This window comes from Emys orbicularis, chromosome 11, assembly GCF_028017835.1.
Source record: "Emys orbicularis isolate rEmyOrb1 chromosome 11, rEmyOrb1.hap1, whole genome shotgun sequence".
NCBI classification, from domain to species: Eukaryota; Metazoa; Chordata; order Testudines; family Emydidae; genus Emys; species Emys orbicularis.
In genome coordinates this window covers 36,695,428-36,983,785 of record NC_088693.1, presented here as the reverse complement: position 1 = coordinate 36,983,785, position 288,358 = coordinate 36,695,428, and the positions used below count along the sequence as shown (strand labels likewise).

Below are 288,358 nucleotides of genomic sequence, written 5' to 3'. Positions count from 1 at the left end.
ATTTGTTATAGCAAAATGTCTCGGGAGCAGCAGTAACAGACTGGAGGTCTATTCTCTGAAGTCAAAAGGGATACAGTAGTGACACACAAAAGAGGGAATGTTTTGTGGGCGAGTGACAGGAGCAGAGGATGAGACAGTTTCCTTTGGAATATCGAAAGAGGATTAAGGGTAAATATAGTACCCTTTGAGTCCGGATTGCACAATGGGGTCCTAAACGGTATCCCTGGAGCAGTGCACCTTCAGACATTCATCTTGTTAGAGAATATGAGACTGAGGATTTTAACTTTGTGAAAAGTTTCTGAGTATCTAATTCATTACTTTTTTTTTCTCTAGTTACAAGAGAAAGTTAATCCTACTGTATGAATGTTAATGAGCCTGGTTAATAACACAAAAAAGCAAGTGTTCATTAAAATGCTTCATTACAGTAACAAAAGTACAAGAACCAGATCTGCTGTCTGTCACACCAGAATGACTCCATTGACTTAATGGAGTTATTCCAGAATTGTGTTGGGTAACAGAGCAGAATCTATACCTAGCTCTGCTACCAGGTTCAGAGAAAAACGAATCCAAACAAGTGTATGTTCTTTTTCTCTAATACAAACATTAATATTCCATACAACGGATACTAAGGTTCTGGTTCAGAGAAAAACCCATAATCACATAAATTTTTCATTAAGGGAAAAACTAAATAAACATTCCCTACCAAAGATATCTTTTTCCAAATTATTGTTACATTATTAATCAAAAACTCTTAAGTTCTAGCACTTCTGTAATTAAAGAAAATTCTGTACTTGCTCAAACATGTTTTGAAATTAGTTAGCAAATCCACTCCTTTTATCACCTTCTGTCAGAATAATTTACAGAAATAAAGTAATAATGAATTATCTTTTTATGAAAACTCAGTAGTGACATAAGAATTTCTCCAAGTCTAATTAATGTCTTAAAAGACATTTGTACATGATTTATGAACAAAATCTAAACTGTTTCCATTTTAAAATTGGCACATATACAATTTCTACTAATTAGAGGGTTGAATTTAGCAAATTACCTGCAAATTTTCACGGTGAGGAAACTCAGGGGGCAGGTCTTTTCATGTTGGTGAGGCATTCTTCCAGCATACAATGACTATGGGTCTGATTCACAGCCCACTGAAACCAATGGGATTCTTTCCGCTGATGTCACTGGGCTGTGGATCAGACCCTGTAGGTGAAATCCTGACCCCACTGAAGTAAACAGGAGCTTGCCATTGATTTCAATAGGGCCACAATTTCATCCCATAACTTTTTGTTGTTTTTACTTTGGAAAGGATTAGTGGGGGGAAACTGCAGGGTAAGAAGTTTCTAAGAGCTAGCCATTCTTCTAGACTGATAACAAGATGACCAAAAAAGGCAATCAGAAATATATTAAGTACTCATAAGAATAATAAATTATTAGAAACCCAGGTTTATTTCTGCACAAAACTGATAGCCTGTTGTCTGCGTCCAGCTGGTGGTTCTACTTATGTAAACAGCAGTATCTCTCAGCTCTCCCAGTGGCTAGCTGAGTTCTTTATCTGGGTGAAGAACAGCTAGCGAAAGTTGAACCTGAAAAAGCCGGAGATGATGATGATAGAAAGATGGAAGTATTTTAAAAGAACTCACCTCATTCAGAACATTGTAATCTGCTACATTGATTGAGTTTTCAGTCTTAAGGTCTCCTTGGACCCGTCACCCCAAAAAAGCTAAAAAAGGCTGTGAAATGTGCCCACTTTCATCTGCAGCTGGCCAGAAGACTGCACCCCATTGTATCAGACTGAGACCTGGCCAGGATCTCCACACACTTATGACTTCCATTCATGTCCGGAATTAAGTCAAATATTATCAAAAAGTTCCAGCTGGCCAGGAATGTAGCAGCCTGTCTGCAAAACAACACAGACTGCTGTAAAGCCCATCACCCTAGTGGTTCTCTATCTGACCCCACCACAAATGAAGATGGCAATGGTTTCGGTGAACATACACCATGCAGTCTAACTGATAGGTGACCCAGTACTGGTTTACTTATATGGGCATGGAGGAAGAAACATCATTTCAGATTATGGAAGTAGAGACAAGGAGCCAGGAATGTTGCTGAACCCTACACCCAAAGAGCCAGATTCTGATGTCAGTTCCAATGTTGTAAATCCAAAATAACTCAATGGAAGACACTGGAATTACAGTAGTGTAAATAGAGTTACCGAGCGCAATCTATAGTTCTAGATTCCATTGGACCATAGCTGCTGAACTTCTTAGGCTATATTCTAGATTGAAATCCATCAGTGGGATTTTCAAAGGCACCTATGAGATATGGACATCTCTGATTTGGATTCCCAAATCCAATGGGAACTGGGTGTCCAAATCCCTCAGGTGCCTTTGGTAGTCGTATCCTAAATATCTTATTTTCTATAGTTGAATGTTTGAATACTATTTTGAGTGATTTTATCAAATTCTAATTTAGTGGGGTAAAAATATTTATATATATTTTAAAAAAAGAATGTCGGTACAGTGTTTTATGGGGATGAAGACATGTAGGTCTGCTTAAGACACCTCTACCCCAATATAACGCGACCCAATATAACACGAATTCAGATATAACGCGGTAAAGCAGTGCTCCGGGGGGGGGGGGGGGACTACGCACTCCGGCGGATCAAAGCAAGTTCGATATAACGCGGTTTCACCTATAACGCGGTAAGATGTTTTGGCTCCCGAGGACAGCGTTATATCGGGGTAGAGGTGTATATGTAGTCAATGAATGCAGCAACCTAACTAATTTTTAAGGCAAATTGGGAGAAAAATCATCTGAAGCTACTACTTTTACAGCACTGTTTTAAAATTTGTATTTTGAATACATATGCGTAGGAAGGAATTTTCAGTGTAAGGCACAAAGAGTAAGAGTTCAAAAAAGTAAAAAGCATATTCTGATGATAAATAATGTTATCTGTTCTGATGTGAGGCGCTCTGAGGTTTCACGCCTTGACATTCATATTCCCATTCCAAAATGTTATTTTATTTTCTGATTTTACTCTTGCTGCTGCTTCAATTTTTGTCAATAGCATTCATTGATCTTGTTTAGCCTCCGGGGGCTTGTCTACACACTGGGGTGATGTGCACTACAGGGATGTGATTTCTAAAACTCATTAAAATGTTGAGCAGTAATTAATTGGCCTGTGTAGACCCTGCTGGTGTGCACTAAAAGTTTCCTATGCTAAAGCATACTAGGAATTTTTTAATATGCTTCAGCAGGGTCTATAAGGACCAATTAGTGTGCTTTGGAAATCATACCCCCCGCCATAGTGCGCATTACCCCACCACATAGGTTCTCTCACAGGCCGTAAGAGAGAACCTACAGAAGGACACAGCTGCCCTGCCCTTTATGCCTATGTCTGGGAGCATGAGAAAGGCAGCACATGGCATAGGCCTGGCCCTAATGGACACCGCTGTTCAAAAGATTCAAATCTTGCATGTGTAAGGTGCATGTGCACCTACAGTAGGATTCAGACAGATACATAGTCAAAGAACTGGTCTCTTTTGCTTTGTGCGCTCTGGACATGGTTGCACATTTGCATTTTTTACATCAACTTCCATCTTGCTGACATGTTCTTCAAATATTTCCAAAGCCCTTGCCAATTTCAGCCAGTCAGCCATAATAATCTCTGATTTTAAAGCTCATCATCGCAACTGAGTAGACATACAAGTTTTAATACTGTCTGGAAATTGTACGTCCATGGTATGTCATGTGACTTGTTCGCATACTATTCATTGATCCTTTCACCGGCCCCTTTTTTGGCCATCCTAAAAGTAAATCTGTCACATTAAGCTATTCAGCTTTGAACTAAATTGCTCTGGTAATGCAGCTTTGCACATTTCATGTTTTCATAGTAAGGCTGTTGATTAATCGCAGTTAACTCAGGCAATTAACTCAAAAAAATTAATTGTGATTAATCGCCATTTTAATCGCACAAATAGAATACCAATTGAAATGTATTAAATATTTTGGATGTTTTTCTACATTTTCATACATATTGTATTCTGTGTTGTAACTGAAATCGAAGTGTATACTATTTTTATTACAAATATTTGTACTGTAAAAATGATAAACAAAAGAAATAATATTTTTCAGTTCACCTCATACAAGTACTGTAGTGCAATCTTTGTCGTGAAAGTGCAATTTACAAATGTAGATTTTTTTTTGTTACATAACTATACTTGAAAACAAAACAATGTAAAACTTCAAAGCCTACCATGTCCACTCAGTCCTACTTCTTGTTCAAGCAATTGCTAAGACAAACAAGTTTGTTTACATTTACAGGAGATAATGTTGCCCTTTTCTTATTTACAATGTCACCAGAAAGTGAGACTAGGCATTTGCATGGCACTTTTGTAGCCGGCATTGCAAGGTATTTACATGCCAGATATGCTTAACATTTGTATGCCTCTTCATGCTTTGGCCACCATTCCATAGGACATGCTTCCATGCTCATGACGCTTGTTAAAAAAATAATGCGTTAATTAAATTTGTGACTGAACTCCTTGGGGGAGAATTGTATGTCCTCTGATCTGTTTTACTCACACTCTGCCATATATTTCATGTTATAGAAGTCTCTGATGATGACCCAGCACATGTTCGTTTTCAGAACACTTTCACTGCGGATTTGACAAAATGCAAAGAAGGTACCAATGTGAGATTTCTAAAGATAGCTACAGCACTCAACCCAAAGGTTTAAGGATCTGAAGTGCTTTCCAAAATCTGAGAGGGCCGAGATGTGCAGCATGCTTTCAGAAGTCTTAAAAGAGAAACACTCCAATGTGGAAACTACAGAATCTGAACCACCAAAAAAGAAAATCAACCTTCTGCTGGTGTCATCTGACTCAGATCATGAAATGAACACAGAATCATAGAACTGGAAGGGACCTTGAGAGGTTATCTAGTCCAGTCCCCTGCACTCAAGGCAGGACTAAGTATTATCTAGACCATCCCTGATGGGTGTTTGTCCAACATGCTCTTAAAAATCCCCAATGATGGAGATTCCACAACCTCCCTAGGCAACTTATTCCAGTGCTTAACCTCTCTGACAGTTAGGAAGTTTGTCCAACTTAAACTGCCCTTGCTGCAATTTAAGCCCATTGCTTCTTGTCCTAGCCTCAGAGATTAAGGAGAAGGTCTCAGTAACATATGTAAGGGCTCCACAACCTGGCCCTAAATATTAATCTTTGCAACAGTCCTATGTTGCTATTTCAGTTGATGAAATAATGAAGAGAACAGATTGGCCAATATATTAATGAATAAGCAGGCTCACTTGACTTTGCCGCTATTTGCAAATTCATATTATTTATCTGAATGACTGGCAGGCAATTGCAAGACCTCCTTATGACACCCGAGACACTCACAGATTTTTGCACGAATGACTATTCATCCAAAAATTTGAACCAGACTGTGTTAACCATGTTCTAGGAAAGAGTGGGGAGCAACCAAAACCCTAGGAGCAGTAGCCTGGCAACATCAAGCAAAGCATGAACCACACATCACCCACTCAATGTAGGGTGACCAGACAGCAAATGTGAAAAATCGGGACGGGGGTGGGGGGTAATAGGAGCCTATATAAGAAAAAGACTCAAAAATCGGGACTGTCCCTATAAAATCGGGACATCTGGTCACCCTAACTCAATGTCACCCTAACTCAATGTGACCATAAACAGGGGTGAATGATGGAGTATATTTATCTAATGGCCCTCCATTACAGTAGTATCTGAGCACTTCTCAATCTTTAAATGCATTTCTCCTCATAACACCTCTCTGAGGTAAGGACATGCAGATGGGGAACTGAGGCAAAGAGAGACTAATGACTTGCCCAAGATCACACAGGAGGTCTCTGGTAGAGCAGAGACTTGAACTTAGATCTCCTGGTTTCCAGGGTAATGCCCACAGCTGGTCAGAAAAATTGGATGGAACAATTTTCCATTGGAAAATGCAATTCCATGGAAATCTAAACAGTTTGTGGAAGTGGGTCAGTTTTGCTGGAATTTTATTATGGAGGAAAACTAAAAAAGGGGGAAGTTCTGTCAATGTCAGAATGTCTTATTTCAACATTTTCAGATGGAAATATTTCCATTTTTCAATTTGAAACTAGTTTTTGTTTCAAATGTTTTAATTTTTGGCTTATATTATATATAATAAAATAAAAAATAAATAAAAATGAAATGTTTCAATTTTGTCAAAATGAAATATTTCAGTTAATTTGAAACAAAAGTATTTTCTGAATTTTCTTTTGCAGAGAATGTTAAAAATTGTGTTTCATTCCAATTTGAAACAAAGCCAAATTTTTAAATCCTGCATAAAACAGAATTTCCATCCTCCGCACAGCTCTATTAGCGCTCTAATAAGCACTGTACCATCAGAGGATCCCATAATGGGGAGGAGAGGCAAGTGGAGAAAAGAATCTCAAAATGGCAGGAAGATGCAGACAAAAGGAGGTATCCTAGAATCCTGTCTCCTTGACCATAGACAGGATTTTTCCTTTATTGTGTTGTATATTTACTAATGTTTCGTGTCATCTAGAGTTTAGTTTTTTGTGCAAAGGGACTTCCCTCGGGAGATTATTCCACAGCATAAAATATCACTGTTGGTATTCAGCAAGCATATATTTTCCATTGTTTTCTTAATTTCGTTCCATTGTCTCATCACACCACCTTGTACCACACCAAATAATTCCTGTTTACGTCCTTTTGATTATTTGTACTTTGTTACATATATAACCTCCTGGATCACCACCTAACTAATCTCTCTCTCTCTCTCTCTCTCTCTCTTCACAAACCAGTCCTGCTAGGCTCCTAATCATTTTTGTTCTCTCTGCCTTCATATCTGTTTGAAGTGTTGTTGTAGCTGTTGTAGTCCCGGATGAGAGAGACAAAGAAGAATAGCTCTGTGGAGCTCGAAAGCTTGTCTCTTTCACCAACAGAAGTGGGTCCAATAAAAGATATTACCTCACCCACCCTGTCTATATATCTGTCTATCATGGTCATCACCATACTATCTTATTGTTTTTCTGGTAATGAGTTGCTCAGAGCTGAAAGCAATCTTACTGGTATGATTACCCTTGAATCATAGAGAAAGGGAATACTATAGTGATTGCCATTTAAAAGTCAGTGTTTGCCAACAGTGGCAAACCTTATTTGAGTGAACACATTTTTTCCTGTATCTAGCATAAGGAATAATTGTGAAGTCTCAGATACAGTGGTAACTGTGTGGTAGGTGTGGGTAACATTGACCTGGAACAGCATACATCAAACAGTGTGAAATTTGAGCCTATGTCATCACTGGCTCTCAGTCTTAAGAATGTAAGAATGGCTATTCCTGGACCAGGACCCCATTGTGATAGGTGCTGTACAAAACTAAAAGCTGGTCCCTTCCCTTAGAGCTTAAAATCTTAGTATAAGACAACTAACAGATGGATACAAACAGACACACTTGTTTTAAGGTAGTACTAGTTCTTATACTGGGCACTCGTACAACAGTAATGGGCACATAGTATAAAAACCTAAATTGAAAATAAGAAGAAAGCCTTTTTGGGGTCATTATCCACCTCTGTCAGGCTTGTTTCCCCTGCCCCACCTTCCTTTGTATGGTAAATTCCTTACCCAGCATCACATTCTACTTGCTGCTTCCTCCCCGCCCCCTGCACTGTGATTTTGAAAGCAATTATACTGTATTGTGTCCACACCACAGCATCCAGCTTTTCTTTTCAAAAGACCAAATAAAGGCTGACCCTGGTCACCTTACCATGAAGGCTACATACTACTGGGGACTGTGGCGGGCGGAGCAGGTTTGCGAGGTTTGGTTCCTAGGTCTCAGAGTCTTTGGACCAGCAGAGGCAGCACGCCTCTGGAGGCCAAGACAGTCTTGTGTTGTGCAGCATATCATGAGGCCAAGCCAGGAGCCATATAAAGAGATCTAGGCCAAGTGAAAACACAGTGATGTGAGTCCTGGACATGATGGGAAAGATTTCTGTTGAGGATAAAGTATATCTATCTGTTAACTTGTACTAATGCTACCCAGGAGCCATGGGGGCTATTTTAGAATATATTTTGGTCTATTGTATTTTGCTTCATCTTAGAATTCCATTAAATGGATGATGAACAGAGAATCTAGCTTTGAAATACTCTTATGTGTAGAGCTGGAATTGTAATTTAGTTTCTAGGTAGAATTCTTGAGAATCTCTGTTCACAAAACAAAACACACACAAGGGAACTGCAATTTTAGCTACCTGTGCATGTTTTAAAAACTGCAGAGGTAAAGCAATTCTCCTACTCCCTGTCTCCTACAGATTCTCCTACTCCCTGTCTTTAGAGAAATACTGTATTGAACTTTTACTTCTGTTGTCTGAGTCTCTGTCTTCAGAAAACTATTCAGTTGGTGTCCTAAGAACATTAACAATCACTTGTTTCTTTTGTATTTTTTAATTATTATGTTTGATAAAAGATACCTTACCTTTTCCCCCCCCTCCTCGGAATAGCACCTTTAGTTTCCCGTAATAGATCCTTCACATAAATCATTTAAATTAACCATTCTTCAAAAAGTCTTATTCAGTGTGACGCTTCCAAGAAAATGGATTAAAGATTAAAGACTAGATGATTCAGTCCATTCAGAACTGGGCAAAGCATAAAATTTAAAAATACAGCCACGCCAAAGGGTTGTCTTGCCTTATCTCTAAGAGTCACAGCTTTATTTTACAATAAAGAGTTGCTCTCTTAAGGCACGGGCAGTCACCTGCATTAATATCCACATGACGATGAGACTATATCTGAAAATGTTCCCAAGGAAATTTACTCTAGTATAAAGCTATTCCAGGTTGAGCTGTTTTGTAACCCTGATAAGTTTATAGTATACTAAAATCTCCACCCCAGCTCCCTAGCAAATAGTAGACTCACTTCTACCAAGGATACTCCAATTTCTGATCAGTAGTCCTGACTGAATTCTCCTAGTCAATGACTAAGCACATTTGACTGGCTCATACCTCTCTATTCATTCAACAAGTTATATTTTTGCTCTCAGGATTTATATCCTGAGAAGTTTTAGTATCTTTATTTCACTCAAGGCTGGGCTACACTTCTTTGGTTGATAGAAAGATGTTCCTTTTAGCTGGGAGAAATTGCTTATTACAATCCCATATATCTTTCACAGCATCATTCACACTCAAGTATCCGAGTACCACAGAGCCAATTAGTCTATCAAGCAGATACAATGTAACTACATAGGCCAGTGGTCCCTAACCTTTCTGTTGCAATAGCATATTCATATTCCCAGAAGAGTGTGGCGGGCACCGGACGACCAGCCACCGAAATGCTGCCGAGAAGCGGCATCATCGAGAAGCGGTGCTACCGAAATGCCGCCGAGAACCGTTTCTCGGTGGCATTTTGGCAGCTGGTTGTCTGGCAGCCGCGTTCCTCGGCGGCGGGTTGTCCGGCGGAAGTGCTCCCTTGTCAGTAGGCGGGCGCACATAAATACCCCCGCGGGCACCGCGTTGGGGACCACTGACATAGGCTATATAATATATCACAGTGGTAACATCTGTTGTAGGGAAAGCATGAAGAAAAGTAGAATGCCAAGACTGATTCAGTGTGGCGAAACTGGGAGGATCAGGCAACTGGATTTTCTTGTTTAATTATTATTCCAAAACAAACTATTTATTGAGTTACAGTTGCTGTTGTTAAGGGCAATTCAAAAGAAGTCATAGCATTAAAAAAACAAAAACAACCCACAAAACATAAAAACACCCTGGAAAAACAAGCTACAATGACATAAACAATTCTCACATCAACTTTAATACTCAATTCTCACACACTGAATGTTTAACAGAAATATTTTCAGTGACCAAATGCTATATAAATGTATTCACTTTATATGGTGGATGTTGATGCAGCAGAATGACAGATTCTCTTTGAACCATTATTAGATTTTTAGCATTTTAACTGGCTTATAAACAGACCAGTTCTGTCCTTCAGCCAGTGATAATTCATAAAAGTAGAGGGGCAGATGCTCAACTGGCATAAATTGCCATCGTTTCGTTAAGTCAATGGAGCTATGACAATTTATGCCATCAGAGGTTCTGTCCTACAATTTAATCTAGAAATCTGGTTGGTTGTTAGAGGATCCAAGAGGTGTAGCATAAACAAAGTGATAATCTTACAGAATTGGTAATGTCTACCTCAATTGTTCTAAACACATAAATGAGCCCTAAATGTCTAAATATTGCACTGAAACACACTTTGTTTAAATGATTTTTTATTTCAAAATCTCCTTTATGTAGTAACAACAATGTCACCTCAAATTAATTTTTATTACATTTTGAAATATTACAAATTATGGAGTCCTATGGAAAGGAATATAACATACAGAAAATTGATATTTTAGCATTTTAACAACATCCTGGTAGAATTGCCAGAAGGGCTATTGCATTTCTGCTTTGTAAAAAGTCACTCTCAGGACTTGCTTTTGCAAATGTATTATCCTGGCAGGTTTTCAATATCATTCTTAAAAGCAGTTAGTAAAGGTAATAACACTAAGAAGCTCTAGGTATCTCTATTGTTAGCCATATACATTATTCAAGTTCAGTTATATTGGTGATTATGTCCAAGAGATGTGAACATCAAATCCTCTGAGATTTACAACAGAATATCAGGATAGGAATGGCCTACCTCTTCATTAAACCAAAAATTTTAAGAGCATGTAAAACTAGACATGAGAATCTCGTTAGGTTTCTTCCCAGTGGAGGTTTGTTCATTTTGTAGATTTAAGCTTAGTACCGTACTCATAAAATAACTTAGCATAACATGTTATTTTATATTTTAATTTTACAGTGACTAGTACCAGCTTTACATTCCTGGAGAAGGAAATTCTCAATTCACAAAACAGGTGTGCATAGGCAGTGGTAGTCCAGGCTTTCTTGGACTGCTTGAGCAATTTGCCTACCCTCTAGGGCAGGGGTAGGCAACCTATGGCACGCGTGCTGAAGGCGGCACGTGAGCTGATTTTCAGTGGCACTCAGACTGCCCGGGTCCTGGCCACCAGTCCAGAGGGCTCTGCATTTTAATTTAATTTTAAATGAAGCTTCTTAAACATTTTAAAAACCTTATTTACTTTAAATACAACAATAGTTTAGTTATATATTATAGACTTATAGAAAGAGACCTTCTAAAAACATTAAAATGTATTACTGGCACACAAAACCTTAAATTAGAGTGAATAAATGAAGACTCGGCACACCGTTTCTGAAAGGTTGCCGACCCCTGCTCTAGGGTTAAACAGTGAGTTGCATGTCCATTCAAACTGTCATATCTATGCTGAGGCTCCCAGAAAGGGTTCCAGTCAATGCAAATTGTGATGATTGCTGTGTGCGATGTGGATATTGGTCAACTAGGAAGTGAAGTTAGATCTCCAATTCATTTAACTCAACAGCCAAATAGTTATACTGCCCATGTGTTCTAGTATATAACCAACAACCTGGTAGTTAAGCCTATAGGTATTCTATCCCATTATCAGCTACTGGATGGTAGAGAATATTTTGAATGTTGTATACACATTGTTCAGTCATCTGTGTGTCTAGTGCAGTTTGCTGCAAAGACTGGAGAACATAGTTCACACATGGAATAGGACATCTTATTAAACCTTTGTTTGCCCTCCCCGAGTCTCCTGGGACCTCACCCATCTTCAATGAGTTCTCAGATATAATTAATGGTTCTGGGGTTGCTGCAGCTAGTTCCTTAAGTACACTGGGATGAATTTAATCAGGTCCTACCAAATTGAATATATCTAACATATCTAAATATTATTTAACCTGTTCTTTCCCTCTTTTGACTCATGTTCCTTCTTCGTTGTTAATATTAATTGCGTTGAGTTTCTGGTCACCATTAACCTTTTTAGTGAAGACTGAACAAAATAGGCAATAAACACCTCAGCCTTCTTGATGTCATCAGTTATTAGCTATCTTTCCCTGCTAAGTAGAGGACCAACATTTTCCTCTGTCTTTATCTTGCTCCTAATGTATTTAAAGAACCGCATCTTATTCCCTTTTATGTCCCTTGCTTTTGTTCCTACATCTTTGTGCTATTCTTTTGTACTTCTTCTTAGCAATTCATCCATGTTTCTACTTTTTGTAGGATTCCTTTTTATTTTCGGGTCATTAAAAGAATTACTGATGTAGCCACGTTGGCCATTCTTCCTAACTTTCCTCCGCATCGGGATAGTTTGCAGTAGTTTTTTTAATATTGTCTACTATAGTTTCTCCATGAGAAACTGACAGCTCTCTTGAATTCTTTTTTCCCTTAAATTTTCTTCCCATGGGACTTTACTCCTACCAGTTCTTCATTAGTTGGCTTTTTTGAAGTCCATTGTCTTTTGCTACTCTCACTCCTTTCTTTCCTTAGAAGCTACTTCATGTTTTCTCCCAGTGGTGCAAATCTTTGTTTATTCCTTGAAATGCTTGAAAATGGCACCAGCCTCTTTTGAGATGTATATTTGGAAACATTTTGCAACTAAGTGCAAGGCACCTAATGTAATAACTTCCTAATATCATTGCTATGTAAATGGCAAGATGTTTTATGTACCAATATGAATTCCAATAGCCTTGCTATGACTGGTTACTAATACGAGAAGCCATCTGGAGTATAGAATATTGATACTAATTGGAGAATTAATTAGTTATCTGACAATGCTTAAACAACTCACTCACCCAACTCAGAAAGACAAAAGTCACCACTCCAACAATTGTTAAGAAGAAAAGACAATCAATTCTTTAATGACTAATCAAGTTTAACGAGACTCTAAGAATTAATTAAAGTTAAAAAGACTAGTCTGAGAACTGAAAGCTTTCATATCTAACATAAAGGTGTTTGGACTTCTTTGACACAAAATTTTAATTTCTATTAAACACTGATGGATCTGAAGGACTATCTCAGAAAATGGACTACATAAAAGAGAGTTAAAACTCTAACTTTAAAGATGTTCTGAGAATTTCCCACCACAAAGAACAAAGGCAATCCGAGGTATACTGAATATGTATTAAACAGATTACACATTAATGAGATTTACATGTCACTAAGACCAGCCCACAAAGACATTGAGACAATGAAAGGATAACAGCAGCTAAATTTTTAATCTCACCACACTCCTGAAAAGGTGTATTCCTCTTTCCATTATGTTATAGGAAACAGAATGGTATAAAGTCTCGGAATTGTGAAGCAAGCTCTCTCTGCTCACATTTCTCTTCTCCTTGCAAAATCCTCATCACAGCTTCTCATCTCTGCTCAGCAGGCTCTCTGAGCAAGACAGCTAAGCAGAAAACAGCTACAGAGTAGCATCACCTTTTAAAGTCTTCCCACAAATAACTATTCAAAGACACATTCACATTTATTTGTGGTTGTAACTTAATTTGTCACAGCTCAGTTGTACCTTCAGTCTTTCCATGGGCACTCCTTCCAACTGTCAGGCCTCTACCTCCACTTCTCCCAGACTGGAGCTCTGCAATTCATCCCAAGGCTAGAATACCTCTTATTCCCACCATCCAGCCAGGGAAGCAGTGCCTTAGTTCCCGTTGCAATCCCTCATGAGTGCACCCTTCAGTTGATAGGCTTCAGTCCCTTCACCTTTCTTGGTGGAACCCTATAGTTTTACCACTCTTACATGCAATCCTGGGGTGGCAGCCTCCCTGCTTCCAGCCATGTTAACCTGTTAGGCCCAACTGTATTTGGCACCTGTCGAAAACTTCCCTTCAGGAGCCTGTGACCAGCCATTGATTAACATAACTCAGAACATCTCCTTCCAAACAAACATTTTTACTCTTCACCCAAAGGTACATAGGGAGCAGAGACAAGGATTAACGCCACAAAAGGTGTGCACACTTGGGCCTTGCTTAAAGCTTATCTCTTCTCTGACAGGCTCAGGCAAACCTAGCTGTGTCAGACACATCCCGCAGGGCCTCTGTTTCAGTCCCAATCTCCAGGCTGCATTTTCTGCCTTTCTGTCAGTGTTTCACCTGAAGTAACTGCTGGTAACTCCTCCCCTTTCATTCTGAGGGGGTGCTTTTAAGTGTTTATGGTCCTTTTGATCTCTAGGCTCTGGCCTTGGCAAAACAGGGTGTAACTTTTAGTTGGCACCTTCAAAGAGCCTCTTCCCAATTAATGGCCCAGCCATTGCTACCTTTGAAGTTGTTTATCCAGAGATGTCTTATCTCTGACCATTGTTTTGTTTCCAGCTTACTCTTCCAAACAGCCCTTTTAATTCAGCTCTATAGTCAGACAGAATAATAACAAGCAGGTAAACTGAGGTACATATCATAGCCAAAAAGTTCCAACAGAACTATGATATGTTCCAACAGAACTTCTCACCAACACAAGTTGGTCCAATAAAAGATATTACCTCACCCATCTTGTCTCTTTGGTATCCTGGGACCGACACAGCTACAACAACACTAAATAAAGTTCCAAATAATTTCTGTAAATAATAAATTTGAGAAAATTTTAAGATGCTCACAGGCAGTTTGTGAGCAAAGAAGTGAAAGTTGTTGAATAAATGATTCACCAAATTATTTGTCCCTCTTTACTAATTGTTTACAAGAAATCCTTGCAGTCTCATATAATGGGTATTAGAAGGTTGCAAACAGGCAAGAGGAAAATTTGACAAGCACAATAATACCATAATTGCATTGAGAAGTTATTAAATGTACAATAGCCTAATATGTTCAACTGCTATTGTAAAGGCTCAGTTTCTTGTATTTACCTGTACCACATGGTGTAACAGTTTTTCATTGGTACTCCGAATGAATTACTGTCCTTTGCTCTTGAATAACCTCATCTGTCATCACAAAATAACCTTATATCAAATATCTCCCTTGGTGTTGCATATTTAAGTAAGCCTAGACTTTTGATGACTCTGGTACTTAATCAAACCTGGCACACAATTTACATCTACTAACTTTGCCATGAGACTATAGTCTGACTCAGTACTGTTGATATCCGCAACAGAATGCCACTACATGTGTAACTGAGCTGAATTTGGATTTTTGTTACAGAATCATTACATAGGTAGATTTTTTTCCTCTAATACTACCATGCAGTATTACTTAATCTTGTTCTCTTTGACTATGTTAAAAAGTAGACATTTTTTGTCTGTAAACGCTATTTTTGCATCTTAGATGCACCATGAGACTGCAGCTTTGCTGAAACGATCACCTTGACTGTTCCATTCCACTAAGAAAGTCTCTATATTGCTTAGAAACATAAGGAATAATTAGACAGGAGAAAAATTAAAATATTTTAACAGGGTACTGTGACAACTTCCACCCCTTAAAATGTGGATGTTGTCAGAAAAAAACTATGTAAAATGGTACCTTTTAGTCAACAGACAGTAAGTGTATTGGGGGCACAAGCTGATTATTTTAGTGACAAAAATAATTTTTTACTATTTTTCAGTCCTGCTAGTATTGCAGAACCAGCACAGGTCTGGGTCACTGAACTGGATTCTACTGTATCAGCAAGGTTGTTAAAGTAAGAGATTATAGTAATCAGTCACATTTCACTAGACCATGTATCTAATTACAGTCATACATTACTGTAGAGGATTACTCTTAGAAAATGTAATTTGAATGAGTAATCTTATTTTGTTAATGGTAAACAATAACTTAGGTTGTTTTTTACTTTGGCTTATTACCTCTACCAACCCCATCCCCTTCATTGTAAAAACTAAGAATCCACTGTCCAGATCTTTCTGAATAAAGCCTAGCATCTGGGTGTCAATAGCATACCAAAAGGGAGAGAGTTGGTTGTTTTTTCTCTCCAAAGAGGAAGAACAGACGTTGGAAGAAGACTGGCAGTAGAGGGAAATGATTGTGAAACAACTACTAGTAGCTCTTCCACTGCAGCTGCCCTTCTCTGCATGGCCTGTTCTAAAGAGGGCGCTGCCTACTCTAGTCGTGATTAGAGAAAAAAGCTCCAGTTCCCAACAGGATTCAGAGACCTTTATTGAGTGAAATCCTGGCCCCACTGAAGTCAATGGGAGTTTTGCCATTGAGGCCAGGATTTCATCCATTACGTCGAAGAGGGACCTCACTGCTGGTAAGGTTGCCAGGTGTCCGGTTTTCAGCCAGAATGCCTGGTCGAAAAGGGACCCTGGAGACTCCGGTCCACACTGCTGACCGGGCCATTAAAAGTCTGGTCGGCGGCGCAGCGGGGGCCCGGGGCTAAGGCAGGCTCCGTGTCTGCCCTAGCTCTGCGCGGCTCCTAGAAGCAGCTGCCAGGTCCCTGTAGCCCCTAGGTGCTGGGGTGGCCAGGGAAGCTCCGCATGCTGCCCTTGCCCTGAGTACTGGCTCCGCAGCTCCCACTGGCCGGGAACCGTGACAATGGGAGCTGCGGGGAGCAGTGCCTGTGGGCATGAAGGCAGCGCGCACCGCACAGAGACGCCTGGCCACCCATGTGCCTAGAGGCCGCAGGGACCTGGCAGCCACTTCCTCGGAGCCACAGTAAGCACCGCCGGGACCCCGCACCCTCCCCGGCACCCCAATCCCCTGGCCCAGCCCAGAGCCCCCTCCTGCACCCATAGGAGCTGGAACTAGTAGTGTGGGGGGTGCTGGAGCATCCCCTGGCTTGAAGTGGTTTCCATTATATTCAGGTTTACAGTTTGGTTCAATGGCTCTCAACACCCCCACTATACAAATTGTTCCAGCCCCCCCTCCCCCCCGCTTGCACCTCAAACCCCTCATCCCCGGCCTCACCACCACCACCCACATCCCAACCCCCTGCCCCAGCTCAGAGCCCCCTCCTGCACCCCAAGCCCCTCATCCCCGACCCCACCACCAGCTGGAGCCCTCACCTCCCTGCACCCCAACCCCTGGCGTAGCCCAGAGCCCACTCCTGCACCCCAAACCCCTCATCCCCAGAGCCTGCACCCCCAGCCCAGAACCCATACCCCCTGCTCCAGCCTGGTGAAAGTGAGTGAGGGTGGGGCAGAGTGAGCGACAGAGGGAGAGGGGATGGAGTGAGTGGGGGGCAGGAAAGGGGAGTTTGGTTTTGTGTGATTAGAAAGTTGGCAACCCTAACTGCTGGTGTCCTTTTTTCTTCATTGGCCTTTTCACCAGAGATATTTTTCTTAACTTTAAAAATATGTTGAAGGGGTAGGTACTGGCAGCTTCAATTGCCTATCCCCGAGGCAGAGCTAGGACTGGGAAATGTCGGACACAGGTCTGACGCTTCAGTATCAAATCTCTTTTCCAACTCCATTACTGCTATTGCCTGCCACTTTCCTGAAAAGAGCTGCAGTCCATCACTCTGGACTGGTGAATCTGAGAATGAAGAAACTATGCTTATTCTGCCTTCTACTCTGGCATTACATAATGTGGCTGCATTGTCCATATTTCAGAAGAAAATCTGAAACCTGAATCAGTAAGTGTTACATGTGTCACCCGCTCTCTAGAATTTTTGTCACTTCATGCAAGATTCAGAAGGAACTTGAAAAACTAAATCTTGTTTTAATGATCTGATATTTGATGCTAAATGCTTTCAAATTGTTGCAGTATCAGCCATAGTAATATTTTAATATTTGATTAACTAAATTAAATAAATTAGTAATGCAATTAAAATGCTATTCTCAGCCTCCGAAATTACTGAAAATTAGAAGAAAAATGTATCAGTTCATGGATATTACAGGAAGCATTGCAAAAATAACATTACCATCAGCCCCTGAAATAACAAGTCAGCTGATTTCAATAGGCTCTAACCTTTGGTAACTGGAGACTGTGTGTTGTGTGAATAGAAATCCGATCTCTTAATAGTGTTCTTACCTTGGAAATGTACAGGTGAATGTTGAGTCTGTTTAACCCTTAATTCCAAAGCTAAATAAGAATGCTGTTAAATGAGCTCAAAATTTATACAGCAATTGTTCTCAACTTTTACTATGCTGTGACCCCCTTTTCCATATAGGGACCCCTGTTCCTCCAATCTAGCCAAGAACCCCTCTAGCAGTATGGGAAGTGCAATCCCTTCACACCTCTCTGGGGCTCCGCGATGGGTCACGACCCCATGTAATCCTTGACATACAGTATATAATTTCTCGTTCCCAGTTATCCAATTACTGTCTAGTCTAGTTTAAAATTCATACTCAGTTGATTGTATAGCCAACTACTGGAGTGTGCTGCACTATTTGAAAGACCTCTTCTTTCAGTTTGACTTTCAAGTCCATTCAATTTTGCTGGTTATTAGGTGGAGTTATAAAATTCATGACAAATAAAATTCTAACAGTTAGAGCCAGCCACAAGACATCTAAGTACAAGTAATTCTTTTGCTCCCCTGCTAATTGGCCTGAAGAAGTTATTTAGACAACCAAGAATTGGCAGTGTTCCACCCAGCATGCACTTATAAAATTGCACATTGTCTGGAAATACATGTGAAAAAGTTATTTTCCCGAGAACAGGAGTGCACTGTTTGTAATGCCTTTAAATGATATAATGGAGACCAAATGATTCTTTTTTTTTTTTTTTTTTTTGCTTGTTATTCTGCAGAACACCAGGTTATCTTTTCAAGCCTGTATAACATATTGCCTCTGTACAATGTGATGTATCATTACTATAAGAATACATGAATCACAAGGAAAATAATCCAAATAATGTTCACTCTGTAAGAGCTATTGTAGTATGACAAGAACAGCAATATGAAATTAGCATGTGAGCGCCAGCCATTTGATCTGGACTCATATTTACATCACACAGTCCACAACAATATTTAAAAAAATGTAAACTCTTCTCTACTTACACTAAAACTACCAAAATACTTAATAATTGTATATTTTTAAAGTTATTTAGGCATTGACTTAAATGAAGCTAGGTCAAGCCTTTCATTGGGTAAGTGTGGAGGACAGACTGATGATAAGCCCAGACAAGTTTCAGCATGGTAAAAGTACACAAATTAACAAGGAAGGGTATTAGGAAGAAAGAAAAACACACAAATGAGAGTAATTTTTTTCCAGTGTAGAGGGAAAGGTGTTTCTCTGCACCTATTGCCGCCTTACAAAGATAGTCAGTATAAACAGTCTTACAAGAGTCTAAGTCTATTACAAACAGTAAGATGTAACAGAATATTTAGCATTTATGTAGTGCTTTGCATGTTCATAGTAACTAATAAATCTGCATAATATACCTGTGAGGAATGTAGGTAGAATTATCCTCATTTTACAAATAAGGCAAATTTTGACATTAAAAATGGCTTGTCCAAGGCCCCACAGCAATTCAGTAACAGAGCTGAGACTAAGCTCAGGGGCTGTGGATTCTGTGTTCCAAGCTCGTGGAAAAAGACTTGAAGGTGGGTCTGGAAGAAGATTGTAAAGGGGGTTGTGATGCTGACAGACCAGGCGTCAGCTCACGCCAAAGCCCTTGGGCCTCACTGAACACTGACAAATACATAGTTGGAAAACAATCTGGGTCATCTGTGTGTTAGTTTTGTTAAAATAGATATTAGAGTTATAAGAATATGTGTAGTGTTTAGACTTTATGAAATGCATGTAGGATGCTGTATGTATTAATCTTACGTATAATAGCTGTATCCCATGGTACAAGGTAATGTTTAAGTATTTGTTCTGTAACTATAAAAGTGTTTGAACATAAGAACGGCCATACTGGGTCAGACCAAAGGTCCATCTAGCCCAGTATCCCCCGTCTTCTGACAGTAGCCAATGCCAGATGCCCCAAAGGCAACGAGCAGAACAGATAATCAAGTGATCCATCCGCTGTTGCCCATTCCCAGCTTCAGGCAAAAAGGGACACCATCCCTATCCATCCTGGCTAATAGCCATTGATAGACATATCCTCCATGAACTTATCTATCTCTTTTTTGAACCCTGTTATAGTCTTGGCCTTTACAACATCATCTGGCAAGGAGTTCCACAGGCTGACTGTGTGTTGTGTGAAAAAATACTTCCTTTTGTTTGTTTTAAACCTGATGCCTATTAATTTCATTTGGTGACCCCTAGTTTTTGTGTTATGAGAAGGAGAAAATAACACTTTCTTATTTACTTTCTGCACACCAGTCATGATTTTATAGGCCTTGGCTACACTGGCAATTCACAGCGCTGCACTTGCTGCGCTCAGGGGTGTGAAAAAACACCCCCCATGCAAGCTATTCCCCTCGGAGAGGTGGAGTACTTGCAGCGCTGCGAGAGAGCTCTCGCAGCGCTGGCGGCGCGACTACACTCGCGCTTCACAGTGCTGCCGCGGCAGCGCTGTGAATCCGCGAGTGTAGCCAAGGCCATAGACCTCTATCATATCCTCCTTAGTCATCTCTTTTCCAAGCTGAAAAGTCCCAGTCTTATTAATTTCTCCTCATATGGCAGACGTTCCATACCCCTAATGATTTTTGTTGCCCTTTTCTGAACCTTTCCCAATTCCAATATATGTTTTTTGAGATGGGGCAACCACATTTGCATGCAGTATTCAAAATGTGGGTGTACCATGGATTTATATAGAGGCAAAATGATATTTTCTGTCTTATTCTCTCCCTTTCTTAATGATTCCCAACCTTCTGTTCGCCTTTTTGACTGCCGCTGCACATTGAGTGTATATTTTCAGAGAACTATCCACAATGACTCCAAGATCTCTTTCTTGAGTGGTAACAGCTAAAGTTTGGTAAAACTGTAAAACCCCACAGTCAGGAGAGATGCATTACTAAGTGTGAAATGCTAGTTTACCACAAGAGGTGTCATCTCCCCAACAAAAGAAGGCCTATAGACACCAAACATCGTGGAACATCAGTGGACAAGAGACTTTGTTGATTGCTTCCCCCACACCCATGAAGAGGAGGCATGCACAAACACTTGTCCCATCACAGCTTGAATGCTGGGGGAAGGGCATAAAAATCCATGTCAAGGAGAAATTATCACTATGCTGTTTGGAATTTGGAGAGGGAAATATTTCTAAACATAAGCAAGGGATACCCAAGCTGCTTGTCTTATCTTTGCCCTAAAGAACATATAGAGTTTACATATTACAGCAGATACTATTACCTTTTGGAACCTAAGATTGTGTCTCCTTTATGTGTGTGTATGTTTACCTGCTTTAACCTTGTAAATAATTCTTATTTCTTTTTCTTAGCTAAATAAATCTTTAGTTAGTATTATAGGATTAGCTAGAAGTGTTTTCTTTGGTTTGAGATCTGACGTACAGTTGCCCTGGGGTAAGTGTCTGGTACTTTGGGACTGGAAGTAACCTGAATATTATTGTGATTTTTTTGGTATGAGGGACCATCTATCACAAAGGCAGGCTTGTCTGGGTTGCAAGATAGACCAGAGTGCCCAAGGGGATTGTCTGTGACTCCTGTTACAGTGCTTTCGGAGTTCACACTTGTTACTTGGTTGGTGAAATCTAATTATAGAACATACAGCCAGTTTGGGGTTTGTGCCCTGTTCTTTGGCAGTCTGCCCTGAGGTTGTCAATCACAGTCATGAGTTACTCTAAACAGCTTGACAGGGGTAGTTAGGTTAGTTTCCTGGATTCAGTGATGTGGACATGGGGAAAGGGGAATAAAAGTAGAGGTAGAAGAGAACTAGATTGTAAACACTCTTGGTGAACTCTTTTATCTAGAGATTTCAAGTCATATTCCCCCTGCACAAGCCCTATAAGGGCAAATCAATTTTTAAAAATTTCTAGATAATGGAAAGCCTATGCTATGTTTTTGGATACAAGAACCTCTCTTTCCCCCCAAGCCTAGCTGGCAAAGTAAGTGATCTGACTGCTTCAGTAGCTGTTTTTACCCTATAATTTCTTTCTTCCTGATGCATGCTACTTTTTTTCACAGTCCCTCTCTGTTTTCCATTCTTCCCAGTCTCTGCTCCATTTGTGCCCTCCCTGCCTCAGCCTCATTTTTGGGGTGGTGTGTTTTTGTTTTGTTTTGTTTGGACTTTAAGTCTCTATCCTTTCTCTGTTCTTTTTCTTGGTTTCTCCTTAGAGGAATTGGAACACTAGAGTTGAACTTTTAACTACTGACGTTCAAATGAGTTCAACATGACCCAAAGGAGATCACCCGTTCCTCATATATACACATATAGAAATAACTTTTCCTCTGGTTTCTCAAAAAATGTAAATGTTTCAGTTGTCATATTTAGAACATTGCATCACAAACATGACCTACAAAGGAAAAACCTTGCGCTTTGCCTCTTATTCTTTATAAAGTATACAAAAAACATGACACATTTTGGTTTGCTTTAAATTCTGCTTGTTGTTTTACTTTAGAGATATCAGGAATATGAATTCTGGTCTTGTTTTTCTGGAGATCTCCTTGGAGAATCCAGAGGAGTGGTTTGTGATCTTTCACGGCTGCTTATTGATGAATCAGAAACACTGAAGGTTTAATATTTTTTCCAGGGCTCTGTAGTTAAATTGGTGTTAACTTAAATAACAACAAAAACAGTTTTAAACAGTCTAAATTAATACCATTTCCACTTTCAATTAGTCTGGTTTCACTTTCTTGGTATTCTACCTGCGATATTCTAATGCTCTTAGTTCTCCAGTTGCACATAGAGCCTTGCAGAAAAAAGACAGATGTTACCTGTGTGACGTTGCACTCTATATGATTTTATGAAAGTATGCTAATGAGTATGAATATAATGTAACTGGAATATGCTTCGTGCAAAAGGTATCTTGTAAGGTATCATTACAAAGCTTATAATCTACTGAGTGTGGTCATCCTATTTGTATAAATGTATCACTCTTGCATCTGAAACTAGAAATATAAAATATAACTCTGAGGGCCTATTGTAATTATGCAAAGTGTGGGCCATTGATGGTGGTTTGGAATCTTGATGGCTCCCATTAACCAGGACAATTGTCTGTAGATGGCTCTGTTTTACTTGAGTCTTCCTGTATGCTGTGTGCTGGCAAGTGGGTAATGAAGTCTTACAGTGACATGTGATCATGTCACCTGACCTGGAATCCATCTTTAACCTGGTGCTTTTCCATACACCTCATTTATGCATGAATATACCATTAGGAAGCAAAACAGGGCACAAACCCTTTTCTCCCTGTCACCCCTCTCTCCTGTCAGTGTGCAGACTGTCTTTAAAGTATCGAGTAAGCAGAAAGCTCTTTTCTCCAATTACATCATTTTAATTGTGGCTTCCCTCTGGCGTTCTAACAGGTGGTGTTTCAGTGATCAAGCATCTACATCCTCATATAGTGCACTAGACTATCACTGTACTGATCTAGGATTGCTGATCTACTGTCACCATCATTTTTAGGTGCCAAAAACAACCAAGTCTCTAGGCAACTGAACTTTTTAAAAAGAAATCTTTTCCTTTTTGTAAGCATCAGAGAGTGGTCAAATCCCACTTTCATCTCTTGTGGGAGATTTTGACAGTCTTTGCCATGATTTTCCCTCATCTTGCTCTCAAGAAGGTAACATTATAACACAGCCATATTGGAAATGATACCCTGAGGATCAGCTCAGATTTACCTTGCATATGACAAAACACCTAAGAATGTTTAGTCATCATTCAACAAGCTGAATATTGCAGTTGCTATTCATTCAAAGAGCTGTTGCTATCTGTACAGTAATACTGAATAGGAGTATTGTTTTAGTGTACAAGGAATTTTCTTTTTTTTTCTTTAGGTGGTTTATCATTGAAAAATATAGAATTTAGCTGGTTTTCAGTAATTATGTGTTAGTACATGGATCACAAAATAGCTTTTCGTATTATGTCATTACTAGAGCTGGACAAACTTTTTCAAAGCATTTTTTTTTTTTTAAGAAAAATGCAAATTCAGGTTGACCAAATTATTTGTGAATTTGTATCAAATTCCCCAAATTGTTTTGGTTGGAAAAAAATTCTAAATCTACTGAGTTGCTATTTTTGAAACTAAACACTTGGATTTTTCAATTCAAAATTACTTTGTTTTGAATTTTACTTCTATTTTATTTTTAAAAATTCAAAGGTAAAAAAAGCTCAATGTTTCATTTTGGGTCAGAATAAAATGTTTTTTGTGATCCAAAACAAACTGATATTTTTGGTTTGCTGAGAAATTTGAAAAATTTTAATTTCAGCGCAAAACATTTCCCCCCCGTTTTTGGGCCACTAAACCAAAAAGTGGGTTATTCAGCATTCTAATTATTACACTGTCATTTCAGGCAAAACTACTTATCTTTCCCTATTTGTTTTACTATCTGATCATGCAATGAAACATCATTTAACTTTTGGGGTGTGGGTGTGTCTCAGCCTACACCAGTGCAGGCCAATCATTATAATCAGACAGGGGGACAATAACTAGAAGTCACTTATTTCTGTGCCCACCAGACACATAGCTCTCTCTCCTCAATTTGTGAATTTTGAGAACTGTAAATTAACATGGATTAGAACAACATATAACAACTTTTAATTTTGTCTCATTGAAGGAAAGGTGTATGCATGAGTATAGCAGTCACTTGGTAAGAAATTATTTTTTCTGTGGCTCTCATTTATTGCCAGTACATACTGCTGAGATCTGACTGACAATTACCTAACAGGCTGAACACAGGAAGGGGAAAACAATGATACATTTAGAGAGAACCATTTCAATTATGAGTCTCCCCAATCTGTTGTCCTAGAGTCTAGGATCCAGATCATCACTAGATGACAGCTGCTCAACAAAATACAGAGGGATGAGATGAATATTGCACAAAGGAGGATTAGGGTACAATGGCTTGAAAGACTCACCAGCCAAACACCATACTCACTAAAGCCCACCTGAATATTGCACTTGAAGGCAGTGAAAGATGGTACCTACTTTTATGGAACCTCAGTGAGTCAGGCAAGAGACCTTTGTTAAAAACCCACTGTAGAAATTCAATGCAGAAGAGATCAACTTGTTTAGCTGATATCCATGGTATGGCACAGACCTAACTAAAGACAGATCTATGATACTGCATGTCAGTGAATTAAATTGTTTCCTAAAAGCTTATCGTAAGTAGCACTCTAACATGCACAACCTTTTCATGTGCTTCACTCATGACTCAGGCTCTGTGTTTGTCACGGAGGTCACGGAAATCACAGATTCTGTGACTTTCCATGACTTCTGCAGCGGCTGGTGTGCCTGGCCCGGGGGCCACCTGAGCAACTCGGGCAACCCCTGGGTCAGGCACACCGGCTGCTGCTGGGGCAATCTCGGGGCTCCCCCAGCAGCAGGAGTTTGGGTGTGGGGGAGGTTCAGGGCTGGGGTGCAGGGGCAGTGCTTACCTTGGGGGGGACTCCCCGGAAGGGCGACAGGAACTCCCCTCCCACAGCTCCTAGCTCCATGTGCTGCCTCTGCACCACCCCACAGCTCCCATTGGCCGCGGTTCCCAGCCAATGGGAGCTGCAGAACTGGGGCTTGGGGCGGAGCAGAGGCAGCACATGGAGCTAGTAGCCGGGGTTGCCGCTTCCCAGGAGACGGGTAGAGAGCCTGTCCCAGCCCCCCCAACTCCCTCCCAGCACCTGCGGCGCCCCCTGGGATGTGCCCCACTCCAGCACCCATGGTGGCGCCACCCAGGCCACCCCCCCAGCACCTGTGGTGCCCCCAGGGCCACCCTCCAAAGCCACCCCCCCCCCAAGTTTTAGTCGGGGTATATAGTAAAAGTCATGGACAGGTATTGGGCCATGAATTTTTGTTTACTGCCCAGGGCCTGTCCATGACTAAAACACCTTTTGACTAAAACGTAGCCTTATTCACGACCCAGATCAAAAGTCTGAGGAGTTGCACTTGCTGGTTGAAGCAAGGACTCTGGGGTCGTAGGTCATAACACAAAGGGTGCTAAGCTCATCCCAGAATCACTCTTCTTCCATTGTTTTCCATTCCACTGAAACTTTCAGTGTTCTCATGACTCCACAAAAATAATTCAGTGATTCAGGAAGTTGATTACCAAATTCTCTTATCACTTTATTTATTATGTACCTTGAACTGACCCATTGATCTGTATACAAGGTATTCAAATTTTCTAAGTATTTTCTAACCTGCTTTTTTCAATAACTATTTTATAAGGTCTTCATTACATTCTAATATTCATTTCTCTTGTTAAAGGCAGATTTTAAAAAATGAGTGTATTCAGTATGGCACCCTCCTCATTAATTAGTGGGACTCTTTCCCCTCTCTCTCTCTTTTTGCCCGATACATTTGTAAAAGCCTTTATCCACATATCATATCAGTAGACACTTCTGTAATATGTGAGCTCTCTACAAATCCTCTATTTGTTCATTACTCTTTCATCTTTGAGACTCCTCTTTGCAGTGCCCAGTCCAAATGATATAGTCTTGAACTAAAAACTGAAGAGATATGGTGAGGAGCGGGATAATATGTAATGACTTGAAGGCTTTAGTTAGAGAGGGATTTGCATGCTGTGTATCTATATCTACTTGTCAGTCTCCTTGACTAATGGCAACAAGGATGGATAGGAAAAACTGCAACCTGAAACTTTCGCAGCAAACATACTGATTTTAACAATTTTAAATCCAGTACCAAACACTGGGCTTGGATAGACCAGACTGCTAGAGATGGGTCCTTTAAACTGAGAACTGTGTAGATGATGTGTGGGACTTTAGACAATAAAGTTAGTAACAGCAATACTGTCACCTCCCAAAAATCCATAACTGACTTACTGATGCTCAAGTACCTTGGAGAGTTAGGACTGGAAACCTCTGATGTCATTGGTCTTCATGTGACAATCTGGAGATGAGGCTTTGTGACAGTACATGTGGGTCTGGGAACACTGCAAGCATGAAATTTAAGGACTGCAGTTGAAAGGAACAATTGCAACAGTGTTGTAAAATACTAAAAAATTAAACAGACTTATGTAAATTTGAGAGCACCGTTTTAATCTATAGTTTAAAGAAATATATGAAAAAGAAGAAAAATCTTCTCACCAAATTTTCTAGGGATAGTGTTTCTCTTTGCGTGTTCCCCTCCCACATTTTGCTACAGTTTTCAACCAGCAAACAATTCCTTAATTTTCCTAGTGTTCTCTGTTTCTCTGTGGAGGACTTTGCTGGTTCAGGCAATCTAGTAGGCTAGCTTGTTGAGCTATCTCTACAGTATGAGTTTTACACCTGGGTGCTCATCAATCATCCTAAGAACCATTCTGCACGAGCTATGTCATAGGAATGTGAATTAAAATTGCTTCTGCAGTGCCAGAGAACACAGAGAAAAATCCCCATGGGCTTCAAGGAAAATGCCAGCCAACCACTAAAAGGCCTGCAGGCCAGATTTTAAGAATTGTCCCACTAGAGGAAAGGCAATCTGGGGCTGAATTTTTAATTAAAAAAAAAAAATCAGTTCATAAAATTAACAGCAAGCAGCTCTCATAAATTATAAGATACTCTACATAATTTATTTACAATTATACTAAATGTTGAAGTTTAAGCTTTCCCTTTTTAAATTTTCCATTATTAACTATTTTGAGTCTGTGCTTATGTACCTGATATGTGCATCCCATAAGGACTGAAAATTTTCCAATATTGTGGATAGTTTAAAAACAATAAAATAAACTGTCAAGAAATTTTCATCTCTTCTGAAAAAAAGACAATTACAATTATGTTAATTTGGCAAACTATGTGATATAGCAGCCACTATAATAATTCCTATAAGTCCCACCATATCAAAACTACATGTAAATGTTCTGAGTGTGAATTAGAACTTCATCAGGGAAGACTCATTTATTCAATAACGTTTTATTAAAATCTTTAATTTTGTGTCTTGAATACTTTTTGGGGGGCTGGAGAATGCCTCTTTCTTAGCTGATGCTTTGAAGACAACAAATTAATTAAACTCATCAACTGGAAGAAGGCTATTATCAATAATAAAATCTGAGCATTTACTGTGGTTTAACATGGTCTAAAGATTGCATTAATGAGTCTAGTAGATACTACAGTACTATAAAATCTGAACTCTTACTGTTTTATGTGGTCTATTACTTGCATTAATAAGTTTATAGAAAACCTACAATGCAGCTTTTTTATAAAATGTATTAGATATGGTTAAGTCACAAGGGTCAACTTAAACTATTTCATTTATAATATAGTAGCCTTTAAATAGAGGCAAACAGAGGGTACTTAAGAGATTTAAGTTGAATGTTATTAAAATATATTATTAAATCGGAACAATTATCTTCTTTCACTGAGATCTGAGTTAAAACTTCCAGTTCTGACCTAATTAAGTGGTATTTCATGGCATGAATCCTGAAAAAGAAACTATATTTGTAAATTCACTTCTCATATTAGAAATCTTGGGAGTTCTCATTAACTGAAAATTACAGTAGTGCAGTCATGAACACTTTTGTCATCTACAGATGAAATAAGGTCTGTGTGAAGTTGTCAACTACCATTTCTGCAATTCTGCCTAAAACAAAAAGGGCCCAGTTTGAAGCCCTTACTCACGCTGGTGAGTACTTATTAACACAAGCACTGCCACTGAAGAAACTGGGACTACTCATGTGAGTAGTTGGTCACCAGTGTGAGAGAGAATTGCACCACTGCGCTCCAAATAACGTACTGATAAAAGCTGTGCGTAGGTATCGTAAGGCACAATTTGTTCCATTGACATATTTCTCACATAGTGTTGTATCTAAAGCTGACAACAGAAGTTGTGTGTACATAGGGGATGCAGTAGAATCCTAATTGGCACACCCAACTGGTAACAGAGACACACCAATTAGCAATTACCTCAATTATCAAAAGTTTATAGGAACATACTGAACTGCTGTAGAGTTGGGCTTGTTTCCTGAATTGCTAACCTCCCTGCCCCCACGCCCCTTCTATATCAAGGGGCAAATGATCCCCACATTACCCTGCAGGCCCACGCAGACCTAAATACAGCAGACACGGATTCTGCTGCACTGGGGGTGGGGGTTGATTCTGGTCCCAAGAAAGGGAAAAGGGCCAATTGGTCCATGACTAAATTCATTCACTGGGCATGACCCCTGAGAGGAGTGTTACTGGGCTGCATACTTAATGCTGAGGCTCATGCTTTGTGGTCTGGTATTACAATGTAATACACCTCAGTTAGTTCAAGTTAAAATAAAATGAGTTATCTTTACAGCCAATTTTCATTGAGCAACATTTCCTTTACTTCACAGAACTATTACTTGTCAGCAAAAACTGAGTTCAAAAGATGTCAAACCCACACGTGATATTTTCTCAAATTCTTCTTTATTTTATAAAATGAAGAAATAGGTTATACATTGATTCCTATCATCTTATCCCTAAATATCTGGTTAGTTGTTGTACCCCGGTCTACCACCCATTGCAAAGAAATGTCCAGTTCCATCCTGAATTGATGTGCATTATTTCTATCACTGAGTTTGGCTGCTTGTTTCATCTTCCCAGTAGTTTTTGCATAAATGGTATTCCACCAGGATGTATCAAATGCTAGTCTCTGCCTCAGCATCTGTACTTTATTAATACTGTTTGTTATGCTGTCTGGAGTGGCTCACAACCGAGAGCAGGGCCATCCTTACCCATACGCAAAGTATGCAGCTGCGTAGGGCACCAGAGAGTTGGGGGGGGGGGGCGGGCTGTGTAGGGCACCAAAATAGCTAGGGACGGCCCTGACTGAGAGTGCCAACCTCAAAAGCAGGGCGGACACCCCAAATTGGTAGTACGTTCTATCATTAGATTTCACCAATCCAGTAACAAATGTGAACTCCTGGATCACTGTAACAGTGTTACCGTGGAGTCACAGCCAGTTCCCTTGGGCACTCCAAGCTATCTGGCCACCAGCAAGCTGGACTTGGTGATAAATGGTCACTTATACCAAAAATCACAAAATATTTAGGTTGCTTCAGTCCCAAGAGATCACTTACTTTAGATCTCACACCAAAGACAATGCTAATGCTAGTAGCCAATCCTATATTAACAAGGACTTATTAACAGGGACAAAAAAATGAGAGAGTTATTTACAGGTTACAGCATGCTCCATATATACACAAATGAGTTCAGTCTACAGTTCCAAAGGTGATCGAGGTTTAGTAAAAACAGGTCACCGGCCTTCCATGAGGCCCGAGCACGGAAGGTGTTGAAGTACACCCCGCTGGCCGACACCCTGAGAGCCCAGGGCTACAAGGTCCAGATACATGCCCTGGGCTCATGGGACCCCCACAACGAGACGGTACTGAGAGCAGGCGGAGTTGGTTGACGCTACACCCAGCTCATGAGACAGCTTATGGTGTCCGACACCATCAGGTGGTCCAGAGACATCCATACGGAACACATCACGGGACACCGTCAATACCACGTTGAGTAATCGAGACCACCGACCAGGGAAATAACCCACTTCCTTCCCTGACGAACCAAGGGACGCACCCCACCCATGTAGTTATTAGCTATACTGATACTGACTTGGACCTTGGACTCTTAATACATTCCATGGGTGGCGTACCCGAGCCCACTTATCCTCTGATGCTTTAAAAACTCCCGCACCCCAATCTGGGTCTATGCTGATTATGTGATATGTATGTATCTCGGGATCCTTGTAACCAATACCTGTAACCCCTCATAACTCAAGCCTGACCCCAGATGTACAGTACCTTCCCTCTTAACTTGTGTATATTTAATTTTAAACATTAACTTTAATACAATTTTTAAATCTGTCAGCATTGAACCCTGGGGATCTCTGTTCTTTTGTTTCTTGACTCCAGCCCTTGTAAGAGTCCAAACAACAAAGAGAAGAAAAAATCTTCCTCAGATATCTTTATGTTCCTCTTATATAATTCAAGCTGATGGGAAGTGCTTTCTCACACATAGCACCTTCATGGGTGTAAGAGGGCCATTAAACCAAGCTTTGTGTTGTGATGTTCCACAATGGCCCATTTAGTCTTGATAGTTCTTGATGAGTGGGGGAATCACTTTTCGTACCTTGGTTCACAAGTTAAGAGCAAAAAGAACAGGAGTACTTGTGGCACCTTAGAGACTAACAAATTTATTAGAGCATAAGCTTTCGTGGAGCATATGCATCCGAAGAAGTGGGTTGTAGCCCACGAAAGCTTATGCTCTAATAAATTTGTTAGTCTCTAAGGTGCCACAAGTACTCCTGTTCTTTTTGCGGATACAGACTAACACGGCTGCTAAGTTAAGAGCAGGCATTTTTACAATTATAAAGCAAAACTTACATATTACCTTATATCATGGGATACAGATATTACAACTAAGATTAATGCATGCGGCAACTTAGAAGCATTTTATAGAGTCTAAACACTGAACATGTTTTTAAAAGTTCAACACCTGTCTTGAACAATATTAACAGAGGTGAGCTGATCTGGTTTCCATCTATGAATTTGTAGTGCTCAGCAGCTGATGTCTACAGCCTAGCCCTATAGTCCTGACCTGGAAAAAAAATCCTGTTAACTTCAGGGAGTCCTTTCCTAGCAGCAAGGGCTACATAATAAGGTCTGAAGTCTGGCTAATCATTAGTGCCTCTAAACACTAGAGGCATTTTGACTTGCTCTTCACTGCACTCTTCCAGGCCTTGGCCACACTTGCAGATGTACAGCGCTGTGAGTTAAACCTGTCTTCATACAGCTGAGTAGGGAAAGCGCTGCAGTCTGTCCACACTGACAGCTGCCCAGCGCACTGTCGTGGCCACATTTGCAGCATTTGCTGCGCCATTGGGAGCGGTGCATTATGGGCAGCTATCCCACAGAGCACCTCTTCCCATTCTGGCGCCGTGGGTTGTGGGAAGGAGGCGTGGGTGCGGGGCATTCTGGGTCCTGTCCCAACGCCCCGTGATGCATTGCTTCGCATCCCAGAAATCCCTTTGTTTTCATCCACCTTTGGCGCCATCTTTCAATGGTTTCTGTGCAGCGCGATCTGTCTGCGGGAAATGGAGCCCGAACTGCCGAGGCGTATGCTAACTTATCTCGCCAGCACGTCACATTTGGCTGTCGAACTATTCCTTAAGATCCAACGTGACAGTGAGAGTGAGGAGTCCGACGATGCTATCGAGCTGTGTAACGCGTACGACACGAAATTGCTTGTGGCATTCACGGACATGCTCAGCACCGTGGAACGCCGCTTTTGGGCTTGGGAAACAAGCACCGAGTGGTGGGATCACATCATCATGGAAGTCTGGGATGACGAGCAGTGGCTGCAGAACTTCCAGATGAGAAAAGCCACTTTCATGGGACTGTGTGAGGAGCTCACCCGCACCCTGCGGCGCAAGGACACGAGATTGAGAGCTGCCCTGCCAGTGGAGAAGCGGGTGACTATTGCAATCTGGAAGCTGGCAACTCCAGACAGCTACCGGTCGGTCGCAAACCAGTTTGGAGTGGGAAAGTCGACCGTTGGAATCGTGTTGATGCAAGTTTGCAGGGCCATTAATCGCATCCTACTCAGAAGAACCGTGACTCTGGGTAACGTGCAGCACATAGTGGATGGCTTTGCACAAATGGGGTTCCCTAACTGTGGAGGGGCGACAGATGGGACGCACATTCCTATTCTGGCAAGGATCCGAGTACGTTAATCGGAAGTGGTATTTCTCTATGGTTCTCCAGGCGCTTGTGGATCACCGTGGGCGTTTCATTGACATTAACACAGGCTGGCCCGGAAAGGTGCATGACGCACGCATCTTTCGGAACACTTGGCTGTTCAGGAAGATGCAGGCCGGGACTTTTTTCCCAGAGCGGACGATCACGGTAGGGGAAGTTGAAATGCCCATTGTGATCCTTGGAGATCCCGCTTACCCGTTAATGCCGTGGCTCATGAAACCCTACACAGGGAGCCTTGACAGCAGCAAGGAACGGTTCAACTACAGGCTGAGCCGGTGCCGAATGACTGTGGAGTGTGCCTTTGACAGTTTAAAGGGCCGCTGGCGATCTCTGTATGGGAAGCTGGACTTGGCCGAAAACAGCATCCCTGCAGTTATATCCGCGTGCTGTACCCTCCATAATATTTGTGAAGGGAAGGGTGAAAGCTTCACTCAGGCATGGACCTCCGAGGTTCAACACCTGGAGGCTGAATTTGCACAGCCAGAGAGCAGGGCTATTACAGGGGCCCAGCGCGGGGCTGCAAGGATTAGGGATGCCTGGAGGGAGCAATTTGAGGCTGAAAACCAGCAGTGATATCTGGTGCCCTGCACGGGAGTGAAGTGCAGTAGTTCCAATCTTTAGGAATCAGTGTTTGCTAAGCAGACAAGCAGACTTGCAGTGCCTGTTTATTTCCTGGGCTAAGGAGTCTTTTACTTTATGCAATAATAAAGAATGTTTTCAAAGTCAAAATATCCATTTATTGAAAAGAAACAAGGGGGTGGAGTGGGGAACGGTACAATCACAGATTCGCGTATATCCTGTCTGGTGTGCTGTGCAGTGAGTGCTGCACTTCAGGCTGGCTAAAATGCATGGTGATGGGGGTTGAGTGCAGAGGGTAAGGGTCATGGTTTTCAGGGCCGGGTGGTGAAGATACTGGTGTTGGAGGCAGCTGGTGGCGTGAAGAACACGGAAGTTGGGGAAAGTGGGTTGGAGGTGACAGTGGGGCACAATGGAAAGAGTTTTGGGACAAGGGCTGTGTGGGGGGGTGGCGTTTGCGTTTGCGGTACTGCTCCTTCTGCATGGCTATGAGCTCCTGGATAGCATCTGCTTGGCGCTCCAGGATGCTTATGAGCCTATCAGTGCTTTGCTGCCGGTGCTCCGTGCTTTGCCGCCGGTGCGCTGCGTTTTCCTGGCGGATCCTGCTTTCTCTCTCCCTCCAGTTCTGTGCTTTCTCATTCTCTTTAATAGATTGCTGCATCACTTCTTGCGGCATGTCGTCTTTGCTTTTTCGCGGTCTCTTCCTGAGTCTTTGCAGTCTCTGAGCAAGCGATAAGAGGGACGGCTGAGGTCTCAAGGTTGATGCAGCTGTATAGGCAAAATGCAACATTTAACAGAGGCAGCATTGTTTATACCAGACAGAGTAATGATTCCCCCCGCACTTAAGGAGTAGAAAACACACAGGGTCTACAAAATAGCATAATTTTCCCATCCGAAACAGAGCACACATATCCCACAGGAGCCTCAAAATGGTGAGTAAGGGGGACTGATTGTTTCAGGGCTGCACTGTCCTCTGGGTTTCTGTGCCTTGGGGAGAGCCAACAGCTTCAGGGGGCACCTACACTGAACACTGTCCCAACATTTTCCACAGGAGTTCGTCCTGGACGATATCTCGCTGCTGAGGGTGACCTTGGAAGCAAGGGAGGGTCTTCTACTGCAATGCGGCTTCCGCCCTGGCCCATATGCAGCTTGCCTGTGTGCAGCAATGGTTCCCCCGCCCCTCGCGGCACAGTGGCGCGGACACGTTAGCCTGGCTGGGACAAGGACCACGGTGGCTCTCCCGATAAACCTGCCCAAGCGCATTGCACACGTTCTGGATGAGACATTCGAAGAGATTACCGAGGCCAATTACCGCGATGTGATAAACCACATCAATGCACTATTCCGCATCTAGGCATGCATGCCTAACCCTCCTCTCCCAAAGAGCCCGCACTGAAAAAAAACCCGCTTACCGGGAACCTGCTCTTCTGTTTGTCCTCCACCAAGTATCGGCCGCTGCGACTGGCTACCTTCCTCCTGGTTCGAGAAGAGCTCCTGGCTGCATGGCTCCAGGGATTCCGGGGTGTCTCCATCCGGCCCACCACCCTCACTCCCGTTTTCCTCCTCCTCTTCCCCCCCCCCCCACACCGGCTCTGAAGTGTCCATGGTAGTGTTCGGAGTGGAGGTGGGGTTAACCCCAAGTATCGCATCCAGCTCTTTGTAGAATTGGCAGGTCGCGGGGGGAGCACCCGAGCGGCCGTTTGCGTCGCGGGCTCTGCGGTAGGCACTCTGCAGCTCCTTCACTTTAATCCTGCGCTGCAGGGCGTCCCGGTCATGCCCCTTTCCATCATGTAATTCCTACGGCTGGAGCACAGCTGGGACTGTACAGCTTCCTCCCCCCAAACACTGATGAGGTCCAGCAACTCGCCATTGCTCCATGCTGGGGCTCGCTTGGTGCGTGGAGGCATGGTCACCTGGAAAGATTCGCTGAGAGCACTCCACACCACGCCTGGCTGAGCAAACAGGAAGGGGATTTTTAGAATTCCTGGGGAATGTAAAGGGCGGGTCACATGGTTGGTTACCTGAGGCCAGGGCAGTAGAGTTTAAACTGATGACCAGAGTGGCTAGAACAGGCATTGTGGGATACTGCCGAATACTTCTGGAGGCCAGTCACAGCGCATTGGGCGGCCACACTGGCGCCGCAGCGCTGCAGCAGCAGCGCAATACATGCTATTCCTCTTGGGGAGGTGGAGTATATGCAGTGCTGCAACCACGGAGATACAGCGCTGCAAATGCCTTGCCAGTGTGGACAGGGAGTGAGGGCGCTGTAACTCGCAAGTGTAGCCAAGGCCCCAGTCTCACCAATCCTCCTATATACTCGTTCTAAGCTTTATTCTGTGCCTTTTCCTCTCAAATTACTCCCTCGTCCTTATTCAGTGTTATTTTTCTCCATCTTGCAATAATTCTATTATCACCCTTTGTTTTTTGTTCCGAAGTCTAGCATATGTTCATTGTCCAAAAGCAAAGTTTATCTATTTTCATAGAATCATAGAATATCAGGGTTGGAAGGGACCTCAGGAGGTCATCTAGTCCAACCCCCTGCTCAAAGCAGGACCAATCCCCAGACAGATTTTTTTGTGGAATCTATTGCTCTCCTGAAACTCTGACACATTAGGTGTACTATTTCACCCAATTTGCCAATGCAATCAAATAATTTAAGCAAATCTGTCATGCATGATGTACTTTTTATGAATCCATGTTGAGCATTCCTACCTAAATTATGCATTTACAGATGTTTCATAATTTCATCCCTTATAAATGTTTCTAATTTCTTCCCTCTGATTGAAAGTCAGAACTTGGAGGGGAAGCACTACAAAGAAAGCCCAGGATGTTGCAGGGAATAGTGTTGGTGACACCCTTCTCTCTGGCTCAGTTGTTAACTAACGTCTCAGTATTGTGAAAAGGGGGCAGTGGGCTGTCACAGGTGTATTCTTTCTGATGTAAAACTGAGGTCCTGACTACTTCGCATAATTATAAAGCTGATATAATCTTACAGTGACCAGGTAATAAAAAAACAATTTGTAATGCAAATTCTATAGTCCTTCATTAACTATTGAAATTCAAAAATAACGTAAACTCTAGGCCGCTGACTGACTGTTTCTGTGTAAAGCAAGATTAAAATTTATAAATTTAGCAAGTTTGTTTAGTACAAATCAGTGCTTTATCCAGCTTGTACTGCAGCCAGTTCACATCCATCTAATATGAATGTCATTAAGAAAACATTTTTTCCTTACCTGTCAGTTGCTTTTCTCTGAGATAGAGTGTCTGCTGATCCTTCACAGGTAGATTAGGTCCCCATCACAGAAGTGATTGGAAGCAGCAGAGCTGTCAGTCAGGCAGGCATAAACTGAGGCAGTATTTCTCAACAACCGGTCTGTGGACCAGCACCAGTCTGAGATTTCCCTGACACAGTTTACGAAGGCAACAAGTCAGTCCCTGGTGTAAAAAGGTTGAGAAACACTAAACTAAAGGACCCTCCCCATCAACATCCTGCTTTATCCTGGATACTTCCTAAGCCATGGTGCTAATAATGCAAGTTAAAATAGTAACAAAATGCTTATATAAACTTCTTTAACAGGGCAGGAAGTCTAAGCTGTTAACTCACTACGATAAGATCCCTCGCAACTCTTACAGCACACACTCTGATTAAAAAGAATGAAGTGACAAGTGGGGTGAGGGGGGGAGAATCTTCTCTCTCGCTAGTATCTGAATGGAAGACAAGGGAAGGACATAAGCCAGCAATGAAATAAAAGGGTGGAGAATGTGCTGCATCCAAGGAAGTCTCTACATGCAACTTGTAGTCAAGGTCGCTGGATATTTCTTCAGCCAATGCTGGGGATGTCTCTCATACGGGGTAGAAATCAAAGGGACAAGTGTTTGCGTGCCTTTAGGAACTTAATCTGATCATTTATAAGATTTATGCATGTATTTTTATCCACGGCCAATATCTGTCTGCCTTGTGTCTCCTAGTTGTCCAAGTGATGCCGTGGATGTACGAGACTTGGCTTCACTGACTGTAGCTCCAGGAGAATGATGCTTTTTCTCATTTGTTCAGTAGATAATGGCCCTTACACCAAATCATTTCCTAGTGATGCTACCCAACCCCTGCCAATGGTATCCCATGTGGCAGCTGAATACTGTCAAGAGTCCTGTCCTGTGACAGGATCTGATGGCCAAAATATTGATTTATTTGTGGAATTGCTTAAATAACTAACTTTTTCCAGCATTTCACAGAGAAATGGAGTGCTTACTTAAAAGACAAATCCCCTGAAGTTACCTATGGGGAATGATTTCTTTTCTTTTTTAAATAAAATATTTTAACAAAATAGAAGCATATTTTGCTTCCATAATGGAATAATCAGCATTCTCATAACATCAGATTCATATAATTAGAGCCCTGAGTGGATACGAATTTATATCCGTGGATGCGGATATCCGTGGATATAAATTGGTATCCGCGGAACCGCAGGGCTCTCCCAGCAACTGCAGTGATGAAAGGAGCAGAACATGGGGCCGCTGCTCCCAGAAGTCAGCGCCCTGTGACAGTAGCTCCTCCAGCACGGCTGTACCACCTGCAGTCTCGCCCCCATCCCTTCCGTGCAGCTGTCTGTGTCTCCTGTCTGGGGGCATGAGCACCACTTGAACACAAGAGTGTGACCAGAGTCAGCTGCCGGTGAGCCTGGTGCCTGCCCCAGTGGGTGGGACTGAGAGTGGTACAGCCGTGCCGGAGGAGCTGCCAGTGCGGGGTGCTAGCTCCTTGGAGCGGCGGCCCCACATTCTGCTCCTTTCACTGCTGCAGTTCCCGGGAGAGCCCTGCGGTTCCGTGGATACTGATTTAGATCTGTGAATATAAATTTGTATCCACGCAGGGCTCTATATATAATATTAACCAATATTGTGGATGTGACAATTTGGTCACCTCAAAAGTGAGACAGCCCTGGAACAGACTGCAGAGAACAGTCATAATAATCAATTAAGGAGCTTTGTCAAAGGCTTCAATTAAGAACAATAACTCAGACAATTATGACTTCCTTTCAAAATTGGTTTGTGACTAGGCATCTTTGTAAGTGACCTTGCATGGAAGGGGTACTGGAAAGTGAAAATAAATGCTCCCCTTCTTCCCTCAGGTGAATGAGGCAATACAGGAATGATGTTATCTTATTACCACTGATGTGATATTTTGAAATTCTTTCTGATTAGTGTGTTCTGCATTTAACTTCTTAGTGAACATGTAAATCGTTTTTGAAAAATCAACAAAGAACATTGTCTCCTGCTTTTAACATTTCATATCCCCTTTCCCATTTCACGAAAATGAATGTCAAGTTCCTAAAAGTTACTACTTCAATTTATTTTACGTATAAGAAATAATTGCCTTTAGCAAAATCAACCTCATACTTCTGTGTGATTTGTTTTCCACCTTTATCGGCCCTACTGTCTCCCTCTGTCACTTTCTTCTTTTATTTTTGGTAGAAAACACTGTCTAACTTTAAAAAGTACTTTGTTGTTTAAGTCAATGTGAACTGCATGTCTGCCTCCAAAGGAAGCATTTGGCTCTTATACTTTCTTCCAACTTCCCTTATGCATATTTTACACTTCCAAGTCTTAGCTGTTTATTGCTTCATCATCATCCTTCCCTGATACTTTAAATAGCCACTGAAACTGGATTTTTTAAAATTCCAATCACATTTCATAGTGTTGTTGACAGGCACATACTTTTTTCTTTTGTGCCTCATCCTATTAGAATGTATGTAATTAATATAATTTTACCTGTTACATCACTGTTGGCATTTCCTAAAGAGCAAAATTTGAATAAATAAGATAAATACTGAATAAATTCCATCACCATAACCCTCTAAATTATTATGCAATAACTATCTAATATGAACATGTGTTGCACAAATGTACTATACAAAGATAAAATATTTGTATTAAACAGTAGCTTAAAATAGTGTATAACTTGCACCTATCAATCCTAAAAAGCAGTGTAAATACAAAAGTTTCTGCCTTAATAGAAATGTAATGTTGAAGTCCTGGACCCACTGAAGTTGATGGAAAAACTCCCATTGATTTCAATGGGGCCAGGATTTCGTTCTACGTTTATTTTAAAAATAAAGAAGTGCCAGCTTAATAGTTTAGTGATGATGCTCTATATTTCCCTGTAGTGATCTGAGTTCAACACAATGCAGTGTTACCAGAAGAGAGAATGTCGTCATAAATCTATGAAGTCCATTGAAGAGACAAAGAAAATTTCTCTATCACTCTCTCTTAAGAGATTTGAAAGTGAATTTAATATTCATGAAGCTGAAGGACTAGCAGTACTGGCTTGAGAAATCTGGCAATCTGTCCCAGCAATGTCAAATCCTGACTTGCAACACCATTCCTTTAGATTTTTTTTAAGTCATTTTACATCAGTAGTATCATATAGTGCTGAGGAGGAAAAGAAAACAGACACGATCATCATTATTATTAGTAATTAGCTTAAGGACTTTACAAATACAGTGTATGGCAATCCAGCTGATAATCTAGCAACGCATCTTTGCTCACAAATGCATTGGCCTCTTCCTGAGCCCAATCATGAGCAAACATTCAGGACTTTACCAGACTATTATACTTAATGTTAATGTCACTATGAATCCGTGGAAGGAATAACGTAGCTTGAGAACTCTGCAAGGAATGGGAAACAATTTGAGGTAACCCTAAGAAAAAGGAATTCCAGTTAAAGTTGGCATTTAAAAAAATCTGATTGCTTTTTTTAATTTTCCCGAGGCACTTCAGCTACAGTGGTGGATGTGGTATAGATGGACTAGGATTACTAATGATTTATGATTAACCCAATTAACAGCCTCAAAAAGATCAACAATACCGACAGCATTCACACTATTTATCAATACATTGCATTCTAAAAAGATATCATTTAATGAGGCCCAAATAGTGGAGTTCAGTTATCTAAAGTAACCATGTTTCATCAATAGACATTTTTCTATTTGGCTATATATACTTCAGCGCAATTTCTAGCTTTTTAGTATTTCATGTTAAAACAGCTAATTTGCACACTTTTAATCTTCCCCTCCTACCCCTCTCATTCCACCTCCACCTGTATAAAACAGAATAATGCTGTATGGCACTTGAGAGACTGGCATCTTTGCAACTTATCTTCAACAATCTTGAATCTACACATCCCCCCCCCCCATCTCTTTTAATTGCTATTAATTTTGCTCACCTATTCAAAACATTCTTTATTGAGTACAGTCCTTCTTTGATGTTAAACAATCCAAATTTTCCTTTTTGAAGAATCTGATAATTAAATGGATACTTTGAACTGGCTAAGCTCAGCTTCTTCTTAATTTAAACCTCTCAAGAATGAAATACTTCTCTAGGATCATGTCTCTGAAATTTAATGTTTTTAATTTTTTCCCTGTTAACTTTTATTTTCACCTAAACCAGGCTGTAGTCATGACTTCCTAGATCATCCCCTAACCTGGTATTTATTTAAACATAACCTACCTCATATTTAATAAAAGCATGTATCCCTTTTTTGTCATTTGTTGCACTTGCTGTATTGCTCTAAAAAGCAATTCTGTACCAAATCCACAAAATAACATTAGTCTCATTTCCTCTATTTAATGTATTTCAGCCTATGCTTGGGTAGTAAAAATCTTCTATTACTTGCCTTTTAACATGCATAATTTTATTCAGTAATTTCACAGTTCAATAGTTTTTTGGAAGGGGGTTACATTACCATTAGTAGTTTACTCACTGAAACATCTCCAACTTCAATCTTGGCTCCAAGATCTCAAAATAGAGCAATATAATATGTATTTTGTTAAGTTGCATAAACTAAAAAGTATATCCTTCTATAACCTAACCTTCCACTCACAAGGCCCAAGGTTACGCAAAGAATATTTATATTCTTCCCTGTGTAATAATCAGAAGGATATTCTGCTCTACAGAGAGCTTTTTATCACCCAAACGGTTTATTGTGAAAGGTTTGGGTTTCTTAAATATATCTGATATCCTGCTTCTATAGCAGTATAATTGTCCCAATTAAACATAAAAATAACTCTCTAAGAGGTGTGAGAACATGAAATGAATAAAAAATACCAAATGTGCATTAAAAAATCCATTAAATTGTTTTCAGAAGGAAAAGGTCTACCTGGTGTGACAGGGTCTACTAGGCATTTGCTGTCCCCTGCCGGAGGCCCCATTACCTTGGCACGCCCTGTCCTAAGGTGTCCTGTTGGAAGGGAAAAGCAGTCTCCCAGGAGCAGCTCCAGGCAGAACCAGGGAGCGTTAGCTCTTCCAGGCGCTGGAGGCTTGGCAGCTGGTGGAGCAGCAATCTGAGCCAGATTTAACTAGCTAAAAAGAGCTGTCTGCTTCTATGAGAGGCTAGTTGTGAATGAAGGCTCATGCTTCCTGCCTTAACCCAAGTATCCTGGCCCGGCCAGAGGTCTTACCTTGACATTATTTGTGATTGAATCTCTATGAAGAACTAGTGTTTATATTATGCATTTTAACACCCAGGTGACTATTTTGAGTGCAGATTTAATTTGCTTTCTGTTACCCTCAGAAGACTAAGAACTGACCTGGCTGGAGGGCTAGGCTATGGAAGTGGCAAACCATTGCAGAATTAGGATACAAGGGAGTTGCTAGAGAGGAGTCTGCAGTGCTGCTCCCTGACACGAGGAGGTGCTTTGGTAGAGAGTGCACACCATAACATCTGGAAATGAGAAACTCTCAAGCTAGCCGCAGCCCCAAAAGGGAGGAGATTCCAGGAAGTGGCAAATACCCACTGAGATTCAGCCTGGCCTCTCCTTCCTCTATTTTTAGCATCTTTTCCCTTTTACTTCTCTGTGTGAGCAGTATAAGCCAAGAGCCTGAACTATGCTCTTTTTGGGAGGAAGACATTGTCCTTTTGGTACCTTATGTTGGTACCAAAACATATCCCCCATTCCACATAACTGAGCATCACAACCCGCAAAGTTAAGATAAAATTGTAATATTAAGTGTATGCCGTAAGAACAAGTTATTTGTGCACACAAAATTATAGAAACCTGATTGCAATTAATTAAATTTACTGATCAGATGCTCTAGGTGAATATTGTCTTGCCAACTGCTCAAGCTGGAAACAAAATAATTCCCTTAGGCCCCTTTAATTATTTTGACCAGTGGCTGAGATTTTCAAAGTGAATGGGACTTGTGCTCCTAAACCACTTAAGTGCTTTTTGAAAATCCCACCCTATGTGCCTAAAGTTAGGCACCTAATTCCATTGTTAAGCATTTAAATAGCCTGGTTTTCAGAGTGCAAAGCATCCTCCAAAACCATGAGGTCATTTGGAGCTGCAAGTGCTCAGCACCTCTGAATATCAGCCCATTTTATTTAGGTGCCTAATTTCAGGTAAATAAGTTTGAAAATGTGGTCTAATATTGCTGGATGTGCAAAAGTGGGGGAAAAAACACATTTTTTTTACAAGGTGAAAACCCTATAGTCTTATTTTAATTGCAGCCTCCAAAAACAAAAAAACAAACAAACAAAACCCAACAACAACCCTATGCTAGATTCAGATCTAAAGAAAATGTGAATAAAGACTAAACCCCTTTCTGGGACTCTGTATGTGGGATGTTCTGAAGAGGTTTCCCACACAGGCAAGGTGATAGATGTGGGACTGTGGAAGGAGACAGCAAGGTTCACTTTCACAGAGGGTCATTTTGAAGGCCTTTGTCATTATTTTGGCACATGGGAAAGAGGAAGAATGTATTTGCCAGTGGGAGATTTGCTATTTCCATTGTCACAAAACTTTGTGAAAAGTCTGCCTTTGCTGCAAACAAATTGGAAGCAAAATAGTGAATTTTGCACTACTCTAGAGAGTGTGGGGAAGCTGAAAAACTGCCATCTACGGAGCAAAACACTTTCTGTTTAGAAAAATAGAGCCATCCTGAGCTCAGCTAGCCTTTCTGCCTTGGCATTTTCTAAGAGGCAAAAAGAGATCCAGGCAATGCATACAGCCATCTGAATTGTAGATAATAGCTTAATGAATTAAACACAGAATGAAATAAAAACACATGCCACTAGTCTCATAAAAGATGCAAAATGCTTCTAGTCAGACCTTGTACTTCATTCATACGTGCATTCAAAATGAATGATATTGGCTCCATATGAGCTTTTGGTATTACCAACTATTTATAATACATATTCTGATGCATTAAGAAACAATACTTTATTAAAAAAAAACATTAAAACTTTGTCCAAGTCAGCTATAAAGAAATGCTGAAGGAGGCGCCATGTATAAGAATATATTGCTTTTATTTTCAGGCTACCATCGTCAGTAAATTTAACTGCTCAATATTGTACCAGCCATGAATAGTGAACCTGCCAGCAGAGATGATTTCCATTTCTTAACCACCACTGACTTTTTGACATAACTTTACTGGCAGAGACAAAAGATTATCCCTCTCCAAATAACTATCTTTATACCAAATTTGTTCACTTCAAATGAGCCCAATATCATAAATATTTTATTTTTTAAAAATATAAATGAATTAATCCAAATCCCCAATGCTGTGAAGTACTTTATCTTTGGAGAACACTGAACATAACAGACAAAAATAACCATCTTTTCTATATAATGCAAGCACATTTTCCTCTATCATACCCAATCTTATTTGATAAGTGCACCAGTTACTATATTAAGACCTCTACTCTGTTAGCAAATGTCCACTATTTCCCATTAAACTGAGTTCACTAATCCACAGTGGAATCTGAGTTCTCAGTCTGACAGGTGCACAGTAGTGTTGTGCAGAGGTTTGTATTAAAGTGGTGGGGGAGCCTACAACACAGTACTAGTTCAAAAGTCTGATGTAACAGAACTCAGACCAATAATTAAGGTTTTCTATTTAGTGACATGCTGCAATGTACAACATCTCCAAAAGAACAATAAAATTGTCAGACACTCCCATCAAAACAGCACCGTAGAGTTGCATTAAGATGATACTTCATTGTATAAAGAGGTATCGTAAGACAGATGAGGTGTGATAAACACCAGATAAAGTACTTTGCTATTGTGGAGTAGAAATAGTCTCAGTTTCCGTTGTGGAACCTCCGTAGCCACACACAGCCATCTTTGGTTCTTGCTTGCTGTCTAGGCCAGGTTGACGTGCCGATCCAAAGCCTAAACAATGTGGCCAACATTTGCAAATTTGGTTGCCTGCCATCAGGCACTTAGGATTTGATCCAAAGCCTACTAAAGTCAATGGGAGTCTTTCTACTGGGTTCAATGGACTTTAGATGAGACCACTAATCATTACTGAATCGTCTCAAGAATCAGCCTATTTTCAGAGGTGATCTTACAGAAGTAATTGGGAGCTGCTCAGTACCTCTGCAAATCTTCTTTTGGTGCCTAATTATAAATCTGCATAACTAACTGTAAACACCCACATTTGAAATGTTTGGCCTGTGAGTGTAATTCCTGTCACTTGTTGGCATTGACAGATTGTAAATTCCCTCCTCCCTTGTTCTACCCCCAAAACAAAATGATTTTATACAGCAATGCACTACACTGAACTCAAGTACAGTGACATTAGTTTCCACCTCTGGTGGTCCTGCAATATTGTGACATACTCATTTTAAGAGAGCCAGTCCCCATTTGGACCAGCAAGGCTTACAAAATGCTTCCAAACTCAAATTCTAAAATGCTCTCATCTTCTGCAAGTAGGCTGTATTTAGAACCAAAAGACAAATCGGGGCATGGTAGTGGAAAACTTCATCACGGGGGTGGCCCAGTTTGTTTTGCATGTGCTAGTTTTTGTCACAACCTTAATGTTCTTTTAAACTAGCTTTTGTGTGTTAATATTAATATCCAGAAAGTGTTACACTGCATGTAATGAAATTATAATGAAAAATTACAGGAATATTTTCCTAAGTGTCTTGACACATACATTTTTAAACAATAACAGGGGACTTACAACTTTTTGGAACATTAAATTTGGGTCAAGTAAAAAAACATTTCTTCTGTGTTCGAAATATCTGCTTTATAACTCATTTTTTCATCCACTATTATGACCCTCTCTGGGGTGTAGAGGCAAAAATGTAGATATAATTATGCAAACATGAGCAAATGCATAGTTCACTTTTCAAAAGTACTTTGCCTTTTTCATAACAAAAAAGATTCAAAATCTGGTTTTGTAAGCATTCTACTCCTGGGGAAAACAGTATTTCCAAAATTACTCTCAGCAGTTTCATCTCACAGCTATTCAACACATTACGATGCTCATATTTGGAGAATACCTATGAAAAGCCATCTGGAACTTTGCAAATGTTGCAGATATTCCAATTATAAACTTAACCCTATTAATGCTTAGGTTTCAAACACAGCGTGTAAAGTTCTATAAGTCTTTAAAATCACAAATGAGCAATGTTTCTATGCTTGAAAGAACAGTACTAGTGAAAATTATTATTTTTATGTGCCATTGTGAGATTCCATATTTAATGTGTCTCTATTCTATATAAGTTGTGCTCAGTGTACAAGTAAAAATGTATTTTTGGAGAGGTTACATGAACAGAGATGGCAGAAGGATGATATTTAATGCCAGAAATTTACCACCAGGATTCATTTAATCCCTACCATCCCCTCCAAAATAATAAAGGTGGAACATCTAATAAACCAGGGAAGCAATTCTAAAGGAAAAACAAAGGTGAAATTACTGAGCCAGATTCTTGGCTGGTGTAAATTCTCATTGGAACTACACCCATTCGCCAGTTGAGAATCTGATGTGAGATTGCCTCCTCAAGGTCTGTCCAGGCCCCAAGAAAAGAGCAGAGAAGCCTGCAAGGGAAGTACACCTCTACCTCGATATAACGCTGTCCTCGGGAGCCAAAATATCTTACCGTGTTATAGGTGAAACCGTGTTATATCGAACTTGCTTTGATCCACTGGAGTGTGCAGCCCCGTCCCCCGGAGCACTGCTTTACCGCGTTATATCCAAATTCATGTTATATTGGGTCGCGTTATATTGGGGTAGAGGTGTATTGAAGTTGTAGAAATGAAATGAAGAAAGATTTGAGTTTCCTTATTGAGACTGTGCTATGGAAGACGTCTGAGAAAGAACTGCAGAGCTGGAGCACCAACTGGGGGCATTGAAAAGAGAGAGAGAGGCAAATCCTCCAGTATGGTGTGGCCACTTTGTGCCACACTGTGGTGGATTCTGATTGAAGAATGCAAGGGATGTTATCCAGTGGCACAGAGGATATGGCCAGGAAAGACGGCATGGTTGGGATACGTATACTCCACACTGTTTGGCCCTTTTGCACCATTAGCATCCAGTCAGACAGGTTAGCAAAGACTGCTATAACCAGGGGACCAGTGCTTCGTAGTGATCTCTGATTGGGAGGATGCAAAGTAAAAGAGACAGGTATTCCCTGCTGTCCCTCTAATGATTGAGTTTGTCTACAAAATATACATTCTTCTCCACTTTTATGTCTCCTCCACTGACCTTTGTTCCTTGTCAACCTTTGTTTTCTTCTTTCTTTCGCTTTCCACTGACTAACAGCTGATTTAAGAATGGTTCTCTTTCTCTCTGGCATGGGAGATCATATCAGAGAATTAAAGGAAATAATGTGACCAACTTTTTGGTTTTAACAGCGCTCTTCTAATGGAAACTCTCAGTACTTAAAAAATAAAACCGATACCCTGGATTTATAAAACTGAATGATATGGTGTGTATAGGGCCGACGAGGGGGGGGGGGGAAGCCTGTACAAATTACTGGGGCCCGGCGGTCCAGAAGAAGACCCGGGAACCGCCTCAACGCCCTCCCTCCCCCCCCCCCGCTCATCACCTTACCAGGGCCCAGCGGTCCGGAAGGGGCCCGGGGCCCGGCTTCCGCCCCCCTCTTGTCAGCCCTGTTTAGCCGTTCCGCCCTTGCTGGGGGGCCCAAAATTTTTTTTTCACTGGGGCCCGAACCCGCTCTCGGTGGCCCTGGGTGTGTATAATTGACGCTACCTTATGAGAAGCTGCCAAAGCAGTATTTCAAGGGAGATTGCATGGCTTGTAACTTGTGTAAAAAAAAAAAAAAAAAAAGTGTAAAGATGCAGGAAATCAAAAGCAATACAGAGCACTTATAAATGTAAGGGAGAGCATAATATATATTGAATGAAAAGGCTGAGTGGCAAATAGAATTTGGGGGGGGGGAAGCAAAACCCCAGACCTTTTATGTAAAGGAAAACAAAATTGATAAAGTATTGGCTTATGTCTTTGGGAGAAGAACTAATAAAAAAGTATTTTGTCAAATAAAACTGAAACAAGCATGATAAGATACCCTAAAGCTATTGAATCTGTCTTTCAGAGTTTCTATAAATCTCAATATGCAAACTCTACAGACCAACTATAACAGTATTTTAAAACTGTAAAACAGCCAGATATATCAAAAGATGATGCTATTAGATTAGAGGAGCCAATATCTCGAGCAGAGATTGAAAGGGCAGTATATAGTTTAATGCTGGGGAAAACCCAGGATCAGGTGGCCCTACCGCAAAATTCTTTAAAACTTTTCGGCAAGAATGCATTCCCATATTAAGTCAAAATTAAATTAAAAGGATAATCTGACAATCATTCAGCAAGATACACAAGGAGAGCAAACACAGATGATTGTGGATCCTACTGACTGATTTTTCTTTTAAATATAGATATTAACATTTATACTAAAATATCGACAATAAAAATGGATCAAATAGTGATGCATAAATATCAAACGGGCTTTGTTCCCAGAAGGAAATTTTTGGACAATATACATTGAATTGTATCCACTAAGTCTGGTCAAAGAAACAGGGGCTTGCCTTTAATCTCTTAATGAAAAGGTGGTCTTTGACAGGGTTGAGTGGCTGTGGTGTCTTGAGCAACTTAGACTTGGTTTCAAACACAGAAAACAAATACATTCTTTACACTTAACCCCCTATTAGCTAGTATTCTGGTATATAAAAAAAATACACCTTAAAAAAGGAATAGCACAAGGATGTCTGTCACCACCACTGGTAGCTCTCACAATAGAGCCACTAATTAGAAAAATATTGTGCTAATATGTATATCCTGCAGACTGAAGATTGAAAGTTTAGAGCCAAAAACAACCATCTTAAAATGACATATTCTTGAATCTTATGCAAACTTTATCTGCCTACCTACATTTCTCCAAGATCTAGCTAGCTTTTAGCAGAATTTTGGATTATAAAGTAAATATCTGAAAATTAGTTATTGCCTACAGTAATAGAGCAAGAAACTATAGGAAATTTAAAACTTCATGCTGATTTTCCTGGGCCTTTAAAACACCAGTGTACTTAGTGTATATATAAATTGTACAGTTGACTCATTTTATAAGGATAGATTTCTTCTTTTTCAGCAAAAATTCCGAGAAGAAGCCAGAGTCTAAACTCTGCAATTTGGTTAGGTAAATGACATGATATATATATTACACACACAGATAAACTATGTTACGCAAACATGAATAAGACTGCAAAGTCAGGAACTCAGCATTAGGATATGCCACCATTAAGTTTGCTTGTAAAAGATCTTTGCCAGTGAGTTTCACAGATATTCGCTAACAGTAGCGAAACGGTGTGATTCAAGAATCTCAGGTTCCACTTCAGGCTGTGGAAGATAGTGGGCACGGGCTCTCTCCAATTTGTCTCTGTCGTAGTCTTTTCTCTTCCCTAGCCCTGGCTCATTATCCCCAGTAAGAAAGTGGCTGCCGGTACGGGCTGGTACACAGCCGATGTTAAAGCGCTGCTGCGGTAGCGCTTTAAGCACTGTACTGGCAGGGCCGCTGATGGGGGGTGAGGGGGATGGGGCAAAAGGGGCAGCTGCCCCGGGGCCTGGCGATTTAAAAGGGCCCAAGACTCCCGGCAGCAGCTGGAGCCCCAGGCCCTTTAAATCACCGTCACCACTACCCCAGGGCTCTGGCAGCAATTTAAAGGGCCTGGAACAGCGGGTAACGGCAGCGGCCAGAGCTCCGGGCCCTTTAAATCACCGCCAGAGCCATGGGCAATGTGGGCCAGGCAGCGCTGAAGGGCTGGCTGGGGGAGTCTGGCCCCAGCCCTGCCCCTTCTGCCCGAGGCCCTGCCCCTTCCAGGGGCCCAGAGCCGCCCCCCACCTTGCCCAGGACCCCAGCTGCCCTTCGTACTGGTAAGTCCTTTAAGTTACTTTCACCCCTGCTTATCCCAGTGTCATTTTTCCTCAACCACTCAATCTTCACTTTTTAGGCTTCTCATCTCAGTCACAGGCTTGTTGCCAAGAAAGTCCTAATCTCACCATTCTGGATTCCCTGTTTCAGTCTTCCTCATTCTCATCCCAGTTTCCTTGCCCAGCGAGTCCCAGTTCCCATCCTGGCTCCTTGTCCCTAGTCTTCTTGCCCTGTCAGTCTCAGTTCCCCCGTCCCAGCTCCTCATCTGATCTGTATCTCACCCCCCCACTGTCCTCCAGTCACTCCCCGTCCCTGGCACGTTACCAGTCCTCATTGGTTCCCAGTTCTACCAGCCTTGTCTATAATGAACGAACTGGCTGCCCCTTGTTTTTCACCCTTTTTTTTTCCTGCTCCCAATAAAAATTCTGAGTTTTCTTTGTTAGAGAAGACTGGTACTAACAATTATTTTTTATTACTTTCTAATGACAAAAATAGTAGGCTATTATAGTTACCTCTTAGAGACTGGAGAATTTACTACAATGAATAATGTTAAAAAAAATGCCTTAACATCCCTCTGTATTTCTATTTCCACTTTTGTTGTCTTTCCACAAAAATATATAGTAAAATAAATTACTCATGGAATAAATGTAGGAGATTCAGACAATTTATACCAATTGAGGATCTGGCCCTTTATTTCTAGCACACCGCTCCCTATTGAGCAATAGTCAATATTGACTATTGAGCAACTGTTGAGCAATAGTCAACATGGTTTCTGTAAAGGGAAATCGTGTCTTACTAATCTATTAGAATTCTTTGAAGGGTCAACAAACATGTGGACAAGGGGGATCCAGTGGACATAGTGTACTTAGATTTCCAGAAAGCCTTTGACAAGGTCCCTCACCTAAGGCTCTTATGTAAATTAAGCTGCCATGGGATAAAAGGGAAGGTTAAAAGACAGGGAACAAAGGGTAGGAATTAATGGTAAATTCTCAGAATGGAGAGGGGTAACTAGTGGTGTTCCCCAAGGGTCAGTCCTCGGACCGATCCTATTCAACTTATTCATAAATGATCTGGAGAAAGGGGTAAACAGTGAGGTGGCAAAGTTTGCAGATGATACTAAACTGCTAAAGATAGTTAAGTCCAAAGCAGACTGTGAAGAACTTCAAAAAGATCTCACAAAACTAAGTGATTGGGCAACAAAATGGCAAATGAAATTTAATGTGGATAAATGTAAAGTAATGCACATTGGAAAAAATAACCCCAACTATACATACAATATGATGGGGGCTAATTTAGCTACAACAAGTCAGGAAAAAGATCTTGGAGTCATCGTGGATAGTTCTCTGAAAATGTCCAAGCAGTGTGCAGAGGCGGCCAAAAAAGCAAACAGGATGTTAGGAATCATTAAAAAGGGGATAGAGAATAAGACTGAGAATATATTATTGCCCTTATATAAATCGATGGTACGCCCTCATCTCGAATACTGCGTACAGATGTGGTCTCCTCATCTCAAAAAAGATATACTGGCACTAGAAAAGGTTCAGAAAAGGGCAACTAAAATGATTAAGGGTTTGGAACGGGTCCCATATGAGGAGAGATTAAAGAGGCTAGGACTCTTCAGCTTGGAAAAGAGGAGACTAAGGGGGGATATGATAGAGGTATATAAAATCATGAGTGATGTGGAGAAAGTGGATAAGGAAAAGTTATTTACTTATTCCCATACTACAAGAACTAGGGGTCATCAAATGAAATTAATAGGCAGCAGGTTTAAAACAAATAAAAGGAAGTTCTTCTTCACGCAGCGCACAGTCAACTTGTGGAACTCCTTACCTGAGGAGGTTGTGAAGGCTAGGACTATAACAGAGTTTAAAAGAGAACTGGATAAATTCATGGTGGTTAAGTCAATTAATGGCTATTAGCCAGGACGGGTAAGGAATGGTGTCCCTAGCCTCTGTCTGTCAGAGGGTGGAGATGGATGGCAGGAGAGAGATCACTTGATCATTGCCTGTTAGGTTCACTCCCTCTGGGGCACCTGGCATTGGCCACTGTCGGTAGACAGGATACTGGGCTAGATGGACCTTTGGTCTGACCCGGTACGGCCTTTCTTATGTTCTTATGTTCTTATTGTGAGAGGCTGAAAGTCTGAGTTTCCCTCTCTCGAATCAGCGAGGTATTTAAGCATGTTAATAGTCTCATTTAAGTTACTAGGACTACTCACATACTTAACGTTAAGTAAGCAAAGTGGAAAAAGAGAGACAGGGACAGACCATTTAAACAGAAATTAGACTAATTTTAATTCAGTATTTTTGGAAGATCAAAAAAATAGTGAGTGCGTATCAGTGGAGTACAGTGGGGAATTATTCAACTATGTTTATTTCATAGTGTACAGTACTAAGTTGGGGTATTATATGGGATATGATTTTTTATTTAATTTCTTAATATCTCATTTTATTTTTATTCAGATTTATTTAATCTCTGTTTGAGAAGTATAGAATGGATGTTGTGAGAAAAGAAAAATTTGAAGTCCAAGGTTAATGTACAAAATGAATGTATACTGAAAGTGTTTGGTTTGATTTCCATAAGATGAATGGATATGAGGTAAATAAAAGACATCTATTCTTATTGTCATCCCTGAAAACTCTGCCTCCAATATACGAATCACGTTCTTTCTTTCACACTCATTATTACGAATAACAAAAACGGTTCTTTAGGCAAGATTAAGCGCTCAGTGACAATCTGTGGAAATCCCATTGTTTTCAATGCATTGAACAGGTATGGCTGGTTAATATTTATTAAATCAGTTGATGCATGAGAATGAATTGATTCCAGCTCCTTCTCTGTTGGCTGATTGGGCTTTGCAGGGCTAACAGGAGTAAAAAGTCTTAAAAATGTATCTTTGTCACTAAAATCAGCAGATAGGGCTGATAACATACAGAGACCTCATTGTGAGTAAGAAAATGCCATTTTTGCATAATCACTTTACAGAGCAGAATCACACTTTAAACTCAGAAGGCCAAAGTGTGGCATTTAACTACTGGACTATACTGGGGGGTGGTGTGGAGCAGCTCTGACCGGTTGGCCTTTGGGAAAGGATCTCAAGCAGCAGCATGCCTCCTTAGCTACCTAGTACGGGGTTGAGGGTGGGAGAGGGAAAGGGAGTGTGCAGGCTGCATATCCCACATGTCATAAATATGGACTAGGTAGTCCATGGGCCTGCCTCCTGCAAACCCCTCTTGACTTCTATGTCCCCTTTGAGGTGGGCTGTTCCTGTGGGAGCATACAGAAGAAGTAGTCCCTGCACTTCTCAAAGCATAGAGCAGGGGTCGGCAACCTTTCAGAAGTGGTGTGCCGAGTCTTCATTTATTCACTGTAATTTAAGGTTTCGTGTTCCAGTAATACATTTTAACATTTTTAGAAGGTCTCTTTCTATAAGTTTATAATATATAACTAAACTATTGTTGTATGTAAAGTAAATACGTTTTTTAAATGTTTAAGAAGCTTCATTTAAAATTAAATTAAAATGCAGAGCCCCCCGGACCAGTGGCCAGGACCCGGGCAGTGTGAGTGCCACTGAAAATCAGCTCACGTGCCGCGTTTGGCACTCATGCCATAGATTGTCTTCTCTGGGCATAGAGACTGCAACAGTGACCCGTGCATTTGCTTGAGGAACACAGGGCCCCATGCACTCTACCCTACTGCACACCCAAACCAAGGCCAGAGACAATGTATTCCAGAAAATGCAAAAAGACAATACCAAAACTAAATATTTGGGGAAATATTTTCAAATATTCTATAACTTTCCCAGGAGAAATGGCTATTAGCACTATTACTACACTTTCAATCAAAAAGAAACAATAAATATACTGGTTTGAAAACAATTAACTAAATTTGTAATTTAATTTCCCCCCCCAAAATGACATGTGCTGCCAAACTGAGGCTCTGGAGATTAAAGTACTGCAGGAAGCTGTCTGTCTTGTTCAGCTGTAATGGATGTTCACCCTTGCTGCCTTTACTTTCACTGTCCTCAGACACACATGAGTTTTGTTCAATTTATAAACTTCAAGATTGAAAAGGTCAGTCTCCTATGAGCGCGGCATAATATGAACTGGTGTGACTAACAAGGCCCATTGCCTAGAGGAGAGCAAGCAACACTGTTTACAGCTGATGATGATCTGGATGAGAATCCTCCTCTGTCTGACCCTATCTGCTGACTGCCAGTCATTCTCACTGCAAAGAATGCTTTGCAATGTCAGCCTGTCAGTACCATCAGTGTCGTCATTACTACAAATTTCCACTTTTTACTGCAGGTGTTCACTTTGGCTAAGACTCTCAAAACTCAATCTCGCAGTATAATTGAACACCTGCTTCCACAGTTCCACTCCTAGCCTGAAGAAGATGGGCAAAGCAACTTAATAGGTGTTGATGGCTACAGGTCCTCCTGTATTTTCACTTAACTATGAAGGCTGCTGTTTCTATTGTTTCCCCTCAACTGTGGCTTTAGGTTCACGAAGTGCAGCCTTCTAGCTGTATGCTACTTTTTTTTGCAAAAAACAGATCATGTCCCTCTATACTAAAAAAAAAAAAAAAATCTTGTTATTTTAATGTTTCATTGGGCCTGATTTTCTGCTTACCAACACTGGTGTAAACCAGAATCCATCAAATTCAGAATCCATTGGTGTAAATTTCTTATATTGCCAGAGGAGAATCAGATGCAATATTTCATGGAATTGTAGTAATATATCTCCTAACACATTTCTCAGGAGTTTGTAAAAAGTTTATTAAGATCCTACTGAATGCAGAGTTTTCCTCTCTTGAACATCCACTCTTTGTTACAGGAAGAAGAAACCAGCATTTTCAAACTTGGGTTCCATAAGTTAGGTACCTGAATCCATATTCTGGTAACTCTCTGTTTGGCAACTCATTGCCAGAGTTGCTAGAGCCCCCACTACTCCCATTGACCACTATTCTTGTACCATAACTAATAGCAATTAGCTAGCATGATTAAAATATTACCAAGGAAAACTCTCAATGCCAAAAATGAGTTTGAAATAAAAAGAGAGAATAATACACAGAAAAATACACATGTATAATACGTTATATAAAATTATATATATTATGAAAACGCTGGCTCTGGTAATTGTTAGGTAACCAATATTCTGTTGTGTTGTGGATGCAGCAGGAGTAACTCTTGTCCTGCTGCAAATTAACAGCAATCAGCTGGTCACAGGCCCCAGAGGAACTTGCTTGTAACTAGCTTCCTGACTGAGTGGCCTGTAGTTAAGCCAACCCCTTTATAAGGCCCATTGTAGTGAAACAGCTCCAGTCATTAAGTGTTTCAGATTTATTGACCCTATTTTCCAGTATATTGAGGATCTAGTTTTCTGAATAGACCCCCCTAAAATTTTGTCCTTAATGTTGTACTCTGAGATTTTACTCCCAACACCCACAGAGCCTCATTCCGTATGCAAGTGGAAACGCTGCCAATAACAGGCAAAATGCAGCATGAAAATAGAAATTATTCCTTGACCTGCAGCTCCTCCCTCTCCTTATGCATTGCACAAGGCTTTGTGTTCAGAGATGAGTTCTCATTTGTGAAAATCATTTTTCATTGAGAGCATAAACAAGGGACCCTGCACAAGCAATGCCAAAAAATGGGAAGGCATTCATTTTCTATTCAGTTAGCAGATTGTCTCATCTTAAGTGCCATTTCAAATACACCAACCAGAATATTTCACGTACTAAATAAAGCACAACATGTATGTGTTTAGTAAATAAAATGTATCAGATATATCAGAAGCCCTTTTTTCCTTTTTCCAATTGACATCAGTTGCAAACCAAGCAAATGTAGGTGTCAGGATGCACAGGTATTTCAGATGTTTGGATTCATTAGCAAGTGAATTAGCCCATTTAATCAGCAAGAAGTTTTGTATTGAATTTTATGGCTCATCAGAGGTTGGCCTGTTTGAATTTCATTTCACTCTAGGAGACATTTTTATGTTTCATTTTTTATTGAGTAATTTTACACATCTGACTTGTGCTCAAAATAGGTGCACCACGTCTTTCCTGCATAAGAACCACTGTACACAACAGTTTTATAGACTTTAGATATTCTTGAGATGTATATAGGAGAACCTTTGAGCAGCAGAGTACAAATACCACTCCAGCATAGTGTTTTTCATTGTATAATCAGGAACAAAATACACTGCTTCTTTGCTACATTGCCATAAATGATTTAAGAATAAAAATATTAGTTTGTGAACACAGTGTCTGTAATGTATCAATTTGTTAGACTTCCATATGGATATTAGTCTATTTTTATAATACTTTGATTACATTCAAGATTCAACTTAAAAGCCAGGCTCATCAGCACTGAGAGGAGGGTTAAAGTAGTAGATTCTTAATAGAGATTTCCGTAGAGATGTGAACAGACTTCCCTGGAGAGAAAGATGGAATTAAAAACTAATATCACTCTCTCTTCCTAGAATGCTAAGTAAATGAACAATTAAATCAGACAGACTGTCAATCACTAATGTATGTCTGTAGAAGTAAAAAAAGAAGGATGTTTATGGGATAAAATTTATCAAACTGTTGACTCAGTGAGGAACTGAATGATTCAGTTTGCACCAATGCTAAACTGTAAGAGTCTATTTTAGGTTGAATGCTTTAGAGTCCATTGGAAAACATATGAAGCAAGAGGAATGCATCGAGTAATTAATGCCTTAAAATTCATAGAAAGCAGCCTTACTACTTCAGAAATGGAGATCTAACCTCTGTACAGATGCAACTACCCAGAAGCTGCAGACAGGACCATAACCAGGGCAGGGCGAGCGGTGATGCTGCCCAGGGCATAAAGCCATGGGGGCGGCTCAGGCCAGTGACACCAGGTGGGTGGGGCTAGTCCTGCCTATGTGGGGCTGGCGGGGCCTGTGGAGCGAGCGCCACCTCCACACCCTGACTCATTTCAGCAGGCCACCCAGCCTGTCTGGGTTGGAGGCGAGGGCGCAACCAAAAAATCTGGGCAAGCACATGACCCCGCATGCCCCACCAATGCATCGCCTCTGGTAGGGGGCGCAAATATGCTTTAGCGGGTGCTAAATGCCTAGTTATGGCTCTGGCTGCAGATAAGGGAGACAGGCAATACCTGGAAACTGAGCTACACAAACCTAAAACATCTGTTAAATGTATGTCTTTTAATTTGAATTAAATATTTTCAATGTTTGGTATAGCAATTCTGGATAGATTTCTCAGCTGAGAACAAATATATATTCACTAGTGGCCTTAACTTGAATTTAAATGCTTAAAAAAGAAGCTGCAAGGGGCTCTGAAAGGTCTTTCATAGTTTTAGGTTGTTTAAAGACCAATTAAACTTCTTCCATGTTATGAAATAATGGATTGTTTTCAGTTAGCTTCTCACAAATATCCAAGCCAGTAAATAGAATCTATGAAGATACTCTTTAAAAATAATGTATCCCATAAGGCAGACTGTAATGGCAACATCCAAAAATCTTTTATTTTAAAAAAATCCTTTTCTACCTAAACTAATATATTGTTAGTAAAGACATTTATTTTTGATGTTGTGATCCAGGTACAACTACTGTGTGTCCAGTATATAACAATTTAGTTACACAGATGCAGCCTCTGAATTCTGTGGGTACACTATACTAAACACTAGTGTAATTGCAGTATGAAACAAAACAAAAAACACAAAATCAGAATTTTATTATTTAGTCATTATTTTAATAAATCTTATTATTGTTATGATACTCTACAACTATTAAGAACAAAATTAGGATGCATAATAATGCAATAAATGTTCTGTATTCATGGCTTTTATTTCTGATGTTATTTTATGTCATTTTAACAGCCTATTGGAACATTAGTCGTCATGGGTACATAGAGCGAGCTCATCCGTCAGTCTGTTCAAATCTATTATGTAAGATAGACCCAGCCCTACTGCATTCATAGCCAGGTGGTTCAACCTTTCCTGTGACATTGCTGAGCTGAGATAGGTCTTGATTCTGTTGACTGTGTAGAATGATCTCTCAGTGTTAGCTGAGTTCACTGGGAAGGTCATGGCCATCTTAAGTAAGTCTCATACTTCTGGGACTCCTCTATCAGTTCTTTGATCACTCATGACATTGTCAAAGATGATCTTGTAAGTAAGTATGTAGTGTGTGCAAGTTGGGGTTGTAGAAAATCAGTAGAAATCAGCATCAGCAGAAACCAGTAGCATCATCTCACTACAAATATATAGTGCAGATATAGCCAAGATGATGTCACGGTTGTTTGTAAATTTCTTGCTGAGTTCACTGATTGCTTTATCAATCACCTCAAACATGATTCCACAGCAGTATAACAGCACATCATCATTATGCACATCTTCTCATCTTCCTAGTGATTCAGCTATTACGTACGGTAGCTAGAATTTAGTTGATTTCAGACATTGGATACACATCCTCTGTTGTCCTGGTACTTCTACCCATACATTAGCCTTACCTGCCACATCAATAAAGCCAAAACTTACTAAACCCCTTCAGGTGATTGCAATTCCACCAGTTTCACCAGGACACCTTCCACATTCCATAGTGCTCTATCAAGAGTGATATCTTCCTTCTGCAGGCTCTCAGAGAGTGGTTGTGTTTCTTGCAAAATGCTTAACATGATCATCAGCAGTGCAACGGTATTAAAGGATGCTTCCTTCCTGTGGTTCTTCACATTCTCTTACATTTCTCAGGCTGTGTAGTAGTTCTTGAGGATGATCTACCACCTTCTTGCTTCCCAAAGAAATCAGGTATCTTCTTGGATGTGATTTTGCATTGTAATGTAGTACTGATGTGTTGTGTTATTAAAGCTTATGTGTTGCTATGTTAAAGCTTGTCTAAACTGTGCTGCTGTAATGTAATACTGTAGTGTAGATGCAGAGTACAGCTATGGCAGGGGCTTTCCCCCTTCCAGCCTATTGAAATAATTTATCAAAACAATGTATAATTGCTCATGTAACTTACACAAGGATCTTATGATGAGAACAAAGGTTTCAAAACTTTTCTATTACATAGCACAAGGCTAAACCTTAGCTACTCTCAATATAGTATGGCTCACAATGTTTTCTGAACCTACCTATAATATCTAAAAAAAAATGTATAAATTATGTAAAGCACAGGGCCCAGCCCTGCATTCCTTTCTTATAAGTTTCACTGCAGTCAATGGGAACTCTGTGTTTAGAAGGTCTGCAGGATCAGGCCATTCATCTGTTACATATTTCCAGTTACTGTACGCAATTTTTTAAACTGCTGATCCCTATCCTCCATTCCATAGCGCAGCAAAGTAGGGTGGAGAACTAGGGAGAAAGCTGTGGTGTGGAACCCTAGGAAGGAGGAAAGTGGCTATGAAAGACTCATCCTACTTTCCCCACCGGCCAAAATATCAGCACTGCCAATGAGCCATGCAGAAAAAATGCACGGGACAAAGGGCAGGCAGAGGGGCCAGGAAAAACCATACCCAGCTAATAGTCTTGTCATAGCTGGGCAGGAATGGGAGCTGTAAGGATGTGAGAAAGAAGAGTGTCTCTACTTGCCTGGCAAGGATACATGCATTTGGGGATCAAAATATACATGAATTCCGGACCTCTGTTTCATTCTTCACCCCCATCTCCAGACCAGTCCATGCTGCCATGAGTTTTTACTTAATTTGTTCCCTGACATCTGCTTTCCTGAAGAGTTGGCTTGAAAATATGAAAGGGAAGTTGAGGGCTGCTTTTAGATGAATAATGTAGATAATGTCCTTGACTTGGATTCAAAGGTCTTTTGGGGGCTGACCAGCAAAAATCAAATGCAGCCATCTACCAGCTGAGTAAGAGGAAAACACAGTGCACATCAGTGTGATGGAGAAAGCCTCCCCTAAATAATGTAACAGTACACCCTCCGTTCGCCATATGTGTGTGTGTGTGTGTGTGTGTGTATATATATATATATATGCAGGACATCTGAGCTACAGAAACAGATTTTTCTAAGTAACAGTCCAGACATCGTTCCAGTGGAATCAGTGCATCCCAAACAAGAGGTTTACTTCCAAATCATCCTTTATACATGCATCTGTTCAGCCCTTCTGATTTTAGAGTTATACATATTAATGATATACTGAGTGATCAGTTTTGCAGATGTTTTTACTTGTTAGTTCCAGGTCAGATGATCCTGAAATGGCTAAGAAAATTGAAAATAGATTTTGATGCAGGTCTTTTGTTGCACATTTTTAAAGAAATGAGAGGGAAAATACTACAATTAAAAATTAAACAAGTGAAGTTTGCTAACCTGTACAACTCAAAGTACACAGCCATTTTTTCCAGTTAAAGTATTTCTTATGGATTTTTACGGTTAGGTTTTTGGCAGACAGAAAACTTTTTGGAGCATGATATTTTATTTGCAGACAGGTTATCCACTGAGATATGCACTAGCAGCTGACCATAATTATAACTGATTCAAAGGATTTGGAAATACTTAAGGTGGGGATGGAGGTGAAAACAGTAGGTAGTTATTGATTCTAACATTAGTCAGGCTTGGTATTCACTGTTTTGGGACAGAAAAGACCATTATTAATACTTATCTGCATGATGCTAGCACCTAGAGGTCCCAATCATGATCAGGGTCACAGTGTGCTAGGCACTACATAAACATGGAGTAAGAGATGGTTCAGAAATATTATCTCCTAATCTTTTTTTATATTAGAAAAATTAACTTCATCCATTGTGAAGATATGTTTTGAGATTTTTACGGCTGTAATTTAATGGATTGAGTTTTACGGATTTTATGGATATAATATAATGGATTAAGTTTAGAAGTGTGATCAACAAGGGTGATGTCGTGGTGGGAGTCTGCTATAGACCACCAGACCAGAGGGATGAGGTGGACAAGGCTTTCTTCAGGCATCTTACAGAAGTTACTAGATTACAGGCTCTGGTTCTCATGGGGGACTTCAATCACCCCGATATCTATTGGGAAAGCAATACAGCAGTGCATAGACAATCCAGGAAGTTTTTGGAAAGTGTAGGGGACAATTTCCTGGTGCAAGTGCTGGAGGAACCAACTAGGGGCAGAGCTCTTCTTGACCTGCTGCTCACAAACACGGAAGAATTAGTAGGGGAAGCAAAAGTGGATGGGAACCTGGGAGGCAGTGACCATGAGATGGTCGAGTTCAGGATCCTGACACAAGGAAGAAAGGAGAGCAGCAGAATATGGACCCTGAACTTCAGAAAAGCAGACTTTGACTCCCTCAGGTAACTGATGGGCAGGATCCCCTGGGAGAATAACATGAGGGAGAAAGGAGTCCAGGAGAGCTGGCTGTATTTTAAAGAATCCTTATTGAGGTTGCAGGAACAAACCATCCCGATGTGTAGAAAGAATAGTAAACATGACAGGCGACCAGCTTGGCTTAACAGTGAAATCCTTGCTGATCTTAAACACAAAAAAGAAGCTTACAAGAAGTGGAAGATTGGACAAACGACCAAGGAAGAGTATAAAAATATTGCTCAGGCATGCAGGAGTGAAATCAGGAAGGCCAAATCAAACTTGGAGTTGCAGCTGGCAAGGGATGTTAAGAGTAACAAGAAGGGTTTCTACAGGTATGTTGGCAACAAGAAGAAGGTCAGGGAAAGTGGGGGCCCCTTACTGAATGGGGCAGGCAACCTAGTGACAGAAGATGTGGAAAAAGCTAATGTACTCAATGCTTTTTTTTGCCTCTGTCTTCACGAACAAGGTCAGCTCCCAGATTGCTGCACTGCAATGGGGAGGAGGTGACCAGCCCTCTGTGGAGAAATAAGTGGTTCAGGACTATTTAGAAAAGCTGGATGAGCAAAAGTCCATGGGGTCGGATGCGCTGCATCCGAGGATGCTGAAGGAGTTGGCAGATGTGATTGCAGAGCCGTTGGCCATTATCTTTGAAAACTCATGGCAATCGGGGGAGGTCCTGGATGCCTGGAAAAAGGCTAATTTAGTGCCCATCTTTAAAAAAGGGAAGGAGGATCCAGGGAACTATAGGCCAGTCAGCTTCACCTCAGTCCCTGGAAAAATCATGAAGCAGGTCCTCAAGGAATCCATTTTGAAGCACTTCGAGGAGAGGAAAGTGATCAGGAACAGTCAGCATGGATTCACCAAGGGCAAGTCATGCCTGACTAACCTAATTGCCTTTTATGATGAGATAACTGGCTCTATGGATGAGGGAAAAGCAGTGGACGTGTTATTCCTTGACTTTAGCAAAGCTTTTGATACGGTCTCCCACAGTATTCTTGCCAGCAAGTTAAAAAAGTATGGCCTGGATGAATGGACTACAAGGTGGATAGAAAGCTGGCTAGATCATCAGGCTCAACAGGTAGTGATCAATGGCTCCATGTCTAGTTGGCAGCCAGTATCAAGCGGAGTGCCCCAAGGGTCGGTCCTGGGGCCAGTTTTGTTCAATATCTTCATTAATGATCTGGAGGATGGTGTGGACTGCACTCTCAGCAAGTTTGCAGCTGACATTAAACTGGGAGGAGTGGTAGATACGCTGGAGGGTAGGGATAGGATACAGAGGGACCTAGACAGATTAGAGGATTGGGCCAAAAAAAATCTGATGAGGTTCAACAAGCACAAGTGCAGAGTCCTGCACTTAGGATGGAAGAATCCTATGCACTGCTACAGACTAGGGATCGAGTGGCTAGGCAGCAGTTCTGCAGAAAAGGACCTAGGGGTTACAGTGGACGAGAAGCTGGATATGAGTCAACAGTGTGCCCTTGTCACCAAGAAGGTTAATGGCATTTTGGGCTGTATAAGTAGGAGCATTGCCAGCAGATCGAGGGACGTGATCATTCCCCTCTATTCGGCACTGGTGAGGCCTCATCTGGAGTACTGTGTCCAGTTTTGGGCCCCACACTACAAGAAGGATGTGGAAAAATTGTAAAGAGTCCAGCAGAGGGCAACAAAAATGAATAGGGAGCTGGAGCATACGACTTATGAGGAGAGGCTGAGGGAACGGGGATTATTTAGTCTGCAGAAGAGAAGAATGAGGGGGGATTTGATAGCTACTTTCAACTACCTGAAAGGGGGTTCCAAAGAGGATGGATCTAGACTGTTCTCAGTGGAACCAGATGACAGAACAAGGAGTAATGGTCTCAAGTTGCAGTGGGGGAGGTTTAGGTTTGGATATTAGGAAAAACTTTTTCACTAGGAGGGTGGTGAAGCACTGAAATGGGTTACCTAGGGAGGTGGTGGAATCTCCTTCCTTAGAGGTTTTTAAGGTCAGGCTTGACAAAGCCCTGGCTGGGATGATTTAGTTGGGGATTGGTCCTGCTTCGAGTAAGAGGTTGGACTAGATGATCTCCTGAGGTCCCTTCCAATCCTGATATTCTATGATTCTATGAATGTAGCCTTTTCTATTCACAGATGGGACCCCCACACACACACAAATCCTTCTCTCTCACACACACACACACACACACACACACACACATCCTTCCATTCTCCAGCAATAAATAATGTATTAAGTGTTTTATTTTTTTTTAAATACTGCAGGGATAAAAACCTAAAGCTCCCACATATTTTGCCACAACTACCCAATGTGTAACTTATAACCAGCCTTTTTAAACTGTCTCCAGCTTCCCTTCCAAGATTATAAATTCAAGGTGAGGTTACTAACAAGTATAGCTAACAAGTATTTTCCACTAAGGTCCCTTGATCTCTCCTATCCTTTCTGTTTTAATGCCCTTATTCTTGAGGCCCCATCTTTCTGATCCTCATCTGTACCAGGGACCTCTTGACCACTATTAACTCTGCTGCTTAACTTATCCAGTGAAGTTGCTTTGGAGTGACATTGAGCACTTCTCTGTCAAAGGGGTGAGTGCAACTGCTTCTGCAATGTTCCCCACTGAGGAGTCAGCAAATAGAAGTAGGAATTGAACCAAAGTCTCCTATTTGGCACCAATATTTTTATGCTTGTCTTCTGTCATTGAATCTACAATAAAACAGTGGTGGCAGAAGGGCACTTATCTGAAATTGAAATAGCTTTGGCTAAGATGCAAAATTCAAAGTGAAAAATAATAGAACTGGAAGACCACTGATTTTGGAGAGAAATGATGTGAAAATAAATCCTAGGAGAGGGATTTTTGTTAGATATATACATTTCTTTAATGCAAGTGGGCTCAGAACCAAAGTCGATTGCTGAAAACGATGAATATATATTCAGTATAGGCGGTTCCTCTCTCTGTATCAAGGAAGTTCTTCTGTTAGGTTAAGAATGTCTAGAGCATAACATAATAGGTCACAGTACAGTGACCTTGTACAGTCTGAGAAAAATCAGTTCTTTAGAAAGCCCTTGATGAGGGTAGATGAATATCTATAAAATATTATGCTGCATATTAATATTAGATGCCCAGATTTTCAACAATTGCCTCAATTTTTGCAGATTTTTGTATTTGCAAAAAACCTGCAACTCCAACTTTGGTGCCTGTTGCAATAAGGGTCTGATACACAGGAGTTCTGGTAAGAAGTTGGACTTTATTTCTTGGCCCCCTACAGATGATATGGATCAGTTGCTGACTCCAGTGGCATCTGTTACACCTGTAATGAATTGTTGACACTGATAGTAGCTAGGCTTCTGAGTACCTGATATACAGGTAGGAACAGTAAGCCAGTAGCAGAACAGGTATGGTAGGAGACATGCTGCCCAGTAGGAGGGGCAGAAGAAGGCTCCTGCCTCTGAAGGACCAAGGGGCCTCATCCACTATGATCACCAGAGTGCCCCAAACCTTGTTAAAGGGGAATCAAGAACCATGTACGGTTTCCTTCTCCTTTGGCCCTTTCACATGCAAGAGAGGAGGCCATCCAGGTCACGTCATTAAAAGAATCTTGTAATATGTTCATTTTCTTTGAAAAGATCCCCATACTATTAAAGAGTTTTCACCAGACTAATATCACTCAAGTTATCCTTGCCATCATGGTCTACTGATGATTTGAGCTAACTCGGGGCTAGTCTACACTGGCAATGCTAAAGCGCTGCCGCGGCAGGGCTTTAACATGCCTTGTGTGGTCGCAGCGCAGCTGCCAGCGCTGGGAGCGCTGCTCCAAGTGCTGAGGCACTGTCTACACTGGCGCTTTACCTCGATGAAACTTGCTGTGCTCAGGGGGGTGTTTTTTCACACCCCTGAATGAGAAAGTTGCAGCGCTGTAAATTGCTAGTGTAGACAAGCCCTCAGTGTTCTGTCCTGACCATTATATTTTCAAACCACCATCATAATAGCAGGAGGATGAGGAGCTGCACATGGCTGTGTAGTTCTGTGGAAGCTGTCAGACTTGTATCGTGCATTAGGAGATAGTGACATCATCCTGCTTGTTTACTGTATCCTTTACCATTAAGGAAAAACTGCTTGCAAGTTTCCTGAAAATTAGCTTGTTACCTTATTGATTATATTGAGCAACTCCTCGCATGGAGTAGGGAGAGTAGGTGGGGCTGAGTTCATTGTAGATCAGCCTGACTGAAAGAGTAATTAGCAATGTTACTGCTGAGCAGGTCCTCTTGTTTCCACTTTTAAGAATTACGGCTTAATAGATATGAATTGTTTGCAGCACTATGTAACTTGTTTCAGATCTAAAGTAATTATCAGGAACTTTATATATAATTTAAGAGGTGTCCCAGATTCAGCAAATTGGCCATCAAGTTGCTGGCATTTGAAGGCCAGAATATTACAGCAGTGGATGTAACATCACATTTATACCTGCTGTGATAGAAGCCTTTCTTGGTTTTATGTCTAACTGCATCGATAATTTCATTTGAGAAAATACTCTAGGTTGTATTATTTTTTCCTATTCTGGCTGACCTAAATACTAAAATTGCCAGAGGTCTGAGACTGCCTCCCCCAGAAAGAACATATCAGATGGTATTTGTTTCAGGGTAATTGCACCAGTATTCTCTCTCTGATGTCCCTTGAGGGCACCAACTTGAGGTTTCCGGCTCCCAGCTGTCACCTCTCTTGGGCAGAGACCTGTGTTTCTCTTCCTCCTGACTTGTGTTTTAAGGCTGCCTTATACTGTGATATCCCCAGCAAGCCAATCTACCTAAATGCCAGTGCCTGGGCTTTGCTTTCTCTCCTAGGGCTATGAACAGTGTATTGCCAGCAGTTACAAGTTACCACACAGCTCCTTCTAAGCAAGCACCTTTATTCTTAAGGTAAAAGCATTGCAGAGAGAACATATACAAACAATAAAAGTTCTTAGATGCATCCTAAAAGCTTACCAGAGGCCACCCACCAGTCTTGTGGGGCCCTGGTAGAGCAAAGTCTTTCCAGCCCTTCCGCAAGGGTTGGGGCTCCCATTGGAGAGATGGCTCTATCTGTTTGCTGGATCAGTAAGAAGGCCCTGAGTCAGTTTAAGCTCAGCCTTTTTATATGCAAAGCACTTTCTTTGTCTGTTGGTTTCTTGAATAAACCCTTTGAACCAGTGTATGCAAGCCTCTCCGGGGGCAGTTAGTCTTTGGAGGTGTTTACAGTGTGAGTGCTTCCCCTTAATCATGACCCCTATTGTTTTAGCTCCTGAAAGAGCTGTGGTAACCCTCCTCCTTGGAGTAAAACACAGTCATGCATACAATCGTTGGCCCACAGTGATAAACTTAATACAATATGTTCCCCCAAAGATATGGCATGCAATTGCAACATCTGTCACAGAATCATCTGCACAGTCCACAAAGATGTAACCATGTAACAAAACTAGAACTATGCACAGGCCATTTGCAAACTTTGTAGTAAAATGTTAGTATAAGATACTTTTTGGAAGGGTTGCAAGAGGGACCAAAAGTTTTTAACAGCCCAAGACTGATGGGAAAATACATTTAACTGACAACAGTTGCTTGCTGGGCACCAATAATGCAAAAGTCTCATTATCAGCAGAATTGTTGGAATTCTATAGTGGTTGCCTTTATTTGTATTAATTCTGGGTCCTAAAAAAATCCTTTTATTTTATATCTAAAGGGCTTGAGTTGCCACTGCCATGCACCTTTTGTAGGCATTTACAAAATGAGTGGAAAATGGTGGCAAAATGCAGCAGAAAGAAAACAACAGATATTAGTGGCAGAACCAGAGGATTCACTATGATTCCTCCAGATCTCTCCCCTGTGGCTGGGCCACACTGAAGTAGTGAATGCTATCTATTTAGCCATCTACAGTCATTTCACAGCTGCTCTGCAGTCTAGAAGAGAAGATTCTTTCCTCCCCCAGCCTCAAGTAGATATTTAGCACATAGTCCATCTACTTGGGCTGTATCTTGGATCCCTGGATTTGGGCCTTAGCCTTCCATGCAAACATGGACTACCTGCTAAAAATGCCCCCAAACCGATTCCAAATAGACCACAAGACAAAGGAACAAATTCATGACTTGGAAATGGAATACCTGTTTAAAGTTATTTTTTCATTACACCGCAGTCCTTCCAACAAACACTGTATTACTTATTTTCATAACTTAATTCCAAACCTCTGAATTTAACCCCCAACGAGTATCAATGTTTTTACAAATAAATCTTCCCTGTCTTGTGTTTTATCTGTCTAGTTATTTATCTTTTGAAATGGACTGGAGAGAACAGTCCAGTCTGGCTACAAATAAACATCTTCAGGGACTTCTGTCGTGGTGTAGATTTTCCCCCTTTATACAGTTTCTTTCCGCTGTTTTTTGCCTTATGGCATGTGCATATTTGTGTTCTACTTATCCCTGAATTGGGACTACAATTTGGGAAACTCTTAGAATTTGCATAACTTTCAGTGACTTAAAACTTTAAAAATAAAAGGCCTAGTTTTCTTATGCAATGGACATAAAATTCCTATAATGCCCTGGCCATGTTTCAGTAAAAGAGTCAAGTAAGTTGAATTTTTATGAGACTGAGGGTAAATCTTTTATTGTTATTCATTGGGTTTGAGCCTTCTGTTTCTATTTCCTAAAAGTCCAAAGATACCTTTCTTGGCCTTTCACTTTCCTGACCTGTGATTCTGGAAATGGTTGATTTTTCTCTGAAGATGTGTGTTGTTGGGGTTTTTTTTTGTTTTTTTTAGCAGAATATTATGGTTCTTCCCCTCCTGTCTGTTTTTATATTTCAAATTTATATTGCACACTGTACAAAAACCAATGAGGCCCATATTTATAATGATGAGGATTTTCTCTCTCGTAAGACAGTAACATAGGGCTTGTCTATACTTACGCGCTAGTTTGGCGGCAGGCAATCGAACTTCTGGGTTCGATTTATCGCGTCTTGTCTGGATGCGATAAATCGAACCCAGAAGTGCTCGCCGTCAACTCCGGTAATCCTGCTCGGCGCGAGGAGTACGCGGAGTCGACGGGGGAGCCTGCCTTCCGCGTCTGGACCGCGGTAAGTTCGAACTAAGGTACGTCGACTTCAGCTACGTTATTCACATAGCTGAAGTTGCGTACCTTAGTTCGAATTGGGGGGTTAGTGTAGACCAGGCCATAGAAGCATCCTGAATAGATACAGGTGAGAGAGAGACACACCCTTAGGAGAGCACTAACAAAATAGGTGGGTTTTGTATATGAAAAAGTGTAAGAAGTATGAGAAAAAGGATTATGATTTGATTATAAGCACAGTCCTAAAATAAAATAGGAGCACTTTTTTTAAAGATTTATTTTGTTTTAATCAATTTGATGCCTGTCATGAATGATGAAAGATATTGTCAGCCTAAATGCCAGTGCTTCTGAAGAGTCACATAACCTTATCTCACCAATACACTCATATGAACACAAATATAGTTACATGATTTTGTTTGTTGCCTGAGATGCTGTCTGAGCCTTTGTAGGCTCATCAGGTATGTGTACCCTCATTCATTGGAGCAGGAACTGGAACCTGACACTCCCAAGGGAGTGTCCCACCCACCAGGTTATAGAGTCTTTCTCACACTCTCTCTGGCCCAATGAATATGTAATTATTTTATACAAAGTGGAACAGTTTCAACAGGAGAGATTGAAAGCAATCCACCCCAGAATCCCACCTGGGAGTGGAAGATCAGGGTTCAAGTCACTGTGCCACATCAGGCAGAGGAAGGATTTGAATCGGAGTCTCCTACATTCTGAGTGAGTGCTCTAATTACAGGGCTATGGGTATAAGGACGACAGCAGCAGCACCACCACCACCACTTTGTGCAGGGCCTGATTTGGTAGAGATGTTCTAAGGTGACCTCTGAGTACATCTACCAGCCTGGACCCCACAGGCAAGATAAGCAAGAGAACACCTAGTTTGTGAATCTTGCTGGGACTTAGGCAAGAGCTAAGCACTGGGTGTCAGGACTTAGATGGTTGTGTGCATGCCCACCAGTAGAAATTTAGGCAATTGGGGACTTTACTGGCAGACACTTCGGTGTGTAGGCAATGGCAGGATTAGGTGGGGGTTTTGAGGATCTAAATGTTGAACTTTGGTGCCAAAAGTGGCAGCTGGGTGCCTAAATCCCTTTGAGGATGTAGCTCTGTAGCTCTTTTGTTGCATTCTGTCAAAGGCTACTGTCATATATATGAAAGTACAATTTTCATAGACATTCACTTTGTTTTCTTGAAGATTTCTCATTTTTAGCAGTCCATTGCCAAAGGCAATTAGTTGGAGGGAAGCTTAGTTGTAATCTCAAGCATAATTTAAAAAAAAAAGTGAAAGTTAGAACTCTCATCTACCTCTATGGGTTCTTCCTTTACAAAAACTGCCAATTTTGTAAATTCGCTATGGATGGTGTTTAAACACAGACACCAACACCATATAGACACCCAAAAACAAGCTCATTCACCAAGTAAATTTTGCTAAAGCTCTCTCAGCTTTATACCATATAAATAAACACCTTTTATTAAAGCATGCACATGAGCAACTTGATAAGTGTTTATCCTGTAAGACACACAGTACATCCAGGGTAACAGACCAATTTTCCATGCCTTCCTTTATCGGTAATTTCTCATCATATTTTTATTTCGATCGCCTACTTGAACTAGAGCTTGAAAATAAAACAATTCTGGAAATGCAAAGACACCCAGTGATTTAGCCACAATCTCAGGATACCACTAATAGAACATAAGCTATAAATTTTGCACTTGTAATGAAATATCAAATTCCCAGTTGACATTAGAGATGTTTCAAGTGGCAGAGAAAGCTGTGGTTTGTGAACAGACTCATCTACTGTGAAACTAAGATCTGTGAAGAATTATGATATGCTAGGAAATATTTGCTTGTCCAAAGCAAACAATACGATGGTTTTACTTGGCAATACAAACTACAGATGCTGATTTAACCTATATCTAAAGGGTGGCTAGAAATAACTCATTAACTTGGGGCAGGGACCATCTTTTTATTCTGTGTTTGTACAGCGCCTAGTACAATGGGGTCCTGATTCCTGAATGGGGCTCCTAGGTGCTATGGCAATACAAATCATAAACAATAATCATTTAGATTGGAAGTGCTTAGGAGCAGGAACTGTCCTTGGTATGTTTGTACAGTGCCAAGCACAATGAGGCCATCGCTGCCAGGTGCTACCGTATTACAAATAAATAACATCATCATAATGGAATGGCACTAAAATGAAGTATGACTCTGTGATAGATGCTGCATTTTGCTAACAGTCCACTATTAAGTACAAATCTTAACACAGATATGAAGTTCAAAAAATCAATTAAATGTAAAAATATCTGTCTCCCAGAGTTTTTCTGCAGCACCGATCCCCACAGTATCAGATATTAATCATAGTAATAAACTGTTGTGATGTGTTCTATCCTGGATTTGCTATAATGGACTGATCTGAATAAAAGTATGAAGACTGGTAGAAAGTTAGTAATACCTTCCCCTGACTAGCAGTTGATTGCAGTGCACTCTGCTGTTACAATGCCTCATTAAAAGCTATTTACCAAAGATTCATATTTTGCATCACAGGTATGAGAACTCATATATCATGATACAAATTTGATGTTTTGATCTCTGGGAACATTTGACAACTTCTCCAATATTCATTAAAGTGAAAACATTAATTATTTTTGTGTCAAGAATTGCCAAGTGATATTCCATTACCTACTGACAAATTGCATATTAGAGGTGGGCCTGAGCAGGAAAAAAAAATTGGATCTGGATTTCAAATATCCCAGATTGCAGAAGGGTTCAGATCAAGGGGTTTGATTTTCCCCATTAGAAAAATAGGAGCTATCTGTGAAATTCAGCTCCAGTTCTGTGTTTGTTTTTCTAAATTTTCGCTAGCTGTCACCCTGGCAAAGTTCAGAGGTGTTTAAATCCAGACTTCTGCTTCAGGCCTATCTTTAATATAGAGGGATAAGTTCTACCTCTTAGAGCAGGACTGAGGAGGTAAGAGAGCACACTAGGGATCTAATACAGGGACAGAAAGAGAGTATCACAATAGATCGTTAAAACCTATCCTCCTTATCTGCCATCCACCATATTCACATAAAAGGCAATTGCCCTAGGCAGCAATATATTATGGGCAGCAAAATGTTCATTTTAGTGCCCACCAGGATTCAGTATAATTAAAAGGTTTTCCTACTGCTCCTGACCCTACATTTCCCTCTCACACTGAGCTTTCTTACCACTTCAGACAGAATACACAACAAGAAGCTCTGTCAGTCCTAACTACATCTCCTCCAGACCTTTCAAGGATTTTTTAAAATAATTGGTATTGCTGGTAGGGCCACCACTGTGGGGAGCATCCCTTCCTGTAAAAAATCCGTTTCACTGGACTTTTTCACTAGATGTCCCACCCCATGATTGGCAGCAAACAGGCCAGGCTATACGCAAAGCGGGTGGCAGTAAGAAGTTTCTCTAATGAAACGAAAATGGAGGAACTGACTGTGCCCAAGAGGCAAGAATGAGATTAAGAGAAAGAAAGAGACATCACCAAATAACACACACTCAGAAAAGCTGGGGGTGGAGGACAAACAAAATGTGAGAAAAAAGGAATTAATAGGAATAATACAAACAAACAATGATTAAAAAAACAGGAAAAAGCAAACACAAGCTAGAAAAAAACATTAGTGTAAACAGTGGCCAGCTCAGAAGAAAAGAAAACACCTTGGAAAAATCCCACGGTGATGTACATTTTGAGTGTAATTTTGGGCTGTGATGAGTGTATATTTTCCAGTGTGCCAAGGGAAGCAAAAACCCTTGTTAGCCTTGGTACTTTCCATGCTCCTTGTTCAGACTGAAAAGTTAAATTCGGGAGAGGGGGAGAAAATCCACACAGCTCGTATTTAAGTTATAAAGGAATTTCCAGATATTATATTGTTTTCTTTACAAAAATAATGTCCTTTATAGTAATCTTGAAGGCTTTGTGAAGTTATTTCAGTGTAGACTGGAAAAAAAGAAGGTGGTACAGTACATAATGAAAACAGGTACAGTAGCTAGTCTTTTTGTAATAGTGATATTTTTCCAGGCACAAAACCCAACATAAACAGCCAAAGTAAAACCATGTAAATGTAAGTAGCTATACAGGAATAGCTAAAAACCACACAAATATGAATGAGATGCATATAGGTTATCAAATAAAGGAGAACAACAGAAAAACGATCATAAAGAGGGCTTCTAGTTTTCAGTTAAAATGAAAAAGGCCACAAACTCAGCAGCTGTTTCAAGATGTTTCAAGAGCCAGCACTTCTAACCAAAGAGGTCATGAAGCATACCAAGTTTGAATAGTGCAAACAGAGAGCTCAGCAGAGTGACTTCCAGACCAGATATCTCCAAAAATAGAGGGTCTCTTTGGGAAAAGTTAGAAGTTAGAGAGGTTTCAAGTGTCAGGGAAATACCTCTATGAAATCTAACAAACTGAAAATGAAAATATTTAATAGTGCCTGTCAATGGAAATGGTTGAAATGCATGCAGGTCTGAAATCAGAGCTGAGGTTTTGCACACAACTTTATACGAAGAATACCAAATTGTCAGTCTTGTGTTTTCAAGGATGTAGAGTTCTAGTGAAGGTACAATTATCCTCTGAATTGTATCATATAAGAAGCTGAATGTCCTCCAGACTCAAAGAGAAATAATGAAAACTGTATAGCTGAGGATTTATAGGGACATATTTTTTTAAATGTTGAAATTTCATAGCTGAGCAGCTTTTTTCCAGATACAGTAGCCACTCAGTCCTGGAATAAAATGAATCAGATGCCACCTCTGACTCATTCTCTTAAACAGCTATGCTGAGGGGAACCCAGATACTGGGTAACAAATCTGAGTTAAAAAAAAAATCAGCTACCTGGGATTTTCAGAACTGTGAACAAGGGAAAACATTCAAGATATGTCTAATATGTCTACATATAGGATTTCTCTCCTATCATCTTATCTGTTCATTTCACCCCACAACCAGTGTATTAATTTTCTGCTCACCTAACCACACCCCTTACCTTTGAATCATTTATGAATGACATGATCTTGTCAGTTCACTGACATGTATCTACTATACCTTGTATACCATTGTGGTTCTGTTGCTGACATTATTAACATCATCCATCTTATCTTCTTATTTTGCACAGTGAGATGTGCCCTTTGAATACAATATGCAGCTCTACCCAGTTTGAGATAGATTTCAAACAACTCCCATTATTAACAGATATTGTGCATGCAGCTCCATAGCAACTGTAGTAAAAAAATTATACCTTCATATATATTTTTTCCCTTCTCAAGGAGAATACTTACTTCTTTTTGGACTAGATAGCTATGTTGTCTTGGCTATTGACAGCTCATATTATTCTGATTGATGGTCCTGTTGTACGTTACTTAAGAGACATTTTTAGACCCTTAGGTTCTGATTCTGCAGTTCTTTCCCCTGCAAAACTCCAACTTTAATAATTTTAGTTCTGGGTTAAAATATAATTCTCCAAACTGAGAAAAATCTTCCCAAGAAAAGCTAGCCATTTATATAGGTATTTTAATCAAGTCAGGAGCTATGAAATCAGTTTCATATGGAAACGGAGATTGCCTAACATGCTGGAAAGAGTGGTGATGCTGGACTTAATCAGCAGAGAATCAGAAAAGGATGTTTTCTAGTCCCCATTCTCAGGGTGCATATGATGGTACAATCACTGACCTATTGTAAGCAATTTCAAAGGAATTTCAAGCTGGCTACTGCTTTCTAAGTTATAGACCCAAACCTATTACAATGGATATGGGTGATGGCAAGGGAAAGCCTTGCATTAGTGGTTGCTGTTCCTTGTTCAAAATGCTAGGCTCTAATGAACCACTCATATGAACATTTACTTCAGAACCAGTGAACAGGGAAATTTGATTTGTGAGAGTGCTGTTAGGATTCACTTTACATCAGGAAATATTTTAATTAAAATAGGAAAATAATTAATAATTAATACTTCACACTTCAGTAACATTCTCTATCAGAAGATCTCCCTGTCTGGGAAAATAACACAGCGGGGCACAGACTATCCAACAAATTCTTGGACTGCATTGCAGACAACTTTTTATTTCAGAAGGTTGAAAAAGCTACTAGGGGGGAAGCTGTTCTAGACTTGATTTTAACAAATAGGGAGGAACTCGTTGAGAATTTGAAAGTAGAAGGCAGCTTGGGTGAAAGTGATCATGAAATCATAGAGTTTGCAATTCTAAGGAAGGGTAGAAGGGAGAACAGCAAAATAGAGACAATGGATTTCAGGAAGGCGGATTTTGGTAAGCTCAGAGAGCTGATAGGTAAGGTCCCATGGGAATCAAGACTGAGGGGAAAAACAACTGAGGAGAGTTGGCAGTTTTTCAAAGGGACACTATTAAGGGCCCAAAAGCAAGCTATTCCGCTGGTTAGGAAAGATAGAAAATGTGGCAAAAGACCACCTTGGCTTAACCACGAGATCTTGCATGATCTAAAAAATAAAAAGGAGTCATATAAAAAATGGAAACTAGGACAGATTACAAAGGATGAATATAGGCAAACAACACAGGAATGCAGGGGCAAGATTAGAAAGGCAAAGGCACAAAATGAGCTCAAACTAGCTACGGGAATAAAGGAGAACAAGAAGACTTTTTATCAATACATTAGAAGCAAGAGGAAGACCAAAGACAGGGTAGGCCCACTGCTTAGTGAAGAGGGAGAAACAGTAACAGGAAACTTGGAAATGGCAGAGATGCTTAATGACTTCTTTGTTTTGGTCTTCACCGAGAAGTCTGAAGGAATGCCTAACATAGTGAATGTTAATGGGAAGGGGGTAGGTTTAGCAGATAAAATAAAAAAAGAACAAGTTAAAAATCACTTAGAAAAGTTAGATGCCTGCAAGTCACCAGGGCCTGATGAAATGCATCCTAGAATACTCAAGGAGCTAATAGAGGAGGTATCTGAGCCTCTAGCTATTATCTTTGGAAAATCATGGGAGACGGGAGAGATTCCAGAAGACTGGAAAAGGGCAAATATAGTGCCCATCTATAAAAAGGGAAATAAAAACAACCCAGGAAACTACAGACCAGTTAGTTTAACTTCTGTGCCAGGGAAGATAATGGAGCAAGTAATTAAGGAAATCATCTGCAAACACTTGGAAGGTGGTAAGGTGATAGGGAACAGCCAGCATGGATTTGTAAAGAACAAATCATGTCAAACCAATCTGATAGCTTTCTTTGATAGGATAACGAGTCTTGTGGATAAGGGAGAAGCTGTGGATGTGGTATACCTAGACTTTAGTAAGGCATTTGATATGGTCTCGCATGATATTCTTATCGATAAACTAGGCAAATACAATTTAGATGGGGCTACTATAAGGTGGGTGCATAACTGGCTGGATAACCGGACTCAGAGAGTTGTTATTAATGGTTCCCAATCCTGCTGGAAAGGCATAACGAGTGGGGTTCTGCAGGGGTCTGTTTTGGGACCGGCTCTGTTCAATATCTTCATTAACGACTTAGATATTGGCATAGAAAGTACGCTTATTAAGTTTGCGGATGATACCAAACTGGGAGGGATTGCAACTGCTTTGGAGGACAGGGTCATAATTCAAAATGATCTGGACAAATTGGAGAAATGGTCTGAGTTAAACAGGATGAAGTTTAACAAAGACAAATGCAAAGTGCTCCACTTAGGAAGAAAAAATAAGTTTCACACATACAGAATGGGAAGAGACTGTCTAGGAAGGAGTACGGCAGAAAGGGATCTAGGGGTTATAGTGGACCACAAGCTAAATATGAGTCAACAGTGTGATGCTGTTGCCAAAAAAGCAAACGTGATTCTGGGATGTATTAACAGGTGTCATTCTTCCGCTCTACTCTGCTCTGGTTAGGCCTCAGCTGGAGTATTGTGTCCAGTTCTGGGCACCGCATTTCAAGAAAGATGTGGAGAAATTGGAAAGGGTCCAGAGAAGAGCAACAAGAATGATTAAAGGTCTTGAGAACATGACCTATGAAGGAAGGCTGAAAGAATTGGGTTTGTTTAGTTTGGAAAAGAGAAGACTGAGAGGGGACATGATAGCAGTTTTCAGGTATCTAAAAGGGTGTCATAAGGAGGAGGGAGAAAACTTGTTCACCTTAGCCTCTAAGGATAGAACAAGAAGCAATGGGCTTAAACTGCAGCAAGGAAGGTCTAGGTTGGACATTAGGAAAAAGTTCCTAACTGTCAGGGTGGTTAAACACTGGAATAAATTGCCTAGGGAGGTTGTGGAATCTCCATCTCTGGAGATATTTAAGAGTAGGTTAGATAAATGTCTATCAGGGATGGTCTAGACAGTATTTGGTCCTGCCATGCGGGCAGGGGACTGGACTCGATGACCTCTCGAGGTCCCTTCCAGTCCTAGAATCTATGAATCTATGAAATACTGGGCCCACTTCTGCCCAGGGAGAACGATGTGGTGGCAGACAGCAGGCAACTTCCCCTCAACTCAGTGTGAGGTGGGGGAGCTGTACAGGGCCAGTACAGGTGTGGAAGGGGATAAGGCCGGGACAGCCCCAGGGAAAGGCTGATTTATTGTATCATTTCAGCAGCTTCTGGTGTCAGAGCTTCCACAGAGCCCCAGCTGTAACCTAAAACTGCTTCCACTCAGTGGGAACCCCAAGTGAGGGTGGCAGTGAAAATGACAAGGGTGAGTGGCTGGTGCAGAGAAAGTGTATTTTACACCTCATGGTGCCAACTCAATTGAATCTAGCCCATTCATTTATTAAGTCTCTCAATACCAAATTTTATGCCATTGTCCACACCTCTTCATACTCTGCCCAGCTCCTGTCATAAAATTAGATAAAAGTATGTGACCATGCACTCTTCAGTGTACAAGAAAAACTATAGGACAGGTTCAAGTAGGGTGCAAAAAGTCCACAGAGTTTATTGAAGCAGTTTCTCTGTACCCCTCATTAGCAGGGTTTTCCTGCCACAGTCTTGGCAAGGCCCCTCAGGCTTCTCCCAGGCATCCCAGCCTGAGCCAACAGTCCTTTTATAAACAAGGAAAGAAAAGCAGTCCCAAAACAAACTTAATATCCCTGGGCCTGCCCCCCTTCCTCTGGTGGGGTTCTGGAAGTCTGCAATCTCTGCAGAGGTCCTGGGCTGGTCCTTTCCCTCAAGGACCAAAGGATAGGATGTCTGTGCACCTTCCTGGTCAGCCAGCAACTAAGCTGCCTTCCTTTCCTTTTAACTGCCCTTCCTTACCTGACAGAGAGTGCAAGTGTAGCAGGGCAGGGCTGAGTGGGTCCACAGTAGCTCATTAACCCTTGCTGGCTCGGTGTGGGGTTAGAACACCTCATGACAGGGTACGTGATTAGATCATTATAATTTACATTCAGCTGCCTCTGGTCCTGAAGGTTGTTGCCACAGCCAAGGATACCAGGATTGTAGCTTTGATTAGGCCTCCTCTTTCCCCAGCCATGCCCCAAGCAGAACCCCTATGCTGGGGGCAGCAGGGCCAGAGAATAGTAACCCACAGAAAACCCTATGCAAAGTGTATTCCCTGTGGCTGGATCCACCAAGTTAGTGGCCCCTTTACACCAGTAAAGCTGCCCAAAAGGTAATGGTTTGCGATGATGAAATGGGCTCTCTCTATTTTGAGTTTCTATCTATAAAATAACTGTTATAATATCCTGTTAATGTCCTAATGAATGTATAAAAAAAGTATAACCGTTCTATAAGCTTTGGGGACTACACTACAGAATTTCATAAAGATGTGACACTGGAGACCAAATGCACATAAACACAGAAGTCAACAGGGGTTTTGTGTATGAAATGAGTGCTGTCTAGAATGCTATAGGATGATTCAATAAAACCTATAGAAAGGAATGCATAGTCCTCTAAATATGCATTTTAGAATAATTTCTAGAGAACTATATTAAATGTATTGGTTTCATCCCTATTCTGTAAGATATTTATGTAAGAGTACCTGTCTCTCAGGAGTGTTTTGAGACAGTGTTTGTATAGTGCTTGGAAATCCTTGTATAAGTGCAAAGCACTATTCTATAATCAATTGTTAGGCTCTGTGTTTATTTATCAAGCACAATGGTCACAAAACTAAAGATAAAAATAAATATAAGAGTGATTGGTTTTGGGCTTGAAGTACATTACTGAAGATTAGAACAAAATGCCCTTAAAAATGAGACTCATTTACATTTAATTAAATATAATGGCAAATTTCTTAGTATTGTTCAAAGTGGAAAGAAAATGTTCCAGGAACTAACTGGGATTAGTATTGGCAGGGATATTCTATAGGGATGTTGCATCTGATCTGGTCTCTTCTTCATTAGTAAATTACAATCCAGTCTTCTAACTTCTCTCTACTGAACAATACACATTTTAAGGGACACTGGAGAAACTACTCTACCCCACCCCAAAATGAAATCAATAATGATATTTTTAAAAAAGCAATGGATGTTAACTGAAGCAATATTAAATCTTCATATAAATGTTTCTATTTCAGAGCCCAGTCCTATTACAAGGAATGTTACTATTGACTTCAACAGAAAGGAGAGACTATGGGTGTTGGTACACAGAGAGAATTTTGCTGCTGTAAGTCAGAAGTTTCAGTGTAGCTCTGGTCAGTATGACCACAAGTCATTATATTTTGAGTGGTTTTATTTCCCTATCACAAAACAAAGAGCCATAACTGACATACCTTTTGGCAGTTTTAGTCCTGAGCCTGCAAACACTTAGGCCCATACTTTTATGTGACTAATTCCATTGAAGGCAATAGGATAAATCATGTACAAACTTAAGCATATGCCTAAGTGTTTCCAGATCAGGGACTTAGTTAGTAAATAGGTCAAAAGCTGAATGGGCAGAGACAATAAATTAACAAAAAGGGATAAGCACATCGGCATAGCAGTATAGTTGGAGCTTGAACTGCTGCTGCTCATGCTGTTTCTGTTCTAGGGATAAGAAGGAGTTTATTTTCTAAAGATATAAAGTCAATACCTTTCACCGTCACCAAATTCAAGTGAAATAAAACTCTTCAAATCTTTAAAAGCACAATTTATTTCTAACACATTAAAACTAAAGCAAAGTTATTTTTAAAAGGTATGTAATGTGTCAAATTCCTATTTGAAAAATTGATAATTCTTTACCAGTTCGCTTACTCCCCTTATACCACACCTGTGGACGAGATATACTTCAGTTGTAAAAGGTCTATAAGTAAGCGAGGTGCACACAGTACCAGAACTGAGAAAAATGTCTTGCTCAGATTTAGGGCTAGATTCACCACAGAATCTATATCAGCTTTCGCCAGCACACAGCCTGACAGAGGGTCCAAGCAGTGGGAACAGCTCCCCTCAGCAGCTTCTGTCTGTGGAGCAACTAAAGAGCTCCAGGAAGAGTTCAATCTGCCCTCCTGATGGGAAAGGCAATGGCAGTAACACTGTCCTCTCTCTTTGGTTTAACTCCTCCCTGGGGTGCAAGGTCTTTGTTGAAAAGGGAAGCATCTCCCTGGGTGATAATTTACACACCTAACTAAGTTAATTTTGTAGATGACACTTGAAGATATTCATGGAGACAACCTAATTTTATAAAGTAGGCATGCACTTTCTCAGTGAGAGGTCATATGTGTTAGTTCTACTATAAAACAAAAGAAACGTGGAAATTGGCATATCTAGCTCTGACACATCTGGTCGGCATGGATGACACTTATTAAAATAAGTGTTCTGCTGATTGACATGACAAAGCCCTGAGCCAAAATACTTACCCTTAATGTCACTCAGCAACTATTTGCCACAAAAAAATGACATTTCATTAGAGCCATCAATGCTTGTCACTATTCTATAGAAAGAAAAATCAGAGTTTAGAATGGACCTCCTTCAGAAGAGTTCTATATATTGTGACTTGGTATTAGGAAGATTAGCTTTTTGCATAGTTATATTGTATCACTAATATCTTTAGCTTGATCAGACACACATTTCATACACAAAACTCCTTCTGACTTTTCTCTGAGTTTGTGCATTATGTCTCCAGTGTTACTTTTTTGTGTGCTTTTGGTGATCTAAAGTAAGACACTATTTGAATCCTTAAAATACGCAAAGGTAGGAAATATTGTGAGGAGAGAGAGAGCTGTTTTCCTTCCAAGTTCAAGATTCGATGTTAAAAAAAAATTCCCAGAGACCCGTACCTTTTATATAATAGTTGTCTCCAGAGTTGAATGTTTCTTCCCCACAAAAAGTGACTGAGTTATGTCAGTCCCCCCAAAATTGAGAAAAGTGTGTACAGTGGAAGGAATAGAAGTGCAGAAGGACGCGTAAACAGTATTCATATTCCACTGTACAAAACATTGGTTTGGTCAGGAGAGGAAAGAATGTGAAGTAGTTCCTTATGGTTTTCTCTTTTTCCTGTAGAAAGAACATCAATACTGGCTTCCCAGCCCTGCTTGTCCCATCCAAACCACACTTGAAAGAATTAAGTACACCATTCTTTTTACTTGATTTTCTCTTTTGCACTGAGTTATATTCTTTAGTTAGGTAAAGAGTGTGATAAAAGACACTCTTCTAGGAGAAGTAGGTTTTATTAATACCAAAACCAAAGTATATAAAAATGCTTTGAAATTGTGAAATCTTAAAGAATTAAATCTGAAGACAATGAGTTAAATGTCACTATGCTTACCCCATAACCATAAAAACAGGGCTTGTCTATGCTACCGCTTAAGTCAATGTAACTTACGTCACCCAGGGGTATGAAAAAACACTCCCCTGAGCGACATAAGTTATATTGACTTAAAGCAGTGTCTACACTGCACTATGTTGGCGGGAGATGCTCTCCCGCCGACATAGCTTCCGCATCTCTTTGAGGTGAAATAATGACATTGACGGGAGAGCACTCTCGCGTCAACATAGCGCGTCTTCACCAGATGCACAACATCAGCTCAGATGCATTGATGCAGCTGCGTCAATGTAGCGTGGTTGTGAAGGCAAGCCCTTACTTAACATAGGTTAACACAAATATTTTTCATTTGATCTTTGCCATCATCTCTCTATGCCTTTTCTTGTTAGACTCCAAGTTCTACTCTTCCCTTGATGTGTGTGCAAAACTCCCATTAACACTAATCAGCATTATGTACGCTGAATGGAGAAGAGACTCTCCCTCCCCCCATGATTATGTAAAAAAGATTAGTCAACGGTTTAATCATATGTAGTTTCTCTCCCTTTTCTGAAGCCATCATTTACTGAAAATAAGTGCCTGAGTGAGAGAGCTCAATAATGAGTAAGGAATGCCCTTTCGTCAGATAATTTAAAATCCCCTTAGAAAATTAAAATGCATGTAAGTGTTAATATTCACTAGGCCGACAATTTACATTTCTAACTGAAACGCATACAAAGTTTTTTCTGACATTGATCTCTCTCAATAGTTTCAGAATTACAGTACCAAGATTTAGTAGTGTAATTCTGGCAGAAAAAGAATAAATACTACATATGCAGAGCAATATTGGCTGAAATATTACAAAATGGCACAGATTGTTTTATGATGCACCTGTAGCCTGTAAGAAATTTAGGGGAAAGGGAAAACTACAACATTTTTGTGAGACTATGAAAGAAACAAAAGTGGTGAATATATAAAGAAAACAGTATTAACTATTTAAGAACTAAAGACCAGATCCTGCTTCCTTTGAAGTCAGTAGAAGTTTTGCCTTTTGACTTCAAAGGAAGCGGGATTAAGATTTTTGGTCCTGATCCAAACCCAGTTGAAGTCCCAGGGAGTATTTCCATTGAGTTCAATGGACTTTGGATCAGGCCCTTAATAAGTAACCTTTTGGGAAATCAGGACCCTGTAATTATATTCTCCTCACTATTGAATAGTTAGTCACTTTTGCAGATTTTTACCTTAGTTTACTTTTTATATATTTGTAAGGCCCTTTGGTTTTGTTATTTACAAACTTTATCCAAAATATTCCTGAATTCTGAAAAAAATTCAGTATTGGTTTTACCCACTTTCAACTGAATTTTGGCTTTTTTGGGCCCTGCAGATTTTTCACAGGGGAAGCAGATGGGGCCACGCTGAACAGCAAGAGTCAGGAGGGGAGCAGAAGGCTACAGCCCCTGAGTACCGGCCCCTATGCCAGACAGAGCTCCCTCCTGACCCTGGACCTTCATCGTGGTCCTGTCCACTTCTACGTAGGCTGTGTCCAACAGGGGAAGAGGATGGGGCTCTGTGCCCTGAACCTCCACCAAAGGGATTGGTCAGCAGAGGAGTGTAAGGCCATTCCCTATGGGTACTGGCCCCCTGACAGAGCCCCCTTCTGATACCACCCCTTCAGTGCTGAACAGCCTGATCGGGAGAGGGCTTTGTCTGGGAGAGAAGTGGATGGAGCTCTGTGCCCTGGGAAGTAAGACAGGCAGGGAGCCGGGTTCTGGCAGCTGAGACCACCTTCTGCCAGACAGAGACCCTCCTGACCCTGGCTCTTCAGCCCAGCCCTGTCCACTTCCTTTGTGCAGTAGGGGAGCAAGACCATCAGAGAGCTGGGTCCTAGCAGCCAAAACCATCCAGCCACTATACTGTGAGTACCTCCTCGCCATGGCCACCAACCACTGTGAGTACTGAGGACCCCTTCCAGCCTACCAGCCTTCATTTCCAGTTCTAACTGATTTTCACCCATAGCTTACATTTTCAAATAAAAACTGGTAAATGCCAAAGAAATTTAAAAAAGAATAAAAACTGAAAATGAAGGGCCTTATATATCTGTTAGTTTTGAATATGGTCACAATGCCTATGGTTCTATTTATTCCAAATGATCATTGTGTAAAACTTATTTATGTAACATAACAGCTAGTGACACACTGAAGAGTAACTCCAGAGAGCGATAGTTGACATTCTTCTCTGGAGGCAGTTGAGGTTATTACAATATTTCATTATCACAAGACGATATGTCTTCAAACACAGACAACAGTGGCTTTTAATATTCTCTACTACAATTATACCAGATTTTCTTTGCACTATCAATACTGGAAGTAATTAAATTGCTTTTTCCGTAACATCAGTATAACGTTTAACATAGTACATCTCATGAGTTTATTTAGCAAATTATTTTGTTACAATATATTTTATATTACTTAGTTATGCAGTTGGAAAATCTATTTGTTTACAAATATGTCACTGCATCTCATTGGAAAGCATCTTGGCTAATAATTTTTTCTAGTAGAAAAATGTATTTTCTAGTTGGAAGTCCTCTGTTCAGACACTCAGGAGTTCACCACCAAGTTTCTGTATCCCACAAATATCCCCTTTCGTTCATTTTGTCATTTTCCATAATTTCATACAAAAGAACAGATCAGACGCTATAAATCTTCATCTTTCTAGATAGTGAAGAGTGATCACATACCATAAATTCATAACAAGTGCTTAACTGCACTATATTATTATCTATCCACCACCTAGGAGAGGGAAGTAGACTAAATGCCAAATATAGTTAAGAATTATTACTTCATGTATATGATATACATAATATGCAGAGCATTAATGGTAATGCTGTCACAAAAGTTTGATGTGCTTTTTGTTTCTTTGTTGGCAACCATTAGAAACATTAAATTCTCTGACGAAAGGGCATTCCTTACTCATTATTGAGCTCTCTCACTCAGGCACTTCTTTTCAGTAAATGATGGCTTCAGAAAAAGGAGAGAAACTACATATGATTAGCAAAGAGTCCTGTGGTACCTTATAGACTAACAGACGTATTGGAGCATGAGCTTTCGTGGGTGAATACCCACTATGTCACATGCATCCGACGAAGTGGGTATTCACCAACGAAAGCTCATGCTCCAATACGTCTGTTAGTCTATAAGGTGCCACAGGACTCTTTGCTGCTTTTACAAATCCAGACTAACATGGCTACCCCTCTGATACTTGACTAGATATGATTAAACCATTGACTAATCTTTTTTACAGGGGCGTGCATGGGGGTGGAGGCAAGCAGGGGCACCCCAAATCAGTGGGGGCACAGAACGCCTCCAGGGCTGGATGGGGAGAGCGAACTCCTCTGACCCAGGCTGGGGCGGGAGATGACAGCTCTTCCGGTCCAGGGGCTGCAGTGTGGAGATCCAGCTCCTCTGGCTGCTGGCGGGAGAGCCAATTCCACCAGCCCCAGGGCTGTGGCAGGGAGAATCAGGTCCTCCAGCACCAGGCAGAGCCACTCCCCCCATGGGTGGGGCGGGGGGAGGGAGAGCCAGCTCCTCCAGCTGTGGGAGGGGGGTGGGAGAGAGAACAGAAAGTGCCCTTCCAAAAGTGGCCACATTTTTATTCCTGGGCATGCCCCTGCATCTACCAGAACAAAATAAGTACATACATAATGCATATTTAGAAGGCTTTTGAATCCAGAAAGAGATGGGGCTAAAGTTATGATCAACATTTCCATCACCATTATGAAGATACCGGCCAAGATTCTCTGGTGCATGGAGTTTCCACTCAGTGCAGCAGTGGCAGGCTGTTAGAAAGCCAGTTACAGCTCTCTGATGCTGTACTGCCATGAGCACCATCATAGATCTGACTCAGGTCAGCTGGCAACAGTCTCTAAGAGGCCACAAACCAGGTGAGCGCTCAACATACTTCAGCCATACCCATCCTCTCCCCCACCCACCTCCATGTTGAGGCTAGGGTTGCCAGGTGTCCAGTTTTCGACTGGAACACCCGATGGGTGTTAAAAGTCCGGTCAGCGGCGCAGCGGAGGCCTGGGGCCAAGGCAGGCTCCCTGCCTGCCCTAACTCTGTGTAGCTTCCGGAAGCAGCCACTGGGTCCCTGCAGCCCATAGGTGTATGGGCGGTCAGGGAGGCTCCACACACTGCCCGTGCCCCAAGTGCCGGCTAAACAGCTCCCATTGGCCGGGAACCGTGACCATTGGGAGCTGCGGGGGTGGTGCCTGCAGATGAGAGGGCAGCGCGTGGAGCCTCACTGGCCGCCCATGCGCCTAGGGGCTGCAGGTATCTGGTGGCCGTTTCCTGGGAGCTGTGGTAGGCACCGCTGGGACCCCACTCCCGTGCCCCAACCCCCTGTTCCAGCCCAGAGTCCCCTCCCACACCCCAACCCCCTGCTGGAGCCCGCACCCCACAACCCCAACCCCCTGCCCCAGCCCTGAGCCCCCTCCTGCAGCCCAAGCCCCTCATCTCCGGCCCCACCCAAGAGCCCACACCCCCAGCCTGGAGCCCTCTCCCGCACCCTGAACCCCTCATTTCTGGCCCCACCTGGAGCCCCATTCACATTGAGCAGACAAGAAATATAAAACTTGCTTGAGCCTGAAATGTGTAGAACTTGTATTTTTAAATGCTTTAGATAGCACAGCTAAAATACAAATATATACTGAATCTAAAATACAGCCCACAAAATTGTTTGCAGTGCAGTTGGAGCTGGTCTACTTGGGCTTGGGAAACTATGTAGATGTTATATTGGCATCCAACTGGAAAAGACTTTATCAAAGCATTAAATATGTCTTAGCACAAAAGCCTTCAAACAGGACTGAAAATAATTTTGAGTCTTCTATTCACGTAGTGCAAAATGCACAAGACTTTTTCAAATATGGCTTGACCTATTTGCTGATGTCAGAACTCTAGCTACAAGACACTCTAATAGTCAATTTATCTATGGTCAAACAAAAGTTTGAAGTAACTTGGCTGAGTAATCAAGCAGAAAATACAGACAGACTTTAGAAAAGACAGTAAAGCTTCCTGATCATACCAGGCTATTGGCATTCAAGTGACCACGTGTAATAAGACAGCACATGTTATATATACAATCTGATTTACCCAAAACCATCCCACCAAAAAGAAAGACACTTATGAAATGGCAAAATTCCTAAACCACTAGCATCCAATGTCATAACATTCCCATAGGCTTCCTTGAATTACGGTAAAAAGAGGGGTATTTTATTTATTTCAGAGAAATCAGAAAGAATTGTTCTCTACTCTTGTGTATAAAACATACTTCTGAATGGGACTGCTTTGTTTTAAAACCCAGGCAATTTAAATTAGACTACCAAAAGCTATATAGCATAGGTTCAGGATTTTGAGAATTTTACATAAATGCTGTAATACAGTGGTTTTCAACCTTTTTTCATTTGTGGACCCCTAACAAATTTCGAATGGAGGTGCGGACCCCTTTAGAAATCTTAAACATAGGCTTGCAGACCCCCAGAGGTCCACAGACCAGAGGTTGAAAATCACCACTGTAATATATATAAACCTATATTAATTGGCTAGTGTGAATGTACATCACTGCCTTCTATTGGATAGACTCAAAAGTGCTCAGCTATGTTTCATAGGCCTTCTACTGCTAACAGCTAAGAATCATTTCCTTTTAGCTCAAGTGACAAGGGCCTGAGCTTTTGGAGTATGAAAATCTGAGTTCCAAGTTCCAAATGGCGATAGTGAAGACACAGTACCAACCATGGAGTCTTAGGACACCGTGAATGTATTACTACAGCATAATATATTTTTTATAAAATTATGTACAGCCCAAATAGTATGGTTGCTCCTTGGCAGCAGCAGCTAGCCAATATTCACGGCATAACCAGTTTGCTTCCATTAGGGAGAGAAATTGATAATCAAGTCAGGTATTTCTTTGCTACGAACAAAGAATGTTTCCCTGAATACAGTAGGAATGAACAACAGGAAGCAGTTTCCAAGCCTGCTGTGCTCAAAAGAAGCTCTCTCTCTCTCTTGCTCTCAGCCTCCTCCCAGGGCCATGCTTACCAGTTCTTCTCTGGCTTTACACACACACACACACTCTCACTCTCCCCCCCCCCCCCCCGCCCCCCAACCAAGCTACCTTGTTTCAGGACTGAGCTTGATAAATTAATGGAGGGGATGGTATTACGAGACTCTCTACAATGGCATGTAGCCGATCTGCGACTGCTAGCAGCAAATATTTCCAATGGCTGGACCATAGATGGGGAGGGCTCTAAATTACTACAGCAAATTCTTTCCCAGGTGTCTGGCTGGTGAGTCTTGCCCACATGCTCAGGGTCTATCTGATCGCCATATTAGGGGTCGGGAAGGAATTTTCCCCTGGGTCAGATTGGCAGAGACTCTGGGGTTTTTTGCTTTTCTCTGCAGCAAGGGGCATGGGTCACCTGCAGGTTTAAACTAGTGTAAATGGTGGATTCTCAGTATCTTGAACTCTTTAAATCATGATTTAAGGACTTCAGTAACTCAGGTCTATTGCAGGAGTGGCTGGGTGGGGTTCTGTAGCCTGCAAAGTGCAGGCGATCAGACTAGATCAGTGGTTCTCAACCAGGGCTACGTGTACCCCTGGGGATAGGCAGAGGTCTTCCGGGGGTCCATCAACTCTTCTAGATACTTACCTAGTTTTGCAACAGGCTACATTAAAAAGCACTAGCGAAGTCCATACAAACTAAAATTTCATACAGACAATGACTTGTTTATACTGCTCTATATACTACACACTGAAATGTCAGTACAATAGTTATATTCCAATTGATTTACTTTTATAATTACACCTCTACCCCGATATAACGTGACCCGATATAACATGAATTCGGATATAACGCGGTAAAGCAGTGCTCCGGGGAGGGGCGGGGCTGCGCACTCCGGCGAATCAAAGCAAGTTCGATATAACGCGGTTTCACTTATAACGCGGTAAGATTTTTTGGCTCCCGAGGACAGCATTATATCGGGGTAGAGGCGTATATGGTAAAAACGAGAAAGTAAGTAATTTTTTCAGTAATAGTGTGCTGTGACACTTTGTATTTTTATGTCTGACTTTAATGACTGACGTTGATTTGGACCTTAACTACTCTATTCAAGTCAACATCTCCTTAGTAGGATCATTTTTCATGTACTTAATTTTGAATCTTGCAGCCAACCTTCAACCTGTGTCACTCTGCTTCTTGGCTTATCATTGAGTCAGTTCAGTAGCCAATTCAAGGCATCACATAACTGGCACTTTAGAACCATTTTAAGTGTACAGTCTAGATGAAAAGCACTATCTGGGGGTTAACAACAAACTCAAAGGCTGCTGTCAAACATTTTCAGGTAGAACTGATATGTTGTATTACCTTCAAAAAGTCTCTGAGATTTGAACAGTTTTCTTTCGTTAGCATTTTTTCTAGACGGATCTGATCTTCCAAAGCTTGAAAAAATAAAACTGAACAGTTTGTACAGTACAAGAACATAAATATACTAATGATTAGGGCTGCAGGTTTGTCACAGTGGTAAAAGTGTTATAGGTATGGTGATTTTTCTGTTTGTCTATGACTTTTCTTTGGTTCCAGAGTCCCGCTCTCAGCATTGCAAACTGATATAATGGGAGTTGTAATGCCACTCAGGTTTGGCCCAGCTGCCTCATTGTCTTGATGGGGGGAGGCCCCGCCCACTTTAAATGGCACTCTGATGACCTTACACACCATTTTCCCCTGAGCCTGTGGCTTTTCTACATTTACCATGACTGCTCCATGATTTTTTATTTTAAAAAAAATTCCATGACAAATCTGAAGCCTTGTTAATTATACTTGTATTAGGTGCCTAAAAGACCAAAAATCTGACTTAATTGAGAAGAAACTTATTTTTTTGTAAAAATGCTTCATACTTTTTCTAAATGGATATGTACTATTTTCTAGGTGACTGCATCAATGAGGCACACTGCTTGTATATCACCCACAGAAAAATACTCTCCTTCATTATAAGTATGTATAGCTCTCCTTGGGGGAGAAACTACTAACATTGTGCTGATGTAACACAGAAACATAGACTACAAATAGTGGGTTAATGATTATGGACATCTCAACAAAAAGAATATTATTGTTATAATTAGACATTAGGAGCCAAGCGCTGCCCTAGAATGGTAGCCTGTGTAAGTCAGATAAGCAGCATAAGTGATTTTGTTCAGTGTGTGTGCCTTTAGAATGTATTCTGCATGGATTTTGCTACTGTCCACTCATTCCCCTCATGAGATTTATCTGTCAACTATTACTCAAGAGGCATAGTCTTAAAGAGGACAATGCTCAAATACTACAGAGGAGTATTTATGCCCATCCATGACATCTGCAAATGCTACCATGCAGTAGTCCACAGTCTTGTATTCACTAACACACATTTGAATGCAAGCTTGAGTAGTTGGGCTAACTAACACATGACCATGATTTTGTATTAATTGCAGATAGGGACAAGTCGTATTCAACATCATGTCAGCTTGTTGCGGGTAGACCCTGTTCCCTAATTTTCTTGCAAAGACAAACTCCATGATAACTTCAAATATATCAGGAATAAAATATGAACCAAACCAAGTAGGATACAATTACTGCTTATTCTTTGTGTAAAGAGATTCTGGCAACATGTGTTATCAAATGGATGGAAAGATCAGCAAAACTGACTTTAGGCCACCAGTCTCTAAAAGCAAATCTCAGACTACAGATGTGCATGTTCTAAGGAAACATATATATGTTAATTCCAAAACAAAATTATCTGTAAATTGGGTTACAGTTGAAAATACGTCAAAGTCTGGAGCCTATGGCTGCAATTATCTAAAGCTGGATGCACAATAGTTTAAATACTGCATCATAGTGAGGTGTACGTAGCAGATCCTGAAGATGACCTACAGGAATGAGGTCTCTAAAGGGTTGAAAAGGTAAATTCTCTATTTATTTATTCTTTAGATTAACGAAATAATAAGAGGCACCCATCTGAACACTTTAGGTGCATCTGACAATACTCAAAATAATAAATCAAGGAAAGAAACAGTAACTTTCTAATATAAACTTTCTAATACCATAAGGTGGGTGCAAAACTGGTTGGAAAACCATACCCAGAGAGTAGTTATCAGTGGTTCACAATCATGCTGGAAGGACATAACGACTGGGGTCCCGCAGGGATCAGTTCTCGGTCCAGTTCTGTTCAATATCTTCATCAATGATTTAGATAATGGCATACAAAGTACACTTATAAAGTGTGTGGACGATACCAAGCTGGGAGGGGTTGCAAGTGCTTTGGAGCATAGGATTAAAATTCAAAATGATCTGGACAAACTGAAGAAATGGTCTGAAGTAAATAGGATTAAATTCAATGAGGACAAATGCAAAGTACTCCACTTAGGAAGGAACAATCAGTTGCACACATACAAAATGGGCAATGACTGCCTAGGAAGGAGTACTGTGGAAAGGGCTCTGGGGGTCATAGTGGACCACAAACTAAATATGAGTCAACAGTAACACTGTTGTAAATAAAGTGAACATAATTCTGGGATGTATTAGCAGGAGTGTTGTAAGCAAGACACGAGAAGTAAATCTTCTGCTCTGCTCTACTCTGTGCTGATTAGGCCTCAACTGGAGTACTGTGTCCAGTTCTGGGCACCACATTTCAGGAAGGATGTGGACAAATTGGAGAGAGTCCAGAGGAGAGCGACAAAAATGATTAAAGGTCTAGAAAACATGATCTACGAGAGAAGATTGAAATAATTGGGTTTGTTTAGTCTGAAAAAGAGAAGACTGAGAGGGGACATAACAGTTTTCAAGTATGTAAAACGTTGTTACAAGGAGGAGGGAGAAAAATTGTTTTTCTTAGCCTCTGAGGATAGGACAAGAAGCAATGGGCTTAAATTGCAGCAAGGGAGGTTTAGGTTGGACATTAGGAAAAGCTTCCTAACTGTCAGGGTGGTTAAGCACTGGAATAAATTGCTTAGGGAGGTTGTGGAATCTCCATCATTGGCGTTTTTAGGAACAGGTTAGACAAACACCTGTCAGGAATTGTCTGGATAGTACTTAGTCCTGCCATGAGTGCAGGGGACTGGACTAGATGACCTCTCAAGGTCCTTTCCAGGCCTTTGATTGTACTAGTAGTACAACAATAAAACATATTCCCCATTTTTCCCTAATCATCATCCTCAACAATATCTGCTTCTTCAGCAACCCTCCTAAGAAGTATGCCCTGAAGAGCAACAGATTTGGGCTATTTTTGACCAGGGCGTTTCACAGGAATGGAGAACACCCTGCCAGTGAGCCCTTCTCTTTTATATTGGGGAGCAGTCCAATTTGAGCATCTCTGCTGATCTCCCCTATGGTGGTATGTCATGGGGAGACTAGCAGCCTCTCTGGTAGGAAGATCCTAAACCATATAGGGCGTTGTAGGTCAATACCAATACCTAAACTCCATCCAAAAACCCATGGGAAGCCAGTGAAGATCATGGAGCACTGACTCTATGAACATGTTTGCAGTGGACACTCCAGTGGCTATTTATGATGCACAGACCTCTATTGAAAATGTGGGAAGGACTTTGTCCATTTCTTTGGTGTAGGTATGAAATGTAATATGTGAATGGAGGATGATTAATTAGGTGGTGTTTGGGACTGAGATTGTTTGTTTATTGAGTAGTGTGTGGGAAGAGTTAAGGTTATTTGCGTGATCGTAATTATGCATTTCCATACTTACAAATGTTTGATTTGATTACGTGTAACTTTAACTGCAGTCACTAAGAGGGCAAACTCTGTACCCCACTATTCCCATTCCCCCAATGCAATGATTTGGGAGAAACACTACGAGGGGCATCTTGTAGAGTTCTCCTTCCCCTCCACCACTAAACACAGACTTTATCGTGGGAGGGGGTCAAGATTGCTCTAAATTATTAATCCATGCACTTTCCTGAACTAGCCATAATCACTGGTGGTCTGGATTGTACCCTGGAATGTGACACACTCCATAATACTTTCTTTTTAAGATCTGACTAACTACAGATAATGTTAAAATTTTGCTCCCCTACTTAAATCTCCTGCTATGTAAAGTAAATATCAAATTTGAACATAAGAGAAATATTTTTTATTCTACTTTCCTTCTAATATACAAGATCCAACCCTAATTAGTAAGAGTATCCTTTAACAATTCAGGGCCTGATCCAGCAGGAAATATTTGCAGCCTTCTGGCTGGCACAACCCCCACAAAGCCACAGATGTTGCTGCTCAGCAGAGCTAGCTACTCACGCGAAAATGTGGCCACCTGCTGAAGGACTAAAGAAACAAAACAGCAGCCCTTCACATGCAGGAGCTGCAGAAGCACTCCGAGGGAGGCAAGCTCCTGCCTGTTATCTGCATCCGAACACCACGGGCTACGACTGTGTCAACTCTGATACTTGGATAGGGGACCACAAGGAAAAAACCTGTGTGTGGAAGAGATGGTGGTGATTTGATAGATAGTATTGTTCCCTCTTCTTTTCTGATTAAGCCAGTACCCAAACATGGTATAAGAGGCACGAAGAAAGATTTGTGGCTATTTAATAATGCCAGGCATTTTCTGCAAAGGCAGAAGTGATAACCTAGATGTCCTGGCCAAATTCCATAGGAATAATTAAATTCTGGCTACCTGAATTTCTCACATTATTTAAATTGTATATGGCACTTTTCAAAAGAGCTGTGTGTATAAATGAATATTTGGTTTGGTCAGATCCAAAATTGGAAACGTTCTACGTTGTTGTGTTGCTGTGCACTATAAAACCTTAGATGTGGCTGTATTTCAGTGTTGTGTGAAATTATGCCTGAATACAGAGTGTAATAGTGATTTTGAATGAAAACTGAAATGTAAGTGTTGAGTATAATAATAATTGTTATTAGCAGTGACCAATGGAAGCAGAGCTCGAGGACTGTAAATGAGATTCATAACGCATCATCACATATGGGCCCATTCAGTCTATCACAACTCCTAAAGCCCTAAGACTGGATTAACATGCCCCATATGCAGATCCAAGTCTCAGAGAGGCCAGTCATTTCTGTCCCTATCTGTCCTTCACTTCCAACTGGCTGAGCTGCAGAATATTGCTGTCAAAGACACATCTGAAGGCTGCGCTGCCCTTTGGAAATGTTTTCCTGGCTGGCAGAATATTAATTAGAGACAAGATGGGTGAGGTAATATCTCTTTTATTGGATCAACTTCGGTTGGTGAAAGAGACAAGCTCTCGAACTTACGCAGAGCTCTTCTTCAGATCTGGAAAACATATTCAGAGTGTGACAGCTAAATACAATATGGAAAAGAATGTTTAAAATAAATAGTTAACACATTTTAAGGGACCATTCAAGGTGAAGTAGCCTATTAAGACCCCTCTAGTCATAGTGGGGAAAGGAATGTGGGGAGGTTGTTAATGTTGTGGAGTTTGTGGAGGAAGTCCGTTGTGTCCTGGAGGAAGCTGGCCCTTTGTGTGGTGAGTGGTTTGAGGATGGTTTCTGAGAGTCCCGATATTCCTTCACTAAGGGAATGGCTACACTTGCAAGTTAGAGCGCATTAAACCAGCCCCAGGCGCCCTAACTCACGACGCGTCCACACTGGCAAGGCACATAGAGCGCCCTGACTCCGCGGCTGGAGCACTACTGGTAATCCACCTCCACAAGAGGCATAACGCTTGGTGCCCCCTGCTGGAGCGCCGCGGCGCCAGTGTGGATGCCCTAGTCTGTTAATGCGCTCTGATCCGCCTCCAAAAGTGTCCCACAATGCCTGTTCTAGCCACTCTGGTCATCATTTTGAACTCTATTGCCCTGCCCTCAAGTGACCAACCATCAGACCCGCCCTTTAAATTCTCTGGGAATTTTGAAAATCCCCTTCCTGTTTGCTCAGCCAGGCGTGGAGTGCTCTCAGCGCATCTTTCCAGGTGACCATGCCTCCATGCGCCAGGCGATCTCCAGTATGGAGCAATGGCAAGGTGCTGGACCTCATCAGTGTTTGGGGGAGGAAGCTGTCCAGTCCCAGCTATGCTCCAGCCGTAGGAATTACGATACCTTCGGGCAGATATCAAGGGACATGATGGAAAGGGGCCATGACCGGGACGCACTGCAGTGCAGGGTTAAAGTGAAGGAGCTGCGGAATACCTATGGCAAAGCCCGCGAGGCAAACCGCCGCTCTGGTGCTGCCCCCACAACCTGCCGTTTCTACAAAGAGCTGGATGCAATACTTGGGAGCGACCCCACCTCCACTTCGAGGACCACTATGGACACTTCAGAGCCCAGTTCAACAAGGCAGGAGGAGGAGGAGGCAGAGGAAAGCAGGAGCGAGGGTGCTGAGGAGGAGGAAGACACCCCAGCATGCCTAGATGCATGCAGCCAGGAGCTGTTCTCAAGCCAGGAGGAAGGTATCCAGTCTCAGCGGCAAGTGCTTGGGGAAGGACAAACACCAGAGGATGTGCCCGGTAAGCGGCTTTTATTTTGGGAAGGAAGTTATTCCGTGCAGGCTCTTGGGACCAGGAGGGTTAGGGCTGCATGCATGCCTAGATGCAGAATAGGGTGTTGATGTGCTCTCACATCGCGGTAATCAGCTCAGTGATCTCATGCAGAACTTGGGCAATGCGCTTGCGCAGGTTTCTTGGGAGCGCTACTGTGCTCCTTGTCCCAGAAAGGCTAAAATGTTTGCGCCACTGTGCCGTGAGGGGCGGGGGGACCTTTGCTACACACAGGCAAGCTTCATATGGGCCAGGGCAGAAGCTGCATTGTAGTAGAAGACCCTCCCTTGCTTTCCAGGTCACTCTCAGCAGCGAGGTATCTTCCAGGACGAACTCCTGTGGAAAATGTGAGGACAGTGTTCAGTATAGGGGCCTCCTGCAGCTGTTGGCTCTCCCCAACGCACAGAAACCCAAAGGACAGTACGGCAGTGATACAATCAGTCCCCCTCGACCCTGTGCTTACTCACCATTTTGGGGCTCCTGTGGGTTATGTGCGCTCGCTTTCGGACAGGCAAATCTTGCTATTGTTTAGACTGTGCTTGTCTTAAGTATGGGCGAATCATTGCTCTGTCTGGGGTGAACAATGCTGCCTCTGTTAAGTGTTGCATTTTGCCTTTACAGATGCAACCTTCAGATCTCAGCCGTCCGTGTTATCTCCGGCCGAAAGACTCCAAAGAATTAGGAAGAGGCCACATAGAAGCAAAGAAGACATGCTGCACGAAGTAATGCAGCAGTCCCTTCGTGAAAATCAAAAAGCGCAGGAGTGGACGGAGAGTGAAAGGAGGTTCCGCCAGCAGAATGCAGAGCGCTGGCACCAAAGTGTGGAGCACCGGCACCAAAGCACAGAGCGTCTGATAAGCATTACGGAGCGCCAAGCGAACTCAATCCAGGCGCTCGTAGCCATGCAGGCGGAGCACTACCCCCCCACCCCGCAGCGCTAGTCCGAAAACTCTTTCCCTTGTGCCCCCATGTCACCTCCAACCCACTTTCCCCAACATCTGGGTTCTTATCGCCACCAGCTGCCTCCAACACCTGTAGCTTCACCACCCAGCCCCGCAAACTACGACCCTTACCCACTGCACTCAACCCCCATCACCATGCATTTTAGCCAGCCTGAAGTGCAGCATTCATTGCACGGCACTCCAGACAGGAAGGCTGAGTATGAGAACAGGACATACGCAAATCTGTGATTGAACCGTTCCCCACCCCACCCCCTTGCCCTTTCTGTTTCCCAAGCAGTTGTGTTTCTTTTCAATAAATGAATTTTCTTTTACATAAATGGCTTTTATGGCTTTGAAAACATTCTTTATTATTGCATTAAGTAAAAGATACCTTAGCCCAGAAAAGCAACAGGCACTGCAAGTCAGTGTAGCAAACACAGATTCCTACTAACATTGGAACCACTGCACTTCACTCCCGTGCAGGGCACCAAACATTACTGCTGGTTTTCAGCCTCAAATTGCTCCCCCAAGGCATCCCTAATCCTTGCAGCCCCGCGCTGGGCCCCTCTAATAGCCCTGCTCTCTGGCTGTTCAAATTCAACCTCCAGGTGTTGAACCTCCGAATTCCATGCCTGAGTGAATCTTTCACCCTTCCCTTCACAAATGTTATGGAGGGTACAGCACGCGGATATAACCACGGGGATGTTGTCATCGGCCAGGTCCAGCTTCCCATACAGAGAGCGCCAGCAGCCCTTTAAATGGCCAAAAGCACACTCCACAGTCATTCTGCACCGGCTCAGCCTGTTGTTGAACCGCTCCTTGCTCTTGTTAAGGCTCCCTGTGTAGGGTTTCATGAGCCACGGCATTAAAGGATAAGCGGGGTCTCCAAGGATCACAATGGGCATTTCGACTTCGCCTACGGTGATCTTCTGGTCTGGGAAAAAAGTCCTGGCTTGCAGCTTCCTGAACAGGCCAGTGTTCCGAAAGATGCGTGCGTCATGCACCTTTCCGGGCCAGCCTGTGTTAATGTCAATGAAATGCCCATGGTGATCCACAAGCGCCTGGAGTACCATAGAGAAATGCCCCTTCCAATTAACGTACTCGGAGGCCAGGTGGGCTGGTGCCAGAATTGGAATATACGTCCCATCTATCACCCCTCCGCAGTTAGGGAAAACCATTTGTGCAAAGCCAGCCACAATGTCATGCACTTTACCCGTTCTTCTGAGCAGGATGCGATTAATGGCCCTGCAAACTTGCATCAACACGATTCCAACGGTCAACTTTCTGACTCCAAACTGGTTAACGACTGATTGGTAGCTGTCTGGAGTTGCCAGCTTCCAGATTTCAATAGCCACCCACTTCTCCACCGGCAGAGCAGCTCTCAATCTCGTGTCCTTGCGCCGAAGGGTGGGGGCAAGCTCAACACACAGCCCCATGAAAGTGGCTTTTCTCATCCGAAAGTTCTGCAGCCACTGCTTGTCATCCCAGACTTGCATGACAATGTGATCCCACCACTCAGTGCTTGTTTCCCGAGCCCAAAAGCGGCGTTCCACAATGGTAAGCATGTCTGTGAATGCCACAAGCAATCTTGTGTCATATGCATTACGCGAGTCGACATCATCGTCTGACTCCTCGCTGTCAGTTTGTAACTTAAGGAGTAACTCGACTGCCAAACGTGACATGCTGGCGAGAGCCATCAGCATATTCCTCAGCACTTCGGGATCCATTCCCGCAGAATAAAAGGGAAGACAGAGCGCACAGTACAAAAAAGTTGAAAGATGGCGCCAAATGTGGACGGAAGCACAGGGATTGCTGGGATACAAAGCAATGCATCACGGGGCATTGGGACAGGACCCAGAATGCCCCGCACCACCCGCCCCCTTCCCACAAGCCACAGTGCCAGAATGGGAAGAGGTGCTCTGTGGGATAGCTGTCCATAATGCACCACTCCCAATGCCACTGCAAGTGCTGCAAATGTGGCCATGCCAGTGCGCTTGCAGCTGACAGTGTGGACACACTCTAACGGTTTCCATACTGCGCTCTCCGAGGGCTGGTTTAACTCACAGCGCTCTACATCTGCAAGGGTAGCCATGCCCTAAGAATGCCAGTTATGAAGGGTCTGCCTGGGTTCCCTTGTTTGTGCATCTTGGAGTTTCTCTTGGATTTGTTTGGGGAAGGATTTGATGATGTTCTTAAGTTCCTGGATAAATTGTGGTGTAGGGTCCTCTTTGAGTTCTTTATAGTAGGTGGTGTCAGAGAGCTTTTGTTGGCCTCGTTAACATTGTCATCATGGCTGAAAACTACAGTGGTGCCCACTTTGTCTACCGGTTTGATCACTATCTAGTGGGACTTCAAACCACTCACCACACAAGGCCAGCTTCCTCCAAGACACAACAGACTTCCTCCACAAACTCCACAACATTAACAACCTCCCTTAGAACACCATCCTTGCTAACAGGGATGTCACTTCCATATACACCAACATCCCCCACAATGATGGCATAGCTGCCTGCCTTCAATATTTACAAGACAATGGACAACCATCAGATATTCACCCCAAACACATCGCCAAACTTATCCATTTCATCCTCACCCATAACAATTTTTCAGTCAACAACAAACACTTTGTCCAAACAATGGGAATGGCCACGGGTACTAGGATGGGTCCCCAATATGCCAATATCTTCATGGGCCACTTTGAAGAAGAATTTCTGGACAAATGTACCACAAAACTAATGATATATCTGAAATACATTGATAATATTTTCATCCTCTGGACAGATGACTTGAACTCCCTCGTGGATTTCCAACACAACTTCAACAACCACCACCCAGCTATTAAATTCTCTCTGGAAAACTCCCACACTCGCCTCAACTTCCTAGACACCACAATCAGCTTCAATAATGGAACTCTACAGACAACTATATACAAGAAACCCACGGATCACCACACTTTCCTTCATAGATCCAGTAACCACCCCAAACATATCAAGAAATCTGTTATCTAAAGCCCTGGCACTCAAATACCAATGAATATGCTCTTAGGAGAAAGGCCACAATATATACCTTCACACACTCATAACTGTCTTCCCCAAACAAGGACATTCCACCAGAGAAATAGATCACACCATGAAACGGGCCACCCAAATACCCCTTGAGAACCTTCTACAATACAGAAATAAAAACCCTTTTGACCACACACCCTTCTGGTCATCTCTGACCCTACACTGGAACCCATATGAGGTATCGTTAAACAACTACAACCCATAGTCAATGGGGACTCCATCCTGAAAGAAATCTTCCCTGTACCCCCTCTTCTGGCCTTCAGACAACTCCCCCACCTCTCCAACCTCATCATCAGAAGCAAGCTCCCCACAGACCAGGGCACATCAATCCAAAGTGGCACCAGACCTGCCAGAACAACAGATGCAAAACCTGCAGACATATCTTCACTGCTACAATGATCAACACTCCCCACAACACACCTTTCAACATCTATAGGTCCTACACATGCCTATCACAATACATGGTGCACCTTATCCAGTGCACTAAATGCCCTAGTAACAACTATGTGGGTGAAACCAGACAATCACTACATACTTGAATGAACTCACACAGGAAAATGATAAAAGACAAAAACACCTTATCACCTGTGGGTGAACATTTTTCACAAAGTGATTACTCTATTTCTGACCTATCAGTCCTCATTCTCAAAGGAAATCACACAACACTTTCAAAAGACAAGCATGGGAACTTAAATTCATAACTTTGCTAGACACTAAAAATAATGGACTGAATAGAGACAGTGGATTTATGGCTTATTACAAAAATCTATAACCCACTAATAACCCCCCCCCCCCGAGCTGCATTCTCCCCCAACTTCCTGCATTCCTTTCCCTCCCTCTATGACTGGAGGGGTGTTAATGGGACACTTCATCTTGAAATATGTTAAATATTTATGCTAAACAATCCTGTTCCACCTTGTATTTAGCTGTGACACTGAGTACATTTCCCAGCTCTGAAGAAGAGCTTTGTGCAAGCTCAAAAGCTTGTTACTCTCACCAACCGAAGAACGTCCAATAGACGGTATTACCTCACCTACCTTGTCTGTTTAATCTCCTGCGACCCACACTACATACAAGTATGTTAGTCACTGAGAGAAGAACCTGCCTGCCTCTGCCCATCTTCATCTGTTGGAAAATGAGTTTATCCTTAGCCTGTGGACCTGAATCTGCAGTCTCTGCTTAAGAGCAATCCTCATGGATGTCAATGGGAAATGCTTTATGAGGCCTGATTGAAGTCAATGGGAGGTGGATCAGCTTCCATGCAGCATTTGCTCCTTGGAGAGAAGCAGTTTTAGGCATCCATACTTACAGCGTAAAGCGGTGTTATGCACCTATCAGTATCTTTTGACACTTTGGAAACATTTGGAACAAGTTGACATATGAGTAAGTGGGGAAGATAAAAAGTCATTTTAGGATGTATTTTACACTTCTCTGTATCCAGGGCAGTCTGCAGAGCTTCCATGGACCAGAAGTTATGAACACTGCATTTGCTGGAGAGGATACAAGTCAGTGTTTTCAATGAAGTTCAAAAATGGAATTAGCTTTTTAAAAGATCAATGTACAGTTTGCATGATTTATACAACTGAAGGAAGGAGCAACATAAAGTACACCTCTACCCCAATGTAATGCGACCCGATATAACACGAATTCGGATATAACGCAGTAAAGCAGTGCTCCAGGGGGGCGGGGCTGCGCATTCCGGCAGATCAAAGCAAGTTCGATATAACGCGGTATCACCTATAATGTGTTAAGATTTTTTGGCTCCCGAGGACAGCATTATATCGGGGTAGAGGTGTATTTAAAATTCATTAGTTCTTTCTATAATTTTCTTACAAAGCTTTTTTTGTATTTTAACTAAATGTATATATAAATTTCTCATTTCTATACAGAATGCAAGTTGCTTTTCCTAGCTGCATCAAAATAAATCATTTTACTACTACACGTGGAAAATTACATCACCAATATTTTAGTACACTGCTTTACATCTTTATTTTGACAATTATTTGGGAAGCAGGTTGCAATGTGCTAGGATGATTAATCTTCCTTTCTATATTTCCTCTTTATATTATTTATTTATTAATAGTTCCCTGCAAAAATCACTGATGTACATACAGGCAAGGAAAATCTATGATTTTGTGTTGTTTTGATAATCTCCAATTGGTAAGATGTATTGGGAAAGGATGAACTTATTTTGCTTATTTCATAAATAGGAAATCTAAATAAAGCAAATCTAGTGTGGTTTAAGAAACTGCACTGTCATTCTGATATAGCTCTAGAAAGATCTGAACATTAATAAATCCATAATTAAGGAAAAAAGCATTGCTGAAAAAAGCATATAATTGATCAAATCATGATAATTTCTAGTGATTGATTGGGCGTTTTATTATAACAAAATCCACTTCCTAGTTCTTCTTTTTTATATATTAATGTGACATTAGATCTGGTGCATTTCCACAGAAATATAAATGAGTTAAAATGTTTCAATTTTTGTAAAATGTTTCATAATACCTATAATGAAAATGATCCAGTTAAATAAATTTAGGTGATGCAGTAAATTAGGACCTGATCCTGTAAATATTTACTCCTGTGAATAATTCCACTAAAGTAAATGAGACTTCTCACATGATTAAGGGTCTGTAGAACAGGATTCAGTCCATTAATAGACTATTCTTTCACAATCTGGATATCTAGATTAAAATCTAGTTTAGATACAAGAAAAAGTAGTTTGGTTGTTTCCACTTAATCCCTTGTCAAAAATAACATTTGTCCATATCTCAAACTACTAGAACCTTTGGCACCATCTGTCCGTAGGGGGCATGTACAGGTAGTTTGGGTTGGTATGAGGCAGACTGGAATAACTGAGTGGGACTGGGAGATCACGCATCATGACTATCTGCACTGTACCTGATTCTAGCTGCAGTGCTGCTACTACTGTTTTCTCTTTACTGGACACTCAAATTAGCCTAAAATATTTTAAATAAATTGACTTTGTCAAGTTAACTGATATTTTTGTAGTCATCTCTTCATACCAGTTTTTGAGTTCGCTAGATCCACCGAAAATCTATATGCTAAACGGGCAACTGAATTTAAATTGCATTTTATGTTCTGTAAATAAAAATATTTATCTACTAAATACGCAGTGCAGAGAATAATGTTGTATTAGTCATAAAAGATCTGAGGTGTAGAACTTACACTTAATATTTACTGTCCAGCCACAACACTGGACTTCATCTCTCAAGAGTGAGCAGAAATATAAACGCTTCGTGATAATATGGTTTACACTTGTTGTCCATTCTGCCATCTATCATATAATTTTGTAATTTTTTAAAAATGCTTCTCATGCATGGTGTCAAATTTCAGTAATTTAGTTAATTTATCAGATTACTTTGCAAGTTTTAGAGCACCAAATCAATACAGTATTGTTGTGGTTTTTTGACAGCTAGAAAAGTATCATAAACTTGGAATTAAGTATTCTTGATACGTCATACACATTTTAATACATAAAACAACTTCTTAACATGTTGAGCAGCATTTTAAGCACTCAGGATTATGGCTGAGGGATCTGCAGATAAAATAATAAAAATAATTCAAATTACATTTCCTATTGAAATGTAGCATATGATCAGCTATATTAGCCTTTTCAGATCAGTTATTTCAGACATTAGATTTGGGTCCAATCCTGCTTGATAAGACTCTCAATGACATCAATGGGTGCAGGATCAAGCCCATCATAAGAAAATATAGAAGTATACCAACGATTATTTAAAATAGTATGCAATCAAGATTTAATTAAGAAAATAATAAAATTAATCAAAGAACTTTTAAAGGTAAGTTAAAGAATATTTTAACAAATTAAGAATATTCAACACTGGTTTAAAACACTGCTGTTTTAAAGAGATGAAATGTTTGGTCTTATATCACAGAGTAATTCATGTTAAAGAGCAATGAAAAAGAGAAAATTATGTGTGGGAAAAAAACAGGATTTAGTCTTTGGAATTCTTTAGAAGTCTTAACAGCCACTGGCTTTATTTCTCCCCCTCCTGTTTGCTACATTAGAAGTTTTCTTTGAACTTACCATTTTTAGCCTTTTACAAAAGCATAAATTAGCCATCATAAATTTTTCTATTAATTTTTCTGTGCATATGAATTTTCCATTCAAATGGTCTGAGTTAATGTTTACATAATCTCTAATTTAAAAAGTGTTTTAATGACTGTCATCAGGTCAAGGTCAGGATACTTGTAATAAGGATTTCCGCTACTAAGGTCTCTAGTAATTTACTGTTCTCTAAAGAGGTCCATGGTGCATGCTTGCTGAAACACACCTTTCACGCACTACCTATTTTTCCATCCATAGTATGACAACATGGAGCAGCTTTTATACTTTCCATTTTTATTACTTATGTTTCAATTACCCTTAAAAGAATGAGTCAATGCTAACTGAATTAGTAAAACCATTTTTTAAAAGTTAAAAACACTATTCAATGTCTTCTCTGGTCAATTTTACTGAGGGAAACTGATTCAAACTCAGCCAACCAGCAATGCCCATCTGCAGAAAAAGCAAGCTCATTTAAGATCTTTCTACAGAAAATAAAATCCAGTACCCTGTTGGGATGGTTACAGAAACAGAAGGTTAAAACCATTCCGTTAATTGGCAATCTGGCTTTTTTAGCAGTTACCCTGCATCATTCTTTGAAAGGTGATAGTTCCTCTCATAGAAAACAGTTGGGAAGTCAACAGTGGAGGCTGGCAAATGGCTATACATCCTGTTGAAGGAGCTGACAGTTCACAGAGGAAAGCCTTTGGATGTCTAAACTCCCTCTGCCTCGCACACAAAAGAAAAGCCCTTTCTTTCCCCGTTGCAACACAGTTTATTGTAGTTACCGAAAACTGGGAAACGTGTCCACTAAACCAAACCCTGAGATTCACGCTGTGTCTTTGGAGCTGCTTCAGGAGGAGCACTGAATGAGTTTGGATGGTGGCAGTTCATCATCTCCAAATCCAAAGCCATGTGAAGCTCAACAGCAGCAAGGAAAGTACAGAGGGGAACTGCTGAGCTTGTAGGGCTTTAGGTCTACACTATAAAATATAATAAACAGTCCTCTCTCCCCCCCCCCCCCCCGGGCATTTTTTCACTAACAGCCCTCCGTTTTCTCACTTTACTGGTAACTATTGCCTCCTCTCCAGCAATACTGGTGACATGACTGTGCCTCTCTGGAGTCTGCCTTCCCTTGGAAGGACCACGCTAACACTTCCCATTGTCATTATGGCAATAAAGTTCACTTTGCTCGGCTTTGCTTTTATCTTTATAGAGACACCGCGGACTTTTGCACTCGTCTGAGCCTCTCAGCAAGACACGCTCGTTTCCAGCAATCCCTGTGGTTCCTGAAGGGCACCCGGGCAAGGATAGCTAGAGAGGTAGGTACCTCGCTTGCGAAGCGTGGATCCTAACGCGCACGCATGCAATCTCCTGCCTGTCAAAGTCGATGGCAGCGGCAGCAGCCGCCAGCCGATTCCCTGTGTCCCAGACATCTTGCCCACACACAGCGCTTCCCCTTGCTGCTACGCTGCCCTGCATTGCCTCCAGCCCCTCCAACAAAAGGCGCTCTGGATACACAGTCATGCATGGACGCACAGAGCGAGGCAGAGGCATCCACCTCCCCCGTGGCTGGACCTTACCAGCTGGCTTTGCTGTCTTCACCTGGCTGGCGGCACGGAGGGTTCAGCTGGGCTCCCACGGCTGGTCCTGGTCCTGCCGCTGCTGCCGCCCGGGTCCCGGCAGCCAGCATCACTTCTCCATCACCAGCAGCCGGCCAGCTCCCCGCAGCCGCCGCGGCAGCAGCAGCAGCCAAGCCCGGCTCGCGGAGCGAGGCGATCCCGCAATGGAACTTGGCCTTTCCGACTGACAGGCCCGGGCAGCCAATCGCCGCCTCCCCCCGCTCGGAGCCGGGGGGGAGAGCGCGAGCGGCGGAGACCAATCAGAGAGGAAGGTCCCGACGTTCGCCGCCTCCCTTCCTCAGCAGGCTCGTTTCCGCGAGAGCGGCGAGCCCCTGCGAGCGGGGAGCGCTGTGCCTCGAGAGCGCCGCGGGGGGATGCGCGGCGGGGACGGGGCTCGCGAAGGGCGCGGGGTCCGGGACTGGAAAGCGTTCCGGGCACCGCATGGCTGCGCTTGTCCCTCGCTATCAACGCCTCGCAGCTCGCGGTGCAGCCAAGTGCATTGGCCCCGGGGCCAACCCCCGCTCTCCCTTGGTTGCACCCGCGGATTGCTGTAATCGCTCCCTTGAAATCAGTTGATTAGTCTTACTCCTTCCTTGTGTTCTGGTACCACTCCAGGCCCTCGCTAGGATGGGCCCGATTGCGCCAGGTGCTGTGCAGGCTGCACGTGAGAGAGGAGCCGGGGTGCTGGAACAATTTGTGTGTGTGGGGGGGGGGGGTGCTGAGAGCCACTGAACCCTGTAAATGATGGAAACCACTTCAAGACAGGGGGTGTGGCAACAGCCCCACCAGCACCCCTAGTTCCAGCACCTATGCAGAGGAGTTTACAATCCAATCTTATCAACAGACAACGTATAGCCATAATGGTAAAGATCCATTCCCTTGCGCATGGCTCACTGGCTGGGGAAAAGGGAGAAATGCTCAGTTCTTCATAGGCCAGTAGGGCGAAAACATCTACATCTCAGGGCTTGCTCTTGATCCCTCCACTTAACTTCTACTGTTTAATCCTCTCCATTTAGCTGGGGGAGGGAGACTGGTGGAAATATGATTGGTGTAAATCCAGAATAAATGAGGATAGAATTTGGCTCATTGTGGCAAAGGGTTTAAATACTCAGAAGCCATGTAATAAACAGCAGGCACTGTTTAATATAAACACTATGTGGTTTTAAGGGATGATATTGTCCCGTGTGCAAGTGTCTCTTAGCACCTTCTTTGGTTAATACCTTTGACATTGGCTGCCCATCGCTGACTGGCAGTCCTTCCCCTTCCTCAGTCTTGTGCTGCATTGATTCTGCATTGATTTTGAAAACACCTGATATGGACACCTTACTGCTGGATTATTTTAATTATCCACAGGTACTTCATTACTGTCATTTTACTATTTCGCGTACAGGAATGTTTGCCCTAGTGCTAAAGCCTCTTTCCTTAGTCAACCCACAAACAGAAAACTGGGCTGAGTTGAAACTACGGTAAATGCCATGAGAACATCTGGAAGGCTTGGGAAGGATCCTATTTATATATCTTTCCAGATTGTCTCACTCTTACAATAGAATATGTGTTTTATTTCGTGGCATCATAGGCGACGACTTCCTGAGTTCCTGGGGGGTGCTCGACACCTGCTCTGCCCCAAGCCCCGCCCCCACTCCACCCCTTGCCCCAAGACCCCGCCCCACCTCTTCCCACTTCTGCTCCTCCCTTCAAACCCTTCCTGCCCCATTCCACCCCCTCTCCTCACCTATTCCTGCCCCCGCTCTTCCCCTTCTCCCCCCCCCAGCGCCTCCTGTATGCTGCTGTACAGCTAATCGTGGTGGGTGGGAGGTGCTGGGAGGGAGGGGGAAAAGCTGATCTATGGCGCTTCCGGTGGGTGCTGAGCACCCACTATTTTTTTCCATGGGTGCTCCAGCCCCGGAACACCCACGGAGTCAGCGCCCATGGGTAGCATGTCTTTAGGGCCAATCCTATATGGTGGGTGTGCCTGCTACAGGTTCCCATTGACTTCCCAAGGTGCTCAGCGTCTTGTAGAATTGCGTCCACAAAGTAGTAACTATTTCTGGTGAAAATGGTGGTGTGTGAATAGCTATTGTGCCAATGGACAAATATGTTATTTATGCTACAATGGGACTATACTGTTTTGAAGGGGAGTGGAAATCTGAGCAGCACAATCATTTCATGATTTATTTCTAGATTCCAATATCCTTACATTGACTTCATTGCTACTACTCTGGAGTTAAATGCTACTCAATGAGAGTAAGTGTTACATATTTTGGCCCTTTACTTGCAAAGCACATCAGTGTACTCAAATTTTCTTCTGGTTAGACTGGTCCACTAAGATAGTAGATTTATTTTACTCCCATCCTTGAACTGGTTATCTTTTTTTAGATGGCAGCAGTGATACATGTGGGTCCAGCATAACTACCTGTATTAAATCTGAACACTGGGTACACTCACATTTTTTTAGAGGAAATATTCAAAACTATTCTTGCATTTAAGATTTTACATACAGTGTATTACTGAAGTAAAAATGACAGCTCTGTTTTTCAGCTAGAAAATTATCCAGTAGTTCAGAAGCCATCTCAAGTACTGAAAAAGGTGTTTTTTAAAAATTTAATTTTTAAAACTACCCCATAGTGCAATTTTTTTAACATTTGATGTCAGAGAGCCAGATCATATTTTACAAAACCATATTTTATTTACAGTTCAGATTTTTACAGATATCGCAGAACTAACAAAAGCATTTTACAGTTAGGATTTTATAACTCCTGATCTTAGATTATGTATTAATTATATTGATTACTTAAGAATCCCCAATTATCACTTTGAGGGTTGACAGGTTCTTGCCCCGAGGTCAGGCCCAGTATTATTTAAATTATTATAAAGTTGGGAACCCTGATGTGCACAGTTGCAACACTCACAATATAGGAACTCTTATATTTACAAATGTAGTTTATTAATACATTTAGCACAGTCACAAACACCCCAGCTTAGTAAGGTAGATAGAGATACTACAGAATATACATCTGCACATCCATATACTCACACCATCCCTTGTAGAACAACCTGAAATGTTAGCCATCATCTTCCTCATCACCATCACCTTCCCCATCATCACCAGTGGCCATCATTCTGGCACCTCCCAAGGACTACATCTCTCTCTCCTACCGACCCTAGGCCAGGATGCCACTTTTATAATATGTTACGCTGATGCTGTTATGTTCGATGCATATTCAGTAAGGGATTTTTCCCTTCTCTTATTTGTATTTCCTCACCTCACTAATGTTGGAGTGTCTTTTTCCTATAGGTTAGTATATCAATGATCTCAACTTATTATATACGTCAATTCGTTACCATAGCCCTTTTGTGGTTAGATATCACATTTGTTATTTCGCTCCTAACTGGTTATTTCGGTTCTTTCCAAGTTCTAAGTTGTGGTGTACCTGTTAAGTTTAAAAGGATATGAACTTAGGAAAGCCCTTATGCCAACCTGCTTTAACGCATCCTCTATGTCAAAGGTCGCATTCTTACATGGACCTTATGCATTAGCTCCATTTATGTAGGTGAAAGGTCCCAGACATATGTGTGCTAACTTTGCCTAAGCTCACCGTACAGAATGTGGCCTGCAGGTCTCTTGTGTTACAGCCAAAATATACCCTAATATAAACCTATTATAATAAAACAAATAATCACACCTATAAGGAAATAAGAAACGTAGAAGAAAAGATATATATATATAGGCAAGCAAGCAGGCTAGCCTTAAATGTATCTCATGTACCTGTTATGTATGTCAGTTCGTTGCCAGGACACTTCTGTGGGTGAATTATTTACCTGTGGTCAGAACTTCCCCTTAAACTCCATTTTCAGCTCCCCAGATACTTGGGGTTTTTCCGTTGAGCCGTTTATCTGTTCAAAGATCATAGGTCTCAAACCTTATGCTAACTTGCTGAAGCTAATGTCTTACAGGATACAGCCTGTAGGTTTCTTGCATTACTGCTGAATATAATGCAAAGCAATTCAAAAGCCAGGGGTATAAGAAAAATAATTATTATATGTTCAGATCTTTCTCAGTAACTAGCAAATAAATTTTTAAATATAAAAAATATAATGAAAGTTTATCTTAAAATTTAAACAAAAACACTCAGCAATTCTGTCTGTACAATATTTTCATCTCATAAAAATACCCTCCATGTTTCAACATTCCACAGCAGCTCCTCCTGAGCATATCAACAGCTCCAGTGTGTATGGTAGCTAAATCACTGCTTGTCAGAAAAGCCAGCACTTAAACTACAAATATCAGTAATACAACTAACCCAATTTATCAAAAGTGTTGAAGATCACTAAATAGCAACTTGGTCCAAATACTAAAGCAATATATCACATCATAACAGCTAAATATGTTGTAGATCAGACCAAACCTGCCCAGTCAAAGACTTGCTGACGAAGGTGGGAAATATAAAACCATTCAAAACAGCGAAGATGTAAAAATGAGAAAATAGCACACCTAAAATCTGGGCCCAGTTCAGCAAAGCACATAAGCACATGCTTAAATCCTTATTGTTCATCAAAGCTCTAAAGTTTATGTTTAAATGCTTTTGCTGAATTAGGGTCAATATTCAAACATATTGCATACGTAGGCTAAGTTCCTTCTTAAGACCTGATCTTTCAGTCTCCTCAGAAGGGACAGCTTGCTGATTCTTTCTAAAAATGAATTTAGTGCAAGAGGGACACACTAGCAGCTGATTTTCTCTTTTTATTCACAGCACAAGCTGTGCAAGTAATATCCCTGTGCAGCTCTGTAGGTACAACTCCATTCTGTTCTGGATCAACAACCTTCAGAGGATATAGAATAATTTAGGAATCATGCCCATTAAATCTTCATCTTTACTGTTGAGACTGCCAACAAGGTTGAAGGTGGTATTTGTGTTGGTACACCTCTACCCCGATATAACGCGACCTGATATAACACGAATTTGGATATAACGCGGTAAAGCAGTGCTCCGGTGAGGGGAAGGGAGGGGGCTGCGCACTCCGGTGGATCAAAGCAAGTTCGATATAACGAGGTTTCACCTATAACGCGGTAAGATTTTTTGGCTCCCGAGGACAGCATTATATCGAGGTAGATGTGTATTTGCTGTACTGCGAACTGTACTGAGAGCCAACTATACTGAGCAACTGGCATATGTCTTATGGGCCTGATCCCATGTGATGGCCTAGAGGGGAAATGATCTGTATCCCATTGCTAATTCTCATGGTCTGAAGAACTACTCCATCTAAATATCAAGAAATTCTCCTGTGTGGCGATAGGGGATGAACTAGAAAGGTTGCCCACTTAAAAATAAAGGTAAACTAATGGTCTCCTACCAAAAAGAATTTTCCCACTGGAATCCCAGTAGGCACTCGATTCTTTCAGCTCTTCATTTTTATCTTGTTTTTACCAAACAAAAAAATTGTCGGTGGAGAGATTTTAAAGGACAATCTTAAAGACAGCTAATAAATCAATACAGTGGAAGACACTCGCAAAATTTGCTAATGCAGACATCATGTGACTGGGGTCTCAGGTGTTTTCTCTGAAATTAACCTCTGATCCAGTCAGGGACTCATTATACTAAACAAGGGATAGAACCACCAAATCTTGTCCTCATACCTCCCTCCTAGTCCATCCTCCACAGACAAACTCTTGACTCCATATCCCTTGATGGACTATTGCCTTTCTTCCACTCTTGAGTCCTTGATCTTTCCTACTAGTGATGCAGCACAACCTGCTCAAGGAGGCCACTACCCATAGTCACATGCATGCTGCATAGTTACCTGCTGCTCACCGGGCAGCAGGTAACCTTGACTACCAGGCCAATGCTCCAAAGACTATAAGTAAATCTGCCCCACATCCAGTTTCGAAAGGAAATACCTGCCATATTGGTTTTAGGACCTGAGAGAATTCAATAAAATATTAAACCTTTTCCCAGATGTACAGCCGGTTAGATTAGATTACACACGAGGGCGCCAAGTACTAAAACATCATGGACAACTCTTCACTGCTATCTATAAGTCACCTACCCAATTGTGCAATGATGTACATGATGGAAAATTCCTTCTTATCTCTGTAACCAGTGACAGATCAACATTTTCCATAGCACTGGGGTGAGACTAATAATGTTGTTCCTTGACCTGCACTTAAAAACTGAAATTAAAAAAGTATCCCCATCTCCTTCTGGGGTGCCTGTCCTAAATTCTCTGAATGCTGGGATTAAATATGGCAAACAGGCTAACCTCCAAGTGGGGGCATAATGAAACACATGACACTCTCCAATCAAACTGTAAATTCAACATTTTTATTCATAACTGTATATGTATCCATTTTCTCTCATTTCTGGTAGCTTGCTGTTTGATCCATACATAAATACAGCATTTCCGGTAACAATCAGTTTGAAGAATATTTGATTAACCATATTTTAACAAAATAAAACTATGTGTTCTTATAATTAGCCATAAGATTACTCAGCCCCCTTTGAAATCCTTCTATGCTATTTATTATTATAATATGTATTTTATATATATTTAGTTATAGAGCATCATCAGCATGCTAGGCACTATGCAGACAAAGAACACAAGGTCTTTGCCCCCAAAGCATTTGACTCTATTACCTCTTGTGTAAATGAATTCCAAGGGCTGATTTCATGCTGTGTGAAGAAATATTTCCTTCTATTATTTTAAGATTTATCTACCATATATTATGTCAGCTAAATAACTACCTCCACATAAACACAGCAAGAAAACTCTGTTAGCATGCTCAGTCAATCCTTTGAGACAGTTGTTTATCTGAAATGTTAAGTAGCAAAACCGACTTATATTTATATACAGTAGCGTCATTCACAGCAATGTCACTGGTCCTTATACACAGAACATAACAACAGTACTTATGAACAGTTAAAAGATACATTTATTATGAATTACCTTAAACAATGAGGCTAGCTAGGCCTTTTGGGTTGGAAAAGGGATGGATGGGGGAATCTGATTTCTGACCCAAGCAATGCTACTCAGATAGCATTACGGGTGGGCAACATGGGCGACCACATAGGGCACCATGGTTGGTGGGGGAAAGGGGTGCCATAGTTGAGAGGCAAGGAGCGGGGCGAGCCTGGGGTGTGAAGCTGCGGAAGGGAGCTTGGAGCAGTGGGGGGGACAGTGGGGCCCCGGTGCGATTGGGGGAGGGGGGAGCCAAGGGAGGCAGCCGGGCCAGGGACACCAAAATACAAGTTCATCCAGTGCGCCATTTTCCCTAAGCAAACTAGCCCACTGGGCTACAAAAGCCATAGAACAACCCTTAAAACAAATTATTACATTGGTCTAGTCAGGCTAAGGATTAAGGTGAGTCTTTGTAAGTTAGTGTCTGTGGTGTTCCCTTCCTTTCCATTTTCAGGCAGACCATCTGTTTCAACAAACATTTATGCTATTGCAAAAGAAATTAATTTAAAAAAATTAATCCAGCTCTGAACTGGATTAACCAAGAGACAGTTCCTTCTGATCACAGTTGGGTGGCTGAATCCAGCTGGCAAAAATCAATGTAATTCTGTTTAATCATGATTAATGCTTCATTTTATTTATACTTTTGCATGTAATTTCCTTTTTAAGGCTCTCCCAGAATAATCCGGAAATTGCTGTTAATAAGGCTGAGATTGCCTAGGTCCCCATCAACCAATACAGATGCCATTTGACTCACTAAACAACAGTTAGCCAGTAAGAGGTGTGTGGCTCGATCATAGACAGCTTCTTTGGGAAGATGGGAAATGCTACCAAAAGTCAAAGGGTTTGAGTTCCCTGGTGCTAGTGCCACAAGAGTTTGGGAGCTAGAATCATCATTATTATTATGTTATGAATTATTTATTTACTGAGTACCTGATTCTGTCATCCTGACTTATGTACCTTGAGTAGTATCTTACTGTGCAGTCAACATCAGTGGAACTACTTGCCAAATAAAGTTCCAGTTCTTGAATGGCATTCATGTGGGCACAGGTGTTCACCCATGTGGATGTCATTGTAGGTTCAGGGTCTAAGTTGTTAATTGGTTTAAGTAAGGGTAGCAGAATTGGATCCTACGCACCCAACAGTGTGCTACTCCCCATCCAGAAGAATAAGATGCATGTGGCCCCTGCACTAAAGAGCTTACAATGTAAGTAGAGCTACCACAAGATGGAAAAAGAGAAGATAGAGGGAGTAGACAGGGGAAATGAACACTAAAGTTTACAAATGCAAGATCATTAATCAGTTTAGTGGCACTGCACTAATCTTGATAGTTCTCTCTTTATATACATCTATGTTACAATAATTTATTGATTATTGTGCTCATATCTTGGTTCTGTTTGTGTGTGTATGAACATCTGTCTATTTGTACACAAATTACATACATTTAAAGAATGTTAGGTTGCAAAGTTAAACCCTCTAAAGTTAGGAAATGCCAGAATTAAAGTTATCTGTGCAACATTAGTTCGTCCCTGCTGTGTCCATGCATGACGATACAGTCTTTGATTACACAGATCCCATACATTCTTCCACAGGACCCCTCCCTCATTCAGTGTACAGGAAACGTAATGAGCATCTGATCAATATTTTGTTTTCAGTGTGCAGCCTCATTCCTTATTTACTACACACTATTTAAACCTTGCTCTGAAGACAGAATTATTACTTTCTGCATGGGCAAATGTTACTGAATTTATTTTCACAATACCCTGGTGAGGTGAGGTGGTATTGTTATTCCCATGTTGCATGTGGGGGACTGAGCCATAGGGAGATCAAGGTCAGATATCCACTAATTTTGGTGCCCAATTTGATATGCTTCATATCAATATAAATATTTTTATGAATAGTTTGCAAATGCCCATATCATGATGCCTCCAAGAACATTTCAGAAGTATCCTATGTGATTGCAATAATACATGCTGTGATGGGGTGCTCACCCCCCAGAAAGGGCTAATGAGGCTCAGAAGATTAACCTGAGAGGCCAGACCTGAAGGAGGCTTAGGCTTGATAAGCAGGGAAGGTAGAAGAAGGCTGAAGGTACTCTCTGGGTACAGAGAGGTGGGTAGGAATAAACCCTGTAGGAATCAAAAGCACCGGGATCCTATCCCTGCTAGAAAGGGCCACCCCAGAGGAGTTGTGGAGAAAGAAAGCCTGAGAAGATAGGGTAGGAAGAAGCCTGAGGAAACTGTGTAGTCCTTGGTTGCTTGTTATAGAGTCCCTGGGCTGGAACCCAGCATAGTGGGTGGGTCTGGGTCCTCAGCCAAGAGGAAGTGGCACAGGATTGCTGGAGACACCAACTGGACTGCTGGTCCAGAGGGACTTGACTGCCCTTGAATGGAAAAAGTATAGTGAGCTGGCCTGAGGGCCAAGCCATGAAGAGGGAGCACCCCGACTTGCAAAGAGCAAGCACCGCAACTCCTGGAGCATGAGAGGGGCTGCAGCATGAGCAAGGGACATAAGGAGATATCAGACCAGGTGCAGTTATTCCCCCAGACGTAGCCCGAAGGGGTCCTCAGCAGTGAGTGTACCCCATTGCACATGCTTTTGAAAAAGAAGTTCCCAGGTTTTTTTTATTTCCCCCCCAGACCCATAAAAGCCACTACCCACCTGGGACAACATATTCCCCATGCCCATGTCACCAAGACTCAGATTGTATTCTTCAAAACAAAAGCACCATTCCAACAAATTGGAACAGCAGCTCACAGAGAAAAGCTGATGGGGAAAATAAAGAAAAAAGTACTGCAAACATGCAATTCATTAGTGTGTATACGTGATATTTCCCTTCTAATCTTGCTTCACTGAAGGCTGTAACAAAGCCTTCTCAGATTGAAACTGCAAATATATACTATGTGTGCAACTGCACTTATTGAATTTATAGCCTGCCATTTCTTTCCCTATATCTAATATCAGAGGAAAAATTGAGTTGAAAGCACATTTTAAAATGTAAGGAACCATTATTTATAGATTGGCTGTTAATTCATTACACTGGAAGCAGCAGTGATTACAGTACTATAGTTAAAGCAGATTGAGTTAGATTATGCAGTCCACCTATCTAGCTAGGTACTTGCAGATAGCGCCCTCGCTATCATATCTGTGGTGTTTCCATTGTACTCCTCTTTCAATCACCCATATCTTTCTAAGGCCTTGGCTACACTCGCAGATTCACAGCGCTGCCGCGGCAGCGTTGCCGTGGCAGCGCTGTGAAGCGCGAGTGTAGTCGCGCCGCCAACGCTGCGAGAGCTCTCTCGCAGCGCTGCAAGTACTCCACCTCTCCGAGGGGAATAGCTTGCAGCGCTGCGAGGGAGCGTGCAGCGCTGCAGGCGCTGATTACACTGGCGCTTTACAGCGCTGCACTCGCTGCGCTCAGGGGGGGGTGTTTTTTCACACCCCTGAGCGCAGCAAGTGCAGCGCTGTGAATTGCCAGTGTAGCCAAGGCCTAAACGTTTCCCCTTTGGGGCTGAAATTTTCCCTTTCAGTCTCTGCCCAAAACTGATTTTTTTTTTTTTAAAGTCTGAAGGGGAAAAAAGTTCAGTCATTTTTGAGTACACCTCTAACCCGATATAATGCTGTCCTCGGGAGCCAAAAAATCTTACCGCATTATAGGTGAAACCGGGTTATATTGAACTTGCTTTGATCCACCGGAGTGCGCAGCCCCGTCCCCCCGGAGCACTGCTTTACCGCGTTATATCCGAATCCATGTTATATCGGGTCACATTATATCGGGGTAGAGGTATATAAGGGAGACTGGAAAAATTACGTTTCTGATGGTTGCATTGTTAGCTCCTTGGGGCTGGGATCATCTTATTAACAGGTGTGTATAGCGCCTACACAATAAGACATGTTCCCTGTCTGCATCTTTGGGCATTGCTGCAGTACAAATAATAATCCTCATTCTAAACAAAAAATAAAAATCCAGACTTTTTTTTTAAACAGGTTTAATATTGAAACAGTCAAAAGCAGAAAGTTGAAGTTTGGTGCAGAAATAGCCCTTGTTGAAGAGACGTGCCTTTGAGTGTGCCAAAGAATATTGGTTTTGACTTGCCCAAGTTATGAGTCTTTGACAATCACATTTTAAATGTAGAATAGATTTTGCGTGTCTATTTGTGATTACATTTGTAAAGTGCACAGCTATTGAAAGGCACGTTAATTGTATGTCACTATATGATTAAAGATTTAATCATAAATGGATGCAGATAATGAGACAGAGATAAGGTTGCACTTGTAACCTTTAATTTTGGCATTTCTTGAATTTTGAGTACTCAAATGTGGAAACTTAGGGCTTAGTTGTGTTGTTTTGGCACTGCTCCTAGGGAAACCTGGAAGAAATTTTACACCTGAGGAAAAGTTCCCTTTTGTACAGACAGAGTATGCCCACTGCTACATACTTGTAAGCAGAGGCAGCTTATTGCCTCACAGCATCCTGCTCTTCCCTTCCCTCTCCCTTTGGGGCATTTCCAGAGGGAGCTGTCCATGGGCTCTGCCAACCACAGGTCCTTAATGGAGGGGGAAGGCTCCTTTCATCTTCTCCCCCAGTGCATGCATGCATGAGGACCAGGCACAATCTGCTGCTGTTTCACTTTAAGTCATTTGCTGTATGTATTGTAAGGCATATACTGAAAAACCACTCACTTTTACTATCTTTATTCTTGTCTGTCTAATCTGATTTTTTTGGAAAGTCAATGTCCTTTTGGCTGTCTTCCTAATTACTTTTTTACCCAAATCCTTCCTAAAATTTGTAAAGATCTATAGAATACACTTTCCACCTTTCTCAGTCAAAATCAGGAAAGGAGACTCTTTGTCTTTAAGGGTTATATGCACTTACAGGGTGAAATCCTGCCTTTACTAAAGTCAGTGAAGGGGAGAGAGGTCAAAGAATTTCACCCACATTATTTAATTCGGGTGCCCCATAATCGGTGCATTAGTAAAGAAAATGTCCATAAATATGCAACATAGTTTCTTTCATCTGTCTCTTTTGATTTGATGCTTTGCTATTTGTTGTATATGCCCACAGGGTTGTTAATGTGTTTGTAATTATACTCACCAGTTGGAGGTGTACTTGACTCAAGTGACCCAAATCTTATATAAGTAATTCTGATAATTATCCCGCACTTTGAAAATGAGGCCTTAACTATAAATATTTATAGCAGGCATACTGCAAAAAGTGTTTGTATGGCATTAGATAAGGCAGATCACCAGCATGATATGTTTTTAATGTCCATACTATGTGCTAGGTCTTTTAAGATGCTAGATAGATGTGCCTGTTAATATGTCTGAGGAAGAAAAATCATGAACAGAAAACACACCCCATACCTATACTTTGGCAGTAATCAAGCATTTGTCTTTATCTGGCCCTTCACTCAAGAGTAGCAGTCCATCTCAGCAATATAGTAGCAATGTTCTTTAAGTCCCTTTATAGCTTTGAGGGGACTCCAAGGGGAACAGCAGGTAGTCAACACCTATAAAAACGATTTAAGTAGCTGCAAATATGTCTTGGTGTCAATTATGTTAATGAAGCTGCAAAGGGACTGCACATTTAGATGTCCCATAATGTCCAGCACTGATTTAGCAATGCAGAAGTCCCTTAAGAGCACATTAAATCAGACTCTTTAATCTATCTAATTAGTGCCTTTTCATCTTAGAAGAAAATGTAACCCCTGCTGTGGACCTTGGGATCCAAAAGCAGCAGATCAACTATTTGAGCTAAAGGAATACCTTCCACCAGTTGGCCTGGTAGTAATACTAGAAAAGATACACCTGTAGACTTGCAGACTTCTGTTAGTAACATAAGTCTAAGTCTATGGGTACGTCTATACTTACCTCCAGGTCCGGCGGTAAGCAATTGATCTTCTGGGATCGATTTATCGCGTCTTGTCTAGACGCGATAAATCGATCCCGGATCGATCCCGGAAGTGCTCGCCGTCGACGCCGGTACTCCTGCTCCGCGAGAGGAGTACGTGGAGTCGACGGGGGAGCCTGCCTGCTGCGTGTGGACCCACGGTAAGTTCGAACTAAGATAGTTCGACTTCAGCTACGTGAATAACGTAGCTGAAGTTGCGTATCTTAGTTCGAAGTGGGGGGTTAGTGTGGACCAGCCCTATGTCTACACCACGTACCTTATAGCAGCACAGCTGTGTTGCTATAAGGTCTCCCGTTTAGCCGCTCTCTTCTTGGCAAAATAAAACCACCCCTAACAAGCGGCGGAAGCTCTGTTGGGGGGAGAGCGTCTCCTGCCGTCAAAATGCTGTCCACACTGGCGTTTTTTGTCGGTAAAACTTTTGTCGGTTGGGGTGTGTTTTTTCACACCCTGACCGACAAAAGTTTTACCGACAAAAGTGCAGTGTACATATCGCCTAAGCAACACAATATAAGTCCACTAAAATTTTCTTTTCAGTGCTGCTTTGCTATTAAGCACAGCCCAGCAGCAGCTCTTCACCAAGCCCAGAGCTGATCATGTTCTGATAGCAATTTAGCAAGTCTTTGTCAGCTTCTTCATGGTCCAACATATTTAAATCAGGCCCCTGGAAGTCCTAGGGACTGGCTGATTTTGCTGAACCTTTGAAGTTTAATCATATAACACCTTTGTCTGTGTTTCAGTGTTCATTGACTACACTGCCTGCCCCTTTCTGGAATTAGGAAGTGCTCTTGTGACTTGCTCAGGCTATAGCAAGTACTCTGAGTTGCAACTGTGCAGTTGTTGGAAATGAGAAACACGAGAGAACATGTTATAATACGAGAAAAAGACAGGCTAAGAGCCCTTCCAAATGCAGTATGTTTTTGAAAAGTACACTAATTTCTGCCAGACTCTTACTAGATCCCCAGGGGTACCAGAGTTTTAAGCCACTTTTTCATCCCCAAAACTGGCCACAGCACATATCAGAGCAGCCTGACACCTCCAGACCAAGACAAATATGTGCCTAGCCCACCCTGCAACAGGGCTGGCTCCAGGCACCAGCAGAGCAAGCTCGTGCTTGGGGCGGCAGATTCTACGGGGCGGCATTCCGCCAAATCCTAGGGCGGCACGGCCGCTTTTTTTTGGTTTTGGTTTGTTCGCCGATCCGGCCGCTCTGTAGGGGGCGGCAGCGTGGAGGAGGGGAGCGCTCTGCTGGGAGCGGGCTGCGCGCTCAGTCTGCCCCAGCCAATGCCAGGTCTGTAGCAAGCCTGGCAGGGCAGGCCGCGTCCTTCCCTTCCCGCTGACCGGAGCGGCGCGGAGTCCTCCCGGCAGGCGGTGCAGTGGTCGGGGCCGCATGGCGAATGCCCCGCTGAAGCCCTGGCCGCCCCTCTTCTCTCTCTCTCCCCCCGCTCCCTCCCCCTCCCCCCCGCTAGCCGGGGCACGTCTGCAGTGCAGGGAGTCCCCCTGCACCCTGGCTCTGGCCGCCCCGCAGGTTGTTTTTTTCCCCGCTTTGCCGCTCCGTTTTTGTTTTTTGTTTTTTTTGCTTGGGGCGGTAAAAAAGCCAGAGCCGGCCCTGCCCTGCAATGCCCCCTATGCTTGTAAGGGAAAGAGGTGGGTGGTGTAGGACTGCCAGTCCTGCGCCTGCTGAGCCTTCCCCTCTGACAGAGACAAGTAGTCACTTATTTCCCCCGCAGGATAACCCCAGCAGGGACACACAATTTGTGTGAGGCAGGACTCTATCCCTCGCACCTCCCAGAAGCCGGTGGGTATGTCCGGCTGGAGCCAGGAGCATCATGTGGAGTCTGGGGAAGCCAGGTGGGAGCAGAGTATAGCACTGAGTCAGGGAAGACTGTGGAGGAAGGCCAATGAGAGCTTGTTTACGGAGAAGGGTAAGAGAGCTTTGTGGGGGTTTGTTGAGGACCGGGCACAGCCTGAAGCAGCTTTCACCATCCTGATCCTTCTTCCCATTAATCACCCCTATGTCTTCCCCAGTCCAGTTGCACAGCCTGTTCCCCTTCTCCTCCTAACCCCTAGCCTGTCTTCCCTCAGCTTCTATGCCTCCATCCTGCCCCTGAATTGCAGCCATCTTGCTTCTGCTCCCCAGCCCCCTTCACCACCACCAATGAATCACTAATTAGTGCAAGTGGCTGTGCTAGGTATACTTAGTGCAGGGGGAGGGACTAGATGATCTCTCAAGCTCCCTGTTTGCTGGCTGTGTGAGTGTCACCTTCTGCAGTGCAATCCAGACCAGTGAGGGGCTGTGTCACACTTCTCCTGCAATCTTGACTGCCTCACAATGCTGCTGGTCCCAACCTGGTCCACTCACAAACAGCCAAATAATATGCAGTTCACATCCTGTGTGTCTGTGTATAGCTACAGCCCAGTAACTCTGACCCCAGCAGCCTGTCAGCAACACACCAGCCACACTCTGGCTTCCAGCTGCCTGGGTTACTACCTGCAAGGTGACCCGGACACCCTCCCACTCCCAGTTTTACCCCAAAACACGTGTTCTGCACTATCCAGCCCTCTCTGGGCAGTTCAGATGATATAGGTCCATTACCCCTGTAAGGGCTCGAATCCAACAGCCTGCTAAATGGGGTTACCAAACAGCTCAATTTAAACACAAAACTGGATTCATTATGATTAATAATAAAATATGAAAATATAAAACAAGTTTATTTAATTACAAAGAGAGCTGTTAAGTGAGTACAAGTATAAGGCATTAAAGTCAGAAATGTTTGCAAGACAAATAAAGATAAAATGCTTTCTGGCAGCGAAACTTAACAAACTAGATTTGGTTCACGGTAAAATCCTTACGGGATGTTCCCAGCAACAGGGCTGACCAAATTCTCAGGTCAGAACCTGTCCAGAACTCCAAAGGCTGGTTCCTTTGTCTTTTTAGGTGGAAGAGAGAGAGGGGGAAACACAGAGAGAGTACCTGGAGAGTTTTTACCCCCTGCTTTTATAGTCCAGTCACCCTTTAAATGCATTTTCCTGAGGGTTACCCCTAGATAGAGTTCCTTCCCCTTGTGAATATGGAAACATGAAGTCTTCTGGTGAAAGAGGTTCCATGTTTGCTAAAATGCAGATCTACCTGTTCCTGCTCCACCCCTTCATTGCCAAAGAATGGCCACTTGACAGGTGATTGCCAATCAACTTTGATGACACCTGGCTAGAGTATTAGCTTGTCCTTAGTCTTTGAGGAACAGGTTCATCCCCTTCCCAGACTTGTCTGGTAAACATATTTCAGTCATAATTTCATCTTATGTTTATAACCGTACACATAATGTTGCTCCATCCATTTCACCATGATATTATTGACCAGTGAGTTGTTAGTTTTCAGCTGGTACCTCACAAGGCATATTTTGTAAAAAGACTATTACAATAATCTGTAGGATGTGAATACAGGGGTGCATTTAGTCACCAAGAAATCCCAGCAGGGCTGCCAAATGTGTGACTATTTTGCCCAATGCATTGTGTGACATGGCACAGTTCCTACACGACTGTTGCTACAGCATTGCCAACCCGAAATATTCAAAAATCATGAGTCAGACCCCCCAAAAGCGTGAGGTTAGCTTAAAAACCACGAAATTTTCAAAAGTGGTATATTTTAGGTCGTTTTCATTTATCTTCTGGTTTTTGCGTCTTTAGGATACTTTGGGAATCACATTTTCAAGTTTTTCACGGCAACCATGACTCCAAGAGCTGGAGCTTTAAAGAAAACAAGTTATCATGGCACTTGTGACATCAGAAGAGCTGAAGCAATGGTGGGAGAATTTCAGACAGTACTCAGTGGTAACAAACCCCCACTCACTGCTAGCAAGAACTCGACTCCATCTCCTGTCCTGCTCCTTCTTGTGCACTGCGTAAGCAGCTGGTGAAGGAGAGCACAGGGGGGTCATCTGCAACAGCTCCCACCATCACACAGCAAGCGCTGGAACACTCAAGTTGGCTGAACATTTGAAATAGCAGAGATGACCAGCATTTTGGGGTCGGTTACTAAACATTTTTTCCCCTTTTTCTCCCCTCATGTAACCAAGATTCTGCCCAAGTAACCATACAGGGTTGTTTTAAGGATTTTGAGGAAGTTTGTGAGACTTTGGGAGATATGCAAGCTTAATGGACTTATTTGACATACAAAAGTAGAATGTGTGTGTTTGTGTGAGTAACTTTGATCCTCTCTCCCATCATTCTCTTGCTGCAGAATTGGAGCCCAGCTTCTTGTTCCTTTTAGTCTTAGCAATTGGGTTTGGTTTATATTGGTTTACAATTGCCAGAATACCTTTCATAAGCTTACATAAGCCATGTCCAGCTCATCAGTGTTTACCAGTCTCTTGCTGTAAACCTGTCTCTCGTTATTTAAGTGCTGTTTTTACTGTTTTATAACAATTCCTTGAAAAATTAGAACAAACCTTCATTGAGCTTTGATTCTGCAAAACACTGAAGCACATGCTTAATTTTAAGCACCTGCTTATGTCCAATTTATTGCTGTAGAATTACTCACATGCTTAAATTTACACATGCGTATGTACTTTGCTGAACAGGGATGGGATTTCACATATGCTTAAAATTAAGCATGTGGATAAGTGCTTTGCTGAATCAGGGCGTCAACCGTTCCTGTTCCATAAAAAACAAAACCAATTAGACCCTTCCAAATAGCCTAGAGAAATCTTAACTATCATCTTCTACAGAGAGTGCCATAAAACGCAGAGACTCACAAAAAAACAAATTACATTTTAAAATTACTATAATTACAATACAGTAGAATTTCACCTAAATAGAATGTACCAACCTCTTGCCCTTTTCTTCAGTCATAGCCAAAAATACTCTGATTAGATAGCAATTCAGTCAATCCAGCTGCAGAGGAAAAACATTTTTTCTTCCATCTCTTCTGAACTTTCATCTGTTGCTGCACTCACACCAGCTCCAACCACAAGAAATGCCTCTTTGCCTACCACCCCATGAGAATGGAAACAAACCCTAAAACACAATGTAACCATCTGCTTCCCAAATTAATTCAACGAGGCCCAAACCTAGCATGTTTACAAATTAAAGTATTTTAAAGGGTGTTGCCGTATTTGACTCAATTCACTTAAACTATTATAATACTGCTGAACATACCAGGTTTCTGATATTTCACCTTTGAAGTGCTGGTATTCCAGAGAATGCTGCCACCTTACACACAAAGGTCTAGCAAGAATCAGTCGTAGAAGTGCTAAAGTCTTTTCTCTTTAGCCTGATGTTCAAAGCATTCATAGTCCACGCTGTATGAATGGTAATGCTCTGCTCCTCTTACTCCCTCATTTTTTGGATGTTAAGAACTGTTGCTCTCTTGCTAGTTTCACTTTGTTCTGGATAAGATTTTCTTTATTTTGTTCACTTTTATTTATTGAAATTGGTGAGGTTTTAGAAAAGTGACCCATGTTTCTTGATTTTTGTATGAATGAAGTTGTCCTATTGTCTCATTCTGCAATAGTTTAGAATATTGGAATTGCTATGGGAAAATACAAATAAACCCTATGAGATTTGCAGTGAATGCTTTAGAACTGGCCTGATTGTCAGAATATTCATCAGTCACTTTGATGACTGTTCATAACACTCCCTTTATTTAAATGAGGGGGAGAATGAATGCGTACAACAAAGGTCATTCAGAGCTACTGTGTAAGGCTATGTATGCACAGACACAGAGATTGGTACAGATGAATCAGAATAAGAGCAAAGCTTGAGTGATTTGTGATCAGAAGCTCTCAGATTTTTTTTACAGCCTTACTCAGTTTTCTTGTGTTTTGTACATTATGAACAGTAATGTGCATCTTTAAGAAAACATGTTTCTAAACACCATATTAAAAATGCCCTCTGTTGCTCAACATACTTATATTTTATAAGATTCTTTTTTGTGACAAAACATAGGAAATAGGAGAAACATTTTCAACTGGGAAAAAAATGTAGTCTGATTTCAAACCAGCCAAGACTAGACTTTCTCCAACTATTAGACATGAAATACCCTTCTCCAGCTGTCTCAGTGAGATAGACACTTCTCACCATTTGCTATTCTTTAAGGGCCAGATCCACAGGCTGTTGAAGTCAATGAGAGACTTTCCATTGACTTCTTTGAGCTTTGAATCAGGCCCTAGAAGAACTGTGAGGATCTGCAAATCCTTTAGAATTATACACAGATTAGTATCAATGGTATCTTTCCCAGAATTATATCAATTCTTAGATAATCTGTTTCTACAATCAGTCCAAGATGGTGTAGCCAGATGGAAGGTCCTGATTTTTTTTCTATGGGGAAGGGTTATCTCCCTTAAATTGATTATAACCCCCATAATCATTTATCTTTCAGTGTGATTCTTCTTTAGATCTCAGAAACCATCTTCAAGTTCTTTGATCAAGTATTTAAAATTTTGTTGTGAGATAGGAAAAAGTCAAGAAGAACTTTATTGAAACTGCAGATACATGTCACCAAGGGAGGAAGTGCTGATTGCTAACTCTATATCAAACTAGACCTTCCTATTGATGAAATAATGAATAGGATAAAAGTGAAAGCTCTTGAGGGAGCACCTGCAAATCCAAAATCTATCCTGACCACTTCAGTAACCAATACATCTAAGAGCAGCCCAACAATCCATACAATCTGAATGACAGGAATGGAGGAAACCTGTGTCCTTCTCTTTCCATTCCCCCAGCCTGACCTCCCTTTCTGCTCTTTTCCACATTCCTTTCTCAAATCAGAACCCTCCTTTCTTCCCTCAGGCTAAAATAAACCCTGGATGAATCTTCCACTATTCCCAGGAGATATAAGACTCATGCTCCATGCCAGATAGTTCTTCGCATGGAACCAGTTTTGCTTTCATGCCAGGAAAATCCCATCCCAGGTACTGCTGTTAGTCAGAGAATCCTTGTCCTTTTTACTTTCTTTCCTGAAGTGGGGAATGAAACCTGGTAGCTGTTGCAGGCAGAGCAGGACGTCTGGCCAGGGGAGTGGGTGTTTCCACACAGAAAGTGTTTCAGAACCAAGCTCAACTTCTCAGCAGCCTCAGAATCTCTCCTCCACCAAGCAAAGTGTTCCCTACTGGCTCCTCCTTAACTCAGGAAATTAGCCAGTCCTGAAACTGTAAAACATCTCAGGAGCGGTCAGCCTCTTAAGAGTTAATGGCAATTTGGGAGAAGACATCTAAGCTTATGCAGACAGTTTTCCCTGGTTCTCCCAAGGTCAAATGTGTGAGTTTTATGGATGATCGTTATTTCAAAACACTCAAAGCCAGCTCCTCAGCTGGTATAAATCAATGTTGCTCCACTAAAGTTAATGGAGTTATAATGCTTTTTACCAGCTCAGGACCTGGTCATTTAATTTAAAGAAAACATTTAATTAAAGTAAACATTTAATTTAAAGAAAATGTGTAATGCACATGACCACATCTTGCAGCCCCATCTCACCTTTCTGTAGCTCCTATGTGCAGGACAGGAGAGCTCCCACATGCAAATTCATTCACATGATTTTGCACATATCCCAACAAACAGACACTTATTCACTGAGTTTCAGCCTCATTTGTCTCTGATTACTCATGCTTCAAGCTCTTGGACAAAGTATCAGAGAGCTCTTAGTCCCAGCTTCATTTCCTCCCATCACTTACATTTTTTTTTTGCAATTATTGACTAGCTACCACTATTACCTCTCTCCTTTCTGAAGCATGTTTGCTATGGCCACCCATATGATTTGCATAAGGACAGCACGATGCTAGAAGTAAAAATTTGGTCTGGCTTTGGCCCTGGTAGTATTTGATTTACAATAGCTCTTCTCTTTCTCACTTTATTTCTCTTACAACAGGAATGGACAATCCCTGGGGTCTGTATCTTCTCTCCAACCTTGTTATGCTCTTTGAGTCTTCTCTTCCTGTAAGTTAATTTCCTTGTTAGAGGAAAAGCTTATTTTTCCGTTGAACTTTTGTTGTTGTTACTTCATAAGATACTTTTCTGACAGAAATATTAACTTTTCAGTGAAAGTAAACTGGTTGCACAGGTATATATTGACATAAGTTACATCTGCCACTCTTGTATCCTGAAGTTCCCCAGAGAGTAGTTATCAGCGATTCACAGTCATGCTGGAAGGGCATAACGAGTGGGGTCCTGCAGAGATCGGTTCTGGGTCCGGTTCTGTTCAATATCTTCAACAATGATTTAGATAATGGCATAGAGTGTACACTTATAAAGTTTGTAGACGATACCAAGCTGGGAGGGGTTACAAATGCTTTGGAAGATAGGCTTAAAATTCAAAATGATCTGGACAAACTGGAGAAATGGTCTGAAGTAAATAGGATGAAATTCAATAAGGACAAATGCAAAGTACTCCACTTAGGAAGGAACAATCAGTTGCACACATACAAAATGGGAAATGATTGTCTAGGAAGGAGTACTGCGGAAAGGGAACTGGGGTTCATAGTTGATTACAAGCTAAATATGAGTCAACAGTGTAATGCTGTTGCAAAAAAAGCAAACATCATTCTGGGATGTATTAGCAGGAGTACTGTAAGCAAGACATGAGAAGTAATTCTTCCGCTCTACTCCGCACTGATTAGGCCTCAACTGGAATATTGTGTCCAGTTCTGGGCCCCACATTTCAGGAAAGAGGTGGACAAATTGGAGAAAGTCCAGAGAAGAGCAACACAAATGATTAAAGATCTAGAAAACATGACCTATGAGGGAAGATTGAAAAAATTGGGTTTGTTTAGTCTGGAGAAGAGAAGACTGAGAGGAGATATGATAACAGTTTTCAAGTACATAAAAGGTTGTTACAAGGAGGAGGGAGAAAAATTGTTTTTCTTACCCTCTGAGGATAGGACAAGAAGCAATGGGCTTAAATTGCAGCAAGGGCGGTTTAGGTTTGACATTAGGAAAAACTTCCTGTCAAAGTGGTTAAGCACTGGAATAAATTGCCTAGGGAGGTCGTGGAATCTCCATCATTGGAGATTTTTAAGAGCAGGTTTGACAAACACCTGTCAGGAATGGTAGACAATACTTAGTCCTGCCTTGAGTGCAGGGAACTGGACTAGATGACCTCTTGAGGTCCCTTCCAGTTCTATGATTCTAAGTAACTGATCAGAACATGCAGGAGAATGAAACACAGGCACAAGGATGGATTTTAAAGCAGAAGGCTGAAATGTTATTAACCTTTTTTAACTTTAATCTCTCCCCAATTCACCCCAAAACAAAACATGTATTTGGGTCCAGTGCAGTGTTAAATGGCCTCATGCCAAATAACCAATATTCAGGGTTGGCCTCTTCAGACTAACTAGGATTCAATTCACCTCTGAATATACTCATTTTCTCACTGCAAAGTGTAATGTGGGCATTAATGAAAGGAACCTTAATCTATGAATACTAAATGTCTCCCCTTCTTGCTCCATGGTCCCCAGGACATTTCCTGGGTCTCTCAGTCATGTCTACCTCTGGGAATCATCCTCTGAGAGCCTCTCATCTGCACAGGACACCAGCTGCAAGTGGTGACTAAATTATGAACTCCACTTATAAACTTACAACTTTTAAACACTGTTCTTATGCCTTATTAACCTTAAACCAGGCCTCTGGGATGCTGCAAGAGAGGTGGAAAAACCTAACAAACACCTCATCAGTCTTTCTGGGGGAGGGAAGGGGGAAATTCCTTCCTGATTCCCAAAACTAGTGATTGCACAGACCCACAACATCATAGTTCAAACTATACCTCCATTATAGGGCAGAGGGCAGAGCAGCTAATGTGGCAGAATGGCTGCTACTTACTCTGAGGGTGTCACATACTGCAAGGCACGAGGGGAAGAGCACAAGAGAATAAACTCTCCCTTGTCCACCAGAGACTAGGCAATAGCAGAAGGGAGAGGTAGAATCTCTCTTCTCTTCCCTTGCTCCACTTCTCACCTAGGCACAATCTCAATGTGCATTCTGGACAGGGGAAGAGTAGGGCCCAAAACAACTGAACTTGACCCTCTAATTCCCCCCGCTCCTCTCAGGACTCCATGGGTTGTCTTTCCCCTTTTGGTCTGATCAAACATTGCCCACCTCACTGAGACAGGGGACCTTTCAGGAAAGTGTATTTAAATTGTTTGTACAAAATCATTAGTTTTGCAGAAGACAAATTTACAAATATTTTATTTTTTATAGGTTACCATAATCACAACAGAATTTCAAAATATTCTGCTAAAGGCATTTGAAAATTTGACATGGCTAAATCCTTATTCAGTTTTTTCTCAAGCAAACTTTAATGAAATTGACTCTACAAGAGTTTGCCTGAATAGAAACTGAGTTAGAAACTCAGGAGATGGCCCACAGGTAGTAAAAGTGTATTAAGAAGATTTTGGGAATAGGAGAAATAAACAAATTGCATGGCTTATATATTCCCTCCCATGGAAAAACATCTGGAAGGTGAAAATTTACTTGGAAAGAGCTGTGAAAAGACGTAGGTAGCACCACATCATCCTCTCAATTACGTGCATTGGGCTGCCTGTTGAAGAGCAGTAGATATGACTTTGTAGGCTGAGATTCAACCTGTAATGTCTGAAGCCATCTTCTAAATCACAGGGTGTCCACAGCAGCTCTATGCTTCCCACCTCCGGAGGAAATCCAGGCTCCATTGAAGTCAATGGGAGTTTTGTCATTGACTTGAATGGAACCAGGATTTCACCTCAGATGTATGGTTTGCTCCCTTACTGTGTTGCTATAGTTCCCTATCAGTGGTTTGGCCCTTCAGCATGGTCCACAGGCTACTTCCATCTATCAAAGTTCTTATAAGGCCACGTATCATCATAGTACCTGCCTTTCGTGCAGCAATCTAATTACACTTGAAAAGGATTTCTTACATTTCATGAGCATAGTTTGGGGTAGTGAAAAAGATATATGGTCTACAACTTTGGATGGGAGACTCCTCCAAACTACACACAATCACAGCCCCACGTTTGGGCGATGTGCTGTACTCCTGGAGATATCCTGTGCTGCTACTCCTGCACGATAGTTTCGTGGTGGGAGTATGCTGCTTAAACATTGGTAATTATTGCAGGAAACTGGCTACCTGTTCTCCTTGTAAATTACTCCAAGTGATCCCCACTGTTGCATAGCAGAGGGGAACGTGTGGATCAGTGCTTGCAGAAATAGATAGTTTTGAACACCGTATTTTGGTTTCCCTACACAGAGATTTTTGCACATTCACTGTGACAAATATCTGCCTAAACTAAAATGATTACAGTCTGAATATTTCAAAATTGTTTTAGAAAAAGTAGATGTAAAAAACAGTCAAAAGATAGATTTTATAAAGTGCTTTTTTATTATGCATTGTCAACAGTTAAATGATGTGTTGCTGTTTCATGCAAGCTAGAATAATGGTAAGATAGCAAAAACATACTATGCCATAAAAGTGTTAAGGATAAAAAGTGCTAAATCTGAAGAAGATTGTACAGTTTTAAATCTAAAACTGAGAAGCTGGTTTATCTAAAATTATTTTTGAAAAAAAAAAAAAAAAAAAAAAAAAGTAAAATAACCTCTGTTTTACTCCTGTTTTCCTGCATCTTGAATATTGTCCCAATTCTACATGTGATGTTCTTCTTCATGTCATTTCCTACATTTTTACACACCTTACTTTTTGCTGTCATGCAACATAATGCACAGTAAACATCTCAGTGCTCCAAAGGGACATGACAATTTCAGGGAGACAGCAAAATGATATAATTTCCATTATTATTTGCCCACTGGTTGTAGCCCCTATTTTATTATTATTCCATTTCAAACCAAGTATTTCATGATGTTGCTAGGAACATACTTTTCTAATAAAAGCTAACAAGAAAAATATACATCATTTATCATGGAGAAACAGCTTATTTACTTATAGAAATAGCAATACATGAAAAAAAATTGTAGAAATATTTTTCCTTATTCTTCTGCACACCAGGTGCATTACTTCTTAGTTCATTACAAATGATAAAGAACAATGTTGAATTAATGCATGTATCAGCAGGATAGCCATATTTTAAAATATTGCCTGCAGCATAAAGAATTGTAGAAATACAAATCATTTGCATCCTGAACTGAAAAAAACCCATCATATTTTTGCCTCTCCATTGACTGAAAGATAATGTAAGCAAAAATAAAATATGAATAATTGGTGATATATAATACAAATACACATTCATATATAATCTCTGTATATTAAGTTCCTTAAGAAGTGCCATAGAATAACTGGATTACAGAAATGCCTAACCCACTAATTGTAGACATAAATAATATTTTACCACATACTTTGTGAGTGACAATTTTAGCTGGTCATTTGTTTTATTCATAATCATTATAGCATCTATTTCTTTTGATTTGCTCTTCTACAGTGAGATAATCAGACTGGACTTTATCTCCTTGAGATGCTGGAACAGCTATATATCTTGAGCTCAGTAAATCTAAACTTGTGCTTGTGCCATTTGCTGACACTTCCATTATTTCATCTTCTTGACAGATATTGATATCATGTAGTTCCATATCAGAATTCCCATGTTCTTTTGAATATGGACTGGAAGCATTTTTAGTTATGTCTACAGAATCTAACAGACCTAAGTCTAAGAACATGTCATCTTTTTCAGGAAAGGAAGGTGTTTTCACATTATCACATAAAGTAGTATTTAAGCTATTGTCATTTTTTGATTTTTCCCCAATGTTTAGCAACTTGGTATCAAAAGGGAATGCTGTATTAGTGGTTTCCTTTAAAACTAATACGTTGCTGGTACAAGATTTTTGACAAGTGGCATTTGTATTAATTTGAACAAGACTATATGAGGTAACTTTATCTTTGGAGTTTTGTTTCTCAAGTGCAATGTTTACAACATCTCTAGAAGAGCTCTCTTGAAATTCAGGTATACCAATTAGTTCTGCATTTCTTGGTTGATTTTCTAGCTTTTCAAAAGCATATTCAAACATGGTGTGATTTGCATGGCTTAATTTTGTTACTGGATTAGGTATAACTGAGAGAGAGGTTTCCTGTCTACAAATGTTCAAGTGTGAAAAAGTTGTATAATTATTATTATTATTGTTACTCATATTAAACTCTTTATGATTATCTTGTACTGTCTCCTTATCAATGTTAGTAACCTGTAAAGCTTCTACACCATCAGATTCATTAATTTTTTCATCTCGCTCCTTCTCAGCACTCTGCACAACTACATTATGTTCCTTTCCACTATCCTCTGTATTCTCTGATCCTTCTGTTTCATTCATCTTATCTTCCACATTCTCATTTTTTTCATCTATTTCCTTACTGCCTACTTCAGTTATCTTTGCTACATTGAAATTTATAACTTCTTCTCTCTCAGACATAGAACTAAAAGATGACTGTTGATTTTGTTGTGAGTCAACAATGTCATCTTTCTTTTGTTCTTCTTTCTCTCTGAGATCACTATGGGTATTTTCTAGCTGAGGTTCATTTTTGTTGCCCAGAGGTGTATTTGTGTATGTTCTGGACGCTTCTTGTGCAAAACCTTCTGGGGGCCACTTTGGCTTATTCATTTTAACCTCCTCTTCAACAGAAAATGTTTTTTGGGGGAACATAACATGATCTGTAGAAGGAGGCCATGTAATCTTTAATTTGCCTCTTTCTGTAGATCTTTTCAAATTGTCATCCACAGTTTCAGAATGCACATATTGAATATCTGAATGCAAGTCTGGTTCAATTTCTGTATTAAGCTTAGATATGATAGTTGTCTCATTACTTGGATTTACCTCTTCAGCATGAACATTGCCAACTGAGCTTGTTTGGTCTTTGGAACTCCATAATTCTTTGTGTTGCTTGTGTCCAAAACCTTCATCATAATTTCCTTTAGACTTGAAAAGTTGTTTAAAATGGGGTTTACAGTATGATTGTCCATGGAGAGATGCATAATTTCCCAAGCTGTCAAATGGAAGAAAATTTGTTTGATAGCATCTATAGATCTACCAAGAATAAATACACCAAGAATATTCAATTTTAGTTGACCTGATAAGTACTCAAAAATTACAGTATCTATAGATATCTTTATGTATATTTTAGCAAAGAAACAATAACATTTATTTTTAATTTTAATGCATGGGTCTCACCAGAAAAAGGATCTTAAGTATTTGAAACTTTATGTATTGTAAATTCCTATAAAAACTAAAAATTTTGGTAGCAAGAACCTCACTTTTATATCATAATGATAATAATTAAAATATATAAATGGATGATTATTTCCTACAGCTATAGAAACACTTTACAGTAAATGGACTAAACTTAATGAAAGTATAGGCTGCCAAGAGGAATGATCCCTAGCACTTTATGTTTATGCTTTTTTAAAGTTCATGACAGTTGCTAGTGTGTATGACAACCACTGAAGTCCTCTTTATTTTCCTACAGAAGAGGTGGAAAACATGCAGTACCGTCCAAGCTTCTCTACACTTCTCTATTAGCACACCTCAGTCCTTTTCTTGGATGACAGGATTTATTCATATGCATGTTTACTTAGGCTTGGATCCTGCTCCCAATGAAGTAAAGGGAAAAATTCCTATTGACTTTAGAAGTATAGGATCAGATCTATAATCCTTGCCTGGAAGACCTCCCAGGTCTCTTGACTACTGATCCAAAGCTCTATCTGCTGGTTAGCATTGATAGGAACACGGTTGCCAGTTACAGCGGTACTTGCACCTCAGAAGCAGATTTTCTGTGAATGAATTGGTAGTTCCTCCTTACCTTAACTTACTGCCGCAGTGGTGACATCGGAAACATGATTTATGAAAGATTTGCTTGTCGACAACTAGACATTCCATTGGATAAACTTTCTTTTGACAAAGTATGCATGTTTCCTTTTCCTGAAGTTGCAGTTTCTAGAAACAATATTTTATAAAGGTCATATATCGGTCCTCAGCCATGTGTTAGAATTTATTTCTAAAAGATGTCACTTTATCAGTCCATGCACAAAATGAGTGGTTTATATGGAAAGCTGCAATGCTGATTTTTGTCAGTTCATCCCCGAATTGATAAGTAATCTACAAATTTTAGGGATAAACTGTAATTCAACTAATTGTAATACTTTGAAAGCAAAAACCTGTTCATTTTTTCAGGTGAGTAGTTTCATGAATTTTAATAAGACTTCACTTCAGGAAGCCAAGCAGAATTTTGCCCTTTGTATGTAATAAACATTTTTTTCTTAAAGTGAGATGGTATCATAAAAAGGAATGTTAAGTTGGATTGAGTATGTTTATATAGAACCCACCTCTTTGAATCTGCAATGTCATTTAGAGATATATACGCAGAGGGTGAATGTTTGAAACTGTGATTAGAAAGCTTTGCTTAATTATGCCAGAAGCACATCAAGGAACTCCATTACTGCATTAACCTGAAAACTACATGCACATATGTTGCAAATATGATAGGGATATAATTATTTGAGCTTTTTACAGTTTTCATTTTCATGGCTGGTATTTTGTTCAGTTAATTTGCAAGAGAGAATTAGCTACAATACAGATATTAGCTAATTATAACAAATCCCTTCTTTTATGAAGCATAATTGATTGTAAAGGAAACGAGCTATACTCCAAAGTACAAAGCACCAGTAGAAAGTTTATTTCAGGAAGGTGAGGGGCAGGAAGAGAGGAAGATAACAGACAATCTGCTGGGCTTGAGAAAGCTACACTGCTATTCTGTCTTGATTTATGAATTGCTATAACATGCATGAAATCCATGTTAACAGGCAAATACAAATAATACAGCATTAGAGTGGGCTAAATTCTCTGCTGATGTAAATGGTGCTGCTACATTATCATCCGAGTTCTGCACCCATTTACACCAGCAGAGAATGTGGCCCGCTCTAATGTTATATTATTTGTATTTGCCTGCTAGTACTGATTTTATAGCAATTCATAAATCAAGACAGAACAGCAGTGTAGACTATACAACTGTGCCTATATCTCCTAGAGCTGTGCAAAACATCCAAGGAGAAATTAAAAATCTTCAAAATTTGCTTAGAAATTACCTGAATGCAAAATTTTCCCCATAAGTGAATAGACTAATCAAAGTTGATTGTGAAGTTCTCTTTGTACTCATGCCCCTGAAAATTTCAAGGCACTCTTTGTAGTACAGTCTGGATTTAGTTTCCTGTTGTTAGCCTGAGGGGAAGGCAGATGGTTGAACTCACACAGTATTTTGACAGGTTCCCTGACTGTCTGAGGGATGTACACACGTGGAGCTGGGGTGTGCAATTCCCAGCTCAGGAGACATTCCCATGCTAGCTCTGAGCTAGCAGGTTAAAAATAGAGCTTAGCCATGACAGCATGAGTGGTGGGAGGGGCTATCTGCCCCAAGTATGTATTGGTCCAAGATGCTAGGTATGTACTTAGAGTGGCTCGCCCCTCTCACCACTCACACTGCTGTAGCTATACTCTGTTTTCAGCACACTAGCTTGATCAGAGCTAGCCTGGGTATGCCTCCTCGAGCTGGGAATCACACCAAGTGTAGATATACCCTATGCCTTAGAAATATATACCTAAGCTAGAGACAGTGAGTGTACTAAGGCTATGTCTTCATTGTGCAGTTAACCCAGGAGGCAGGTATCCTGTCTGAGCACCGTGGTTAGCCTAGCATGGGTGTGAGCAACTACACTGCAATATAATATAATTAACTTAAAGCAGCTCCAAATTTGGGTCAGCGGTTTTTCTGTGTGGGTGGTAGAGAAGGTTGGGCTAAAATACAAGTAAGACCCAAATTAACTGTGCAGTGAAGACATTTTTGATTCATTTTCCCAGGCCTGGATGGAGCACTGAAGCCATGGGGAGCCAGGCCTCTGTGGGAGAAGAAAGTGTCTCACAGTGGCAGGGCCCTTAGAGAGGAGAGGAAGGGGATATTTCCCTCAGAACAATGGACAGTAGTGTGAAAGTGACATTTTGCATTTTTGTATATTTCAATGCAAGATAAAATTTCAGAGTATGAATTCGCCCAACATAAAATGGCAAAAGTTTTCACATTAAATTTTGTAAACAACTTCTTTACTTTTGCACACATTTAATTAAAACCTACCCTAAACAAAACTCATTTTGTTCAAATTCAAGTTTTGTGATTTAGCAAACTTAGAGCAGATGCATATAAAACATGCAGATTGTTATACCATTATTGCTATGTTGGAGTGCATGCAAACACAGCAGTCACTTAACTATTTATCTCAGTTAAAAGCACAATGCCAGCTATTTGCCGCTGTAAGAAATGAAATGCGTTCTATACGTATTTTTGTTCCAATACTAATTCAAATGCAATATTTACCTTGGCAAGAAAGTCCTCAAAACTCAACATATAAGTATTTGTTAGTCACACACTCAGCACATCACTTAAAGCGTTTGGAAAGGGAAAATGATTAAAGATTGCTGAGAGAAAGAGAGAGAGAGCAAAAGTGAGGAAAAGTTTGTTAGTTTTATGTTACTTTGTTCTTTGATTATCAACACACTTTTCATTAATTGCACAATATACTGAGGTTGAATCATTTTTTTTTAACAGTTGTTAAGGTTTCTTCACACTTTGCATGCTTATTTACCACTGATAAATGCTGATTCCTGGTGGAAGCTACTTCTCACTTCAGCTTCAGAAGTATCTGAGACCGTGTAGCCAAGACTATTAAATACTCTTTCACTTTCCTGCCACGTCTTCTGAAAATTCCTTAGTAGTTCTTCTGGTGAATCAGTAGCAGAAATATCCAAAATGTGTCCTGAGATTACATCTTCATATGTTGGAGGTGCATGCTTGAAGCCAAATCCTGACTGCCTACCATCAGCACTTTGTGATGTTGATTCAGTGACCGTGTTGGCAAATCTATCCAGACCAGAAGCGTGGCCGGTATGATACTTTGCTTCCAAGCAAACCAGGGGTTCAAATGAGTGCTCTTTATCTTCACATTGCTTTTGTTTATAAGATATACCTTCCTTTGGGTCTCTTGGCTGCCTATAAGGAGAGTTTCTAAAGGTATCTTTTCGCTTTTGATTCTCCAGAGATGTCAGTACAAATTCATCCTTGCTAAATGTGTGTCTGTCTTGTTTTATTTTGCTATTCATTCCACCCCTTTCAAAAACTCTTTTCTTTGATTTCACATCAAATCCTGGATTGTCCTCTGATTTCCCTAATAACATATCCATTTCATCTACACTCTCATAGTCTACTCTTTCAACTACTGTGACTGGTTCCTTTTTTGTATGTCTTATTTGCTCAGATGCTTCAAACCTACAAGTAAGCCCTGACTGGTCAATCTTAGGGACCTTAAAACTTACTGCATGTGGCTTTAAGCATTCTGGAATGTTTACTGGATCTTGGTGCGCGTCGTTGTTTTTCTCTGCTTTTCTATTTTCTTCACGTGTTTCTTTTATGTCCTTTACTGTACCAGCAGTTACCTGAGATTCATTTATAGTTGCTGAGGATGAAGGCTCCATCATAGCATGTGTTTCAATTTTAATTTGTCTACGAAGAGTTGCAGGAGATTTAACAATCTCTGATCTTTTTTCTACAACTGGAACTGATGTTACTGACCAGTGCTGTGTTACTCCTTGAGATAGCTTTGCTGTGGTGCCTTTCAATTTGGCCAGTTGTTCAGAACGGCTCCTTGGAGGAGAGGGGGAAGAGGCTGGCCTTCGAATTGTAGATGTTGGTGTTGCAGATCTGCGTGGTGGGGGAGGAATAGGAGTACTTTTTCTTTGGATGGCAGATGAATAGAGTGCTTCCTTCAGAGGAGATTCTGTCCGTTTAGATTCAATTGTTATATAAGTAGGTGATGGCGATCGCATTCTTAATGCTGGAGAAGAAGTTCTGAATTCTGTTTGTTTGATTTCACTGGATTGCTGTATAATTTCACGGTGCACTGATTTTTCCTTTATAACCTCTTTCGTTTGGTGTGAATCTCTTCTGTTGGAGCCAGTGCTGATTTTTGATATTTTCTGTGACAAGCCTCCAGAACTAACAGAGTCATTTCTGGATTTTACTGTTTTTGTGGACATCATAGCTGTCTGGATCGTGTCTTCACATGAGGCTAGTATTTTGACTGCTTGATCTTTAATATCTGATAGCTCTTCTTTCATCCTTTCTAAATTATTTTCTGTTGCAATATGAACTATATTTTTCTTTCTTTCTTGGTCTATAAGCCATACTGGGATATTATTTAAAAATGTCTGAAATGCTTTCATACCATTTTTATTTGGCTCAGCTTCAAACTGTTTCACTCTAGACAAAACTTGCTGCAGTTCCTCCCGTTTCCTTAAGAATTCTAATATATCGACTGCAAATTTTTCATCGTTCAGCTGTGATCCTTTTGATGGAGGAGAAAATAAAGGTTTGTTCTGTGTAATCTCTTGTTTTGGATCTGTTTTCTTCGGATGTACTTGTTTTAGTTGTATGCCCTTGTCTTTGGCACATTTGCTTTCTTGCAATCTATTATATTGCTGGGATAACTTTTTATTTTGAACTTTATTTTCAGAAACACACACATTCTTTTGCTCAACAATTTGAGTCTGAGAGTCATGACGTGTATCAATTACCTTTTGCCTGACTACTTTCTCTGTTGATTTATTCTTAAACTGACCTTGTTTTTCTGGAATTGTTACTTTTTCTTCTTTTGGACAAACTAATACCTGGCCCTGACTTACTACTTTAGCCACTGAGACTTTCTCATGCTTGAATTCTCCTTTTTCTGTTTCTTTCTCATTAACTAATTTTTGTTTCACTTGACTGGCATCTTTTTGGCTTACTTCTTGCATATTCTCTATGTGTTCTAAAGGTGTTTTTTCTCTCAGCACCTTTCCATCAACATGCTTCTGGTAATATTCTTTTGCAACACTTTGTTTTTTCCTAGCGTTAGTACTTATGTCTTCTCCCTGTTTTTCCTGATTTTGTTGTTTGACAACATTTTGAACATTAGTTCCCTTTTGTTTTTTGTGTGTCTCAGAATCTTTGTGTGTTTCATGTAAGCTTTGATCTACAATTGGAAGCTTGATAGTTTTAACTTTGAAATGAGGGGAGATAATTTTATTTTTGGACACGTGCAACTGCTCCACATTCTTCAGCTGCTCTGCCTTATGCAAAGTATGTTCTTGATGGATTTGTTCCATTTGACAAGATAAATTATGTTTTGTAAGATCCTTTGAACCTTGCAGTACTTTTTTTCTAATGTGATCTTCTGCTGAGCTTTCTAAAATGTTTTGAAGCTGCTCAGTAGCTGATGATACTACTAATGATGCAGACAGTTGTTTACCTCGAGATCCTGTTGCTTGTAAACTGACTTGAAAGTCAGAATCAGAGGGTGTTGTTTTTTGTGGAGTTACAGAGGGAACTGAACCTTGTAAAGGAGTTTGATCCTGCTTGCTTGATTTTTTAAATGGTACACAATTTTCTGACTCTGTTTGAACTGGACTTCCCCGAGTCTCGCTGTTTGTTCTGACAGTCTCATGACAAAAACTTTTGACTTGCACTTTCTCCATCTCCTCCCTTTGCTGTCTGTATTTTTCTTCAGCAATCATTAAAGGGGTTTTAAATTTTCTGACATAAGGTTTAGGTTTTATTTGTGTTGGCTCTGCTGGAAGGGAAGGAGATCTTTTAAGAGGAAAGTCCACTCTTTTCTTGGCCAGTGGTGTCTCTTGCAGAGCTTTGGGTGGAGGATTAATCACTTCTGAAACAGATGATGGCCTTTTTATCCCTTCTGTTTTTGTATGAGTTGTCTCCTGTTTCTTTTCATGGCTAACCACATTCACAAGAGCTGTGGAATTTTTGCTTTCTCCCGCTGCTGTGGTAATATCCATTTCTCTGTGTGTCTGAAGTACAGTTGGTTCAATTTTTGGAGGCGTTTTAGACTTGTTAATGTCTAGCCCCTTAGAAGGTTCCATTTTGAGGAATTTCTTTGAAGATGGAACTCCAGCTGGTTTACCTGATAATGTTTTAGCCCTGGCATTAAATTGCAGTGGCTCAGGCACAGACTGTTCTGGATATTTTGGAAAATGTTCTTTCTTTTGCTTTGGCTGAGAAGTTGGAAAAATCACCAGGGGAGGTGGTGGGGGTGGTAGAGGGAGAGCAGGCAGAAACTCACTTTCAGATTTGTCATCTATTGGTGGTGGGGGAGGAGGAAAATGATCAAACTCAGCTTTGGTCTTGTGGATAGGTGATGGAGGTGAAGGAAACGTATGTCTATCAGATGGCATCATTAATGGAGGTGGGGGAGGCGGCAGAGGAAATTCAATTTCAGATGATGCTACTGATGGTGGTGGAGGAGGAGGAGGGGGTGATGGTGGTGGAGTAGATGAGGAATCTATTTCTGGCTTATCTTTCCCCACAGCATTCTTTGCTGGATTTAGAGTATTTTTCACTGCAAATTGGAAGTCTGACTTAGCAGGTTCCACTTTAGTCTTTCCTATAAACTGTCCTACAGATTTCTTATTTTGCTGATGAACATCTCTCTTTTGCTTCCTTTCAGTTTCTTTAAATTTATTGAGTGCTTCCTGTGTGACTTTTACTTCTTGTTTGTTGTTTATATTCTGTTCTGCTGTCATGGAAACTACAGCTTGCCCCAGCTGAACGTTTATTTCATTCTCTGCAAAAACCTCTCTAGAATGCTGAGCTTGTTTTGTTTCTTGCTTTATCACTTGCTTTTGAAAATGGCCAGTCGCCTTAGAAATCCCACTAGCCGGCATTTTAATTGGTTGTCGTGTAGTTCTGGATTTGGAGCTATCAACATCAGTTGACATTTTTGCCTTTTGTCTGGTCTCCGTCTGACAGCTTAGGTTGGAATATTCATTGTCTTTATGCTCATGAAGTAGATTCTGTTTCTTTTCAGCTATTTTTTCTATGGACTGCACACTGCTGGTGGTGCTATCCTTTTTCAGAGCTCTACATGTCTCTGATTTCTCTGTTCTCACATCTCTCTTAACTTTACCACGGAAAGAAGACTGGCTGGTCACATGTTTTGCTTCTTTTTTTACATTGCCCTGGACTCTGCTTTTATCCATTGATTCATCCACTTTTTTGATGACCATATGTTGAGAATTAGATAAGTTCTTTATATGTTTTTTATCTACATCAAGAGACTCAGTGCTCTGTTCTTGTTCTAAATGGATCTTTTTGGTACCTTGTCCACCTTCTTTGAGGAAAGTCTCATTTTCAGCATGTTTCTCCTCATGATGTTCATGGACAGATTTAACATTCTTCTGCAGATTATGTGACCTGTTACTTTGGAGCGGGGCTATATGCTGTGTCTGGATGGTGCTTTTTATATCTCCATGACCACTTACTTCATGTTGTACCATTTTCTTTTCCGCAGAGGCTTCTAGGATGTTTTGTCCAGCAGTCTGAATATCTCCTCTGATTACATCTTCTGTATCTACATTCTTGAAAGACTGCTGAGCTTCTTTTAAAGATCTTAATGTTGATTCAAGGTCACCTCGAACAACCTCTTCTTTCAGAACTTCAATTTTTGTAGTTATTTCTTTTTCAAGGGAATCAATGGCCTGCTTAATATCACCAGGTATGACATCAGGCTTCTCTGTTTCTTTCAGTTGATGGGCTGATTCTTTAAGAGACTTCAGTATTGTGAGAATGTCGGCTTTTATAATTTCTTCCTTTTCTATAACTGTTCTCTGATTTATGGCCTGACTGAGGGAATTTAAAGTTGCTTTCAAATCACCTTTTATAATATCTTGTTTATTTACATTACAAGATGTATTTTTTGGCTCTGTCATAAAAATTTTAACTGCATTAGCCACATCTCCAGGGATGATGTCAGTTTCGTTAACTGTACGTTGAATCTGAAACTTCTGTTTCTTTAGTAACAGCTTTGTGCCTTCTACATCACCACCAATTATTTCCTCCTCCTCCTCCTCCTCCTGTTTCCTTGTTGTAATTGTTTCAGTTGACCCTGTCTGGAGTAGTTTCAGATAATCCAAAGCTCCGGATTCTATGCATGTTGTGAAAAACTGAACGTTTCCTCTCTCTGAATCATCTATTTTAGCTCTTTGGGATATTTCATTATTCACTGTGGAAGACAGAAGGTTGTGAATAGTATGTTTCACATCACCACCTATCACTTCATCACGCTGGATTTTATTGTCAGCCCTTTTGTGAAGGAGAGAATAGAGTGTCATGTTAATATCACCTCTCTCATTTTCCTGAATTAAAATTCCTCGTTTTACAGAACTATCCTGACTAAACAGGTTTTTTATAGCTTGCTGTATATCACCTCTCACTATCTCTTCTTTTTCAACACGAACATCTGTTGATCTGTTCAATAATTGAGCTTTGGTCAAATCGACATTGCCCTTTTCGTCTTCATTTACCATAATTTCTCTTTTGGTAATGCTTCTTCTGGACAACAGGTTCATCATTATGTTTTCTAGATCCCCTCTAATAATCTCTTCCTTTTGTATTTCAGGAGTCTCTTGATTCATTAGTTTATATTTTGCCATTCTGACATCTCCAATTTCATCTGCCTCAAGGATAATTCCATGATACTCAATGACTTTGTGAGAGTAAAGTTCTTTTAAAGTTTCTTTGATACTTTTCCCTATAATTTCTTGCTTTTCAACCTTATTTTCATTAAATTCAGGGAAAGGTGTCGTTTCAAAAAGCCATGTTGTTGTCCTTACATCTGACTGAGGAATTTCTTCCCTGGTTATTTTTATTTCACTTTCATCAGTTTCCTTAATGGAATCTAAAGGCTGGTTTTCAAAAAGCCACACAGCATGCTGAACATCACCTTCTTGCACATCTTCCTTCGTGACTGTCTTGATATCTTTATACTCTGACCCCTCTCCTCTAATCTCATCTAGAGTGTGTGTTTCAAATAACCAAGTGGAAGTTTTAACATTGCCCCATTGGATTTCACTGACACTTACTGTTCTTACATACATGCCTTTATTGAATCCTTCAGACTCAAATAATTGTTTGTTGGCCTTTACATCACCACCCTGGACACTGTCAATAGTTGGCACAATTAATTTTTCATCATCTGAAATTCTGTCCAGTGGTCGTGTTTCAAATCTGTATCTGACAGAGCTCACATCTCCTTTCTGAATATCTTCCTGGGTGACAGCTCTAATAACATACACATTATCTGATTCATTAATAGATCCTAAAGGTTTTGTTTCAAACAGCCACCTAGTCCCACGTACATCTCCATGAATCACTTCTTCCTTCTTAACTGTTGTCACTTCATGATAATACCCTTCTTTGTCTTGAATTGCATAAAGTGGCTGGGTTTCAAACAGCATTCTGTAGTTTTTCACATCTCCCTTTGTTATTTCTTCACTAACAGTTTTCTTGGTGGTGGTATCTGCAGTTCCATCTTTAATCTGGTCTAAAGAAAATGTCTCAAATATAAAGCAGCCTTTTCTTACATTCCCACCATGTATATCTTTAACAGTTCTGACTAATGTAGCACCTTCTTGGTTTTCTTTTATTGCATCAATAGAATGGTTTTCAAAAAGCCATCGGCAATGTAGAACATTTCCTTTCTGTATATCTTCACTTTGCACAGTTTTAATTTTTTCCAAAACTTCCTCTGAACTAAAATGTATGGAATCTAGTGACTGGTTTTCAAATTTATATTTCATGGTGGAAACATCCCCAGGCTGGATATCAATTTCCACTACTCGTCTGAATTCCTTTTCTTCTTCTCCTTGTATATTTTCTAGATTTTCTGTCTCAAAAAGGAAACATGCTGTGCGGACATCACTTCCTTGAATATCCTCCTGATTCACAGTGTGTAATTTCACTCTTGTTTCCGATTCATCTTTTATTGCATCAAGCGGCTGGGTTTCAAAGAGCCAAGTACAGGTTTTGACATCTCCTTTATGTACTTCTTCACTGTCAGTCACTATCTCAACCTTGTCATACAGTGATTCCATTGGCTGAGTTTCAAACAGCCATCTACACATTTTCACATCTCCTTTAATAATGTCTGTAGTCTGTTCTGTTTTACTTTCTTCACTTTCCATATTGCTAAAATATTTAATAGAGTCAAGAGGCTGAGTTTCAAACAACCATTTAGCTGTTTTCACGTCACCTGATTCTACTTCTTGTGAAGATATTCCTTTGATAATCTGGATTTTTTTAATGCTCTCATCAAATTGGTCAACAGGCCTTGTTTCAAACAGCCATCTGCAGCTTCTTACATCACCTCTTAAAACTTCTTCTTGTCGAATTGTTTTAACTTCATGATATTTCCCAAGACTATCTTGAATTGCATATAATGGAGTTGTTTCAAAAAGAGCTTTATTCAACTCTACAGTTCCTCTCTTTATTTCTTCCACATGGATTTTATGTGATTCATCATATTTACTTAAATTGCTTGATTCAAATATATGTTTGCAGCTACTCACATCTCCTCTGTCAATTTCTTCAAGTTTCACTGTTGTTATAAATTCCTTTCTTTCTTCTCTAATCTGTTCAAGAGGTTTAGTCTCAAAAATCCATTTTTGATGTCTCACATCACCTTTTTCTTCCTCTGTGGCAACCACCTTTTGAAGCTTACCAACATCTGGGCTATCCTTTAAAGCATCCATTGGTAGTGTTTCAAATAAATGTTTAGTAGTGCTTACATCACCTCCTATTATTTCTTCAGGTGGCAGATGAGTTGTGTCATCATTATCTTTTAGGGTATCAAGAGGTTGAGTCTCAAAAATCCAGCATTTTCTACAGACATCAGCCCCTAGAATAGCTTCCTTCTCAGTGACAGGTACTTCTGAGTCCTCCTTGATAGTATCCAAAGGTTGTGTTTCAAACACCCACTTTGCCTTGCGCACACCACCTTTGATGCTTTCCTCCATAGAGATTCCACGAACAACATTAATTTCCAAAGAATCTTTGTTAATCATATCTAGGGGCCGCGTTTCAAACATCCAACGTGCTGTTCTAACATCTCCTTTTTCAATGTCTTCTCGGTGAACAGTTTTAATCTCCAATATTTGACCTAAGCTGTCTTTAATAACATACATTGGTTGAGTTTCAAAATGCTTTATGCTTCTCTTCACATCTCCTTTAATCTCTTTAAGCTCAGATTTGAGTTGCAGCAAGTTAACTTCATCCACTGAATATAGCTGCCCAAGTTTATCCAGATGCTGGGTTTCAAACATGTACCTCACAGTTTTGACATCACCTCCGGTAATTTCTTTAATGAAAGTTTCATCTTGTTCATTGTCATGATGAATTTTATTCATTGAATCTAATGGTTGGGTTTCAAACATCCACGTGGCTGTGCGGACATCTCCTCTAGCTAAATCTGGAATTTTGTCTGTATTTTCTGCAGAGTTTGAAGAATGTGTACCCAGTGCATCGATAGGTTGTGTTTCAAACATCCAGGTAGTATATTTTACGTCTCCACCTGCAATGATTTCTTGATCTGCAATGCTTTTAATGTTGCTCAGTTCAGGAGATTCATCTTTGATTGAATCCAAAGGCTGGTTCTCAAAGACCCATCTCATAGACTGAACCTCTCCTTTTAGGATTTCATCCCATTCTAGGTATTCTCTCTCAGGGCTTATACACTTCTGAGAGCTATTACCAGTGTTTTCAAAGACATATCTAGTTTGCTGTACATCTCCTGACACAGAGCTGCCTATTTCAACCTTACTAGATACAACATCAGAAACTTCATTAAAATATTCTTTTTCTAAATTCTTTCTTAATTCTGGGTGAATATGTTTGTATAAACGTTTTAATTCATATAAATTTCTTTGCTTTGAATATAAATCTTTGGGGATTGTGGGCTTTGCTGGAGAGGTGGATGGTTCAGGGGACTGGGAAAACTCTTTCATTTCTGATGGCGCTTGTAGTATGTTTGGTGGTGGAGGAGGGGAAAACTCTTCTGTGCTTCCATATTTAGGGGAGTTGGTGTAAGCTGTAACAGCAGCAGCAGTTCCATATTCTGTTTTTCGTGTCCCAAGAGTTTCATGTACTCTACTTTCTGAAGCAGTGGCAGCAGAAGAGAAGCTCACTGCAGAAGGCCATACAATTTCTTGGAACTCATTTTCAATCTTTAGGGGACAAAATTAGTATTTTTAAGAAATCATTTCTAAGTTCACAGCTTTTATTCATTCTATTCAAAGGGCTTAGTCCTGCAAGATGCTGAGAAATGGGATTGCAATGGGAGCTGAAGGGGCCCAGCACCTCCAGGAGTTGCTCAGAGCCTTGTAGAATTGAGCCTAAAGGGAACATGCTGTTTTAACACAGCCTGCATAAGGAAGGTAATGTACTTCTTTCAAAGAGGTGCACAGTGATTTTGCAGCTTTGCTTTCTCTGCTGCAACCAATGCACATTGTATCATTTATCAGCAGATTATATTTGTTTCATTCATTGATGAAATTGATATTCTCTGCATTTACCTCTGATGAACCAATGTGTCTACCAAAAATTTTGAAGAAAAATAATAATTTTTTTTACATGAGTCAAAGGAGAGAGAGAGAAGATTGCATGCAGCAGAGGAAGACAATGGAAAAACAAAGATTTCTTGCAAAAGCTTTACTTTATCATATAATATAAATATATTTGCTAGATTTACTTAATATAATTTTCATTACATCTTACTTAACGTGTAAACAGTTTCCAAACCCACCCATGCTCCCACCATTTCCGCAATGTTATATTTATTTTAAAAATCAACTAAAGGATCAAAATATGACTATGCTGAGATTTGAGCAATTGCACAAAGGGCAATGTTTCAACATTCTGGCTAACCTGAACACTGCTAGTCTGCATATACCGAAATCCCACTTATTAAAAGCACAGACCTTAGTATGCTTTGCAGGTGTCGCAGACTCCCTGTCTGAGAGAAGAGCCTTTTCCTGGGCTGTCTTTTCAAAGTGCTGTTTTAAAAACTGTGTTGAAATCTTTGGGATCTCTTCAGTCATAGTTTCATTGACTACTGCAATAAGAGAAGAAGAACAAAAGGGTTTTTCTAAGCCTAGTATTTTATTATAATTGTCTAACCGTGAGTTATTTTAAAAAAAGAGTTATTAAACTAAACCAATTGCACTCAACCTTGCAGAACTGTAGAATCACTCAGATGAAGACACCATAGAATAATTGCAGAGTAACATATCACATATTGTTTTGCAATGTGTAACTTGTGTTAATGTCAGGACTAGAGCTGGTTGAATACTGAAAAATCAGCTTTCATGAACATTCATATTGTGCAGAGCTGTTATTTCAACCATAATTTTACCCATTATTATTCACTATTTACAAAAATTTGCATAAATGGGTTTTTGTTTTAACAAATGTTAGGAGAATGGATTTTCTACATGGCCCCAAGTCAGTAGATCTTTTAACATGTGCTTAAAGTCCACCTCATTTACAAAGCGCTTCAGCAGGTACTTAAATTAGCATGTGCTCCTTAAATCCCATCAAAGTCAATGGGTGTGTTTTGCTGAATAGAAATGGAATACTGGGCCCATATTCACCTGTGAACAATGGTATTTTTGTGCGAACAAGTGTATATGCTGTTTGTCATTTCTTAGTCTTTATTCTCCTGCTTAAAATCTTCCTGATTTTCTTACCTGTTTCATCAATATGTTGAGTGAAATTAGAAGCCTTGCTTGTCTGATGGGTAGATTGTTCAACATGAGAAACCTGTGGACAAAATTTTTATTTTAATATAGGATTTAGTGTAATATGTCTAAGTTTTCTATTTGCATGCAGACACACAGAACAAATGCTTTATGAAGGTAAAGTCTGAATGAAAACCCAACTAATTAACACATTGAAGCAACACTTATAAAACACCTATTTTTAAATGATTGCCTACCACAAAATCAGGGAAGTTTCCACTAGCACATCAAGATCTTGTTATACTAAGTGGTAACAGAGTTAAAAAGCAAAGCAAATATGTAGTCTCCATATCACATCTCTGTACAGTGGCCTGGTGACATAATTATTAATTGATACACTTAACCTCTTCTGTTTGAAAGGCTTCCAACTGAGTTCCTTTGGAGGTCACTTCATTCTGTTCAGCTTCTCTGCTGCTGCTTGATACCGTGAGCTGACTACTACGTGTCACCTCCTAAAGACAAATAAAAGTAATTACACATTAACAGTTTAATGATAAATTGAAAAACTTAGTGTTTGCCTATGAATGGCTTTTCACTAATGTTATCACTTAAACAGCATGGTTTGAAAAATATATTTTTTAGCAGGTTATCATTATTAATGCAGTTCGTCTGGATAAGAACTATAAACAACCAAAGACAGGCCTTGTTATATAATAGAACATATGTTGTAATTTCATTACTGCAGTCTGAGTTTGAGCTGCAGGTACTGAAGTTCCATGGATAAGCATAAGGTGCAAAGTGACGAGCAGAAGAGCATGGGAAGCTGAACCTGCTTTAATGAAGGTGACTCTACACAGCTGCTCAGTTACTCCTTATTAGTAGGAATCAGGCCAAAGACACTTTACAGTAAATTCTATAATTTTTTTGCATAAGAGATAGTGTACAAAGATGTGTGCACATGTAAATGCATTTGCACGTTTGTATGTGCACAAATGGAGGGTGTATAGGAACTTTCAGACTCATACTGCCTTCTGTCTTAACAGAAGATCCAATGTAATATATGTGCTGCTTTTATATTTGAAAAGAAAGGCAATTGTGTTCTAATAGACTGAGCAAAGGGCTGAAAGTTTTGAGATATAGTTTTATATCTGTGTAAACTAAATTAATGTCTATGATGCCTATCATGGTGACAGTTACATTCAGTTTCATCCCAGATTCTGCCACTGACTTGCTTTCTGACCTAGTGCAAGTCACTTAACTTCTCTTTGCCTCATTTACCCATCTGGTAAACATTATTCTTTCCATTTTACAATCTTCATAAAGTGCTTTGAGACGTCCTGATGAAAAGCATTTTATAAGTACAAACTATTATTATTTATATCCATTTGCACAAGTTTTTCGAATATTTTGCGATCTATGCTTGACAAATCAACTCACCTATTTGTCTATATCGATTAGGAAACTGCTTCGTAAAAGAGGGACTCGCCCATTAGTTTCTGCTGAATCTAAGCTCCCAATTTAAAGGGAAAAAAAGGTATCTAGTCCTTCTTCAGAGGAAACTCCCAAATGCCCAGTGAGAATACAAATCGAGACCGTGTTGTGTAACTGAGGCTGCAGATATGCAATCTGAAGAATAGAGAGCTATTGACTTCCTAAATCTCCAACCTTTGCACCTGCTTTCAGCCAAATAAGCCATGAGTGTAACAATTCCCTCCCCCGCCCCATGCACTCAGTCACTTTATGGCAATAGAGTCATTCCATGGCTATTACTCCTGCCTCGGGACCAAGGCACCTCCATGGAGCTGGCACCTACACGAGGGCATGTCGGGGGAATCTATGTAGTGGAAAATCCACTGATTGGCCCCCAAATCCCTGCTGCACAGTGGGCTGCCAGAAAACTTAGGCTCCATGGCAGAAAGGCTTCATGGATCCTCATTGTAGGCTTTATGACCTCCATCCACCAGGCAGTAACATTCTCTGATTAGGCTAAAAGAGGAATTAAAATATTGGTACAGGTAGAATAAATCTTCTGGCTAGTGACCCACTGGATGATTTAGTTGGTCACTAATCACATTTATCTTAGTCACTGCCATGCTTGCATTGTAAAAGTGCATGTAGGGTTTGGGTTGGGCAAGATGGGGACGTGATTGACATTACAGACAGAAGTGGGGCGGCTCCCCCACTCCAGTGGAAAAAGGGTTAAAGTCAGCCCTGGGAGAAGGTTGTGGCTGAGAGCTGCTAAGCTGGGCTGCTTGGGGAAGCTGCCACAGCTGGGCCACGCCCCAACCAGGCCACAGCTGGCCTGTATAAAAAGGCTGTGAGCCAGAGGCCCAAGAGAAGTCTCTCTCTCCAGGCTGGGAGAGAGCAGGGTCTGGCTGCCTGCAGAAAGGGTACTGGGAGTAAAGCAGGGCTGGGGAGAACCAGAGGAGCAGGGGAGCTCCAGGCTGGCAACTCCCCAGGCTGCAGGGCCTGGTTCAAGGCCCACAGAGGTACTGGGAGGCAAAGGAAGGCAGCAGGTCCGAACCCCCTTGCCTCAGTCTGGGCTACTGCCAGTCATCACTAAGCCCCTGCTCCCTGGGGCAGACTGCAGTGTAAAAGCCACTCATAGAATCATAGAATATCAGGGTTGGAAGGGACCTCAGGAGGTCATCTAGTCCAACCCCCTGCTCAAAGCAGTACCAATTCCCAACTAAATCATCCCAGCCAGGGCTTTGTCAAGCCGGGCCTTAAAAACCTCCAAGGAAGGAGACTCCACCACCTCCCTAGGTAATGCATTCCAGTGCTTCACCACCCTCCTAGTGAAATAGTGTTTCCTAATATCCAACCTAGACCTCCCCCACTGCAACTTGAGACCATTGCTCCTTGTTCTGTCATCTGCCACCACTGAGAACAGCCGAGCTCCATCCTCTTTGGAACCCCCCTTCAGGTAGTTGAAAGCAGCTATCAAATCCCCCCTCATTCTTCTCTTCTGGAGACTAAACAATCCCAGTTCCCTCAGCCTCTCCTCATAAGTCATGTGCTCCAGACCCCTAATCATTTTTGTTGCCCTCCGCTGGACTCTTTCCAATTTTTCCACATCCTTCTTGTAGTGTGGGGCCCAAAACTGGACACAGTACTCCAGATGAGGCCTCACCAATGTCGAATAAAGGGGAACAATCACGTTCCTCGATCTGCTGGCAATGCCCCTACTTATACAGCCCAAAATGCCGTTAGCCTTCTTGGCAACAAGAGCACACTGTTGACTCATATCCAGCTTCTCGTCCACTGTGACCCCTAGGTCCTTTTCTGCAGAACTGCTACCTAGCCATTCGGTCCCTAGTCTGTAGTAGTGCATGGAATTCTTCCGTCCTAAGTGCAGGACTCTGCACTTGTCCTTGTTGAACCTCATCAGGTTTTTTTTGGCCCAATCCTCTAATTTGTCTAGATCCCTCTGTATCCAATCCCTACCCTCTAGTGTATCTACCACGCCTCCCAGTTTAGTGTCATCTGCAAACTTGCTGAGAATGCAGTCCACACCATCCTCCAGATCATTAATAAAAATATTAAACAAAACCGGCCCCAGGACCGACCCTTGGGGCACTCCGCTTGAAACCGGCTGCCAACTAGACATGGAGCCATTGATCACTACCCGTTGAGCCCGACGATCTAGCCAGCTTTCTATCCACCTTACAGTCCATTCATCCAGCCCATACTTCTTTAACTTGTCGGCAAGAATACTGTGGGAGACCGTATCAAAAGCTTTGCTAAAGTCAAGGAATAACACATCCACTGCTTTCCCCTCATCCACAGAGCCAGTTATCTCATCATAGAAGGCAACTAGGTTAGTCAGGCACGACTTCCCCTTGGTGAATCCATGCTGACTGTTCCTGATCACTTTCCTCTCCTCTAAGTGTTTCATAATTGATTCCTTGAGGACCTGCTCCATGATTTTTCCAGGGACTGAGGTGAGGCTGACAGTCATCATACAGCAGTTTTGAGAGTTAGCTCCCCAGAAAGCCAAAAAGGCTTCAGCGTTAGCTCCCCACAAAGCTGAAGGGAGGCAACTTGCAAAGATTTAGGGATCGATCCTACCGTCCACTCAAATAGTTATATTTTACATATATGTATGTATTCACACTTAGACATGGGTGTTTTAGATCTGTAAGTCAAGATCTCATTATTGAAAAAACTCATCATAAGATGCAAAATATGTTGATGTTTGTCATTATATGTTGTTTGAATTGTATAAAGGTATTAAAAAGGAATATAATTAAGCTTAATGTAGTCAGAAACCAAACCTAATCACAGAATCATTGCTGCAACTTTTATATCTGTTTATGAAGTAGCTACTATGTTGCTAAAAGTCACAATGGCATAAAATAATAGTCATAGCTATCTAAAGCTATAATTAACAGTACCTTAGTCAGCCTAAACATTAAGGACCAAATTTTGACCCTGTACTTACATGGCTATGGGTGGTGGAAGAGGAGGAGGGGCCTTCCTACCTTTATATGGCTTGCTTAAAAGCTGGTTGAAATTCCACTTGGGGAAGCATATGGGCTGCTACAGAGATGCTGCTCCTCAGAACAATCAGTCAAAAGGAGCAGGGAACAGATAGACCCCTGGTTCCACTCACCCCTCTGTATTGGCCACCAATATGTTGCCAGGGAGAGTATAATTCACCCCTTAAGGGGCTGTGCTCCACACACAAACACACTGGGAAGCATTCTACAGAATGCCATTCAGTGCTCCCCACTGTCCCCAGTGCACAGCTGCAGCTAAATCTAGTCCTAATATTAACACTGTCCCATTAGCCTGATTAGAGTTATGCCTGCAAAGAGAAGATGACTTCTTTGTCTGTCTTTCTGTGATGTACATTATTAAAATAATATTTTATTCACAGTGGCTAATCAGGGGTGGGCAAACTACGGCCCGCGGGCTGGATTCGGCCCGTCAGGGCTTTGGATCCGGCCCGCAGGATTGCCCCCCGTGGTGCCGTGGGCCCCGCTCTGCTCTCAAAAGAGGCTGGCACCATGTCCCTGTGGCCTCCGGGCGGGGAGGCAGAGGGCTCGGTGCGTTGCCCTTGCCTCCAGGCCCCGCCTCCCGCAGCTCCCATTGGCTGGGAACAGGGAACCGCAGCCAATGGGAGCTTCGGGGGAGGTACCTGGAGGCGCGGCAAGGGCCGCGCACGCGGAGCCCTCCGCCCCCTACAGGGGCTGCAGCGCTTCCTGGAGCGGGGCCGGGGACAGGGCAGGCAGGCAGGGAGCCTGCCCTGGCCCTGGTGCGTGCCACTGCCACCCCGGAGCCCCTTTAGATAAGCGGCGCCAGGCTGGACCCCAAACCCCTTCTGCCCCCCGCCCCCTAACTCCCTGCCCTAAGCCCCCTGCCTGCACCTCGCACCCCTCCTGCACCCCAACTCCCTGCCCTGAGCCCCCCTGTGCACCCCTACCCCCTACCCTGAGCCCCCTCGTACACCCCACACCCCTCCTGCATCCCAACCCCCTGCCCTGAGCCCCCTCATACTCCCTGCACCCCTCCTCTGCCCCAATCTCTTGCCCTGAGCCCCTTCCTGCACACCACACCCCCTCCCACACCCCGCATTCTCTCCCACACCCCAACCCCCTGCCCTGGCCCTGCATACAATTTCCCCACCCAGATGTGGCCCTCGGACCAAAAAGTTTGCCCACCCCTGGGCTAAATACTTCCTAATTTCAAGGATGCAATAATTTGAATTGCATAGCACAGGATCAATAGTCTGTGTATGTAAACAATTCATGACTGTGGGATGTTCACAACTCATTTTGACTTTGGGAACTCACACCTGGTGAATGGTGTGAAGGTTTGTGATTCTTTATGCATGAATGTGCTATGTGCACTTAACTTCCAAAATTCAAATTTCAGCCAGGCCTACACTGCTGATCAGGGGTAAAACTTGTGGCATGAGTAAAATTAGAGTAGATGAGAAAATGGTTATCTTTTTCTTTGCCTTATAGGGTACAATAATATTGTCTAAAATATATAACTGATATGACATCTAAGAACACTCAAAGAAGCTGAAAAGCACTAGAGATCAATAATATGCATTGAAAGCAGCTGGTAGAGAAAGTCATAGAACGTTAATGACATTATGATACCAAATTCATCCAATATTGAGACAAAGGAATAACACAAGTAACTGTGATTCACCCATACACATCTCCACAAGAATATTAGAACTCTTTAAGGATTTGTGAAATGGGGCACTACAGCAAGAGGAAGAATGCTGTGGCCAAGATGCTGAAAGTTTTACAAAGATGGCGGGTGCCCGTCAGAGCATGTATAATTCTATCAGGAGAGAACAGTTGCAGGTATCCATCTGTGCAGGGATACAGAAGACAACAGTAGAGAAAAATGTCAGTATTTTTTGAGCTAGGTGTGAAGACACCTTCTACTATGATGATTTTCCCTGTGATCTGGGGCCCTCTTTAACACACTGCCAACTAGACAATGGTTAGTCATGTGGCAAGTTGGGACAGCTGTTCATTATGCACAATGTGCACTTCACTGTTACTTCATCCTCTTATTCTCCTCCACCCTTCTCTTTTGTTGGTTCCTTCCACCTGTTAAATCTTATCATTATCATAGACTGTGGGCTGTATGGGGCAGGTACTGTGTTATTTAAGTGTATGTAAAACATCTACCACAATGCGACCTAGATCAGAATCTCTAGAGACTCTTGTTGTATAAATATTAAAAATTGTTTAAAAATTAAAATAATCTTTAGAAAGGAGGAAGCAAACATGGGCATAAGTCTGTATATATTTGCATTAGGGGACTGAATTTTTATTCAGGCGTTCAGATGCTATTACTGAATAGAACTGTAATTGCTACACTAGTTTTATATGTTAGTGGCGAATGCATCAATTTTAGGGCCCCTGGGCTGCAATAACTTACACAGAATCCTGTTGTAAAATGTTCCAAGATTTGTTTTTCAGTAATTGCCTGTATTGTACACTTTGGACCTAGGTTTGCCTTTTCCTTTTATCTGACATTTTTTGGAGTTTCCCATCTCTGTGTTGTGGCAGAAAAGGAAAGAGGATTACTTTATAGAGTAAAATTATTTGTATGGAGAAACAGAAAATCTGTCAAAAGAAAATAGGACTAGATAGCTTGATGATCCAAACTAGGAAATATAGCCTTTCACCAATTCCTATTTGAATCATGTTGGTATTTATCTTAATTTGTATGTTGTGTCCACCACTCAGTCTCTGTTCAGGTACCTAAATCAGCATTTTATACATATCTTATTAAAATAAAAACGTATTCCAGGATACAGCTCTGTACAAATCTATTGCCCCGTACAGGTAAAAGCATAAGTAAATTCATGAGACTTAAGATTTAGTTACCTAAATTTGTAACCATATGATGACTGCTCAGTAGCCTATTTGGAATGAGTCTCAATCTGATATGATCTTTCAGTTTATCTTTCTTTATAACACATCCAGTGCACCTTTCACAGTATTTATCTAAGTGCCAAATACAGAAGATTTACACAGAGATTTCCTAGTGGACTCCACAGTATATTCTTCTCTTCACAGCTCCCAGGTTTGGTAGTTTTGCTTATATTGTTAGTCTGTCTGTGCAATTTTGGATTCATCTATACTTTGAGATCTGTATCCAAATTGAAAAAATTTGTCCCAGGTTTGATTCAGTGATCTTGAGTAAGCTTTCTGCTACTAAAGTATATAATCACGTTTTCCATGAAAGTGCAGTTCCATTAAGAATAAATAGGATTTTATGGTCTTGCACTAATTATTTAATCTAAATTTAAAGACTATTCCACATAGTCTGAGTGATTTTATTTCCTGTGAATTTGACTATTTCTGCTGATTATCTGAGAGAGAATCCTCATCAGGGTATAAAGGGCAAAAATGCTAAGGCTGATATGCTAAGAAATGCCACCTTTATCAAAGATAAAAGGGAGCCATCTGAGTGGCTTGGTAGAGAACTAGATTTAAAAACTACTCAACCTTAGGCCAGGCAAAACCAGACTTACCATAGAAACATCATTGTTCAACTCTGGAGGAGAGAACCGATCACATTACAGTAACTCCTCACTTAAAGTCGTCCCGGTTAACGTTGTATCGTTGCTGATCAATTAGGGAACATGCTCGTTTGAAGTTGCGCAATGCTCCCTTATAACGTTGTTTGGCAGCTGCCTGCTTTGACTACTGCTTGCAGAAAGAGCAGCCCGTTGGAGCTAGCTGGGGGGGAGGGGCTTGGAACCTGGGTGGACTGACAGCCCCCCTATCAGCTCCCCTAAATTCCCTGTATGGCAGTCGCCCAGCAGGCTATCAATTGTCGGGCAGTTCAGCTGTCCCTCCCCCCACTGCCATGTGTTGCTCCTGCCCTCTACCTTGGAGCTGCTCCCGGGAGCCTCCTGCTTGCTGTGCCAGGGGGAGGGGCAAGGAGTGCTAATGTCAGGGTGTCCCCCTCCCTTCCCGCTCCTTTACCCCACCCACAGAGCGGGGGTAGGAGGGACACGACAAGGCTCAGGACGGAGGGAGCTTACTAGCAGCAACTGCTGTCTCTACTTGCTGATCTACTTAAAACGGCAGTGTACTTAGAGTGGGGTCAGCGTACTTAAAGGGGCAATGAACGTCTCTCTCTCTCACACACAAAATGTGTGTCGCTGTCTCTCTCTACCATGCTGTCTCCCCTCCCTCCATTCATGCTGCCTTGTAGAGTGTGAAGCTACATTAACAACAATGTGTTAACCCTTGAGGGCTCAGCCGAGTACTAGTTCATCATTTAGCAGTAAGGCATTCCCTGGGAAATATCCCTCCCTCTTCCACCCTCTGACTTCACCACCTCAACCAAGCTTCACAATCATCATTGCTGTGTACAGTATTAAATTGTTTAAAACTTATACTGTGTATATATGTGTGTGTATATATATAATATAGTCTTTTATCTGGTGAAAAAAATTTCCATGGAACCTAACCCCCACATTTACATTAATTTTTACGGGGAAATTGGATTCACTTAGCATCGTTTCGCTTAAAGTAGCATTTTTCAGGAACATAACTACATCGTTAAGCGAGGAGTTACTATATTTCTTGGCATAGCCTACCTCATTGCCCCTTGCAGATAAATGGCAGCAAAAGATAGCCCTTGTCAGCCTAAAAATGGGGGCAAGAGGTGACCTTAAGTGACATGAGTAAAACAGCTGCAGAGGGAAAAGGCTGAGTGAAACACCGAATACACAAAAAATGAAGCCTCACTTTTCATATATATTTTTCTAATTTGGATCTAAATCCTCCCTGGCTCCTTATGCAGTGAAGTCAATGAATAAGTTGGGCAGATTTTTGCCCTATTCAATGGTAATATAGAGCTCCTATATTGTATAGTGCTTTTGATCTGTAGATCTGACAGCACTTCACAAAAGAAGGAAAGTATCATTAGCCCCATATTAAAGATAAGGAACCTGGCATAGCAAGATTGAGTGATTTACTCAGGGTGACACAGCAAGTCAGTGGTAGAGCTGGGAATAAAACCCAAGTCTCCTGACTCCCAATCCAATGCTCAATCTTACTGGACCACACTCCCTCTCTCCTTTTGGAGTAAAGGGTGCTTGGCATTTCTAAAACCCATACTAGTTTTATTTATGTGCCTAACTCTAGGCACTCAAGTTTGAAAATGTTACCCTAAAGTTTTGTCTTAGCTCTAAACCATTTCTCTATTCAGTCCATAAAACTTGAACTAGATTATCTGGTTTCTCCCTTTTCCCAAAAAGGATCTCATTGTCCTGAGGATCATCTAGGTTCCATAGGGTCCCTAGCTCACCTCCCTTAGGCCCTCTGATTCTCAATGCCCTGTTGGTACCAAGCTCCCTGACTATTCATCACAGATCTCATTGTCTTGTGGAGCTGCTAAGTTTTCTGACTCATCTTCCCCCTCTCCCACCCCAGCTCTCATTGCTCTGTGAAGGACTTTTGGGTTCATTGACTCATCCTTTATAATGCTGTGCAGAGCTCCTAGCCTCGGGCTTTGCTAGACTCTTGCCTTCTTAGGTATTACCAGCACTGTAATCTACTTATAGTAAAAAAAAATATGAGTTTATTAACAAAGGTTAAAATTTAAGAGCTAGTGAGCAAATATAATAAGAACTGGTTACAAGTAAAACAAAAGGTATAACATGCTTCTTATAGACTAAACTTAACTTTAACAGGCTAAGGCCTTGTCTAAAGGTGTCTCTTACCCAGATATCCTTTACAGTGCTTTTCAACCAAACCCTGGTTGAGATCCAACTTTAATTAATGTAATCACACTGCCCAATTATTCCCTCGGTGCAGGATCAAACAGGGGTCCTTTTGTTTTCCTCTGATACCCCAAAGTTCATAATCTTTCCACTCCCCCCTCCCCCAAAGGCAGGACAACACTGTGGGTTTTAGTTTCCAGTGTCTTCCCATGTTGACTTCACATCCCCACATTGACTTGGAATGCAAATATAGCTCCCATTGTGTTTGCTTTACAATGCTTAATTTACATCAGAGACTGGGATAGGTGAATAGACATGCTTTGTCTGACAGAAACCCTGTTTGTCACCAATGACTGGTTACATAGTTTAAAACATATTTTTAGCAGGTACATATCTGCATCACAAACAGGAACGAGGAGAAATATTTAGATGAGAACGATGGGGAAAATATTGGCAGGCTGGTCAACATACAACACTGACACCACCTTAGTTTCAAATAAAGATGCAAATGCACCTTGTCCATGCAGGATTTATTGTATGGTGAATCAAATGTGAAAGCATGGAATTTATCTGACAAGCTGAAGTGAGTGCACACCACCTAAGATGCAATCTTCAGTGTAATAAGAATCTTGAGCTTGCAAAATCTAAAGGCTGAAAAGAGGCTTTCATCCAATTAGCAATATCCCAAGAATTATACTTCTTAATTGGATTTTCAAATACATCATATCCCTAATAAAGACTAAGCAGAAATCAGCTTACCTTCTACAGGTTTGTGAAAAGCTGAAAATACAGTTAAGAAGACTTTTAGGCATCTATTCTCTCATCTTTGTGTGTGGAGCTTACACAATAAATCCTATTAACACTAATGTAAGTTACAGGCATAAATCCTCTGTACATCAGTGGAGAGAATAGATCCCTTGCTGTTAAAAAAGATCAGACTGTGATCAACAGAGAAGACATTAAAGCAGATTTTATGTGAGGTAGGTGAAAGTATCTGTTTGGTGCTGGATTTATGGCACAGTAGTCAGACGGCCTACTTAACTAAACCTTTTAATAGCCTATCTGTAAACTTTGGTAGCCAGCATAATTATCAGTGAAAAATGTTTGTGGGAAGGCATTGATAGATTCACTGCACCATCCCTTCCCAATTGTTCCTCCACACACAGCTCTTTCCTTCCTTGTTTTTCTGTATATTTGTGTCTCCTCTTTCTATCTCTCCTCTAGTCTATCTCATCGTTTTGTTTGTCTTATTGCTTTCTCTTCCTTTATGGAAGCATCTCCAAAATTTTGAAAGCTGAGCCCCACCACTTCCAGGAAAAATTAATCCAACAGTGTCACGTTAAAGGCATAGCCATATTTTAGAATTTAAATTTAATACGATTAAATAGTATTTTTAAATGCTTCCTTTGTAGGCCTTCATAATGTGATACTTTCACTTCCTTCTTATAAGCTTTGAAGAGCAGTGACATAGTTAATAATTACACTCGATAAGATTATTTGGTGAAAAAATGTTTTGGGGGAAAATTTCTTATTTGTCGGAACCAAAACTCTTTTTTTGAAATAGGGCTGGTTTTGGCGAATCTCCTGACTCAAAAAAGTTTTGGAAACAAACAAACAAAAAGCTTTTGAAAAGGAAAGTTTGTTTTTGGAGTTGAAATGACTTTGTTTTAAAATTTTAGTAAATTTAGACAAAGGTTTTAAAAAGTCAAAATCAAAACAAATGTATAGATGTTACTGAAACAAAACCGATTGACCCAAACCGATTTATATTTATTTACTATTTTTATTTAGTGAAAAATTAAGATTCTGACTTTTTGTGTCAATTTGAGATGGGGAAAATTTTTTGGTATCAATTTTTTACGGGACAGGAAAAATCACTTCCCGCCCAGCTCTATTAATGATGTTGACATTTAGCATATCACATTGACATCTGAGTTAGCATCCTTTTGAAATAAAGGGAGTGGTTCACATTTGAGATTAATAGCTTGAGATTCACTGAAACTCAGGTAGACACCACTGCATACATTACACTTGATTCATATTTGGTGTTCTTCACAACCATAATATTTGTTTAAAGTGAAAACTGGTATCCAAGGTATAGCTATCACCACGTAGCATAACAGTCCCTAGGGTGGTATTATAAACCAGTACAACTTGAAGGAACCTAGAAGTTGTTCTAAATTGTGTTAGGGACTGAACTGGCCTTCGCCAGACCCAGGATCAGTGACAAGCAAAAAAGGAGATGTAAATCGCTAGTTTGGTGCACTTGGGGACTCAACCCTGTATCAATAAAAATGTTTAAAGCTCTATAAAACTGTGGTATAAAGATTTTATTGGTTGGGATGACTTCCATAATTCACTCTCAGCTTTGCCACTCATGAGTAATGTGGCCATCCTAAATTCATTCTGATAAAACCTTTGTACCGCACCATTTTGTATTTTCTACATAGTATATCATGTCATTTGTGGTGATTTCTTTTGTGATATTAGAGAGCTGTTTTCAGAGGAAAATGCAGATAGCTTCCCTTTAAATACATCCTGCAAATATTTCCTTTAAAAATTACTTACATCGATTTTTAAATGCTGAAGGCTCCAAATAGCAAGGGTGAGAAGATAATTCACCTAATAATTTACTTATTAATTTTATGTATTAGCCCATAGATTCTAACGATAGCTAGGAAAAATCTAGGATAGATGGATCATTCCTAATATTGGTGTGTGTGGAATTGTACTTGAAGGAAGAAGATGACAAGGATTTCCCCGAGGATTTTCCAATCTAGGGATTGCTCCTTCTAGACCAAGTGCATAGTAAGCACTGTGCTCTTCCAGGCCCAGCCATAGTATGTCATAGTTCAGCTTTTTGTCCCAGTGCAACCAGCTAGCTCTGCTGGCTTATGTGTTGGTGCATCCCTCTCTGCCCCTTTCAGGGCACTGTGCTCCTGGGGAAGTAGGGACAGAATAACCCCGGCATCCCCCACATAGCAGGAGCTGCAAACCTCCCTAACGCTTATGCAGGCAGTGCTAAAGTGGGGAAAGTCTTCTTATTACTTACCCTATGACACACCCATGCACCTACATCAAGGGCCAGGCAGAGTCCAGCCCTTTATATGATTGACAATATTCTATGAGTGGGAAAGGTTGAGGGATATATGAGAATGAAAGGAAAACTGCCCTTTCAAGTCCATCACATTGTCTGCTGGCACTACAACCACCCCATGCGAGGGTGCACATCATGCTGTACTAAGGAATCCAAGTGAAGATGGACCATAGGGAGTTATATATGTGGCAATTATTTTAGTATAATAGGATTTATTTCAACATTTTCTATCAATAAAATTTTTTTTGAATTAAATAAAAAAACCAATGAAAACCCTGTACAGTACTCCACTGATCTGATTCTATATGGTTCAGCTCCATGCTCTGGGAGGATGTGGGGGGAGGTTGGTAGCTTTGATGTCAATAGCATGGTGCATGCAGAGATGTCTCAGTAGAATGAGAGCCACCAATCTGCAATTTCAGGGAACTAAAATGAAAAAAAAACATAATTATCCCTCTTATCCTTGTTATTTGGGGCATTCAGCTCATAAAATACATATTTTAGTTCCTTTTCCAAAACAAGTCTTTAAAAAGAATGAACACATTGGAGCCAGATTATATCTGTCAGAAGCTATCAAAATAATTTTTTTATTGTACCAAATCCACATAATCTTCCTGAGTGCTAACATTTGCATTGGGATCTTTACGGAAGTAGATATATGTATTAAAAACAAGTACTGCCAGAGTTCCCTATTGGCTCCACATCTGAGATGGCTGCAGAAAGTTATTCTAACAAAGGTCAGGAACAACTAATGCTTCTGACACAAAAATCAGTTAAGCAATTTATCATGTGATACAGCTTGAAAAAGTGGGGAATTCTACAGACAATTCCCCCTTTTCCAAACCTCTCTCTCTTGTAGCTCCATCTACCATTTTATATATTTCCCACTCAGTTTTTATTCTCTTCTTTAAAAATAAATAACTAAAAAGTAATTCTGCTCTAAATATAGGAAAGCATGTGAAGGCCTTGTTAGGATGGAAAGTAACTCTCAGGGGAAAAAGCTAATTTTTTAAAAAGTGTGAACCCCTGAACGTCAAACAGCTGTGATGATGAGATTGTAAGAGATGTGATGAGTTGTTGTGTCCCAATACTACAGGGATCCCAAAGGTGTACTCTTTTCCCTCCCACTTGTAATCTTTAAGAGCAAGATTATTCCTCTTCCCAAGTACACACAGAATAGTAAAGGAATTTCAGTCCCCTCTTTACTCCCGGTGCAAGCTCCCTGCATCGTGGGTCACAGCACAATGGGGAGAGCAGCCTCCACAGGGCCACTACTCTCCATCCCATGCAGCTGGGTAAGGAGTGGGGCAGATGGGGAATAATCAGAACTAAGCAACATGCTGACATGACCCTTAGTGGGGAAGAAACCTGTAACTGGCATGGATGTTGAGCAAATTACTTCCCCTCTGGAGCAAGAGGGAAGGAGAGCATGAAATAAACTGTGATTCTCAGTGTGACTCCCCTGGTACAAAATACAGCTCCCCCTCAGTACAGCTATGTGCTCCCCTTATTTAGGGCAGGTTTTTATGTTACAGTCTAGCCCTAAGAGAGTGGAACTGATGATTGTTGACTCAGTAAGGGCCAGATTCTGATACCCTACTGCTTTTGGAGTAAGGAACTATTCCTGAACAAGGGTATCAAAACATGGCCTTAAGTCTGGACCAATTAGATTGGTAGAATAAGAATAGGCCTGACCCTCCCCCTGACTTGAATTTAACCCAGAACTTAATTTTATTTTACTTTTAAAGGTTCAGTTCACTTTCAAAGTGTGCATATGATTTTCTCTTGCCTTGGCACTTCTCATTTCATACTGAAACTAGAAGTGGAAATAGTGAGATACTGTGAGAGACTTTCTGTGGTATTTCTAGGCTGACTGGAAACAAAAATGTTCATTCTCTTGAGATTTCCACCCCAGTTTTTCAGACTCAGGAGGTTGGATAGTTCAGGTAATCCAGACTTTTGGGATCGCCTGTGAACTGAACTGTACTTCTAAACCTGTTGAAGCTGATAGAGAAAATAATAAAAGTGGCAAAGAAAAGTGATATGTTCAGTAGAAGAAATTAGCAATATAAGAGGAATTACATTGAAAAAAAACATGTTAAAAGAATGTTTCTAGGCTACAAAGCCAACCACTCAAAAGTTAGAAAACCAGAATGTAGACCAGGGGTGGGCAAACTATGGCCTGCAGGCCACATCCGGTCCATCAGAGCATTTAATCTGACTCTCAGCTCCTGCTAGGGAACGGGGTTGGGGGTTTGCCCCCCTCTGGTGTTCCAGACAGGGAGTGGGGCTGGGGGCTTGCCCCGCTCCGAGTGGGTCCCAGGAAGCAGCTGACATGACCCCCCTCTGGCTCCTATGTAGTATGCGGAGGTGTGGCCAGGCGGCTCTACGCGTTGCCCCGTCCACAGGCTCCGCCCCCGCAGCTCCCATTGACCGGGAACCACAGCCAATGGGAGCTACAGGAGTGGCACCTGTGGACGGGGTAGCGCGCAGAGCCACCTTGCCGCACCTCAGAGCCGGAGGGAGGACATGCTTCTGGGAGCTGCTTGCGCTAATCACTGCCCAGAGCCTGCACCCTTGAGCACACACACCCCCCGCGCCCCAACCCCCTGCCACATCCCTGATCCCCCTCCCACCCCCTGAACCCCTCGATCCCAGCCCAGAGCCCCCTCTTGTACCCCAAGCCTCTCATCCCCAGCCACACCCCCAACCAGAGCCCTCCCCCCCACCCCTGTACCCCAACCCTCTGTCCCAGCCCTGATCCCCCTCCCGCCCTCTGAACCCATTGGTCCCAACCCAGAGCACCCTCCTGCACCCCAGAGCCCTCACACCCCCTCATCCCAACCCCGAGTCCCCTCTCACACCCTGAACTCCTCATTTCTGGCCCCACCCCGGATCCTGCACCCCCAGCCGGAGTCCTCACCCCCTCCTGCATCCCTACCCCCAATTTCGTGAGCTTTCATGGCCCACCATACAATTTCCATACCCCAATGTGGCCCTCAGGCCAAAAAGTTTGCCCACCCCTGCAGACTGCCTATGCATACTTAATTCTGCCCCCTTATGCATGAGCATTAGATAAGTAAATTTAGGAGCCTAAATCTCACTGAAAGTCAGTGGGATTCAGGTTCTGAAGTCAGATAATTTGGAAATTTTAATCACAATTCAGTTACATGATCACATACTATTTTTGCCATAGGACCCTGCCCCATTCAGTGGAGAGGATGGACAGTGCTTAGGGAATGAGGCAGATGTTCAATATTTTTATCTTCATTCAGCTAGTGACCCCTGCCTTATTTACTGAGTACTGTGCAATGAATGCAGAATTATTCATGTCCTCATAGTGTTTTCCAGGGCGATCCTCACTATAATATCCCCATGCCTCAAAATTAATGAATTTATCTTTTACTGAAAGATGAGAGATTTATTATTCTAATTTTACAGATGGGGAATCTGAAACAAAAAGACTTGCCTGAGGCCACACAGTAAAAAAGTGACAAAGCTGGGATTAGAATTCAGGAATACCTGACTCCCAACCCAGTGTTCATTCCTCCAGACCACTGCTAGAGATGCTGAGAGCAGCTACAGTTCCCGTGAGACAGGGGTTCTGTGGGGAAAAAATAGTATCTGATTGTATAAATAAAGGCGGTATCATAATATTTACACACAAGGGGGCTGAATTAAGATTTCACAGGCAATTGTAGAGCTGGCATTTCCTAACTTTTGAGTGCTTGACCTTCCAACCTTAACATTATTTTAGCATTTTTTTAATGTAATGTCCTAGATTTTTTATTTTTATTTTAATGGAAAAAGGTACAAACAAATTCTATCACGGGTAACTGTAACTCCCCCACCCCCACCCCCAATCAGGTTTGGCTGCATTATAAACTTTTGAAATTCCTTCCATACGTATGATTTCCATTTCTATGATCATGCATCATCAACGTGGTTTGAGCCCTGACTCTTCAGCAGTGCAGTAGTGCTTGAGCTAACTACATTGGTTATCAGCATGATAAGACTGATACTCAGGGGCAGGGAGCGAGTGAGTGTGTGGACTGCTCGGGTTATTTTGCTGGGTCTGGGAGGCTGTCTGTTTCCCTGGTTTCCGCTGCATTGTGGGCTGCTGCTGCTGCTTTGGTGGTGATGTGGATGCAGCCTTTTAGAACGTTTATGTTCAGCTATTATTTTGGCAGGCTGCCAAAATTTACCTGAGGAACACAAGTAAGAGATGGGAAATAACAATTTACGAATTTTATAACTCAGCAAAACCTAGAGAGAATGTCATGGGACAAAGAAAAGGCATGTCTATGGTCTTATGGATTTCTCTTTGATGACTTGAAAAGCCCTGCTGCAAATATTAGAAATGCTGGAGCACCTAAAAAAAGTTGCAAGAATCTGTAATCGGGAGTGTTAAGCAATTGAAATATATGGGTAATTACTAGCTCCCCTATAATAAAATGGATTTGGTGCTTTCCTAAAGGTTAAGAAGTGTATCTCTTTGCATTCCTCCTCCCTGTTGCTTTTCAATCAGTGTTTTTCAACAGCAGTATTAAGTTTGGAAAGTAGTCTAATGATTGGTCATTGGAAGGTAACTGCACATTCAAAAAAACAACAACAAGGAGTCCTTGTGGCACCTTAGAGACTGACCTCACACTTGGTAAGGCAACTCCCATCTTTTCATGTATTTATACCTGCTCCTGTATTTTCCACTCCATGCATCTGATGAAGTGGGTTCTAGCCCATTGAAGCTTATGCCCAAATAAATGTGCTTATGGCAGGAGGAGCCTGAAGTCTTTGTGGACTGAGGTTCTCCTGCCATCCCAGCTTTGTGGCCTTTTTTACTCCATCCCCACTTACTCAGGGAAGGGAAGAGGTTTCACAACTGAGCTGAGTCTGTGGGGTAGCTCAGGGAGGCCCTACCCCAAATTACTGTTTGGTTTGCGGTTAAATCTCTGTAACCTGGACTGGAACCAGTCAAATGCCTGGCATGTGAGAGCAGAAGGCAGGCAGTGTAGTGCTCCTCCCCAAGGAATAATTAATAAAACTGCGGTCTGCCATGTAAAGCCATCCCGGGAGTGTCAATAAGAGTGTCTGTGTGGGAAGGGAGAGTAAATGTGACACTGTGAGAGGGAGAGAATGGGTGAGTTATCTAGGTAGGTCTAGTTGTTGGTGACAGGTTCACATATGTCCCAGCAACAACAGCCTATTTCATAGGATGCCACCCTCAGACATCACAGAAATGAAAAAGTAACAGTTCTCCCTAAACCTTACGCAAACACATTCAAATGCATTTTAAAGCATTAAATAGGCCATACAAGAAGACTACAAATAAGAAAAGCTTCAGTAGACACCTAGATAATCATAGTGTCCGATAAGATATTTTAATTATTTTTTAAAGAATCACAATTTCAATTTAAAGACATCGGAGATAATAAATTCTTTATTTTACCACATTCTCCCCATAAAAAATGTAAATGCCTTTTCATATTTCTGCATTTGCAAATCCATGATTTCCACTGAAATGTACCTCCAGCCTTAGACATAACCCACCATTTACTCTTACTTATATTTCATTTATTTAATCTTCAGATTCTGCCTTTGAATACACAAGTTTCCCATTGACTTCAATGGGAACTGCACAAGCATACCCCCAAGGTAGAATTTGGCTTACTATGTGTAAATGCTGTGGGTTCTAACGTTCATGAGTAATAAAATGATAAACAGTGGCCTTTTGTAAAGTTGTCCTAATTTAACACACTAAGTATGAGTACGTTCAAACTGCTTTATCTTGTGGTACAAAGTTTTACACTTACATTATTTAAATATCTCTCAAACAAACTCAGTTAATGCTGCTGTTCACTATCCATTGCTATTTTTCAGAGTGCACAGTATAGATGTGTAATAAAATTCATTGCACTAAGCCTTCATATATTCCAAAATCATTATCTTCAGCAACCATTTTTCATGATATATGATAATGAAGTAATAAAATGCAAAAACCCTTTATCTAAAACACTTGGAATGTGGTTTTATGTAGCATCTGGGTTCTTCCATGCAATTTTTGATCTGTTTAGAGAAGCTGATTAAATTTAAACACGAAGGAAACAGCAAACTCCTTCTCAAGTGAAATGGCTTAACAACGCTTCAAGTAAAATATATGCCAAGTAATAGCAGATACTTTTATAATGAATTACAACCCCAAAGACAAGGTTCTTACAATACTTATCTATTTTCTTGTAGATCAGCTATAAGTCTAGATCTCTTTTCCACATTGAGGGATTATCTTCCTAAAGAGTATATGATTACAGTAGCAAATATCAAAGAGAAAACTACACTCTCTACGTACATTACAAAAACATTGTCTGTCAGTGATCATGAAATTAATCAGCACATTCAGCATGCCAAGTAACAGTATTTCCCCTCAAAGTTATCTAGTAGGTCATAACTCTTATACTACTATTATTACCTGTACAGATTTGTGCTCATACTGGTGTTGACCAGTTTCCCATTTCTCAAATTGTTTCTTCACACTTGCTAAGCCACCAGGTACTGTACAGGTGTCTGATTCCTCTATAGCCTAGTGTAATAGATAAAATAGGTGTTATTTACCTGATACAGTAAGAACAGATGTTCATGGAAATAATTTTTTTCATTAGGGAATAGAAATAATTTGTGTATTTACCACTTAAATAACCACTGATTTCCATAATTTATGTAGCCACTTAGTGACAACTTCCATCAGCATATTCTACAAGCTCTGCTACCTTATTGTATGGTAGATTCTATATTTAACTAGTTCATACAAAATTTTGATTTTTTTTCTTGCTTCTCTGTAAGATACATTTTGATATTTGATATCTCACTATTGTTAGAACATATTGCAACTGTAGCTAGCACACAAACCCATGAATATTAGTATATGTCATAATAATAATAATAATAATAAATAGTATATTTCATAATAAAACAAACCCAAAATAAGGCTGTCAAAAATACTAAACATATAAACATTTAAGACTAGTTGTTAAAACATCACTGAGTCCCTGTGGGATTACTATCTCATTGATGTATAGAGAATAAAAACACACAAATAATAGACAGTCTATGGAATTCCCTTATCCAGAGCTTCTTCAACACCATTAACTGGTGGTGTAGAAGAGGTGCTGAGAGACAAGCAATAGATCCTGTTATATCTATAAATCCTCTCTTCCAAAACTGATATCCAAGGTCCCAAAGGCCCCTGCATAATGCTAAGGATTAGTCATGTGTATCCAGCAATGTATAATACTGTTTGTATTTGCAAGGACTACTCAGGCATCAACACAGACAGGCTCAAACCTGCAGGAGGTGATAAACTTGGAGAACGGAGCAGTCATAAATTGAGATGCTGGTAGAACTAGAGGGCTACTTATTAAAAAACAAACACTTTGGCTTGCCCTGGAACAGTGCAGACAATGGGTTCCACCTCCTCACTCACTCTGACCGATAGGATGATGACCAATTACCATCCAGGTTTTTCCAGCTGTCCAGGGGGAATGTAAGCCTAGGGTTCAAACTACGGGTCAAGCCTAACCAAAACAAAACAAAAAACGCTCCGCCTCTGCAGAATGGACCGAATGTTTATGATATTTATTTTGTAAAAACTCCTTAATTTTTCTTACAGGTAGATAAAAAAGAGCAAATTCACATGGTAAGGTGAAAGAGTAATTGCCGAATAATTTAATTAATACCTTTTACATGTAAAATTACCTTTTTAATCTTATGGATTCATTTATTATGTAATATTAAATATGATGTTTTTTGTATTATTTAATGTACAAATACAAAATAAGCCTTGAAAAATTGTTGGCGCCCGCCACACTCTTCTGAAAACATGAATGTGCTACTGGCCACAAAAAGGTTGGGGACCACTGATTGTGATCCTCTAGTCTGACCTCCTGTATAACACAGGCCATAGGAATTCTCCAAAATAATTCCTAGAGCAGATCTTTTAGAAAAAACATCCAAGCTTGATTTTAAAATTGTCAGTGATGGAGAACCCACCATAATCCTTCATAAATTATTCCAATGATTAATTTTCCCACCATTATAAGTGTATGCCTTATTTTGTAGCAATGGGATTCACTCATCCAAAGTTCTCCCTCAATTTCACAAGGTGCTGAGATAATTGTGTGACATTGTATATACAGATTAGTGCTGCGACATGACAGGTCAGCAGAACATAGGACAAATTTATGTCTAGACTAGTTTGTGACACCACTGTAATTTGGGTTACATGACTGCCAATTAATTTGAGTTAACTCACACCTTTTCCAATACTCATCTAGACACTCCACAAGCATTTGTTCTAGGACTCCATGAGCCTTGTATAAACCACAAATATTTGTGTCCTATCAACTCTTTTAATGTTAGCATACTCTTCTGGATCTGGTTGTTACATCAGTGAGACCTCTGTAAAGTGTTTAAGTGAACTTCTCAGGAAGGCTGGCAAGATAAAAATGGTAAAAAGAAGTTTGCCATTTTCTCTGGTTTTTAGTAGGAGGAAATCATTTAGGAAACTTAAAAAAAATACTCAGAGCTGTTAATTCCTTCCAGATATTTTTAAGGATCATGCAAATAGAGTGCAATATTTAGCATCTCAAGTCCAAAGTATCACAATTCACTTCTATTAAGTAGTTTTTTGATCATCTTTCTGTCTGTGCCCTTCTGCAAGGTTTCTGAGGTATTAATGATAAAGGAACAGGCCACTGAACCAAACATCATATGCCTGAGCTCCCACCAGCCTCATGTTTCAATTCTCTGTTGTTTCTCTTTCTGCAGTCCAGCATTTTACTACATTTTATAAATATATATAAATTGAAGTGTGTGTATGCACTAGTTCTCCTGTTCAAGGACAGGCTAGGTATACTTGGTCCTGCCTCAGCGCAAGGGGCTGGACTAGATGACGTCTCAAGGTCTCTCCCAGTCCTACTTTTTATGATTCTGTATCATTGTCCAGTTTAACACTGCAGTAATTTCAAATTCCATAGTTTGAGCAGCCAGAGTTAAGCATTGTTTTGAATACAATTTTATTACCTGCTGACTATAAAAATTGATAATAGTACAGAAACCTGTATTCTTCTATAATCATAATTGGTTTAGCAGAGTGGCTATTTTGCTAATCTCTCCTTTCTATGTTGATTTAAATATTCCTAATAGATTTAGTGCATACAAGAGCAAAAAGAAAAACTGTACAACCAGTGAATTAAAATGAGCCTTCCAAAAGATCAGTGGTATGCAAACTCTTATTCATAAGAGACTGAAATGAATTGGTAACTTTGCTGTGTAGGTGTTCGTAATTCAGGTTTTTAATTTTGTCCTACATAAAGATAATGTGGGCAAAATAGTGCGACCGCTTTTGTGAATAAGCGAGCAGAATATGGCCCTGTGTAAACAGAAATAGCAAATTATGAAGACAATTATGAAGATAATTGTGATGTTAAATAGAAGGCAATATCTTACATTAGCACAGGAGCTGCTGCGCTCTACTTTGGACACAGCTGCTTGATACATAGCCATTCTTTCCTTCAATGAGACAGAATCTTGGAAATCCAATGGCACACTATCACTCCAGTTCGTGTTTTCTTCTGAAAATCCACTTACAGGCTTGTGACAGCCAGCAATAGCTAAAAGCAAACATAATATTTCATATTAGGAGGTTTATTTTTATTATTAAATACCTGCTTTTAGGGCTGAAAGAAAAGAAAAACTGTCTTCAAAAACAGATCGCAAGAGTTAACAATGGTATCCAATATCTATGGCAATATTACATCAATTCCAACTTATAATGTACGAACTGCAGATAGTAAATTACGGCTCTGGATCAGGTCCAAAGTGCTCAAGCCTTCTCCCAGTGAAGTCAACAGGCATTTCAATGGAAACAATGATGTTTCTTATTGAAATAAATATCACTTTTTTAAAAACTCTACTAAAATAAAGACTTTTCAACAAAAAACATTTTTCTTGATAACCTAGCAAAAATATGTGGTCACCAGAAAACTTGAATATATATCCTTTTACACTATAAGCAAAACCACTATAAGGCAATACATAAGTTATAATGGGGCAAATTCTATTTTAATCAATTGGGTTGCAAGGGAGTAACTCAGAGCAGAATTTGTCTCCAGTTTATTCATTTACTATTAATTATTTTGTCTGCACTAGAGTATTAAAACCTCACTGATAATTAACTACTTTGACCTCACTCATAATGAATACAAAACCAAGTGAGTGTACAGCAGCTGAGCATTGCAGAGGTTTTCACTTAGACTATTACTTTTACTCTGAAAAACTGCGTATAAAATGCAACACCTAAATTGCTGTGACTTCCTCAGTTTACATTGCACCCACAAAGTTGACTCATTTCCATTAAAAATGTGAATTGTCTCATCATAGCCTACTTATTAGCTCTTTCAAGATCTTCACTTGATATTTCGTCCATATTATCTAAATCTCTACATTAGGTGAAGAAGATTTATTCCCTTCAGTAGAAGACAGCTTACTTTGAAATTTTCACCTTAATAATTTTGCAGCTGACCAAAAAAGTTACTTTGATATCTTCATATATTAGCAAAAAGAACAGGAGTACTTGTGGCACCTTAGAGACTAACAAATTTATTAGAGCATAAGCTTTCGTGGGCTACAGCCCACTTCTTCGGATGCATATAGAGTGAAACATATATTGAGGAGATATATATACACACCATATATTAATTAATTATATTTATTATATTATATTATATTATATTATATATTAGAACACCCTACAGTAACTGGTTCTTCAAGATGATGTCATCAGTGGCCTCATCTTCGCTGGTTAAAAAAGGTGCATTCTTTACCTTAGGGGTAACTAATGTGTCTGAGCTATCCCGAGGTAAAAACACAGTAAAGACAAGGCACTTTCATTTTACCATGAGGTAAACTAGGCAAAATCAGCACTGTATGTACACCTCCACCTGGGCTGACCTCACCTAGTTTCCCTTGCAGTAAAACTAAAGTGCCTTTGTCTTCACTGCACTTTTACCTTGGGGTAGCTCATGCTTGTTAGCTACCCTAAGATAAAGAGTGCTCCTTTTTTAGTAGTGAAGACAAGGCCAGTGTGGATCACACTGTAGATAAGCGAGCAGTGAGTCATTTGTGTGATAGAACGACATTGATCAAAACTAAAAGCTAAAAACAATAAGGGCCCGTGCCTGTTAGAAGTTTCTACTTTCTGTCTATTCAGTATGCGTCTCTTAGTATTTAAAATGGTTGGATATAGACAAAGGTTTTACAGCTTCTCTTCAACTTTATCAGGAATTTGTGCCTGCAGTATCTTACTGACTCTCATTTCTTCCTGTAGTATATCACCAGGGAAGATCTCATGTTCAAAGCAAAATTCCAGGATGTAGAGAATACTGCTTGATAGCACATAGTGCTGCTTTGCTATTGCTTCTGTGAACATACTGCAACGTGACTGCATAAAATAAGCCGAATGGTTCATGTTTCATTTCTCTGGCACTTGTAAAGTAGTCATATTTTTCTCAGTGTAAAATCATTGCAATCCTCCCTAGAAACTGTCATGTCATATTGGCAGGTGAAATGTAGAGAACAATTAATTTAATTCAAGAGCAAGTACCAGTACATCTATCTCTTTTATTATTTCTAATTCCACATTTCCATTATACAAAAACTGCTTTTTGAGAGTCTGTACAAATTAATAGTAAGAGACTCGTTTTAATAATAAATAGGCTTCTTAACATGCTAGCTGCAAATGGCAGTGCCTTTGTGCAAGCCAGCACATCAAAATCCAAAATTGTAACTAGTTTAAAAACTATAGTTAAATTAGTCCATGCAGATTTCTGCTCATGTTCTGAAATTTCAAAACCCCATGAGGGTCAAATTTGGTATCAGATACATTACCATAGATTAGTGGGAACTGCATGTGTGAATATTAGGGCAGAATTTGCCCTTGAATTTTTTAAGATAATTTTTAAGCAAAAATATTGAAGAAGAGTAGCCTCTAAGCTTGTGAAATATCCAACCTAAATTTAGGTGAAATAAATGGTTAAATGAGCTTAGTGAGTCAAGTCAATTTTTTCCAAAAAAATAAATCTACTTAATTTTTCTTTTTGTTTTTAAATATAAAAATACCATTTGAAAACTAGACATAGTATCTAGATTTGGTTATGACACAATACCTTAATGAAGGTAGAATATTCCTGTAAATGGCAAATAAAACTGAAAGTTACGGTGGAACAAAGTTTTGCTTTTACAATGCAGCTCAGGTACTGAATGTCAAGTCAGAGACAGATAATATGATTAATTGAAATGAGATTTGCACTCATAATGAAATTTAGGAAATCTAGCCACAGCAGCAGCAGCAAAACAGCTGCAGAAATGGGCTTACAGTAGAGAGAGAGAGAGAGAGAGAGAGAGCGCATATGGCTTTGTTTACTTTTATCTGGATGAAGGTGCAGTTCAAGGAAAATCTGGGAAGGTGAAGACCTTTGTATATGAACATGGAGCATGTACGATACTTTCTAAAGCGAGACAAGAGGATAAAGGACTTGTAGGAAGCTTTGCTTTGCCACTTAATACTCTCATTTCACTTCCTGCAATTATTTTCATTTAATAAAATCATTTGATGTGCTGTTTATGGGATTTTTTTACTGTCTGAATGTAATAATGGTTTTGTTTTTTCTAAATGATATTGGAATACTAAAACCCAAGTGCCAATCACGGAGATAATCCACAAATTAGCGCTATATAGTCATGGTGATTTCCCTATTTGTCATCCCATTTACCTAGAAGTAGGGCAGAACCCTAAACAAACAAGCCCTGTGACATGTATAGTTGCTTTGGAGATGCTCACTGTAAAGGAAAATATTTCACATTTTCATATTCTGCAAAAGATGAAAATAGCGTTAGGGCATATGATTCTAAAGAAAGAACCTAGTCCTTGAAATGCAATTAATCTGCAGTTTTGAGCAGGACAAGAAGTCTCCCTTGTTACGAAGGATTTGTCCTTGGTTTTTCAAAAGGTGTATGAATGCAATCTAGTCCCTTAATTGCTGAAGGAGAAGCAATTTTATGTTATATAGAGGAGAAATGTGTATATGTGAATAGCTTATTCTGTATGGCACACAATAGGAAACATGTCCTCCTTCTAGTGAACTCTTGGGGAAACACACCAGCCTGAGGAGACTTTTCTATACCTATCAGAGCAAGAGTCTGTTTAAATGGACATTTCCTATGCAATTACATTTTCTGGGATTTCCTTTTATTAATTGAAAGTTACCGACACACTTCTTCAGTTATTAAGGAGAGAGGGATTCCTTTCTGCTAGTCTTTTTAGTATTTATCAGAATATAGTAGAAGAAACACACCTGACATACACATTTACACAAAGGGCCTTCCTTCTAAAATTAAAGCATTGTTTCAGTCCACAAAAGCAAGAACATCTGCTGGACATGGTTATTTTATTATGATTATTTAAGCCCTATGTTATCTCACTGGCAGCTAGGCATGGTCACAATTATTTTTTTTAAATGCATACAAATACAGAAAGCCATTCTCAAAGGTAACCTAAAAACTACTGCTACTACTGTGGCAAGGAATGCACCTGAAACTGGAATGTGTAATCCAGGGCCATGAAAGTTAAACCAAAAACTTAAACAAAATAAATATACCTTATATTGTGCCCTGAAGACCAGAAAAGCCAGGGCCTGATGGGACCTCTTTAGGGGTGGAGTCTTAAAAAGACCCTTCACTTAGAAAGTTCTGACACTATTCCTACAACATTCACTCCTAGGAACTGACAAGACAAATAATGTTAAAGACCATGGGCTGAATCCTGAAGTCCTTACTCTGTTCTGACTCAGGCAAAATTCCCATTGAAGTCAGTGGAAGTTTTACCTCAATAATAACTTAAGAATTGGGCCATATGTTCTTAAGCAAAACCAATTATTCTGTATAGCGCTAGTGTTTGAATTTGTACTCCTGCAAATAAAGCAGACATGAATACACAACAGGCAAGAAAAAGTAATACTTACCACATATATAGCACTTTACAATTTCAAAGCGCTGTACAAACATTAATCTAATATATGAGAAAAGTAGTATATTGTCATGTGTTAACCATAACAATATGGTTGTAGTATGAGTTTATTGCTCACATAATGCTGACTGTCTCAGTTTCTGCATGGGTTGTCCGCTATTACTCAAGTGAAAGCATCTGTCTTTTTCAAAATACAGGACCTAGTAATCTTCCTCATTTGTTCTACTTCTACATGTTTTACATCTTCCTTCCAGATTTTCCATCTAACCTTCACTGAATACCTGAGTTATATGAACACCAATTTTATGTCAGAAATTTAAAAATGGGACGTTGAGCAATTTGTGTAATTTTCATGAAGTCTGGCCTTGCATTGGTTATCATTCTGTGTGGATACCGCTCTGAATGTGGTAGCTCATGTTAACCTATGCTCAGGGATTCATAAGTCATCCATAGGGATGTGCTGGGGGTGGGATTTAGCCCCAAAAGTATTTCACTCGAGTTGGCATATGAAGCGAATGCATGTTCCTTGCTCCATTGCCCGCATATATGTAACTCAGTAACAGAGAGTGTGGAAGCAGGAGTTTGGAGCACCTCGGAAAAAGCAGCATAAGCGTATTAGCACCAAAAATACTTTTGTTGACGTTTTTCCTGTTCCCATCAGTTCATTAAAGGAATTGCATTTACCTGACAAGATGCCTTAAAAATGCATCTTCATGACAGTTTTCCTTCTTGTAGATAAAGATGAAGAAAATATGATGTGAGCACCTATATTTAACAGTTCAGATCTAATACAATCTCAGTGCCTGGACATTTCACTGGTTCTGCTAGGGTTTTTCTGCACTGCACTGGAAAATTTGATTGAATAATGTTGAGTCCCTATAAATAGGGCACTCCATTCCTTCAGGAAAGGGAGAATTGTAAGGGTCCAAGAATATAAATATATATATATATATATATATATATATTTAGTAAAGTCACTGGAATCTAGCTATTAATCCCGATACTTGTACTGCACATAATATCAGAGCATCCCTGAATCCCTCCATGTCTCCTTTTCCCTGGATAATGTAAGAGAGGGTATATGTACATCAAACCTGCCTTACTTTAAGAAATGCATTGTCTGAGGTTACAGAAACAGGTTTCAGGTGAGATAAATTTGGGTCCAAAGTGATGCTCAGTGGCCAGAGACAAGAAGCTGTGTTTTTAAAATTCCCTTGTATTTCTTTTGAACTTCTCAAAGATGGCGAGGTGATTGACTTGAACAAATGTCTTTCCCTTTTCTGGGTCTCTGCAGAATTTACTTAGAAAACTTTAGTAGAGTACAAGAAAAGTTTGTCCCTGAGAAAAAAGTAAACATACACATAAATTACCTCAGAAAAGATTACAGTGGCATAAAAGCCTTTAGAACAGATTCCCATAACAATATGCTGTCTGAAATGGTACAAAGCTTCCTTTTCATTGATTTGAACTATAATGGACTTGTTTAGGGTTTCGGTTACTATATCTCAAGGATGTGAAAAGGTGGTACTGTAAATGTTTAGAGTCTTCATCATCAATGTATAACCAATATGCTTAAAATCTTCACCAAAAGAAACTGTATGTTGAGTGCGATGCTGGTAAGTCAAGCAGGTGCTAAAAATTATTTTAGTACTTCTCATCCTTATCACCACTAGTTTGACCAAAATACCTCTTCATCTGAAACATACTGCACCCTTACATAGCTAAGAGAAGTGATAATCATAACAATAAATTGAAATTAGGAGCAGAATACACAGATTATTCTCTCCTGTAATAATCAGCCAACTTTATCTAGGGTTGATCTAGTTTTTTTAAAGCTGGTGTTATAATTTCCTCCTTTTCTTTCATTCTCATAAATTAACCCTGCAAGAGTAACATAATCAGACAGAGGAACTACAGGGCAAGAATTTATACTGGTTGAAGCACTCACATTACAAATAGAGAGGGGACAGATTGAAGTATTCAACCCAGGATTAATCCAATCCAAAAGGTATCAGAACCTAATACCATAAAATGCAATACAAGGTGGGAGAGAGAGAAAAGAAAGGGCAGTGTGCATTCTGCTAGCTATTAAAACTTACTAGTCCAGTCATATACTCTTACACTGCTCACATCCTGTCTTACTCATTGTGAGCATGCTTTGCCGCTCAACTTCGCTGTATCAGAACATTTTCTCAGCTATTTCGCCTTCTAAGGGCTTAAGGGAGAAGACAACCTTGCATAAATCTCTGGAAGTACAAATAACAATACATAAGAACTTTCCATGTACTTTGGGATGGATGAAATTAGGTGATATATCGTTCCATCAATTTTTAAGCAAAGCTGCCTATTCATTTCTATTTATCTCAGAACTGTCGGAATGACACAGTCCATGAAATGACTATAACTTAGGGTACTTATATGGCTCCCTTTACCATATTATACGAGCAGCTGACGATTTCTTAATGTATTTATCCTCATAACACCCCTGTCAGGTAGGGAAGTACTATTATTCCCATTTCTACAGCTGAGGAATCGAGGCACAGAGATGGGGTGTGATTACAGTTCATGCAGACATACCCAGGCTAGCTTTAATCTAGCAAGCTAACTACCGGAGCAATGAAGCTGTGGTATCACAAGCTGTACAAGTCAGCCCCAAACCAGGGGTAATTACACAGGTTGTTAGTCCATGTTGAAGCTCATGCTACCATGGCTTCACTGCTCTAGTATCTGAGCTAGCTAGATTAAAGCTAGCTTGGGTATTTCTATGTGAGTTGTAATCACACCAAGTAAATGCATATAGACATACCTTGAGTGACTTGCCTACAGTCACACAGCAGCCTGTGGCAGATCAGTGAACTCAACCCATGTCTCCCAAGTCCCAGGCAAATGCCCTAATCACTGGACCAACCTTCCACCATCTCCATACATGTATGTACACTCAATCACATTTTCCATCTCCTCCTGTGATGTGCAAATAGAGGAGAGACTTTTACATTCAGATTTTCAAATCTTATCATGCAACTTTGGTAAAACGAGTTCCAGTTAGTGGGGCAGAGTTGAAAAGCGGTACCCAGACTCTGACCTCATTAGGGTGCCCCGACTGCCTCCTGGGAGAACAGCAAAAACACATGTGCTGTAGATAGAGCAGTATTATCAGATACTGAAAGACCAAGAAACCTGCAGCCAGGTCATCCTTACATTCCAGCCCAACATGTTTACAGTATACAAACAGCACATATGTGGGAGTGCAAATGTGATGACCTTTGAACATTTATTCTGACTACTGTTGGAATTAGAGCATATTACTGTGCCCATTTACATATCAATGCATACATGACACTTGTTTCTGTGTTTGTATTTAGCATATTTAAAAATAGGGGAAACCAAGTTTCAAAGACGTGACTCAAGTAATTATAACAGCAGTAGTCAGAAAGTTTGGGAATAAAACTCCCATGACAGAATAAAAATAGAAGACAAGCTTTGAACCTGTGAGCCTCCCACAATGCAATCAAGTGCATTGCCAAAAGCCTCAGAAAGACACCACATGAGCAGGTGAAAATTAAAACTGCAAAACTGTTTGCATGAAAAGCAAAACAAGCACATTTTGGGCTTTTGGCCAGTTCTGCTTTCTGCCAGAAATGGTTCCATTACTGCAGAGCACTGAAAAGCAGTATTTGTGGATGAAAACCAAATTTTCCCAACTGTAAATAGTGTTTTCTGCCTGGAGACAAACCATACAACACTTGAGCCTTATAGGCCTCAAAATAAAGTAAAATCCTTGGCAGTGGAGCTTCGTGGAACATCTCCTCTGATTCTACTTTGCGGTTCACAGCTTCCTAATGGGATTGTCGATTATCCACTGGACTCCAGAAGTGGAATTGGATCATATTATGCTACTACATCTTCAGCCACCAGCCTCAGCCTCTTTATTTAATAAGTTAAATCCTTACGACTCTTCTGAGGTAAGAGAGTGCTCTTCTCTGTTATACAGATGGCGAAGAGATGACAGAGGTGATGAGTGATTGTTCAAAGCCTTCTCTGAACACTGAAGCTGACTCTAAGTTGAGGCCACTAGACATATTTGTGAGCTGGTGGCTTGTCCAGCAATGTGTTCTCAGCCAGTGAGCTTAACAGCAGTGATTACTACAGCCATCAGCTACTATTGCTACGCACTTAGTAAACTTGTAATTCTGATGACAGTTATAATGCACTACAATTGTGTCTCAGGCAACCCAGTGGCTGGAAGCAATGTTGCCAACTCTCATGATATTTGGTGTTTTCCTGATAGCTCCTGTTCCTTCTTCTTATTCTCCTCCATGTGTTCCTTCCACCACAATCATAGGTTTTTCCAGTGTTGGGCACATGATATGGCCCAGTCTGTAGCCCTGGCAAGATCTTCCTCGGTTCATGGCTCCTCTACGAGCCAGCAGACCGACAGATTTTCCATGTTGTGTTTCACCATAGTCACATGTATCTGGGTTGTTGCAATAGCCCCACTTCTGCATATTGACTTTTGATCTGCCAACTCTTGCTCAGAGGGGATTTAAACTTCTCCAGCTGGACCAATCCTGTTCTGCGCCTGTGGGAAGGCATTCCGCAATGTCAATGTGCAATTTGATGTCCTTGTCAAGTATTTTAAGCCATGTGCATCACGTTTACAGTCATGTAGCCATTGATGACACAGTTGCCAACTTTCACGTGGTAAATAAGTACCCCGACTTTCACAATAAGCCAAAAATCAAGCTAATCCCATGTCAAAACAAGCCAATCCCTAAGAACCCAACACTCTATGTGACTAGATCCCCCCTGGCATGCAGTCTGGGACTGTGGTGGGACCCCTGTGCATCCCTGACTCTCTCACCCCTTTGCCCCTGCTTGCCAGGAGCCGATCAAAAAAAGAAGCAACAAGCTACAAGCCAAAAAACTAGCCAACAAGCTACTCACAAGCCAATTAAGCCAAAAACAAGCCCAATTTCTGCATTTTTTCCGCAGGTTTGGCATGTCTGATTGGTGATTTTTTTAAGCGGTTCTATTGAGTTAGGAAGCTTTTCTGCAATTCAGGTGGCCAACTTCCACTGTGTGGCCATGTAGCAGATGTGTGGTATCTTCACCCTGTCATAATTAAGGCTACGATTTAGTAACAGGTATTTTTAGTAAACGTCATGGACAGGTCACGGGCAATAAACAAAAATTCACAGTCCGTGACCTGTCCATGACTTTTAATTACAGGTATTTTTAATATAAGTCATGGACAGGTCACGGGCCATGAATTTTTGTTTATTGCCCGTGACCTGTCCATGACTTACATTAAAAATACCTGTAATTAAATGTTGGGGAGGGGGGAAGCCCACCTGGGATGTTGCTGGGGGGTCATTTGGGGCGCTGCTGCTGTGGGGGGGGGGCGCCCGTGGCCAGCGGCACCAGCTGCCCCAGGGCTGCCGGAGCAGGGGCTGCTCCAGCCAGCCGGGGGCTGCTGCACAGGAGAAGTGGTTGGTGTAGCTGTCCCGGGGGTCACCTGAGCAGCTGGCCCCGGAGCCTGCTGCTGCAGAAGTCACGGAGGTCGCAGAAAGTCCCGGAATCCATGACTTCTGCGACCTTCGTGACAGATATGAAGCCCTAGTCATAATTATTCCACTTTGCTTGAGACCACTCTCCTGATATCCAGTGGAGCCATTCCAGCAAGCACATAAAGGCTGTTCATGTTTGTTGGTTTTAGACATCCTGCAATCAGTGGCAGCTGTTACTCAGCACAGGGTCCGGCTTCTTTGCATGAGCCAAACTTTCCCACATCAGACATGCATATTCGGCCCTCGAAGTGCTTGTGTGGGGGCTCTTAGTATTGCTGGGATGGTTTCCCATTTTGAATTTGCAAGCTTCCTAAGCATGTTGCTCTGGGTGCTACCTTTGCCTCTTGTCTTCTCCACGTGTGCTCTGAAGGAGAGTGTGTGGCCTAGCATTACTCCAAGGCAGACAGGATTACAGCAGTGGGCAAGTGATACTCCATTCCAAATTATGTTAAGTTGTCTATTGGCCTCACAATTCTGAAGATGGAAGAGACTCACTTGTGTTTCGGCTGGGTTAGGGCACAACTGGTTCTTGATGTAACAGACTGAGAGCCCAGACAGCACCAATGTTAGTGTAGCTTCGATCTGGGCGATATCCTTGGCTTGGGCAGAAATGCATGGGTCATCGAAATAGACCAAACTTCTTGAGCTGATATGGATCAGTTGATCATTCGTGTAGATGTTGAAGAATATTGGCAAGAGTACGTTCTCCTGTGGTAGGCCATTTTTCTGTTGCTGCCATCGGCTCCGCCTCCCACTACAATATAGCCCCAGTTCCTTCAGTTATGTGACTAAGTGAAAAGGCCCGGGTTGGGAGCAGTGGAGAGGGAGGTAGGCAGCTGCATGACATAGGAGTTGCTTTGGGAGGCATTGTGTGATTTACAGCATCTCCTGGATCTCCCCAACACACAGAGAGAATGGGGATGCTAGCAGAGATTGGTCCTTGCACTCAGATAAGGCCAGACACCAGGATGCAGCTGGTCCCTGCACAAGACAGTGTGAGTAGACAAATGGTTCCTTCTACCTTCCTCCAGTCTGGCCCTCAACATTTGATTAGCAGAGATCTTTAAGCAAGTGAACCTTTATAATTTACATGCTGTTCAGGGGTAACTACAGTGACACAAGAGGTGTGTTGAAGTGCACCAACTATAGGCCAAATCCAGCTCACCTTAATACATGATTCAACCCACTCACTCATTCAATGGGATGAAATTTATGAGTCAGATGAGCAGGATAAGGCCAATAAAGCTAATGTAGTGAGAGACAGAAGAGGCACATAAATAGATTGGAAAGGGCTTTTTTAAACATTAGTAATAGCCTCATCCTCTAGTCTTCACTTAGGATCTATGGGCTCATGTCCTAGGCTACATCTACACTGCATCTGGGAGTGAGCCTCCCAACCCAGGTCCACTGAATTGTATTAACAGGGGTTGAGCTAATGCACTAAAAATAGCTGTGTAGACATTGTGGCTCAAGCTTTCACACCTAGAGTGGTAGGGTGGGTTTGAGAGCCCAAACTGCAGTGTCGACTACCAGTTACTTTTAGTGCACTAGCGTGAGTAGGGCCCTGCCAAATTCACAGTCCATTTTGGTCAATTTCACAGTCACAGGATTTTAAAAACTGTAAATTTCATGATTTCAGCTATCTAAATGTGACATTTCCCAGTGTTGTAATTGTAGGGGTCCTGACCCAAAAAGGAGTTGTGGGACGGGTTGCAAGGTTATTGTGTGTATGTGGGGGGGGGAGGGTTTGTGGTACTGCTATCTTTACTTCTGTGCAGTGCTGCCTTCAAGACAGTTCAGCTGGAGAGTGGCAGCTGCTGGCCGGGAGCCCAGCTCTGAAGGCAGAGTTGCCACCAGTAGCAGTGCAGAAGTAAGGATGGAATGGTATGGTATTGCCACCCTTACTTCTGTGCTGCTGCTGGCGGCAGCTCTGACTTCAGAGCTGGGCACCAGGCCAACATCCGCTCCTCTCTGACCACTCAGCTCTGAAAGCAGCGCAGAACTAAAGGGGGCAATACTGCAGCCCACCTAAAACAACACTGTGATCCCCCTGCAACTTCCTTTTGGATCAGGATCCGCAATTTGAGAAACGTTGGTCTCCTCCATGAAATCTGTATAGATTAGAGAAAATCACAAAAAAGACTAGACTTCACCAGGGGGGAGAAGGGGGACAAGGAGCAGATTGCATGGTGTGTGACGCATTTTTCATGACCATGAATTTGGTAGGGCCCTAAGCATGAGCTCTGCCGCCACAAGTCTGTTTACCCAGCCTGGGAGGCTCACTACCAGATGCACAGTAAACAATGCCCTAGAGCAGGGGTAGGCAACCTATGGCACGCGTGCCAAAGGCGGCACGCGAGCTGATTTTCAGTGGCACTCACGCCCAGGGTACTGGCCACCGGTCTGGGGTGCTCTGCATTTTAATTTAATTTTAAATGAAGCTTCTTAAACATTTTAAAAACCTTATTTATTTTACCTACAACAATAGTTTAGTTATATATTATAGACTTATAGAAAGAGACCTTCTAAAAACGTTAAAATGTATGACTGGCACGCGAAACCTTAAATCAGAGTGAATAAATGAAGACTCGGCACACCACTTCTGAAAGGTTGCCGACCCCTGCCCTAGAGGCTTACTGATGACAAGGGCTGAGCACTCACAAGTGCATCTGCAGTCAATAGGAATTGTTGGTGCTCTAGAACTCCCAGAATCAAACTTATTTTCTCACTTTATGTCCCACCCCATTTTGTCTTGTTGGATTTGTGTGCATTAGGTTTAAAAAGCAATCTCAACAATACAGTGACATGTAAAACAAGATGATCCCCTACATTTGGAGGCAGCTGAACTTTCCTGAGTCAGTTTGGTCTATCTCCAATTACAACATCTGTATTTAAAGCTAGGACTCTCATGCTGTTTATCCTTCTTAAACATGTAACTACCAATTTTAGATCAATCCTCACAGACAGCCTGAGCATGTGCATAATCCTATCATGGCGATGCCACCACGTCTGTGACTAGCACAGCAGTCTCCAAAAATAGCCCCTTTAAGGATTATTTTTATTGCAGGTCACATTTTCACCTTGAGCAGTTTGGTATTTTTTTTTTAATGTTTGAGCAATTTGACATATCTGAGCTTGTGATTCAACAGGCAATTGCAATAGTTCCTGCATAAAATTAGCAAAAAACTTGTCACCAGGATCCTTTAAGCTACTTCCAAAAACATTTCAGTTAAAATTATATCTATCCAGTGACAAGACATTGTAAAAGAAGAGCTCGAGTAACATGGAAGATGAACAGATAGCAGTGCCTAGCAGAGTTAAAAAATAAGTCCCCCCTTTTATTTCGAGATTTAATTATTTCCTTTTCTCTGAACAGTTCTATTTTTAAAAGCTGTGAAAAACAAAATAAAAAAAAAAAGGTTTTTTTGCGGGGGGGGGGGGGGGGGGAGGGGTTAGAGGGGAGCAGTTATTTCTGTAGAGATAAACAACGGCCTATAGGAAGGTGACTCTGTGAAAGCCCTGCAGTGATATTTGGTTGTTTTATTCCAGTGGTTTTCAACTTGTGGTCCATGGATCCCTAGGGGTCCACACCTCCATTTGAAATTTTGTAGGGGTCTGTAAATGAAAAAAAGTTTGAGTACCACTGTTCTATTCCAAATGTAAAGATAAGAACAAAATTAAGTGCTTTTCCTATACTGTATTTAGTGGAGTGCAGTTACTGACATTACCACGTGACCTCTGACAGTGAGACTGCTTCAGGCTGCATATTCTTATTCACACAAGTAATCCTTGCTCTAACGCCAATCCATAGTTTTCCCACTAGGTACTGAAATAAAGCAATATTTTTCTTTGTCGTCTTATTTTTGTTTCCTCCAAATTTCTGGAAGTTATTCAATCTAATTTACTGACCAGTCTTAGCTTTTTCAGAGGTGTATTCATATAGCGTCCCGGTTTATGTTTAATTTAATTGGCTGTGGAGAGGTATTAGGAAAGCAAATAGCATAACTTATTAACCAATTCAGTGTCAGATGTTACATGCAGATGGGTTAAATGGCACCACTGATTTGGAAGAAATGTGAAAACATACAGCCTTAAACATTCTGACCTGGATGCCTAAAGTTAGGCTCCCCAGCCCAGGTTTAAACAGCTGAATAAGTGACCTGATTTTTATAGGTGCTGAGCATCCCAGCTCCCATTGATGTAAGCAACCAAGTTTATAAAATTTTGGTCCCAGTGTAAAGGCATTCAGTACATCTTGAGGGCATTGAAGGAGTTAAGTGAGTATTAAAAATAAATTCCTGGATTAGCTTTATAAGGGCAAAATGCAATTATTTACTCTGGAATTCTGCTGAGAAATTATTTGCTTCGGGTCTAGGAGAAGACAAATTACAATTTAATTAAACTTCAAAGTACAACTTGAATGCTCTCATGAGGAAAAGAAAAAACAAAAAAGAAAAGCAACACAGTCACAATTAAGTTCTGTTCCCCTGCAGATTGTTCAGTCTTAAATCACAGCACAATACTATTAATAAATACCCTCCTAGTCTATATAAATTATATCTGAACATACGTCTTAACTATCAGCATGTCTATTTTTACACACAGACAGCCATGGTAATGCTCTTTAAATACTTGATGTAGTAAAGCACCTGCATGTGTGCATGTCACTTTTGAATGCCCCTGCGGAGTCTATTACTCAATGCAGCACGATTAGGGGCAATGATCTAACTGAAATAGCAAGTCCTGACTAATATGAACAGCTCTTCACCTTAGAATGATGTAAATAAACTGTTAGAAGAAAACAGCTACTTAATATGAAAGACTAAGGAAAAATATAAACCCAGATATGCCACAGTGAAAAAGGGATTAGTTTCAATATTTGATATCAATTATGTTGAAACAAAATGTTTTAAAAAGTTGTTATAATAATTATGATGCACAAAGTATTACACATGTGCTATTTAAGCACTGATATTTTAATCCTAACTAAATCACATTGGCCCTCTGAAAAGTATTAAGCAATACTTGGAAAAGTTATTGATTTTATATTCAAATTTGCATGCCAAAACCCATTGTAATGTTTCGATTGTCTCATGCTTGGTGATGGTTTCAAACACATATATTGTATGTACACTTTGTCACTTAGCAAATGCAATATTAGCAAAGAAAATATTTTTTCATTCAACCTTGCAAAATAAATTGTGTGTTCCCATTGTGTGATTTTAAAGTAATGAATCATGACTCATTTTATTTTTGTTTGCACTGTTGGTCCTAGGAATATTAGAGAGACAAGGTGGCTTGAAGAAGAGCTCTGTGTAGCATGAAAGCTTGTTTCTTTCACCAACAGAAGTTGGTCCAATATAAAATATTACTTCACTCACCTTGTTTCTCTCACTTTATATTTGTGACTTAAGCATTCCAGTTATAAATCTTAAAACATTCTAACCTCCAGTATCTAAATACCCAGATCATAGCTGTCCTTAATTAAATGATATGCCAACATCTCAGAAGATTTGTTTTACAAACATATATATAAAATAGTAAATTATATCTATAAATGTAAATCTATTCTTTTAGATAAAAGAATATGTCCCCATTTTTAAAGTTATTACAGTTGCTATAGTTAGACCTAACATAGCCAACTGACAACAATTATCTTAGAGTGTTAAACATATATCTTTGAACAACTTGATCCCACCACATTTTAGCTATTTATTCAAGATATAGCTATTCTTTATGTGCTTCTAGCTATGAAATCAAATTTTATTTGTTATATAAGTAATACAATACATTTACATGCAAAATACATGAAATCCAGGTCCTGAAACACACTTTTGCTTGTCCCCATAGGGACGTACCATACACTCTAACACAAGTGTTAGGACCTGAATTGCTTTCATTGTGCTGTGCATTTCTCATTCAAAATAAACTTTATTTATAAGTTATAGACTTACTGTATTTTAGGTACGTGTTAGAGAGCAGCAATGAATCAGATCACATTTTGCGTGCAATTCATTTGTGCTTTTTCATCCTTTGCTAATGAAATATACCCAGTTTGCTATCATTATCCTGAGAAATCAGCTGTTTCTTTTCACTGGTTACATGGGGTTGAAGTTATATCACACTATACATATAATACTATCTACATACTAGACTGCACTTACCTTTGCTACCATCCAGAGCGTATCAGCATGATTTACAGAGCTGCAGTTCTCTTTATAAAGGAAGTCTTTACTCTCCTAGACAATTTTTTTGTCTTGATTTTTGTAAGACAAAGTTCCCAGTCCCCTGAAATATACAGTCTGGTGGAGACCAGCTCCACTGAAGCACACACCTCTCCGTTCTGTCAAGCAAGTAGGTGGGGACAGCTGATTTTATTTTAGCCCCACATGTAAAAGATGGAACTTGGTGCCTATTTTTAGGGGCTGAGGCCTGTAGAGCCTGTGCCTGAGTCAACTACTTGTTGTAGAAACCTGTTTGTAAAGGCCCTATTACAGTGTGCTTTTGTCATATGTATGGACAGAGTAAACACTTGTTCAATCAATCAAACTTTCTCCTACCTAAGTTACCATCACAGGCTAACTTCTGATTCTTGAGTTGTTTTCAATAAGACACTGGATGCCCTTGGTAGCTTTAGACTGCAAGTGCTGTTTATAAGCTCTTTGTATAGCATAACTTGAAACTCTTGGTGTTATTTTAAGATCTTAAATGCTGTAACTTTGTTTGCCCCTTTCTTTCAATCACAAACTGTATTTGTAGAGAAAAGAAACATTGCTCGCCAGATAGTAGCTGCTGATTCTTTCAGGATTAATTGTATATTTCTTCAGCAATATTTTGTCAGAAAAGCCTAGACATGTATCAACTGAAGCGTGCTACTTCTGCCAGGAAGAAGCTGTGAAATCTTTGCTCTTTCCAGTGTGATTTACATGGGGCCCACATAATGAAATACTGCATATGTCTTATGCATCTTATTTTTACACAGGCCTTAGTGGCCCTCTCAGAGAATTCATTATTTTCTTGTTAATCAGAACTATATACTGTAAACTGTACAGAATAGACAGAGGTTGGCAAAGTGTATCACACATAAAAGGGGAGTGGAGAATTCTGGCTTTCTCCCATTTTTCCAAAGAACTAACTAAATTAGTTACTGCTAATTAAGATCCACATGTTTTCATTACAGGCCACATGAGCATCAGTTCAACTGCTGCTCACTGACAACAATGACAGCTGAAAATGCCCAGCTATCAATTGTTTGTAAATGTTTCATCAACACTTTTTTCTCTTAGGGGGAATTTTTTTTTCAAATCAGATATATGAAGTGCAGAAAATTTACAATGGAATCTGAAGACATCCCGGAAAAAAAAATCCAGGGCTGGCAGGAGTAAGAAAAAAAGAGTTTCATTGTTTCCCCCCCCCCCCCCCCCCCCCCCGCCCCCCTCAGTGCATTAGGAACAAAAGAAATCCTAGCAACAGCATAAACTCATTATTAGATGGAAATGGTAAAATTGTTCATAATGATGCAGAAGTGTAGTGTTCAATCTGTATTTGGAAAGAAGCAGGATGATGTACTAATTTCATCAGGATGATGAAGTACTTACAGTCTATTATTAATTAAGGAGTATGTTAGACAACTTCTATGAGGGATAAACATTTTAAAATAAGCTGCACCCAAGAGTCCTAACAGAGTTGGCTAAGGAGATCTTGGTCTCAACCATCTGTTACAGTGCACACTCACCACTCGATAACACCCCTTCATCAGAGCATGACAGACCTTGCAGAGGTCTCCAGCATCCCCTGTAAACTTTCTGCCTCTGTTCACAATTCAGCCCTCTGGCTGAGAAGTGTCTGGCTCAGATCCCTTTTAGTATAACTAACGGTCAAACTAATATTCAACGCATCTAAACAAATCAGCTCTTCCTCTAAGCTCTGTCTTCAATCTTCTTTCTCAGCTACTCTGGACTCTTCTCCCTCAGCTCACCTCAGACTGAGACATCTGTTCTCCTACAGATTCTTGGTCAGGTCCCTTCACAGGAATCTCTCTGCTCCCCGTGGTTCCTCTGTTCAGGATGAGCTCTCTCCATTTTATGAAGCCAATGGTTTCATTAAGTTACCACCTGATGCCTCTTAGCCCTGCTCCTCCGTGAAGCAGCTAATTATGACACAAGTGTAATGGATGTAAGAAAATGACTCTTAACACTTTCTATCCTGTGATGGGGGTCTCATTCAATCTCGCCATCCTGAAAGAATTGCCAAAACTGATTTATGGCATGCTGATTTTAATTTTTAATAAATCTTGCAATATCAAGGAAATTCCGGAACCCTGGAAGAATGCCAATAATGCACCAATGTTCAAAAAGGGCAAGCAAGATGACCCAAATAATTATAGGCCAGTTAGTCTATATCCATCCCAGGAAAAATAATGAAAAACTGATTCAATTAATAAAAAATTATAGAATAGGAATATGATTAATCGCAGTCTACATGGTTTTATGGAAATAGGTTTTATCAAACAAGCATGATTTCACTCTTTGAGATAACAAGTTTGGGTGCTAAAGGCAATTGTGTAGATGTAATAAACTTAGATTTTTATAATGCATGTGACTTAATACCATACAACATTCTGCTTAAAAAACAGCTTTATACAATATCAATAAAGCACTCATTAAATGGATTAAGAACTGACTACATGACAGATCTGAAAAATAGTTGTTAATGGGGACTCACTGAATGGGGGGTGTTTTCTAGTGGGGCTCTATAGGGATTGGTACTATGCCTATTCCTAATCAACATTTTCATTAGAGATCTGGAAGTAAATGTAAATTCACTGCTAATAAAATCTGTAGAGGACACAAAGATTGGCAGAGTGATAAATAATTATGAGGACAGGGCAGTAGTATAGAGCTTAGTAAGCTGGGCCCATTCAAACAAAATACATTTTGTCATCTTACTAAGCTGGTCCAATTAAAAACAAACATTTAAATTCAGCCAAATACAAAGTTATACAGCTAAAAATAAGGAACGCAGGCCATAGCCCCCGAATGGGGAACTGTGTCCTGGGAAGCAGTGACTCTGAAAAGGATTTAGGGGTCATGGTGGAAAAGTAACTGAACATGAGCTCCCAGTGCGATGCTGTGGCCAAAAGAGCCAAAGAGATGCTTGCCTATATAAACAGGGAAGTAATGACTAGAAGTAAGGAGATGATTTACTACATCCAATTCTGATGTCCACATTTTAAAAAGGATGTTGAAAAATTGGAGAGGGCTTGAGAAAATTCCAGGGCTAGAGAAAACGATTTGCACGAAAGACTTTAACAGCTCAATCTGTTTATCTTATTGAAAAGAAGATGGGAACTCTGGGACTTGGAGTCAAACTAAAAAACTTCTCATGATTCCTCTCCTTTATCCCATCATTCATTTTGCTTTTGCAATCTAGTGCCATTTTGAAAGCACTCTCAGGCAACATGGAGGAAACTGGGAAAGGCTGTGATCCTCACGGTGATGAACATAAACAGACTGCTGCAAGCATATCTAAAGTCATGCAGTGACTTCAGAACCAGAGTAATAAAAGCACCTGAGAAAGAGGAGGCTGAAACTCCTAGATCTTTTCCTGAAGCAGCTTTATCAAGTGGACTGCCATTTAGGGGCTCAGCCAACTAGCAGTGACAGGTGGGACAGTATAGTGCTGCAGACCTGGATTTCAGCACAGGGCCATGCTGAAGCACAGGCATGTCTGCTTAATAATGAGGAGTATCACACAGGATGTGAACTTCCCATGAATCGCAAAGGACAACACCTGACTGCACACCAGCATTTAAACGAGGAGGTATCATCCAGGCAGGATAATCCTGAAGAAGTAGAGGGAACACAAGTAAACAAACAGGCTGACTCTGGTACAAGCAAAATAGTGCCAATAGGAGGATTTGGCAGGCGCACAACAGTATTTTGAGATGGAGATGCATCCACACCTATTTTGATGCAGGTAAACGTATCCCGTATCTCAGTAAACCCACTTCCAATGTGTGTTTAATAAACATTAAAGCGTCAGATGATTCACAAAAAAAAGTTTTCTTTGTACATGCAATAACTCACGTTAACTCACAACAAATTTCAAGAGTCTCTAGATTTGAGGGGTTTATCTGTACTGAACATACAAATCTTTGGAGGCCCACTCATCATTGGAAATGAGACTGCCACATTTCCAAAGGAACTTCTGAATCGTTCCTGCAAAATTTACAAGTGCAACTGATTTCACACACGGGGTGCTAATTTTCATGTACAAATGTGGGTGCTTGCACGCACAAATTAGCACTTGTACATTTTGTGTGTGCAATATACACTAGTTAATTTCACATGAACAATTCAGGAAGATCTCAAAAAACAAGAAAAGATGACATCTACATGAGTCTGAGAGGAAGAGATAAAGATATTGAGTAAAGTCAGCAAATTACAGATTGTCATAGATCTCTGATAGGGGACAGACCACAGGCCTCAGCCTCGCATCATTTTTCTCAAGAAAGTTCACACCAAGCAGTAGACTGCAGCACAGTATGAAGAAACAGAACAAAGTCAGACAAACAGAAGAAGCTTTAGTGATAAATTTATCAAATGTAGAACTTAAGCTTGGCAAGATAAAAGTACTAAAGGATACTCCTATCTCCTGTAAAAATAAATATCAGACAGGATTAATTTAAATATAATTCTGAGTTTACTTGTAAACATGACAACAAGCAGGTACTGACTCCATTTCTCTTACTTAATTGGCCTCTCAGAGTTGGTAAGACAACTCCCACCTGTTCATGCTCTCTGTATGTGTGTATATATATCTCCTCAATATATGTTCCATTCTATGCATCAGAAGAAGTGGGCTGTAGCCCACGAAAGCTTATGCTCCAATAAATTTGTTAGTCTCTAAGGTGCCACAAGTACTCCTGTTCTTTTTGCGGATACAGACTAACACGGCTGCTACTCTGACTTCATTCTGACATCAACTCTCCAAATGCTTGTCAGATTAAAATACGGACAGTTTACAATGTATCCCTATGTACTGAACTCAAATATCCCAAATATGTACAGATATTAAGCCTGATTCTTCTCTCACTTACACCTGTATAAATCAGGAACAACTCTACTGAAATTAAATGGTATGAAACCAGCATAAGTGAGATGAGGATCAGGCCCATTGACAATAAAACTACATTCATCAAATTATTTTAACCCAAAAGATTACAACACTGTAAACAAATCTGTCAGACAAAGGATCATATTCTTTATTAAATAGCAAAACTTAGCCCTATCTCTTCCTTTCTTGCAGACCATCAGGCTATTTTGCTTATCATTTTAAGTCATTTTAAAGGTTCTGAATCAGTTTGCTATTTATCCTGTTGCAAAACAAGTCCTCCTCACACAGATACAGCCCTCTGGTTAACAATTAACCAAGTTTGTTTCAACTAATTAACAATTCTCAATAACATTTAAGTTGTCTGAATCAGTGTGTATTATGAGCCATTTGAAATGCAAATCACTGATGCAAAACCCTGCAAACCTGGAGACTGTCCAGACTACCTGCAAGGAAAGTGAGCATTTTCCTTTCTGAGCTTTTCAGGGCCAGATTTTCAAACAGGCCAATTTTAATACATGTGCAACTGTGTACACCTCTTTTAAATAATCAAAAACCATTATTGCACGCACAAATCAAAAAGAAAACTTACATTACTATGAACTTCATAAGTATGGTTCACTAACAAGCTGCAACATAATTACAGGTTGCATTCTTATGCCATCTCCTTATGTTCAATGCTCATCTAACATTTGGGAGTAGCAGAAATGTAAACTCGGAATCTTGTTTAGCATTGTTTTGTCATACCAACTGGTTTAGTATACATGCTTTAAGCTCTACAGTGACACCCAATAAAAACAGTGTTCTTACCAAGCACTGCAGTGGTGGCATGACAACCTACTTTAATTAATTTAATGCATTCTACTTCTAATTACTTAAGGAAAACACTTAGTGTTATTTTACTTGTTTCTTTTATTAATTTTCCTTAATGCAAAAACCCACTTCAATTCACATTGTACTAAATGTTTTCCATTTTCTGTGAGGTAGAAAATAAATGGAACACGTAGGTTTCTTTCAGTGACATAGTAAGAAAACACCCTTTTGTTGTGGGTTCTGCAGAGTATTGTTGTATTATCTGATATACAACCTGATCCTGAAGTCTTTACACAGTCAAAACTAATCCCTAGAGTTAGTTCAATGGGAGTGTGGGCTGCATTTAGACTGCACAATTAGACCCGAAGTATAGGGTAGTATATGATGCTACATTTATTCTATTCATAACTGGTCAAATCTTATCACACTGTTAAACAATATAATACCAATTTAAATTTATTAAATATTTTTCGATGTTTTTCTACATTTTTAAATATAATGATTTCAATTACAACACAGTCTACAAAGTGTACAGTGCTCGCTTTATGTTTATTTTTTATTACAAATATTTGCACTGTAAAAAACAAAAGAAATAGTATTTTTCAATTAACCTAATACAAGTACTGTAGTGCAATCTCTTTATCATGAAAGTTGAACTTACACATATAGATTTATGTACAAAAAAACCTTCATTCAAAAATAAAACAATGTAAAATTTTAGAGCCTGCAAGTCCACTCAGTCCTACTTCTTGTTCAGCCAATTGCTCAGACAGACAAACAAGTTTGTTTACATTCGCAGAAAATAATGCTGCCTGCTTCTTGTTTACACTTTGTTTACACCTTCAACCACCATTCCAGAGCACATGCGTTCATGCTGATGAAAAGGTTCTGCTCAATAACGATCCAAAGCAGAGCAGACCGACGCATGTTCATTTTCATCATCTGAGTCAGAAGCCACCAGCAGAAGGTTGATTTTCTTTTTTGGTGGTTTGGGTTCTGTAGTTTCTGCATCAGAGTGTTGCTCTTTTAAGACTTCTGAAAGCATGTTCCACACCTTGTCCCTCTCAGATTTTGGAAGGCATTTCAGATTCTTAAATCTTGGGTCGAGTGCTGTAGCTATCTTTACAAATTTCACATTGGTATCTTTGCATTTTTGCAGTGAAAGTGTTCTTAAAATGAACATGTGCTGGGTCATCATCCGAGACTGCGATAACATGAAACATATGGCAAATGCAGGTAAAACACAGAGCAGGAGACATACAATTCTCCCACAAGGAGTTCAGTCACAAATTTAATTAACGCATTATTTTTTTAACAAGTGTCATCAGCATGAAAGCATGTCCTCAGCACCAATGGCTGAAGCATGAAGAGGCATATGAATCTTTAGCGCATCTGGCTATCTGGCACTGGCATCTGGCACATAAGTATCTTGCAACACTAGCTACTACAGTGCCATGCGAATGCCTGTTCTCAGTTTCAGGTGACACTGTAATTAAGAAATGGGCAGCATTATCTCCCGTAAATATAAACAAACTTGTTTCTCTTAGCGATTGACTGAACAAGAAGTAGGACTGAGCAGACTTGTAGGCTCTGAAGTTTTACATTGTTTTGTTTTTGACTGCAGTTATGTAGGGTTACCATACGTCTGGATTTTCCCGGACATGTCCGGCTTTTTGGTTCTCAAATCCCCGTCCGGGGGGAATTACCAAAAAGCCGAACATGTCCGGGAAAATGCCGGCATCCCTGCCCCAGTCCCCTGCTTACCTGAGCGGCTCCGGCAGGCTGCGAGCTGCAGGCGGATTCCCCGCTGTGGCGGTGGCTGCTGCTGCTCCCCCCAGACACCTCAGCTCTGTGCAGCTGAAGAGCGGAGCTGCCCAAGCACTACCGGCCGGGCGCGCAGCGAGTCTGGAGGTCTGGGGGCTGCCCGGCAAACCGTGAAGCCGGTAGCGCTCGGGCAGCTGTTTCGCGTGGCTGGGAGGGAAGAGGGGGAATGCGGGGCGCTCAGGGGAGGGGGCGGAGTTGGGGCGGGGACTTTGGGGAAGGGGCTGAGTTGGGGAGGGGGCGGGGAAGGGGCGGGGCCAGGGCCCCGTGGAGTGTCCTCTTTTTAAAAACCTTAAATATGGTAACCCTAAGTTATGTAACAAAATAAACAACATTTGTAAGTTGCACTTTCATGATAGAGATTGCACTACAGTACTTGTATGAGGTGAACTGAAAAATATTTTTTTTATCATTTTTACAGTGCAAATATTTGTAATAAAAATAATATAAAGTGAGCACTGTACACTTTGTATTCTGTTGTAATTGAAATCACTATATTTGAAAACGTAGAAAACATCCAAAAATATTTACATAAATGGTATTCTATTATTAACAGTGCAATTAATCGCGATTAATTTTTTTAATTGCGCAATTAATCACGATTTTTTTTAATCACTTGACAGCCATAATTATAAGTAATGATGGCCAACAAATAAAAAAATCTTGACACTCAACCCAGGCTAAATTTGCAAGACTTACCACTAAAGAAAATAGCTTCCATTTGTTAAACAAACTACAAATGGAGCAAACTTGTTTTGGAATCACTGAGAGACAGTGAATATGGAATTTCACTATACTGTGTTTACAGTGCCATTTTTCAGAATCGACCTCACTTTAAGGTATTGGCTTTACCTTATAAAGCCGTAAATGGCTTGAGTCCTGATTATCGGAGGGTATGTCTTCACTACCAACGTTAAACTACTAAACGTTTAATGTAGCTGTGTAGTCGTGGCACCAACCCACCCCCACGAGGGGAGTAGCTACCCACCCCCACGAGAGGAGTAACTCCCAGCGCTGGTGCACTGTCTACACTGCCACTTTACAGTGCTGAAACTTGCGTCGCTCAGGGGGAGCTGTAAAGTGCCAGTGTAGACAAGGCCTGAGAGACTGCGGCTGTGTCTATACTGCCACTTTCAGTGCTAAAATTTTAGTCATTCAGGGGTGTGAAAAAACACCCCCCTGAGCGACAAAAGTTTTAGCGTTGAAAAGCGCCAGTATAGACAGTACTTTATCGCCGGGAGCCGCAATCCCGGCGATAAAGCTACCATCGTTTGGGTTTGGGTTGGTTATTTTTTATCGCCGGGAGAGCTCTCCCCGGGTGATAAAGCGTGACTACACTGCCACGGCAGTGCTGTAACGTGGGCAGTGTAGGCATACCCTGCTGTCTCAGAGATACCACTGCAGTTGCAGTCAGCAGAGGCATTTGAGCAAGCACCTCAATATTTTAAAGCAGGAGTGGGCAAACTACGGCCCGGAGGCCGCATCCGGCCCTTCAAACATCTTAATCCGGCCCTCGAGCTCCTGCTGGGGAGCGGGGTCTAGGGCTTGCCCTGCTCCGCACGGCTCCCGGAAGCAGCAGCATGTCCCCCTTCCGGCTCCTACATGTAGGGGCAGCCAGGGGGCTCCGCACGCTGCCCCCGCCCCAAGAGCCGCCCCCATAACTCCGATTGGCCACGCCTCCGCATAGAAGCCGGAGGGGGGATATGCCACCGCTTCTGGGAGCTGCTTGAGGTAAGCACCATCCGGAGCCTGCACCCCTGCCCCTTCCAGGGTCCCAACCCCCTCTCCCAGCACTGATCCCCCTCCCACCCTCCAAACCCCTCAGTCTCACCCTCCTGCACCCCAGAGCCCGCCCCACCAGCTGCAGCCCTCACCCCCCCACCTGCACCCCAATCCCCTGCCCCAGCCTGGAGCCCCCTCCTGCACCCTGAACTCATTTCTGGCCCCACCCCAGAGCCCACACCCCCAGCCGAAGCCCTCACCCACTCCTGCACCCTAACCCTCAATTTTGGGAGCATTCATGACCTGCCATACAATTTCCATACCCAGATATGGCCCTCAGGCCAAAAAGTTTGCCCACCGCTGGTTTAAAAAGTAAGCAGTTGATGGTAGGGTGTTTCCAGAAGAAAGTCCTCACCCCTGGAAATCACTCTTCTCTGTGGTTTGCCAGAGTCAAATCTATAAATCTTCTGGGCACACTAGGAAGCTCATCTGGGGATTTTGGGAAGGGAGTGGGTTTAATGCTAGAGAGTTGTGAAAAATATCATGGTTTTAATTGTGATGGTTGGCAAGCATTTTTATGCTGTTCAATGGCTAGACAACTCATTATATATGTAAGGTGAAATTCTGAATACACTAAAGTCAAATAGGAGCTTTGCCACAGACTTCAGTGGACCCAGAATTTCATCCCTTGTGTCTTGTCTGAATTCTGTTTTCATGTTCTACAATCTAAATTTGTAAAAGCACCTGGAAGACTGACAAATTGAATCAAAAGAAAGAAATAGGTCCACAGTGAGGATTTAATACATCAAAGGTGTCATTAAAAAAAAATCAATCCTTTCTTCTTAACTATAACATGGAGAACAAAACTATATGAAACTAAGTAAATGGATTCTTTTGAGTCACTAAAACTAAAAAAGTCAATTATTTTTTTAACAGAAAAAAAGTTTTAGCTTTATGATATAATGGCTGGGTAATAAATTCCTGAAATATAGGCATAAAATGTCATAACACTCTTAACGATATGATTTAAATGTTCAAGTCCATCTAAGACCAAGTGAAAAAATTGATTTTTAGCAGGTAGCGTCTCATCTTTTATATTATCCTATGATGTCATTTTATTTAATAATCTGCATTACAACTTAACTGGGCTCAAACTGGGTTAACAAACTAACTATTATAAATGTTAGGGTACCGCTTACATCATTCCAGGGTGCAGATTTATGAGCTGCCTTGGGGAAAACATAATGAGTAGCCCTTTAATAGCATATTTCTCAGAATAGTAATCTTCCGTCAGCTAGAGATTCCAGCTAGCCTCCAAATAAAGCTTTGGAATCTGCTCTGAGTCAGTGACTATAACGGTTAGTTGATGTGCACATAGGCTCAAGTTCACACAAGTATCAGATTTTGTTCCTTTTGTTCTTAATTCAAGATGCTTCGTTTCATCATGATTTGCTTAAATATAGCTCTTCTCTTAAGGGAAATTGATCAAAATTGATCTCACCTTTGGATATTTAATTGAGGGAATACATAGAACCAGCCACATGAACTCCAGTTCATCTCTCCTTTTGTATTTTCAGTACTACTGACAATGCTTTTGGTAGAATTCTTCTTTCATTCCTGAGGCTGGTTCCAGTTGTTTGTTTAAACATCACATTCAACTGCACTATTAGAGTTCTACAATAATAATATAAAGCACTCAAACAGTACTATTCACCCACAGTGTCACAGGTCAGGGCAACTGCAACTGAATTTCCTGTTTATGGTCCAGCAAGGGCATCCATTCTTATGTCTCCAGCTCTCCAGCCATCGTCTCTTTTGGACAGAGACAAATGTCTCTCTCCCTCCTTACCTGAGTTTTTCCAGGCTGCACAGCTCCCTGTCTACTCTGTGAATTTCCCAGCAAAGTCAGATTGCTTGAGCAGGCCTACTTTTTCTCCTCAGTGTAACTGCTACAGTTAAGTTATCACACAGATCTTTCTCAGCAAGCACATTTATACTTAAGGTGAAAGCATTACAGAGAAAACATATTAAAACAATAAAAGAACCTACACACATGCTAATAAGCTTACCAGACATCACCCCAACTCCACTAAGGGCTCTGGCTGGTTAACAGTCCTTCACACCCTCAATAAGGGGTTTTTCTGTGGTTACCAGTTTAGAACTGCTTCGACTCCGAACAAGCACCCTCATGAATCTGAGTCACTCCTTTATCCAGCTTGGGTCTTTGAAGACATGGTAAATAAGTAATCAGCCAGACAATGGGTCTCTCTCTGAGGATGAATCCAGAGATGGGTAATTTGCATTCTCCTCCTCCCAAGTATTTCTAGGAATCCCACTTAATTTTCTTTGTCTGGCACATTGTCTCAAAGAGTCCTTTAACGCTCATAACTCCTGCCAGGGTTTACATTAGCCATGCCTTCTCCTTAAAAAAGTTATATACCATTCCACAAGAATACATAAACATTTGCATTCTTTGTACAATCAACTCCTCAAATACATAAACGTAATTCAGTATGGTTTATTGCAGAAAATTGCCATATCTGTCACACAAAGATCACGGTATTTTAGGGTGAGTATGGATTCCTATTCCCACTTTACTGAAGTGGAAACTGAGGAAGAGAGGTTAAGGGACTTGCCCAAGATCACACAGCAAGTCAATGGCAAATCTCCTAATTCACTGAACCACACTGCAGACTGTATTTAGGAAAATCAGATCGACAATGACGATGTTAGGACATTAGTTAATTGACAGAACAGAGGAAAATGATATGGCCACACTACAGTGTGCAAATACCTCTAGCATGGATTAACAAGAACTGGTTGAGAGATAAAAAGGTGTTGTCACAACCTCCACCTATTTAACAACTCTTAACATTCCCTTCTTCATTACAGAGGCTGAAGCTAATTTTATTTGTGCTGACATTTAAGGTGCTTTGTTCTTCATCCACCCACATGCATTATAATGTGGGTAGTTGCTCAGGGTGACACTGGCTTAAATGCTTCAGTGTTTCTGTAAGTGGAGATGGCCCCCAGTTGTCTGATTATCAAAAGGAACGTATACTGTTCAAAAAGATTCAGCTCAAGTTTACACCAGCCTTTGCCTCTGTACGCTTTGTGTACACAGGCCTCTAGTGGCAGAAAACCTACCAGGAGTAGGTTTTCCTAACCAAGATCCTGGATTTGACCCTCCTCAAGAACAAATTTTGAAACATTTCAGATCCAAATCCAGATCCAAGCTTCCCAGCTCTGGTTTATCTCTATCATGAACCCAAACCAAAATCTGAGTATGAACTACCCTGAATTTGGGAAAAGTTTGAATACGAATCTTGATCTCAATCCAGTTTTAACACCTCAGGCCCATCTCCATTTTAAATTATATAGAAGTATTTTATGCTCATGATAGTAAGGAATTAATAGCAGCAGTGTAATATAACTATGACCTGCAAGTCACAACAACTTTGCTGTTCTAGTACTGGACCTCTCTCTTTAGCAAACATTAGGCCAAATTGTGTAGTATTGTCATGATATCATGTGAAAATCTGGGGATGAGATTGAGACCATCAAAGTAATTTTCAGATGCGTTCTGAACCAGGATTTGCCCTGAACTCTCCAGAACTGATGCATTAACATACTTTATCATCTAATTCCTGATCCAAAGGTTCTTATCCCATTTGATAGTCGCTCTGATTGTCTCATTATTATTGTATGTGTGGAACAGAGAGCTGAATTTGGTTCCTGGGTGTCATGTGGAATTGGTCTCTTCTGTACTGAATAAGTATTACACTAAACTGTGGTTAAAGATGTATCATTGCAGGGAGCGAGGAGATGGGATATATTGTTTTTCTTCATTTCTAATTTTTTAAAATTTCTTTATTGTTAGGGTCAACTTGAGTAGCAAGCTGAAGGTGTGGGCAATTTACACACAGAGAGAAGTGCAATGGGGCTTAATTATTATTATCATTATTAAGCATTATTTTTAACAAACACACTGCTAAATCCAAATTACCAAAATGTACAATCCAGTTATTGCCTCTTCAGAAATGATTAATTGTGTCTGTATTTTTAACAAAGTACTGTATTTTGTGGCGATATAATTATTGAAAATTATGGTAACAGTGCAATCTCAGGCATATGAGCTATTAACATTTGAATGACATTTACAAAACATTAATAAATCAAAATTATATAACATATTCCTAAAAATTGACATGATTCTGTCATATTTTATCCTAAAATCATTAAACACATTTAGGGTAATCATCTGAAAAAGAAAAGATGGAAAGCCTCTTTTTTTTTTTTTTTTTTTTTTTGCAGTTGATAAAAACATCCAATTCTTTTCTTATGTGCAGCTTTGATTATACAACTATGATTCTCCTTTGTCCACTTTGATGATCAAGTGCATTGTTCTAAAAATGTCTGTACTTTTTGCATGAAGAAATTAATGCACTGTTTTTTCTATTGTAACAGCACTATCTTTGGGGGGAAAACAGAGATAGTTATGTGTGTTGAGGTTTTTTTTGCAATAGTGCCAATAACCTCATATTGCGCACAGCTACTTTACAAATAAAATCCCAACTTGAAAAATGTAGATGTCAACTAAATTTATGTTTTAGTGCACCCTATGCCGTTTTCTTAAAAACAGAACCATATACTGTATCATCAGTTTTGTTTTACTTTTAAAACACACACATACACACACACACACACACATTCTTTATCTTACTTGTTCTGTACAAGATACAAAAGCAAGAAATCAGATCAAAGTGTTATGCTAACCTTCAGAGCTGTTGTTCTGACCATTTTCAGATGACATCTTGTCAAAAAATGTTTTCCCACCTTTCGCGTCTGAATCTTTCACAGAAATGATGGAATGGCTCCCAGGCTGATTCTTAAATGTTGGTGAATACAAACTTCTCTCAATTTCTACTTCCTGTTAGAAGACATTACCGCGATGTGTGTTAAAAGCTATCAGTAGGAAACAGATGTGGTTTTCTGGGGGAGGAGGGTGTGAGGAGGCGGGGGGGGGGGCGGCAAGGGGATTCCATTACATGAGTGATGTTTTCCAATATGCTACAGGGTAAATCTCTTATAACTTTGCAGAGAGCTACAAATGCATGGCTGCTGCTTAGTTTACATTTCAACGATGATGCCTGGCAATAGCTTGCTGTTCTCATTTGGCATTTCTTTCATGGTTCCTCCACATCCCCTCCTCCCCAAGAAAGAGAAACTGCGGTTATAAGTGTCACAATAAAAGACACCACTTGCTCACATAAGATGTATATTTGTTCAAAGTAAAGTGGACAAAGGGAATTTCATTAACTGGTATATAACATATATAAACATTAAAAGATGGGTCAGAGCAGACGTATAGAGTGTGTGTATTAGTCAACAATTTGATTTTTAATATAATGTTAACCGTTATGATATTTCAACTGGATTTTATTAATCACAATGGACCTCAGTTCCATCTTTGTAATTATTACAGTTATCACCACAAAAAATGTCTACAGTGCTTTGAAACAAAATGAGTAAACAGTTTCTAAACCAAAGCTACAGTGTCACCAGATTGGATGCTTTGGCATGCTGTTTGTTCCCCCACATGATGTGCCACTTAGTACAAACCTGTTCACCATCTTGGACACATTGGATCTAAAGCTTTGGACAAAGCCTTTAAATTAAGTAAGTGAGTAAAAATTTACTTTATATTTCAATGGAATAGGCTGAAAGATCCCTGTAAGCTGAGAGCATTTTCCTAGTCTGTGTATAAAGAGGGTACATTTTCCAAACAACTATAAAGCAGAGACATGACAAACAAGTCACTTGTGACATTTATTGCTTTTTAAATATACTGTAACTAGAGCTATGTGAAAATGGAATATAACAGCTCATAGCTTTTCAAACACACTTATTACAGTATATAACTTTTCCATATTATATTTTCTCATATCTGTCATCTTAAAAGACAAAGCTCTTTTGATAAACGGCTATTTGGCAAATTTTGTGAAGAGAATGTAAATTAGAGCAAGAATTACTCAACACTTTTTCAGTGTTGTGAAATATTTGAATATACTTAATCACAACATTTAAAGAAATAAAATTTGTTTTTGGTACCTTCCACTCTTTGTAGTATTACTTTATTATCTAAGAGTGTTTACAGAATACTAAATGACAAATTACAGGGTGAAACATACACACATATAAAACCTTGTATATTGCAAAGCACTGTTCAAAAGATGTGGTGCCTGATTTTCAGACAGAGCCTCCATTTTTGTATCCATAATGAACTCTAGGTACAAAATTACAATTACAGTTGTCAACAGAAACAAAATTGCTCCTCTAAAAATGCAGGCCTGGTTGAGACCTATCGTAGAACCAACCCATTAAGACCTAATAAAGTGGAAATTTGGAGGAGGGGAAGAGTAGGGTGGCCAGATGTCCCGATGTTATAGGGACAGTCCCAATATTCGGGGCTTTGTCTTATATAGGCGCCTATTACCCCCCATCCCGATTTTTCACACTTGCTATCTGGTTACCCTGGGGGATGAGAAGCACTTCACAACAATCATATGCATTTTTGCATCTATAAGGGTCATGCTAACTAATCTGATAGGAGGGTGAGTAGCAATGGAGCAGGAACTCTAGTAACCGAGTTCACATAAGAATTTTGAGCTTACCCATACAATTATTTTCTAAGCAAAAAGCCAAGTTCATGAAGAATCCATCCACTGGTGGTATTTAGGTCCTTAGCAAACTCCTGTTGGTAGCTTTGGAAGTCCTAGTGGTTTTATCAAGTCAGGTTAGTCTATCAATATGTCTTGCTGTCCCTTGTTCTTTTAGGGCCTGATTCTCAAGTATGCTAAGACTGCTTCACAACCCTTCAGCAATGCAAAGGAGACTTAAAATGGGTGTAAATTATATTTACACACAACTTAAGGACCTCTTACATTGCCAAAGTGAGGTACTGTGGCATTAGTATAAATGAGAATCAGGCCCTTAGACTCTATTTTCATTTGATTCACCTTTGAACCTAAAAGAGTACTGGAGTTGATTGATCTGAAAACCTACAATGTAATCCCTGATGAGATGAAGGTACTTACTGCTACTGTATGTCGTACATTTGCACAGTTGATTTTCCTTATTTGGAAAGAAAATACTGTACATCTTTCAAGCACAGAATAAGATCCTGTAATTTGCTAAATACTTTTTAATTTTCTTCAACAGGGCCCTGAAGTATTTCATTGTTATATTATTAGTAGCAGACTAAATCCACTCTTAAAACAATTGTAATGAAAAGAAGACTTGTATTAAAATATTTCAACCAGTTTGAATTGACCCTATAAGTAGCAAAGGAGAATCTCTAATGGCCAAACCTTTTAAAACTAATCTGTACTAGCATATTTTAAACTGATGCGTTAATGAGCTTAAGGTGTTGCCTTGCAAAGGATTTTTTTTTTGTACTCTAGACAACTTTTGTCTTTATTTTTATGCAAATAAGGCAACTGTGAGCTCTCAGAATCATGGCTAAATAGGACATGTTTTAGAACCAAAACCAGCTGACAAGGCCACAAGGAAAAAGACAAATTAAAATTTAAAAACAGGTGTGTGTGTATGTGTGGAGATATATATATATATATATATATGTATATACACACACACACACACATATATATAATTTGATTTCATATATATTTCAGGTAAATCAGTGATGGGCTTTTAAAAGTCTTTAATCTGAATCAGATGGGAGTACATAATAGTGATATTCTATCATCATCTTTAGGTACCAGGAGGATTTAAAACCCTCGGAAAACTCAAAGTATGATTTTTTTTAAGTGACCCATGGCCTGGAGGCAGAGTTCAGGCAATGACCACTCCCATACCGGCATTGTTATCCCAAAACAAAATATCTGGTATGGAGGTAAATTATACAGTGTAAAAACTAGCTGAGTAGCGGGGAAAGATAGCATCATATAAACAGATAGGGAATCAAGGGGGTCTGCTTTTTTTAAAAAAAACCAAAACATAAATTACACATTCTTTAAGCATATCAAAACGAGTGGTGACTGGGCAAGATTTCAGGGCACCCAAATGAGAACCATATATAGATCTAGGTCTTTTTCTTGCTTTAATAGTATCATGGTGTGACATTCTATACCTTGGGGGAGCATCCTGTAACCCCATATTCCTCATTTTTATATAATTGTGATCTTACATATAAAGCATGCCTTGTAAGGTATCAGGGGAAAGGTTATGATCTGCTGAATGTCATTTCTCTATCCATATATGTATAACATTAATGCATACGAAGTTATGAGAATTGTGTTGTATGGTCGTCACTAAAACATGCTGTAAGTTGGGGAATTAGCCAGATATTAGCTCCACACAGGCAACAGCAAGGAAAGTAACCAACACCTGGGTGGGGTGTTAAACAACCCATCAACAACCATTGTTCAGCAAGGGAGCTACAATTCAATGACTCACCTGTATGAGGTGGAATTGCTCAACCTTGCCTGGAGACTCAGCAATGCCCACCCAGACATGCCTGGACTTATGTTTTCCAAGCACAAGGACTGAGGGTATAAAACCGAACACAGGGGGCCCATGCTTGGCCTTCCTCCTTCACCCACCTATGCTGCAAGCAACAAGGACACTCTGAAGATTCCAGCTGAGGGGACTGGCCCAGATTTCAAGGGTGAAATCTGTGTACTATGAACAGCAATATCCAGTGGGGTGAGAAAAATTGCTTGATCTAGATGTTGCCCAGTCTAATAGGGTTGAGAATTTAGACTGCATGCTTATATTTTATATTATTTTATTTTATTTTGGTAACTAACTCTGACATGTTGCCTATCACTTAATATCACTTAAAAATCTATCTTTTGTAGTCAATAAATGTGTTTTATCTTTACCAGTGAGTTTGTATGAAGTGTGTGGCAAATCTGCTCAGATTTTGCAAAGGCTGGTGTATATCGACTTTCCATTGATGAAGTGGTGAACCAATTAATAAATTTGCACTACTCATCTTGGGCAATGCAAGACGGTATATTACTAAGATACAGGGCTGGGAGCTGGGGTTTTTTGGCTATGGTGCCTTTCTCTGTGTGATTCATGAGTGGCTCTGGGAGCATTCATGCAGTATAGCTGGGTGTGGGGCTCCACATGCTGTTGTGCAGAGTGGTAACAGCGCCTGGAGGGGTTTGCTGCTGGTCACTAGCAAGGCATTGTGAGAAACAGCCCAGGCTGGAGAGAGAAAGGAGCATACTGGTCCCACAGTCCCAGGCTGCACCCCCAGGATCCCATCACACTTAAAATGCTCATCAATATTGCTCTGTCAGCTAGGGTCAGATTTTCATAAGAGCTAAGGACCGACAATTGGGGCCAGATTTTCAAAATAGTTTAGCTGCCATTTAGGCACCTAAACAAGTGACCAGACTTTCAGAAGACCTCAGCAGACAGGGTTCTCAACATTTTTTAAAATCTGGCCATTAGTGTCACACTCAGTGTTCCCTCTAATTTTTCCCACACATGTGCGGAATGAATTTTGTTATGTGCACCAATACGGAGGTGATGTGTGACACATCACCTCCGTATTGGTGCACATAACAAAATTAATGTGGCGGGGGTGGGGCCGAAGGGTTTGGAGTGGGAGAGGGGACTCAGGGCTGGGGCAGAGGGTTGTGGTGCATGGGGGTTGAGCACTCCGGCTAGGGGTGCGGGCTCTGGGGTGGGGTCAGGGATGACGGGTTTGAGGTGCAGGCTGCCCCAGGGCTACGGCCGGGAGAGAGGACTCCCCGCAGCTCTCTCTTCTCACAGCAGCACCTGGACTGGTGGGGAGAGGCACCTCTCCCCACTGCAGCAGCTCCAGGGCTGGGGCTGCAGGATAGATGCCTCTCCCCTGGCCATGTCCGAGTCCAGTCCGGGTCAGGGTTAGGTTGGGGCCAGGGAAGGGGTGCCTCTCCACCGGCCGTGGCAGGTCTGGGTTGGGGCCTGTGAGAGGCGCCTTGTCCGGGGCTGGGTTGGGACCAGGGGAGGAGCGCCTCTCTCCCAGTCGTGGCAGGGCCAGGCCGGCGCAGCGGGCCTGGGGCTGGGCTGGGGCCAGCAGGGAGAGGAATTTCTCCCCGCTGCAGCCTGAGAGCCTGCGCGGCGCTTAATAGACTGCTGCGTGGCCGTACAGCTTAGAGTGAACTTAGGTCACAATGGGAGCTTCTGGGTTCTGAGTAATTTTGAACCTCTGGTCCCTGGTGTTTGTGGGTGTGGAGCTCTTGAAAATCTGGCCGTGTGCGCTTTTGGACATCAGGCTTTTAATGTCAAATAAGAATCTGTGGTTTTAAGGGAATGATGAAGTTCCAAGTTTCTAAGACTTACTTTAAAAAAGAAAAAACTGTACATTTTCTTTGTGTGTCATCTGCAAGTGGTACATACATTTGTTATAATTCATTCTGTTTTGTACCATCCTGAACTTAGTCTGTTTTTTGCTTTATTGTAAGAAAAGGAAACCAAGAAGTAGTGAGCCAAAGGCACAGCTTATTTGACACACAATAAAGTTTGGAGCAGGGGCCGGTGAAACTAAGCCCCATCAAAAATGTCACAACTGCATAGCGTGGCTGGTTACCTGCAGAGTCCAGGTACCACCTGTCATTGAGGGACTCCTGGCCCTGCAGCACATGGACTGTAAGCAGCAAAGAGCAAACGGGGACAAAGGCTTCGATGGGATTAGCTCTAGTGAGGCATAGGGCAATTGGCACATGCTCCCTCAAGTACAAGGATGAGAGGCAAAGGGATGGCAAGGCATACAGGATTTTGTGGAGCTGTTTCAGATCACATGCATCTGCTGCCTCTGCTCCTGCTTTTCCATACACAGCAACAAACAGGAAGCTTTCTGAACTAAGTTCTCTGCTTAGAGGTGCATATCAGGTAGGAGGGGCAAAGTTCACAGCCTGGAGGACTGTGTGTGTGTGTGTGTATGGAAGAGGAGTATTCTGAGCCTGGAGTATCTGGTGGGAGAGGAGTCAGAGCTGAGGAAAATGGCTCTGAGTTCTTGGGCGGTAAAGAGAAAAAGAAAGGTCTATTAATAGGGTTTCCAACCCTCTAGAATTGGCCTGGAGTCTCCAGGAATTAAAGATTAATCTTTAATTAAAGATTATGTCATGTGATGAAATCTCCAGGAATACATCCAACCAACATTGGCAACCCTAGCTGTTAACCTGGGAGATAAGTTTTATTTGTTCCTAAGTGGGAGCTCGGTTGAGTGCACCAAGGAATGGAGTTAACTAATAATGGAAGGTGCGGGTAAACTGATAATGTGTGAGTGTGTGTGAGTGGTGGAGACATGGTAGAGGCGGATGGTAGGATAAGAGCTAGATTAGAGGGGAAGAGGTTGGAACTAGGAGAAAACAACAAATGGATCACTGAGGGATACATGATGATTTCTCCTACCTGGCCCTGTGCTGTCAAGTATTCCACTTTCCCATTATGAAATGGGTAGGAGGAGGAGAAGGGGAGAGGGACCCCTTCTTTCTTCCCACTTCCTTACCAATTTTATGTATTTCCTACCAAAACACTTCTCTGCCTCAGCCCCCACCTTCTCTGAAGCACAGTGTCCCAGTTTTTCATTTTGTAAATATGATCACCCTGCCATGGGAAGCAGGACAGTTTGCAAATTGCTACCAGCTAATCCGTTTGGGCTAGCCACCACTTCTTTGGAAAGATCAAATACACCCTTGCTTGTAACACATTCTGACTGTCTCTTGTACACATATTTTAAAGAAGGAATTGCATATATCAGGGAAGTGGGCTGATGCACATATATTGGGGCATTCCTGATGAAAGCAGTGGAAAAGGTCTTAGCATCAGCAATGGCACCTGGATGTAGACTCCAAGATAATGAGACAGTTAAAGAGCAGAGGGGCTGCAAATGTGGTGGATTCACTGTTTCCCTTCAGAAGGTATAAAATATTTGACTAGTAATGAAAATTTCAGTACAATATGAAGATAAAAACAGAATCCCCAAGGAACCAATCTTCCTGGCAAAACACAGAAACAATGATAGCTTGCTGTGTGGATCAAGGGGAGCATCAAGACCTTAGACTAGTACTTCAATTGACCAAAGCCAAGGAAAGTACATGCTGTAGTTTCTCACTAGGAATAATCCAAAGAAGTAACATGGCAGCTCAGTGGAGGGGTAAAAGTCAAACTACCTCTTTATCAGCCTAAAACCCACCCTTAATTCTGCCCCTTCAGGCCATCTATCAGGCATATGAGCAAGGGTATTTCTGAAGAAAGGCCAACTTTCAGTCAAAATGCATAAAGGTTCTTTATGATATCAAAAGTGAAACACAGTCTAGGTCATTTAGTGAATCCAGTTGCCAAAGTAGGACAGCTTCTCAGAGTACATTTTTGAGTTTTTTTCTCCAGTCTAATTTTAAAAGTCTCAAATAATAAAGATGCTAAAGATGCTACCATTTCCTGAGGGAGACTTCTACAACTGATCATTGCCTGTTCAGCCTTATTAAACAGCATTTTGAATTACAACAACAAACGAACATATATATATATACTGTATATATATATACAGTATATATATATATACTGACTTACCAGAACTATCTTGTAACTTTATTTAGTTCTTATGATAAAGTTGGCTGACATCTTGAAGGGAAAATTCCACAGGAACTGTAGTACCAATTAGCACCATATTATTATATACAAAAGCCTTCCCATGACTTAAATGTCCTGTGTTCTTTTACAACCAAATTGCAAATTATTATACAAAACACTCTAAGGCAAGTAAATTAGTGAAATGCTGAGATTCAGTTATGTTAAATAAAAATGCAGCTAAGTTTCTATATATTGTCTTATTTTGCTCATGAAACCAAATAGCAGTAAATGATTTAAAAAAATAAGAATAATGTATATTAAAATAAAAGACACAGAAACAACATTAAGATTCTAATCTAAATCAACAAAAGCAATGAACTTCCGCATAAAGGTGATTTCTAAAATAGTCATTGTACTTAATAGACTTTTTACAGTGGTCACCAAGACTCTGATCCAGCAAAGCAATTAAGCTTACTAGCTGTGATAAATGAAGGGGAGGGGGATAGCTCCCTTTTATGGACAGCCAGCCAGCCAGCCAGCCAGTTAGCTATAAAATCCCTCTTAGTAGCTATTCTCTAATTGCTCTACCTATAAAGGGTTAAAAAGTCTCACTGCTAAGCATAGGTAAAGGAAGTCATGGGCACCTGGCCAAAAAAGCCAATGGGAAGGCTAGAACTTTTTTAAAATTGAAAAACAACTTCCCTTTTGTCTGTCTGTCTGTTGTTCTCCCAGAGGGAGGCGGACAGAGCAGCTATGCTGTAAGAAGCTTTGGCCAGGTATGAAAAAATCATCAATATAATACCTACAAACTACTCATTTAAAACCCCAGATATGTAAGTAGATCAGGAAATGTCTAGGAAGACGAGATTAAGTTTATCCCTTTTATTTCTTTATGGCTTGTGGATTCCTCTGTGCTAATCCCAGGCGTTTTTGTTTTGCTTGTAACCTTTAAGCTGCACCTCAAGAAAGCTATTCTTGGTGCTTAATCCTTGTATTTGCTCTTTTAATATCTAGCAATAGCCTGAGTTCCCAGATGTATTTTCTTTTACCTTTTTTAAGAACAGAATTGGATTTTTGTGTCTTAAGAAGTTTGTGCACTTTTTTTTTTATTTAGCTGATGGCAACAGCTAATTTCTTTTTTCTTTCTTTCTCAGCTCTTCCCCGGAGGGGTGTGTGTGAAAGGGCTTAAGGGTACCCCACAGTAAGGAATTCCCAAGTGAGCCTTCCTAGGCTCTCAAAGGGGTTCTGCACTTGGGTGGTAGCAGCATCTACCCATCCAAGGTCAGAGAAAAGCTGTAACCTTGGGAGTTTAATACAAACCTGGAGTGGCACGTATTAATTGTTAGAATCCTTGCAGACCCCGACCTTCTGCACTCGAAGTGCCAGAGTGGGGAATCAGCCTTGACACTAGCAATGTTGGATTGGGGCCCATTTATATCTTCCCGTGTGTGACCTCAACCCCCCCGTTGACTTTTCTCTTTTTATGGCCTTAATTTTAGGTGCATATGCTAATTTGTTTTGTGCCCAATGGATTTTTGTGTGATAGGCTTATGAAATATAAACAACCAGTAAACATTTTCAATTCTTGTATGAAGTTAAGTACGTTACTACAGGAATCTATTCATTTACTTTCAATTTTGACCTCCCTTTTCTGCTAGCTTCTAGCAGGAACTAAACATAATCAATAACAAAGAAATCAAACAAGAAAATAAACTCTCACAGAGAAAAGAAAGAATGGAAAAGGAATCGTATACTATATCAAAATACTATTTTTCTAATTACATGGCTTGTAACCCAGTTTTAATTACTGTGTATTATCCAACTGGAAAACAAAGGGCATGTTTAAGCATTCCAGATATAAAGAAAATCTCCCAATCTGTCTTTGTTCTGTATCTTACCAAGTTCTTTGGAGAAAGGACTCCAGTACTACAGTACTTCATAAATCTATAGCACTACAGTACACAAGTAAAACGTGAACAGCATTAACCTGAGATGGCCAAACCCTGCAGTCTTTATTGCAAGTTATCACAAGCCCATTTACTGATAACACACACACACACACACACACACACACACACACACACACACACACACAAAACCACCCACTTGTTGGGTGGGCTTTTTTTGTTTTTTGCAAATTTGCAATTTGCAACTATCATAACTGCTTCTCTCCCAATTAGGACTAAATCCTTTTAAAATCGATGAAATATTAGATGGTTAAATTGGTTTAAGATGCAGTAGTTGAACTTTCAAATGTATTGCATTCATTATATTATTTTTTCTTTTCTCTTGCTCAAATACAGGACATCTTTTTGCTATCTTACTTAGTATTACCTTAATGTGTGAGCAGTCCTATTCTACACATAGTGAGTACATTTATAAAGTTTGCGAACAATAGCCATCTGGGTAGGGTTGCAAGTGCTTTGGAGGATAGGATTATAATTCAAAATGATCTGAAGTAAACAGGATAAAATTAAATAAGGACAAATGCAAAGTATTCCACTTAGGAAGGAACAATCAATTGCACACATACAAAATGGGAAATGACTGCCTAGGAAGGCAGTATTCTGGAAAGGAACCTGGGGGTCATAGTGGACCACAAGCTAAATATGAGTCAGCAGTGTAACACTGTTGCAAAAAACCTAACATAATTCTGGGATGTATTGGCAGGAGTGTTGTAAGCAAGACATGAGAATTAATTCTTCTGGTCTACTCCACTCTGATTAGGCCTCAGCTGGAGTATTGTGTCCAGTTCTGGGCGCCACATTTCAGGAAAGATGTGGACACATTGGAGAAAGTCCAGAGAAGAGCTACAAAATGATTAAAGGTCTAGAAAACATGACCTATGAAGAAAGATTGAAAGAAAATGGGTTTGTTTATTCTGGAAAAGAGAAGACTGAGAGGGGACATGACAACAGTTTTCAAGTACATAAAAAGTTGTTACAAGGAGGAGGGAGAAAAATTGTTCTTCTTCATCTCTGAGGATAGGACAAGAAGCAATGGGCTTAAATTGCAGCAAGGGCGGTTTAGGTTGGACATTAGGAAAAACTTCCTGTCATGGTGGTTAAGCTCTGGAATAAATTGCTTAGAGGGGTTGTGGGATCTCCACCACTGGAGATTTTAAAGAGTAGGTTAGACAAACACCTGTCAGGGATGATCTAGATAATACTTAGTCCTGCCATAAGTGCAGGGGACCTGGACTAGATGACCTCTCAAGGTCCCTTCCAGTCCTATGATTCTATATGATTCAAATCAACGGAACTCTACAGATAAGCTCCTCGCTGTGAGTAAGAAGTGACATAATCTGGCCCATGGTGATTAACCCTAATTAGAAAGTATTTTCTGGGAAAGGTTTTTGTCTTTTTTGTTTAAGGAAAAAATTAACATATTTTGCAATGCAACACAACACAATTTACCTTCAGTTTTAAAAGTCATTTTCAGAGTAAGAACATATAATAAATTCATATAATATTCACCGTGAATTTTGACAAACTATGTGGGGAAACATTGAATGTATATTCTTAAAGCTTGTAAACCGTTAGAAAGCAACAATAATTGTGCCATTGTTCATCTTTAATAAAATGCTTCTTCCCTCCCAATACGCCAGCAAGCATTATCCTAAATATGAGTCTTGTCCTTTATTTCTTGATACATCTTGCTTTTTTGCATTCTATATTTGAGTGTTCTTCCCTGTACATAACAGTCAATGCTTTCTGGAAATTCATTCTTGTATAACAATTTGTCCAACTTTCTAAATTATGGTAGTATTTGCTTGAAGAGTATCTGAAGGATTTCTAGCATGGTGTGTCAGCATTAAAATAAAATGACTGATTAGATTGTAGAGGCTATCGATGTCCTGTTACTATGGGTATCTGATAAATCTCTTCAGGAAAAAAAACCCCCTAATCATCAGATGTATTTTCACATTAGTGACTAGAAAAAGAGTGCTGCCTTTATTATCCAACAGAAGTGAACTTGATAGGAAATCTTGGATATAGTGCACGTTAATTTTAGCAGATGGACAGTTTGTGAAGAAACATACAATTAGGAAAATATTCATTTTTCTTTTTCTTTTTCTTTTTCTTTTCCTTTTCTTTTTTTGTTGAACAATCAAAACATACAGAACCAGGTTCTCATCTGGTGTAAATTCCACTGAATTCAATGGAAGCTACACTGGTTTAAGCAAGTTGAGGATTTGGCCATTATATCTGAAGTGTGATATTGACACGTTTTGAATGCAGACATGGGGAAGGGGGAGGAGGGTAACAAACGAAGAAATACCCCAGGTTGTGCTCTGTGCAAGACCAGGGGAGAAATGAGGGCCAGAGAGTTCCTGGCATAAATTAGAGCAGACTCAGGGTCAGACTGCCACAGAATTATCCTTTCAGCAATCATTAGGCTAACAGAGGTCCCATCGAATGATGCTTTAGGCATTCCTTTAATTCATTTAATTTTAGTACAAACCAAAAGTTGAAAACATAATGAGTTTTCAATTATTATTGTTGACACTTCTGAGACCAAAATGAATTAATCCTTTTGCATTCCCAGTACATTTGTTTGTAGTTACCAATAACATCTAAGCAATTACAACATTTATTGTTATTTCTTACTCTTGCTTGTATGTGTCTGTGCAACATAAACTATGTAAGATTTTGATTTGCATTTGCTTTAACACTCATTAACTTATAAAGTAGCTCTTCTCCAAGAATTTGTTCCAGTTTTCATGTGTGTGCTAGAAATTATTTTTGCCACATAAACTTTATGTAAATGGCTATTTTGAAAGTTTGGTGTAATAGGACGTTAGACATCAAGCTTCAAAGATGTATTGTCTTTTTGCCTGTTTTGTTGTTGTTGTTGCTTTTTTTTAATATTGATTCTGGGGAAGTCTTCTGTATTTCAGTGAGATTTGTCGCCAAAATCGATTATAGACAGTCTTTAAGAGCAGACAATGCCAGTCAACATTATTATCTAATTTTGTTTTGTTGTTCCTAAATGTTCAGAAAAGCACCTTTGTCAAATAAGGCTGAAAATCTGAGGTTTCTACCTAGAATCCATTTATCCTATTGTAACATTTGCTTGTTGAGTTTCCCCATGTGTAAGCTTCTTTGAATCTCAGACTTTGCTTTGCAGTGAGCTACAGTCCTTATTTTTCAAGATTGCAATATTCTTGGATTCAGTGTTTTTGACTTTTAAAGACTTCAATAACTAGTCCCCTGTATTAATAGTTTTAGTACTATTCTTTTCCTATTTTATACTATGACAGGAATTTGTTATCCTAGCTCCACAGAGTATTTAGTTATGGCAGATTGAATGCAATTTACTTCAATTTCAACGTAAGTAGTTTGAGACCTGTGTTTACTGTTGCAAATTGTTTTGTTAATTTCAATCTTGTGATTTGTGTGTGTGTGTAGGGAGCAGGGAATGTTGCCGAATAAATGCAGATATGTTTTCTCTATTGTTGCACAGACATTTTTGGGGATTATTAATGGAACTGTTTGTAAAATATAATTAAACTGTGGTGCAGTATTATTTCTCCATCAGATGTTCAAACTGACTTCTCCTCATCTTCATAGTTGATTTTATATTTTTGTCATTACATTGCACAATTAATTATCCACAGCCATATTTTCTGTAAGGCCCTTACCAGGCAAATCAAGCTCCCACCTCTTCCTCAATGGAGGGACACTGTGCAGTGAAATTGGTATGATTCCAGTGTACAGTGAGGACCAGATTTGAGGCAGAGGAAGTGCATACTCAGCATAGCCATAGAGCTCTGCTTTAGAGAAGCCTCTTATGTAGCAGTATCCCAGTTATCTGACAATGCCAACGCCTCTTATTCCCTCTACCTTCCACAGAGAGGCCACATAAGGGCACTCTCTAGGCTACTTAAGTCCAATGTCTCAAGTTGCCTCTGTGGAACAGCTGCAGTGCCGCTTCTTAGCTGGGATGGATTCCTCCCCCTTCCCCATTGCACATTTCTCCAGAAGGTAGCTGAGGTGCTGGAACCTGGCTCAGACCCTCGGAGAATACATTATTTACTGTTGTGTGGAAAGTTACTGAAATATATTACAGTTACCATAAACTCCTTTTAATCGGGACAACCTTAACCAGGAGGGCTGCTTTATTGGGATGTCTCCCCAGATAACTCCTTAGCCTAATGATAGTGACTAGTAAAGACAGCTGCTTAATTAGGATAGAATTAGCATAAATTCCCCTTAATGAGAGAGCACTGGGCTAGTGCCAAGTGGTGCTTAATTAAGTGCTAAATAGGTATGTAATTCTTACAAAAGTTCCCAAGTAAAAATTAAAAGTGAAAGAAATAAAGATAAAATTCAGGGAGTATCATTTTTTATTCTTTATTATTTAGTGCCTTGCTTTATTTCATGTTAAGCTCATTGTGATTCTGTGTATGTGTCTGTGCAAAATGTTATCTTTTAATGGGGACAGCTGCTTACATGGAACAATGACTGTGCAAATAAGCTGACTCTGTTCCACTTTTTGGACCACAATTTATTGAGAGCTAGCTCGCTAGCTAGGACAGAACACCTAGGTGCAGATGTACAGAGCAGCCATGATATCACATACATGATTAGGACAGTTAGTTTCTGATAACTAGACTTGGCAGAATTTGATTTTTTTTTTAAATAATTTTGATGGATAATATCAGTGTTAATTTTTAAGCATTTTTTTCAATTTTCACTGATTTAGATTTTCACAGTTGTGGGAAATTATGTGTGACCCTCTCCAATAATTATTTAATGACAGTAGATATTGAGAGCAAAAAGTTAAAAGTACCTCAATGGAGCTCCTGCTCCAGCTCCACTAACACCAGCATTACAAACCCTTTCATATACATTATGGTGGGACTCTAATAAATTCTCAAGCAGCATTTTTCTTACTTTGCCTATCTGTAAATTTTGGATTATTATTGATGGAAATACTTTTAGTCAGTTAGTGTGTGTATAGTGAAATAAATGTTTACCAGCATTTACCAATTAATAATCTAATCCTTCCAAGGCTACTGCTAACATATATTCAGTATCCTCTGGATGCTTTAAAGAATAAAGCATATGAATGCCAAATTTCAAAGATATATAGTCATCACATTCCGAATATGCCAAAATAAAGATTCCCATTTTATTAGCCTACTCAGTGACTACGCTTTCATTTATATAGTGCATTTTTTGTTGACTATCTAGTCTTGTGCTAATCTAAAGGTCAGTAAGCCAGAATACAAGAAGCTTTAAATAGAACAGAACTATTTACCAAATTACTACTGTCTTTCCTGAATACACTGAATTATCTTAGATCAGGAGAGAAGGGAAGACCTGGTGTCACCATATTGATTAGACTGTAAGCAACAGTTCTTAATGTACAAAACATTTAATCTTTTTAATTGCCTTTGAAGATACAGTTGAAGATACTTCTGAAAAAGTCTACAGACCTACCGTACTGCACTCAGGATTTAGAGCTTAAACCAAAAAGACATTTCCAGAGATGACCATCAGCAGTGATACTAATAGAAGCATTAGAGGCCTTTCCAACACAAATAAATATGTAAACTTAAAAAAAAATCCTAGTTAGATATGCCTTATCCTGTTTTTATAGTACCTCAGAAAGTACAAGCCAAAGAGTCATATTTTTCTACACATCTAGAGACTATACTGGTGAAACACCACACTCTTTTATCTCTCTTCCTGTTTTCCTATGCATTCTGTTCCATTACATGGTGATTCAGGCCAATGCTCTGTATAGGAAGACCATTACTTTGAGTTGCATTGTAGCACTGGAGTGGTTACAGGCTCACAAAAGGGTTTCTGTAAAACTTTTGAAATGAAAAATGTGGGGATTGCATTCTAAATACAACAATTAAGAAAGCCTACTGTAGTTTATATAATGCTCAAAGCACACGACTGTGTCATGGTACCCTTCATTTACAGCTACAAAATCCAAGAACTTTTCGCTATGTAGCTTCTTCACTGTAACAATAAAGAACCTCACTCCCTTGACACCCTTGTGCAGGAACAATGAACAACTATAATGCGTGTACTCCCTGAGTGTTAATAATTGCTCCTGCCTAACACTTTGGTAATACTTGGATCCTGTGGTGGGAAGACCATGGCACACCCCACCATGCTGCCCTCTTCCCAAAAATGATACATTGGGATATATAATTGGCTGTCCCCAGTATTGCCCACCCCAAGCATTCAAAAATCAGGAGTCTGGCCCCCCCAAAATCATGACACTGACTTGAAAATCATGGGATTTAAAAATAATAAATGTGGCGTTCTTTTTATTTGCTTTCTGGTGTTGGAATTTTTAGGGTTCACATTTTCAGGCTTTTCTCCATAGCCACAAGGCTAGAAATGTTTTTTTTGTTTTGTTTTGTTTTTAAAGAAAGGTGAGATTCTCAGGTACTAAATGGATTCCAGCAGCTGGTGCTATAAGAAAAACATCAAATGTCCACAAAGTTTGCAACACTGTCTCCCGGCCCTGCAGGAGTTCTTGTGCTTCCATGAAACTTAATAGCTTCTGGAGTTCCCATTCTGGAGATTGGATTGCTTCCACTCCCACAGTGAGGTGTGGCTTAATGTGTCAATAAGAGTATGTGTGAGCATATATTCAATGAGAGAGAAAAAAAGACTAATCAAAAAGGGGGAATAATAGATGGATAAATGAGGAAGGAAGGAGATGCAAAAACAAGAAGGAGACAGTATGGTTGAATGTTTGAAAATCTGATTGGTTGCTTAAACAAATATGCAAGCTTGATCCAGCAAGCTCTTAATTGTCTGTGTAATTTTAAGCACACAAGGAGTATTACTGAAGTGAATGTGATGTGAACATACTTAGTTATGTACATGCTTAAAGTACTTTTCTGGACTGTTACCTCCTAAATTCACTAATATCACACATGTTAAGTCCATTTTAAGAAATCTAGATGAGAAATCCCTTTCTCTACCTACACTAATTAAGTGTATACATTGAACTATATAATAGGCTTTCAAATATCCCTGGGGGTAGAAATAGGACCATAACATAGAGTGAAAGTTTTCCTGGTCGTAACATTTCACTGCCTCACTCTTTATTTACAAGATATTTTCAGTACATTCTTAACCTTGCTTCAGTTATGACACTGCCTCTTCTTGTCCTTCTGTCATCCTTCTGGATGTTTAGATAAGGATTGATGGGTCTCTATATATTTGGGGCACGTCAGGTTAAGAGTTGGGTTTATGTCATACCTTTACAGAATGCTTTCTATTAGCAAAACCTAGTCATTTCATTTTTGAGTAAGGAGGGCTTTCTACAACCACCACTGATCAGGCTGGCTCTGGCACTTCACATTTTAATTCAGAGGGTACGTCTACACTTACCTCGGGGTCCGGCAGCAGGCAATCGATGTTCTGGGATCGATTTATCGCGTCTTGTCTAGACGCGATAAATCAATCCCAGATTGATCCCGGAAGTGCTCGCCGTCGACGCCGGTACTCCAGCTCGGCGAGAGGAGTACGCGGCATCGACGGGGGAGCCTGCCTGCAGCGTCTGTACCCGCGGTAAGTTCGGACTAAGGTACTTCGAATTCAGCTACGTTATTAACGTAGCTGAATTTGCGTACCTTAGTCCGAAGTGGGGGGTTAGTGTGGACCAGGCCAAAGCAACAGAATGCTGAATTGAAGAATGTGTAAGAGTGATTTGAAGTTAACTCTGGAGCTGGACAACCTGAAAATATCACCAACCTTAGTGAAATGTGTAAAAACAAAACAAAAAACCAGTAGAAAGACATTAACACTGGCCTGTTTGAAAAAACCCTGTTTGAAAAAACACATCAGAAGCCTGGAAATGTCAACATGATAAAAGCCGGCTTCTGATGTGTTTCACGTTTGTTAATTAAAATATGATGGAAACTCATCCCAGCGCAATTTATAAAGCAGTGACTGCAGAGAATCATGTCAACCATCTGCTGGAAAGCTGAGGGCATTATTAAGACTGACTGCAAGCCCCCTAAATGGTCTATTACAGAGGAGTGCTAATAACACCTGCTGCATAAACTCTTTGAATCTAGTAAGGAAAAACACTGAGGCAAACCCCAGCATTCTCAGTTGATTCTCTGCAATGCACCATTTCACTGAGCCAAAATTGCTCAGGAGGCTTTTTTAAAACACAGTGGCTTCTTGGAGCTTGTCCCCAGACCTGGTTCCCAGAGACATCTACCTTTTCAGCAATTAATGATTGCCTATATGGTAATTTAGAGGTTGTGAGAAGTTGATGGATGCAGACAGCAGCAGTCTGGGGCCCCTGAAAAATATCATCCGAATTAGACTAGAGTCACTTTGACAAAAATGAGAGCAATTGCCAAGTCAGAATGGGGCTGTTCATTGTAAAGACACATTGGGGCCAAATTCTGCTTTCAAATGCACACTAAACCTATTGATTTCAATGCAACTCAGGCAGGTACCTGCCCTTAATTGGCAAAACCCCCATTTATTTACCATACCCCATTGACAAATGGAACTTCACTGTGACATTAAGGATGGGCCCCAGGTCCTGCTGTTTCAAATGCAAAGACCCCAACTACCTGAGCTAAAGGAGAATTCTCCTTTGTTAGCAGTATGGGGCCTATGACATAGTTGGGCAATTTAGATTCCATTCAGTATAATGCATAACCTCTGTAGCCAGCTGATTACAACATGCTAATCTCCAACAGCACAGCAGTTAGATGCTGTTGGATAATGAGTTTTGTGCTGCTGCTGGATCAACAACTTTGGACAGTGCATTCCTCTTTTTATACACAAAACATGTAGCACATGCAGCATCAGTGCAAACTCCTCACATTACATGGAAATGAGCCTAAACCATGACCTGGAGGGATCATCTCTAGGGATAAGTTTTGATGGGCAAAAAGAATGTGTTGTTCAATCATATTGGAGAGAAGCCAAGCTACAGTACAACTAAGGCCTTGTCTACACTACAAAGTTTTGTCAACAAAAATTATGTTGAGACGCAAAAAGTGCTATAATAAAAATCGATATTGCATGTTCACACTCACTCCCTCTGTCAGCAGAGTGTGTCCACACTTGGGGCACTAGCATCGACAGTGTGAGCAGTGCACTGTGAGTACCTATCGCACAGTCCAGCTCGACACCTTCTGCTGCTAGGTCTTGTGGGAAGGCAGAGCGGATCACGGCGCATCTTGGGACAGGGTTCAATGTTCCATGATGCATTGCTTTCTGTCCCAGCATTCCATGGGCTTCCGGCTTTCTTTCATGGCATTTTTCAATGTCCCTTGATTGCTGTGCACCCCGGTATCTTTGTGAGAAGGGATGGATCCTGCACTGCTCTCCTATGCTCTGATAACTGTCATGAAGACATCATGGATGGCAGTGCAGTTCATTGCGAAGTTCCTAACTGAAGAAGCCTCCCAGTTGCTTGACATGCTGTGTGATATGATAGGAGCCAACTTTAGATTGATTTTGGCATTCACAGAACAGCTGCTGAGGGTGGGACCGTCGTTTTTTGGCTCGGGAAACAAGCACTGAATGGTGGGATCATATTGTCATGCAGGTGTGAGTTGACGAGCAGTGGCTACAGAACTTTTGGATGCGGAAAGCCAGCTTCCTGGAACTGTGTGCGGAGCTCGCTCCAGCACTGTGGCACAAGGACATCAGAATGAGAGCTGCCCTATCAGTAGTGTGGAAGCTGGCGACTCCATACTGCTACTGGTCGGTCAGGAATCAATTTGGAGTCGGGAAGTCAACCACTGCGGCTGCATTAATGCAAGTGTGCAGGGCAATTAATCACATCCTGCTACGAAGGACCGTGACTCTGGGAAATGTGCATGAAGTAGTGGACGGCTTTGCAGAAATGAGTTTCCCTAACTGTGGAGGGGCAATAGATGGCACACATATTCCAATTTTGGCACCGGACCACCGTGATGGAGTACAACAATAGGAAGGGGTACTTCTCCATGGTGTTGCAGTCGCTTGTGGATCACCATGGGCGTTTCACGCACATCAATGCGGGGTGGTCTGGGAAGGTGCATGACACATGCATCTTCAGGTACATTGGCTTGTATAGAAAGCTACAAGTCGTGACTTCCTTTCCAGACCAGAAGATTACAGTGGGGGATGTTGAAATGCCCATAGTGACCCTAGGAGACCCGGTTTACCCCTTACAGCCGTGGCTCGTGAAACCTTACACAGGAAACTTGGACAGCAGTAAGGAGAGGTTCAACAGGCTCTGTAGGTGCCAGATGACAGTGGAATGTGCCTTTGGCAGATTAAAGGTGCACTGGTGATTTATTGCAGGTTAGACCTCAGTGAGGATAATATTCCCATTATGTACATTGCATAATCTTTGTGAAGCTAAGGGTGAAAGATTTGCTCAGGGCTGGAGTGTTGAGGCAGACCGCTTGGCTGCTGATTTTGAGCAGCCAGATACCAGGGCTATCAGAGGGGCTCAGAGGGGGCCAATTCAAATCAGGGAGGCTTTGAGGCAACACTTTGAAAATGAGAACCAGTAATGTATATTTCTGTGATTGGTGCTGCAATGTTACATTACGTGTAGTTTTCCAAGGAAGCAATGGTGAGATTTGGGGCCTTACATTCCAGTAAGCAAATGATTAAACTGCCTGTGTATGTATTGGTAGTTCCTGCTATCTCAATTTGTAGGAAACAAATAAAGATGAGTTACTATTCAAAAACGTTGCTTTTATTGCACAAGAAACAACATACGCGCGCACACACACACACACACACACCAAGATGCTGGGTGGGAAAGGCGGTACCAGGAAGGGCAGACTTTCAGAGCTGTGTGTAGGTCCAGCTATCATTCTGAAAGTTGTCTGAGGGGGTGGAGTGAAGGGGAAACAGAGAAATCCCAGAAAGCGGAAAGGACTGTGCGGTCAGTTTGGGGGCATGGAAAAGAGTTCTGAATGTGCTGCAGGGGAGGGCGTGCACTGATCTGCTCAGTCTGCAGCATTATTAAGGACTTCAGCATCTGTGTTTGCTTCTCCATGACTTTAATCATCCGCTCAATAGCGTCCTTAACAAACTCCTGATTTTCTTTTCTGTCCTGCCTTTCAGCTTCCCTCTACTCCTTACGTTCCCTTTTCTCTGCATTGGAGAAGTGCAATACCTCCCGGAACCTGTCTTCTTTCCTCCGTCTTGGGCACTTTCTTATTTGGCACAGATGCTTGGCCAGTGTGTGGGGGGTGTTCCTGAAGGCCACATCTGCCGAAGCAGAAGGAATCATGCACAGAAGCATGATTGTTAAGTTCATGCACAGCATTGAAACATTTCAGTAAAATACAGCTTTTGTAACATAACCATCACTTTTTCACTGATGATTGGCAAGCACACATCTCTGCGAACACCCACAGCATGATGAGTGTTGGCATCTCCTCTCCTGCTTCTTGATCGCCGGAGAGCAACTGCTGAGACTGGCTCGACACCTCCGGAGTGGTGAACAGTTCCTGGCTGCCTGCCCCCCCGCGCGACCCAGCCAGGAGCTCCACATCGTCATCTAACTGCACCTCTTCATCAATGACTTTGCCCTCCGGGTTAGGTCCTCTTTCCACTACCTCCAGGCCTGCCGAAGTATCCACAGGGCTCTTGGCGGTGGGTGGGGTCACCACTGAGGGTAGCATCCAGCTCCTTATAGAACCGGCAGGTCTTAAGTGCAGCACCGGAGCGACAGTTTGCCTCCCTTGCCTTATGGTATGCCAGCCTCAGCTTCTTTATCTTCGCTCTGCACTGCAGCGTGTCCCGATCATAGCCCTGTTCGCACAAGCCTCGAGAAATCTGCCCATAGGTATCAAAATTCCTACGGCTGAAGTGCAGCTGGGACTGCACAGCCTCTTCTCCCCCATATACTGAGCAGCTCCAACAGCTCCACAGTGGTCCAAGCAGGAGAGTGTTTGCTGTGATAACCTGCCATGGTCTCCTGGGTAGATGTGATGAGACCTCTCCATGCCGAGCAAACAGGAAATGGAATTTCAAAAATTCCCAGGGCTTCTCAGGGGGAGGGGCGGATGGTTGTTTACCTGGCTGCAGGGCAGTGGAGTTCAAAGTGCTGACCAGAAGGGTCAGGATGGGCATTGTGGGACACCTCCTGGAGGCCAATTAAAGCGATAAAATCAAGCGTGGTGACTACACTGGACTTTGTTGACAAAAAATTTTGTGCAAAAAGCCTTATGTCTCTCATCAGGGTGGTTTTATTTTATCGTCAAAACAAGGTATTTTTGCCACCAAAAGTCGCAACGCAGTGTGTATGCATCCACTGTTTTGTTGACAAAATCTGCCTTTTGTTGACAAAACTTTGCAGTATAGACAATGCCCAACTCACCCAGCTTCAGAGGTGTTAGCATGTGTCTTAACAAGGTTTTTCAATCACGTGAAGCTAACTCGAGTGAGCTAACATAATTGAAAAACAGGGCCTAAGGATGGGAAAGTTGGTCTTTTTTTTTTTTTAATTGAACCACCTCATCAACTATAATGCCCAGTTAAGATAAAATTTAAATGGCATCCCAAAATGGAAGAATCTCTAGAAGTAAATACTACTCCACTGTTTTAAATCAAATATAAACCAAACAATATATAATTCTAACAAAATTCATATTAAGTCAGTATTAAAAGTCCAAATAAATCATGGCTAAAGCTCTGCCAGTATGTAACAGCAGAAACTTTCAACAAAAGTCCAAAGTAGAAACAGCTATACTCTCAGCTCTGGTCTATACTACAAACTTATGTTGGTATAACTGTCACTCGGGGGTGTGGAAAATGCACACCCCGGAGCAATGTAATTACACCAACCAACCATAGACAGTGCTATGTCAAAGGAAGGAGCAGCTCTCCCATCAGCACAGCTAGTGTCTTCACTAAGCACTACAGCAGCACAGCTGCACCGGTGTACCCAGTGCAGCACTATAACAAAAAAAGGTGTATTTGAACTTTCGGGACCAGTTCCAGAAGTAGTGGAAATGGTAGAAACCAGTGCGTCTGGTAGCGCAGAATAATGTCAGACACTCTTTCCAAAATCACAGCCTAAGGCAGTGTGAAAAGCATTGAATGGCAGAATAAAGGCTTTGAAATATGATGACAATCACCAGGAGTATCAGTGACCATTTTCTTTTTTTCTTGTTTCTTTTATTCATAGATAATATGCCTGACATTTCAGCCAAACAAGTTTTATCATCTTTTCTTTTTACATTTTAATGTTAATAAATTAATAAACATTTTCACTACAAAGATTTAAACAGCACTATTGCAAATATACTGCCCTGTTCTAGCACTATGCAGTGTTGTTGTAGCCATGTTGGTCCCAGGATATTAGAGAGACATTTTAAGGATATAATTTTACAATCCACACTTTCACCTTTACAGTGGAAATTTAAGGACTGTTATTTTACTGTCTGTGCTGTTTACAAATAACAGTGTTATTGTTAATTGCTGGTACTGGGTTGAAAAAAAGTTGCTAGTTTGTATTTTTTTTTTAACTGTAAATTCACGGACATTTCTAGCAGCATATGTATTTCTCTGCGCACTCTGGCTAAAAAAATTTTCAATGCAGAGGCCCTCTGAACCACTTAAGGCACTTTTAAGACCTTAAAATGTATTGGCCTCTCCCTCCTGTTATTTTTCCAATGTCGTCCATTGTCTATATCCATAATTATGGAGTTTTTTGAAGGTATTTGCATTCTTGCTTTTTTATTGTATTATAACATTTTTATCCTCTCTAAAATATGTTTTGGAGTAAAGTTACCCAAGCACATTGGCAGAGAATGGGTGGGACAGATTGTTAAGCATGTAGAAGACCTCTTAAAATGAGGTGGGCTATGAACACCTCTGCAGTCTTAGGCCAGTGGAGGGTTAGTAGTCCTACCACTGCAGAGGTGTTAACTGCCCACTTCATTTTAAGTGGTCACCTACAACTTGTGTTGAATCCCTCATACAAGTTTGTCCAACAAAATATATTACCTCACTCCCCTGTGACTTCCATATCTTGGGACCAAGATGGCTACAACAACACTCCAAACAATCATTTTCCAGTATCCTTTTACTCTTTTTCTCTTTCTTTACTTTTTCTCTCTCAGAAGATGTTAGGGTAGGATTTGACCCACAAATAACAGTTTCGCATTCTCTTAGATACCTATCTTAATATACAGTTTATCTGGGCTAGGCCAATTCTCTCAGGCATGCTATTTCTTTATCTATCCATCATCACACAAACAATGACCTGTTCTATGAAAGCTTTTTTTTAAGAAGCTCATTTTACAGTATTGCTAACTGTGAAAACTAATACAATTGCATGTCATCACTTTTCTTCTCATTTTAAAACTATAAGCTTTTGCTTAACTCAAAAAATATGTCCTGTACTTCCAAAAAGAATAATTGAGACATTCTGCAACAGATTATTATTAATGAGAATTTTTAAAAAGAAGAGCATTATGGATTTAAGTGCACACATACAGGGAAGATGGGAAATGTGTAGGATGAGCTAAAACATATACTAAATTATGGAAAACGTGAGCCAGTGGGCATATCTGGGATGATTCTCAAAACTGAAATTAATAGGATGATTCTCACACCTGAAAAGTCAGTAATGGTGTATAACATCTGTTGAGAGCTCCATGTAAATAGCAGCACACAGGAACCATTTGAAGAGCACATATTTTATTAGTCCCACAAAAGCCTGGAACTATGCTACATAATCCTGAGCATCATATCCATTAACTAACTGCTATTATCTATAGACATAGAGCATTCCTGTAACAAGATCCATACTAGAGAGAGAGACAGAGAGCAGTTGAAGGTGTCACAGTTGTTTTTATTTAAGTGCCAACCGTACACTCAGCTCTTTATAAGACATAATAAGGTATGATTTTTATCCATAGAATATTATAAACTAAACAGAAAACACAGAGAAGGTGGTCCCTCTTTAGAACATTTGCTTTCTGAATGGGTGGGTGTCAACATTAACACTGGCTAGTTTTTGAGGGCTTTGCAGAAGAAACGAGTTTTGAAATTTTGTGAAGAAGGACTCGGAAGGATAAGGCAACTCCCTAGCTGTGCAGTGAAGCTATGAGCCGGGATGATGGGGAGGATTTGTGATCATGTCAATAACAGGAAGAGGAGAGGAATTAGGGGGAAAGGTGAGGAGACAGTTTTTCTGAGTGAAGTTTGAGGCAATGATGGGATCTCCATGATGGCCATTAATTACTGTGAGAGTTTGTTTTTGTTTTTCAAATGGAGTGGAACCTCCAAAGGAAGCAGTGGAAGGGAAGGATAAAATGAGGAAGCCAGGGGATATGGAGATCAAGAGAATGAAAATGGAGGAGAGGGTCAGCATGGGTTAAGAGCAATGTTGCCAGAGATAAAGAGGAGTCATCAGAGGAAAAGGCCAAGTTGAGGTAAGTATATATGTAGGTAGGTAGAAGTGGGGCTAAAGGGGATAGAAAGAAACATGTTTCTGCTAGAGCTCATGCTTGCAGAAGGGAGTATGGATTCATAGCATGAGTAGCAACGTCAAGGTGAAAAACAGAGGGAGGAGTGGAGAAGATAAAATGTAAGAAGTTAGAGGTGCTAAGAATGAGGGGGAAACGGGAGTTTGAAGAAGGACTGATTGATAGTAAGGAAGGCAAGTGCAGAACAGCAAATTGGTATAATGGCAAGTAAACACTTAATGCTGAAAATTAATATGGTGGTAACTAACCAGTCAATAATTAATATGGTGGTAACTAACCAGTCAAAAATAACAAGCTGTGTGGCTGTGATGGGGTGAATATCCCCTGCCCATTCTCAACTGAACTATGAAAGGGCAAACCCCTTCGCTGAATGGAGAACAACCCATCCCATTGTCACTACTTCTGGTGTCAGGCCTGGAGAGAAGGGCTGACAGCTGTGGCCCTTTAAGGAGCTGAAGTGTGGAGCTGACAGCTAAGACTCATGAAAAAGTTAGCCATAAAAAGGTAGGGCTTACAATGAGATGAGGAGGAGCTCTTAGGACGGAGGAGAGGTGCAGAATGGAAAAGAGTCTTTATTCCTTCTATCCCTCAACAGCAAGGACTGAGTTTATTTGGCCACCCTGCCAAGAGGGAAATCTTTCTTTTTTGGTTGGTTGTTGTAGCTAGGCCAAGCTAATCAAAAGGGATCTATGAAAGACTAATTGTCTTCTAGAAAGAAGGAAGGGCATAGTTTGCTTTTCTACTCTTCTTTTAAAGGCGTGGTGACCTAAATCCAGCTTGGGCAGAGACCCTAATATCCGCTCTATGTTGTGATATATACAAATGCATAGTATTTACTGGTGACAAATAATTAAACAATGAAGAAAGTTATAGCAAAATATTTTGGGTAAGGCTCCAAGTAATGAAAACCAACGGAGAAACTATAAGGGTTAGTTGCCAAGAAACCCATGTCTACAGACCAGGTGACAGTGAGAATGAAAAGTTTGTGAGTTAACTATTCAGAAATGTAAAACCGATGGATACTGTATTCCAAAAAAGTTTTAACTACCCAGACAACTGCTGGATACAGCAAAACAAAGGTCACATAAATGATTCTTAAGTTTTGTAGGAAAGAAAGTCCTGATGTATACAGGACAGAATGAAATGAGAGAATCCATCTTGATAGACTTCTGATCAGTGAGGAGGAATTGATTTAAAGCATGCAAAAACTGTGAAACAAATTCTTAGAATTTAGAAGTAATCTAATGACACCCAAGGGCCCACTTCTCTTCCTGCATGTTATAAGTAACTCCTATCATGTGTTACCAATAACACACAGAAGAAAAATAGGGCCTCTGTAGTGTGCATCTATAACCAGAACATCCTTACAATGGGCTCTTATAACTTATGCGAGCCATGCCAATCTCCTGCTCAATAAATTCCTTCCAAAGAAGACTTGTTCAGGAGACATAAGTGGTTTATATTTATTAAAATATTCAATGTATCATTTGACTAATATAATGCTAGTGCATTTGGAAGGTTAAAATATGTAAGTAAAAGACAAACAACGATCTAATTAAAGTGTATATGTTTATCTTATAAAATGTTTGATGTAAAGAATATATTGACAAATGGTAAATAATTTAGTTCTGCCCTAATCATGAGTTGATGCATTTTCCTAGGAATTTACAAAATTTAAAGCCAATTTTGGTAATGACAAAACCCTCCAATAATCCACTTCTGCAGAGATTGTCTAGTTCTACAGTGTACATGAAACCATGTAGGATTTCTACATGTGATATTCTTAGAATATTGTAGGAGAGAAATAGAGTGTCAATGAAAAGAAGTCACAGATTTTCTTTGTTCATATCATGCATTCCAAAAAAAGAAAAAACCCACTGGTAAGCAAAATTATTCAAATGTTTTTTAAGATTGTGATTGTAAGATTTGTTGGCCAAAAAGTCTAAATGGGTTTCAGAACTTGGATTTCTGGGCTACTTTTAGCTTACTGCCATAGAAGAAATAAGAAGTTTGAAGTTTTTATCATTGTGCTACAAATAGAAGCACTCAGACTTACTGTGAAAATGACTGCTATAACACATATCTGTGTTTTTAATGCATTCATAAAATGTGGTATTCTTTCTAGATGCAGAGCAAGTAATATACTTTAGAAATTCACAGTCCATGAAATATGTAATTCATTTCCAGATATTTTTGTCCTGTGTGTCATTAAGAACTCTTGAGGTTATGAACATCTTTATATAGCTTAACTCTTTTTCTACCAATGGAAAATCCCTTACTTTCTTTATATAACAACATTCTTTCTATCCATGTCATGTTATGATATCTTAGTTGCTGAAACCCCATGACCAAATTCAAGTCATCTAACAATGCATGAGAAAATCGTGCAAAATAGAGAGAGTACTGTCTCAAATCTATTTGTATTTTAAGTGCTTGCCACTTTTACTCATGATGACCATATTTCACCAGCACTCGTGCCCCCTGACAGACCACTGGTTAACTCTTTCATGTTATCATCTAGTATGAAGTAAATGCTGAGTGGACTAAATGTCTCAAAGCACTCGTACTGGAAACCTATTTATGGAGATATAATAGTCTCTCCATAGTTACTGCAAAGATGAAATGAAGGTCCATTGTAATCCTTTATGTTAACCCTCCCGCTCCCATATCACTGAAGTGTTAACAACTCCCATGATTTGAGTCTCATGTTTGGTGTGGAATCCTGGCCCCATTGAAGTCTCTGGGGTTGTGTGATAACATGAGATTCTCGGCTCTCTCTTTTTTGTCTCTTGGCCCTGGTGGTTATGGAAGAAAGCTTAAAAATATGAAAACAACAGACTCAAAAACAAAAGAATCAAATAAAAGAACACAAAACACATATTTTTAAAATCACACATTTTTAAGCCAATCCCATGATTTTTTGAATAGTTCGGATTGGCAATACCATCTTTGGCTAGCAAAACTAAGTTGATCCGAAGTCTAAAGAGGCATTTTCTGCCAAGCTTGGATTAAATGGTTTTTTGGGGGGCTCTGGGAGGGAGTTTGGGTGCAGGAGGATGTTCTGACCTGTGGCAGCAGGTTGGGGTGCGGGTCAGGGTGCAGGGTCTGGGAGGGAGTTTGGGTACAGGAGGAGGTTCGGACCTGAGGCAGTGGGTTGGGGTGCATGTGGGAGTGCGGGGTCTGGGATGGAGTTTGGGTACGGGAGGAGGTTCCGACTTGGGGCAGCAGGTTGGGGTGCAGGTGGGGGTGTGGGGTCTGAGGGAGTTAGGGTGTAGGAGGGGTTCCGACCTGGGGCAGGAGGTTCGGGGTGCGGGCTCTGGCTGGACGGCACTTACTTCAGGTGGCTCCCAGTCAGAGGTGCAACGTGGCTCCACGCCGCTCCTGGAAGAAGCTGGCAGGTCCAGCCCCTAGGCAGAGGTGTGGCCAGGTGGATCTGTGCAGTGCACGCTGCCCGCACCCTCAGGCGCCACCTCCGCAGCTCCCATTGGCCACAGTTCCTGGCCAATGGGAGCTGCAGAGCCAGCGGTCAGGGTGGGGGCAGCATGCGGAGCTTCCCGGGCCGCAGGGACATGCTAGCTGCTTCTGGGGAGACAACCGGACTTTTAATGGCCCGGTCAGCAGTGCTGAATAGAGCCGCCAGTGTCCCTGTTTACCAGGGAGATCCAGTTGAAAACTGGATGCCTGGCGACCCTACACCCAAAAGTTATCTTTTTCTGCAAAATTGATCAAGCTGTTTTTAAGTTAGTTTATATATGGAATTATTCAGCTGAAAGACAATAGTTAAGATTACAACCAGGGTTTCACAAGCAGTCCTGTATTTGTAACTTTGCGCAGGAAAAGGATTTTTCTTTGTTTTATTGGTTTTTTTATGACTTTCAGAGTATCTAGACTCTTTTTTTTGAAAGTGTGAAAGTAATTGGTGAAATCATTTTTGAAAGTGACTTTGCAGTGTTACTATAGGAGCTGTACTATGGCTTTTACCTACAGACCTGGGTGGCAGACAGCATGGAGGCCATCAGTCAAGTGAAAGCACCTGGAGGCATTGTGCAATCTCTACAGTGCAAAAGGAGCTAGCACGAGCACTGTGGATCTCCTAAGCTCCACATAGCTGGGAGAGACAATTTTATGAAGTATGAATGGTTTTGAATATTTATGTTCTTCCCCTCAATGCTTATTTCCAAACTTATAAATACCTAGGTGTTTTCTTTAATTGTAGTGTTCCTCAGTATGTTTACATACCAGCAATCTTAAGTTAAAGTTCATGGGCAAATTCTCAGCATTTTTAGCTCTGCAGAGACACTGATTTACACCAGCTGAGCATCTGGCCTAAAGAGATTCGTCAGTTAGATGCTATGTACAAAGTGTACCTTGAGGTGAATGCATTATACACAATTAATTGTAATCACATTTTATTAAACTGAGCAGGCCATCTACATTTGATTATGGAAAGTAAAAACAATTTGAATAGAATCATTACACGGAAGATCAAAATTAAAATTCTCAACTAAAAAAAAATGAGCTGCAGTTAAGGTTGAGAGTGCATGTCAGTATAAGGGTAAAGTAAACTTTCAAGGGTTTTATAGTTAATTTTTAAAAAGCAGTATTAGAAACCCAAGACAATCACATTTAAGATTAAGTTTAGCAGAAAGCCAAACATTTGAAAATCTGGGCCTGATTCTCTTCTCACACCTATGTTTATCATGCAAAAACATCATTGAAGCTAACAGAGTTAAACTGGTGCAAAAGTAATTTTATAGTACAATCAGGCCCACTGACTTCAATGGAGTACTTCTGATTTATACCAGTATTACTGAGATTTAGAGTTGGGTCCTTTGTTCAAAAAAAGTAAGAGAGATTCCTATGCTACCATAAAAAAAATCACATGCTATTACACAATTTCCACTGTATCTTCCCAAGTAACATCCTGTATTCAGCTATTTACAGAGAAGCAGCAAACACTTTATCTGTGAATCCTGCTTTCTTGGAACACCCTAAGGACTTTGCATCTTCCACTTCTGCTCTGAATAATACAACACTGTTTACCTTTTTATGAGGAAATGCCTTTCCAGCTACTCTGCACAACACCACCATTCAATAAAAAAGCAATATAACTCATACACATAAGTGACATTAACGTAATAAAGAGAAGAGGTCTTCAGAAACACATTTCTTCTCATCATTAGCTTGGTAGGTAATTTACTCATATTTGTTTTAATAAAACAAAACTAGTGGGGGGCGGGGGGGAGGAAGGGGAGATCTTCAAGAAGTGATACATCCTCCAAATTATAATATCATTTTAGGGGTTCTTTCAATATTATGCCTGCTTCCCACAGAAAAGTCCTTTCAGTATTATTACTCGTATTCCAGAGTAAGTTGACATTATTATTGCTACTATCTATTTATGTGGCAGTGCCCACGGTATGCTAGGCCCTTTTCACTCACAATGCAAAACATTGTCTCTGCCCCAAAGAGTGAAAATTATGGGCTGTATCCTGCACTCGTCTTTCATTACTTGTGCACATTTTTGCCTCCTGAATAATGATATTTCAGCTGCAAGTACTGCTACACATTAATGGGGGGGGGGGAACAGCTATCCTTATGCTTTCTCACATAAAAAGTAATATTCTATTATTTAAATACAGTTGATTACAGGTAAAAGAGATTATTTTATTTTTAAATAAAATAGCTGGGTGATTGAGATCAGCACATATTCCTCCTGAATGTTTCAATATGAGTACAATGATAAAGTCAAAAAGTTAAACTGAATAATAACTAACATTCCAAGTGCTCCATGAAGCATGCAATGTACCCATTATCTCATTTGCCATCCTTGTTATTTATAGGTACCTTAAGAGAATTCTGAGGGATTTAAGTGGATGACATTAGTGAGACACTCACACGCGTGTATAAAAGAAGGTAGAGCAAGACAGACATGCAGTATAAATGGATTTCTGACAATTCAAAAACTATTTACATTTTTATTGCAGAGCTTTGTGCAATTCACAAAGTACTTCTGGCCATTTTTTCTTAATGTGGTTTTTCTTTTTCAAGCCCTAAGTTCTATAAATAAAACAAGTGGCAGTATTTCTGATCTGCAAGACCCCATTTTCTTGCAGTATTTGGTTGATGGAAAAGATTAAAAGCCAACAGTCTAATGAGCTTAGTTCAATTACAATTCTTTTTTTTTTTTTGGCCTCTGATCAATGCACATACTTACTGACATTCGCTACATTTCTTATGAATCACTGACTTTATGAGATTCATTAGAAATATGGGGTCAAATTCATCTCTGGTGTAACTCTATTAACTTAATACTAGGGGTGGATTGTGACTGAGTAATGACTGATTGACTCTAGCCTAATGGTTCACCTACTACCTGAATGCAGATCTCCAGGGATTGTTTTTAAACTGTCAGTCACACCTGACATCTAAGCCATACTGAGAGGGAGTTCAGAAGCATGATGAGAAGAACTGGGGATGGAACATGAAGGCTTTTGTAATGAGACAATTCCTAAATCAGCATTGACTCATATGTTTAAATACTGCATGTGTCTTTAAAAACTGTTTATATCCCTCTGGGAGTGTAACATGGCACTCCGTATGCGTCATGGACTGAACTATCCCTGTTATCTGTAAAGGAAGTTCCAACCCTCTCCCCTCAACCAAGATTGAGGGCTTGTCTACACTTACAGTACCAGAGCAGCTGTGCCACTGCCAACAGGAGAGCTTCTCCCATCGGCATAGATACTCCATTCCCCTGAAGCCTACCTATCAGCAGAAGCCCACCTATCAACATAGCACTGTCTGCACTGGGGTATAACTACGTCTCTCGGGGTGGGCTTTACACACCCCAAGGGATGTAGTTATACCAACATAAGTTGGTAGGGTAGACCAAGCCTAAGATATAATGACAGGGCCCCGTGTTTTGGGAAGCTTGCCCTGCCACTGTCCTGTAGATAACCAGAAAATTTCAATCAGCAGGACTGTCAGGCCGATACATTTCACAAGTACTAAATCCTCACAGTTTTTTTTAAACTGAAGTATATGGTTATATGCAAATTATCTACATATATGTAAATCAGGTTATTAAATAATTAAATATCTTCCTTGACAGTAACAAAACATCCCTAATTTTTCTTTTTCAAAATTTTACCAGTGATTGAAGAGGGACCAGGGGAAAATGTGACTGACCTTAGAATAAGAGTGTTTGAGAGCTTATCGAATAGCAAAAAAGAAAAAAGCTCTTTAATGCAAATACCTAAAAACTCTTCCCATGTTTTGGGGGAGGGGAGGAGGCTTTTTGTTTTTTGTGTGTCTTTGTTTGTGAAAATAAATAGTATATTCTGTGCTTCTCTCCTGTGCCTGAGAAATGAGTTCATGCCATTGTGGTTGTCATTCCTGATAGGTGTTATTGCCATTCATACAGTACAGAAAGCACTAGAAAATAAACTGTAAAGTACAGTGCTACACTGGAAAGAGGTGTTATAGATGACCCCAATAGGTCACTTCTATCTCCAACTTCTATGGAGCCCGACTACACCTCTGTCCTACAATAGTAATTGCTTTCAGTATGAATTACTCTGAGCTTTAACACACTTTAGTTCCTCCAGATCTTGGGTATTGGTGGAATATATAATTCTGTTACAGGTTGTGTGCTTCTTGGCAGAGTGCACCCTTCAAGCATCCCATTTCAAATACTAGTTAAAAGTATTTAGTGACCTTTCACATCGCACCTATTGTGCTGTGAAATTGAGTGTGGAGGAACGCAGACTGCTGGCCTCATGATGCTGAGTAGAGGCAAGAACAGCAGCAACATGATACTATAGTAATTTTTTGGTCATCATTCTGAATTTGAACACCGGCTGTAAAACTGCTCTGACACATTGGCTAAATATTACCCATGTGTCACAACACATATTTGCATAAAACAGGATTTGTTTCAGGTTTGGGTCTGCTTTAAAAGTTAACCATAGGTACATAATTCATTTCTTTTATGAGAGGAGCCCTCAAAATTGATATCATGAATGCATGCTGTATGTGAGTACAACAGCATGGAAAGAGCAAATTTACACCTTTAATAGGAATCTTTGGTCAGGTATTTCTGTACAATTGCAGTACAACAGTGGCCCAATAGACAAATGTTAATAATAATTGTTTTGCACAGACATGTTCTGTGGGGGACGGGAGCGGGTGTACTAAAGATAGTTCCTCATTATGGAAGTTCTAGAACAATATATTCTGGCCGTATAGTGAGATGCTATGCCCATCACTGCAGAAGCTAGCAGCAGCAATAGGCATCATATGAAGTGTTCTCACAAGTTCTTCACACTGTTACAATCATATTTACCACACACACACAAAAAAGAGCAAAGGAATAAAAAGCACTTTCACTTTTTAGAGACCAAGGTGAGAAGCTTTCTGATATTCTTTTCTTCTGCCCCTCATTCTTGATTCTTTTTGAATCAGTATAAATACAAAGTACACCCAATGCACCATCAGATATTTATTTTACTAAATGTGGGTTATACTTTAATTCTGTAATATCTAATACTTACTGTGACCCAGGGACCCTTTGGTGCCAACTGGCAGAGAACACAGAGAGGGTGTGTGTGTCCTGTTTATGAATAAAGACAAAGTATTGAACTGGTATAACTTGGAGTGCAACCAGACACACTGAATTCTTCACCTAGGAGGCAAACTGACAGCATGCATGTCTCATGAAGGAAGAGTCACAGACTGCCTGGCTGTAAAGCTCTATAGGGATTTTGGGTGAGCAAATACTTGGTTCAACATGAGAGTATCTTGTTAACTCCAGGCTCTAGAATGCATGTTGTGATTTTATTTTATATGTAACCATTTATTTCCAATATTTCTATGTGGTACTACTTAAATCTCTATGATTTGTTAAATAAACCTACGTGCTCTGGGTTGAATGGAGTAGTGATTTGAAGTGCAACAGGTAACCTGGAGTGCACCGCTTCCTTGGAAGAAGTGGACTGGTGAATACTGAGAGTTGGACACTTCAAGAAGACACTTGGTGGACCCAACGGTTGGAGTTTGCCTATTGCCAACCTGTAGAGTGATAGTGGGGCCTGGAGCAGAGTGCTAGTGTTGCCTGTGGCTGGTGGAGTTGGGGAGTTGACCCAAGGCAGGCACAGACACTACTTCCTCACGCTAACAGAAGGTGTAGTGAGGGGCCTCAAAACCCTAGGGACCCTCTGGAAGCATCACACTTAGCACTTAAATAGCACTTTTCTTTGGTAGATTTCAAAGCATTTTACGATAATTTCAGAAATTTAGATTTTTTTATGCGTTCTGTAATTTATTTGAGAGAATTTACCAGTCTGTCTAGTGTAGTGGTCCCCAAACTTTTCACAGTCACACCCCTCCCACACTGGAGCCAGGACCAGGGCTGTGGCTCGCACTAAGACGACTTTAGTGAAGGGACACTGTCAAGGCTGTTGGCAGCTTTACTTTTAAAACGTCTCAGTAGTTTGGAAAGCACAGCCATCCTCTGAAGTGAGGGTTATAATTGTGACTAAAACAACTCTCACCTAGGAATTTGAATTTCTAATGCACAATACAACCCTTGATTTTAGATAACTGGAGACATTATCCCTTTAATCTTTTACTCTATTACATATTCACTCACCAACATTTCAAATAGTAACTTTAACATATGTTAATCCTCCCTTCTCTATTTACTTATTTATTGGTCAAGGACTGAGATTTTAAAGATGCACTCAACAATTTCAGAGATATGTACAATATAATTTACCAAGCTGCAGTGTTTACATTAACAACACCATGGGCAACTCCTGATGGTCCAAAGCACATGAATATCTGAATAGTGAAAGAATTATTAGGCCAAACACTGTGTTTTAAATGTCATCTTCTAATTCAGTGGTCCCCAACCTTTTTGTGGCCAGTAGTACATTCATGTTTTCAGAAGAGTGTGGTGGGCGCGAACAATTTTTCAAGGCTTATTTTGTATTTGAACATTAAATAATACAAAAAACATCATATTTAATATTACATAATATATGAATCCAGACAGAAGAGAGAAGCCGGAGAGAAGCCACGAGGACAGAGAACACCGGCGCCCGCAGCCCCGGAGTACTCTGTCCCCAGCAGGCGCGGGGCCCTGGCTTCTCTCACCTGCTGGGCACTAGGCGGGCCCCGCGCCTGCCGGGGCAGGGCCGGCTCTAGGTTTTTTGCCGCCCCAAGCAAAAAAATTTTTGGCTGCCCCCTACCCCAGCCCTGGGCTCTCCCTCCCCCACCTGCACCCAAATGCACATGGAAGACATAGGGACTAACCCTCAAACCTTGTACCCGGAAAGGGATGGGGAACTAGTAAAGAGGGTTCAGGCAGAGAAGTGGGTGTGGGGGAGCTTGGGGGCTCTACACTGGCAGAGAAGCGGGGTGTGATGTACTCGCAGAGGAGGGTGGAGGAGGAGAGGGGGTATCAGGAGGGTTGCGGGAGAAGAGGTGCAGGGGAAGCGGGAGGTGCGGGAAGAGAGGGCTGGGGGAGGGTACAAGGGGAAGGGGTTCGGCGAAGGAGCGATGGGGGGGAGGTACAAGTGAAGAGGCTGCGAGCGGGATGGGGGGTGCAAGGGCTGAGAGGGGCAGGCACTGACAGCTGCTTCCCCAGCCCCGTACAGGCAGAGCCGAGAGGACGGACACTGACCCCCCAGGTGCCCGAGCTGCGGGGGTCCCTGTTGTATCCACCAGGCAAAGTATTAACAACTTCAACAGAACTTTATTTACAGTGGAAGTCTCTTCTCCAAGCTGTAGCTGTACACTCTGTAACTCTCCCAGCCTCCTCAACTCCTCCCCCCTCCTTCCTGTTTCCTGTCCTTTCAGACTCCCAACAGCCAGTGCTCCCAGTTCTAATAATCACATGCAGCATCTAAACACAACATTCCCTCCTCTCTTAAGAAACTTTCCAAATTAAAATAAACATTGTTGTTCTAACCACAGGAACAAATATGAAACAAGACACTATACTGTTGGCAGGAATATTACACTGAAAACACTGTAGATACTACATAACATAGTCTTTAGTCCAGGCAGGTGGTCGTCTGAGTCTGACAGGCCCATCTCTCAAGCCCCGGTTCCAGTGCAATGTCTTGTTGTGTTGGTTCTACAATGAAGTCATCCAATGCAGACTGGGTGTTGGCATAATCTCCTCTTGGTGCATAGGCAGGTGCAAGATAAGAAGCATTCCATACCCGCCCATCAGAAAGTCGATAGGTGTAAGGTCCCTTCTTCTCTATGATTTTAAGAGGAGCTGTGAATTTATGGTTCCCTTTGCGTAAGATTCCAGGTTTTCGTATTCTAACAAAGGAACCACACTCAAACTTTGGTTCCTTAGCACCCCGCCGTTTGTCTGTGAAAGCCTTAGACTTTACTTGGTTCTGTTCAACTGTCTTTCTCTCAGCATTACTTAGTGTCCTTGAAGCAAATGCAACAGTCCTCTCTGTGTTGTCCTCATGAAGTTGTGTGAGGACAGCCCCAAGTCCATAATCAGAATCATCAGTAGTTACAATTGTGGGCAATGCGGGACTGAATAATGCAAGTACTGGACTATGTACAATCAAGTCTTTCACCCTTTTGAAACTAACTTGTGCATCCGTTGTCCACGCTAAGGTTGAACTTCTCCATAGTAATTCTCGTAACGGTTCAATGACAGAAGCATAATTGGGAATGAATTTTGCATACCAGGAGGTAAGACCCAAGAAGGAACGTAAGGAGCATTTGAAATTGCCAGATATGATCTGGATCAGGTTTTAGTCCAGCATATCACCGTCCTGGGGAGACTCAGAGCAGCAGCAGTGGCGGTAGCAGGACCCCTCCTCCCTCCCTGCATCCCGGGCCCCGCTTCCCTCCCTCCCCTGCTCCTCACACACTCCGGGAGCCCCTCTCACCGCCACAGCCCGGGCTCGGCTCCAGGGGACGATGCTCTGGCTCTGCAGCGGCCGGGCTCTGGCCAGGGCCGGCTCCCAGCTTTTTTGCCGCCCCAAGCAGCCCCGGAGTTCTCTGTCCCCGGCAGGCATGGGGCCGCAGCTTCTCTCCCCTGCTGGGCACTAGGCGGGCGCACATAAATGCCCCGGCGGGGGCCATGGCACCCGCGGGCACCGTGTTGGGGACCACTGCTCTAATTCGTACTCATTAGCAAGCAGGGACTTGACAAAGACAGGCAAAAGGTAGTGGTACCTTGTATCAAACCCAAAACCAACTTCACACTTTAGTTTCCAACCAGACTGAGCTAAGAAGTTTGGCCTCCAGAGGAGTCCAGACCAGGACCACCTTATCCCTGAGTTCACACCATATTAAATATGTACCTTTCAACAACTATCAAGGGAAAGAGGTGCCAGTACTTGGGGCTAAAATGGAGGGCAGGGGGTTGAACTGTTGGTTTGTTGCATGAGTTAGATTGCTCTAGCTAGGCATTGTGTTTAACACCATAATAATGCTCTGCTATTGGCCATCTTTCTACAAGCATATATGAGGACTCCCTCAGTGGTTAACTATAAGTATGTGGCATACGTAGCTATCATTCAGTATTCTCTTCACTGTGTCTTTATTAGGTGTAAGACATCTGCCTGCCTGACTACTGGGGGCTAGAGCTATGAGAAAAATTCAGGTTGGATACTCTTTCAGAGAGAGAAAGAGAGAGACAACCTGTTTTCTATCTCCTGATATTTGTTTTTTGTTTCCCTTAAACTAAAATAAATAAACTATGCTGAAATTATATGTTTTGCCCTTCTTGTACAGAAAACATACATAACCTCCCTACTTGTCATCATGTACCTGTCCTTTGCAGTACTGGTGTATTTCACCCCTCACTAGAACCAGCCAGTAGGAGGGTTGTTCTTGCCCCAAAGCGTTTAGAAAACAGATCAGACTTAATGGGCTATTTGGAACTCGTGTCCTGTAGCACATTTAAGAGGGACATTGTGCTATCCACACAGTGGAGGGAATCACTCATTACCTATAGCAACTAAGTGTAGCATGTCTCTGGTTCTCTTGGGAAACTAAATAGCTTTCCCAGTCCCTACATGGTTGACAACAGAAATGTGAAATTCCTGAGGGAAGTGATTCTGATCTAGTGTGTTTCATGCTGCTGCCAGCTACAGCAGAAATAGTGATCTGAGTCTTTCCCTTTGCATCTGTTGGTGTCAAAAAATAACTGGGAAAGCAGGGAAGACAATGGGAGAGAAGCAGGAGAAAAAGGATGGAGAGTAATGCTGGTCAAAACTTTTTAAAACTTTGACTAGCTTTGATAGTCTGTATGACTGTGTGTTCAGTTTTATTTTATTTATTTCCCAACTATGCTCACTGGCAGCTTGAAAGTGTGACAGGTGGTAGTTATATCCTTATATTCTGTTTCTTTGAAAGGAAGCATTTTTACAGCTCCCACTCCTGTGCTTGCCTCTGCCCACCGTACCTTAAAAAAAAAAAACTGTTCTGGCTTTGTGTCAACAACTTTAAAATATTTCAGAAGTGCTGAGCACCCACAACTCCCATTAGGAGTGTCCTGCCAAAAATTCTCCCTCACTCTAGCTCATGTTTCCTTTGAAAGTGAGAGCAAATAATTAAATTTTTTTAAGCCACTATCTAATTTAAGTTGTAGGCCTTTCAAATACTTCTCTTTCACTTTATTAAAATACCTGACAGACTAGGCCCAAGACTTTCTTAAATGACTGGTGATTTTGGGAAACCAACTTGAGACACCTTAAATGATCCAATTTTCAAAGAGTGGGTGCTGAGTATTTTCTGAAAAAATTAAGCTATTTCAAAGTGGGTATCCCAAAACTGAGGAACCCCAAATCACTTTTAAAAATCTTGGCCTGAAGCAACATAATGATAATGTGAAAGTAAAAAATGTAATGGAGCTACAACTGATCAACTGTACAACTTCTATTAGGATAAATTCTGCAGGATAACTAAAAACAACTGAGGAAAAGAGAATAGGAATAGACATTTTGTGCAGTTTATTTTCCCTGGTGATTTGTAGCCTGATGGCAAGGCTTGAAAGTAGTATCAATCAGTAAAGGTGGGTAGATGCTGGAGCAGGCACATGAAATTTTGATCATTAGCCTGAGTGTGCCCACCTAATTTATTTTCCTCTGCCTTCCATTGTTAGCTGCTTTGCCTCTTTCACCCCTGTTTAGTCCATGGATCTGCCCTGCCCCCTACCATTCTAGCACTTTCAAATCACAGACCTATTTCTTTCCTATTCAACTTTCCTTCGCTTCATACAATACAAGTATATATTTCCATTTCACTGCTGATTTCACACTCTCGCCTGAGTAATGGACTTCTTTACCTCCTGCCACCTTCCCACTTCACTACCCTGCTCTGCAAGAATTGCATCTAGGTCTCCTGGACTGGTCAATTGTTCCAGACACCAGCCCTGCAAACACTTGTGGAGAGACAAGACAATGCCTATTTTTCCACCTACCAATTAAATGGCTTTATTTAAAATTGCCAGAAAAACTTGTCAACCAATTACATGATCTTGTTAAATTTACCAATTACATTCATGCAAAAACACAAACTTCCTCCCAGTACCCCCAACACAAATGATGACATAACAGCATGAAAGAGAAAGTATTTGGAAAATAATGCTTTTATTTCTCTCAGTCACAAGTGCCAAAATGCCCTAGAAAGAAATACATCAGATGGAGAATATGCTGAAAATTAAAGTTAAATTAAATGGGCACTTGTATTAAAGCTGTCTATGTTACAAGTAAAAGCTTAGAATACTTTCAAAATCTAATTGACTTGTCACTGAGCTTAGACAATGAAAATGACATGATTTTTTAATAACCACTTTGTAGTCAGTTTCACATACAGGTCATCATGCCCTAGTGCAGTGGTACAATGGGTTGGAAACACTACTAGGGGGATGCTTAACAATAGGCTCCACTAAAACAAGACATTTAGTTCCCCACAGTAAATAATGGGGAAGGGTGAAAAGAACTCTCAGGATCCATGGTTCCTTCTATGGGGAGGTAACCCTGCCCCTGTGATGGAATAATATTGTGGAAATGCCTCGAAAAGGACCTCAGAGAGAATTCTTCCCACTTAGTTCCCTCCCATGAGAGAGGATGCTACTCTGACCCAGTTTTTAGTACTACTGATCGCATATTTAAAAATCTAAATATGCTGGATTTTTTTTACATTACTTATATCAGTCTTAGGTTTTGCAGAAATAAGCTTTTACAAAGACTAACTTCTCAGCCATCTCTGACTGGCAATGGCATTTCATGTTCTGAAAGGAGAGGAGCTAGGTGATTAGGAACCCAACTCAGAATCACTGTTCTTAGCTCTGCATTATCTTAAACCAATTTGATAGCGCACAGTCTGATTGCGGAATGCCACAGCATCAGCTTCAAATCTCAGTCAGGAAGACAAAAGCCCCTGTCTTCCTCATATCCAGAAGCCCCTCTGGAAGGTCATGCAAAAGAATTAGTACACTAGAGGTCAGCCTGTTACAACTGTGGATTCCCAAGAAGAGAATTTCTGCTGGATCAGATCCTAAATCAAGTACTAAAAATATCTCTGACAGGAATAAAATCGATGATTTTTAAAAAAGAGAAAAAAAAGTCAGCTTCCTAGAAAACCCTGTCTCCTTCTGCAACCACAGCAGCTTCCAACACTCTGTCAGCAGTGAAAACACAACAGCAAAAAGAGAAACAAAATCATATTTTCCTCCTATATTTCTGTGTCTTTTGTGGAGGTATGGATATGGTTAAGCAGCTTAAAACTATGTAGCCATAAAGAATTATAGGCATGGCCCAGAAATTGCCATCAATAAATTCAGTCACTTTCCTAGTCTATAGCATCACATTATACAGCTAAGGGGTGGGGTTGGGGGAAGAGGGGAGAGTATTATTTCCCTCAATACATTCTTCTAAAGTACAGGGATATTTATAGTAAAAACTGGATTACTGGAATTTTTTTTTAAATTGCTCCTTTAACCATTTATTTTTAGATTGTTCTATATTTTCTCTCTTCGTCACAGCATTTCCTTCCATTTCCTGAAAAGGTCAAGGGTCCAGTGAGAGTCAATCTGCTGGGAATTTGGGTACCAGAAGCAGAGAATATAGGTGGTGCCCCATTTGCTGTGCAGAGGCTCTGCAGCAAGGCAGGGGAAGGAGAAGGGAGGGACAAAAGCCATCTAATTTTGGGTAGCTGTTTAGGTACTGAGTGGGATTCTTGAATGTGCACTGGGAGAGCAGTGGGGCCACTTTTCAAAACTAGTAGGGAGCTAGGGAAAGCCTTTAAGTCTCTGACCTGGGACAGCTGCCAAAAGCTGGTGACTATCCACAGAGGCAGATGGAACATGCTCCCTGGCTTGCTCTTATTTTATAGCTGCCAAGAGATTTGTATTGAGGACAGGGAAGTCATCAGTGGAAAAGGAAGGTGAGAAAAAATAATATATGGAGATAGTTCCCAACTCACAATGGTGATGTTGTCTTTTACAGTCCAAACGGAAATAGGGCTGTAGTGTTTTGTGGGCACAAAAGTTTCCTGTGCATTTTTGTGGGAAAACCTATTGTGTCCTGCTTTGAAAATAGTATTTTATGTTAGCAGATTACTCTGCATCTGGACATGCTTCCATCTCTAGTGTTGGAAACTTCACACAATTTTTCAAATAGTCTGCTATTATTTTATTCGTCGGTTGCTTTTTTTTTTTTTTAAAGGTCTGATGTTTTCCATCACTTCCCCTTTCCTGTGGCAATATTACCCCCATCAACCCTCTCATCCACAAGTTATGGTGAAAAAAGTACAGATGATGATGTCTGAGTGGTGCAGAATACAATGATAACTCAGGTCAGCTCAACTTAGAAAGAGCTACTGGAAAAACATAAGTAAAATGTTCAGTGAAACAGATGAGCTGTGTTACCACCATTCAAAAGATGATTAGTAAGTTTTTAAAAAATGCAGATATAGTCAGCTTTCTTGAGCAGCCAGCACACATTAGTAAACTGTTTTCTCTAGCCATGTGATTTTCTCATTTACTTGACCTTGACAATACCATGAAACTGGTGTTTGGATTTTCCCTGTCCAATGTCATTTCATGCACAATTTATCAGGGACAGAAGGGGAAAGAGAGAGATCATGCTGAGATGTTTGGGGACCCAAACAACAAAAACAGAGATTAACAAAAAAAAAGATCATTTAAAATTTTAGATAAACCCACAAAATCAAGTATTTTCACAGTTAAGAATTAATCCTCTAATACTCACAATGAGGATTTGTACTGGGTTATGGTTTTTTTAATGTTCTTCCAGCTTTTTCCTTGCAACCTTAATATTCCTTGAATGTAGTTCTTGTGTGTGTGTTATACCTTGGTGATAGGAAGGGGATAATTGGTTATTTTATTGTTGTGGGGCTGCGTATTTACTTAATTATTATAAGTACTGGAGGTTTTGTAGTTCCTTAATTAAAGCATAAATATGCAGCATGTAATGAATGGGACAGTTAGAATAATATCCTATCTCCTAGAATGGACCTTGAAAGGTTATCGAGTCCAGCCCCCTGCCTTCACTAGCAGGACCAAGTACTGATTTTGCCCCAGATCCCTAAGTGGCCCCCTCAAGGATTGAACTCACAAGCCTGGGTTTAGTAGGCCAATGCTCAAACCACTGAGCTATCACTCCCCGCCATGTGCAATAGGATCACGAAACCCCATGCTTAACCTTGTGAAGTGAATTCACTATCTAAGCCACTGCAACACATTACAAGCAATTTTTGGTGGTGTTCCAAAGCACCAAAGGTCATTATTCCACATTATGGTCTAACAGTCTGAAATGTCTCGCTTTAAAAAACAGAAGTTTTTGAGTCATAAGAACACAAATATAGTAGAAGTGTGAAAAATAATAACAGTTTTTCTGTTGCAATTCTGTCCCTCAGAAAAAGCTTATCGATTTTTAATTTTCTGGAAACATTAGTTTACAAATATACTCCATATTCTACCCCGATTGCATGCATGGATCTGCCATTGATATCAAAGAGTTTTGCCAAACGATTGAAGGTGTAGTACGGCACAACTGAGACCTTATGGACTATATTAAAACAAAGAAACGGTCACACATAATGTACAAGCAACTGCATGCACAGATCAAGTAACTGTATGTGTATATGGCCAATTCTGGTCATTTTTCTGTACTCAGCTACTATATTTGCACATAAAGTTGTGCCAAATAAGCATGAAATTGTGCACACATTTTGCACGTGAAATTGTATAACCAAAGCTTTAATAAAATTGGTCCTACGATATTCATTATTTTCAAAGTTACATGCATGCCACCTTACTGACTTGCAAACTCATTGTTGAGTGTAAAGTGGTCAAGTTCTTCCCTGAGATACACAGACACTACTGTATGGCGACTAGCAACTGTGTATATGGAGGGAGAACAAGACTAAGTTAAATTTTAAAAGGTGATGCTTTTTGTGCACACACAACCATTTATGCATGCAAAAATCTCTGTTTCATTGTGTAGAGCAGGTACTTTTGCATGGAATAACTCAGTTTACAAATACAAATAATCATCTGCACGTGCAAATGACAGAACTTGCATACTTAAACAAGCATCAGTGCACAAATGAGTATCCCTTTAAAACTGTGACCTTCACTATATGCAAAATTTATCCCAGGGAAATGTTTACCGTAACATGCTCATATATACACATCCTTAACTATTAGGTCATTAATATTCACTATAATATGAGAAAAGTACTTAGGTTACTGTTGTGTTACAACCATGACACAGATATGATATAACAGGAACTGGTTCAGATGGTGAGCAACGTATTCAGAATAACACGTAGGGTTGCCAATTTTGGTTGGATGTATTCCTGGAGATTTCATCACATGACATAATCTTTAGTTAAAGATTAATCTTTAATTCCTGGAGACTACAGGCCAATCCTGGAGGGCTGGCAACCCTAAAATGGGGAGGGCTGATGTTGGCAACAGTAGAAGATGTGTGTGGGAGTGAGAAAATATGCTAACAAACTGACTCACTCAGGAGGGAAAACAAAGCTGACGTAAGTAACAGGAAATTAGGGAACATTCGGAAGCTGAAGGTGATTTAGTTGATACGTTGACATTTCAATGGAGAAAGCTTCTTGGACAGGAGATGGCAATTACACTCTTGTCCATTTTTGCTAGATTCATGTAACTACATTTTCAAAATACTGTATGTTACTTGTATGTGTACATATGATGTACATTCTTGTTTAACATTATATATATTCAGACAAGATATTTTGCACATTTGAAGGCACAGTTTACTCTACCATATACAGGTAGGCCTCCGTTTCTAGTGGGACCTCTGAACTTAATTGGGAATGTTCCAGTTGGGAAGATCCTGTGCGCTGCAATCTAGCCTTAGAGACTGCAACTCCCATGATGTCTTGGGGAAAGAGGAGAGACTACCTCTTCCAGGGAGAATAGGCAGTGGACTCCATTTTGGAAGAGGAACAAGATTGCTGGTGTGGAGCTCTGTCTAGAGTCCAGACCAGGAGCTGCTGCTAACTGCTGCTGAGAGCGGCCTGGGGCTTTGATCGAGCAGAGAGCTTCAGAGGTGGTTGGTGGCTTCACTGGAGCCAGAGGAAAGACTGTTGCTCTGTCTGGAGCTGCAGTGAAGGAACTGTGAGTAACCCCCACTCTCATTTGGGAAAATACTTGCAAGGGAAGAGGCACAGCAGAGAGTCTGAGTCTGAGGAGAGGCAGAGTGATCTTCCCATCGAACCAGGACCCAGAGCTGCTGACCTTTGGTGGGGCCAACTCCTATCTTCAGTTGGGTTGTGCAGCTTGTTGCCTTGGCTGGACTGATACACAGAACCAACAGAGTGTTGTCTCCAGCTGCACAACTTCCAGCACGCCCACGCAAGCGTCTAGGACTCTGAAATCCAGAGGGGTGTACACTCCAGGGTGGGGTAAATGGTGGCAGTGTAAATGCCAGTTAGATACGTTTCATTTATTACTGTATATTATATTTGTTAATTGATTTTTTTCAACAGCCCCCTGTGGATTTAAATTAGTAGTGACATTTAATCTTAGTCTGTTATACCCTGGTTAAGTAAAGGTGTGTTAACTCTAATTTAAGTAGATTGGATGTATAATTTATTTATAATTGGTATTTTTGAGATAGACCCATGGCCGCCACAGGTTATTATTAGAATAGGTTTATTCCTGGAGGTTCCCAAAGCACACCATTGAGTGTGTACAAGGGCCAGCCAGATGGAAGCACCACCAATTATAAATTATTTTAGGAGAAAAGGGACTACAGCAGAGGGGTGGATAAAGGATTCCCACCTATCCAATATCACCACTGGGATACTCAGGATCTTCTTTAATGTAAACAACACTAGACGCCCAGGCACACAGGTGAGTGTTGCCTGCCACCGAGTAACCCAGGGAGGACGGGGAGGTTACATACAGAACCAGAGACATACAACATTTTAAAAACATGCATTCATGCTTAATTAATGACCTGTTTTGTACCATCCAAATGAGTTTAAAAAGTGACACACATTGTCATACAAATATAACTTTCATAGAGAAATAGTATATACAAGTATACTAGCCCAGAGAAGGTCACATAAATGAAAACCTCAGCTAAAAACAGTTAGATTTCATTAAAGCATATTTATTACAGTAGGAATGACTCTAATCACTCATTCTTACTTCAATATTGCCTCTAGAAGAGGGATATCGAATGTCCTGCCCCTGAGCCAAACACAGCTCTTAGCACAATTTTACCCATCTCAAACACAGCAGCACTGATGCTTAGGAAAGTAGACAATTCAAAAGTGGCTGTGGGGACTCGGCTTTTTTAAAGTCTGGTGAGGTCACTAGTGACACTGGAACAATGGAGAGGGAGGGCCTGTGCTGCTGAGAAGAGGGTTGGGTCTGGGAATCCTGCATATTGCGAGTACCACCATTTTCCACTTCCCTTTACCAGAAACTACCCACTCTCCTTTAGGTAGGCTTATCAGTGATATCTGCTGTTCATTCAGCCCAGGAAGTAGCAGGGGTGTGAACCATGTGTCTAGCAGAGATTAGAGTGGTGATGGGAACATGCTTTTGCAGAGCCTAGGGTAGAAGCAACTGTTGACAACAGTTAAAAGACAACCTCTTGAAACTGCCATAGTGGGAGCTAAGAAAAGAGAGGACAATTCACGTCAAAAAGAGAAGGGAGAGGGAAATGTGGTAGGACATGGAGACAGACAACATGTTGGGAGAAACTGGGACCTAAGGGTAGCCATTTTAACTATACCTGACCTCAGTGCAATTTATTGAGGACAAATACAGCAATCCTAAGGACAAGCCACCTCATCTGAAGACACTGGTATACTCAGTGAATCTTGATGTGTAGTAGGGGAAATCTGGAGAGTCAGCAGGAGCCAGATAAAGTTTTAAGCAGTAGGCTTAATTGAACAAAATATCAGTTTAAAGGTGACATCCTAAAGAGAGCTTAGTTGATCTTGTATGATTATTTTCCTGTTGCTATCTATCTTCATGATAATAATATTAACGTAGTCTGCTCAAAAACATTTCACATGTAAATAAGGGTAAAAACAAATTTCACTTTTCATAAATAGTGAGTGACGCAAATTTTTTTCATTTTTTCAAACTGATTTACAGTTCTTTTCACTAAACAAGCAAACTTCCGTCATTGTCATAATAATCTGGACAATAGATGCTCCCTCCCTGAGAGGTACAAATCTGTTTTTTAATGAGCACGGATAACTTGGACTCCATTCTTTTAAAACATAAGGCAGGGGTGGCCAACCTGAGCCTGAGAAGGAGCCAGAATTTACCAATGTACATTGCCAAAAAGCCACAGTAATACATCAGCAGCCCCCATCAGCTCCATCCCCCCACTCCCAGCGCCTCCTGCCCACTGGCAACCCCGCCGATCAGCATCTCCCCCTCCCTCCCCGCACCTCCTGACCAACTGTTTCATGACGTGCAGGAGGCTCGGGGGGGGGGGGGAGGGAGCGAGGGCATGGCAGGCTCAGGGGAGGGGGTGGAAAGGGGTGTAGTTGGGCGCAGGGTCCGGGGCAGAGCCAGGGGTTGAGCAGTGAGCACCCCCAGGCACCTGTAGCTCCAGCCCCGGAGTCAGTGCCTATACAAGGAGCCACATATTAACGTCTGAAGAGCCACATGTGGCTCCGGAGCCACAGGTTGGCCACCCCTGACATAAAGTGAGATTTTATTGAAACTTATTCCCTCTGCCATACACATCTCCAAATCAGGAAAGCAGAAAATAACATATATGAATTGTATGATCATTTTGAGTGGAATAATAAGAAAGTTGTCTCTGTTATATTAAAAGTAATTAAACAATACAAAACTAAACAAACTCCAAATTATTTGGAAAATGTTCACATATTTTGAATGAACAGAGCTACTTACAGTATTATGGGAAGGAATGAGGAAATTGAATTTGGGAGGCCATAATGAGGAGTAATATTGGAAATGATGAGTTGTTATTAAATTTGTATCATTTGTGGCAAGTTCACATTCAGTTCTGCAGAACATTGTGATGGACTGGTACATAGTTATTTGTGAAAAGTATAATCTCTATTTATAAACATATATGAATGTTTCAAAAATAACAGCATAAACTATTAAAACAAACAAGACATGGGAAGTAGACATTATAGAATAACCATTGAGTACAACTGATATATTTGTGTTACTCAATAAAAATTGGTAAAAGAGGTGAGGGGGAAAGAAGAGTAATTGTTGACAGTAATTGATGTACAAGAAAAAATAAATATGCAAGTTGTACTGCCATGGAAAGTGTGAAGATCTGGCACAGCTTGTGAGTGAAGGAATTTTGAAAAATCTCCAATAGACAGAAGGAGATTTCAGACAGACTGGGGAAAAATAAAGATTATGGGGCAGACTTCAATGAAACTATGACAATACGCAACAGATGACAATCTGTCCCTTCACTTTTGGGAGAAGTCAGACAATAAACTAGCAAATCATTTCTGGATGTCTGGCGTCTGATAGCTCACCTATTTAGTGCATCATGCTACATTTTGACAGGGCAGAACACTACGAAGATGAATTAAATAAGAATAAAAACGGACCTGTATTTCTTTAGGTGATTTCTGTTATTTCAAGTTATATGTAATTATCCAGTACATTTACCATGAAGTTACAAGCACAGAACAGAAGTACTCCCATTAAGTGAAAAAATAACACCAAATTTAATAAAAGCTACTCTTCAGAAGCTAAAACTGAAGTAACATAGATATTTGGGCATTTCCTTGTAAAGGGCCCTTTTAGCTTCAGGAAAAAAATTATGGAAACCAAAGGAAGACAATGAAAAGCCTTGCAATATAAATTGCACACAGAGACAATGAATGTTTATACCAAAATCCAAAGTTAGACTGTACAGAGACCCCTCGAGATCATCCTTTGTGCTGGGGTAATCATTTTATTTGGGTTATATGTGGACAGCGCACATGCACTTTATTGTTCAATAATTATGTACCCTTCATTCATCCCTAACAGAAATACAAACAATAAATGATGCAAGTGCTAAAGGGCTATGAAACTAACTTACAGTGATGGTGGGCTTCCCTCCCTCCCCCATCACACGCCTTTGTTAAATTAATATAAGCATTTCTCAGAAGTGTTAGGGGGGAGAAAAGTTGCTGGTTGTTTAAACAATTTTAATGAAGGTCTAACCTTTTTACATTAAACATCTGTTCCCTTCATTTACTTTCTGGCAGCAGTTCATAAATTTTCTGCAGCGGACACAGCTTAATGAATATATACCAGATTATTTAAATGAATGGTGGTGTTACTGTGTTCTTTGAATAGATTTCTCTAAAAAGCAAGCATAAAATTACTTTCCCAATTGGGATGCTTTAACATATTTTAAGAAAAACATACATAATCACTGTCACACAAGCACAAGCCTTAGTTGCCTTAAAATTCCAACATTTTTAAACGCTTGTATAATTTATAGTAATTATAATTTAAATAGTTATCATTTTGTAGGAATGTAATGTCAGCACAGTGGATTGATTTCTCCTCCCCCCCCACGCATCCCCCCAACCGAATGTACTATCAGTTTATCACAAGTAGATCTTTTTCATACAGGAAAGGGTCAATTGTTCTGCTTCTCAGCCTTACTGTAGGGAGGAAGGAAGGGATATAAATAATAATACAAGATATTCAAATAGCCTTTTACAACACCTTTTTTCCCCCAAAGGATCCCAAAGGGCTTATCAAACATGTAATTAATCCATTTATTCCCCTTTGAGGTAGGAATTTAAATCCATTTTACAGCTGGGTAAAATGAGACAGGATAAGTGACTTGCCTAATATGATTCAGTATCAAAAGCTGGCTATAGGATTATGAATCTTTCATCATAGTCCCCTGTTCTAACCACTCAATTATACATATAATTTTATTTCTAACTGTGATAAGAGTGCTGATTCTATTCAAAGAGGTAAACTTACTACAGGAATGTTATGCTTTAGAAGTCAATCTATATTTTATTTAATGGCTCTTATTTCTCCTCATGTATTGGTTCCAATATAGATAATAGCACACTCTGGACTTGTCAATACAAATCCTATGTGAAGTATTATTATTTTAGAACTTATACTCAGTTTATTCTCCAGCACTGAATATCTTACTTATTAAAGTAAAAAAAAAAAAATCCTTCAATTGCTGTACGTTTTAAATCTAAACATAAGCCCCAATTCTGCAAACACTCATGCATGTGCTTAACTTTAAGCTCATGAGCAGATCTTTGCAGGATCAGGGCCTTAAAAACCAGCTATCTTATTTAATATTTTAAAAAATTGCCACTGGCAATTCTATGGTCTTTGTCATTTGTAACCATTTTAACTTTATGTTCTTTGCAAAATCTCTTCTGTTGCTTTGTCTGAAGGCACTACAGAGATGCAAGATAGTATTGAACTGCATTGTAGTATTAGCGGGCTGTAATATCAGTGATTATTGTTGTTTTAATATATAAATTACCAATCAAAATTCAGCTCTGATCCAAAAATGTTATTTCTGGTGTACAAACTAAGCATAAGATTCTAAATTATGTGTCTCTCTTCCTCAACCACATTCAGAGTGATTTGCCTGAGTAAATATATGGTTTAATTAAATGTGGTTTACCACAACTGGCAGTCTCATTTTGAGGAAAAAGGCTAAGGACATAATAATATGTGTATTCACTTATATGAGGAAATTCAGCAACACACTGGAGTGGGTTTTCCAAGGCTTACAGGAGTCTCTTGATAAAAATCTGGCTCTAAAGTGAAGGATGAGTTTAGATGATCTCCCTTGCTCTGTTGGTGCTTCCCCCTCATTCCTGAATACTGCTAAATCATCCCTAATGGAAATGACTTACTCCTGCAGCTCTTAAAATTACTTCTGCTGTTTCATGTACCACATGCTGGTTAATAAGATGACAGAACTCCATGCTTGGAAAACTAACCTGGCTCTTTATTAAAAGAATTATTAACAGAGAACTGCAGCCAGCATTCTAGCCATGTGCACACAGACTGAATTCCTGGTGCCTCCTCCAAATTTTCTCATCTTTATCCCCTATGGTCAGCTGTGTATACAGACTCCACTCTTGCTTCCATGGCTTCCATGTTTGTGCAACGTTTTTTTTCTGGAAATCCAGCATTCCTGGTGGTCTGAGTCCCTCAGTGTTGCCTGTTTACTTTATTTCTAAGTGCAGCTTTATTTGCCTGCTAATCTTGTACTCTACCTTGCTGTGGGTCTCACTAGACTGACCAGAGCCACTCTGTTTTATATATCGCATGGTGGGTAATAACACGAAAGGACTCCATGCTTGTACAACTGATTGTATTTTGAGTGGCTTCACCTCACTTCGTACTTCCCTCAAATTGAAAAGTCGTATCAGAATTAGTCTACTACTTTACATGCATAATTAGCCAATACCTACTGTATTGATTAGTTTTATGATTATGTTTGAACAGATACAAAAAAAAATCTGTAAAAGAGTGTCAAATATGATCAAGTGTATCCATTTTAGCCTATCTAATGAATGCTACTAATTCAGATTTTGCTATTTCCAAAAATCATTGTTTCCATTGTCACTACTAGATGCCTTATATCTCGGATTCTCTTTGTAAAGTATGTTACATACTATGCCTTTCCTTTCAACTACTTATTTTAGGAGAATTTTGCTTTGTCTATACTACCCAGCTTTTAGCGACACAGCCATGTCGCTAAAAGTCGGACACTGTAGCCACTGTTTGTCAGCTCTTTTGCCATCAAAATACTTCCATCCCCAACAAGCGGCATTTGCGTTGTTGTCAGGAGAGCGCATCTGCTAACAATGTGCTGTTCACACTGGCACTTGGCGTGGCAAAACTTTTTTGTCTTTCAAGGTTTTGTTTTTTTTAAAACACCTCTGAATGACAAAAGTTTTGTCATTCAATTGCCAGTGTAGACATAGCCTTAGATTGGCCTGTGAGTAAAGAAGAAAGAAAAAGACAATAGTCTTGAGGATAGTGTTCTTTAAACTGTTCATATGACCTAATACTACATGAAGCTAAAATCCTCATTAATGACAATGGAAGTAAACATTGAAACAGGATCATAATAATTAGCTATTAAATAGCCCACAGGCAGGAATTCAGACAGCTCTTAGAAAGCTCATAAGATTAACTCATTGCAACTTATTTTCCACTTAAGTTTTTAGGTGGGGAGCATGCCCTGTGACGTATTCGGTACTATATATTAGATTATATGGATAAGAGAACTGACAGCAAACTCTACATTCTGAAATCTATCGGAACTTAATCTCAAAGTTGCTAGTGCTCCAGAAGTGTTTGGGGGGCTTTGTTTGGCAAAATTTAAGTTTTTTCATGGAATAAACTAAGAAACTGTGTATCGTATATTGTTCTACTTTGCTTTTATGCTGGAGGTTACCTTATTTATAAAAAATAAGACCAAATACAACTCCTTCCTGATGAGAAATAAACATAAAAGTTATTTATTTATCTTTTATCCAATTATGTTTTTGACATTAGTAAACTCTCCCCACAATTTACTCCATTTTCCTAAGTGGAATCATGTTTTCTCAGCTTGATTAGCTCATTTTTGTTTTTAATGGACTCTCTTGGTATTACAAAGAAAATTACAGGAACACGTCCTTTCCAGTAAATGTTTAACCCCTTAGCCTGATGCTCTTTAATCCTCTAATGTATATTTCAGACTTTGAGAGGGTTTCAAAACCTCTGCTATCTATGCTCAGCAAGATAGAGGGGTAGGGTAGAGAAAATACTTCACGGATTTATTTTCATAGCAATAAAAGTTCTCTATCCAAAGCATATATTTTGTTTTTTTAAAGGGATTTGTTTCCAGACTCCCAAACAACTTTTAGACTACTTCTCATTTCCCATCTAAAACAAGGGAAACATTTCAAGGGTGCACCTCTGGCAGATCTCTCTCTCACACTTCTCTCTCCATGCCACAAACGCACACATGTTTGCTGCTGTTTGAAAAGGAACCTCGGTCAATGGGATTGCAAATCTTGTCAGACTACCACTCTTCGCTCAAAGACATTTTAAGGTATGGGACACTTCTGTAATGGAATAGCTCATAGCTATGAACACGTTATGCTACCTTGGCTCCTTTTTTCAAAATTTCCAAAGGAGGCAACCATGGTAGCTCAGAGAACACCCCAGAAATCATATACACCTCTACCTCGATATAACGCTGTCCTCGGGAGCCAAAAAATCTTACTGCGTTATAGGTGAAACCGCGTTACATTGAACTCGCTTTGATCCACTGGAGTGCGCAGCCCCACCCACCCGGAGCACTGCTTTACCGCGTTATATCCGAATTCGTGTTATATCAGGTAGCGTTATATCGAGATAGCGGTGTATTTTGTACAAAAGTTGTCAGGATAAATTGCCTAGAATTATCTCTATTGAGCTAAAGGGTGCAGAACTGCTGCAGATACACTCTGCAGATAAGGGCATGTTGCAGCGATTTCATCAGACCCTGTCGATGGTGGCATGGAGGTTGGCTGTGGAGGCATAGTCAATTGGTGTATACCTGTACTGATCTACTAGCCACATAAGACAGATGATTTAAGCCTAAAAACTTGAGAGTTGTTTAAGCAACAGATTTGACTTGCAGAACTTCAGTTAAGTGAGATGAAGATCCAGGGCTTTGTTCTGCTGTTACAATGGTGTCAATCTGCACTAACACCATTTGCACCAGAAGAAAAGACAGCTGATTTTATCTGTGATGCCAATAAAAATATTTATTTGAATTCTCAAGTTAAACAGGCAACGGTTAGGGCTGACAAGATCCCACATCAAAGTGCAGATTACCTAAATTATTGGGGGACCCAAATCATCCTAAATACATCTTTTAATCTGACCTTTAAACAGCTAATCCTTATGTCAGTGGTTCTCAACCAGGGGTACGCATATCCCTGGGGGTACACAGAGGTCTGATATTTGCCTACTTTTACAACAGGCAACATAAAAAGCACTAGCGAAGTCAGTACAAACCAAAATTTCATACAATGACTTGTTTATACTGCTCTATATACTATACATTGAAATTTAAGTACAATATTCATATTCAAATTATTTTATTTTATAATTATATGGTAAAAATTAGAATGTCAGCAATTTTTCAGTAACAGTGTGCTGTGACACTTTTGTCTTTTTATGTCTGATTTTGTAAGCAAGTAGTTTTTAAGTGAGGTGAAACTTGAGGTACATGAGAGAAATCAGACTCCTGAAAGGGTTACAGTAGTCTGGAAAGGTTGAGAGCCACTGTCTTATGTGACTGAATTCTTATTTTTCTAATCTGGTGATTTACATGTGAATTGTTTGCTATCAGATATCACTACTTCCGTTGATTCCTGAGAAAATTGGTAAGAATTTAATGTATACTTGCACTGATGAAAGAGGTTAATAGAAATTTTAATAAAAGTCCAGCCTTGTCAGTATTAGATTTTAGACGTCTGAAACAACATAGAGCTTCATCAATAAACTGCATAATTTTGGGATGCAATCCACTGGAATGTAGACAGTGGTGTTAAATCAGTTACAAGAGGACTCCGCTAATGTTCCATGACCGTGTCTCAGTCAAATTAACTGTTTAGAAATAGGAAGGTGCAGTACACCAAACAGAGTATGTTTGTGTGTTTATCTATATCTATTGAACATTAATTTTGTTTTACCTCGATTCTTGAGAGAGTCAGAAATAACCCAATCTCTTAGACTAAGTGGCACTGAAAGCAAGAAAAATGGTAACAACAAATAATGCATACAGGTTTTTAATTTGATATTAAATTTTAATTTAGGAATTTTTGAAGGACTAGCAGTAATATAGCGAAAATTGCTTATAGCATAAAACACTTATTTTCAAACTTACAAATCAGTTGAAAAAATGTTTTAATACAATTTAGCCTTTATTATTCATTAGTTCCCTGTAATTACACTTCCACTAATTAAGGCTTTCATAGTTTTGGTTTCCTATCAAGCTCAACCTATTCTCCATCAATATATTTAACCGTGAGCTGTCAGAACTAACAACTCTACCCTCATTTAGCCTTATATAAAAGGGCATTGACTACTCCCCAGATCTCACTACAATTAAATATAGTAATGGGAAAGCTAGATATTATAATGTGAAGCAAATTAGTTTTTGCTTCAGTGACAACATGTACTTGTGAATTCTGTACAGATTTTTCAAACTGCAAAACAGTCACTGAGAATTCCTTCACAAACATAGGACATACACAATTTCAAGTCTGAAGCATTTGGAGTTTACCAATGGTGTTTTATTTGTATCTCCAATAAGGTCAATCAATGAGAATAAAATATTATTATTTAAAGGAATTGTTAATAGTTTTATTAGTACACCAGTGTGCATATAATTAAGCATCACTTCACTCTGATGGAACTTCCTTTAATTCCTAGATATGGCAGCTGTTATTCCCTTTCTGCATTTAATAAGATAGCAAGATCTAAAGGGTAAAAAGGACAGTCTGGAGATGTAATCATTAGGGATTTTTGTATGTGCTTATTTTTGAAATCCAAATTTCAATCCAGAAAAAGCAATTTTATTACTATTAAGTTAACAAAGGAGCTATAGACAGAAATCTCAGTCATATCACAAGTTAGCTTTAAGAATAAATGTGGTACAAAGCAAAGTAAAGCAGCAGCATTTCTAGAGGAGTTGAAAGGAGTCATGTTGTCCTTATATGTACTGTACGCAGTATACATAATTCTTTAACTTGACATGCTGAAATGTAATTTATTTTTTGACTAAGGACTTATCTATTCTAGTGAAAAGAGCATTTCTAGTTATACAATATTTCATGCGCTGAATTATTCTTATTATGTATTCAGTATACCTAGAGTATATAACTAGTTTCAAAAACACTCTGGATTCTAAAGGCAGAATATTATTGACCCAGTTCTGCTCTCAGAAGACAATAGAGTTGTGCAGCTTAGTCTAAGAGCTTATTATTCTATTTTGATCTTTTTGGCATTATGAGTATATGAGAATCTTGAACAGGCCACATACCTATTCCCCTGCTCAAACAGGAAACTCCATAAAAGATGACTATTTCCCATCTTTCTCAGATAAACAAAGTGATACCATGCGTCACGCTAAGGCTCATCTACACTTGGAGTGGGGGAGTGATTTGCAGCTTGAGTAGACATAGTCACGCTAGCTTTCATCGAGCTGGCACACTAAAAAAGTACTGTAACGACAGTAGCACAGGCAGTGGCAAGTGGCACAGGCTAGCCACCCTGCATACGTATATAGGGGATCCAGGAGGGTTTGTACTCAGGGCGGCTAGCCCCTGTTACCCCTCAATGCTGCCTGTGCTACCATGGCTACACTACTATTTTTATCAAGCTCGCTCAGTGAGAGCTAGCGCGAGAATGTCTACTCCAGCTGGGAATCATACCCGCTATCGTAGATGTAGCTTAGGAGGCTATGACACGAATTTTTCCATGCTTCTCCCCAACCCTACAGCTACAGAAGGCCCTGGATACAGAGGAATTGGTGTGGTTTTGCTGCATAAGGGGGAAGGATTTAGGGAGTTTGGGAAGTCCGCACCCCCCCCAACAAACATCCCATTTACAATGGACCTGTGGTCTTCAAGGGTTCCTTCCCTCAACCCCAGTATACGGATTTGGGCAAGAGATAGTTTGTGGAAGGACAAGGAATGCAGCTCAAGATCTGTAACTCTTTAGATCTGTTGGCCATTCCCACACTCCAGGTGGGTAAAGCATCACAAACATAAGGGCAACAGGTGTAGTAATGCAATAGCCTTGCTTCAGTGCCTCTGGTTCTCCTCAGCACAGAGCCGGTTTACTCAGGCGGGACACTAGAAGAGTTTGGCCTCGGTGCTCTAGAAATTCATTACATAGCAATATATGAAAATAAGTAACAATTGCTACTAAAAGGGATGACTTAAACCTGGTCACAAGACAGCCTGGGGTTGCTTACATCAGCTCTGACCACTGGAGCCAAAAATCTGGAGAAATGTAGGAAAAACTCTTAAGTGAGGGGCATTGTGGGGAGAACAGGACGGACTCAGAGCTAACCAGATCCTCACAGAGAAATAAGATATACAGTTTTGTATATGCAGGAATGTGTATCTATTATCATGCAAATACCTGTTATCAAGGATTGTAGGATCTAATAAAAAACTTTAATGTTAACATTATTAAAACTAGCACTAACAACGTAAGAGCTACAGTTTATCTGGTGGGGACTTACAGGTATTACCTGCCCAGAGATCTCCAAAGCAGCATAACAGCAAGACAAAATGAAAGACTGCCAAACGTTTGTTTAAAGGACAATGCCTGATATTTTCTTAGCCCTGTTTTATAAAAAGGCATGAGAGAATTTCATAGCTTAAGCCAATGAAACAGATTCAACATGGGATAAGTCTGAGATAGCACAGCTGAGGCACAGGATTCCATAGAAATAGGCTGAAAGAAAAGTCATCCAAGAATGACAAGAGAAAGAGTGGAAGGACTCAGAATGCACGCAGGAGTGACTGGAAAAGATTGGGTAGCAGAAATGCAACAGGAAAATCCCTCCCTCTCTGCTTCAGCTCTCTAGGGGCTGAAGATATCCTGTTTCAATTAATAAGATCTAACCAGGAGGGTATTTCCAAAATGAGAGAGATTCTAAACCTCTAGGGAGAATATTTAGGAGGAAATGAGGTCATTAGAATAGGGGGTAAAATTACTATGTTAATTAAAAAAACAGAAATGTAACTAGAATGGAGTTAGTTAAACTTGGAACAGGCATCAGAAGGCAACATTCATGACCTCCAGGTTTGATGATTGCAACTCATTATATCTGGGAGTAAAGCCAAACAGACTCAGAGAGCTCCAACAGGAAGCAAAATGCACCAGTCCACTTGCTCAATAACACAGTCCCCTGCGAACTGATTCAAGTGGTGCTCCACTCTCTCCACTGCCTCCCTCCCCTTTTGAACACAGGTTCCAGTTCGTGGTCTGTCCAGAAATACAAAACTCTCAATGGGATTGGTCTGCCTGAGAGATTCTCTGTGTCTTAGTGACTTTAATCTCCCAAGAAAGCTACGTTCAATGAGGAGTTCAGGAGACAGAACCTCTAGAAGAGCTGCACATACACTAGGGAATGTACTCTTGCAGGAGTTAAGGATGACTAAGGCCCTCACAGCTTTTAGAATTTCATTCCAATACCTCTCTTTGATCTAGCTTTGCCATACTAGCTCTGTTCTTAGTTTGCAAACGCATAGGAGGGGTTTGGGGACAGAAAGGGCAAAAATCTGCCACCTTTCAGGTTATTCCTGTAGAAGGGAGAAGAGTTTTGTTTGTTGGTGTTGTTTTATTAATTTGGACGGTGCTCAGATGGTACAAATACAAGGGCTACATAAGTAGATAAACTCCTATCTAAAGATTCTTTTTAAATGTGATCTAATTGTGTTGTTAAATGGCCCAATCCTGCAGAACATACCAAGTCCCGGGCTGTCTTAGGCAATGCTTCTATTGGTGTCAATGGGAGTGCAATTGTTGCCTGACAAACAGTTAGGTACAGACTAGTGATATGACAGGTGGCAGAGGCCCAACTCTATCCTGGTGAGCAACTCAGGCTCACACAGGTGCTATAGGTACAGCCCATAAAAGCAGGTCTTCCAGGAAAAAAAGGGGGAGAGACTGCCTTGAGGAGGACTGTTCTCTGAGTTATGTTGTGAGTCTCAGTAGGAAACCCCAAACTGAGACTATTATTACGTTTACATTTTTGTATTTCTTTTTTGTTTCTCTGTGATCAGCAGAAACTCTTTTTCCTGGGAAAGTGGCTTGCTCTGTTGTGCTTTTTGGTATTTTATGTCCTAATTTATTACAAATGAATACTGGCTACTTTAAGCATTTAACAGGTTTGTCCTTCTCAGTTAATATTTTACATGTGCTTGTGGTGTTTTAGCCAAAGTTGGAGCTTTTTAGACAAGGTTAAAGAACTTTGACAAGTCTAAATGGTTTACATTGACATTAAAGTACTTTATGGATGAATAATCCTATTTGCTAAAAAGATTACAAAAGGTTACTATTACCAACTATTGCGTATGTGGTCTGCTTGTTTATTTGTGAGAGTTCACACTCTCAATGTACAGGTTAAAAGATTTTAATTATAGAGGCTGATGTGAACTGAAGCAGCTTCTTGCAGAAATATGCTAGAGTGGACGATATTAATGGCATTTAGCATAATACTGTGGTTTTTTTTGTCATTGTAATAATATGTCAATTGAATAAAAATACACAATAAATATCTGTTGTTTAAATATGTGAGTGGAGTTTTGGGGGTATAATTCCAATAGCTAACATGCATTCAACCTGCTTTTATTACAAGAACAATGCAAATGCTCCTGTGATGGGCCTGTTCCATAGGATTGCTGAATCAAGTCCAGTGTAATTTGTCTACCTTGGTTATAGTCACTGGTCCACCAATATACACCTCTACCCCGATATAACGTGGTCCTCGGGAGACAAAAAAATCTCACCGTGTTATAGGTGAGACCGCGTTATATTGAACTTGCTTTGCCCCCCCTGTTCCTTGTTCCCTGACCGCCCCTCCAGAGACCCCTGTCCCTAATCAGCCCCAGGACCCCACCCCCTACCCAACGCCCCTGCTCCCTGTCCCCTGACTGCTCCAACCTTTATCCACACACCCCGCCCCCTGACAGGCACTCACCGGCAGTGGCCGGAAGCGGAGCAACGTGGCCCCAGCCCGCTCCACCCCGCCACCTCCCAGCCGCGGCGCTCCGCTTCCCACCGCCGGTGAGTGAGGGGAGGTTGGGGAAAGGACGCCCTCCACACTCACCAGCAGCAGGAAGCAGAGTGATGCGGCCCCAGCCCGCTCCGCTTTCCTTGCCCCAGCCGTGTCGCTGGTGAGCTGGGGGGTGTTGGGGAAAGGTCCCACACTCACCTGCGGTGGGAAGCGGGGCGCTGCGGCTGGGAGCTGGCGGAGTGGAGCGGGCTGGGGCCGGGCTGCTCCGCTTCCGCCGCTGCCGGTGAGTGCGGGGGGCATCACTTCCCCCAAGCCCCCTCCCCCGAGCGACACGGCTGGGGCCAGGGTGAGGGAAGCAGAGCAGGCTGCTCCCGGCGCCCCACTAATCCCCCGGGCCACTCTGGGACTGCGGGGCCCCCAAAATTGCCCCCCACAGCTCCTGCCTCCTAGACCCTCTGGGGGGAGCCCCTGACCACCCCCGAGGCCCTCTGCCCCTTATCCAACCCCTCGGCCCCGGCCCGGCATCCTTAACACGCTGCTCAGAGCAGCGTCAGAGCTTTACCATGTTGTATAGGAACCTGTGTTATATCGGGTTGCGGTATATCGGGGTAGAGGTGTAGCTGCTCTGGCATTGTACTGATGCAAATCCCTACTGTAGACCCATTTCATCAAAGTACAAAGTGACTTGCATCACTGCCCCTTCCCAAATTTGAAAGCAGAGCAAGCAGCACCAGGAAAAGTTACTTTTTATAATGCCACTACAGTAAGAATACAAGTCATAAGCCCAAAGCCTGGTTAGCTAACTTTTTCAGTGACTAAACTATGTTTATTCTGTGTTGTTTCTCTTTAATTTATAAAGTAGCTAAATACACTTTAACTTTACATAACATTATGAAATTGTATGTGATAGCCACAGACTTCCCACTCTTGAATGCCTGGGAGAAAAGGAAAATGAACTCTGACCTCAGTTCAGCTTAAATCACAAGTACAGGTAGTAGCTAAGGACAAAAGAGGTTGGAATCCCCTCTCTAAATAGTGCTGTTAGGAAGCTGGGCCCATTTGAAATGAGTCCCTCTGGATGTAAGGAGTTTTCAATTTTATGCAGCATATGTTTTTTAATTACCAAAATACTAGCTCGATGATACTTTGCAGGCAATTTTCAAATTAAAATGTTGCCATCTATTACATTTGGTGCTGCTATCATTGCCAATTGATGGACAACTGGGTAGACTGCCCAGTTTTAAATAATGCAGTGTTGTTGTATCCATGTTGGTCCCAGAATATTAGAGAGACAAAGTGAGTGAGGTAATATTTTCTATTGGACCAGCTTCTGTTGGTCAGAGAGACACAATTCTGTGTAAACTCGAAAGCGTGTCTCTCTGACCAACAGAAGTTGGTCCAATAAAAGATATTACCTCACCCACCTTGTCTCAGTTTTGAATACTTTTAATAATATATTAGATTAATATTTTGCATAGAGTCCAGGTTACATGTAAAGCCTGAAAATGTCATGGATCAAACTCAGCTTATATACTTTTTTTTAGTTTTTCCATGTATTCTTGCTTTTCCCAAAGGTAGAATTTGTAACTTGCTCTGTGTTTTTTGGTTGGTGTGTTTTGTTTCAGTTTGGCTTGGTTTTGGGGGTTTGAACAAGGCCTAGCCTTTCACTGAAAAAGATCTTCCCCAGCAAAATGGAAATCCCCTGAGACACAAGGGATTTTTTGATGTCACACTGTCAATATCAGGTACATTATGAGTCCACTGTTGGTTAAGATCTTTGTTGAAAGAGCAGGGTACCAGCATCCCTCTAAGAGGTAGATTTTAGATCCTTGCTTTAGATGTTGACAGTAATGCTTGCAGCACAGGTATCACTCTGCCTCTCACAATCTTGTTTTGGGTGATATTACTTAGAAAGTTGTTTTGAGACAGCTGTCGTGTCATTTGGAGTCTATAGACTTTCTGGAGCCTTTGCGGTCTGGCTTTTGGTATACGTATGGCTCAGAGATTATGCTAGTTTTGCGGGTGGATGAGCTCATTCTGATAATGGACACAATTTAAGTGTCCATGCTGACTTTTTCTGCATTAGCAGAAGAAGCCTTTGATACTGTTGGCTGTAAGTTTTTGTTGACTCACTTGCTGACATGTCTTGTTCTTTTCTAACTGAAATCCAAGAAGGGGCGTTGGACAATTGCTCATATATCCCAATGATTCTCTTATGGAGGATTCCATTCTGCCACCCTTTCTGTTCCATGTACATGTGAGAGCTCTAGCTCTTTCAGAACCCTGGGGAAGTAAATTCCAGAGTGTCACTTCAAGGCTACAACATAAGCCTATTTTCTAAGACATTTGCCAGGGTGGGATAATTGTGGATAGAATATTTCAGCCAAATGCTGGAAGGGTCCTCTTTGAAATGGAAGTAAATGGCAGGTCCACATGGACAATTAGACTGTGGCAGGCTAGTGTGGGAGATTCACACCCCAGCTTGCCACAGACTAAACATTTGTATAGACAAACCTTAAGCAGTGTGGTGGGTGGTAAAGCAACTTAATACCACTTTTTTTTTTAAAAAGGTTTTTTTGTTTTCTGTAACAATTTCACTTTCACTTTTTGCATAAAATGACTGATTGCATTTTTTAGTGCTTCAGAGAGCTACCTGTACCAAGGCTACAATTTAAACAAAATCTACAGAAATAAAAGTGGTTTTAAAAAGGTGGGAGCATAAACTAATGGTCTTATTTGACATTTTTTATGAAAGAGCAATCTTTCATGGGAGCTCTGCCTATTTTCCATTATATTTGATATCCACTGATCCCATGGCACATGTTGAGAAACGTAAAAGAGACCAATCCTCCAAACAGGGCCGGCTCCAGCTTTTCTGCTGCCCCAAGCGGCAAAAAAAAAAAAAAAAAAAAAGATGACCGGCGGCACTTTGGCAGCAGCTCAATCGCGCAGTTCGGCGGCGGGTCCTCCCTCTCTTCCTCTTCGGCGGCAATTCTGCGGCAGCTCAAAGAGGAAGAGAGGGAATGAGGGACCCGCCACCGAATTGCCGCCAAAGATCCGGACGTGCCACCCCGATACCGAACGGAGTGCCGCCCCTTTGAATTGGTCACCCCAAGCACCTGCTTCCTACCCTGGTGCCTGGAGCCAGCCCTGCCTCCAAAGCAACAAAAGAGAGTTTGGGGGCTCAATCTTACTCTCATTGAGGTCACAGGTTTTTTGATGTCCACTTCAGTGACTCAATGCTGGGAAGTCCCAGCTTGCATGTAAAAAATAAACAAATATAATTACTGAAAAGAAGGGGGGCTTATTCTGTGGGATCTATGGCTCTGGAATGGCATGCTCCAAACTTTGTGTTACAGGTTAATGGAGAGAGTTGCAGAACAGGCAATGGACATGCCCTAGCTATCATACAGTCACTGAGGATCTGTGTGAAGAACAGGGGCATTTCCTGCGTATCTTATCATCTGCAAAACTGCTATTTCCCACACTGACTTTGCCATTTTCCAATTCTTGTGCACTCTTTGCCTTCTACTAGTCTGTGCAAGCTGCAGAAGGCAAGTGATTACTGCTGGGGCAGTCTCCTTGCAGTTATTAAATGAGTTTAATTGGTTTAGCAAAGGGCTGTGTAGAGAATATGCTCTCCACCTTACATTGTCCAGACAAAGAGATTATTTTAGCTATCAAGCAGGGCTTACATGGAGTTAGTGTGGAGGGACTGCTAGAAAGCAAACAGTAGGGGATGGGGAGGGGTTGTGCAGTGGAGCATCCTACATAGTTGTGTTTCCCCTCTACAATGCCTCCCCAGCTCTGTTTTCACAACTTTGCTATGCTTTTGCTCCCATCTGTACCATACTACAGAGGATGAGATACTCAATTCTGAGAACATCTAGCACAGAGGCATACACCCACAGTGTGAAATCATAACAATTAGGGCCAGATTCTACAGGCTCCAAGTGAAGTCAGTGCATTAGCAGGCAGCTGAGCGCAGAATTTGGAACTAGAACTAACAAAATTCACTATATATTTTTACTGATGCAGCAAAGGAGATCAACTCACCCCCACCACCACCACCACCAAAAAAAAAAAAAAAAAAAAAAGGGCATGAGACTAGGAGTCAGCAGACCTGAGTTCTATTCCCATCCCTGAAAATGATTTGCAGTGTGACCTTGGTAATCATGCTTTGAGTAAAGCGCTTTGAGATCTATGGAAGAGGAGTGCTATATAAAGTGCTGAGAATTATTATTTCCCACTTAAAAAGAAGCTCTCCATTCCAAATAGATTTTAGAAGAAAAAAGAAACTCTTTACTCCTGCAAGAACTGTAGAGCTTGCAATACTGAGTTTTACTGTCTGACAGCAAAACAAACCTTTTTCCTGTTCCTACTAAAAGTGACTGGCTGCTAGGGCTACTACTGATAACCAAAAAAACCTCCACCTTAAAATAACTTGAGAATATGAGTTAAACATAGTCTGTGGGATATTTTATGTGTTCTTTAAAGTGCTAAATAACACAATCAAGTTTTACATCTTATTTTACTGATACTTGCTACTTAATGTATCGAGTATCTAGTGTCAATGAAGGAGCTTTATTCAGATGGATTTTCACTTTAGTATGCAGATAAAAAGGCTTTCTAGCATTTTTGATTATAAGGAACTGGTATATGAATTATATGGGGATCAGCATACATTATTTTTAACTCTAGTTTCTGGGCCAGAAAATTGTCAGTTTAAGTCACACTGGGTGCTGCATATTAGACATGTTATCTCAAATAAGATATCAAATTGGCATCTCTTCTGTCCTCCTCAAAGGAATACTGAGGTATAAACTAAAGTTCCTGTGTCACTTTTTAAAAAATGTCCGGCTAGTCAACAGCTATAGCACACTTACCTTTAACTATCAGAAAGGGAGCCAAGTCAAAGCTGATCCCAAATCCAAATGCTACCGAAGTGTCAGGGCTCTCAAGTTTGAGGAAAAAGATTCTAACTGCTCCAGGTATTTTTGAATCCAACCCTGATTCAATCTTTTGGGGAAGGTGGGCATTTTCCCTTTCAGGTTGCTCTTCCCTCTAGGATGGACGGCAACAACAGCCAATGCCAGTAGGCCCCCTGACCCACTGCATAAACCTTTCCTCAGAACAGCTACCCCTTTCTGCCCCATCTCTTCCATTGGCTGTTCTTTAGCGCCTCCTTCATTCTTCCCCTAGGCTCTAGGAATAGAAGATTGGCTGATGGGGGGAAAGGGGGAAGAGCATGGATGCATTGGTGGGTGAAACAAAGTGACCACATGTCCTGGTTTTGCATATGATGGTACAGTGTACCAGGAACCTCTTTCAGAATGCCTGAAATGTCCTGGTTTTTCATTTCATCAGTCCAAATTTGAGGGGGGAGGGATTAAAATACAAATGTCGGTTCAAGACATGTGGCTACACCACGTAAATTTGCTCTGTGTTTATCAAAAACAAACAGTGCAGTGGAACGAGTGTTCAGTGTGATGAATGGTGTTTGGAGTAAAGAGAAAAGTTGGATGAGCTGTAAACGCTACCAAAGTTGTTCTTTTGCTCAAACTTGATGTTAGCCTTTCTTCAGCATTTCCTGATAAACTCATTCAGAACACTAAGTACTGGGGAAAAATCCTCCACCCTGAGAAATATGCACATGTCACTGTTGAATCAGTAACTGGCAGTAATGAGACAAGCATACGTTTGTCAGAAAAAATGGTATGGATATTGCACAACTCTAAAAAATGCTGCCATAAAATTGTCCATGTTCTTGGCTTTGAAAATACGATGAGTGAGTGAATGTGGGGGTGGGGGGTGGATGTGTAGACTGAGGGGTCTCTTGTGGTAGCCAATACATAACAGATGTGTGCAGGCAGTAGATACAGACTATACTGAAGAAAACAGAAGCAAAGAGGGGGGGGGGGAAGAGAGGGAGGAGTACTTTAGAAAAGAGAAAAAGTGAGAAATTGGGGATGAGGAAAGGGAGAGAAGAGGAAGAGGGGAGAAATTTATAGGGATGGGTAAGGTGAGAAAGAAGAAAGCAAAGACTGACAGAGGGATTCTTGTGAAAGAACTTGGGACAAGGGAGGGAGAACACAACACAAGCAAAAAAGGGGGAGATAGGAGGAGGAAAAATTGGACTGAATGTAAATGCACTGGAAAAGATGGAGGGGAGAAAGAGAAGACTAAGGACTGAAAGGAAAAAAAGGAAAGAGAATAAATGAAACCAAAGGTGTAAAAGTCGGGTATGTTTTTTATTTGTAATAATTATTAATATTTTAAAATTTATAATAAATGTGCATGCAGATTTGATTGTATATGCAATATCTCCATGAAATTTAACCATAAATCCCCTCAATTTAAAATATACTTGAGCACAGTATATAAATAAAGAATACTGGTAAACTGAGAGGACCTTAGGTCAAATGTTCTTGTCCCTGGCAATCTTACCACATGCTCCTACGTGCATGAAGTTATGGTAATGCTGGCAGCTGGCTAAATGCACGCTCCTATATAAATCCTAACTATGCTGAAAGCTAGAGTTATTGCACACTCCTAAATAGCTTATCAACTTGTTAAAGTTGGCATTTCTTCATCTCATATTCCTAAAGGCAGGGCAAAAAATATTCAAAGAGGAAAATGAGATGTATTTTTTTAACTTGATAATGTCCGAAATGAGCAGTAATGATGTGGAATGAGTAAAACACTCCATATTCCTATAAGTCTTGAATCTGCAACCAAAACCAAAAGGAAGTTTTTGTTATGTCACTGGAAAGGCAAAACATAATGAATTAGTCTCCCAAAACATGGCTGCCCAAACCCATCTCTAGAAATCATCGTCTCAGTATCCTCGACCTCTCTTTTTGGAAAGCATTTTTATATGAATAGTAAAATGAAAGTCCATCTGATTAAAGCTCTCTCATTGCTATTAAATAGTTTTCATTAAGTAGTAGATACTAACAAAAGAAGGCAGTTGGGAAACTAACTCATAGTCTCTTGCCAATAAAAATGGATAACAATCTCCATGTGAGAGTGATCATAAAATGCAGGTGCTGTTTGCCTACCATGTGTCTGGATTATCAAGATGTAATTTTGTTACTTTACTGTATCACATAGTAATTTACTCTGCTGGAGAACTGGGTTTGGGAATGATTTTGGCGCTTTCCTTTCCAGTTAGGTGCATTGCATTGGGAAGGCACAGAGGCCAGTGGCCTGATTTCCAGAAATGGTGCCAACACATGGGGTAGGAGGAAGAAATCAGAGTAAGATGCTCTCAGATGTGAACAGCTAAGCTCTATCCATGACTACTTCCCTGCTACCCACTGCCACACAAGTGTAGAGCACAACTATGAGGGCTTACCCCTCTGTCTCTCTCCCACCACTTGTACAGCTTAATCACCCTGGTTCTGCTGCCAGGGGGACCTCCTTGGACACAAAGGTGGGGTTTGGGTTTGTTCATAATGCAGACAGGTCATTATCTCTGTGAATCATGTAGTTTCATGTAGAACAACATTCTAAACCAAAAATGGATAAATCTATAAACTTAGGAATAAATAAAACACACTTACTGCAAAACAACCACCAGACAAAAACAGCTTAGGCCACCCAACACTGAGAGAAAAATGTTAATTTTCATTATCCACAACAATCCAGACAGAAATCTCCATTACAATATAAGAGAATCCTGCTCTCTCTCTTTATTGCCTTTATATACACCACAAATAAGAACCTTCAAATTGTTAAAGAAAAACCTTTGGTGGGTGTGGACCCTAAGAACATCCCAAGTGCCAGAGGGCAAGGGGCTCATCGAAGTTTCAGCTGCCCTGACCAGTTCAGTGTACCCCAATTCACTTATGTTATAATCTGTATCTAATAGGTGTTTTGTAAAGTATGGCGAGGTGTGGAACTGAAGGGGTTAAGGAGCAATTCTGGGCCCAAGCAACCCTGCTCAGCCACATCTGCAGAGCATGAGGTAGAGCAGGAGTGAATGTTCCAGGAGAGAGTTGGACATTTCAGGGCAGATGGTTTGGGGACATTCAGGACTGGAAGGGTGTTGGGTTCACTTGACTAGTGGTAACCATGGCTGGTGCAGACCACAGTGTGGATGTGATATAACAAGCAGGCTGCTGGAGTCAGAGTTGCTGAATCAGGGTGCTCAACACAGAGACACTCTGTGCATGCCAGTATGCTAGCTGGGAGCATGCAGAAAGTGAGCTAGAGCAGCAGAGCATTTTAAGGTAGTCAGGGTCACAGGACAAGCAGTGACACAACCTCTCACTTGTCTGGATTGCACCCCCAAAATGTGACAATAGGACTGTGACAGCTGCATTTTAGTTTATTAGTAGCATTTCTGTGACTGCTCCATTCTTGGTATTATGAGGCAGAACAACAAACAGTTGCTGTTACCCCAATATCTGGAGCTAGATTCATAGCTCCAGTTAATTCAATTTATACCAGCTGAGAGACTTTGGCCCTTGGTCCTTTCTGACTCCTTACATGAATGGAGCAGACATGTAGCAGGAGTACTGTGCTGCATTCAGTTACAAAAATGGATAACCTGAATTTGTATGTAGTGGTTGTACTTTAAATCTAATAATCTTCCATTGATCCACTAAATACTTAATTAAGAAACAGACATTATTTGATCTTCATTTGATTTGAACCATAGTGTAACCTAGCAACAATATAGGCCATAGTATTATAGAGAAGTTTCTAAATGTTCAGGCTTATTAACATGTAAAAAAAGATCTAAATTCTTTTTATCAAAATAAATCTTTCAATATGTAAACTGAGCTTTACTGTTTTTGTTTGGTTACCTTTAGCTTGAAAATAGATCTGCTTTTTAAAAACCAGTGCAATCTCAGGAATACTTTGTTAGTATTTTTAAACTGGAATTGTTCGTTTCTGATGTAAGTGTATCTATTGTTAAAGATTTCGTTTATTTCAAAACAGTTGCATGGGTTGGGACTCTAGAAGTGTTCCTCTGAAATCCATGCAGCATTGGTAATTAGTCTCTCAGGATGCTCAACTGAAAAATCCAGGTGGGATACAAGGTTATGGAAAATGGCTTGCAGTAAGTAGTCTTTAATCATATAGTTCTCATTTCCTTTAAACCTCTTGGGTGCCTCTTGGAAAACTTTGAAAAGCATTCTATCTGAAAGCTATTCTCCTTAGATACCATATTTTCTATACCAGTCTCCCCTCATTCTTTATTATTAATAGTATCTTTTTGGTGTCTTTTTTTCTTAAATGTTTATCTGATCTGCTTATTCCTCACTTGAAGACAACAGGCTTAAAAATATCAAAAAACTTAGGGCTTGTCTACACTTACATTTTATAGCGCTCTAACTTGCTGACTCAGGGGGGTGAAAAATCACACACACCCCCGAGTGCAGCAAGTCTGAGCATTTTAAAGCGCTTGTGTAGACAGGCTCCGAGTGCTGGGAGCCGTGCTCCCAGCACTCGGAGCTAATCCCCTCGTGGAGGTAGATTGCCAGGAGCGCTGGGAGAGCTCTCTCCCAGCACTCGTGCGCGACCACCCTCGCACTTCAAAGCGTTCACACGGCAGCACTTTGAAGTTTCCAGTGTAGACATACCCTTACTGTGATGTCACAAACAGAATTAAGACTACAGGTGGAAAATAACATGGGCTGATAAACAAAGAATGCAGTCTCGTACAAATTTTACTGCTGGGGGAATTCTGTGCCAAAAAAATTGAAAAATCTGTGCACGATATTCTAAAATTCTGCAAAATTCTACATATTTTATTTGTCAAAATAACAATATAATCACACTGGTTTCAATTATTTTGGTAATTTATTTAAACTAAAATATAGTGGATGAAGAATGGGAGTGGGAAGCATTGGAAGAAATCTCCAAACCCCCTTGCCTAAAAGTAATGTAGCTAGGTTTGACCCTTTATTTCTAGTTATTAGTCAACAAATATATGCAGCCATATGCTCAGTGTTACATCATAGCTAAGGCTACGTTTTAGCCATGGGTATTTTTAGTAAAAGTCATAGACAGGTCAAAGGCAGTAAACAAAAATTCACAGCCCATGACCTGTCCATGACTTTTATTATATACCCCTGATTAAAACCTGGGGGGGGGGGGCGGCTCGGGGGGGGGCCGTGGGGGGGGGGCACCACGGGTGCTGGAGGGGTAGCCAGGGGGGCACTGCCGGTGCTTGGGGGGAAGGGATTGGCGGGGCAGGGGCAGACTCCGGCTCCTGGGAAGCGGCGACCTACAGCTCCTAGCTCCAGGTGCTGCCTCCGCTCCACCCCAAGCCCTGGTTTGACCATCCACACGGGCTGCTGCAGAAGTCATGGAGGTGACGGAACGTCACAGAATCCGTGACTTCAGTGACCTCTGTGACAAACACGGAGCCTTAATCATAGGCAACTGAAAAGCAAGTGAAGGCTGGGGAATCAAATTCACAATTTATATTGGCTACTGACCATCTCCAGAAAGGTCAGACGCAAACAGTTCATGGAGCACATTTTGATAGGAAATTTTTTCAGTTCAAAAATTTAGATCAGTTCTAATCACTAAAGGACCATAAGCATTTATAAGGCCATACTGTCCTTTACACCAGTCTGGCAATGTAAAGGAGCCATAAAACTTTTACACCTGATTTATACTCCTGGGGGAATTCACAAAAACAATGGGAACAATTCACTAAGCAGACATTCTGCTCTGCCTGAGGGGACAGAGCCTGCCCCATGCTTATCTCCTCAGAAACACCCCGAAGCTCTGTCCCTCCACACCAAGTATGCTGCAATAGAGAGTGAGAGGGACAGAGTGTCTCTCTCTTTCTCTCACACATTCATGACTACCCATTCCGCCCCATCTCCCCCTGGTGGTGATTTACATCTCTACAGGCTGCTCTGGGCGCCCGAACCGATCTGCCTGCACTGCCACGGAGGGAGGGCGCATGACTGCTCATGCGGCTTCCCTTTGCTTCCCCGTCAGAAGTCATTTTTCTGCAGGGAAGCAAAGAAATTTGCGGGGGACATGAATTCTGCGTATGTGCAGTGACGCAGAATTCCCCCAGGAGTAAAATGTCCTTGGTAAGAAAGGATGAAGGAAGTTAGAGAATTAGATAAATTACATAATATGTCAGCATAAATGCTTCTGAAAATGTTGTCCATGGGGCATAGATAGTCTATTAATTTAAAGAGTCATTGTCAACCCCCTGAAGGTGTCTTTTGTTACCTGTGTCAAATACTAAAAGAAGTCTCCAAAAGTAATTTGAGAGTAGTTTATTGCTACCTGTTCAAATCCTGCCTGCCTGCTGATTGTTTTAAATATTCAGGAAAAAATAAGAACATCCACAATATAGTGATCACTTCTAAAGAGCAGTTTCTGATTTAAATATATAAGTTGGGGAAAAGTTGGGGGAATTACAGTGAATTATCTTTTTGGAATAACACATGAATAACATGAACTATAAAAACCTGAAAATATTTTAAATGGAATGTCAAACAGCCTTAATTATGCAGCTTGTTGTATGAGATGTTATGTTTTCTTCTTATTGCCTTTGCCAGTATGAAAGTGCTCATACATACCTAGGTTTAGTGCAGAGTAGGCATTTGATTAAATTACACTCAAACTTGCATTCTTAAACTGTTTTCTACCTCCTAAAAAATATGCATGATGTATTGCCACACTTCACAGCAATTTATCTCATGACATACCCTAAATGACTTACATTGACATAAAACAAGTTAGCACACTATTAAGTGTCATAAATCACTGATATTCAGTAACTTCCAGAGAGAAGAAACATTAATGGAGCTTGAATGAGTTTCAGGTGTCTGAAACCCAGTGAGTTCTATCCATTAAACATGAAGAAAGGACTACACAGGAGAATCCTTTTTGGTTTAAGTAGACAAATGTATTAGTCATTTACATATTTTAAAGGTATTGCATTAGGAGAAACAAATATCAATAGGGCCATAATAACAGAAAGTTAAGACTAGATGTTCATAAAGGTTCCTTCTGCCCTTAAAATCCATGAATCACTACTGCACAAATATTTAGGTATATATTTTCCCTTTGATGCAAGTACCTAACTATGATGGGTGTTCATTGAAAGGTGATAGATCCACTCTTTTTTGTTTTGTTTTTTTTTAATTTAGGATGTGACACTTCAGATCTGTGCACAAATGGAGTGACAGCATTTGATATTTTCTGAAGAAACTTGCATCTTCATAAAGCGTTTTAAATAAATCCTGACTTCTTTCTCAATATGGTCACACCTAGTCCATGAACAGAAATGGGGAAGAAATGTGCTTGCAAAGAAAGTTTGATTTGCCCCAGCCTGCCTTGTTATGTCAGTGAAAGCCAATGCCTGGACTGACAGTAGCTTTCTCAGCTGAAAGAGAGTCAGTATTGCTTTATATCTTTGTCTGGTGGCTGGCATTTCATTTCAAATTCTTGTACATCAATGTGACATGCCTAAATGAGATGGGATTGCAGTTGAGTTTTAAAGTTTTCAAAGTTTTAAAGAGTATGTAAATATTTTTGCTTGGGAATTCTGCCATCAGTCCATAATGTCTTGTCCAAAAAAATAAAGCACTAGACAGAAACTCTTGCAAACTATATAACAGAGTTGTCAGGCTGGCAAAAGGTGCCACTTATTCACCATTCAAATTTGAGGTCTGCTCGGGCCTAATTAAAGCCCGATCTGGACACAAACCTAACTTCGGCACAGGCGACCCATGAATGTCTAGACCAGGGGTCGGCAACGTTTGGCACGCGGCTCGCCAGGGTAAGCACCCTGGCGGGCCGGGCCAGTTTTATTTACCTGCTGACGCGGCAGGTTCGGCCAATCGCGGCCCCCACTGGCCGTGGTTCGCCGTCCCGGGCCAATGGGGGCGGCGAGAAGCGGCGCGGGCAAGCAATGTGCTGGCCGCGGCTTCTCGCCGCCCCCATTGGCCCAGGACGGCGAACCGCGGCCAGTGGGGGCCGCGATCGACCAAACCTGCCGCGTCAGCAGGTAAATAAAACTGGCCCGGCCCGCCAGGGTGCTTACCCTGGCGAGCCGCGTGCCAAACGTTGCCGACCCCGGTCTAGACCTTTTCAGACCTGATCCAGACATGATGCTTCCCCCTAAACCTCTGTGAGTGACACTGCCACCATCTCATCCTTGGGGCTCAACCTAGTAGAGGCTTTCCATGCTCGGTGCCTTCAGGATTGGTGCAGTGGTGGCTGTGTGCCCCGCTCCTGCCAGCCACAAACACCTCTCTTCACTGTGTGTGCTGCAGAACGAAAGGTGCTGTAACTCGTTGGCACACTCCCTATGCAACACACACACTGCACAGCAAGGTAGGTGCAACCAGCACAAGTGGGGCACACAGCCACACCCATTCGAACCACATGGGCAGGAGGAGGAGAAGCTACAATTACTTGACCTGAGCCCAAGAGGGTCTGATTGTTTTCTGACTCAACCAAAGCAGCCACTTGTAGTTTGGGTCCCACTGAGTTCAGGTCAGGTTGCAAGGCTCTAATTCAAAATTCCAAACTCAAATAACTCCAACAGAAAAAATTAAAGTATATGAAATATATCTTGAAGATATTGGTCAAAATTTTCAGGCATGGGGATCTATCTGCCTCAATGCACCATCTAAGCACTTCCCAAGTCAATTAGGTCTGCTTGGTGAGGTCCCTAGTGGACTTCATAAGTCTTCTGTTCTTCTCCCTTCCCTGGTAGATAATTATATTTTTAGGCCCTACACGTATGTGGGTCTTTTTTCTCTTTTGCCCTTTCCCCCATTATTTTGTCTATGGTAGGAAAGTTTTGTCAAAGAGGGAAAGTTTTGCAGTATTCCCAGAAAGTGGTCAGATTCCAGATTAGTCTGACGTCCTCTGGAAGTATGTTTCAAAGACTAACCCCACCCCTCACCCCCACCCAGCCAATAACAATTTGTCTCCAGCTTCTATGTGCTTCGCCGACTTTTGATGGCTGGCTGTATTGTCCTAGAGGAGCATCTTGCTGGCTCATGAATGGAGATGTGGTTGCTGATGTCACTGGGTGCTGACCCAGTGATGGCCTTGAAAAGTATGATGCCCAAAATTAGTCACCTAGATCCAGATTTAGGTACCTAATTTGATGTGGCCTGATTTTCAGATGTTCTAATTACTTGCCACTCCTATTGAAATCAGTAAGAGTTGTGGGTGGTCATTACTTTGAAAAACAGACTAATCTGGTCTACGTGCCAAAATATTGATCTAGGTACCTAACTTCAAGCAACCATGTTTGAAAATTTGTCCATTACTTATATTAATGTGCCTAAAATTCCCTCTTTTACCAGATCAGTTCCTTCGCTCTTCCTTAACGTTGTGACTGCTGCTTTTTGTAACTCTTTACCTGCAATAATGCCTCAACTTTCATTTTTTATTATTTTAGAAAATCGAGAGTATCAAATACTCACCCCCAGCTTTTTCAAGATACTCTGAATAAACCACTGTCACTATGCAAGTGGTTTGAGCCAACACTTTTCACTTTCCTGGATATTTTTGCTGGTTTTCTTTACATGTAGATTCCACAGTGCTTTTATATTTCCTTTAAGTGACTGATGTTTAGATGACCATTCAAACAGTATAAAATCTGTGCATGGATTTGTTCTTAGTGGCATTGGTGTCTCCTACCTCCTTTTTATGTAAGCCATTTACACCTGTTGCTTGTGTAAAAGGAAATAAATGAACTTTGTACAGTAAACTCATATCCGCTGGTTTAAGGCCCCTAACTAGAAACAGATTTGTGTAAGAGCCAAATCCTACAGCCATTAATCAGGGTCACATGCTTCCCATTCACACACAAAAGAGTACATAAGGGAAACACATGCCTTCTAAGGCCTTGTCTACACCCAGCCGCTAGTTCGGCGGCTGGGAATCGAAGTTCCGGGTTCGATTTATCGCGTCTGGTCTGGACGCGATATATCTAACCAGGAAGTGATCGCCGTCGACTGCGGTACTCCAGCTAGACGAGAGGAGTACCGCGGCGTCGACGGGGGAACCGCGGCGTCGACGGGGGAGCCTGCCTGCCGCGTGTGGACCGAGGTAAGTTCGAACTAAGGTACTTCGAACTTCAGCTACGTTATTCACGTAGCTGAAGTTGCGTACCTTAGTTCGAATTGGGGGGTAAGTGTAGACCAAGCCTAAGATGCACAACTCATCAAGAACTACTAATTTATGATATCTTCCCATCATGAATGGCTTGACATCAGATAGGCTCTCTGTTATCAGCCTGCGATCAGGGAAACAAACAGGAAAGACCAAGCAAATCTCAAACCAAACAAATACTCTCCCCAACTGTGCATACCTCTGCACCTTCCAGCCCATTCTCTTTCCTCACCAATAGGAGCACAATTTATAGTGTATATTCCCACTGGCATACCAGCCCTGTACCACCCATCTCTCCATGGTCTCTGAAAACCATAAAGTAGTTATTGCTGTTTGGGACAGCATTGTAAGAAGAAGAGCATGCTATCGGCAGAGACTGTTGCTGGTTCCTTCCCCTTTGGACATGCCTTCCTCTGCCAAGTGAAGCAGAGTATCACATTCTTGCAGCAGAGGGAACACGAAACATATATTAGCCATTTTTCTCCTCCTTGATTGTCCAACAGTGGGATAAGGGCCTTTCGGATCCTTTCTACTCGGTGATAATTGAAGGAAGCATATGCTTTCATAGACAAAAGTTCCACTGACTTCTGCAATAACAGAAGTATTCCCTATTCTGATAAATTATTAAATACAAGTAAACATAACTATTTGGAAAATCTAGTTTTTATCCCTAATTACAGAGGATGGCTTATAATATGTGCTCTACATTATGCTGACTGTACAGATTTATTCTTCCTTTGGGTGAAACTCACCACAGAAGAGCGACATAAGAGTTTCTGCACTAGTCTAAGCACAATCTGGTAAAAAAAGGTGTCACTGGAGTACAAGCAGGGATGGACCTCGGACCAGTCATCATGTGGCTTTAGTAGACCTAACACCCCAGGGGCTGCAGCATATACTCCACCTAAAATCCATATAGGCTGAGGTAGTAGTTATGGATTTTAGCCTCCAGCCCCAAACACCTGCACACTTAATCTCCACAAAGCCTGGTTGCTCAGACTTGATGTGTAAGTAGCATACACACATCAAGAAGGCAACTAGCCAGGATGGGCAGGGATGATGTCCCTAACCTCTGTTTGCCAGAAACTGGGAATGAGCGACAGGGAATGGATCACTTGATGATTACCTGTTCATTCCCTCTGGGGCACCTGCACTGGCCACTGTCGGAAGACAGGATACTGGGCTAGATGGACCCTTGGTCTGACCCAGTATGGCCATTCTTAACTAAACATATTATTTTTTTATTTTTTTTATTTTAAAACTGATATATGAAACCTCTATGGGAGGGAAACTGTGATTCATGTTTGCCATATGCTGGACAATTTCCATTAATAGTTCTGTTAAGTGACCTTTATTTCATGTCTGTAGTGATGGTAACCACAAATATATGGCACATACTTTCTCTAACTTTCCAAACACAGACCCAACCTTCTCTCCCCCTTACCCTTAAGTCTTTCTTTTAATTCAACTTTATTAAAACACATTCAATCTATCACAGAGTGACTTTATTTTCTGTTCTTGTTGGAAAAGCTGAAATTCTTTTTCTGATTCCAGAAATTTGACCATAACCTTGGGAAAGTCACTTCACTTCTCTTTTAAATGGGACTAATGGTACCAACCTTTGTAAAGCGCTTTGAGATCTACAGATGAGAGCTAGGTATTACTAAAAAGAATTCATTGGGTCCAGGTGGGAAGTAAAGATCTCATGGAACTACTTGAAAAAAAAAAAAAACCTCTCAAACAGCCCATATTCTTTCTTTCAGTAAAAGTCTTTAAAGCTAGGTAGTGTGTGAACTATTGTTGAATGCACAGTGCCTACCTCATTTGCTACACAGTCCCTGTACTGCCTATCTAACTTATTATTGTAAAGCACCAAGGGACACCTAGAGTAGCAAAGGAGCTAATTAAGACAAATTCTATTCTATAAATAAAATTGCCAAGTTAACAATGTAACTGAGCATCCTTAGTAACTTTTCCCCATAACTTTTCATATCTGTACTGTAGACGATAGATAGCATTAAAATTGCTTCACCCAATGAATTCACATAATACATTAGAAATCCTAACAATGTACCCTATCAATGCTTTAGTGTACTCATTGATCTTACCTTCATTCCATTAAAAATGCTTCATGTTATATCACCTCATTTTTTCCCCCTTTCCCTTGCTGAGTTTTTGGCCACTGCTCCATCTCCCTCTGACACACAGGCAATACTAATGTTCAGGTTTGGACTTAACATGGCAGAATCAATTAGAGTCAGAGTTAGAGCTCTTCCTCCATCCCTGTGCTATGCACAGAGGCAAGGCAAAGGTCTGAGACCTTAGGTATCTACAGCCACAAGGGGGAAAGGTCACATAAAAGATGGAAGAAGAACCACCTCTGTGAATTCCTTTACTCTAGTCCCTGGGGCCCAGGTCCACAAAGGTGTTTAGTCAGTGCCCTTGATGGCTGTCTCCGTCCATTACTTGGACCATGGGGCCGATCAAGCAGCTGGGAAGAAGCAGGCTTGGACTAGTGTGTGCAGCCCTCGCTTGAGTTCAGCGGCAGGCCCTGGTCCGGCCCAGGGGAAGTTTCCCGGGGGCTGCCACTCGCTGGGGGAGAGGGAATGCGCGTGTCTGACACCTGCCCGTGGCTCTTACCTGCCTGACTCCCGCTGCCGCGCCGCTGGGGACCTCAAACCTACTCCTCAGCTCCTCCCAGGGGATGGGGAAGCGCTCCAGCCTGCGGCGGCCGTCCCGGGGCTCCTCCTTGGCCACTTCGGCCCCCACGCTGGCCCGCGGCGCTTTCTCCATGGTGCTGCTGCCGCCGCCGCGGCTCTTATCCGGCGGCCGGCTCTGAACTCGCCCCTCTTGGCCGCCAGCTGCAGCTGCTCGGGTCTCCTCCTCCCGCAGGGCGGCGGCGGCCGCTGCTGCTGGCGCGGGACAAGCTCTCCTCCCCTCCGGGGTTTGCGAGCGCCTGCGGCGGCGGCCTCCCACGGAGCCCCCCCGGGGACCGGCTCTCAGCGCATCGCCCGACTCCCACTGCTGCTTGAGGCGCTCCAGGGAGCCCTTCTGGATCGGGAACTTCGCCAGCTCCAGGGCGCCCTGCAAAAGCACCACGCGGCGGGGTCAAAACACGTGGCACCAACGCGTGAAGGACACACCCGCCCGCCCCAAGTCCGCGCCTAGCCCGGGAGCCTAGCGTGTGATGGGACCCCACAGGCGCAGCCAGACATGGCCCAGGCCAGGGTGCTCTGCGCCCCGAAGGTCAGGTCTGCCGAGAACGCACTGGGAACTTTTCTTTGCAGGAGGGCAGGCGCTGGAAGTGCAGCGTCAGATTGTCAATGACATAAGCAACTTCCCAAGGGAAAGAAAGGTCCCCAGCCTGCAGGAAACAGGCGCAGGAAAAGCCCATTGCCCCTCATTTCCTTAGATGCGGCACAGAGCCACCGAAGAACTGTTATGTGGAAACTCCTTATTGTTAAGTGCTGGGAAAAGCATCACTAATAACCTCAACTCTAAAAACAAACATTGCTCAAGTTCATGGTCTGGAGCACTTCCAAGTTTTCCTGGTCTAGAACAAAGCCCTACCATAAACACATCACTTGAAATTAAGTAACATTTTTCACTTTCATATTTCTCACTGTGGTGCAACCATTCTGAATGGAGCCCATCCGCAAACAAGTCTTTCAGAGTCAGACCCACATCCACAAAGGTATTGAGGGTCCTGACTTCCATTGACCAAAGCCACCTGTGCTTTCATAAATACCCTAGATGCAGAGATATCAGCCATTAAATATTAGAAAGCAGTTATTTTTGCTTTGGATTTGGATAACTATCCAGGACTGTTTAAGATAGAGTAAATTAAAATCTCAAATGTATATAGCTGAACTAGCTAGAAGAATGGGGTGTACACAAGTGCCTGGAGATGACTAGACACCAGTAGTGGGGTTTTTGCAATCAAACAGATCTAGTGCCTTAAAAGTCTCCCTCTCCTGTGGAGGATTTCCTACCCAGCACTGTGAATTCCACTGAATAACAGGTAGTTCCTTTAAAAAAAGGCATTACTTTCCCACAGAACAGAAGGAATTGCCCAACTCCAATGGATTTGGGAAAAGAAGGACCATTTTTGTTCATGCGAGGCCTGACTGGTCAGTAGCTGGAATTTAGCTTGAACACAAGTACAAAGCCTTTGTACACAACTTCATTAAAAATGTAGCACTAGAGACCTGCTAAAAGAACTGCAGACCTCAATATTTTAATGAGTAAGAGAGCTACTCTGGGCTGGATTCCTACTTCTGCACAATCCAGGCTGAAAAACTGCAATAGCAAATTCATCTGGAGCTGTGTCTCTCCTTGGCAGACATCACTGGCAAGACTTGGATAGAGCCCTACTACACACTTTAAAAGAGGGCCTTCTCCTCTTTGGAACATCTGCTCCTATAGCCATAGTTGAGTGCAAGGTGCATTAATTTGGACCCATAAAGGTGAAGATGTGCCTTTTATATTTCAGTAGTTTTGTTATGGTGTAGGAGGGATGTAACTGTCACAACTGATGATGTGATCTCATCAGGATGGTTAATAAGAGATTTGATTCAAGGCCACTCACTGTCCATGTTAATATAGGATGCATATGCACTAATGACGCAGTTGTATTGTTATATCTTATCCTAGAGAACTTTTACTTTTCATTGTATGTACAGTTAGAATTGCCAGAGACACAGACCACTAAGAACTTTCAATTTGACGGTTACTGCATCTGTGGCTGGGAGGGTGTTACTTGAACAGAGAAAGGTAGTTGAAAAATATGTACAACTTCATGTCTGCTCTGCAGATTGAAAGGAGGAAAGGAGAAATTAAAAAGATTATACCTATCTGTTCCATCTGTCTAATAATTTCCCGTTGAACTCATTGCTGTTGGAATATCTGAAGTTCTATAAGTTTACTTTACATAGGGGGTGGGCAAGCAATGTGTAATTAAATATATCTCAGATAGTGATACTGTTACTAAACTTAGCTTAAAGACCCTATGAGAAATGGACATGAGTCACTAAACATTAACTTTCTAAATTAGTGCAACCAATGAATGATCAACAAAGATACATTTTACTAAATATATCAACGAATGCATGTTCAGCCAAAGTACTGAAGTCACTATGTACTATAAATAAATAAAAAGAAAGTTATATCTTTTCTTTTTAAAAAGTAAAGATCAAAAGATCAAAAAGGGACTGTCCTATATTTTAGGGGTTTGAATTAAGAGGAGCAAGTGACAACTGACAGTATAAAACGGCTGAGTCTAAGAGGGCAGCATCTCCTTCATGAGAGCAGTAAGGCAGTATTGTTAATTTAATCTTCTTTCCTGTGCATCTAAGCTGATAGGATAGCATACTAGATCTTTACAGGACACTGAGCATTGCTGTTACATTTTAACATCTTTTTGTATCAACTTGTCTATTGGGAAAAGATTAAAGTGGTGGAGGTAGTTATTTAATTTTGGAAAATACTGTCTGAGGCTTTCTAAAAGAGTATTAGCTAGTCCTGCTGGACATAGGTGGAAGTAGTTTGAGGATTAGCCTGATTCCTAGTCATGGCTAGGACAGGGGCTATGGTTTCGGTTCCAAATAGATATGTCTGAGAAACTTGTGGGTGAAGTGTGGGCAAGGACCGGGCAAAGGTTGGGCCTGCTCCTGCACCAATCAAAGTCAATGTCAACATACCTGTGACCTTTAATGGGCGCAGTATTTGGCCTCATGGCAAGTTCCATCACAGTAGTAATGTTTTGAGAGGTTATTTTTATGCATCGCTTACTGAGATGTAGTATGTATTAAATGCAGTGGAATTATTTGTGATTTTTTAAAAATAAAACTGCAGGCTTTTCAGACCCAGAAGAAAAATAGTTTTGTTTTATTTTGTTTTTTGTTTTGTTGTGGGAAACCAGGTAGGTGGTAAAGTCATGTTACAAAATGTATGTTCCTCCATATGCATGAGAAGAATTGGGAAAGCATCTCATAACTTTTCATGGATCAGGTTCTAAAGTATGATTCTAGCCAAAATTAGTTTATCTTTAGCGCAGTGATAGCAAGCAGGTGTATTATGGGCTACAAGGTGGGCGCTTAGGGCCTGATTCAAAGTCCATAGAAGTTAATGGAAAGACTGCCATTGATTTCATGGGTCTATATAGTTTTCTGTGGCCTGTGACAGGCTCTCGGATCTGCGGTAGCCCCACTTCCAAATCCTCTTCCATGCAGTGTCTTAAGTTTAGTTCAACTGTGATTTTTTTTTTTTTTTACAGCGTAAGTATTTTGAGGGGGGGAAACTGTTCTCACTCATGGTTCCAGCAGTATTTTGGTTTCCCATATCCATTAAGAAAATCAGGGATCAGATTTACCATTGTATAACTCCAATTTTATACCAGTGTAATTCCATTGAGATTAATGAAGTTACGAATGGCATAAAACTGGAATAATGCAATGGTGACTCAGATACCCGGGGTGCTTTCATTATCATAGCATCTTGGTAGGGAACTTATTGCCACACAGCAGAATATCACTTCACTATATGAAGAGAAAGGAAATGGGGGTGAGGAGGCTAGGAGGGCAGAAATAGTTAATTTCAACACAGATGAGCTTGTGTAAATCCACTTCCATGCATAAAAAGAAAATAAATTAAACAGGAGGTGGATTGGGGAACAGGTTTATTTAAAAACATATGTACCAAATTCTGCTTTTGATAATGCCTGTGTAAATTTGGACCACTGGTCTGACTGATAACAGATTTTGGCACATCTGTTTAAAGGTAAAGCAATGTTTAATTAGGTAACTTGTTCTTGGACCACTGCTGATACCAGACTACTGAACACTGGCAGTCCCATCTGTGAAAGTGATTTATAGATTCCTTCTCTGTGGCTCACAATGTTTGGCTCCTTGCAACAGCCTTGTAAAAATAGAAGGAGGACATTATTTTGCCATTTGTTTCCCACAGCTATAAACATCATTTAACAAAAACCACTGCATTTTTACACTACATTGTCTGTGATATATAGGATCATAGCAATTAGAGACAGAAAAGGCCCATTAGATCATAGAGTCCTTCTCCACCTCCAGCAAGAGCAACAAAAATCCCCTGGAGAGGAAGTGTCAGACATTAAGCTGATATTATAGTAGAGAGAAAAGACTTATTAAATCTTAGCTAAAAGGCCAAGAAGAAGTGATGCAGTTTTTCAAAGCTCTAAAAAGATAAAGCTTTAAATGCAACATCCACAGGCTCAACTTTTTAAACCAGATCCATTATAATATAGCTAATGGAGTCAGTGAAAGGCTCAATGTGTTGATACTGTATAAATATGTTAATTGGCTAGTGAGTTACGTGTGTTATTCAGATATTTTATTTTTGATATTGCCAGCAGCACTGCTGTCTATCGTGAATGCAAGTGCACAATTAGGGAGAATTTACAAATAGGGTGGGGGCTAATGAATGAATGCTGGATAATCAGTGTGTGCTGCAATGAATGTTATGACAGGTGAGTGCTGTGTTCTCTCAGATTTGATACAACTGCCAGTATTGTAGGGAGAGATACAGCATTTTAATGCAAATATGAGTTACAGGTCATGTATGGCTGTGACAAAAAACCTGCTTGCTTCTTCATATAGTCAGAGAGCACATGCCAGTGAACAGATTACCTATGTGCTAATTCTTCCACCATGAAAAATATTAAGGCTGGATCAACAAAGGAGCTTAGGCAATGCAATGCTCAGTATTATGGCACTTCACTTTTAGGTGCCTAGAAAATCACAGGAACAACACTGCAACCAACAAAGCCTCAGGGCATGTCTACACTTAATTTAAAACGACATCCAGGCTCTGCAGAAATTAAGTCAGTCGGGCATGTCCACACCACACTCGTGTTGGTGGAGTGCATCCTCATTAGCAGCGCTTGCATCGATGCACAGAGCAGTGCATCGTGGGTATGTATCCCACAGTGCAACTAGCTGCAGGCATTTTGGGGAAGGGCTTGCAATGCCTCACAAAACCAAAACATTGTTGCAGTGGGGAATGGGAATATGGCTTCGACCTTCCATGATGCAGTTTTCTCCCTCCCTCTCTCCCTCCTCTGATATCAATGGCAAACAACCCATGCTTTTTCATGCCTTTTTTCAAAAGCCTGGCTTAGCCGCACATATGCCATAGCCCAAGAAGCATGGACCCCATTTAGCTTTGCACTCTTGTTGTGAGCTTTACAAACACCTCGCGCCTTATCCTGCAGTATTTCCAGAGCCGAGACAGGAGCCGCCACGTGGAACATTGCTATGTCATTCGAGCAGCCAGGCTGCAAGTCATAGAACGAAACAATTCACAGTTGTTTCTGGCAGTCGCGCAGCAGCTGAACACGGTGGAGCACCGTTTCTGGGCCCTGGAAACAAGCACTGACTGATGGGATTGCATCATTAGGCAGCTATGGGATGACGAGCAGAGGCTGTAGAACTTTCGAATGCAGAAGGCCACTTTCCCCAGGTCTGAAGCACAGCAGCACTAAAATAAGACCTACTCTGTGGAGAAGCAAGTGGCGATCACTCTGTGGAATCCTGCCACCCCAGACTGCTACTGGTCAGTGGGGTATCAATTTGGGGTTGGTAAATCCACCGTGGGAGTTCTTGATCCAAGTTTGCAGGGCCATTAATCAACTTCTGCTAAGAAGAGTAGTGACTCTGGGCAATGTGCAGGACATAGTGGATGGTTTTGCTGCGATGGGGTTTCCTAACTGTGGTGGGGCGATAGACGGAACGCATATCGCTATCTTGGCACTAGACCAGCTTGCCAAAGAATACATAGACTGAAAGGGATACTTTTCAGTGGCGTTGCAAGCGCTGGTGGATCACGGGGAGCGTTTCACTGACATCAACATGGGATGGTCAGGAAAGGTGCATGACGTGTGCATCTTTAGGAACACAGGTCTCTTCAGAAAGCTACAATCAGGGAATTTCTTTCCAGATCGCAAAATAACCACTGATAATGTTGAAATGCCAATAGTGATCCTGGGAGACCCAGCCTATCTCTTGCTCCCATGGCTCATGAAGCCATAAACCGGCCATCTGGATAGCAGTAAGGAGCAGTTCAACAATAGGCTGAGCAAGTGCATAATGGTGGAGGAATGTGCCTTTGGATGTTTAAAGAGTCACTGGCACAGTTTGCTTACTAAATTAGACCTCGGTGAGAGCAATATTGCCATTGTTATTGCTGCCTGCGGCGTGCTCCATAATATCTGTGAGGAAAAGGGAGAGATGTTTCCGCAGGGGTGGGCTGTGGAGGCAGATAGGCTCACAGCTATCTGTGAGCAGCCAGATACCAGGGCTATAAGCAGAGCCCAGTGAGGAACTCTGCATCTCTCGGAGGCTTTGAAAAGCCATTACAGTAATGAGCAACAGTAATGTGTGCTGCTTATCTGCGTTGTGGCTTCCCATACCATCCCCTCTGTTGCATCAGTTTCCCTGTACCTCCCCTTCCCCTCCCCAAGACCCCATGCTTGGAATAAATAAAGAGTATTGCATTCTTGAAACATTGACTTTTATTGCACAAACATAAACTGAAAGAACAGGAAAATAATTTAACCTCGGGCAAACGGTGTGAAGAAATTGGAAGGGGAAAAACTAAGTCAGCTTGTTCGTGAAAGCACAGAAGTTTTGCCCATCAAAGGTCTTCAAATGGCTGCCTTTTGTTCTTAGTAACCTCCCCCGATGTTGAGTGGAAGGGATACTTCACCTCCAACCGCACACACACACACACACCTCCTGGAATGTTTTGGGGAGGGGGATTGGGAACAAGGCAATATTTGCAGGTCATTGTGCAGGGGCTGCAGAGGGAGTCTAACCTCAAGCTGTTTTTCTTGAAGCTCAACCAGACACCTCAACATGTCTGATTGGTCCTTCATAATCTGCAGCATCTCATCCTGCGTGGCAGATTCATATTCCTGGGATGCTCTCCTGCTCTCCATGTACATGTTCAGTTTTTAAGACAATTAAATCCTCCAGGCTCTGAGCTTTGTGTAAGCTGTCCCAGAGGTTTTCATTATCTCATTGAACATGTCATCACACATTCTCTTTTTCCAACTTCCATCTTCCAATCTGCGAAAGCCTCTCCGCTGGTGTGGAGGATGTGCTGAAGGCCAGGCTTTCCACTGTAAGGCATGCAGAGCACCAGGCAACTATTGTCATTGCATTACCTGGGTTCAGGGGTGAAAGTAACTTAAAGGACTTACCGGTATGCCAGAGTCCTGAACGTGGGGGGAGCCTCAACCAGAAGGGGCAGGGCCTCAACTGAAAGAGGCGGGGCCTTTAAATCCCCGGGCCCTTTAAATCCAGCTGCGGTAGTGGTGGCTGGGAGCCCCGGGCCCTTTAAATCACTGTCGGAGTCCCATGGTAGCGGTAGCTGCGGCTACTGCCGGGAGCCCCAGGGCCCTTAAATCGCCGCCCGAGCCCGGGGGCTCCCAGCCACCGCCGTGACCCCGGGGCTCTGGCGGCGATTTAAAGGGCCTGGGGCTCCGGCCGCCGCTATCGCAGTGGAGCCCCGGGCCCTTTAAATCGCTGCCGGAGCCCCAGGCCGCCACTGCTACCCCGGGGCTCCAGCAGTGAGGCTTTGGCGGTGATTTAAAGGGCCCTGGGCTCCGGCCGCTGCGGGGAGCCCCAGGCCCTTTAAATAGCTGCCAGAGCCCCAGGGCTCCCAGCTGCCGCTGCTACCCCGGGGCTCTGGCCCCGGGGTCTGGCGGCGATTTAAAGGGCCCAGGGTTCTGGCTGCTGCCAGGAGCCCCAGGCCCTTTAAATCGGTGGCCAGGGAAGCTGCCCCCGCCGGTATGATCGGCGATGTACTGGCTCTTGCCGGTACGCCGCACCGTACCGTACCAGCTTACTTTCACCTCTGCCTGGGTCTGGTACAAGGTTGCTATTTAAAAGTCACTCCCCTTATTACACTTTAATGCAAGCCAGAACATAATCAGAATCCCTAGCTATTCAATAAACCGGTTTGCTATTCCACCCATGGTGAGTATGGCCCAGCGGCATGGTGATGGGTGTTGTGCTGCCACTTATGGGAAACCCACGTCAGGAGCACAGGTGGGCAGGTAGACAATGCCCTCTCCCCTTAGCAACATGGATGTTGCTTTGAGAACTGGGACCAGCATTAAGCCCTCCCAAATCGCAGCTCCAGGGGGAGGGAGGGGTTTGTGCCCATGACTGGAAGCCCACCCCCCTTCCCTTAATGCTGCTGGTAGCAGTCGCCCTGGGCTTAAAGATTCTGAAGTCAACTCCAATCCCTGCCACTCACGCTATGATTGAGGGACCCAGAAATCACCATGGGTGGGGGAATCACATGCTCTATTGTTTGTGGTACGAGCACTTGTAATGAAAACTTCCACCGTCTCCCCTGGGTGACCCTATGTGATATCAGTCCTCCTGAGGGTAACAGAGGTGTCAAGGGAGCAGATGCTGCAAGCATCTGGGTACAGACCTGGTCCTTTTGCTGCTATACTGTGTACCACAATGATGCCAGCAGAGTGGCATGAGAAAGTGTCCTATCATGGTGGAAGAAATAAGGCAGCCCTCCCCAGAAACCTTCTGCAATGGATGAAAGTTTCCTGGAGAACTCCATGGAGATTTCCCAGGCCATCCCTGTGGACATAACCAATCTTTTCCAGGGGGCACCCTTTGTATAGTTGGGGCGGCCAGTGGGAAGCAGACACCCACTTCACCTCACTTTTTCTTCATATTAAATATAAAATATAAGAGCATGTAACCCTTACAGTTTGACAGAAATTGCATACTCACCAGAGGTGCCTTCCCCAGCATCATGCTCAGCCACGATGCTGTCCTGCTGGACTGCTTTAGGATTAAAATAGCTCCTGGCTCTCAGGGAGAATGGATCCCCCGCTCACCTGTCTCCCATTCTCCTCCTCTTCCTCATCCAGAATGTCCTCCTTGTTGTTGCCTGAGGTAGCCTGAAATTCAGACTCCTGGGAGGTATCGACATTGCGTTTGGGGGTAGTGATGGGGTAGCCACTGAGAATCACATCCAGCTCATTGTAGAAGTGGCATGTCTGTGGTGCAGAACCAGAATGACTGTTCGCCTTCCTTGTCTTCTGGTATGCCTGCCAAAGTTCTTTGATTTTCACGCAGCACTGCTGAGTGTCCCTGGTGTAGCCATTCTCCCCCATGCCTCACACGATCTTTTCGTGGGTGTCTATGTTTCTTTGGCTGGATCGGAGCTGTGCCTGCATTTCCTTTTCTCCCCACAGACCAATAAGTCCCACCATCTCCTGTGTACTCCAGGCTGGAGCGCGTTTGGGGCATTGAGTCACCATACTCAGCTGGGCAGGCGAGCTCTCCACATTGATCAAACAGGAAATGGGAATGCAAAAGATCCCAGGGCTTGTTCAAAACAATCTTCAGAGTGGTCACAGCGGAGCATTGTGGGACACCTCCTGGAGGCCAATTCAGTCAACTTACACAATGCCGCGTCTACACTGCCTCTCTGTGGACCCATCAACATCGAATTAAGCACTATGCCTCTTGTGGAGGTGGAGTAATTAAGTCAACGTTTCAGGCAAGTCAGGTCGGTGGAAGGGACCTGGGAGTGTAGACGCATACATTATTAGGTCGACGTACGGCGGCTTCCATCAACCTAAGTTTGTAGTGTAGACCAGGCCTGAGTTAGCTGCCTAGGCTCCCTATACAATGAATGGGGGAGAGATAAATGCCTTGGAATGCAATCCAAAGGCCAGCATGCTAGGCAGGAAACCACCTAAGCTATCCAATGGGAGATGGCAATGAGAGGCATGTGTGTTAAGTCCCACCCCTTCATGGAGATAGGTGCGTACGTTGAAGCTACAAGGAGGCAACTATCTCCGTTAGCAATCCTCGAATGGGACCTTGTGCCCTGGAATCAGGTTAGGTTAAGCATCTAAGCTGTTTCTTCCAGCACTGAGTTAGGGGCCTGCTTCTCTCCACACAAAAACAGCTGGAGGAGGCGCTGCTGCCCACCTTATAATTTTAACCCAGTGGTTAGAGCACTCACCTAGCATGTGGGAGACCCATGTTCAATACCCCCCTCCCTGCCAGCAGGGGAGAATGGATTTGAACAGGAGTCTCCCACCGCTCAGATGAGTTCTCTAATCACTGACTTCTGGGACATTCTGATGTGGGGTTTCCTCAGTCTCCCCTGTTGAAGCTGTTCCATTGTGGATAAATAATGAAGACGTGATTAGAACAGGGGGACTAGACCCAGAGTCTCCACCTATTTAGCTCTGTGCAGGCACTCAGGGAACCCCCTGGGGACCTGCTGTGGCCCGGCCCCAACTCAGCCTGTGGCCTGGACCTGCTGCAGCCAGGGCAGCACGACTGGATCGGACCCAGGCACGGCCGGGGTGGTGCGGCCCAACCCCGGAGTGACCCGGACCCAGGCGCGGCCGGGACAGCTCTCCCCCAGCACAAACCTGCTGGGGCCGGGGGAGGGGCACCTATCCTGCAGCCCCACCCTCACAGCTCCCGCGGCAGGGAGAGGCGCCTCTCCCCTCCAGCCCAGGTGCTGCTGCAGGGAGAGAGCACTGGGGGGAGTCCTTTCTCCTGCCATAGCCCCAGAGCACCCTCCTGCACCCCAAACCCCTCATCCCTGGCCCCATCTCAGAGTCCACACCCCTAGCTGGAGCCCTCACCCCCTGCACCCAATCCTCTGCTCCAGCCCTGAGCCCCTCATCCCCAACCCACTCATCCCCAACCCCACCCCAGAGCCTGCACCTCCAGCCGGAGCCCCCACACACCTGCACCCAATCCTCTGCCTCAGTCCCGAGCCCCTCATCCCCAACTCCACCCCAGAGCCTGCACCCTCAGCCGGAGCCCTCACACCCCTGCACCCCAACCTTCTTCCCCAGCCCTGAGCCCCCTCCCAAATTCCAAACCCCTCAGGCCCCTCCCTCACCACATGAATTTTGTTATGTGCACCAATATGAAGGTGATGTGTCACACATCAGTTCCATATTGGTGCACATAACAAAATTCATTCCGCACATGGGTGGGAAAATTTAGAGGGAATACTGGTCTCCATTGCCCAGGTGGGTAGGTGCCTTAACCACTCACTGGATTACAGACTCCTTCTCTCACTCTTTCTCTCTCTCTGGCCCAAAGACTGTTCCACTGTGGATAGATTCTTAAATAGCCTGCTCTGGGGCTTAGGTGGGAGATAGGGCACCTGACACCTACAAAGAGGCAGCAGTGCACATGCCCAGAGGCAGAAATGTAGGTGCTAATAGAACTTTTCTGAAAACTTAGACACACACAGGGTTTGATGGGAGTTTTCTGGATCACAGTGGAGCCTAAAACTAGGACTTAGATGCCTAGTACCTTTGTGGATCCTACCCTAAGAACCCAGACCCAAGCCAATAAACCCTGAGATCAAGTGACCTTCTCTGTAATTGCATTGTTTGGAGAAGAGAATCACAGCTCTCTCACTTTTGAGCAGGTGCTGAAATCTGTTACCATACTCCTGAATCAGTCTCCCCTGAGTTTTGAATACTCAACAATGAATATTTCAACTCAACATAATTCATATACAATTTAAATTACTCTAAATAAAAGGGAAATGTATTTGGCAGAGAATGAGGTAATGTGACCTGATAGATAGAGCACTGGCCTGGGACTCAGAAGGCCAGGGTTCTATGCCCTGTTTTGCCATTGGCCTAGTAGGTACCCTTGGACAAGTCCCTGTAAGCTGTCTGTGACTCAGTTTCCTCATCTGTAAAATACCTCCTTTGCAAAGTACTTTGAGATCTACTGTTGAAAAGCACCATGAAAGAGGTAGGTTTTAGTAGTAGAAAATCACAAACAAATGTTGATCAGAATTCAAACATAACTAGTGCCTAGCCATTGTGAAAATGATAGGCAGCTGAGCTTCTTGTTAGGCCCTGATTCAGCAGTCCATTCCTATTCAGCAAAGCACTTAAGCACATGCTCAACTTTAGGTACAAGCTTAAATGTGATTGACTTCACTGAATAGGGATGACTTAAGCATATGCTTAAATGCTTTGCTAAATCGGGATCTTTAGTACAGAAAACATTAGGCAAGCAAGGTAGAAAGTGTATTGCTACCCCTTTTTGACTCAAGAGCTTTGATAAAATTCAGGATCCTGTGGGTTGTTTCAGTTAGGAGGAGAATTTGATGATGGAGGCCTGGTATCTGATGCAATCCTATTTATTTATTTACCAATCCTATTTATGTACACAATCTTGTTTCCCTGAACACAGCAGGAATCAAACAGCAGGAGACAGATTCTTCTTACTCACAGCTACAACTACCTTTTTAGCCAGCACTCAGCCCAAAAGCTCTGTCTCAGGGCTTTTTCTCATGGCAATGCCACAGGTCACTTGGGATGATGTGATCATAGACAATATATTATAGATGCCCAGGAAATCCTCTTTTGTCATTACAAGGAGGTATTTTTTTCTGAGGTTGATAAACAGCTGGTATCTTCCCAATACATAATGAAT

General features: G+C 41.2%; 1 protein-coding gene across 1 annotated transcript; it reads right to left on the bottom strand.

Moving 5' to 3' along the window:
• Positions 1–131,170: 131,170 nt before the first annotated feature.
• On the bottom strand, positions 131,171–275,645 carry XIRP2 (xin actin binding repeat containing 2). Its single transcript, XM_065413471.1, has 9 exons — positions 275,493–275,645; positions 198,138–198,291; positions 167,748–167,911; positions 164,713–164,823; positions 145,338–145,445; positions 144,943–145,015; positions 144,175–144,308; positions 133,962–143,421; positions 131,171–131,265 (listed from the first exon to the last, which is right to left on the bottom strand). Exons 1-9 carry the CDS (start codon positions 275,643–275,645, stop codon positions 131,171–131,173), a joined length of 10,452 nt encoding a protein of 3,483 aa, XP_065269543.1.
• Positions 275,646–288,358: the final 12,713 nt, after the last annotated feature.

What these genes read in the sequence shown, in the direction of transcription:
- XIRP2 (XM_065413471.1), bottom strand. Translation starts at nt 275,645, where the DNA reads ATGGAGAAAGCGCCGCGGGCCAGCGTGGGGGCCGAAGTGGCCAAGGAG. An exon ending in AAGCCTTTCAAACAGAAGAG is followed by an intron (nt 145,016 to 145,337) that starts GTTAAGTGTATC and finishes TTTTGTCCACAG; the next exon opens with GTTTCTCATGTTGAACAATC. An exon ending in CACCTGCAAAGCATACTAAG is followed by an intron (nt 143,422 to 144,174) that starts GTCTGTGCTTTT and finishes TGTCCCCTAAAG; the next exon opens with ATTGAAAATGAGTTCCAAGA.